Raw genomic sequence first — 258,529 nt, 5'->3', positions numbered from 1 at the left:
ACGCATTTTGTACTAGCTTTCGAATATGAAAACTGATGGGTTTGTTAGAATAATTTGATATTCAGAAGTAATTGCAAAAATAACACACTGTAATTTTTCATATTCTCTAACGCCTTCGGCTTTTATAATAAAATACCCACTTGGAAATCTACGATTTCAAGACGTACATTGTACCGTATCATTGGATGTTTTGCAGTTGTCCTCTCGTAAACCTTCGGCTTCGCGCTACTCTCTCGTCTTTATCCAATGACGCCATACGTAGGTGCCATATTTTATTCAGCCTTTATCAGGACTAACTTCATCTGCACAATCTGAGATGCTGTTTGCTGCTCTATTTTAAACACAACATTGAAAGATTTTGCTCCCATTTTTCCAGTTAAATCATTGGCTTCTCATTTTTTACAATCGAGTAAATCGGTGATCTCTGATTGCCCACTTGATTATGAAGAAAACTCGTCTGAGTAGAGTGGAGACAACTCTCTCTTTTGGCGTGTCTATAATACGCCCTTGAAACAACTCACTTGCGCTCCGTTGAAACTAAATAACTAAGTGCGCCGTACCAAACGCCTCCTAAAATACGACCTGCTGAAACCAACTCACTTGTGCTCCGCTGAAACCATAGATATATAAACCTAGATTGGCCAATAATAGCTATTCTAGTAGAGCAGGAGCATAAACTTATCTTTCAGCCTTTTCCTTCGGAGGGTGAGCTACTCAAACTAAGATGTTTTATAGTCAGAAATGTATGCTGAATTCAATTATAATGTTTCTACACCTATGTGTTTGCACATTTTTGAGCTAGAGAGCGCTTTCGAAATGGGAGGGGGCAACTCCAAGTTTGGTTGGAAAACCTTACATATCAGACAAAGAAAACTATTTTATAATCTCAAAAATTAATAAATTCTTTTATTTGAGATTAAGTGAGTCAATTCTCAGCATTCCTTAACCCATGCCAAGGATGCAGCTTGTTTCACTGTCTTGATTAGTGGCCATTAGTCTGTAAATGAAACCCTAGTCAGAGTGACTAAACTTCAATATGAGACAGCCAAACAGTATTCAAACAAATGGTTGATATTAGAAGAAGAGAGCGTTCAATGTGAAATTGCTCAAAAAGTGCTATGCATTGAGAACTTCGATGAGAGTTCAGACTTGTTGTCATTATGCCTGTTATAAAAAATATTGTAACAACCTCATTATGGAAAGAGCTGAGAAAAGACACGAGAAGAGACAGAAAGAATGTGATACAGCAGAAGAGGTGAGATTAGATATTTATAACTTTACAAATTCATGATGATTTCTCCATGATGATGGTACTTTGGTGGGCAAAAAAGAAAAAAATATTTTCATTTTTGTCTGCACATTTTGTGAGCAGCAAAACTAACTCTTTGCAGTTTACATGACGTGTTATAGCCTACAATTTGGACATAAATTTATAGATAAATTACATGTATGATTCTTCCTTGGTTTTTTGCATAGGACCACACAAACTACGCTAGATATGGCATGCTGTACTATGCAGAGATGACTAATCTTAAAGTATAGCGTAACAAGATGTATGAGGCTCTTATGAAGAAGGGGTACTTTACTTATTAATCATGACATCACTGTCCATTCAGCTCTATCGCTTGTGATCAATCTATTGAGCAAACAGCTAAAAGAGACTCAATGTCTCACGGTGTAATCATAGGGTTTACCAGGAATCATCGGCCTCTCAATGCTGGACTTTATCTCACCCAGAACAAACAGCTGTATATACAGACACGAAGAAGATGCTAGTGCCTGGTGATTCGGATGCAGCAAGTTATGAGATGCGTGAAAAGGCATGAAAGGCTGATGAGGAAATGAGGGAAGCCATGAAAGACTTGTAACAGCAATAATAAATCCGTTTGCATTTCAGACCACCAAGCTAGTACATATTACCAGTGGTGCAAAAGCCTCCATTGAAGTGAAGCAGGATCTTGAAATGGCAAATGTGATAGGAGAGAAACAGCTTTCAGAATTTGTCCAGAGGAGGTTAAGCACCCAAGAGATTAATTTCAATGCATCCATCAAGTCAGACAAGCTCAAAACCTTTCCCACATTACCATCAGCTAAGAAAAAATCAAAAGAAAAAGTCTTAGAGTGTTCGCACAGACTGTTTGAGAATTTGCTAGTGATCAGCCAACAGCGTAACTTGGATTTGAGAAAAGTGTTATCATTCTCTCTTGGCAACGTCAGCTGGTCCCTGGCTAGCTCTGATGGCTCTATATTGAAGACTGCCAAGTCGGCTCTGATGGCTTCTGTTGAGGAAGATGTTGATGATCAACCATCAATTTATGTTAACCAGGATCAGCTACCAGTCTTGACGCTGTTGGGGTTGATGCTATGGCTGAAATTCAGAGCCTGAAAGCTCCTCCAACTTTTGGCATGGTTGCAAGTCAGCGTTTGCAACAGATAGTTAGTACTGCAAACGTATATCACACATGTCATGTGGATTTTGTTTGAGACACATACACTGATATCAGTATTAAAGGAGGTGAGAAAAGTCATAGAAGTGTGAAAGGAAGCAAAGGTTGCTGTGTTTAGTCCGAACTAATCAGTGCCAAAAAGGTCTGAATTCTTAGCAGATGGCTCAGACAAGACTGCTTTAGTGAAATTTTTAAAGGATACATGGAGGAAGTCAACTGTGAAGCAGAAACTAGATCTTGTAGCAGCTTTTTCTCAAGAATGCCACATGATCAGCTATGACCTTGATGGATCAATCACTGTAAGCCAAATAAATAGTTTGACACCAGACCACGAGGAAGCAGATACACGCATGTTAGCACATATCGCAAAGATAATCGAAGACAAACCCAGCTCAAAAGTTCTAGTCAAGTGCCAGGACACAGATGTTTTCCTTAGCTGTCTATCTCTAGTGGATGAGCTGCCATCACAAAAACTCATTTACTGCTGTGGTAAGAAGCAGTTGAGATATGTAAACAGGCTGTCTGTCTACTTTCCTCACACCCGAATGATGCAAGGCACTGCTCGGACTCCATGCTCTAAGTGCATGCGACAGTGGAAGCGCATTCTATTTCAACGGGAAGATAACCTTCTTCAAGCTGCTAAAGAACAATCTTGAATTCTGTAACACACTGAAATCATTGGGAACAGATTTTGAAGTTGATGGTGCAATAAGATAATCTATTGAGACATTCATATGCGGATTATATGGTGAAGAGACAAATTCAATCAATGAAGCAAGGTATAAGATCTTCTGCTCACCGTCTCGCACATCACAACCAAACCTACCACCCACACTAGATGAATTAAATCTCCATATATTTAAGGCTGCCAATCAGGCCGCGATATGGAGAAGAGCCAAGCAAATCATCATCAATGCTCCATCCCCCAGCAATGTGGATGGTTTATGGAAGATGGAGAGCTTAAAGCTAGATGAATACCACAACAACCAGCACCTCCTGATGTGCTCGTGGACATGTTTTTTCAATGCAAAACTGGGTGCCAGTCTTGTCGCTGTCAGTGCAGCAATACAGATCTCAAGTGTAGGGACATGTGCAGAAGCAGCTGCTGTAGCAATAGAAATAAAGAAGATGGAGATGAAAGTAGTGATGCAGAAGACTCAGATGACTGTGAATTAGAAGGTTAGTATTCGAGTGGTGTTGTAATCAAAGGTGCACTTCATGTTTGATTAGAATACATAATTATGTGTCACACCGTATAAAAGACTGACTAATTGCGACTTCACTTGCATAATAAAGTAAACGGTTCAACATAATAAGCATTAATGATGAATATATTTATACTAAAATGTTATATACATGGTCTGAGTCTTTAAAAATACTTTTCATTTTGTTTTACAGATCTGTAATGATATATGAGTTGCGGAATAACAAGGACAAACTGTAAAGCTGCCACAATATTAACCAAACTGGGAATACATAATATTATATAATACAATTCTAATATTATATTATTTGAAGAATAAATATTTTAATGTTATCAGAATTGATTCCAACTTAGGCTATTGCTAATTATTTAGTATATATATGCCATTTTCATTATTACATTGTTGGTAGAAGCACATGAAACATTACAGACTTTTATTTAATTAAAATAATGTATTAATTAAATTACTCACAAATGAACAATCTGAGAGGTGTAAAAACCATATATTTGAAGTCAGCTCAAAATTCTGATATAGATGCCACTCTTATCACATAGCCCACCTCCAAAAGGAATAAATCACTTTTTTTGACAGCTTTTTGATGCACTCCTGCTCTACTATTCCCATTGGTTGCCTTGTCAGACATAAATAGCATGACGTTACATCATTGTATTGTACCTAATGCTTGGCTTCTCTGTTGTTTACAATGGAGCTAAGGAGGAGAAGGTGACAAAATTGTTATAGCTGAAAATCATGTTTTTGAAATAGCTGTATATTAGCAATGTTCCCACAAACGTAAATGTCAAGAGATTAGTTAATAGGTAGGAAACTTAGCAGTTACAATACATTCCTACAGCATATATTATCTCCCACTAACGGAAACAAGTATGCATCAACAACCATTGCTTACATGCTGCATACGTGTACAATATTCTTACCATTTGATTGTGGAGTTGGGAGTTATTTACTCAGTCCATAGCAACACTATAGTAGGAACACAACTCCTATTCAGTCTATCCATTTATATAGAAGTAGCTTTATAGTTATATTCATTCCATGTCTAGCAACTAAAGAAGCAACATCATTTAATTGTATACTAATAGTTGATCGATCAACATGTATATTGTATCATAATATCTTACGTCTAGACTGCTATTCTAACCCCAACCCAGTCTTCAGAGGGTTGGTTAGAGGTGTACGTACAGTAGCGTATATATGAGGCATCGTTACATGAACTATAGCATTGTATTAGCCTTGTTGTAGAACCGTATCCTGACCAGCACTATACTACCTCCCACCTATCGGCATTGACACTCACATAGACGGTGAATAACACTATAGCACCAGCTAACCAGAGTCCTCTGCACCTAACGACAAACACAACTGAAGTGAAGACTATCCATATACATGTATTAGGAGATTTGGACTCATACTAATACTGAAGGTAGATAGCTTATTTACAACAAAATAAGCTACAACAAAATCACATTTATTTTTGCCTAAAAGCTTTCTTGGATACATAATCCAGTAAGCCAAAGCGATTCTGTGATAATATCTGATAACCACCATAGATTAAAACTAGTTATGAAATGTTGCACACAAATCATGAGCCATCAGGGCTTTATTTGCCACCCCCTCTCCTATCCCCCTTCTCTCTTTTTGCCTTCCCTTTTCTCCCAAGAAGAAGTGGGAAGGGAAAATGGGAAAAGAGAGAAGAGGGAAACGAGAGGGGGACAAATAGCCAGCCCACCCACCCGAAGAGTCCGACCCTGGCTAGGTAAATAGACTAATATCATGCTGAACTAAACATGACTAAATATGATGAGTATGCAAGTATGTCTTAAGTCAAAAATGAGACAGAATGATTATTTTACAGCTGCCTATGTATCTCGGTCACTAAAGCTGAAGTGTAATGATTGTATTACTAGCATCATGGATGTTACCAACTATGATGTCAACCAAGCAATGAATTCCCTAATCACAGTTAAGAATCGTGGTGGCTTGACTTTGTCTTCGCCTGTGGTGATTGAGGTTTGCAACCACAGTGAGAAAGCGATGAGAGTGTTGCTTAGCAGTGCTGGGTTGGTGACAAACTTTCCCAGGCTAGCACTAATTGCCACCATGGAGAGGTTGCTGAGGTTCCACATCATGCTATCGTTTAAGTGTAATCTTCATGCTAGTAGCCTAGCTCGTGAGATAGCAAAGAGATATATTTCGATTAGGGCACATTATGAAGCTAAGAATAGAGCTGGCAGGGTAGCTTGCTTGGTCTTGACCCACTGGGTCAGAGGTGCCCGGGTCGGGCCACCTGACCCTCGGGTCTTCTTATACAAAGACACGGGTAGGTTTATGGCTAAACGAGAGCGATTGTATATTACTTTTTAAGTGCGATTGAAATAAAGTCGCGTAAAGTCCTAGCGCGAAAGGACCAGGCGAAATAAAACAAGGTGAGTTCAGACTATATTTTTACGTCTGCGACAATAGTCTTTGGACTATAGGTTTCACAACGTTTTGCGGCAAAAAATAATCAGCATGTTGGTGGTCTGGGAGTTCGTGAAGAAGTTGGTCAAGAAAGAGAAATACCAAGTTATTTGTACAATATGCGAAAGCAAGTTAAGCTACAAAGAAGGGTCTACCTCAATACTATCGAGGCATCTACAACGAAGGCATCCTGAGGAACTTAAAAGCGTGTTTAAGAACCTTCAATCCAGCAAATTTATTTAATTTTTAGTTTCTTTCACTAATACCAGAAGTTTTAGGGAAATGATGGATTTTTGCTTTCCACTATGCTGGGTTATCCATTTCTATATTTGCAAAGTACTTCTCAATTAATCTCTTCTTGTTGATTATAATAGCAGTTGAAAATAAAATTTGTATTAAAAACACTAGCCAAATCATGTCATTAATTTATCACCCATTGAATAGCATTGATCCACTAATGTCTAGCCATAAATTGTAAATTGCATCTATAAACCAAGCCACAACATATAATGATTGGTGTGATATTGGGTTCTTTTATCTTAGGTTATTAATGTCACAACATTAGACTGTAATAGAACTATCTCTTAACCTTAAATGAATAAAAAATCGCGCATGCTGACCGGGTTCGACTCGATCTTGGCCCTCATTGCTGACCCTGAGTCTGGCCCGACTCTGCATTCCTTGGTCTCATTCTAGCTCTAGCTAAGAAAGCCACTGATTCCACTTCCCTGATCAGATCAAAACTTCACAGGCTCATCATATTTAGTCATGTTTAGTTCAGCATGATATTAGTCTTTTACCTAACCAGGGTCTGGCTCTTCAGGTGGGTGGGCTATTTGCCCCCCCCCACCCCTTTCCTTTCCCACTTCTCTCTTTTCCCCTTCCTCCTTCTTCTTGGGAGAAGGGGAAAAGAGAGAAGGGGGATAGGAGAGGGGGTGTCAAATAAAGCCCTGATGGTGCATGATTTGTGTGCAATATTTCATAACTTTTATAGTTTTAATCTATGGTGATTATCAGAAATTATCACAGAATCACTTTAGTTCACTGGATTATGTATCCAAGAAGGGTTTTATGTGAAAATAAATGTGATTTTGTCACCTTCTCCTCATTAGCTCCATTGTAAACAACAGTGCAGTCAAGCATTAGGTACAATACAATGACGTAACGTCATGCTATTTAAGTCTGACAGGCTTTTTCCCTATTGGCCAATCTAGGTTTATATATCTATGGCTGAAACCAACAGAGCGTGCTGAACCCAACAATTTCTAAAATACAACCTGCTTAAACCAACAGGAGAGAGCTGAAACCAAATCACTTGTGCTCTACTGAAACCAACAGGGTGCGCTGAACCCAATACTTCCTAAAATACAACCGGGTAAAACCACCAGGGGACAGCTAAAACTAACTCACTGGCCATCACTTGTGCTCTTCTAAACCAACTAAGTGCACTGAGCCTAACGCTCATACCTGCCAACTCTCACGCATTGGGCGTGAGACTCACGTAATCACCAAAAAAAAAAGAAAATGCGTGAGATTTTTGCCCTAATTTCCACAGTTTTATATATACTATCATTGATACATCAATTGCCCCAAAACCAAATCTCACGGATTGCCCCACTCTTGGGTTGGCAGGTCTGCTAACGCTTCCTAAAATACAATCTGCTGAAGCCACCAGAAAGGGACTCAACTCTTTGTAGGAACAATAAATCTTTTGTTAATTAACTACTTATTGTTGCAATTCTGTCCGAGGTTGTTGCTAGTCATTTAATAATGATCAGAAGTAATATTTCTCCAACAAATAAATGATTTAATTATAGCAATAATATCATGTGTCTCTTTCAAGAGCCAAGTACAAGCGGCCTTGCCTAAAAAGTTGCAGCAGCATTTACAATGCATAAACGGGCGGGCTAGAGCTTAACAGTTGTTGGTCAAACTGACGAATTGCATCGTTTTGCTAAAAGCCAACTTTGTAAGTTTTTCCCATTCTCGACATTGAAAAATTATTGAGTAGCAACAAGCGACTATGGTGCAACTAGCTAGACATCAACAAAAAGCCTGAAAAAATCTACATATAATAGGTAGAGAACAGCACCCTCAAAAAACAGTAAGACATATCTTGAGAACAAAAAAAACAATAAATACTAACCCTTATTTGGAAAAAAAGTATAAGCAAAAACAGAGAGATATCACTTAAAAAACTTTAACAGCTAGTAACTAATTAAACATATACCTGTTATATTTCGACAAGCAATCTTGAGCATAAATAAATCTTACTAACATGCAAACAGTAGGAATAAATTTGTTAAAGATTGTCAATTGCGTAAAAACTTTTACTATGATAAGTATAATGTAAGAGATGTGTCCATTCGTCTATCCGAAGCCACACTTATTGCATTAGGAAGAAAATTGTCTTGCATGGGAATTGAACTCAGATACTCCATTTTACAGACAGGCTCCCTACAGCACTACACCACTACACCCCTACACCACTTAGTCACTTTGCCACAAATAACACATAATTGTGCACAAACTTGTTACTCGTGACGATCTCTCACGATGCACGGCACTGCCAAGCGTACTGTATCTATGAATCTTGATAAAAGACATTTGTCATCTCATCTAGGTCAACCTCAGTCCCAGAAGTCCTTCGTTTATATATAACAGCTTGGAAGCCTCTACTTTTCATCAGTTCATACAAAAATGAAGGCCTCCCTCTAGTCTGGCCTACTCTGCAGAGTTGCTCCTCATGACCCTTTTTAGAACCATTGCTCATTTCATAGAGTTTGTCCGCTAAAGTATTGCTCACAATTTTTAGGTTCATCACAATTAGAATAAAAATCTGCAGTAGCCTACTATTTGATTAGTTTTAAACCAAAGTCATCATTACTATACATCAAAGTTGTTACATAATAGCTGTGCAGTCACGCTTTCTCTTAGTTGTGCTATAATTGCATGAGTGTTTAATCACCCATAGCTATGGGCTTACTAACTAAGTCAGTTCCTTTATGTGCTCCTTACCTGTTAGCTGTGTTTTCTGTAATACAATACTTCTCGTGACAATACAATACAACAACTGGTGTCAGGAGTGGGATTGCAACTAGAGTTAGATGATAATGCAAAGAAGTTGTGTGTCATTAACACTCAATGTAGTTTGTTTCGCTGCAACAGGATATGTTTTGGATTAGCATCAAGCCCTGCACAGTTTCAGCGATGCATGGACTCAATAATTGCTGACATACCTGGAGTTGCAGCAAACTTGGATGATCTGATTGTCACTGGTAGCAGTGAGAGTGAGCACTGGTCTAATCTCGACAAACTCTTAGCCAGAATACAGGAGTAAGGGCTCCGCATACAGAGAGAGAAATGCGAGTTCTTTAAGAACGCTGTTGAATACCTAGGTCACATAATAGACAAGAACGGCAAGACTCCCTCGAACTCTGCAATATTTTTGGGCAAGATCAACTACTATGGCTCATACATTACTGACCTGTCTAGCAAAGCAGCCCCCCTCTACAAGTTTCTTCATGAAAATGTCGAGTTTGACTGGACTGATGAGTGTGACAAGGCTTTCCATGTTCTTAAAGAAAGTGTCATCAAGGCTACCAAACTTACACATTTTGACCAAAGTAAACCGCTGGTTCTAGTAACAGACGCATCTAACTATGGAATTGGGGCAGTACTCTTACAAAAGGAAAATGGAGCTGAAAGACCACTAGCACATGCATCAAAGACATTGAGCGTGCACCAAAAGAATTACTCACAGATAGAGAAAGAAGCGCTTTCTATCATCTATGGAGTGAAAAAGTTGAGACAGTATCCATATGGGAGGCATTTTACGCTCATTACTGATCATAAATCCCTGGTTGCCATGATTTCACCAGAAAGAATATCCCCGTTTTAACAGCTCAGCGACTGCAGAGATGGGCCCTCACACTGATGGCTTATCAGTATGACATCAGGTACAAACCTACAGCACAGCATGGCAATGCAGATGGCTTGTCCAGGTTACCTATAGGGGCTGACCCTAAGTTTGACCATGATGAAAAGAAGGAGAGCATTGAGGTCTCACACGCTATACAAGAGGAGCTCGATCATGGTCCCCTTGATGATGAGGCTGTTAAACAAAAAACCATGAAAGACACCTCACTACATATAGTGAAAGAGTGGATACTGAATGGCCTTTGACCCAATAAGCTTACAGCAAGCTATGAACATTTGCGGCCATATTAGAATATGAGGAGTCTCTTTTTGTTCATGGGGAGGCTGTGCTTTTGCAATGTGATGACACTACCAGAGTTGCCATTCCACAGGCTCTGAGGAGTAAAGTGTTAGACTTGCTGCACACATCACACTGGGATGTAGAAAGTATGGCGCCTTACAGTGCCTCGCCTTGCTTGTTCACAACTCGAGTTGCCGTGTTGTACAACTCGGCCTGGGTTTTTGATGAACTCGAGTTGTGTTACGCAAAACTAACACGGGTTCGTAAAGAAAGCGAAGTGAGTAATTGGGGTGTCTCATTTACAGAAATTTAATAATAATTTAAATATGTATACATATTTAAATTATATATATTGGCGAGATTTGCGCATATTCATTTCTATAAATATAAAGAGACAAAAACAATTGTAGAATGTAAAAAGCAAACTAAAAACAATCTATATGAGAACCGAGCAGCGAAGTTTTTTTCCCAAACAGGTTTACATACGGCAGTAAAACTTCGGCTCATGATTGGCTTTAGTAATTGAGTTTTATTAATCAAAACCTACATCATTACATTGAAAGTCAATAGTTATAATTAGAGAGGAACACAAAATTCCAAAATTGTATTTAAAATGGCTTAAATTAATGAGTTTTAAGTGAGCGCCTCTTACGTTTTAACAGCACTTTTTGAATGATAACATCAGTTTTGCTACGTTATTTAGAATTTTGTGTTTCATTCTAATTATAACTATTGATTTCTAATGTAATGATGTAAGTTTTGGTTACTAAAACTCAATTACTAAAGCCAATCATGAGCCAAAGTTTTACTGCCGTATGTAAACCTGTTTTTTGGGAAAAAGAAATTCGCAGCCAGCCGGGCAACTTCTTTTTCAAATGAAAAAAGAGTCATCTCTTTAGAATCTGACAAGAAACTGAATGAACACCGAAAATGAACATAGAAATTATTTCAACGGCGTTTAATGATGCACAAAAAAATTCCATATAGCTAGAGAAAATAAAATGATGAGATGTTCTCAAGCTGAGTTGTTGAACTCGAGTTGCTGTTGAAAGAACTCGGCTTGGGTTTTGATGAACTCGAGTTGTGCAACTCGAGTTGTACAACTCGAGTTATATTTACAAACTCGAGTTGTACAACTCGAGTTGTGCAACTCGAGTTGTACAACTCGAGTTATATTTACAAACTCGAGTTGTGCAACTCGAGTTGTGCAACTCGCGTTGTACAACTCGAGTTATATTTACAAACTCGAGTTGTACAACTCGAGTTGTGCAACTCGAGTTGTACAACTCGAGTTGCAAACTCGGCACAGTATAATTCTAATAATTCGCTATTAGTTTTAGTTTTACAGTACAGACAGTTTAATTTCTATTAGCTAACGGGTGCCTATTGATATACCATTGTTAATATAACCAGATCTACGGTTATGCTACCGTAATACCAGTATATTGCACCTTACTTTTGAAAAGTCGCGTTGCGTGTTCACAACTCGAGTTGTGAACACGCAACGCGAGGCACTGTAAGGCGCAATAAGAAAGAGTAAAACAGCTTGCTCGTCGATATGCATGGTGGCCTAGCATCAATGCAGACATAGAACAGCTAATCAAAGCTTGTGAACCCTGCCGAATCTATGCTAATGACCCAGCCAAGACTTACCAAAGTTGGCCGTCCACCCAACTACCATGGGAGCAAATTTATTTGGATTATGCAGGACCTTTTAAAGGTCAGATGTGGTAGGTTTGTATGGATGCACATTCCCAATATCCGTATGTTGCTATGCTAGATGTAGAAAAAACTACTTCTAAGGACACAATTGACGTGCGATGACCGATATTTGTACATGAAGGTCTTCCTCGGACTATTGTTATGGATAACCGCCCACAATTCGTGTCAAATGAATTTGACCAGTTCTGCACCATGCATGGCATTAAACATATAACATCACCAGCATTCCATCCTGCATCGAATGGAGAAGCGGAGAGATTTGTCCAGACTCTTAAGCAATCTGTAGAAAAGAATTGTGCAGGAGGGGAGAAAGTGAAGACTGCCCTACAACTGTTTTAACCACATACAGATGTTTGCCTCACCCCTCTTTGAACTGGAAATCACCTGCTGAAGTTCTACATGGACGACAGCCAAGAAATACTCTGACCTTGCTAAAACCAATTCAGAACCAGAAAACTCTTTCAACTGGTCAAGCATCTTCTACATCATCACGGTATGAAGTAGACTCTTCGGTTTAGGCAAGGAACTATAGTTCTAAACCAAAGTGGATACCTGGAACGATAATTAACAAGCTGGGTAACATACTGTATGCTGTGCGAACAGACCGTGGTGTATGGAGACGACATGCCAATCAGCTACAAGCTAGACTTTAAGTTAATGATGCATCGACCCAATGACAATAATATCACAGCTTCAAACGATCTTAACATCCAACCTGCCCAATCTGTACCTGATGAGAGGCTAGTACAAAGTCCCAGATATCCTACTCGTAATAGAAGACGACCTGATTACTTTGACAGTTTTAAGTTCTAGCAAGGTCATGACTAACCATAAACTCAGAATAGTGAGGGAGGTGTGTTACATAATAGCTGTGCAGTCACGCTTTCTCTTAGTTGTGCTATAATTGCATAATTGTCTCATCACCCATCGCTATGGGATTACTAAGTCAGTTCCTTTATGTGCTTCTTACCTGTTAGCTGTGTTTTCTGTAATACAATAATTCTCGTGACAATACAACAAAATTAATCCCATTTATAAACAAAAAAGTTAAACTTTCATCTTTCTTAACTAAAGTTTTAATAATAAAAGATGTCTAGTCTTTGAGCCAAAAAAATAATGGGAGTATCATTTCAAAAAAGTCAGCTTTTTATTTCCCCAATGCAGAGCGTATCATGAAATTTTGTTGCAGCTTTACTGTAGTGAACTACAGATCTAAACCTTTCTTATCTTGTAGCAAGACTATATGACTATATGTGCAGTTTACTAGAAGAAAAATATATCTGATACAATTATCTTCAATGTACGCTGGATTGGTGCAATGACAGAATGGGTGAATGGGGGTGGGGGTGGGGGTGAGAAGACAAACCTCGTCACCCATACCACTCATCTTATCTCTGCCTTTCCTCCCTAAATGTTGTGATATATGTTTCTCACGCAGCTGCTGCTCTCATAATGTCATTATGAGATGGAAAAAGAAAGCTGTACCCATAATATAGAAACAAATGACCTTGCTGTTGCCTAAAATTAAGTTAGTGAGGAGTTATTGCTGCAGATGGTTGCAAGGACTTGCTGATGAGTGTAAAGTAGTCTGTATTTAGTGTTTATTTTCACAACGGGACAGGGATTGCGACTCACAGATAGGAACCAATTCTTTGGTTAAAACTGCGCGTTTGTTATACCGTAATATTATTCACTGAGACATCAATAACCTTTTATCAAAAATAACATAAACTTCTATAGTAATACCTAAACCATTAAAATATGGACACAAATATCACACAAGTATATGATGCAGTACTCGATTCAACAATCCCACGATACTTCATACAGCAGTAACCATTCACTAAATAAAGATGATACTTCAAATACAAATCAACTTACAAAAACTAAATAAAATAGTCTCACGTTCCTTATTCTGGAATAACTAGATAAAATATGGCCCGCCGATGTATTCTGCCTTACGATATGTAGATAAAAAAAAGGGTGGTACTATATGTATAAGAAAACTTGTACGGTAAATGAAAAAGCTTATGAAATAAAATAATAAATAATTTAAAAGAAATACAAGAATTGGCTGATAAAGGAAAGGTGGAATATATGGATAGTTATTCTAATTACAGTTTTTATGCTACAAATAGAGGCATGTCAACATATAAAGTATTATTTTGTCTGATGAGAGGCCGACTCTCGGTATACAATTGGCACGATGGGTTAAGAATGAGTTACAATGTTCATCTTAGGATATACCTATGTGTTGGTGTATTTCTGGTTGGGGTTAAATTTGGTAACATTGTCTTCTAGAACATTCTCACATGATTTCTTTGTTAAGTTTTTCGATGTAATGTCTCTGTATTGAGGCTTTTTTCTTTAACTCTGTATATAGGAAGACCTCTGTTAGGCGATGCAATTGTTTATCACAGCTGTTTTTTACACCTTCCTCGCCGAAAAAACCCATCGTCTTGGTGACACGCTGATGTAGAACAAACCCGTTCATGCGTACATGCAGTGAAATAATCCTCCATAGCTTAACTCTGCTCATTGGCCTGGGGCTAGCTGTAAGAGCTACACGTACATTGAACAAAACATTTCTCTATTGCATTTAATTGTTTTGACAACGACTGTTGTGTGGTTTTGATTCGTCCTTGACTTCTATGCAGCTCTGTTTTTCACTTTCTTTTGTCATCCGTTTGTGTCTTGAAGTCCCTCAACTTGATGTTACGTTCAGCTACATCTGTGTATCTCAGCCTGGGTCTACCCTGATTCCTCTTTCTTTGTTGAGTTGTAAATACAATAGTTGTCTTGGTAATCGCTGACAACCTTTTTTGTGCATATACCTCAGTCATCTTAGGCTGGGGCCTGTGCATGATTAATAGAACAAAACATATGGGCGCCTATAATCCATAATAATCCATAATCATGCATAAAATACTTACTGTCCTTCAAAAAGCAGAATAAACAAACACGTTCCCAGACTGCATTATCGAACACGAGCTACTGTTGCAGGTAGTTGCCAATTTCTCATTTTATGATAAAAAGGCTGCCTGACAGTAAAGCAATATAGACGCCAATAATATTGTTGCAGAATATTTTTGGCAACCTGATATTATCTGATGTCGGTACCTGCTATTATCTACTTCATAGCAGAGTAGAGGTGGCTTACCAGTTTTTAGGCTTAGAAAGTGCTCCGCTGTCCAGGGAGTCATTCAGTTGCTCGAATGCATCGTGAATGCAATGTTCACTATTGCATAGAATGCGGTGTGAACATGATCTGTATTACTGGTAGATTATCAGATGTTGCCAAAGTCTCTAGAGGTCAATGCGGGTGACTTGAAAGTTCTCTCAAGAGAAAACCAGAGTGCTTGTTGAATACGACAAAGATTGTAGATCAGTGTTTATTTATATCATTGAGAAGAACATAAATTGACTCTGCCTCATAGATGAATATTAGAGAATAGTGCTTACGCTAAAAATAACCTGAGCATTCAAATACAATACTTTTATTTACAGTGTGCAAATGGTTGCTTTTGGTTTTTGACTCGCAACTTAGGAAGATAGTAGAGTTTGTACTCAGACAACTACTGTTCTTTAATTGGTTGAAATTATTTAAACATGCCTAGAAACTGTCAATAACTGGCCAATCAAGGTGGAGATTTGCCAATAGACTTGTGAAGACTGAGTTTCATCAACATTGACAGGCAGGACCAGAGACAGTGCAACTGTAATAAATGGTTTTGTACACCAGTTTATAAAATTCTACACTGTATTTATTTTTACTACTCCGTGTTAAGCTTTGCTACGGGTTTAATCTATATTTTTTGTATACATAAAGGTTGACTTGCAACAAAATTCACATTACAGTTATTTGGTATCAAAAGATTCACTGTCTTACTCTACTGCGTTGTAGGTGCAAAATATGTGGAAATGTGATTATAAGCTCTTAAAAGCTCAAAAACCAACAGTTAATCGCCGCCATCACGAGACCGCCGTGGTTTGGATTCTCTTTCCAAAACGGCTCAAATGTGACGTAGTTGTACAAGATGGCTTCTGTTTACACTTTCACGCAACCTCATTCGTCGGAATATTTTCACAAATATACTTCACGCATTCAATAAAACCATGTCTATTGTTCCTACGCGCCTATTTCATTGTCATTGTAATGCTGTCACTTTCAGCAATGATATCTTTAAACCTACCATGAAAATTCGTTTAATTTGTTAACCTTAGCTCGAACGAAAACATATCATTGTCTGATAAACATGACGAGCCTGTTGGTCACCTGTGGTAATCGAAAAATGCTGCAGAAATTGTTTGCGAAGTAATGGTCACATGATCAGATTACGACTAGACGATTAGACCAAGCCGAAACAAAACTGTAAAGTAGCGAGCATCTATATTTGATACAGGGTCTTGGGTAAAACCTGAAGCGTTTGTCATAAACTAGTGCTACAAGAAGTTTTATATTGAGCCTTTTATTGGCCTTTCAAGTTACGGGAGAACATCACGTGACAAAACAATAACCAAATATAATGACTACGTCAGAGAAATAAACTTATTCCTATCTACGGCGGTTTCGTGATGGCTGCGATTAACTGTTCATTTTTGAGCTTTTAAACGCTTGTAATCACATTTCCACATATTTTGCACCTACAACACAGCAGAGTAAGACATGGTGAATTTTTTTATACCAAATAACTGTAATGTTGTTGAACTGAATTTTGTTGCAAGTCAACCTTTAAGTTCATCAAGAGGATATTGATAAGCTGCTGTCAAAGCGTTTATTTTGCGTGACTCACTAAACAGCGAATCGTTCCAGAGCCTCGCACCACAAAGGTTGTGGAGGCCAACTAATAGTTTGTGGACATGTATTTATTTTATGTTGTTATTTTATTGCGGTGCACTGGTTTGCAACTTTTTACTCAACTTACATTTAGCGTGTTACAAGAAGACTAATGCTCCGAGTGATAAAAAATGGTGTGATTTTACTTAAAAGACTCCACCGCCCTCTGCTACCTCATGTCCAATAAGGTTTGTAAAGTAACCTGATGACAGCTATTCATGTAACTACGTCTAGGAAGGTCATATCAAACAGTAAACCTGTAAGAGATATTCTTACTAGTATACTGTTACTAGCATACTATTACTAGCATACTGTTACTAGTATACTGTTACTAGCATACTGTTGCTAGTATACTGTTACTAGTATACTGTTACTAGTATATTGTTACTAGCATACTGTTACTAGTATACTGTACTAGCATACCGTTACTAGCATACCGTTACTAGTATACAGTTACTAGCATACTGTTACTAGCATACTGTTACTAGTATACTGTTTCTAGTATACTGTTACTAGTATACTGTTACTAGAATACTGTTACTAGCATACCGTTACTAGTATACCGTTACTAGTATACTGTTACTAGTATACTGTTACTAGCATACTGTTACTAGCGTACTGTTAGTAGCAAACTGTTACTAGTATACCGTTACTAGGATACCATTACTAGTATACTGTTACTAGTATACTGTTACTAGTATACTGTTACTAGTTTACTGTTACTAGTATACTGTTACTAGTATACTGTTACTAGTTTACTGTTACTAGTATACTGTTACTAGTATACTGTTACTAGCATACTGTTACTAGTTTACTGTTTCTAGTATACTGTTACTAGTATACTGTTACTAGTATACTGATACTAGTTTACCGTTACTAGTATACTGTTACTAATAAACTGTTACTAGCATACTGTTACTAGCATACTGTTACTAGCATACTGTTAATAGTATACTGTTACTAGTATACTGATACTATCATACTGTTACTAGTATACTGTTACTAGCATACTGTTGCTAGTATACTGTTACTAGCATACTGTTATTAGCATATTGTTACTAGTATATTGTTACTAGTAACAGTATACTAGTATACTGTTACTAGTATACTGTTACTAGTATACTCTCACTAGTATACTGTTACTAGCATACTGTTACTAGCATACTGTTACTAGTATACTGTTACTAGTATACTGTTACTAGTATACTGTTACTAGTATACTGTTACTAGCATACTGTTACTATCCTACTGTTGCTAGCATAATGCTTGTATCACTAAAATTGATCAACAAGGTAGTACTGCTACAAAATGGTTTTCTAGTTTAATTCAGCTAATACGAATTTGGATGATCATCAAATTGCTGATTACTTGGAAATTTCACTTAATTATTACATATATTTTCTCTAATTATTATTTTATAGCATTTCTAAACCTTACATAGATAGCTCATTCAAATTTATCAAAACATTGATAAAAATGTTTTTAAAATACCAAGTTTTTAGTTTTACCAATCTACTAGATTTGGCCAGAATGTCTCGTGTACTGTTTATTGAGCAGACGATATATAAATATTGACCAGAATTTATGTTTTCGTCGGTAGATTGAACCTTTGGATGCCTATTACAGCGGCACACACAAATAGATGCACTTTCATGAGATAATAAAGCTGTCAATAATGATAGTAAATGAAAATAAATAAAAAACAACATACATTGATAAATGTGAAAAATTCAAAAATGGAATCATTCTGATTCACACAGGACTTGACAGGTCAGCGCTGTTAGGTACAACAGAATAACTGTTCTGAACAACTCTAGGTGAATATGGAGTAACCTCGCTACTGACATACTGCTTGGAAGCAGCAGACAGGCAACTAGGGGGCTGTCTTGTTGAGGAATCATGTGTCCTCCTAGCAGGGTCACACGCAAAGCTCCATATTTGTTTCTCAGCTTTCCTTAGCTCTACGGGTGTCTCATCTGAACATTGCAAAATATCCTTACTTACAGCTTCTACTTTGAGGTGTTTCCCTGAGCTATCAGTACTCTCAGTGCTCCCTGTGCTGCCAGAAAACACGCCGCTGTCGGAATACTCATTACCACTTTCAGCGGTAGTTTCCAAGTCGGAATCTAAATTGGTTTCTATTACAATCTTAGTAGCTTCCTGAAATTTGACTTTCTGTTCACTAGTGTTTCTTCTTTGTTTCATGAAACTTTTGTTATTTAATATACCATTAGCAGACCCAGATGTTGCCTCATTAGTCGACGACGCAGTAGTGTTACTATGATTATCCTCAGTAGAGAGTTCTGGAAGCCTTAATTCCCCGTTTTGAGTGGCGAAATGCACATGCTGTAGATCATCGGTTCGACATTCTTCAGAAGTGTGACGTTCATTATTTAGAGGAAACGGATGAAAATTCTGCACAATCACATACCTTTTCAGAGAATGTTCATCTATTTGGAATTTCCAATCTTGCTTGACGGTAAAGAGGAACCATATGGTGACCGAGAGAAGCATGTAGAGAACGCATGCTGTCAGATGCATTACTAGAATTCTGTCATGATATGTAGTATATGCTGACACATAATCATACATGATTGGTGCATTACAGCCTACGTAAATGAGTATAGAAAGTAAAGCTAGACCGTGAGGTAAATAAGCTACCCAATCATTCTCAAGGCCTGCATGGCAGCCTAGCTGTTTTAAGAAACAACAGGTTTTTTCGCGTATAGACGTATAGCCAAAGTATAATACACACCACGAGGAGGCAATTAAGGTGACATTACCTAAAATATATAAAGTTACGAGAATGCCCTCGCTCAGTATGAATATATCAGCCTCCCTCATCTGGTGGAGTAGAGTTTGGAAGCCAAAGTGTGAGAGAGCGTGTAGCAGTAGTGCCACTGTTCCCTGCAGCCAGTAGGTGAGACAGAATAGTCGACTACTCTGCCAGAATATTTCTGTGTTTGTGTAGGAATGCACAGCAATAGATATAAGAAGATTAGACAACTCCAAATTAGTTGAAGAAGAGGCTTCACTGATGGCAGATAAATCATAGTAGCTTAAATTGTCTCCTGTCAAGAAGTTGACATCCAAAGACAGGTTCTTGTGTTTACCGTCTGTAATTATAATGGTTGTATTGAAATCCTTACACGGGGGATTCACCAATTGAACTGTTACAAAGGTCTTGAATAAATTGCAAAGTACTATTGCATGAGCTTTACTTAAGAGCTATGCTATAATCTGAAGGTAAGTAACTAGTAATGATGGATAGTCACCTGACAAACAAACCAAGGCTTCTAAAATACTCATATCTCAGCTGATTCAGATAGACCATGAACATGTATATAACATAGCAGGTATTTCATGAACATGTATATAACATAGCAGGTATTTCATGAACATGTATATAACATAGCAGGTAGTTCATGAACATGTATATGACATAGCAGGCATTTCATGAACATGTATATAACATAGCAGGTAGTTCATGAACATGTATATAACATAGCAGGTAGTTCATAAACATGTATATAACATAGCAGGTAGTTCATGAACATGTATATAACATAGCAGGTAGTTCATGAACATGTATATGACATAGCAGGTATTTCATGAACATGTATATAACATATCAGGTAGTTCATGAACATGTATATAACATAGCAGATAGTTCATAAACATGTATATAACATAGCAGGTAGTTCATGAACATGTATATAACATAGCAAGTAGTTCATGAACATGTATATGACATAGCAGGTATTTCATGAACATGTATATAACATATCAGGTAGTTCATGAACATGTATATAACATAGCAGGTAGTTCATGAACATGTATATAACATAGCAGGTATTTCATGAACATGTATATAACATAGCAGGTTTTTCATGAACATGTATATAACATAGAAGGTAGGCCTTGAACATGTATATGACATTAAATCAAGGGTGGGTTGTAAAGCCATATGCATGTGTACAATACTATACTAAGACAGTATAGGTACTGTTATGCACTATAAAACAAAGGCTATGAAAGTAAACAGGTTTAATACTAAAGGAAAACTTTGCATACAACTTTGTGTATTCATATGGTATAAAATATGTTACACTGTATATTATACAAAATGAAGGAATAATAGTAAATCTAAATTAATATATATTATACGTTATAACTTTATTCTTCTTAAAATTATATTTTCTATAGATTCACTTCTTTATATAAAACTTTGTTTTTGGCCTTACTATAGGGTAATTATTCTATGTACCTTTAGGCATATGAAGTTGTCTTCCCTTAGAGATGAACAGTACTGATGTCATGAGCAATAAATATGCTGAAGCTATATGCAACAAGGCTGGCAAAGCCGAGGCTCCAACCTTTAGACCATTGTACACAGATCTCCCACTATATGTTAGCTCTTTCTTTAGGATTCCATAGACGACTGCAATGCATGGTTAGATGATTATTGAACTTGTTGTCAACATACAAACGCTTATCAAAGTGATTAGGAACTATTTACAAACACTGATTTCAACACTCTGTGTCATTTTGCAACACTAAATCTTAAGACCACCACAGCGATATTAAGTGATGCAGAGAATCTAAATATGCCTTTAGATTCTTCGAGTAATCTAGATGAAAGATTCAGGTAAATTCTTTTTGTCACCAATTTTTTTGTTTAGTTTTTTTTAACATTTTATACTGGGGAATTTCAATCCAAATATATTTCAGCTCCCAAAATTAGATTCAGCTCAATTTAAATAAATTTTGTTAAAATCGACTTCTTTACAGGATTCCATAACCATACATCCTATTGCATGCTAGACTGACCCAGGACATACGGAGCTGGAATATGTTTTCAAAATATTAAAAAGCCACAAATATGACACTAAAATTTTAGAGGTTTTAACAATAATTACTATTTTTATCTGGTACTGAAACTAAGTAAGATTTGCTTCTCATGGCTTGCCACTAATTAGGATTTACTGAAGTGATTTAAGTTTACCGAAATTTACTGAAATTTATTTAAGTGAAGATTTGCTTCTCTTCGTTTGCCGCTAATTAGGATTTGCTTCGCAAGGCTTGTCATATGCAAGGTTACAGACAAGATACTACATGTAAATTTCTGACTATGTCTATTTGAAACAAAATTTAAAAGTGTGACTGTTTTGTAGATTGGCTAAAATTTTAAATCGTGTAAAATATTTTATCAATAAGCTGCTAAATGAATTTGAGTCAGTGGTAGAGCACTTGCACTGGTTGACAGAGCACCTGTTCTTGTTGACAGAACACCTGCATTAAGTTCATGTGGCTAATTGACTAATATCTAGTAACTATATATATAGACAGTGTTATAAAAACATAAAATATGATCAACAACTTAAATGGGATGGTTAATAATGGTTTGGTACATGCCATTCAATTAAACATATTCTAGTTTACAAACTTCTGAGGTCTATGAACCTTACCTGAGTCATTTGATGAAGTTGTGTAAAACTGTTTAGTCTGTTCTATAGACATGTGCGACTACTGAGTTTATCAAGAGCTCCATACTACATGAACAATCTCTTAATCAAAAAGTCACCGAGCAAAGGACATTTTGAAAAGAATTGATTCACAAATACATTTTTAGTAAAACTGTAAAATGTTTCTTAGAACCCCTGATGTAGGCTTTGAGTTTCACCTTCATTTTCAAGTGCATCATTTGCAGATATACAACTAGTTTCAGTTCAGTCTGCCCTGTAGTTTTTTCTAGCTCCAACTATTTTCGAAATTATTGATTTTGTGTTTAGACTTGATGCATTCAGATGTAAAAGGTAGGAGTTGAATTTATTCCATTTGTAAGACGGATGCAATATTCAGATCATTGGTGATTGTGGATGTTCTCACAGCGAAAATACTAAAAAATAAGCTAATATTGCTGACTTAACAGGAAATACTGATGTTTGCCGCTCGTCTATATAGTATAAACTACCTGTCATTGGCTCTGAGACGTTAATCCAAGTGAAGTTAAAAAAACCGAGGTACATATACTGTAAGCTATTACTAATGTAACTGAAAGAGCTTCTCTATAATATTTTGGTAAACATATCAAAAACAACTTTTAGTTTTACATCTTAAAATACAGACATCAGTAGTGCTAATCTTATGCCTAATGTAATTGATATTAAAGAGAAGTGTCTACTAACGATGCTAATCTTATGCCCTAAGTCAAGTGCTAATTAAGAAATGTCAACTAATTTTATGTGTAGCTAAATTGCTAATTAGGAGATGTCCACTTAATTAGCATGCTAATTTTATGCCCAAGTCAAGTGCTAATGAAGAGTATTGTCCACTAGCAATGCTAATCTTATGTCTAACTGATTTGCAGATTAAGACGTGTCCATTAGTAGCGCTAAATTTATGTCTAACCTAAATGATAACTAAAAGAAGGTAATAGCAATGCTAATCTATGAAGAGAACGTGATATGACCAAAAACACGCCCAATTACCAAGTGACAACCCCTACATGTTGTGTAGTAGACAACTCCAACATGATGTGTAGTAAACAACTCCAACATGCTGTGTGGTATTGCTGATGACCCACTCTGTCCACACATTTGCCCATATTGTCCAACCTAATAAAGTTCAACATAATTAAAATACTTACCTTGCTTAAACTTATTCGTAGATGCCCCGAATGTAAGGAAAGATGCTACAACCAGGAGGACCGTTAGAATGGCCACCAAACAAATGACCACAAATAATCCGGCTGGTTGAACAATGGTAGCCTTATAGAATGTGTAAGCCTGAAAACGTCGGTATATAAGATAGGAATGGGTGAGAAGAACGAGGGAGGAATAGCAGACTGGCCATAGACTTCCTGGCGCCGCTAACAATTTCCGTCGTGGTCCACACGATGATTTTTCTTTGCTCATCTTTCTAAAGAAACGCCAGAGAACATATAAGTTTAGCCGCACGATGAATAACTTTTTTGGAACATTTGTATTTATGATTAACCAATGATACATTAGCTACCCAACAATCAAATTGACCAACCATTTATAGACTTTCTTCTCAGTTCAGCATATTTACAAAGCACTCTATTACTCTAGTACTGTTTACTGTACTAGAGTATACTGTGTATGCACTGTATACTGTACTAGAGTATACTGTGTAGGCACCGTATATCATTTGATAATACACTGTGTAGGTACGTGTAGGTAGGCCTACTGTGTACAGTATTAAAGTATACTATGTATGTACTGTATATTATATCACAATATTCTGTGAATGTACAATTGCCTTTCTTGTTCACAAATTGAGTGTAGCTAAAATATATAAACAATCTTTCACCTATTATTCGTTCTTTTAGCAGTGAAAGTTATTTTAAACACTCTATATCAACTCTATATCTATATCAACTCTATATCTATATCAACTCTATATCTATATCAACTCTATATCTATATCAACTCTATATCTATATCAACTCTATATCTATATCAACTCTATATCTATATCAGCTCTATATCTATATCAACTCTATATCTATATCAACTCTATATCTATATCAACTCTATATCTATATCAACTCTATATCTATATCAACTCTATATCTATATCAACTCTATATCTATATCAACTTTATATCTATATCAACTCTATATCTATATCAACTCTATATCTATATCAACTCTATATCTATATCAACTCTATATCTATATCAACTCTATATCTATATCAACTCTATATCTATATCAACTCTATATCTATATCAACTCTATATCTATATCAACTCTATATCTATATCAACTCTATATCTATATCAACTCTATATCTATATCAACTCTATATCTATATCAACTCTATATCTATATCTATATCAACTCTATATCTATATCAACTCTATATCTATATCAACTCTATATCTATATCAACTCTATATCTATATCAACTCTATATCTATATCAACTCTATATCTATATCAAACCGTTTATTTGATTCTAGTGGCTAACTGTTGTCCTTTTTTCTTTTATTATCGTTGTATGGCATAATTTGAAAAAACATTTCTATATACATGTATATACATGTATATATATTTTTTATATAGGTGCAAACTAAATACTAGAGATTTTATGTTTGTTTGCCAAGCTGTTTGTTTAATTCAATTCATCTTGTCTGACATCAATAACAAACACTTGTCTATTAGGTGAAAATTGAATTACCTGCGAACACGCCTGCAGGGCTAATTGCATGAGTGATGTCAAGGCTGTCAGGCAAAGGTCAAGCGGTATGACTCAGTGCTTCCCAATCACTTTTTCTGCTCACTGACTCCAACACATCTGTAAGCAAATTTACTTCAGCAGATGAGTTGGGAGATAATTTCAGGCGCTGAAAACAAATTGTTAGATAAATTACACAACTGAGAAAAAACTTGGATTTTACACATTTTAAATGTACTCCAGCAGAATACAGTTATCAGAACCATAAAAATTCTGGGCAGAGAGTTAAGATAGGGAGAACGAAAGCAATTGCTCGGACTAGTCATGAAAGGAACTATAAATACTACGTATGGCCTGTTTCCAAATTGACTCAGGCTTGCTTATTTGACCTCGGATGGGCTTGGTGCTATTACATGTGTAGTGTTTGTTACCCATGTGGTGCCAATCTTCTAGAGATAATGATTGCTAATTTCTATTGTTATAGGTTATCATTTAGCCATTGTGAAGGTTACACGACAGTGTTTTTAATCTTAGATTTTTATTAGGTTCTTGTCTAACACAGAGCTACCTAGTTCACTGCAATCAATAACCCACATATTTGGTGTCTAGGTTGTATTATACCCTCTACATACCTGTTTACCGTTTAATTTTGCTCAATTCTCCCAAAGATGCTTTACACCAAGTAGTAAGCTAAGGATGTAACAAGCTTTAGCATAAGAGACGGTAGACCACCGCTGCCACCCTGTAGACGTTGTGCGGTTAACTTGTGTAGGGTATTTAAAGCTATGCATACTTTTAGTTTATATTGATGCGGTATAATGGATATTCTTTAGCAAAAAATTTCATGTTTAAGTTTATTTGATGTCATTTCTAAAGTCAGTGTTTCATTTAATGATGGTATTATGTTCCTTCTGGCTCTTCTTTTTTACATGATACAATGGAATTATAGGAAATGATGGAAAACAATGTAAAAACAGAAGTTTTGTGTGAAACCTATCATAGTTAGCTATTCAAATAAACTTCAGTTGCGCTTTTTGAGTTATAGAAAAGCTAAAGATGAGCTATTTTCAAAAAATATTTACAGAAGAGATTGGAGTTGAGCTTTATACTTAGCCATTTGGCTACCTGCCAAAGAGTAAGTTAAATAGTAAGTTATCTTATTCATTGTACGTGATGGTGTCTAGCTATGCAATGGTGTCTAGCTATGCAATGGTGTCTAGCTATGCAATGGTGTCTAGCTATGCAATGGTGTCTAGCTATGCAATGGTGTCTAGCTATGCAATGGTGTCTAGCTATGCAATGCCATAAAGAGGTTTTGTATCAACGTTATTGAAATAGACTGTTTTAGGATACCTTTTTTAGATATAACGGTACAAAATTTTTATTTCAGTATTTTTTTATTGGACAATGATGATATAGTGGTGATCATGTTATGTGATAGAACTATGGTTAATACCATATGTTTTCATATGATCGATGACACATAGTTTTTTGGTAGTGATGACTCATTGAAAAAATAACCGATAATAATGGTACATCTAATTTTGATATCCACAAAATGCTTTTATTGTCCTTTCGAACCGTGAGAGCTCGTTGAACCCAGTGCACCAAAAGATTTTGTACACAGATCAACACAGCTTTTTTGCACATCTCAGCCATAATTCTATAGTATGTTGTGAGACCATTTTTGACATAAGTCATTTCAGTATGTAGATGAACAGAAACTCTGATACGTAAATACTTGCAATAATTTCCACTTTGATTGCTATGACATGACCAATTTAGGCATATGCACTCTATCACCTAGCCTTGTTCTAACTAACCTTTCTTACCACCTCTGTTGCAATAGCACTGCAACAGAGGTGGTAAGGGATGTACTAACAGGGAAGTACAGCAGCACTCCACCATAAATATAGTACCATAAATATAGTACAATATATATAGTACCATAAAGAGTGTTACATGTAACAGGCTTAAAAGCTACCAATCAGGAAGAGAACAGTTTGCATCAGTCACATCTTATATTATCTAAAGCTACCTCAACTGGAGTACCATAACTGAGACTGACTAGGCAATAGGCACTGACAGCGTTGCTTAACACATACTACATGTGGTTGACCATTACAGTCAACAATGTTAGTAATAACCTCTAGTGCCCCAGTGCATTTATAATGGCCTTAGATACTACAATGAGTTAAGTGACGCGTACACTAGCCAATAATCTATTATTAGATCTATCTCAATTTCTTTGCTGATCAATTCTCAAGGTAAGCGAACCACATTGACCAATAACAGAAGTAATAAATTGTGTGGATCACTTTGCTTTTTATTTTTATTAATCAGGGATCCGGTAAATATAATATAGTTAGAGTAAAGAATATCTGGATGTAGCCTAGCAGTACTATTATCTAGATGTAGCCTAGCAGTACTATTATCTAGATGTAGCCTAGCAGTACTATTATCTGGATGTAGCCTAGCAGTACTATTATCTGGATGTAGCCTAGCAGTACTATTATCTGGATGTAGCCTAGCAGTACTATTATCTGGATGTAGCCTAGCAGTACTATTATCTAGATGTAGCCTAGCAGTACTATTATCTAGATGTAGCCTAGCAGTATTATTATCTGGATGTAGCCTAGCAGTACTATTATCTGGATGTAGCCTAGCAGTACTATTATCTAGATGTAGCCTAGCAGTACTGTTATCTAGATGTAGCCTAGCAGTACTACGATCTAGATGTAGCCTAGCAGTACTTCTATCTGGATGTAGCCTAGCAGTACTACTATCTGGATGTGTGTGCGCGCGCACGCGTGTGTGTGTGTATTTATTTTCATCAATAGCAACAATACAGAAAAATAAACTGCATATTAGTAAATATATCAGGTTAAATAGAAATTAGTGAGAAAATGAAAAGAGTATAGCAAAATTCACTCAACCTGAGCACGAGATAATGATGATGGAGCCATAGGTGCGCTGTAGCCCAGCTAATGTTGCGCAAGCCCCAAAAACAGCCAACAGCAGCAGAACAAAGGCAGGTCTCAGCCCACCCCAGTCAGAGAGACAGGAGATAGCATTTTACTTGTTTTTTAAAGTCAAATTTGTTTACAATTTTTTTCAATCTGTCAGGTAGGTTATTCCAATAAAAGGTTGTTTGATATTGAATAGTTTTTTGCCCAGCACTAGATGTAAATAAGGGAATATGAAGATTTAAAAGAGAGTGACGAGTGCTATAAGAGTGCGGTGGTCCCCCATTTCCAGATGAATGAAATACAGTATGACCCCTTAGCAGCAGCTTTAATGTATATAACTTATCTGTATATATAGGATGTAGCCTAGCAGTACTACTATCTGGATGTAGCCTAGCAGTACTATTATCTGGATGTAGCCTAGCAGTACTATTTTGGTGCAATAAAACATAATCAATCGATGAAATGTAATTTATGAATCTACATGTATTTCATTGTACATAACAATGGTTTTTAAAATTGGTTTAGACAACACCGAGCTGTATAAGGGTGGTTAATCTTTAATCTAAATATATATATATAAAACTTAGTGTTTGTTGTTTGTCCGTGGTCTGTCTGTCGTGTGCAGTTATAGCGATGACGTTTTAGCAACGAAAAATGAGCTACGCACTGGAATTTAACTCGGCACCTCCAGTTCTGGAGGCGGGGAACTAACCCACTAACTGCACAGCTTACTTACAATACAATAGATTAACCGTGCACATAACTATTACATCGGTTAAAATACTCACACTTGATGCAGTTGAGAAAATATGGCATAATCAGAAAAAAGGCTTATTAACTAGCACACTTGATCATTACGCGTAATGTAACGCGACTTTACTCTCGGTTCTTATTATAATAGAGATTTAGACTAGCTTAAGTTACTAACCTACCAGGTAAGTTACTCAAATTCACTGGGTAACTATTTTATTACCCATGTAACGCATGTAGTGTTATATAAATACTAGCCATGCAGAATTAATTAAATTTGTTGACATCTGTATTTTTTTATAAAGTACAAACAATATTCTACAATATAACGCAATAGAAATTATTAGCTAGTAAATTCGTATTATATATTAAGAGTATATTTTTAGCAAACAACTCTAAAATAACTTTGTAGTTTGTTCAAGTTCAAGCAGCTTCCTGTAAATATTCGTTTCTCAGCTCTGCAGTATTGGCATGATGCCAGTTCAATTAAAATAAGTCTTTAGTGAAAAGAAAACTATTCAATGCTAGTAATATAGTGAACCTGTTTAAAACTAATGGTTTTAGTGAGTCAAGTAAGAGTTTCCTTCATATGATAATTCCGTGTTGTGTCAGCTGCAATCAGTTAGCTGAGTTTTAATTAACAGTTTATCTAAATGTACTTGAATTAAATTTCAAATCAAAACTTCTAAATGAGTGAATTTGATATTATTTAAAACGCTGAATTATAATAATTGTTTTCTAATAACAGAGATCAGGTGATCCATGTGGCACCTTCTAAGCTAATTACAATGCTACAAAAAATTTAGAGGGCAAATATGTTTAAAAGTTAAACTGTCTATTGCTCGTAATAAAACTCATCTATATTCGGTAAGTATTGAGTTCTTTTCTGATTGGTTAATTAAACACAATAATTGTCTAAAGATTTGAAACTTTGTTATTTAGAATAATTTTATTTGGTAAATAAGAATAACCTTTTGGATGATCAACCAATATAGTGACTAGTCGAAAATGAGTAGTGGACAGTGAGTAGTGGACAGTGAGTAGTGGACAGTGAGTAGTGGACAGAGAGTAGTGAACAGTGAGTAGTGGACAGTGAGTAGTGGACAGTGAGTAGTGGATAGTGAGTAGTGAACAGTGAGTAGTGGACAATGAGTAGTGGACAGTGAGTAGTGGACAGTGAGTATTGGACAGTGATTAGTGGACAGTGAATAGTAGACAGTGAGTAGTGGATAGTGAGTAGTGGACAGTGAGTAGTGGACAGTGACTAGTGGACAGTGAGTATTGGACAGTGACTAGTGGACAGTGAGTAGTGGACAGTGAGTAGTGGACAGTGAGTAGTGGACAGTGAGTAGTGGACAGTGAGTAGTGGACAGTGAGTAGTGGACAGTGAGTAGTGGACAGTGAGTAGTGGATAGTGAGTAGTGGACAGTGAGTAGTGGATAGTGAGTAGTGGACAGTGAGTAGTGGACAGTGACTAATGGACAGTTACTAGTGGACAGTTACTAGTGGGCAGTGACTAGTGAACAGTTACTAATGGACAGTTGCTAGTGGGCAGTTACTAGTGGGCAGTGACTAGTGGACCGTGAATAGTGGAAAGTGGATAGTGGACATTGACTAACAAATTATTTATGTAATAGTATGAGGTTGACTAATTATTTATATGATCACACAAATTATTGCTTATGTCACAGCATAGAGAAACAGACATTAAACTGTCCTCGTTCTATTAATGATAACTCCATTATTCAGTGCAGAACTCATTCTACTGAGGCTGCTACTACACACATGTATGTGTCGAAACAAGCACCTGACCTATCATAGCTTAGGTAGTTTACTGTCCCTTTTAGATCAAAAAACGCATAAGTTGTACAGACTTATTGATATGAAGGGATATGAAGAAGTCAGCTCGCGTTGTGAAGCTCAATATAAAAGTCGATGACAAAGTAATTATGACTACTCAATAATTCTCAACAACACTCAGTCACCCGCCCAGAAAATTGACGACAACTGTAAGGGGCAACTCCAGACAGACAATGGATAACAGTTTAGTAACAAGGGACAATTCAGTGGTTACAAAATATCCATTAAATTTGTCTTCAAGATTTTAAAAATTGATATGACCAGAACTTCTGACTCGTCGTTTGCTTTGCGGATATTCATTTCAGATACTGTTGCAAAAACTTGTTTTAATTTTTATAGACATAAAAGTGCTGATGAGAAATGTTTGAAAACCCAAAGTAAGCTACTAGTATATGTAGCTATAGCTAGCAGCTTTGCTAGAGTCTTTCAGGTGAAGTTAACGCAAGGTTATGCAGCATATAAAATTATATTAAAACCAAACTAATGATGACCTTGATTTTGAAATAGGCAGCAAGTTGGCACTGAGACAATAAAGTTTAACAGAAACAATGTTTTAATTATGCAATTGATTTTATCAAAAGCGTAGGTATGAATTTGGCTCTTGATACATCGTGATGACGCGATTTGCACAGTGAACAATGCGTATCAGCTCCAGGTACAATGAATTTTACTTGACAAAAATTTTTTTCAGACAAGATTTAAAAAGTTTGCATATTAGCAATGTTTGTGATAGCGTTGACCGATGTCTACTAGCCCACAACTTACCACTAAAGTGACGGAGCATTTCTAATGACTAACTGTGAAGCCTTTCTCTCAATGAAATACTTATCCGTTACTAGACACCATTTTTATTAATTATTCTCTTAGCTTCACCCTGTCAGTTTGTCACTGCAGAGCAGTTTGCATACAGGTATGCTGCAGGTGCAACTGTTATATGACACTCCTACGTATCAACTCTTATAGTGCCTCCTGAATTTAAAGCCAAGAACTGAAGACACTGTGTAGGCAGTCAAAGTTATCAGAACCCTGCATTAGCAAAATATTGACTCCATATTACTAGCAGACAAGGCAGAAGTACTGCTGCAATGAAAAACAGTAATTTTTATTGTTTGAACTTGTTTTCTCTATTTGCACTGACAACTGAGAAATAGAATTAATCTCTCAAGGCTCTGAGTAATGATGAGCATTTAACAGGTAAAAATAAACAAAGACACAGACATAGTGACAAACAAAAAGTCATAGACCATCAGTGATTTTCGCCATAACTGCTATCGAAATGAATTGGGATGCGATATAATAGGCGATGAAACGAACAACAGAGTAATAAGCTTACGATGACAGACGCTGAACTGAGAGGGTTGTCATGGCAGCGATATCAGTGTAATATTCAGTGAAATACATTTCACTTTTATCCACTCGCTGGCCACTGAATCTCAACTGTATCCTCCTAATTCTTACTAATAATGCTATCATAACGTTTTTAATACGAGTTCTTCAATTAAGCTTAACTTCTGAGACGTATATTGGCACATGCTTACCCTTTCATCTCTAGATAGACAAGCCACTTTAGCTTATTTGCAAAAGTTGAGCAATTTAAACTGTAAATGTGTGATTTTTAACCATACCTGATCATAAGTTGGAGTTTTCCCTACTACCAAAGTTGAAATTACAGATGCACAGGTCCAACTGTGTGAGACAACAGAATCGCGCACAACGAAGTCGATTAGTGCAGAAGGCAGTACACAAAACAGGCGTCAGTAATGACCGCATGACAGAGGCTCATTGACCTATTACAATGAAGATGCCAACCAATAAATAACCCCTCATTACTCTATTGATTTATGTTTTTAGACAAAGGCTCATCCGGGAAGGACGACTGCTAAAGGTTACATTGTAATGACCAAAACACTAGAAGGGATTTGAGGGCTCCTTATGAATAACAATGTTGATCAATTGAAGAGCTGGTTGTCATTGCCGACACAGCTTTCATTTGCATAAAGCAAAGGTTACATTCATTGACATACCATTTGATAGTTCAGATCAGGAGTATCTCATGCCATACAGATATATACTATATCTGCTCATAGTTTTTTTTATGTGTAGACATAGGTTATAACAGATAAGAAATGCTTATTAATCTGGTCTCTGATCACACCAATCAGTGCTCTCATAGCAGCAATAAAACTTCTAGAAATATCTAGAAAGCTGTATCTTCAATTCTGCAACATTTCAAATTCTATCTAAAAGTGCCATCACAATCAGTACGTATGTTACAAGGCAGCATCATCAGAGCTGAAAATTGGTAAAGAATACATTTAATTATTATATAAACATGAGTTACAGCTACTGCAGTGGTGTGCAGAATAAACTGGACTTTCTTCATTGAACAAATTTCTCAAACTTATTTATAATTTGTGGTTCCTTCTTTGTTAGTAGTAAACAAACATAAATTATATACCACTAGATTCAGACTTGTCAATATTCAGAACTTCCTATCAAATAATGTGTCGGATGCACCCAAGTCAGATCTGATGCAGTTTCTCGAACCAATGTAATAAAAATGAGATGACTTTTTGTTTCCAAAATTTATACATATAAATTCTTTGTTCCCAAATTTAGTCTTGCAGGCAAGTATATGATTTAAAATAAGCAAATAAAATGTATGTGGTGTGATCACATCTGCAGAGGTTGTTATCTTCAACCATTGAAAACATGAATTCTTCATGATTTAGCCTACATAATCATTAAAAGACATAATTTGACAGATGTTTGGTTTTCATATTCGAAATCAAGACAAAATGAGGATTAATTTAATATATGATTTATGGCTATTGACTAAATTCACAATAAATAACAATGTTGTAGATGAGAATTTTAGTTTTCCATCAAAGGGATCCGGTTTATCGTGAACACCGCTGTAGTTAAATCCAGTCATGAGTCTCTACATGCTTAAAAATAGTACAAAAATGGATGGTATTTGATCAGCAAGTACTAAATAGTTCTCAATACACAAATAATCTTACAAATATGAATGACTACATTATGGGACTACATTAATGACTACATTATTTTTATTTTTGTTTTAAAATGTCTAAGAGCATATTTAAAGATCTACCAACACAGAACATCTTCTTACTCAAAATCAGAAGTTAATGAATGAGGGTCTTAGCCGTTATTAGCAGATGTTAGACTAGCAGTTGGTAAGCTGCCCACTGGTCATGTAACTAACACATACAGAGGTACAGCCTCTTATAGCAGAGCAGCCACTTAGCTGCCATGCCATAGAGCTTGTCAACAGCCACTTGAGGTTAAACTGAATTGATTTCTACTAACAGAAGTAAATACGTTTTAAAAGTTGATCAACAAAGCGATAACAGACCTTGCAGTTATATGCCGGTCTACAAAAGTTTCCTTATTAGAAGCTCTCGACACAATCTAGCCACTGTACTTGACAATACGCTGCTTTTTACACATATTCCCTTTACTGAAAGCATAATAGACACCCTGTGTGTTGGTCATAATTGCATCAACTGTTCATTGACAATATCATGGAACAGAGAAAATTGTGCACTGGTTACACGGATAGACATTAGCTTGTGATTCTTGAATTACTGTAATTACTGTACTAAACAGGCTGATTATACTGATCTATATCCCACTATCCCGTACATATGCTTTCATAATAATGCTGTCAAACTCCTTCTACTGTATATAAGTCACGTATTTGACATTTATATAAAACAAATAACCTAATAAATCCCAGCTCTATTGGTTAATTGAATTACGTGTTACAATTATGAGTTGGAAGTGGTCTAATGAAATCTAACATTAATGCTAAGAGAAGACAACTTTAATGGCAAAATAATCATGCGTTTAGCAAACCTATATTATTGAGATGTATCAAACCTTACCGAAATTTTGCACATAAAATTCTTGTCTATGATGAAAGAAAGCACATTTGTCAAAAAAATCAAATAAAACACTTTTGACTAGAATAAATAATGCACAGCATTTGAAAAAAATAAAATGCTTGCAGATAATAAGAAGCAAGTCTGCATTGTGAGTGAGGCAGACTACGGCTTACAGAAATACGGTAGCTGGCAGTCTCTTATTGCAGTCATGCTGAAGTAAAGCAGCTTTGCTGCAGTTGAGTAAGATCCTTGAGAAGTAGCGTAGCCTGTGTTCTATCAATGAATAATGAAGGCGACGTAGATATCGTTCTATCGGTTGAGATATTTAGAGGAATGTAGCTTCACCCTTGCAGTAAACATATGTAGATGCTATATAGCCCGCGATCTGTCAGTATATATATTGAGAAGGAATGTACGTTTGCTCTATCAGTAGAGATATTTAGGGGTAATGTAGAGCCTGTGCTCTATCAGTAAAAATACTAAAGACAATGTAACCTTTGTTCCATTTGTAGAGATATTAAGAAGTAAAGACAGTCATCTAGATACGCTCTAGCTTGTGTTCCTTTGAGAGACCTATTTAGAGATGATAGATGTGTGATTTACACTTGAGTTCATCAAGAGACACTGCGCTCGGGCCTCTACTCAATGTTTCTCAACGCCATTGAAGAGATCTAATTCCAGGAAACAAATTGTGTTAGTATCGATTCCCCGCACTGCTCCTAGCACATTTGCTCTATCAGTAGGAAAAAGGAGTTAGTTTGTGCTTTATCAGAATAGATATTTAGAGAGGATATACAGAGGATACGCAGAGATATTGACAACTGATGTTGACGACCTTAGTTTAATTCGGCTGCCACAACAGCATGAGTGAATGGCTGAGTGCTAAAATACTAATTAACCGGTAAACAAGTCTAAAATCCTGTCAGTTACACAGTCAGTTACACAGTCAGTTACACAGTCAGTTACACAGTCAGTTACACTGGTGCATGGACAATCCATCTAGTTAACCAATGAAACACAGTCATCGCTCTTTTTTGAGCAATTTGTTTCTGGAAGTTCAATGTGGGAGTCGAGATCAACGCTGGCAAGCTCAGATAAGTCATCCGCCTCCTCAGATTCACCTACAGTATCCGTCTCTGAGCTGTCGACGCTGCCTGTTGGTATGAGAGAGCGCATTCTGGTGCAGTCGTCTCTCAGACCAGACCAGCCTTCAAACCTCTCTATAATGTAGACACAGGGTTGGTAACAGAATATCAGAGAAATCATGAGGAGGTTGTCAAGGATGTGTAGGATGCAAATATCTCTATGATGTATGAACATTTTCACCTTTTTATTTGATCTTAACTTAGTTGGACACGGATTTTACCATACAAACCAATGACGGGTACACAGGCTATTGAAAGTTGACTGTGTCATTAGTATACATGCAGATGCTATGACTCAGATGAGAATTATTATGACATTGGTTGGTAGACACTTACTCTGGAGCGCTAGTGTAGCGCCAGAAATAGTCTACACAAACAGAGTCTAGACAGCCTGCAAGATTAATCTTTGTTACTTCAACTGATCAAACACTACACAAATGATGTGAGTAGTTTTAAATGCTAAATACAAAACAATGTCACTGAATCGCTAGAGCCAATTGTCCTTAATTAGGATGCTAACATACACAAACCTTAACTGATGATCACTTCGACATATGAATTTTTTGACGCAAAATCTAAAACTGAAACTAATACTTGTCTTAGCATACAAAATAATATGAAACATTTGTTTGATATTTACAAAAAAACTAAAAATTAAATGTAAAAATAATAAACAAATATGAAGTAAGCTACTTTAAACTGTCTAGTGTAAGTTGGAGTATGTTAGTTCTCTACACACCTGTCACTCACTTTCTCTAGTGTAAGTTGGAGTATGTTAGTTCTCTACACTCCTGCCACTCACTTTCTCTAGTGTAAGTTGGAGTATGTTAGTTCTCTACACTCCTGTCACTCAATTTCTCTAGTGTAAGTTGGAGTATGTTAGTTCTCTACACTCCTGTCACTCACTTTCTCTAGTGTAAGTTGGAGTATGTTAGTTCTCTACACTCCTGTCACTCAATTTCTCTAGTGTAAGTTGGAGTATGTTAGTTCTCTACACTCCTGTCACTCACTTTCTCTAGTGTAAGTTGGAGTATGTTAGTTCTCTACACTCCTGTCACTCACTTTCTCTAGTGTAAGTTGGAGTATGTTAGTTCTCTACACTCCTGTCACTCACTTTCTCTAGTGTAAGTTGGAGTATGTTAGTTCTCTACACTCCTGTCACTCACTTTCTCTAGTGTAAGTTGGAGTATGTTAGTTCTCTACACCCCTGTCACTCACTTTCTTACTAAACTGCAGCATTGCTGATCTTACACTTCTATTTTTGTGTCTCTCAAATAAAGTGACAACAGAAACATCTTTTTACTGATTATTAATTTATTTATTTAGTATTTACATATATTTTAGATTTTATATACAGCTTGTTATATACAGTGAAACATGAATAACTCGCCCTCGGATATATCGAACACACGGTTAACTCGAATGGATTTGCTTGGTCCGTTCCCACGCAATGATAAATGGCTTTAGATAACTCGACTGAAACTCGAACAGTTTTTTGCCAAACGGCTATCGAGACGGTTGTTACTATCGCTTCAGAATATCACTTTATTCCAAGCCATAGAGATGAACATCGACTTTTAGTAGTTCTTAGGCCTCGTTATTACCAACATCGGCAAATATTTTCATTAACGACTTTTCTAAAGGTTTGCAAAAATCAAATTTTACCAAACATCCGCTTAGCGATAAGCTCTCCGAAAGCAAGAAAAGCGAGGTAAAATTTGGATAACTTTAAAGTAATATCAGCAAAATTGATAATGGGTTTTTAATAGTAAAGCAGTTTTGTAATAACTGACTTACTGCAAAATCGACCTTGGTTAAAACGCTCGGTAGAAAAATACGTATGTATTTTTTCGGAGCGCTTTAACCGCGATCAAGTTTTGCCAATTTTAATCTGAGAACGCCCTGGCAGTCACATCACCTAAAGCAACAAACAAATCTCAAGTGATAGAAAAATATCTATACTTTCTGATTGAAAATATTTAAAACTTCACACGAGAGACCCTTTAACTTGCAACAAGCAATCTATGCTTTTGATTATATATAGTTTGTATATGTACATGTATCTACTGATAAATACATGCACTTATGACTGTCCTGATAACTTGAACGCTCTAATAACTCGAACACTTTTGCTCGGTCCCTTGAAGTTTGAGTTATCCGTGTTTCACTGTAGTTTTAAGATATATGAATTTATTTCAATGTTATACGCAGTTCCTTGAAGTATTTACGATTGCCTTTTGAGCTCTAAGACGAATTAAACAAAATATGACGTACTCTATAAGACTATTTGCTCCAATCTACTATGGTTTTGACATATGAAGTAGGTATCAAAATAAATCGACTTCAGATATCAAGGTTTCACTGTTGTGTAAATTACACAAAAGCAGATAATACATAGACCTAGATAGCCTAAGGATCTAAACCTCGCATGAACACAAATGCTGCCTGCAGATGCTTTAACAGGCTATAACCTCTCGGGGCTTACCAATACTGCAACTATGTAAAACTGAACAGAGGCTATTTAGAATGGGCATCAGACAGCAAGACATACCTTTGAGATTGCTTGTACCAACAGACATCTCTACCTCATGCAGTTTCTTCTCTAAGTCTGTGATTCTATTAGCGAGCAATCTACATGTGGTAAGTTACACAGTAAACTAGCATCTTATTACAAATGTACGACAGGCCATGAAATCATGTACATGTGGTTCTATGGCTACTTATGGTCAATGCTAGACTGTTTGACAGAGTGAACGCATAACTAGACTGTAAAAAATTGTAGAACAGTAAAGAGTAGACAATTCCTGAAAAGGAAGTAGATAGTGACAGATAACTCTAGCAGTGTGAGAGCAAAATTTTTTATTGGACTAAGAGCAGATAATTTCAGACAAGTGTAGACCATTTTAGCACAGAAAAGGATAGTGACAGTTAATTGAAGCTGGGATCGCAGAAAACGAGGTAATCTTAAGAAAATGGAGTACACGATTTAAAAAACAAAGACTAGTGACACGTAATTGAAGCTGGTAAGAGTGGATAACTTTAGTAATGAACTAGGAAGAAAACTATTAAAATGAGAAATAAAAAGAGAAAAATAAACATGCACGGTTCCGCCTAACTGTCAACGAAGAGTCATACAAGCCCTAGTACTAGCGTAGACAGACTGCCATACTTTGCTGCAAATCCATCAGCTGACATAAATAGTTCTGGTACCAGATATGGCTAAGGGATTCACACACTTAGACTGATGAGTACCATATACTCGTCAGTGACCCGGTGTATGGTACCCATAAGACAAGTCAGCCACTATCATGAGTATAAAACACTATAAGCCATAACAAGTATCGGATGAACTTTTATAAATTGATTCTATAACAATGGTGAGGACACTGAACGGCATAGCATCAAAAACAGTAGAGGAATCAGGAGCAAAGACAAAACACAGTGGAGCACAAGTTTAACAAAAGTCATTCTATGCAAGTTCACCAATCAGCTAGTTTTATATTACTAGGTCAAGAATAGTTGCAAACTTCAAATTTCTAGTTCTCATTAAAATCAAAATTACCGTATTTTGTTAACAGAAGGAAAACCTTGACCTGCTTTAACCTCGAATAACTTCAAAAGATTTTAACTATCGCAACAGGAACATCGGGCCTGAATCCTTTAGCAAAACACAACTCCATAAACTTAGCTCGGCAGCAGAGCACTTGTAATTTGATGTGTTGAGAATTCATCATTAATAATAATAGACAAGGTTCCCTGAAAACGTTGCACAACAAAAACAATACTATAGTTGATGTACATTTACATCACATAACTAAAGCACTTTCAATTACGTATTAATTAGATTTGGATTAAAGTAACATTGCGGTGTATCATAATATATGTAGGTATTACAAACACCTTTTATAAGAATGAATGACGATGTTGCTAATGGAAGTTGGAGTGTTGCAGAGTACTATCCCTTACAAATGAATGCTGTACGCTCGAGATATGGTACATAATCTACATGCATGTATCCTGATATTGAGATACACAACTATAGTTAATATTTACCTGCATGCTGACTAATTTTTGCTGAGCTTATGTGAGTCTCTTACTGATGAGTTAAAAGAGTCAAGGATAAATGGACATGAAAAAAATGAGAATTTGATGAGAAGTGAGATAGAGAGAGTTATAATAACAAGAAACAATAAACGGTTACACGATGTAGGATGTGTCAGTATGTGTGAGTATGTGAAGAGGTTGAGAGTTGGCTAGCTGAGAGGTTCCACTACGATCAGACTTCAACTTATGATCACTTTCGACATACAATGTACAATTAGAGCAGAATTGGTCTCAAAATAAGGTACTGTAGAGGTTCAATGTTTCTCAAACCCATGAAGTTCTGCAAAACATTGAGCGTATACGAAGTTCTCTTCATATAGTTTGGTACTACTTTGCTTGAACAATAATATACAGTGCTGCATACCTTCCACTTTTAATATTAAAACTATGAATCAAGAAAAAACTAGTGCAAATAGTAATAGTTATAAAAAAGGTAATCCTTTTCTTACAATTAATACAACAAACAGAAGAAAAAACGCGGGCAAACATCTTAATCAATTCTTGAAAGAAACTCTGTAGCCTTTAGCAGTCACCACAAAGAAACAATTGATAGTAAGTGGGTAGAAGTGGAATGGCTGGCTGTGATACTGAGAAGTATAACATTAAAAAAGTATAAACTCAAAAATATGCATAACTAAGTTATGATAATGTAAAGTTCATGTAGTCTTTGTCAGACTAGCACCATATCTCTATCACTATCTCTAACTAGGCACTGCCTGTCTCTGTATCACTAAGGCTACACCTCATGTCAGTGAAAACCTCCATCATATCGATCCAACTATCGATCATATGTTTTGTCTTTTTTTACATAAAGTTTATTTATTTACTTTAACTTTTTACTTAGTATATGTAATGCATTAGTTTTATTGCTCTGTGTAATTCCCTGAAGTATTTGTTGGTCTGATTTAGAGTTGTAGAGCGAATTGAACCAAACACAATCTATAGTTAATCGCTCCAGCACATGGCAATTACAACACACAAAACGAATATTAGAACTAATTAACCCGGTATGTCAATGTTTGATTGTAGCTGCAAAAGAGAATGTCAAAAGACAGGTCCAAAAGTGGAGATTACGGGTTGGCATAACAAGAAGAGTGACGACGGTGTCTGTGAGAAGGAAGGAGCTACAAGAACTCACTTGTTATTCTTCCGCTGGTGGCTCAGAGCTAGGTTCTTATCACTGATAGTCTCGAGGAGGGTTGAGGCCAGATTCTTCAGCTGCTCAGTCATCTGCTCAGTAAACAGAAGCAAAAATGTCTAACTTGTTTGCAGACAGGAGTCCACTGTATATGGTTACTTGTTTTAATAAAAAACTGTAGCATGATTGAAATGTTATATACTATACTTTCATCAAAAACTTGAGAATTTGGAAGAAAATTAACAATAGCCTTAGTATAAATTGCGAGTTATACAACAACCAATATATTTATGAATTTATTCAAAATGGATACTCAGACCAAGAAACCTTAAATATTAACTGTACAAGTTCATCCAATAAGAGCTTGCGAAGAGGTGATCAGCACCTACCTGAGGAGTGTGTGTGGAAGGGTTATCTGCAGAAGACAATAATTGCTTCACCTGACGCTGAGATATCAGAACTCCACCTAATAAGTTAGTAGTTGTTGTCTTAAATATACTGGTTGTCTTCTTTTCAACCATATGCTGTCAAGGCAAGAGAATATTAAATACATAGAAATGTATAAATATAGTTCTATCAGCATATTTATTTACTAGTATATATATTGTATACATATACCAGTAAATATAAAAGTATATTTGCTATGAATAGTAAATACATGTATATATATATATATATATAGTTATGCATATATATTACATATATATTTACATGTATATATATATTACATATATACATATATGTAATATATATAATTAATATATATGTAAATATATATTACATGTTTACATATATACTACGTATATTATATATATATGTAGTATATATATGTAATATATATTATGTAATTATATCTAGCCTCTAGTCCACTTAACAAATGATCAGGTATACCAAATGTAGCAACTGTACGGCTGTAATTAAGTCTAAACAATGTACAAACAGTACATTGCTGTTACAGTACACAAGCATCATAAGAGTCAAAATTAGATATTCAGGTTAACAAACCTGAACACCCTGTCTAGGTTGACAAAGCAAAACTGTCAACTCTAAATATTAACCATAAAAATGAACATGAACAAATCTACCATGATTATTAGAATAATGCCTGGCAGCAACAAATTAAATTGAACATAAATGCAAAAGATTTATTCAAAGAAGGAATAATAAAATGGCAATCCATTATTCAGCAATTATAGAGTAGAGAGATGTAAAACATAATACAGAAGAAAAGGTCAGTCAGTAAAGGTGGCTGAGTGATAAACAACATACAAGAATCATTCATAAAAGGTAAATGAAAAAAAATGATCATCTCTTTCTGATCGCAGATTCATAATGATTAGAAGCAATTTCAACTCTGAAGTGGAGAATCTACAGATGATGTACAGGACACAAATGTTGTACTTTCAAAACTGAGTTAACTACAGTATACTGCAATTAATTCTTTTTGAAACATTTTGCAAAGTCTAAACAGATAGAAACTACAGTAGGAAAGAAAAATTATAAAACCAAGAATACTTTAATGTTTAAATATAACATGTTTTAGAACAGTGTGACTGCCACAAGTATCTGTAGACAACCTTTGGCAGTGACAGCATATTATTTACTTGAAATAATTTGATAAAAACTATGGTTTTTATGAGAAAACAATTTCCAAACAAAAATATTCATTTTGCTAGTTTAAACTAATTCTTATAGGTAAACTAGTTTTATAATTTATTTGTATATTGATAAGAAAAAATATATTATTTGTAAAATTATTATAATTTTTGTTCTCGGATACGGTTGCTATATTTAAACGTCGCAGTTTACTATAACAAAGTTATAAAATTGACTTCAGTCTTACAATTAGCGTATCTATTTATTTTAACAAACAATAGAACTATGACAATACGAACAATAGAACTATGACAATACGAACAATAGCATTATGATTTTTAAACATTAACGACTCAACTAAACAAACTAAATATTTGTAAGGTTCATCACCAAGTGTGTTAGCGATTCTTCATTTGTGAATAAACAGCTTTTTGTGTCCCAGCCTGTTTCTTAAACTATGGGCACCGTGTGTAAAATATGAAGGCCTACAGACGACTGACATAGAAATAGGAAGACCTAAAGTATCTCACATAAAACTGCAAGATATCCAGGTACCTTATGTAAACCTTGCTGACTCACACTGGCCTAGTATATCATCCAAAGGTTTACTATGGAAATTTGTAAATTCTTCTACTATCTTTAAATTTCTCAAAGTTTGTGGCTGTGTTTGTCCAGCTGTAGCTATTAATATCTTGAAATAGAGAATCCGTAGCACGGAGGATTTGAGCTAAGACGCTCCCATTCACCAGTCCATTGCCTTCCCAATTCAGCCACACGAACTTGATAGATTCATTAGGTGATATATGTCACTATATGGGAGCCAATACGCTACCGCTCTCTGTTACTACGCAACGTGATGGCGCAGCTAGCCTGTCTTGACAAACTGTTGTTTTTGCGGAGTTGTCCCCCGTCGAGCGGGCGAGCAACAACAGCTTGTCACAAGACGTACTGCACCTGATGCATCAGCTGCACTTATAGAGAGTTGTACTCTTCCGTCTATGCGGCTTGGTTGTGATGTTATGTCGATCGCTCCATTGGTAATCATAACGGATTTCGCGCAAAAAATTTATGTAGAAAATTTAAGATAAGAATGTTTAACTAGCGACCCGTTTCTGCAGTAAACTTTAGTATAATTTGAGAACTTAGGTTACAACAGCGACTAAACATGTCGTTATTTGTGCGCTCAGTCAGTTTTATTTCTATTTTTGTATCAGTCAGTTTTATTTGTTCTTATTGATTTTATTTTCAGTTTATTTTATTCTTAAGTTCTACTAAAGTTTACCGCAGAGACTGGTCGCTGGTTAAACATTGTAATCATGTTTTTTTCTACATAAATTTTTGCGTGAAATCCGTTATGATTACCAATGGAGCGACCGACAACATCGCAGCCAAGCCGCGTAGATAGAAGAGAACAACTCCCTATAAGTGCAGCTGATGCATCAGGTGCAGTATGTCTTGTGACAAGCTGTTGTTGCTCGCCCGCTCGACGGGGGACAACTTCGCAAAAACAACAGTTTGTCAAGACAGGCTATGGCGCAGCGTCATGAAGGGTAATTTTATGCATGCTCAATCATTAGAGCAGGTAGTTTAGCTCTGGTTAGTAAGCTTACTCAAATTATCCATTGGAAATGTGCCAGGCTAATAGCAAGTGGCAAGCAACTACATTACCCCTCATTGCTTATAGGCTGATTTTTAATACCCGGGCAACGCTGGGCATCCAGCTAGCAATGGCAAATGTTGTTATATATTAAATACAAATAAATTTTCTGTCCAAAGACTCTTTTATTACCCGGGCAACGCCGGGTAGTACAGCTAGCTTATATATACAAATCACTATGTTTGTCTTTTTGATTTTTTGTACACCCTGTGTTCAGTTAGAGCGATTAAATTCTAGTAATGAAAAATCCGTATCACAGAGGATTTGATCTCAGAACTTCCTGCACACAAGGCGCGAAGCTAGCCCATTAAACTACACAGAATACGATGCATCCCAGATAACATTATCTGGGTTAAAATAAGCATAACGACTTTGTGTTACGTGCAACGTCACTAAAATTCGCTCTCACAGCTCTTATTAGTAAGTTTAGCAATGCGCATACTAGCTTACTCAAATTAGCCAATGGCAACTACATTATCTGCCAATGCTTATACGCTATTTTTAATAATCGTACAACGCGGGGCATTTGGTTAGCTCTATAATATAGAACAAACATGAAGATGAACACTACTGTTGTATGTGTAGATATGTGTGTAGATGCTTACAATTATAACTAGGATCTATCTGCTCAATAGATATTACTTACAGATACAGTAAGGATGAAAACTTTTGTACAGCAAACAGGAAAGCAAGCAAAAGGAAAGGTGTTTCTTACCTTATATTTCTTGAGCGTTGAACAAACCACAGATTTTTCTTCACGCAGCTGCTTAACTCTTTCTTGTAAGAATCTGGAAAAAGATGGATTGTCGGCTAGTAAAGTACAATCTTCATTACTATGAACACTTGGAGCCATCCAACTAAGCAGATGAAACTATCACCATCAACTTTTGTACATGTTCTACAATGGCAGGTTTGGAGTAGGAGAAACCGTCAATGAGCAATAGTAGCCATCCAAAAGACAGCATGATACTAACTTGTTTTCCATGAGAAGGCCATCAATGTCAAGCAGCTGCTTCTCATCTCCTCTCATGATAAAGTTGAGTTCAGCGTTGAGCCTCTCATATTTTGTTTTGTAGGCATCTCTCTCGGTCTCCAACTCTTCCTTACTATCTAGTATTTGCTTCATGTCTCGCTCCAGTTGAGAAGACTGCAAATAATGGAAAATGAAGCAAGGGACTATAAGCAGAAGAATGAGAGGCCAAAGAGAAACAATTGGGTGTTCGAGAAATGAAATAAGACAGATATCAGGTAACAAATACCCGGAATGGAAAAGGAATAGAGGAGCAAAGATAAATCAGTAAGGAGGAAATATGACAAAGACATAAAAAAATTGGTAGAAGCAAGAAAAAAAGTGAAAACACAGAGAAAGTACAGGTTAAAACAAAGGGGAAAAGAAAAAAACAGTGAGAAAAAACTAAATACAGAAAAAAACAGAAGAGACAAAAGCTGAGGATGGAAACAAAAATAGAGAAAAAATAAAGAGAGAGATAAAAAAAGACAGAGATAAAGAGAGAGAGAGATAAAGAGAGACAGAGATAAAGAGAGACAGAGACAAAGAGAGAGAGATAAAGAGAGACAGAGATAAAAAGAGAGAGAGACAAAGAGAGACAGAGACAAAGAGAGAGAGAGAGATAAAGAGAGACAGAGATAAAAAAAGAGAGAGACAAAGAGAGACAGAGACAAAGAGAGAGAGATTAAAAGACGGAGAAAGAAGCAAAAGCAGAAGCCAAATACACAGATGGAGGAAGCAAGAATAAAGAGAAGCTGCAACAACAGAAAGAAGAAAGAAAACAAAGATACATGAGAAAAATAGAAATGAGGCAAAAACAAACAGGGAGGAAACAAAAACAGGGAAACAAGAAACATAAACAGATATATGAAGGAAAAAACAGAGGGGAGAGGCAGCATAGAGAGAGGAGACAAAAGAGAGAGACAAAAAAGAGGTAAACAGTATAGTGAAACTGACGGTTAGTCAGATTACAGTTATTGAGAGCAAAGAAGGTAGTTTAATATGGGCAATTGTGGAAGTCATACATTCCTTCTCACCTTTGTTTTTATTCTTTGCCCATATTTCACCCCTTCTCTCTTCCCGCAGTAACTTCTACGTTTTTACTTTGCCACAGCCCTATAGCGATAAGTGGAGAACGTTGTTATACCTCTAGCTGTGATTTCTCCATCGCCTTTATCAGGTCTTCCCTTTCATCGACGGACATGGACTTCCGTTGAGCCTGTTGCTGCTCAGACATACCGAGTCTATGTTTAATGATTTTCTCTCGCAGTATCTACAGAAAGTAGCACAGCTGTCTGAGTACATCTTATTATCTACAGAGGTTAGCACAACTGTCTGAGTACATCTTATTATCTACAGAGGGTAGCACAACTGTCTGAGTACATCTTACTATCTACAGTGGGTAGCACAACCGTCTGAGTACATCTTATTATCTACAGAGGGTAGCACAGCTGTCTGAGTACATCTTACTATCCACAGAGGTTAGCACAACTGTCAGAGTACATCTTATTATCTACAGAGGGTAGCACAACTGTCTGAGTACATCTTATTATCTACAGAGAGTAGCACAACTGTCTGAGTACATCTTACTATCCACAGAGGTTAGCACAACTGTCAGAGTACATCTTATTATCTACAGAGGGTAGCACAACTGTCTGAGTACATCTTATTATCTACAGAGAGTAGCACAACTGTCTGAGTACATCTTATTATCTACAGAGGGTAGCACAGCTGTCAGAGTACATCTTATTATCTACAGTGGTTAGCACAACTGTCTGAGTACATCTTATTATCTACAGAGGTTAGCACAACTGTCAGAGTACATCTTATTATCTACAGTGGTTAGCACAACTGTCTGAGTACATCTTATTATCTACAGAGGTTAGCACAACTGTCTGAGTACATCTTATTATCTACAGAGGTTAGCACAACTGTCTGAGTACATCTTATTATCTACAGAGGGTAGCACAGCCGTCTGAGTACATCTTATTATCTACAGAGGGTAGCACAACTGTCTGAGTACATCTTATTATCTACAGTGGTTAGCACAACTGTCTGAGTACATCTTATTATCTACAGAGGTTAGCACAACTGTCTGAGTACATCTTATTATCTACAGAGGGTAGCACAGCTGTCTGAGTACATCTTACTATCTACAGAGGTTAGCACAACTGTCAGAGTACATCTTATTATCTACAGAGGGTAGCACAACCGTCTGAGTACATCTTATTATCTACAGAGGGTAGCACAGCTGTCTGAGTACATCTTACTATCCACAGAGGGTAGCACAACTGTCAGAGTACATCTTATTATCTACAGAGGGTAGCACAACTGTCTGAGTACATCTTATTATCTACAGAGGTTAGCACAACTTTCTGAGTACATCTTATTATCTACAGAGGTTAGCACAACTGTCTGAGTTTGACCTCTATCTTAGTTTGACCACAACTATCTTATTTGACCTCAGAGAAAAATTCTTTAAAATCTATTTCATATACTGTACTCAAAACAACTAAAATCAAACATTTTTTTCACCTTGATATCTCCTTCAGCGTCAGCAAGTCGTTGCTTTAAGTCATCGACTTGTAGTTGAGAGCTGATCTGGCCAGTGCTTATTGGGCAATGGTAGACAGAAAGAGATGGGTCCTAAACAATGCAAACATCATCCATCATATGATTAGACCAAATAAACAAAACAATCACAAATACAACGCAATTAGTTGAAATACAGATTTTGGACATCTCAAATTCAAAAGTTTTCCTAGCGATTCAGAATTATTTGAATTATGACAGTCTCCAAATTTCTTGAATTTATCAGTTTATTCACATATGCTCAAATTTGATTTAACAAATGCACAGCTTCTACACACCTGTTACACAGTCTATTGTAGCTGATTCCATAGTTGTAAAATGTACACAAGCAGCTTATACACACCTGTTACACAGTCTGTTGTAGCTGATTCCATAGTTTATTCACATATGTTCAACTTTGATTTAACAAATGCACAGCTTCTACACACCTGTTACATAGTCTGTTGTAGCTGATTCCATAGTTTTAAAATGTACACATGCAGCTTCTACACCCCTGTTACACAGTCTATTGTAGCTGATTCCATAGTTTTAAATGTACACAAGGAGCTTCTACACACCTGTTACACAGTGTATTGTAGCTGATTCCATAGTTTTAAAATGTACACAAGCATACTTTAGATGCTTCTATTATCTGAAGATCAACAAATGGGGACAAATTCATGATAAGAAAGTAGTGCTACTTGACATTGATAAAACCTGGCAATACAGACCGATGTACCGTATCAATTTGTTTTGCTGGTTCCTTTAGCTTTGGCACTGTATTAGACACACCGGTGATAATTTTGAATGCATTTGCATAGCTTGCATATCATTGACTAATTGGCAGTTTCTATAAATTGTTAAAACACTCAAGCTTGCTATAAAGAAAATCTTAAAAGATCTTCAAAAAGATCTCTAACAAGAACACTTTATGTGACAATACAATGTCAGCATAAGTAATGAATAGTCAGCGAATAACATAGCCTTAGCACATATGTTTGGTGGGCCCTTGTCAAATATTAGCGCCATAAAAAATTGACCACACCAATAAATTGGGCAATATTATCCAATTATCCTAGCTGAGACAACCTTTGGGACCACAGTTGAAGAGTAGAAAGTACAGATATATATTGAATGTTAAACTAAACTGAGTACCTGGTGCGGTGGTAATCTCAATCTGCATACATGTGTGTGTTCAGTAAACACACTTTATTAAACAGTTTTTTAAACACAATAGACACAAACAGTTTATTGTCCAATTTCATCAAGTTGGAGACATTTGTTGAATCTTTATCATGTAATATCAGGTGCACGCAGGCAAATCAAACTCTAAGCAAGGAGTTTGTTGTGTGAATGAGTTGACGGGTGAAAGGGTAGTACACGGATGACCAAATGTTTTCATGTAAACATGCAAAAGATGACAATATTTATGCTAAAGCACTGGAACAGATGTGCCAGAATACATGATACAATAATTGAATGAAACACCGTAGTTAATGATGAACACTTCGATGATTGTGAGGAGGAAGCGAGTTGAAATACTTGGAAGTGAATGTGGAGTGCCGTCGATATCTTACAATAATGCTAGTACTGTTCAGCCAAGCCTCCTAGAACCACTATATCTAGCAAAGTACAAGCCTTAGCTAGCACTAAATTATAACCATGTAGACCAATATCTACACAAGCACTGGCTACTAGATGGGGCTGCACTTGCCCCCTGCCTATCATATTGTAATGTGGGCAAAGGAAAATACAACTTATGAACCTACTGTCTTCTCAGTCTGCAGCTGTTTTTTTAGAGCTTGGCAGCGATGCCGCAGCTGATCAGCCATCAGTTTAAATTGGTCTCTCTCAGCCTGTGAAGCTGCCAAATCCCGGCTTAATATCAACAGAGCATCATTTTTACTTTCTAGCTTTCTCTGGGTTACACGGTACTAAAACGAAGGAACAGAAACTGCTTGTGCATGGGAGTGGTATAAAAAAGATATCCAGTACTAGTACTGGAGAGACATCCAGTACTAGTACAAGAGAGACATCCAGTACTAGTACAAGAGAGACATCCAGTACATGTACATGAGAGATATCCAGTACTAGTACAGAAGAAATATCCAGTACTAGTATACGAGAGATATTCAGTACTAGTAGAGAAGAGACACGCAGTACTAGGTGAAGGAGAGACACCTAGTAGTAGTGCATAAGACATTTAGCACCAGAACAACTGAGATGCTGAATATCAGTATTTAATATTTATATTTTATCAAGATAAACTCTCTAGTGATCAGGGTATAGTAATTAAATGTCTACAATAATTTTTTAAGTGTTTGATCTGCAAAGCAGAAGATGAAGCAGCAGTGATCTACAAGCAAAATCATGCTGTACGCTCTGTTTAAATACAACAGAAATAGGAAGCTTTAATAGTATATTTAATTATTTCTAAAATGATCAACATACATCCTAGCTAATAAGGTATTAGACTTAATGGATGATATCTCATAGCCTAACTGATAGCATCTTATACCCTAACTGATAACATCTCATAGCCTATCTGATAACATCTCATAGCCTAACTGATAGCATCTCATACCCTAACTGATAACATCTCATAGCCTATCTGATAACATCTCATAGCCTAACTGATAGCATCTTATACCCTATCTGATAACATCTCAAACCCTAACTGACAGCATCTCAAACCCTAACTGATAGCATCTTATACCCTAACTGATAACATCTCAAATCCTAACTGATAGCATCTCATACCCTAACTGATAACATCTCAAACCCTAAATGATAGCATCTAATGCCCTAACTGATAACATCTCATACCCTAACTGATAGCATCTCATACCCTAACTGATAACATCTCAAACCCTAACTGATAGCATCTCATACCCTAACTGATAACATCTCTTACCCTAACTGATGACATCTCATACCCTAACTGATGACATCTCATACCCTAACTGATGACATCTCATACCCCTGATGACATCTCATACCCTAACTGATGACATCTCACACCCTAACTGATGACATCTCCATCCCAGGCATCCCTAACTGATGACATCTTACACCCTAACTGATGACATCTCAAACCCTAACTGATGACATCTCTTACCCTAACTAAGGACAATTCATACCCTAACAAATGATATCATATACTTTACTTGAGGATACCACAAATCTTAAAAGATGACATCTTGCACCTGCACTGATATTTGTTATATAACATATTCAAAGATTAGTTAAAGATTGCTGGAATGTTCTCAAGGCATTTTTAAAATTAAGCTCATCCTCATAAGCAATAATTTAATAGTAATTCACATCATGTACAATTAATAATTTTAATTGTAATAAATAACATTATTCTTTGCTTACGCATTTATCACTTTACGTACACCCCAAGGAAACAGCTAATGAAAACCGACTAGTTTTAAACGTGTGTTGAAGTGAACCATTTACCTAAACTTCCAGTATGACCAAAGTTACTGCAAGACAAATACATCAATGATTTAATACGTGTGGTTTGCAGGTTATTTTGAAAGTCAACAATTTAAAAGCAGTGATAAAATCACAAGAGTCAGAACTAGCAGTGAAGTTTTTCTTGATGCGAGATAACAGCCTAAGACATGCTAAAGATCAGCAACCCGCTAAATTAAATACAACAAAAGTACATAAAGCTTACTGATTTGAAATGCAGAGATCTTTTTCCAGCTATAAACTACACTTTTCATCAATATTCCAAAGGTGACTAATAATAGGCAGTAAGGAGATACAAGGTAATTTTTACCTCATTTGTAAGTAGCAAGTGTTTTTGTTTCAGTTCTTCATAAGCAGCTGACAGACCAAACGAGTTCGCCATAACCACGACTAGGCAGTGTCTCACATGATGCAGGACCTGGCGGCAAAATAGCTTTTAATATTACACACACTTGCTTAAAAATTATATAGACCACTGCTTCAAATGTGTGGAATATGGCAATCGGCCATTGATAAATCATGTATAATTTAGTTGAACTTTTTCAAGCTATATTTCTAAAGATTTTACGAGTAGTACAGGAACACAATATATCTTACAAATTTTAAAGATTTAAATATCATAATATTTTTCGAGCTTGCCTCTAAGACAAACATAAAAAATGTTTGTTTACGTGTCCTTTACGCAAAAAAGAATTATAGCTGTTAAAAAAACTGTAGGAAGGTTTTAAAAAGGTAAAGACAGCTTTTGAAAAATAATAGACAGCAGGAAGGTTTTGCAAAGGTAAAGACTATTGTCTGATTATTGTAAACTTATCAGATTACAGCAGTCATATGCGGATAGACTAATCCATTTGTTCGGTTGAGATGTAAGAGCTTCAGCTGCAAGGACCAGATTGGCCGAACAGAGGACATGCCTCGACTCTGTGAACCTATAGAAAAGCTAATTAAAAACAGAATTGTTTGCCTCACCATATATGCAGTGACAACGTAAAGGCCCGTAAACACTATCGCTCAAATCACGTTTAGCTGTGCAATGGACCGCAGTGATCACCATAAATTCTGGTATATAAGTTGGTCCGGCGTAAGTTGAGGTATGAAGCTTAGTTTAAAAATCCTGGTTTTGGCTAGTACCTGTTGTATAAGTCGACCCCTTCTTTGGCTCAAATCGTTCGGCCGCTAATAGTTCAGTCAGTATGAGAGGCGGGAGTTCCGTAGCGGAAAAAATGGCATTCAAAAACGCCATCAGCAAAAACGCCAATGTTTTTGTGCCGTCGGCAATACGTACAACAATTTACAAAAGAACAAAAGACGACGGTTCTAGTCAAGACCACAAGACACATAAAACAATACTTCCTCATCATATTGGCTCACCTTGCCAATAGAACAAAAAAGATAATTGGATTAATATTAATCTAATTATATAATTTGATAATATGTGTGGTTTCAACAGAAAAGATATGCCGAAAGACTGTATTCTGTCAAAAATTGTGGTTCATGTACAAGAAAGAAATAGAAGGATGATAATGGGTGTGTCAAATGGATTACTAAAGTGTGGGCTTGTAGGCATAAATTACGAAAAAGACAATTAAATTTGAAAAAAAGACATTATTTCAGAAGAGTCCTAGCGATGACAATTTGAATGGCAAAGAATGGGGCTTTTTGTTTGATCCAATTCATGTTGAGTAGGACTACTAGCATTTTACTATTTATAAATAAATTCCTATATGATGTCATATCATGTAATTTTGATTTGCGATGATTATTTGAAGTTGAATTTCACTAGAATTCGTGTCATGAAAGACGTGACCGCCGCATAAATCAAGAATGGATTTTCAAGCTTAAAATTTGGTGTCAAATTTTTGATTTGACACCGAATTTCGATTTACTCACCAGAATTTACGATAGCTGCTATGATGTAATTATGCTATGAGCGACCAATGTAATCGTTGATAGCCACGATGCGATGAAGTTTCAACATATTGAACTTTGACACCGATGAATGCAACTGTTAACATTTTGATTGGCTGTTTGTTGAGGGCAGCAGATTCAATTTCAACAGTTGTGAAGATCAATCTCATTCACCAAGCATGGCAAAAAACTATGATCATGAGAATTAAGCATTAGTTATGTCAAAGATAACAAAAAGGACTTGCGACATGAGAAATGCAAATTCATAATTTCTAATGGTTGTTAGTTTGCGGTTACTGACAAATAATCGCTTGTAGTGTGTAGACCTTATCAGCTAATTACACCAGCTAAACACCTTATAGCTAATCATTGCGGTCCATTACACAGCTAAACTTTGATTTGAACAATAATGTCCAGGGGCCTTTAGAGGTGAGCTTTTTCAAGCTACGCGATTAGCAATCTAACATAATGCAGTTGACAGGATTTCAACCTCTAAGACAAACCATACAAAGAAGGGGTCAAAAAGAGCAATGTTAAAGGCTGACTTGCAACGAAATTAACATTACAGTTATTTGGTATCAAAATGTTCACCATGTCTTACTCTGCTGTGCTGAAGGTGCAAAATACGTGAAAATGTGATTACAAGCTCTTAAAAGCTAAAAAACGAACAGTTAATCGCAGCTATCACGAGAACTCCATAGGTTGGAATCCCTTTATTTCGATGCCGTACTCAACTCGACGTAGTTATTGCTTTGACACGTGATGTTATCACGTGAAATGAAAGACTCAATATAAAACGTCTCGTAGCAGTAGTTTATGACAAACACTTCGGGTTCTACCGGAAAGCCCTTATCAAATATTGACGCTCGCTACTTTACAGTTTCGTTTCATCTTGGTCTAATCATCTAGTTGTAATCTGATCATGTGACCCATACTTCTTGCCAAATGGCGCGAACAATTTCTGTAGCATTTTTCGACTATCACAGGTGACCAACAGGCTCCTCATGTTTATCAGAGGATGATATGCACTCCTTCGAGCTGAGGTTGAGAAATTAAACAAATTCTTAGGGTAGATTTTAAGATATCAGTGTTCAAAGTGACAGCATTACAATGGAAAGAGATTCTTTTTCTGTGATGGCTGCGATAAACTGTTCGTTTTTGAGCTTTTAAGAGCTTGTAATCACATTTTCACATATTTTGCACCTACAACACAGCAGAGTAAGACGTGGTAAATTTTTTGATACCAAAACACTGTAACGTGAACTTTGTTGCAAGTCAACCTTTAAAAGACAAGCCAAGCAGATCCTGATAGAGGCAAAAACACTGAACAGAAGAGAGCAAGGATACCGGGTAGACCCCAATAAGGAGAGGTCAGGCACATCATGGTGGATTATAATAAACGAATCTTTACTCAAAAGTTGTGAAAAACAACAAAGAAAAAGTGAACAATGTTGCTTGAGCTCTAACGGAGTAAAACCTAAAGCAAAGAGATCTGCCTGTAAAACTAGCAACTCTGTGGTAACGAAGGGTTAAGGTGGGGCAGCAGCCAGTAGCAAAAAGGATAAATTCATTCCTTTTTAGCATGTAATTAAACTTTGTGTCATTGAGTATAATTGATGAGAAGCTAGCAGACATCAACAGGAGTCAATGGAATGATGACGAGCAGGCCAAAGAAGCCAGACAGCCTCTATGAGTGACCAAAAAATGTTCACGAAATTTAATATGTTGTTATTATGCCCTTTTTCATGTGCCTGGCACGAGTATCATTATTGCAAATCTATTGAAAGCTTCTTCCTGAAATAAAATAGTTAAGGAAGAGGAACCTGAAAAGTTTTCTATTGTTGAACCACAGTGAGTGAGAGAACAGAAAGAGCAGAGAGGACTGAATAAGGAGTAGAAAAAAAAGCGAGCTGAGAAATAATAAAGCTTAGAACAGAGAAATAATTAGAAACGTCGGGGAACAAGAAAAGCTTGCGCAGATAGCAGATCTGAAGGAGAATTCTGAAATATTTTAGAGTAGCAGAAATATTTGTGATATAAGTATTTCAAAATATTCAACTGCATTGCATTATCGTTGCATGTAATTTTTGAGAGAAAAAGCACAATAGTTGGGGTACCACCATCGGCAGCAACTTTTACTAGGTATTGACCTGAAGATGGCAATCTATATGTACGTCACAGTTTTGCATTTTGGAATTTCCCTACATTAAGCGATATTCAGGATATATACCTGACAGTGAGAGACATAAAAGATTTTCTGATGAATTTTTGATTGCTGCAGAAAGACAGAAGCTTCAGCTTGAAAAGCAACATTCTTCTAGGGAGAAAGTGCTAGTTCTATTACAAAAAATAGGGAAGCCAAGACAGGGTTTCCTTAATGCAGTAAGCATTCCCGTGAAGCAAGCATTTTGAGCTACTTTCAAACTTGCAAAAGAGCATTATGACAGGAAAAAGTATTTCTATAAAAATACTAAAATATATTTCAGTTTCTTGGCTTGCTGTGAAAGAGGAGCTAGACAGTTCTGTTCCGTCAGAGTCGACCAACTGAGCTGAAATGTTGATTTTGGGGAGGTAGGCGATACGGGGCCAGTTTGCAATTGCACTCGCAATCAATGGAATTAGTAATTCAGCATGGAAGAAAGGTGATTGCTAAGGCTGATGCGAGATAGAAGTATTGCTCCAAAGTGCTTAAAGCATGAACTACTGTTAAATGAGCGCTTAAAATTTTTTAAGTAATATCATGTTGAAGGTTTAGGAAGTTTACAAAAGGAATTGCAAAATATTATATAAGCTACAAAGAACATAATAGGGATGATTACAATAACCACAGGGGTGGTTATAAAAGCTATAGCAAATCCTTTCATTGAAAACCTTCAACTATTGCAGTTGTGAGCCTCCCTCATTGGGAGCCTCCGTCATTGAGAGGCTCAAAAGTTCAATGACCACATGATTATGAAAAAAAACATGGTAGAAATCTTCTATCACAATTCTCTTTTTTACTGTAGAAGTAAAACCAGCAATAAAGATATTTGGTTTGTAAAGTATTTAGTGGATTTGGGCATCACAATATTCATCCCTAATGCCCTCTTAGAGCATCTTGAAAAAACTAGCAGTCACTTTCATAGCAGTAAACAGTAGAAAAAAGGGAAGGAAAGTTCTGCAAATTGCAGTGACAAGGTAAAATTATTTTCTTATGACCTTGTTGAACAGAAAATGAAACCAAAAGTGAGCTTTGTTGAAATCTCTTTGTGTGAATAGTAAAAATGCTGAGTTTTGTTTAGATGGTCGCAGGTGACACTATTAAATTATTAACATTACTAGTCATTGAGACTGCCAACTGAGAAAGTTAAAGCTGCTTTTACAGATACATGCAATAATAAATCACCTGGGTTGGGTACCGCACAGCTTAAAATATTAGCGGATACTAATGTCACCATGAGAATTAGTATCCTGAATGAAAGCTTTTTCTGAATGATCCTGAGCATCCAGAATCCTGCTTTGCGTTGATTAGAATACCAATCTGGGCTTCAGAGAAGATGAGTTGCCTGTTTGGCTTGACTAATTGTTGTTATCACTTGTTGCCAGAATTGTGGTCGACCGTCCTTCAAAAGTTGAAACAGTAGCAATTAGTCATAAGTCATTGGTCTTGGCTGAAGAATAACGGTTGCAGGGTTTGACAGCTTTGATGCAAAGAGAGAGTGAGCCTGCAAACTTTTTGTGCTTTTCGATGCCATGCTATTGACTTTGGGACCTAACAAGAAGAATGATATATGGTAATGGAAGAAATCAAAATCGTTAAAAGCGTAGAGGATTGAACAGTCTCCAGACCAACAAATGGAGAAAGTTTGGGACACCTTGGGGAAGAGGAGCTGGAAAAATTTAAAACCTCTAATGCCTGAGAAAGGACACATGTCCAACATCTTGCGCACTAAATGAGAAGCTCGAGCCATTAGAATCTCAAACAAGATGGAGAAAATTAGCTTAGATTTCTTGCCTAGTGTCAGTGAGAAAGAAATCTAAGATTAGTCCAGGGAATTAAGCAAAAATAGGTGGCCCAACTCCAGGAGAGGTATAATATATGAAAATTTCAAAGAGAGTAAAGCAAGTGTCAAGAGCTGTTACGGCTTATAGAGTTCTATAAACCCCATTTTTTAAATTAGCTCAGAAGAATGTGGAAGATGGGATTATCCCACAAGTCTTACTTAAGTACAGGCATAGTAATATAACTGCAGCGAAATTAGGTTGAGGTCAAGAATGAACTGCTAGCTTTCACTATTAGCTTGCTAGTTGAACAGGAAAGATGGGAGATCTGAGCCATCCTGAAATGGCCCATACGGATCACTTAATAATGTGAAAGCAAATGACACTCATATATGATACTGTCTGGGATTTCTTCACACTGCCTCCTTATCCTGCTATTACAAATTGTTTTTATTTGGTTATTTGTTGAGTATTTCATTGTAAAAATAAACTGCAGTCAGACTCCTACTGTGTGTTTTGATATAAAGAAGAGGACACAACTTTGGTATTTATTTTGAAGGTCTCATTAATTCACAACAAGGACTGTTATCATATTAGTTAGGACTGCAGAGTTGTAGAGTTATGGTACATTGTAAGGTACATGTAGTGATGAATTTCAGAGTGCATCAGCTTTTTTATCGAGAATTGTTGTCTCAAGTCACTATGTATAGACTAGTGCATTAGCACTCTCCTGTTATCAACAGTTTGGCTTACTATAATAAGATCCCTAAGAGGTTATCACACCTAGCAATGTCTTACATTAAATAAAATTATATATATATGCTTAAAAATGCATGGCTTTAAAAAAATGCCTAGCATTGGTTTCAAAATAGTGACCATGTTTTTTTAAGAGTTTAACATAAGAGCCTATATTGAATTAACTATAGTATTGGTGAAGCTAATGCTAAATTACGATTCTCTGATATAGAATTTTGGCTACTTAAAATTAACTATACCTATTAAATTAGTATGAAAGTCCTAAACAGCATAATTCTTGATAATTAGCATAATTCTTGTATATAGCTAATGATTTTCAGGCAATAGGTCAGTCTAAGCTTGGCTATCACACAATACACTTTGCTAGTGTGCAACGTTCTACAACAGACATTTGAGATTTTATGCACAAACGATAATGAGACAGACGATGGCAAAGAAAGTATCAGCTGCCATACATGACACAATGATCTATAATAATGATGATAGCAGCTAATAATGTAAAAATAAAGCTTAGTTGGATTTTCATATCGATTATGCCTATTACATACAGTGACTAGAATTTTTTTTCTGCTAGAACAAAATAATTTGCAACAGCTTTAGCAATAAGTAAAAACACTCTTTTAGGGAATAGTGAATTTAATTCGCAACAGATTCACAGATCTTCTGAAAACACACGCATACATGTATACGTAACGCACAGCTGCCACCATAGCCATAGCATTAACAATATAAATTGTCACGGTCTATGGGAGACGGGTCACTAAAACACGCCTACGTTCGCTCCAAGGCTGCTCCCATCTGTAAACAACTGTCACTGTAGCGAATATAGTTACTGCCTTTACAAATAACACCGAGTAAACAACTCCATATCAATAAGATTACTAACATACGCTACATACATGTATGTAAGCTACATGTACATACTGCACTGTACAGTGTACGTACATGATTCAAAGAATGAATAATTCCGTTTAAAACATAAGATGAAAACATTTCTAAACAGCAAACATTTTACAACATTATTGGTAACCATGTTTAAATTAAAACTTTAGTAATAGTAGCCTCAGGGATGGCTAAAAAACTTGTGGATGAAAGTAATGTTTTGAGCAATATAGAAAATTCTCTTGATGTTTTTCTAATAGTTGGTGTTTTTGTTTTATTGTCACTGTGTAAATATTGTGTGAATTTAATTGATTATCTGATAGCCCAATAGGCTACTTGATATTACTTGATTACTTGGAGCTGATAAGTTGCAGAAACTAATTGATCGGTATTGGCTCAGACACTTTAAGCCAAAGTGCTAAGATAAGTTTAAACTCTTAGTTAGTACTAACATTTAGGAGAAGATATTTACTCTGTAATTCTTATACACACACATGCACAAAGTTCTAAAGCAATAAAGATACAACAGTGCAAGATAGTAGAACAGGTGATAAAAATGACACCCTTTTGTAAACAGCTATCTATGCTTTCAAAACAATCAAAAGAGGAAGAGCAGCAACAATCTGTCATTTTTTGCTATGATTTCAATGCTCAGGCTACACTGATTTTTGTTCCCGAAGGAACCGATTTTCTGAATTCATCAGTGGTTATTTGTGGAGTACATTAATAGTATAAGTGGATGGCATCACACTCTTCAGATGATAAAAGCACTGTGTTTCAAAATGACGTAACTACTGATTCTCATCTTGTGATTTGTAATAGCTAATACTAGCAGACACAGTGTTAACATTAGAATCCATATTTCGATTGTACCCTTCTCGACTTTTGGGTTGCCGATAAGATTTACATAAACTTCTTTGCAAGACAATAATCTTTAGCTTTGCTTATTAAACTATAACTCTTTTTTTAGCTCATCCACTCGTAAACTTCAATCAAGTAATAAAAACTGCGGGAATGAAAGTTTTAAGCAAAGAAAATTTAGAGAATTTAGATAAATCACGCAGAAAGTTTTCAAAAACTAACACATATTGCGTCTTCTAGTGTTAGTAAACTATATTCAGCTATCTAGTAGCTGAATAACAAAGCATTCATTCTGTTTAAGAAGCTCAAAATGAATGAAGGATTATCATGGTCTTGCAAATTGCAGACCTGTAACCAAGTTCTGCTGTTGTAAAATGCTCCTAATTAAGTTTAAGAATTATGCTTTGAGCATAATTATTATTATAAATTAAACTGACCGGTTAGGTAAAGAATATCAACATAATTATAATTTATAAATGACTACTTAGCACAAATGATACCATACAACGCAGACGCTCAAAAAATCTTCTACTTTAGGTACATTTGTAGACTTTTGATGACCTATTACATCAAAGGTCGATTAATGCCGTAGTAGTACAGCAGTACTGTCTGGAATGATCAACTGCTTCCCAGTTTAGCTAAATTTGTCAGCGGCACAAGCTCAAAATTATATTATATTATATTTTAAATGAAAAAAGATAAAAGTATAATCAACAACAATTCAGAGACTAAACCATGTGTATTCGGGTTACTAGCGTGCAGCATCCTTAGCATCTTTTTTCTACTATTGTTTATAATATACGTATGAGACATGCTGTCAAACGTCAATGTTTTACCCTGCAGTACACCAATGGCTGCTACATCATATGTAAGAATTACACTGAAGTTAAGTTGGTTGAAACATTCCAAAGAGTATGCCAGAGCATGAATTATAACTGAAGGTCAAAAGGCTAACACTGTAATCACCCCATCATTACTTTACATCTAAAACATAAATAAAGAGTTTTCATTACACTCTTCATCTATGCTTTAGACGTAGAGTATTATTTATTTATTATTTATTATTATTTTTGTTAAATAAATAAAAATATTATTCATATTTCTTGTTTCCAAGTAGCATTCAACTCATCTACGCTTGACTTTCCCATGGAAAACATCTGAATCCTAAGTATCACGTGGTATACATGTATATGAGGTATTCTTAGTTTTTTCAAGTTAGCAGCCAATCCATCAGCTTGTATGCACATTAAGGTATCATGTTAGCTGTTAGCAAGAACGGCTTAAAAATTGCAGAGCTCAGAGGTTTTTTAGAAATGAAGCAGCATCATTTGGAAAACACACACGTAGCAATGATATAGTAGTTACAAATGAGTCGACCAATAAGGCATCAATCCAAAACAATCTAATCCTCTTTCAGGGTTTAGAGAAGTAGTTTGGTCAGCTCTGCATGTTTTTTTCTAGACATGCTGTTATATGCCATCCCTAAACACCCACATGTTATATGCCATCCCTATACACCCACATGCTATATGCCATCCCTATACACCCACATGTTATATGCCATCCCTATACACCCACATGTTATATGCCATCCCTATACACCCACATGTTATATGCCATCCCTATACACCCACATGTTATATGCCATCCCTATACACCCACATGTTATATGCCATCCCTATACACCCACATGTTATATGTCATCCCTATACACCCACATGTTATATGCCATCCCTATACACCCACATGTTATATGCCATCCCTATACACTCACGTTATATGCCATCCCTATACACCCACATGTTATATGCCATCCCTATACACCCACATGCTTGAGATTGATGAATGATGAGTCTGTTTTCTACTATGTTTATAGGTGCCCGTAATTATTTGTGTTATATGTTAATACGATGTTAATTAACTATGTTATAATTAAAAACATCTCAAAGATAACATTGATCTTGAACTATTCAGCCATAATTTCATACATAGCAGAGAGCATACTATTCAGTTAATAACGTGTACAAAAACTGATCTTGCAAACTCTATCAGAGCGGAAATTTCTTCTCTCATACTACAGTCTCAAGTTGTACTCTACATTATAAAAGGCTATACTGCCAGAAGAGGGAGAAAGAGGAGATATAAGGATTTAAAGGTGAAATGTCAAATTCCAACTCACGACTTCTTGCTAATTAACATGAAGGCTTCTATTGAAGTTTATTATGAGTAGCATGTATTGCATACATTTTATGACTATGTATTATTATATCAGTTCATGTTTGCACCAGCCATTGACCTACTGACAGCTCGTATATTATAGTATTTTTATTTTTGTGCCACAGATCAATCAATATGGTCAATCTGTACCAGGTAGTACCTGCTTAGTATTTGTACATTTATGCGAGTTATCTGCCCATGTCAACCAGTTTTTTATGTAGCCTCAAATAATTAAAATTTGTAAATTTTTTGTAAAATTTACAAAAACAAATTTTTATTTTTTATAATTTTTTGCATAAAAATAGTTTTTTGCAAGCAAATTATTTTAGTGTAAATAAAATAAAAATAACTATGAACATGTATATATGATCCTTAAGAGTACTCCCAAAATTCCGGATAGGGCGTTTTCGAGTGTCTTATGCAACCTTGTAGTAGGCGCAATGAAAAACTTTTGCACCACGATTAATTTATGTTTTCTTCTCACGGTAAATTTGTTTGTGCACACATACGCAACTTATCAACCTACATGGGAGTCGTTAGACGCTAGACCATTACCCGCCTGGTATGATGAAGCTAAAATCGGAATTTTTATTCATTGGGGCGTTTTTTCAGTACCAAGCTTTGGTTCTGAATGGTTTTGGGAGTCGTGGCAAGTTTCAGAAGCCAACTCTTCTTACAGACAGTTTATGAAGAAAAACTACAAACCTGGGTTCCAATACGCTGACTTCGCTTCAGAATTCACTGCAGAGCTATATGATCCTGATCATTGGGCCGACCTGTTTAATAAATCGGGAGCTAAGTATGTATTTATTTGCTTAGCATTTTAGGATCAAATTATTGAACTTTGAGGCATTTCAATTGTGCCACAGTGGTTATAGTGAGTTTCAATGTTGGGAAGTTCTTTGAATCTAGTTTATAGTTGTGTCCCTTGGACGTAGCCACTCATTTGATGTTACATTTCACATTATGATAAAAATAATTCACCTGACAATCCTTTGTAAAATAATCAGTAACAAGTATTTTATATGTTTGAGTACTAGAAAAGCATGAATACACTCACAGGTTTGCAGCACTTCTAGAACTGGGGCATCAAAGGTTTCAGGGATCTAGGTGACAAGACCTTTCGATTTAACATATTTCTTAATATAGAGAAAATATGTTATGAAGCAAGGTTTTACTGGCTAAGAATTATATTTTTTTGGCAAAGAATTTATGCAATTTACAGTTAAACCCATATGTAAGTAATAAGCTATGACAAATGTCAAAAGCATCTACATGTATAATCATTTAGCCAGCAGCTCTTATTTTTTGAGCACTACTGTTGCCTAGTGTGACGTAGGCCTGGTTCACGCGAGTATGGGTTATTTAAGACACTCGCTGAGAAGCGCAGCGTTTGTTATGATATACTGATAGACACCAAAACTGTTATTGTACCAAACAAAAATCTCTTAGGCTTTGGTGTATGCTGGCATTACACCGATGCAAATTATTTCAACATTGACCTTTGTACTGATTAGTAAAACATTGACCTTTGTACTGATTAGTAAAAACATTGATGGCTACTAGCTGACTATAACAAGATATAATAATTATGACCGCTACAAACAAGGCAGATGAATATCAGTAGAGAAAAACTGGTGAACTGAGCTGACATTTTATTACTCCCAACTTCGTATGCTCATACATTGCATGCAATAGACACTTGTGGTATGCCATCTGTTATAATCTCTGATTTGATGTTATCAATAAGATTATGAGAATGTATTTAAGATTGTTGTCTACATAAACAATAATAATATCCCTCAGTTAACAACGTTTCTGATATCAAGGAATTTAAATGAAATAAACAGGATAATTTATTCAAAAAAGTTACAAAATACCTCATTGTAGGCCTAACAAAAACTCGCTTGCGTGGTACTTACTGGGTTACATTATAAAAAGCTATGCATTGCAGACTTAATACATGCAATGTAATAGGCAAATTCATAGCACTGCTTTTCTCCTTGAGTTTCAACATTTATTTGGCATTATATACATTATATATATACATTATAAACATTATATACTACGATTTAAAGATGCAAGTTTCTACTGTAGATATGTTGTATTGACAAGCAAGCACCACGAAGGTTTCTGCAATTGGGCGACCAACGTCTCCTTCAGCTGGAATTCTGTCGCAGTTGGTCCTCACAGAGATCTTGTAGGTGATTTGGCAACTTCCATTCGAAACAGAACTAATATTACGTTTGGTCTGTACCACTCGCTATATGAGTGGTATAATCAGCTCTACCTCGAAGATAAAGCCAACAAGTTTCAGACGCGTTACTTCTCTCAGGTTTGTTGAGGTCTTGCTTAATTCTCTAAACTTTGCCATAGATGTTGAATCAATCCTTCTGTTTCTATTCTAGTCAGATATAAAGCTCAAAGAAAGCTTATAATCTTGAAGGTTTTTGATTTAGGGTAAGACAATTCCAGAACTGTATGAGCTGGTGAATACTTATAAACCAGAGGTTATATGGTCCGATGGAGAATGGGAGGCTTCTGATGATTACTGGGGTTCTAAAGAATTCCTTACATGGCTTTACAATGAAAGGTAACATTAAAGATCAGCAACTCACTTGTAATTTTTGTAGTATCAAAAAGTTATTGGGAGGCTCTGTTACTTTAGGCATCCCATATGCTGCATTCATAAATAAATTTACCTTTTTTAGAACTCTTTATTCTCAACTGCATGTCTTCAGAATGTAGGAACTATTATTAGTTTAATTTTCCACAGAGAAAAAAAGACTTGAGTTATAAATATTTGTGTCCAGTTTGGGTCTTATTGTCTAGTTCACACTGGACAGCCGTCAAATTACACGGTAATCTATGAGAAGTTATTTTTGTATATCTTTATAACAAGGTTTTCACAGACTTGTTTAGTCTTTGCTTTACAATAAGCTCAGCACATCAGTTCGTAGGAGTAAAAGTCATCAGAGATCAATCATTTTTATTCCTAATCAGAACTTGTATTAACATTGCATACCACTGCCACATTGTTTGATACGCCATTAGATTAGATTTACTATCAAAGAGATTCTTTTAGTAGATTGCTGATCTTTTTATGAATATTAACACGTTAGACACACTTCTTTGCAAATAACACTTTTGTTTTTACTTTTTGTATCCTGTTGAGTTTTAGTAAATATAAAATATAGTTAAACCTGCACAGACAAAGGTAAATTGTTCCCAGAGTTGCTTCTTACGTTAAAACCATAGATATAGTAAAGTATAAGGTTTATTATATATATGGTTAAAACCATCATATGTTGATGCATAAGTTCCTATAAGAACACACTAATGCACTTAATTTGTTTCACTAGTCAACATCCTATGATAGCTCATTAATAAATACAGTAGGTAATTAATTAAATGTACTATTATGGTGTATATACATGTAGGGTATATTATACAATTATATCAAAGAAAATGCATTATGTGAGACTATGTACAACAAGTAAGTATTGAAGATTAAATTGTATGTAAAAACCTAAGAAACATACGTAATACCAATAAGGAAAAAAGTTTTTATTTGTACTTTCAGATTAGAGGCAGGTAAGTGGAAGTGTTGACTTGGAGTAGGCATTGCGTAGGTTTGTAGCTAGAGGTAATAAATAAATTTCCCCTAACATAAACTAGGTAAAGTTCAAACTAACTTCCTTCATATATTCTATTTTTTATTCTATATTTTTTCTTTTTTAACGCCAGCCTCTTTTCTTTCACTTATGAGACTTCAATGTTTAAAAAACCTTGAACATTTTATGTCAGAAAATATTTTGGATGTAGAAGTACATATTTGCTGGATATTTTTATCATATTTTGGAAAATTTGTTAATCGAGATAAATAAAGGTAGGAAAATATTAATTGCTAAAATACTAGTAGATTTTATAGAAACTTCATTGCGTCAGTTGTGAACTTAGATGCTGTTCAGGAAAGCACAAATCTCAACAACGAAAAGCATTGACAGGTAGAAAACAGTCTACAGTACATGTTTAAAGTGAGAGCCAGGTTCATTGGCTAATATCAATATTCTGTTGCAGCCCGGTCAAGGACACTGTGGTGGTGAATGATAGGTGGGGTATGGGCGACTCGTGCCATCATGGAGGATACTACACCTGCCAGGACAGGTGACCTCTAGTCATCTTTATAAGTCTTATTTTTATAGGCTTTTCGATGAATGACTAGGATTTTAGTTGTAGCGAGTCGTAGAAATTTGTGGACGTGTCTAGCCATTTTTGTGTTAAGTGACAACATCTAGTTGTATTAGTCATTGCATTGTACCAGTCTGTCACCTTTCATATTTTTTATGTCCTAAACAATAATAACGATGGTGACTTCTCAAGTCTTGTAATAAAAGATGAGTAAAATCTGCTAGAATTGAAACCTGGGTATATTGAATTGGAAACACCCGGATCAGGGGCCGACAATTTGCACTCTGGTAACTGGGTCCTTCTCTCAGTGATTATTTAATTTGATTGCCTTACGAGTCCACTCTAATGATTCAGTAGCAATAATCAAACAATAGGGCCACCGGTGAGATCCCATAACTTCTACTATTGTCACCAACACTATAAACTTATAAATGTTATATGTGTATAAGTCATAACAGTATTATTGATGGGTCTACCATAGCAGCTTGTGGACCTTGTGTATTCATTTAAGTGATGAAATAATAAGCTACCAATCTATAAAACTCGGAGTTTCTTTTCCATATCCTAACTTACTGTCAGCTCAAGTCCATCCAGTAAGTCTGTAGATTTGTTCTAAACTCACCAATCCTCACCGAGCAGCACTTTCAGTGCCCATCGCTATAATGAGTATAATCCTGGTTCCATAACGTTGCCACGAGTTATTCATTTTTATTGCAGGTATAACCCTGGTGTACTTCAGCCACACAAGTGGGAAAATGCGATGACTATTGACAAAGGATCCTGGGGCTACAGGAGAAATGTTGACATAACAAGTTATCTGACGATGCCAGAACTTCTCAAGACTATGGCACAGACTATCAGGTGCTGTATCGAAATCTAGAGCTTGCATACACCTATGCTCTTGTTTCCGTAGCTGCATTCTACATAGAGGTTTAGCCTAGTACACTACTGGCAATATGGGCGGCTGTCATACCAGGTCAAATGGCTGCTTAGCTTAAATAGAATCAAAGCATTCATTTTTCAGTTTCCCACTTACACAGGTGTTTATTACATGGTGTAGTAATATTTAGCATAGTTCTACAGTAACTCTTACAAAGTTACTGTAGTCATCCTGCTGTAGTATTGAAATAAAGCTGTTTGCAGACTGCGCTGAAGGCATGGTTTTAAGCACAGGATCAGAGATGTTCAGCATTAGTTAGCATTTATTCCTATGGAACCAGCTAACCCCTGTGATAACTCTATGTACATGCATTAACTCATAGACAAAAGGCAAATAAATTTATTGCTTCAAATTTGTTTTTGTGAGGATTTGAATATAACTACAAAAGTTTCACTCTTCAAACTTTGCTGATTACATGACCTTTGCTGATATGTTTGGCGTTTGATGTGACACATTTTTTTATCCATGCACCATTTGGCATTGCACCTTTTAGTAGTTGTTGAGAGTATTTTTGTTGTACATTTAACTTGTTTGGTCTTCTGCGATTTCAATGCTAAGCGTTGGTTTTATATGAATGGTCCCGTTAACAAATCATTTTACTGTGTTTGCACTTTCTCAGAATGTTGGCAGCAGTTGTGCCCCAACAGAGTGTTTGTATTGACAGCTATTACAGACATAGTCAGTCGCACATTATTCGGTTCATGCCAGTTATTCTCTCTGTATTTTCTAACAAGTCTTTGTTAAATAGTTGATTGTTTTTGGACCAAAAAGTTTGCAATCTTGTGTAATAGTTATTGAACTATAAGTAGAACAAGTTGCAGTAGGCTCTCATAAATATGATTTCCATATGTTGATAGGCATATAGCATTTTATATACCTACTTTATGTGGTATATAGCATTGTATATACCTACCTTATGTGGCACATAGCATTGTATGTACCTACTTTATGTGGCATACAGCATTGTATATACCTACTTTATGTGGCATATAGCATTTTATATACCTACTTTATGTGGCATATAGCATTTTATATACCTACTTTATGTGGTATATAGCATTGTATATACCTACTTCATGTGGTGTGTAGCATTTTATATACCTACTTTATGTGGTATATAGCATTGTATATACCTACTTTATGTGGCATATATCATTGTATATACCTACTTTATGTGGCATATAGTATTTTATATACCTACTTTATGTGGTATATAGCATTTTATATACCTACTTTATGTGGCATATAGCATTGCATATACCTACTTTATGTGGCATATAGCATTTTATATACCTACTTTATGTGGCAAATAGCATTTTATATACCTACTATATGTGGCATATAGCATTGTATATACCTACTTTATATGGCATATAGCATTTTATATACCTACTTTATGTGGTATATAGCATTGTATATACCTACTTTATGTGGCATATATCATTGTATATACCTACTTTATGTGGCATATAGCATTGTGTATACCTACTTCATGTGGTATATAGCATTGTATTTACCTACTTTATGTGGCATATAGCATTTTATATACCTACTTTATGTGGCATATAGCATTTTATATACCTACTTTATGTGGCATATACATGTAGCATTGTATATACCTATTTTATATGGCATATAGCATTGTATATACCTACTTTATATGGCATATATCATTGTATATACCTACTTCATATGGCATATAGCACTTTATATACCTACTTTATATGGCATATAGCACTTTATATACCTACTTTATATGGCATATAGCATTTTATATACCTACTTTATGTGGTATATAGCATTGTATTTACCTACTCCATGTGGTATATAGCATATTGTATATACATACTTTATGTGGTACATAGCATTGTATTTACCCACTTTATATGGCATATAGCATATTGTATACCTACTTTATGTGGCATATAGCATATACAATAGCATAGAGATTTATTCTCTTTAGTTTTTGCTAACAAATCACGGATATTAAACATTTTCAATATGGCTCTGAAGCTTTTTATAGCGTATACATGATTATATTTTTAAACCCTAGTCTTAATAGCATAACGCACAATGGCAGATGGATTCATAGAGTTATCAATAGAGCCGGTAGAGACAAGCTTCTGTCTTAGGATGTGCTTGTGAGAAACTGGAGTTAGCAGCTCTTGATAAATTATGAGTTAGGATCATAAAGAACTAACAATTAGGCTAATTTATATTCACGAGAACAAACATGTTGAAGAGTCATATTCTCTTCATGGTTTTTCAATCACAAGATATTAGCCGCTGTTATAGTTTGGTGAGAGGTAAAATCTGCTTTATTATTATTAAATCTCATACTATAATAATGCATGTTGTTGTTTATATTTTGTCACAGGCAAAAAACACTCTTTGTTGTGATGCTGAGGTTTTCTCTGTTTGAATCAGACGAAATATTTTGTCGAGTTACATTGAACCATTATAAGAGGCCTTTCTTGCCCAGAGTAAGTGAATAGGAACAACATTAGTTTTCTGTTTTCATAGAAACCATGACAACACTTAACACTTTTATTAATTTTATTGCATTTGATTAATATATACAAGCATTTAAATAGTTGTGGAGGAAACATCCTCATCAATGTTGGACCAACACATGATGGCAGGATAATTCCAATATTTGAGGAGAGACTCCTTCAACTCGGCGCCTGGCTAAATGTGAACGGAGAAGCAGTATATTCTAGCAAGCCCTGGATCTATCAGAATGATACAATAACTCCTGACATCTGGTACCGAAATTTATTCTTCCATGCTAAACATTACAATTTCTGCTCAGTGTTGGCTCAAGTATAATAGTCTCTTTTCTCGATTAACAGGTACACTCAGAAGAAATCTCTTTCGTCACTGTCAGGATTCAGCGTTTATGCTTTTATTTTCAACTGGCCGAAAAACAACACACTTATGTTAGGAGCTCCCGTTGCTACCAGCAATACCAGAGTGTCCATGCTGGGGTACACCGAACACCAACTGTCGGCTACTCCTGGAGAACAGTCTCTAGAAGTTACCCTCCCTAGTTTCCAACCAAACAACCTTCCATGTGAGAATGCCTGGGTTCTTAAGTTTGACAACTTGAATAATAGCTAGCAAACTTTACAGAGGTGAGCTAGTTTTGTTACTAAACCAGCTTCATTTTAAAGCAAAACAAATTATTTTTAATAGGTTGTTAAATGGCATTCTATTTGGAAATCATAAAAAATTGCATAAAATTAGTTATGTTTATTCTAGACTCAATTTTTAAATATATTTATTGGTGGTATTTTTGTTTAAATGTCATTTTAAAACCAAAATGGTAACGCATTCCATGACAAAGGATAAACACATCACTATCTTTTATTCTATCTTTTTATAAATATAGAACCATTGATCAAATTATCAACAAGAATTTACTTTTGGCAGAAACAGATGTTGTATGCGCTTCATGCTGTTCGGATTTGATTTTTTAACATTCAGAACGGATGTTTTATGCAAACGATTTAATCTAATAGAATGTAGCATTGCACTTTACCAAAAAACCAGTAAATAAAATACATGTAGATAATTTATGGCTTTTCCAGTATGGATGTGAAACACCAGTCAGTTAAAACCACAATGCCTAAACTGTTAACACGCACGAAAACTAGACACAGCAGTTCAATCAAATAATTAAATTATGCCCTAAAATTTCAACATGATCCAATTGATCAAATTACTCAAAATGGAATATTGACAACACAAAAGACAACCCTGTAGATAAAGATACAGTGGTTAAAAATTCGTTGACGGCAATCAGAAAGACGGACCCTAAATGTTAGTATGCATCTACTCTTCAGATGGATCATCCGCAGTTTCATTAGACTCATTTAAATTAGTTGTGATTTAGTAGTGTTTATTTATCAGTACATAACGTTTGGAAAAACATTGATCATAGATAAAAAAGTAGCGTGGTTGTTGCTCTTATGTCACAGTTATTTAACCACATGACAGAAAGTCTTTTTTCCTGGTTCAGTTTCATTGGTGGGTATTACTAGCACCAACTTGCTCTCATCCAAAGCTATTGACTGGAAGGAAATACTACATTGGACATACCATAGTATGTAATGTTGTCTCGGTATGTTTATTTGCTAGACGGTTTCTAAAAGAATTTTTCTAATGAATTTCATTATTATAGGATTATGTTGTACGCATGAAATCGTTATTCTAAAGACCACAAATGTTATCTACTACCTTCTCATAACTTGATATAAAGAGAACTATGTATAAGCCACCCATTGGTTATCACAACTCATCATTTCAGTAGAATGTATGGCAGTGACTCAAATAGTCACAGATGTTGCTGCAATTGGTGCATTTTTTCTCTGTAGCAAAAGTTTAATAAATTGTTGCTTTCGTTTGATGCGCAGTTTAATTGGTAGCATATCATGCCCTGTTCAAGCAATTGCTAAACAAAACATAGATCATGAGTAGAGTGACTGTATCTAAACAGAGGAGGCAGGTCTGTAAATCTATGGTAAAATGAGTTTTTATTCTTGGAGTAATAGAATTACTTCTACAAAAGCCAGAAATGTTAGTCATTGCATTTTTTATCTCATCTGTTCCTAATATTCCTAGTATTGATGTATTTGATCAAAACAATTAAGTTCACTTGTCGACTAAAGTCTCTGCCACTAATTGCCTTAGCGTGATAATGTGTCAAGAATGCTAAAACCTATAAAAGCTAAGAGCTTATTAATAGGTCAGTATTTAAACAAGAGTTACACCGTCAGCGAGCATGCAACTTGACAAGAGCTAAAACTATTAGTTATTATCATTTATGAATGTCAATGTTAGCAGTGAAATTGAAATGTTGTTTAGTGTTGTATTCATAGGTTGTTCTCAAGCAAATTATTTATTTCAATAATACTTCAATTATGATATAATGATATAAATTACATTGCTTATTTTAAATTCACTGCAACACTTTATGAGTCCGCCGCTACCATCACTTGTCTGAGGTCACTGTGCAAATAAGTTTTCTACTGTAACAACTGTATTTCCAACAAATAGAACTTGAACTAGTTGAACATACAAAAGTTTGAGGGTGGAAATGTCCCACCCTCAAACTAAAATGTGGAATATTCTTGTGATATAAAGAACACTTTCGTTTGTCTGTAGTAAGCTGAGGTCCATCTTTTTAAATAAAAATTATCAAAATCTCCAACTTTTTGTTTTTTGTCAAGTTGACGAGTAAAGTGAGTTCTAAAACTAAGCTCTTTTTTGAGAAGGCAAGATTACTCAAAACGCTATAATTTAAAAAATTGCCACCACATAATTGGTGCATTCATGTTACGGTGCTTGTTAAAACGTGTTACAACATGCTCATGTCATGTATGTACCTTGTTAAAGTATGTCGCAATGTTCTCTTGTCATGTGCTTGTCAATAATAACAGGTGTAGAGCTGCAGCTCAACACTCTTGCTTCCAGTTAGTTATGTCAGAAGCCAATGTACACAAAATTTTGAAGTATTCCAGCTATCAGCAAGTTAAGTGCTTCTGGACAGTAGCCAACACTAAGATTAAATATTACATAGATCGGTGTGACTTGGAAATTGCTTGCATCAAGTTTCAAAAAGTGAAAACAGCAATTATTATAATTAGCGAGCAATAATGAAATCTTCAGCCCACTAGTTGCTCATCACAAAAAAAATACCAGCTGATACCACCTAAGCATAGTATAGTTTAAAGATAACTAGGTATAAAAGACACTTGATCAGATCTTGGCTTAACTGAACTTGACAGAAATAATGCATGAAAACTTTTAATTGGTTATCTGAATAAAAATATTGACTAGCTTTTCTGAACATTCAAAGGAGCAGAAGTATGTCTATAACAGAAGTTGAACCTGATAGCATGCAAACTGACATGAGTAAAAAAGATTAGTTGTTATTTTGAAGAGGTAATTTGTTTTAACAATTAACAGCTACATGTATATGTAATAAGAAAAATTCCCGGCGTTACACGGGTATTAAAATAAACTTATAAACAGTGACAGGTAAAGTAGTTGCCTGCCACTTGCCATTAGCCTGACACATCGCCAATGGCTAATTTGAGCAAGCTAGTAATTTAAACTTACTAATAAAAGCCATGAGAGCAAGCTTTAGTGACGTTCTGCCGTAACATAATGCTACGCGTATTTTAACCTAGATGATCACTCATATTGGCCAATAAATCTATTAATCTCATGCAACTCAAATGGTAAGATATTTGCCTGGCGGATGAGAGGTTCCGAAATCAAATCCAGCGTGAAACGAATATTTCATTACTAAATTTTAATAGATACAGCTGGATAAATCGACGCATACAAATTTTGAGATTTATATATATAAATTATCTGCAATGCTAGTTTATTAAAAAAAACATTAGAGTTTAGGAAATGAACTAATGTACTTCTGCACTGCTCTTCTGCATTAGCTGTCATAATAAAAAATAAAAAGAACATTCTTTATTCTTGAAAAGTAGTGTCTACAAGGACTCTGTAAATTTCAAAAAGAATCAATACTTCAACAGGTAGAAAATGCTAAAGTGAACAGCTAGGATGTCTCCCACACAATATTATCATACCTTAATAACATGTTATGGCCAGCTAGAATATAAATGGGGAAAATATCTACACGCTGAACAACACTTGGTGTGACTCAACTAGTCTGACAACAGCATTGAGTTTAGGGATGTTAGCCGTCACGATTGTCGATCTAGCACTTTTTGTACACATTTTTTTCATTCATATTATTTCAAAGAATTTTCTATTACAAGATTTTTGGTTAGAAAATTGATGATCTACAAATATTTTTCATGTAGAAGTTGCTTTCTCCGAATTGTTATATTCACTATGCTGTATCGCATGCTCCAATTCGCCTACTTCTCATTTTTAGATCAGCGAGTCCAGCTGCATACGATTCAACGGAAATTTCTATTTTTGTTTTGTTTTAAAATTCAGCTGACTCACGTGATCGCTACGAATTCTTTACGAGTAGGGTTTACCGTGACTAGCGATATTTATATAATCATCTGCCTGGCTTCAAGAGGCATTGCTTGTAAGCGTTTAAACATTATCATCTCATTCTAAAAGATGAGATTGATTTTGCTAACAACAACTTTAATATTAACTTTTTTATCTGCAAGTGCCGATACACCTCGTTATCTACCGACATGGGATTCGCTAGACACCAGACCTTTACCTTCGTGGTACGATGAAGCTAAAATAGGAATTTTCATTCATTGGGGCGTTTTCTCTGTGCCAAGCTTTAATACAGAGTGGTTTTGGGAAGCATGGCAAAACTCAGGACCCAATTCGTCTTACCGCCAGTTCATGGCCAACAGCTACCGACCAGGATTTACATATGCCGATTTTGGACCGCAATTCACTGCAGAACTTTTCGATCCCGATAACTGGGCAGATCTTTTTGCCAAATCTGGAGCAAGGTAAGTGTTCGTAAAACTGTTTTGACAATCATAGTATGCTATTGACGTTGCGAAATATAATTATCGTTTCAGAACTTGGAATCTATCCTGTCAAAGAGTGGCAGTAAAATGTTAAAGGTTGACTTTGCAACGAAATTCACATTACAGTCATTTGGTATGAAAAGATTCACCATGTCTTATTCTACTGTGTTGTAGGTGCAAAATATTGTGGAAATGTGATTGAAAGCTCAAAAACGAACAGTTAATCGTAGCCATCACGAAAACGCCATAGATTATAATCTCTATATTTCGATGCCGTACTCAAACATTGCGGTTATTGTTTTGATACGTGATGTACATATATAGATAGAGCATTCATAAACAACCTTTTCTGATACTTCTATTTTGATATATAGTTAGCGGTAACCTAGCTGAGATTTAAGATTGGTAACTTCTGAAGTATTCTACACCAAAAGGGACCAAAGTTCTTTAGACAATACTAGAAACAACGCTCATGGAAATTTGAAAACAATTGGCAGCTGTTCATCTTGTTATTATATGATTCTGGACTGGCAGCAAGTCCAGCCTTATTTTAATTTGTTATAAGAGACTTAGACACTGCTCTGTAACAAATTTTGCAACGTTATTTTACAGATATGTAGTATTAACAAGCAAGCACCATGAAGGTTTCTGCAATTGGGCTACTAATGTATCCTTCAGCTGGAATTCTGTGGCTGTCGGTCCTCACAGAGACCTTGTTGGTGAGACTTGAATACACATTTTATGTTTGAATTTCCACGATAGCTGTTTTACTTAACCGATTAAAACGTGACACAATTCTCGTTTTAGGTGACCTAGCAGCCTCCATCCGTAACAGAACAAGCATCAGATTTGGACTCTACCACTCACTCTTTGAATGGTTCAATCCACTCTTTCTAATTGATCAAGAGAATAATTTCACAACAAAGCTTTTTCCTAAAGTAAGTTACACATGAACAGTTGCTTTTAAGATATTTGCTAATAGACCTAACTTCCATTCATTGATACCTCGGGTAGGGACAAGCTCTTGTCTGTTAATTTTAGGGCAAAACAATCCCCGAGCTACATGAGTTGGTGAACACCTATAAACCAGAAGTTATTTGGTCTGATGGAGACTGGATGGCCCCAGATGTCTATTGGACTGCCAAGGAGTTCTTGGCGTGGTTGTACAACGACAGGTGAATATAACTCAATATAATTAAATACAAAAACTTAGTGCTAGCTTCAAAAAGCTTGCATTTGGTTTCACTCATACCGTACAAGTACTTTGTTTTGCTACTATCACACCTGAAACATGTTTTGAACAAAGCTATGAGCTTCTTCTTGATTCGAGACAGACTTATGAATGCAATGGAGATTTTGATGTTTATTAGTTAAACATTTGTTATCTCTAGACTTGCTTTAGTGATGGAATATAATACTCTGAAAGTTTGTTTGCATAAAATGTTAGAGATAGAGCATCTTGGGCACGGAGATTGTTTACACAACTTTTTATGTTAGAGATTCTATACTAATACTCAGTGACCTATATAATGCATCTGTTTTAGCCCTGTTAAAGACACTGTTGTGGTAAATGACAGATGGAGCAATGATGACAGGTGCCATCATGGAGATTTTTTTACATGCGATGACAGGTGAGCTGTGAATTTCACAAACTCTCAATACTGCCATTCAAACATTATATTTTTAGAATATTTATATAATGTACTTTGTAGATGCAAAATCAATATGCCACACCCACTATATAAAGTGAATCCTTTTCTAGTAATGTCACCCATGACTGTTGCAAACATCTGTCTTTTTATTCTTTAAAAGGTTCTCCAATAGCCGCATATTATTGTGAGTGTCCCAATTAGAGCCAAGCCTGTTTTTAGACTGTTACTAGTTTGTTCCCTGAAAACCTAAAGTTTTTAATGACTCATTTCCTACCATCATTTCCATCCTAGCCCTTGAGCACTAGTACTTGTTTATAAAATGTGTGTAGTTTTTAGCAGAGTAGCTTTGGAAGCGTTAAACTCGATCAAAAATTGTGTGCAACGATCAGTTATTGCGCTGAAGGTCCCATTTTTACATTTCTCTTCACTGTTATTATTGGTCAATTTTCACTTTGTTTAAAAATATTATCTCTTGAAAAAGTTATTATAATACTTTTTCAAGACATAAAACCTAAATGCCTTGGTTAACACACGTGCAGTTTGTGTGCACTGTTGTGCTGGTATAGCTTGGTGACATATTTCGCAGGATGATGATACGTTGTTTTATACCTATAGTTCATGTGCTAGGTATACTGTCACAGAGTAGTACTGTTATCTACTTTTGTAGGTATAACCCCGGTGTACTTCAGCCACACAAGTGGGAAAATGCAATGACTATTGACAAAGGATCCTGGGGCTACAGGAGAAATGTTGACATAACAAGTTATCTGACAATGTCAGAACTTCTCAAGACTATGGCAGAGACTATCAGGTGCTGTGAGATTGCACTTCTATTTTCTATTTTTTCTATTTGCAGTTTATTATCTATGTGATTTAAAGGAGGGGAGACGACACCATAATTTCAGTCCAATTTGGATTTATAGGCAGAAGGTCATTACAACTACCTCAACATGCAATTTTTAGTACAAGACATTGATCTCTGTTAAGTTTTTACTACAAACAGTAACATTTTAAATTAGTAGAGATCATTGCCGTCACTAAAACATTTAGCGTTTTTTTTGGAAGACGACTGTTGAACTACTTAAGACTTGGTTATAACTATTAAGACTCGTTTATAAGCTAACATTGAGTTGTCATTTAAATAGTTGTGGAGGAAACATCCTCATCAATGTTGGACCAACCCATGATGGGAGGATAATTCCAATATTTGAGGAGAGACTCACCCAACTCGGTGCCTGGCTAGATGTGAATGGAGAAGCGATTTATTCTAGCACACCCTGGATCTACCAGAATGATACTATAACTCCTGATATCTGGTACTAGTTTTATTTTCGTTATCTTTGTGTCAAACTTCTGCTTTTTAAGAAAATTTATGTTTTGGAGATAAGTTGGGGGCAAACAGATAGTTTTAACTCTGTATAAACTGCTTAAGGATTTCATGTTCATTTAAATCAATGTAACTACAGTACGTGTATATAATGTTTGTAACTGTTCTATTAAATTAGATCCAACATTACTATTATTATATTGCTGGTCTATTATGAGGTAAGCATTGCTATATTGAATTGATTGATATATCTGTGAGGTTAGTTGAAAGATAAAAATTAATCAGCCGTTTTTTTTGCAAATTTATTGCGAAAATATCGCTGCCACTTATTGCTGTCTTCAGCAAGAAACAATGAGTGCAAATAGTATTGAGTACTTGTTTCAACCTTGCTATATAAAGCTGTATAATATTCAGTGAAAGTTTTGATAGTATTTTCAGGTTTGTGTTTCGCATGCGTTACTATTGTGTAACCAATGAGTAGCTTGGTTTAGAATAGCATTCAACCAACTATAATTAAGCATCTATGCGTTGTTGCTGGAACAAGGAGAAGCCAAGATAAAAAATAATAACCAATTGTTCAAATGTAAGTCAACCATGTTAGATTTGTTAGATGTGAGTATATGAAAACAAAAAAACTAGAAAAATTTTGGGACGGGCATTCAGTACCATTGAATTTTCTTTCGGATTTTTGGATTCTAGTATGACTCAGAAAAACTTGTGTTTTTAATAAAATGTTTACACCAATTAATAGAACCAACTTGTAAAATGAATAATGCTGGAAATTATCAACTGCCATAATTATATTTATAGATGTTGTATCTTGTACTTGCAGTATGCATCGAAATACTCAAATAGGGTCCATGTGGAACATTCAAAGATGTGTTTCTATTACAGATTTGACTATAATTTACTGTTCATTTTGGATACTTGAATAGGGCCTGGTCTAGCCATGTTTACTGATACATGCATTATACATACTTTGAAGTGGCCCACATTTCAGCTTCGCAATGTTTGTTCATTGGAGCTTGAATTTGGACGAGTCTAAACACACGATCAACACTTACAGACCTGGCAGAAATGGTTTGTGAAATTCATCGCTCAACATTGATAGTGGTTATTGCTTGCTTTTTTCAGGTATACGCAGAAGAAGTCTACAACCTCACTGTCCGGATTCAGCGTCTATGTAATCGTACTCAACTGGCCGAAGAACAATCTATTGACGCTGGGAGCTCCGAGTGCCTCAATGATCACCAGAGTCTCCATGTTGGGCTATACAGGACACAAGCTGTCGTATATTGATTTAGGACATGCTATTGATATTATATTACCTAATTTAAAGCCAAACACCATTCCATGCGATAATGCCTGGGTTCTTAAGCTTGACAACTTGAAGAACGCTTAGTAATATTTTTAGCTCTAAACTCACTGGAAATAGCAATTACTTTTGTACACAGACTTACTTTGTTGCTGAAACTTTTACTGCATGTACATCTCAGAATTTTATATCTAGGTGTTATTTAAAATGATTTTTATTAACTGGATTGAGTTTGCATTCATGGACAGATTGACTGATACTTTGATAGATATATCTTTTTTTCTGTATACTATATTATATGTTTGTTTCAGAACATAATTACAAGGGTCATTAACCATAAATAATACAATCTTCATCAAACAGACTTGTTCTATACACACAGTGTTTAGACTTAAACAAGTTGCGAGAAGTTATTGAGCAACAAGCTGTAATTTGCTAGACAGTATTCTCAAACATGTCACCAAAAAGACTTGTTTTTTACGCTAAAAACAGAATGATCTCCTGGAATCAAAGAGGTTCTTCTTTTTCATTACACTTGCGAAGTCTACTGTAATTTAACCAAAATCAAGGAATTATTTTAGTTTGCCTTCCTAGTTGTTAATAATGGTGCGACACCACCTCATAAAAACTGGAGGGTTGCTTAACAACTTTTCGTGTGAATTTTAGTTTTTTGAGGTAAACTGTGTACACTAGCTAAAATTTAGTAGCATATTATCAGCTAGAGTTCATGGTGCTTTTCTGAATAAAATATAAATTCTACTATAAGTGAACTAAAACATGTAGACCGGAGTACCTGCTGACAAGTTTAATCCAGTACTTTCTGAGGTATATGTATCCTAGCGCATGCTATATAGCTGTAAGAGTCTCTTGTCAATCCTTGAGTATACCTGTTCTGAAGAGGCTAAAGAGCCTAATCCTTCAAATCATATTGAACAGGCTGCTACTGGATTTATTTACTCCAGCTTGTCGAGCTGTCAACAGTTAAGGAATGAACCACAGCCTGTTATCATATTTCTAGATAACACAAGGTTTTAAATGGGTGTCAGAAAACCACCTTGTTACATAAAGTTGGCAAATTACAAGCCAACAAGTGGCATTATAAACCTGATGTTTGATACTATATATGACCCATTGAGGGTGAAGTAGGGGTGGCATCCTTCACCAAGTGCCTTAAAGTGACAGCTATCAACATATCAGTGTTATGGTAGTGGTCAAAATATGATAGACAATGGGGTGTAATCAATCACTCAAATTTGTTTGGCTTCTAATGGCGTTCACTAAACAAAGTAAACACTATTCATTACACAGAGCCTTAACCATAGAGCTTTTTCGCAAACAATTTCTACATTTCCTCAAAGCATTGCAATGTCATCCTTTCAAATACCGATTTATTACTGCATGATGAATAAATATAGTGCTGAATCCTTGATACAATGTTATATAAAGTATTAACAAAACTATATATAAAACTAGTATTCCCTATAATACTGTACTGTTTATATAAAATATCTGAATGAATGGAAGTTGTCTAATTATACAAATAGAATTGCAGTTCTGTACCAAAACTCCTGATCAGCTGTAAACTACCACTGATATGACTTAACTACATGTAATATGGTTGTACTAACTTCTGGTGAGTAATTGAATGCTCTGTATTATTTGTATAAGTGTGAAGCCAAGTAATAGGATTGAGGACTAGCTTGCGAATTCTAAAATATTTTATGTTTTACAGAATAGCACCAGGATTGTGGTAGTACTATTGTCACTTCTTCTTACGCTTTTTTGACAGCTTGGAAGCACATGTAGTCTCTGGTTTTGGTTTGAACTTCTTTTTAATTGTTGTATCAAGTATACATATGATGTCATCATCGTCATCATCATCATCCGCTCGCGCTGATGATTGATTAACACGCTTCAGCTCATTGGAATTTACAATAGTTTTTTCGACATCTTGCGCATCCATAGGTTTCTTGATTACAGTGAAGAAGGATTTAATTGTTGGTGGAGGGACGGATGCGCATTTCACAAACTTTGGTATTGCTGGAGTAATGGCTTCTACAGACTTGGCGTAATAATCCAACAAAGTTGTCTAAATAACAGAAATACGGCCACTGAGTGAAAACCAACAATCTTCATATCTTATGTTAGTAGGCCATATGCCTGACTGACTGCACAAAAGCACAACAAGAACACTAGAAAATTTCTATTGTTTTATTCCTCAAGGTTGCAAACACGAGAGACTAACACATGTTATATAAATAGAATTGCAGTTCTGTACCAAAACTCCTGATTAGCTGTAAACTACCACTGATATGACTTAACTACATGTATTATGGTTGTACTAACTTTTGGTGAGTAATTGAATGTTCTGTATTATTTGTATAAGTGTGAAGCCAAGCAATAGGATAGATGACCAGTTTTTGTGAGCCTGCTGCACAGAGCTCCCCACCAATGGCACTTAAAAACCTGTTTCACCGTGGTAGAAGGCTTATCAGTGAAGAAACCAGCAACCCACAATGATAAACAACAAACAAATTTATCAGAGGTCACCCGTGTACGCAAACAAGCTCATCGTAACAAAAGAAACCAGTGTGTTGCGGCAATATCATTTCAACAATAAAGCTTATAGGCTTTGGTTTGCTGTGAAATCAGCTGAACTGGCCCTATGGCCAATTCTAACACCTTCAGCTAAAGTTCAAATGCGTAATAACCAAGCTTAACATTCTTATATTTTGCATGAATGTAAATCTTTTCGAAAATGTACAATCATAATGCACCAAACAATTCGCACAGAAACCATGCACAAAACCTTTATTTGAACACAATGGCTCTGTATTTTTCAACCCTTCCCCTATAGTGATGATTTATTTGAGGGGACATTAAATACAGGGTGGCGCTGGATTTTTTGATTAGATCGCCATAATTTTGGGAAGATAAATTTAACCTTTTCACGGGTGCAGCGTTGCTAATGTCGCCTATATTTTACATTCTCATCTAGGCGGAGTGACAATGCTGTCGGCGTCAGCATTTTTCATATACATGTACGCCAAAGTATCATACCGAGTTCAAGAAACTCCTTTGAAAAAAAACATATTAGCCAGATACTGTTATTAAGTATTTCAACTGTGTTGCTTTCAATGTTTAAAAGAGAAAAACCATAAAGTTTTGGAGTTAGAAAACGAATTTCGATACGCCACAACAATGGCTGCTATTAGGTCGTATGGTGTCCCTGAAGGGTATTCTCATCGTTCATCAAAACGCTTTAGTCTTTAGATCAGGTTTTAAACCACGTTATGGATGAATCTGAAAACAATGGATAAGATTTAGACCTTAGCGTCTTCGGTTCAGAGTGTAGTTTTGATGATCGATATTCTCAGGTACATCATCACTAAAACCATAGCAACCACTCAGCAACAACAAAAGAATTAATTGTTACTGATGTAACCGCGTCATTATTATGACGCGGTGATGTTCAATTAAAGGGTAGCGCTGCATTTTTCAAGCCTTCTCTTATTGTGGCGTTCTGTTATCATGACATTCTCTTATTGTGGCATTCTATTAGACGTGACGTTCTATAAGAGGTGGCGTTCTATTAGAAGTGGCATTCAAATAAAGGAGGCATTCAAATAGGGGGTCTTACGATAGTTGATATTGAATTGTGTGGTAGGACCCCTAACTTACTTCTTCTAACGGATTGAGTCAATATACAAGCGGGTTTATGAGGGGCGGTGGGAGGAGTGCAATGGAAGCCAGCTATCATCTAAGTAAGACACAACAAACCTTTTCTATTGCTATCTGTCTGGCCTCTGCTTCGGCCAGCGACATGAGAATTTCTGGGAACTGAAGGCCAACCAGTCTCTCTTTATTGTCCAAATGAGCTCTAATGACCTTGATTGTCATGTCATATTTGCTAAATAAAATACATTATAAGTAGATTCGAAACATTTTAAGATTACTATTCTACTTATTTGAAATAAGGCTGAGAGGAAAACTTGAAAGAACTTGTTTCTTAGTATTTATGGACATGAATATTGAAAATATTTAGAAACGCACAAACTCAAACTGCTGCAACTGTATTGTACTTCTGGGCATGTATGGATCTACAGGTAATTAATAACCTAAATATCTGATATAACAATATTTTATACTATAGGTGTGAAAGTAACTTTACTTGAGTACCTGATATAATGATACCTTATACTATGGGTATGAGAGTAACTTTACGTGAGTACCTGATATAATGATACCTTATACTATGGATATGAGAGTAACCTTACTTGAGTACCAGATATAATGATACCTTATACTATGGGTATGAGAGTAACTTTACTTGAGTATCTGATATAATGATACCTTATACTATGGGTATGAGAGTAACCTTACTTGAGTACCTGATATAATGATACCTTATACTATAGGTATGAGAGTAACCTTACTTGAGTACCTGATATAATAATACTTTATGGGTATGATACCTATGACACCTTATGGGTATGATACCTATGACACCTTATGGGTATGATATGATACCTATGACACCTTATGTGTATCATACCTATGGGTATGAGAATAACCTTATTTGAGTAGCTGATATATTAATACCTTACACAATATATGTGAGATAACCTTGTTGAGTACCTGACATTATACTGTGGATACGATAGAAACTTAACCTAAAGAACAGCTAAAGTGGCTGCTAAGTTATTCATTTTAATCAGGATATAAGACTACAGATTAGACTTAACAGAATTGGTAGACCCTTTCCTCAATCCGGGCCTTAAACTCACCTCAGTTGTAGTCTGAGGCCGTGCTTGTGCATAGTCGTCTCTAGTAGAGGGAGAATTCTCATAAGGTTTCCACTAATGAGACTTAAGTTGTACCTCCGGAGGCCGACTATAATAGAAATATGATGGCAGTTGTGAGATGATGCATTTCTATACAAGCGAAAAGAAAACATAAAAATCGAAACAATGTACAACAATTTGCTTACACTTATTGCATATAAAGATTGTGCGTACCTGTGCAGTATTTGGGGTTATTGCACGATGAACCATGGTTACATTCAACTAAAGCTCTCTCATAAACCCTCCGCCATTCAATCTCTAAAGTTGAAAAATACAGGTCATGTAGCTTTTTATAAATATGCTATATTAATGCTCTTTGCTGTCACAATGAAAGATTGTCACACCCTGCTCACTGCCTGCCAACTGAGCTCAGCAACCTTGATCAGCCAAGCTATTGTGCACATAGACCCTTCACCAATGATTTTTATGGTGTATTTTTTCGCAATTTTCTTACTTGATGAAAACGAATAACATAAGAAACACCGTGATAAGCAGCAGAGTCGTTTAACTGAGTCTTTTACACAAACTTTCAGCTACAGTTGGAACCCATCAACACTAATATACAAATTCATTATCTTAAATTGCCAGACCATGTTTAATCACGAGTGGTCATTTGAGCTTTACGCCCTAAACTGATGTTAACATACCGCCAGCAGAAGAGCAGTTGCGACGCCTACAATGTCCCAGGTAAGCTTCAGTTTGAAACACAATGTTGAGAGATCTACATATTTTCGACAATAGGTCCACCATAGTAATAATTGTATTACGACTCAATCACTTTAAATACATTTACAGTAATTACACTACAGCCAACATATTCCACTTAGTATGAAGACAATCCTACATACAAAAGTATTATTATATCATCATTCAGTAAAGCTGGCTGAATTATGAGTAAAACAAGTTTATCCAGTTGAATTGTCTCAACACTAGCTTTCTTATCCAATTTTTATACAAATACAAAAAATCTCCATGCAAAAGAAAGACCTGAAGTAACAGGGAGACTGTAGAAGGATAGTCAGCATACCTGCAGTATCAAGGCCTATTTTCACATATTTGTGCATTATCTCCACCTTGTCAACTTCTTGTATGTTTATACCAGTGTTAGGCCTGTCACCAACAGAAATAGCACAAGTCACATAACTAACCACATTCTACAGATAAGAAGGGAGTCATCAGAGGACAACTATAGTGCTAATATAGGAGTAATGACTAAGATTAACTCTAGTGGGTCATATAGGGTACAGCGTACAATTCCCTGCAATGAATCAACTTTCTGCACTGATTATCCGAATGGATATCGCGTAGATATATTAGGGGATTTTAAGAAGCAGAGTCCAGGCCATAGTCAATTATTGTGAACAGAAAACAAGTGATTCTCAAATACAGACTTTTACCGGTAATTAATTGACATTTATTTGTAAGCTTCAAAACTCCCATGGTGTATTGTAACGCATTTGTCAGTGTCAAAAAACACAAAAGTGCATATTCTAATGTTTTATTTTAAATGCCTGTCTTTATATAATCTCTTCTATTGTCATCTAGAGCCATCTTTGTCTGTCTGTCTGAAGCCATGGTTGGAGGTTGGGAAAAATATTACATTGGGCTAGATTCGAACTCATGACATTCAGCTTGCTAGACTGATGCTGTAACATGATGTCGACCAATATCAATCGACCACCTTCCAGCACTTACAAATAATCGTATATATAGTTAGTACACCTGATATCTCATGTGGCGCGCTAGACTACCAGGGTACTAGTAATAACAATAATAATCTACTATATAAACGGCAAAAAACCTGTCTGTACATTTGCGTGTGTATGTGTGTGTTAGTCCACCTTATAGAGCGGTCTTTCCTTTTTCCGATTTGGTCGTACAAAGCCAACTGAACTAATATGAGTATTAAATAAATCAATAAAACTAAATAAAACTTACTATTTATTAAATAAATTAATGAGTAGTAAATTTTATTAGTAAATTAGTAAATTAATATTTATGGCCCACGGAAGGTCACGTGAACGTGTTTTTTCCGGCCACCTAGACAATTGTTTTCGTTTCGAAAATTACCTACCAAATTTCTACTTCAAAAAGGTAAGTACTTTTCAATCAATATTGCATTGTCTATGAATTGCCACATCTCCACTACTTAAAAACGTTGCATTTGCCACTGTTGGTAATAATAAACGTGTTCATTTCCTTCCGCGGCTGAGTTACTTATATTTTTTCCCAGCTACGAGTACTAGAGCTACTACAGAACTTGCACGGGTACTCTGAGCATTGCGATAGGCGACGGTGAGAAGAGAGCAGCTGGTAACGACTTACTGTTACCCTGCTTTAGCCATGGCCACCTGTACGTTGCCTGCTCAAAAATACGCATAAGCCGAAAACTGTTTGTTCATACACCTGACAGAAAAACAAAAAATGTTGTCTATCCTCAAGTGTTGCGTTGAATTAACTTGTGTTATTGTTATGTCATGCTTGCATTGAATTAAAATTATGTTATTGTTATGTTATTGTTCTTCATGTTCTGCTAAACCTACATATTATTCCCATGCAGCATTTTCTAACATATTTTTCAGCATATATATATATTTTCATGCATTTGTTTTCCTCATTGTATCTCATGTTGGCGTTATTGTAAGGTGCTAATGCTGTATCTCCCTTGACATACTGTCTGTGCTGTGATACATATAAATTTTATCAACACAACCACATTACTGCTGTACTGTTTGTATATACCATGTCAAAACACAGGCTATAGACGAAGAACTGGTGAGCCATGATTAGTGTAGAAGCGATGATGCAGAATTCTCCATTCAATAAATGCTGGCGATAGAAAAATATTTTGTAGAATTTTTTAAGATGCAAAATTTTTCAATGTTGCCAATTTGAAGAATTTCAGTTTGCCTGGCAATGTCAATTTCATTATCAGTTCTCTGTACAAAAATAGGACAACTCCAACTTGAGTGGTTTGAAATTGATGCATTGTAGACTAACTGTAAAACATTGCAGATTTTCATTGTTCTCCCCAACATTATTGACATGTATGACTGCATATGTGTATGCATACTCTGATGAGGGCAAAAATTTCAGTAGACTGCATATTTGGAGTTGTTTTACAGTATGAAAGACAACTCTCAATAAACCTCTTGCTGTACGTGAATCTGTTCCCGTGGATGGGTAATGCAGCTAGCAATTCGGGTTTGGGGCCATTGCGTCACTCGGGGATGCGCGTGAGATCTCTTTCACCCCAAGTGGGCAGGGGTCTCCAGGCGCGGCGCTCTGGATGAACGAGTTGGCGAGTGCGAGGCTATTGATTGCAAAGCAATTGAGTGCTAGGCAATTGATTGCGAAGAGATTGATTGCGGGTGCGAGGCGATTGATTGCGAGGTGAGTGCGAGGCGATTGATTGCAAAGCGATAGAGTGTGAGGAGATTGATTGCGAGGTGAGTGCGCGGCGATTGATTGCGAGGCGAATACAAGCGCGCGATTGTCAACTGCTTGGCAGGTAAAGACTGGTAGGTCGAGTCGGATACTCGGCGGCAAAAGCGTGCAATCGTCAACTGCAAATATATATGGATATGAACGGATGCATGAATCTAGACGCATGAATCTAGAATATTTGTTAGATTTTACACGCATCTAGCTGTAAAACATATTGCAGATTTCCATTGTTCTCCCCAACATTATTGACATGACATTATGACTGCATTCCCGTAGACGGGTGATGCAGCTAGTACTTGTATAAATACCTGATAAATATGAAGCAGACAGCTGATTGTAGGTAAGTAAATACTGAAATTACACTACTTTTCTATTCTATCAGTATTAAAATACAACTAAAATTACTTATATCAAATCCAGTGAGTGTTACAGTATGACTAAAAGCAGCTCAGAGCATTTTAACAATCAAGTTAATGAGATAAAAATGGAGCTTTAACTAGAACTAACAGCCAGAGAGACAACACATTGCATGTGATTGACAACATCTGATAAACTAGCAAGTAAGTGTGTCATTAGGAAGGCTGTGTAAGATACATTATTGAAAACCATCTACAGAGTATAATTTGCATCAACAATTGTGTGTTTTTTTAATTCATGAACATTTGAAGAAGGTTAACATTTGAGTATATGTATCATATCAAGTATCATATCTAGGTATTATATGGGTGAACTTAGTATAATATCAGATATACTTGTATAGGCGGTAGGGCTAAAGAGTATGTTAATGTGTTGTTATAGAGATAACAAAATAATATGATACAATATTTAGCCTAGAGAGAAATGAAAGGCAAGTGATATCAGCTCCTATGTATTTAAACTATAGCTTCGGTTTGGCTCTCGTGTTTAAAAGACCGTTTTTACATACGAGTATTTTTAAAATGAGTGTTAATGTTGTGAGAGCAAATATTAACTTTTCACCTTATTTGTAAAGGATGAAAGGATTGAAGGATCACTCGTCAAAATAAATTCCCAATTTACAAGTAATGATGAGGAAGTGTTGAGTCGCTTAGAACTATCAAAATATGCAACTATAGTTAGTGAGTATTATCATAAGATCATTGAACTTTGACCCACTGTTTCCACTGACAGCCAATAATCTGTTAAAAAAGCACACTACAATTCTCTTAAATTATTGTGCTCAAGCCTAGCAATTCAGACATTTAAAATAAATTAAACAAAAATTAGGTTAGCTGAACAAATTTAAGTTTTGAAAATTTTAAAACATGTGAACATAGCAATGCTTTTAAGTTTTTAGTTTCATTAAAGCTTGAATCCATACATGACGACATCCATGCATGACGACATCCATACATGACGACATCCATACATGACGACATCCATACATGACGACATCCATACATGACGACATCCATGCACAAAATCTTTAAGAAAGACTTGATATGGTGAAATCTATTTTTATGCTATGTCTACAACGTTATAATCTGTAACAAAAATTAGCATAAAATGTATTTTTAGGTTGTATCTTTGAACAAATCTATCTTATCATTGATAAGTATAGATTTCACTAATTCGAAAGATGACAACTCTCAACATGGATTGAACTGAAAAAATTTTTAAAGACCATAATAGGGACTGTGCAGCAGTTGGCGCTTGCCCTAGCCTGTGAACCAACCAGCAAGCAAGAAAACAAGCAAAATCTTCCAATTAGCTAGACGAACCTGGCAATCTTGTAGCTACAAAAGGAGTGGGGAGTTATTAGCAGATAGAAATATCTATGGTTCATAGGGTTTTTAGTTCGGTAGAAACCTGAGACAGAATCACTTCCCTTTAGTGTCTCGTATCTGCTCAGAGCATCAGCCCACGGCATGCCTCTGTCCACAACAAGTCTCAACTGCCTACAAAAAACAGGTGAATATGTGACGATGCCAACGGCAGCAAAAAAATCTACCTTTGACCCATAAATATATAAACCTTTATATCTTATATAAAGGTTTAGATATCTATGCTTTGACCTCACACTTAATTTTCTAGAACAGTCATTTCCAATAATACTTTGGGTCATCACTTCAATTTCTAATAAAAATAGCAAAATCTGAATTCTATAAAAAAGCGGAAAGGCCCGCACAAGTGCCCACAAATGTCCGATGCCACTGTAACAAGCCACCATAAGCCAGGCTGAAGATATCACAATGTTGTTGGTTAGAGCAGAGACCTGTTTTAATCAACAGCATTATATCATCCTTCAGTAGAGTTGGCTGAATTATGAGTTAAACAAGTTTATCCGGTGGAGTTGTCTTAAAACAGCACTTTCATATCCAATTTCATCAACCAACACAATTTACTTTTTACAGATTAATTAATACAGTTAATTTACTTTTTACTATCAAGTGAAAAGTATGCTTCCTGCTGATGGAAAAGAAGCCAGCACTATCCAATTTCAGGTACATTTACAACAGCTAATTGAGAAATACAATTTGCACAGCCAAAGCTGAGAAAATTTTACATTACGAATTGACAAAGTATTTGTAATGTGCAATTTCTTTCCTTTTAGGATTGACCAATAAAAATCAAAACAGAACATTAAATGGTAGAAGCAAATTAACACATACTCAACATGTTTTTATTTTTTATAAGTTTATTACTAGATAAAACACCGGTAAATGAACACGGTCTTACAACAAAATAATAACTCTCCAACTGCTTAAAAATAATCGCAATATCCTATTGGCCAGTTGACCGAGGTAAATTAGTCAACATGGTAGAACTGAATTGCTAGATACTAGCTGAATCCCAGTCTACATGATTTACTGTTTATACATGGGAACCAACAGTAAGCACTTTGAGGTTGTGAAAGCACTATTAAAATTGCCCATGGTAAACTTGCCTTCTAGGTTACTGGTTATAGCAACAGAGAATAGATTCAACTCCTGTTTATAGAAGTTGTGTGAACCAAACAACTGGTTGAGTTATACATACACCCGCAATTTAAATAAACATCAGTAAGACACTCACACTAAACCGACAGCTGGCCTTGTGAAGTTCATGTATGATGTGTAATTGTTTATAATAGTTTCAACATAAACTAAGTGTTTACGTTTTATCTCTGAACTTTGAATGACCACAGACTGAACAAAGAGGGTTATGAAGAGCTGAGATGTATTTCAGAGTTCTGTGAAAGAAGTCTCAACTCAATGTTGGTTGATATAAATTATCAGACATTATATTGGCTCATATGATGAATGGACATAAAGCTTTCACACATTTTAAGTAAGGTTTTAAAATGAAGACAATTCACGCACGACTGTGTAGCAAATGAACAATTGACAGCTTGCCAACTCTAAGCATCTCTAATCCAAATTTGTTCATGACATATACATTCTATGAATATATCGTAACATATCATATGTACGTATCGTAATATATCATATGAATATATCGTAATTTATAATAAGACTATATCATAATATATCATATGAATTTATCATAATATATCATATGAATATATCGTAGTATATCATATGAATATATCGTAATATATCATATGAATGTATCATAATATACCATATGAATGTATCGTAATATATCATTTGAATGTATCGTAATATATCATATGAATATATTGTAATATATCGCAATATATCACATGAATATATCATAATATATCATATGAATATATCGTAATATATGATAATATATGATAATATATCATATGACTACATCGCAAACAATTGTTTATAGACTGTGACATTTAAAAATGAAGAATTGTCCCCTCTTTTACTTCCACTAAAATTAAGAAAAGAGCAGACACTATTTTTATTGTAGTGATAACTAGACATTAGTTGTGCCAGCAGCACTCCTCTGTTGAACACATAAAGTCAGAGCAGTAACAGCAATCGATCTACGAAAATTCTTACTTGCCTAGCTTCGCAATAACACACTACATCGTCACAGCGATTCGAATAATTGAGAAGACTCATATCAGAAAATGTACCATCTTTTATAGTTTTTACGATGTATTCACTTTGTTATACACCCTCACAACCCGCTTCCAAATTATTTATTGAAGCTTGCTTGTTCTCTTCAGTCATGTTCCTCCCAGCCCAGTACCACACAGCAACTACTTACATTATTTCATAACGGAGAGGAAGGCGGTTCTATAGACAACGTTGCACCATATCTAATACTTACCTACATCCTTTGCAGAGAGTCGTGAAAACTGGCTTGGGTTCTCCAAGCAGTGACACGCTTCCTGCCAAATCGACGAACCCTTCATTAAACTTGCCTTCTTTTCTCGCTGCGGTGATAACGACATCGATGTAAAAGGTGAAAAAGTTGAACATCTACAAAATCCATGTAATAGTGATGTTGGAGTGCAACCTGAGGAGACATTATATGGTAGCAATGTAGTCAATAGAACTACTTGTATGCTACAGCTCTCACCGAGATATCTCTACCAAGGAAGAAAAAAGTAAAAGAATGTACAACTCCATCCATTATGATTGCATTTTATAATATACATGTAACTGTAGGTGAGACAAAGTTGCATGAACAAAGTTCTTGTATCATTACAAGTGTACGATTCAATGCTTCTACAGTCTACCACCAATAATAGAATATGTAGAACTTGGCTTATTGTGGATTTAGATGAAATAGGAAAGTTGTTCAAACATCCGGCCAGACAGAATGCCTTGTTTGCAAAATGTTAGAAGCTAGCACCGATAGAACACCAATAAAACATAGGAACTACATAGAACATAGGAAAGTTTGAAGAGCATTAGAAAAAAGGAAATTATTAGATGTAGCTGGGTGCATGATAGACTATGGAAGGTTAAGTATAGATATACACTGGGTGCATGATAGACTATGGAAGGTTACGTATAGATATACACCGGGTGCATGATAGACTATGGAAGGTTAAGTATAGATATACACTGGGTGCATGATAGACTATGGAAGGTTAAGTATAGATGTACACTGGGTGCATAATAGATTATGAAAGGGTAAGTATAGGTGTACACTGGGTGATAGTCTATGGAAGGGTAAGTAAGACTGGTAGAGAGAAATATAAATATGAGAAGGTAAAGTGACAAAAGGGTAAGAAATCCTTGTCATTACTGAACTGAACAAGTTTTAAAAATGAGTCAGCTTGTTGGGAAGAAACTATACAATGATGTCGCGGCACTTTTATGAGGCATTCACATAAGACAAACTAAGTCTTTTAGGTATGTTCCTTTACCATCCATTGTTAAGAAACATGTTGCTTGGTGATACCTGAAATGTGTGAAATTTAGGAAGCCTCTTTCTTATTTAATTCAAACAACAGGTAAATTTTATTAAGATTTAATAAAATTTACCAGTTAAAATAAGCCTGATGGGCCTGTTGTTGAAGCAGTGGCTCTATGATCTTTGCTAGACATGTCTGAGTTTAGTGGCAAGAGAACTGCAAGGACCAGAGACATGCCCATATGCAGTGAGCAATTTAATGTTAGATGTCATTCCTGTCACCAGCTGACTTTTTTGGGAATTGAACCCCAAACTGTTGTTTTCAAAGTCAGGTGCTCTAGACCACTAGGCCACAAATGCTCACGGTAGATATTCACAAAATAGTCCTATTATAATCACCACCTTCTGAAACTTCATCTTTACAGCTTGAAATTACATTGACAAGTTGATGCACTACTAACCAGGTTCTGAAGGGTAACCTTAAGCCCCAGTATTCTGTTGAGAAACCTGCCAACATCCCTGCTGTCGTTGTCTGACACCATTATTCGCTGCCTCAACTGATCTTCAGTCAGCAGACCCATAGTGACTACACAGTTCTATAACATAGTCTATGTCATGTAAGTACAGTAAGTAAAGAGTTGGGTTGTAGAAGATGCAGTCATAGAAACTCTTCAATAACTGTAGATGTCAAAACAACTACTCTACCTGCATATGTCACTACAAACGACTACCATACCTGCATATGTCACTACAAACGACTACCATACCTGCATATGTCAGTACAAACGACTACCATACCTGCATATGTCACTACAAACGACTACCATACCTGCATATGTCACTACAAACGACTACCATACCTGCATATGTCACTACAAACGACTACCATACCCGCATATGTCACTACAAACGACTACCATACCCGCATATGTCACTATAAAAAACTACCATACCTGCATATGTCACTACAAACGACTACCATACCTTCATATGTCACTACAAACAACTACCCTACCTGCATATGTCACTACAAACGACTACCATACCCGCATATGTTAATACAAACGACTACCATACCTGCATATGTCACTACGAACAACTACCATACCTGCATATGTCACTACAAATGACTACCATACCTGCATATGTCACTACAAACGACTACCATACCTGCATATGTCACTACAAATGACTACCATACCTGCATATGTCACTATAAACGACTACCATACCTGCATATGTCACTACAAACGACTACCATACCTGCATATGTTAATACAAATGACTACCATACCTGCATGTCACTACAAACAACTAACATAACTGCATATATCACTACGAACAACTACCATACCTGCATATGTCACTGCAAACAACTACCATACCTACAATGTCACTATAAACAACCACCATACCTGCGTATGTCACTACAAACAACTACCATACCTGCGTATGTCACTATAAACAACTACCATACCTGCATTTCGCAGATGAATGTTTCCTCGTCTGTAATGCTGTTAGCAAGGGATGCAAAGGAAATTGTATTGGGCAACTTTCCCTAAAAAGGCAGAGAGTTGCAAGTGCAAAGGCATGGAACAGCACTCTATCAACATAGCATCTCTTAGATCTAGGGTCAGCGTTTCTAGAGTGAGTATCACACAGTATAATTTAATCCTTCCTATTATAGTTCAAGACATCATTAAATTATACCAATACAAACTTTCAGCTACAGTTGGAATCAATCAACACTAATATATTATGCAAATTCATCATTTTAAATTGCCAGACCATGTTTAATCATTAGTGGTAGTTTGAGCTTCACGCTCCTATGTTGATGTTAGTATACCGTCAACAGAAGAGCGGTTGTGACGCCTGCGATGTCTCAAGTGAGTTTAAGTTTGAAACACAATGTTGAGAGATCTACATATTTTTAACAACGGGCCACCATAGTAATTAGCATTACGATTCATTCACTTAAAATACATTTAATTGCACTACAGCCAACATATTCCTCTCAGTATAAAAACAATCCTACCGCTAGAAGTGTTATTATATCTTGATTCAAATCCTGCAAGTTATAACACAAGATTGTCTGATGTACACATACATCTAATTCAAACAAACTAACAATATAATACAAACTGCCCTATGATATTTAGTAAGGTGAATGGCTTTATCAACATTCTCAATAACTCGGTAAGAAACTGTTATCAGTTTTGACTGTTATATTAAAACTAGCAAAGAGTTCACAAGTGGAATTACAGGAATTTGTGACATGTTTCTGAAAGTTCTAACTGAGTGATTTTTTTCGCTACTTTTTTTAGCAAGGACTTGCACAGGTTTGCTGATCACCAATAAAATGTAAAGCTGCTGTAACCAGGAGTCATCTGCTCTTTTCTGAATGTTTATTAAAATAAAAGAAAATGTACATAATTCATAATCTTATACATAGGCCATGTATAACAGTCATGTATAATAGCCATCCAAACACCTCATGTGTACCCCAATATCAAACCGATTCCAAACACATTGGGAATCAAAAATTACTCCATACAGAAGCTACCCTTCTTATGAACATTCATATTACAAACAATGGTAGATACTAACGGTAATGTGGGTACAGAGTCTACAGACGCTACCCTGTAACCCTTTATAACTATATTTAATGATGTTGCATTAAAGCTCATTGCGCTCATTGATATGTTTGCTATAGTTTACAAACAAACCGGCTTTTTATATGCTATAGAAGAGGAATTATGAGCGTTGATCCATTGTAAGCCAAGTTTATATAACCGCATGGATGCTATCAAACAACATGCTAAAGCCTGCAGCTTAAAAGTCATTTAATAATCTCACGACCAAACAAGTGTTTGGGAGCTTTATGATAAATGCATATGCGCACACAACTTCCGAAAATTATTCATCAACGCCGTACCCAAACCCTTGTAACGAAATCTCGTCAACAAATTTAACCATTTTTGTGTGGAGTCATTTAAGTATAATAAATTAATAACGATACAAAACACATATAAACTTATTTAAATATGTTGCCAAGTCTTTGAAAAGTGCAGAAAATACCCTAAAACTTACCCATCTGATCGGATAATACATAACTAGACAGATTAATTTGGCCTAAAATCGCCATTAAAACCAGACAAGCCTTTTTTAATGAAAATTAAGACCGGCCAACGAAACGTCAATAAAGCCGTGCGACAGATAGTAGAACTATTAAGTCGTGCGCATTTCACGAGAAAAATGTGCAGATTTCACCAGTCTATGGCATTGTCCAATTGCCGAAAGTTTCTGTAATTAACGTAGAAGTACTGAAAAGTAATCGTTTCTTTTTTGCCGATTTTAAAGATAACTCTGACATTTTGGACACTTATGATGAATGTTCCAATGTTGGTGTTCCAACTGATGTCCAAAGCAGTGAAAGTGAAGGAAATGACGATGATATTTTTCTAACAAATCTTATAAGATTATTATAAGATTTAATTATAAGAATAATCATTCGAATTTACAAGATCAAAGTATATAGTGACCGATGGTGGGCAATATGTTACTGTTATTATTTTTCTAAAGATTTTGTTGATGGTACTACGGCTGTGCCCAATATTGCGGTACTGCCAAGTCGTTTTTAATATCTTGCAAAAATATTTAATTATAAGAATAATTATTCGATTTTATAAGATTATTATAAGATTTAATTATAAGAATACTCATTCGAATTTATAAGATCGAAGTATATAGTGACCGATGGTGTGCAATATGCTACTGTTATTATTGTTCTAAAGATTTTGTTGATGATAATATTGGGCTGTACCCAATATCGCGGTACTGCCAAGTCTTTTTAAATATCTGCAAAATTAAGTAATAGGCTTACATTTTCTTATAATAGATATACAGTTATTTCTATGACAACCAACTAAAATCTGTTTAGATTTTTAAATTCAGCATAAATTTTTGCATATAAATACAAAAATCTAGATAAATATCACAACTTCTTGATATTGGTTGCTATGACGTTTTGAAATGTAAACAAAATTATGCATTGATTTTCGTTTCTCAAACTTTAACACCAGTTTTCTCAGAACTATGTTATTGCCCTAATGGTGAACATGCATTCAGTTTGTTGACCATAAAATCTGCTGTAATTAAGCTGGATTCAAATTTTTTTTGCAATATAACTGAGAATATTCTCCTTCTGCAAGTGTAGATAACTCTAAATCTCACACACCCGACTTAACCATGGTTTCTGTGATCATGACCCATTTCTTCACTTGGGTTACAGATTGCTGTCAAAGCCATTCTAGATTCAACATAACCAACTTTCACACTGTGTATATTACACAGCAGCTTGCCATTTTACTTCTATAATATTGCATTTCTCCTATTGCAGGGGAGATATAAAAACAATCTTTTCCTTTCATTATTGCTGTTTGTTGTACATAATAACACCCAGTACATTACAGTTACCATTACAATTCTCCTATTGCACTGCAGTGCCATTTGACTGCTAATATTGCATTTCTCAACCAGCAGTACCCTTTCTTTTTCCAATATCACTTTGGTCGTGGGCTGAATGACAGGGAAATTTCTAGTCTATCAAATGCTTCAAATATGTATTCAAGCACAAGTGACACACACAAACCATAATTATAATACATGCAGGAATAAAAATTAACATTTTTAAAACAAAAATAACTCCAACGATTGCTCGGCAGGTTGCGTTCTGATTGTTGCTTTCGTAACCAATGATTTTATCTTCTCGCTGTTCAATACCTTCCAAAGTGTTTGCTGACCTCCACTCTTTTTATGCACTGCTGAACTAGTCGATATTGGCATCCAAACAATTTTTTGGCAGAGCAAAAGTCTTACGCTTTGCTATTCGAAAAACTTTTCGCGAAAATATTGATAAACTTTTAGCCCAAGCGCAATGCACAATTTTTAGTCTGAGACAATTTATGAACAAATTCGCTTCGCGAACAACCGTCCAGAATGTATCTCGTTCGCGAGTTGCGAAGCGTGTCTGTATACGTTATCAAAAGTGAGAGAAGAATTGCACACATATTGTGGTTCTTTTCTTAATTTCCATAAAGATAAACAATTTTGGATAATACTTTCAGCATAACGTAACAGAATATGCTATTGTCTGTACGTAAATGTTTGTCTGTAATGTTTGTATCAATTCCCCCTATGAAGATTAGGTAAAGCGCATCATTTAATCAGCTATGATCACTCATTGCTCTCAATTTCTTGTATATTTAAAAAACAATTGCTCTAGAGATTCTAAATTCAATTTCCTATGCTACTCAAGAATCCTTTTTAGCTAAAATTTTAGACTCATAAAAAGTGCTAATATACAACTAAAGTACAGTAAATATCATTTGAACAGTGAGGCCATAACTCAATTTGCGCCAACTCAAAACATTGTTACATATCATGCCCTGGATTAAATATGGGCTCACAACCATCGACATGGCTTTAGGTTTTCACCAACCTTGCATATAGCTTCATACATCAGCTTCAATGCTGTTCTACCATAGACAGTGTCATAGTTGAAATGCGAAAGATCAGCTCCAGTGGCAGCACGTCTGTCTCCTTTGGTTAGCGCACCCAAAGACTGCAGCCTACGCGCGACACTGGCAGCAAACCTTCTCTCCCCTCCAAGGTCTGTCGTCACCAGCTTGTATATTGGACCGCTAGAAGTAGACAAGACACATTTGACTATTTATTTATCTATTTATGCTCAACAGAAAAAGATGACATCATTTCCCTTCCATCAATTGATGGAAGGGAAATGAGAGATTGCAGAAAGCATTTCACGATCCAAGGCAAAATTAGTGACATTGGGCACTCAGGTAGTCTTTCCATTTTGAAAATTTACCTCTCGACTCAGGGTTGGAAAAAACCACAGTTTTTATGAAACAACCAGGTTTTTTGGTTTAAACCGGTTTTTATGGTCTAAACCGGTTTTTATAATTTTACCAAGGTTTTTTCAATTTTAAGTCTAATTAACATCCCTTACTATAGCTGCATGATTGAGTATCGAACATACATATGTGGAATCATCTGTTAGAGATGGTACTGTGGGAGTTGTTATGGGAAAAAAGAGAGAAAACATGGAAATTTCAGAATGAGTATAAATCAAACGTGATCGATGTAATACAGAGCAGAAATCTTATCACATAAAGTGAATATTTTACATACAGCTCTATGTATACGTAGGAACTTTAATCCCAGTGATTAGTCGTGTGGTAGTGTAGAGCAGAGCATAATGCAGATGCATTGTGAGTGTTTGGAGCAGTGGCGGATGACTCAACTTCTATCACCTGAATATTAGCATCACTGTCTAAAATGGTGTTTTCAGCTTGACATTTTGCTACGTGAGCTTTACGCCTATCTGCGTGACCTCGTGTTACGACAGCACACCTATTACATTTTGCCTTAAAACCTTTGTCTTTCAAAACACAACAAACTTGATAAACTGAATTCTAACAATCCAACTACTTTGGCCTGTGCCCAATAAATGAAATATTAGTTTGCAAACTTGAAGCTTTTGCCCAAAAGGATTTTATTGTTTTAATTTCTAATTATAAGTAATCTTTTCTCACTGGCCAGACTTGAGAAAGTATTCATTCATTATTAGAGACGATGATTGGATTAGTATATTTCACATGGTTTTTATATTTCATCAGTAAAGAGATGATCATATCACTTGACAAAACCAACTGAAAATGAAATTCACTAATTCATTGTTGTGCTAGGATTTCATGTAGGTTCAACTTGAGCTCTGCCATCAATTTACTACTGTGTCCTAAATAAACTTCCACAGCTGATAATTACATATAATTGCATTTCTACCGCACATGAACCACTAGGAGCTTAAAATATTATGTTTTTTCACAAAAAATCATGAAAAAAACCGAAAAAACCGAAAAAACCATAAAAACCCGGTTTAAACCACACGGTTTAAACCATTGGTGTAAACCGAGCCACCCTGCCTCTCGTGTCTCAAACAATTTCTGAAATCAATTTGTGAAACATGGTAGCTTCTGATGTTTTTTGCTAAAATATAATAGTTGGTCTACTATATCCACCATATCTACTGTATCCACCATATCTATCGTATCCACCATATCTACCGTATCCACCGTATCTACCGCATCTACCGTATCCACCATATCTACCGTATCCACCATATCTACCGTATCCACCGTATCTACTGCATCTACCGTATCCACCATATCTACCGCATCTACCGTATCCACCATATCTACTGTATCCACCATATCTACCGTATCCACCATATCTACCGTATCCACCAATCTACCGTATCCACCAATCTACCGTATCCACCATATCTACCGTATCTACCATATCCAAACATATCTACCGTATCCAAACATATCTACCGTATCCAAACATATCTACCGTATCCACCATATCTACCGTATCTACCATATCTACCGTATCCACCATATCTACCGTATCCACCATATTTACCGTATCCACCATATCTACCGTATCCACCATATCTACCGTATCCACCATATCTACCGTATCCACCATATCTACCGTATCCACCATATCTACCGTATCCACCATATTTACCGTATCCACCATATCTACCGTATCCACCATATCTACCGTATCCACCATATCTACCGTATCCACCATATCTACCGTATCCACCATATCTACCGTATCCACCATATCTACCGTATCCACCATATCTACCGTATCCACCATATCTACCGTATCCACCATATCTACCGTATCCACCATATCTACCGTATCCACCATATCTACCGTATCCACCATATCTACCGTATCCACCATATCTACCGTATCCACCATATCTACCGTATCCACCATATCTACCGTATCCACCATATCTACCGTATCCACCATATCTACCGTATCCACCATATCTACCGTATCCACCATATCTACCGTATCCACCATGTCCACCATATTTGTTGGTTTCGATCGCTGTGCCATCATTTAAAAGTTTTATAGCGAATTCTGTCAAAGTTTTTTTGCACCTCCCTCGATGTTAACAAGTTGCTTAGCATCTGATACAATCATCTTTTTTTTAAACAGCACACATTGTAAGTTTATGCTGATGAATTTATGAATTCCATAAGACTCAACTGTTTGGTATTACAAAACCTTTCACGCTAAATCTGTTATCTACTGGTCATCAGCTATCTGAGGACTTTGTCATTTAACAGTGACTACACAGTGGTTTAGCTCAGATAAATTATAAAGAGTATAACTGTAGGATATTATTCACAAATCCCAAAGTCCTTTTAAAATTAATTTTTGTGGTGAATTTGAAGAACCACTATGACAAACTAACATGAACTTGTGTCTCCATTCAATTGAATTTCAACTCCAAAATCTAGTTTACTAGTTTTCAAGAAGTGGAAAACTCTCGTTGTAGAATAGACCAGTGGAAAATAAAGAATTTGTCACTCAAATCTTTCCAACCTATCAGGTCCTAGTAAGCTACAGATGTGGTGTTGTACACTTTTGAGACGGTTTATCATGGCTACTGAACAATCAATACTCTCTGCAGCTGTCACAAATAGACTTAGAAACACAGATCTGGTCTATCGACGGTAGGAATACGCAGAGTAGCAACCCAACGACTCACCTGAGCTGATTTGATCGATGTGATCTCCCTAGCTGTTGTACCGCCTTATCAGCACTCCACGGCAGCTGGAGGGTGATATGTACTCGTTGCCTCTGGTTCTTACAATTCCTATCAGCGTGCAGAGAGATTCCCGTGCTAGCAGCGTCTGATATGATAGCAACCAACTTCTCACCAGACATGAACTTGTTTCTCTAAAGCAATAACATCAACAAGGAAATCATCTTCTGCCGCACAACATAGACTTGTGACTGTTATTGCGGTTCAAAAGCGACAAATCTTTTAGAAGCATTTCAAAACTACATGTTGAGTTGAAATTGTTAGGCAGTCTAATGTGCAGGGAGAGATTATCCGGGGTAATAAGTAAAAGTACAAGTATTCCAAAGTGTCAGAAGGCTGTTGATTAGAGCAGGCGGTACAGTGTTGGTCTTACAAGCCAAAAGTAGCGAATTCGAATGCCGTTGAAAGCAATCGCTTTCTTAACTTCCCAAAGAAGCTTCGGACAGATGGTCACAGCTCCACAGTTCTTATTATAGTAAAGACCAGTACCCTGACAGTCCAGTGCACCGTGAGAGATCATCATGTGTAATATGTTAATACGGTGTTAATATGGTTAAGTGGTGCACTGTTAGCCCACTGGGTTTTGAATTCTAATATTCGGGGTTCAAATCCTGCGCGGTACAATCTTATTTCCTAACACTACTAGCGTGGCGACGGAAGAACACAGCTCTTATTATCGTAAAGGCTAGATGAACGCTTGTCACTGCCGGGTGATTAAAATTTTTTTTTAAACATATACAACATTTATCATTCTAACTTTTAAACTTCCTATCATGAGAAGTGTTTTTGTGCAGTTCAAATAAATTGAGAAAAAAAATAAACAATGATTACAAGGATGCGAGTGTATAAAAAAGGGTACTGTTGCAGCAGAATCTCGTTGTAATCAAGGTTATGATGGATGATACTGGTACAAACGTGAAAATGAGATAATAGACTGTCTTTGTCTAGTACTTTGTCTGACCAATAGAGAGAGAATGTAGAGGCAATTCCTACTCGAGATAATACAATTGTATGCGTGAAGAGTATTTAGCCTTTACAGATTTACAGAGAACGGAAATAGGAGTGTGACGTCACATTTGAAAATGAAACGGTACATTCGAAAATTACAAATTAAAACAAATGGATGTAATGGATGGATGGTAATGATAATGGTAAAAAGATAACAAACGCAAAAAGTAATATAAATTAATAATAAAGAGTGCGTATTTAGGGTGTGCAATCGTGATAAGGATATATATGGTGAAAGCGTTGGAAATGACAGCTTAGCCACATGGTTAAGTGCGCTTGTTTGTAGAGTTGTGATTTGAATGAGACGAGTTAAAAGCCTCTGCGAAGTGGATTTTTCCATCGCTAGATTTTAATAGCTATAACTAGAAACAAGGATAATAGATAAAAAGATAAACAGTGAGATTTATAGAAATTAGATCTAAATGGAAGCTTCAAAAGAGCACTAATTCAGGGTAAGGGTCAGTTATAGGGTTAATCTAACCCTACAACTGACCCCTGCAACTGACCCTTACAACTAACCCTACAACTGACCCTTACAACTAACCTTTGCAGACCCGAGCCAACATGCTCGCACTTACCTCACTAATATTCAGACTCTGATCAGAGAGGCAACTCGAGTGCCGCTGTTCATATGTCGGATTAGATTTGGCATCTTTGCGGATGATCCGCCCCTTCCTGCCAGTCATCTCAGCTACTTGCGATGCTCCTCCCAGCTTGTCAATGAGCATGTCCAGAGCACTGCAAGCAAAACATCAGATTAATGACTGATTATGAAGTCGACTTCAACACTAGTGCACCGATGCGGAGTGGTTAGTACTTGCTTGTACCCCTCCAAATTGAGCTAGGGTTTAATGCTAGCACTATGATGTAACCCTGCAGGCCATCCAGTCAATAAATAGAGGCTACCATTGACCAGTGCCAAAACATTTGACAGACTGTCAAACCTTCAACTTCATGTAGGCATTAGCTGTGCTACCCGGTGTTGCCCGGGTATTAAAAATCAGCTTATAAACAATGAGAAGTAATAAAAGTTGCCTGTCAATTGCTATTAGTCTGGCACATTGCCAATGGAAAATTTGTAGTAAGCTTACTAATAAGAGCTACTGTTTTTACGGAGCTACGCCATGACTTGTCATGACAGAAAGCGCTAGCCTATTTGCTTCCATATACCGACATATATCGCCTCACTAATCAATCAAGCTTGTGGCTTAGTAAGTAAGGTGTCAGTCTGGCAAACAGAAGGGTCTGAGATCAAATCTTCAGCGATCCATTATTCCAAGATTTCAATAGCTATAGCTGGACTCACCTACATACGACCAACTATTGAGAAATAGAAAGAAAAGACAGCACAATGAAACCTATCAAAAAATAATGTTTACAACAATTTATTGTTTCCAGAATAAAGCCTACTTCGCATATATCCCATAGCTCACAGAGGCATGAGGGGAATGTCCCATAGAGGTGACACAGAGGCATGAGGGGAATGTCCCATAGAGGTGACACAGAGGCATCAGGGAATGTCCCATAGAGGTGACATATTAACCATTAAAGTACAGTTAATGCACCATTAATTAATGATTAATACATTAACTGGTAACTTTCCACAAACAAATTTTCTGCAGTTTTCAGTATTCCAAGAGACTTATAAAAATAGACAATAATCAGCAAGTTGCTGATTAAAGTTAACATACAACATGAATACCAACCAATTAGCTATAGCTTAGCGAACGGTTAATCTCTAATGATCTTACCATAATGGTCATATGTCATGGCTCAACTGTTGGTAAGAACACATATTACAATTCTGGTAGTAGACAGTACTTATGCGTAGAGCGGTGTACATTAAATACCCTAAACAGCTTGGAATGAAACATATGAAAACCTTGACCTTTGAAAGATTCTTAAAGCGATGTAAAGATGATACAGTAGTAAATACAATGGTTCAGCCGCAGCAAAATTTAAATTGTTGGATTTTTGAAAGAATAACCTTTTGTACTAGTTTAATCTGCACTTTGCCACCATGATATCAATGATAATATGACTAATTGCATTCATAAAACTGCAAAATCTTTGTCATCACATAGCAAAAAGTTGCATTTTCAGAGGTCACTGACAGGTGGTTTTACCTTAACAATAGCATTTTTACAAACATTTGAATAATAAAACTTTTACACTAAATAAACTAGCTTGGTGGCTCGGAAATTCCATAATTTCCTATTGACCAATTGAATGTGATCACTTGCATTCCTCAACTTATAACCAACCACTACGCTGGCAGTCCCGTGCGACGTGAGAGATTGTCAGGTGTAATAACTAGCTGCACAATTACATGTATTCCGTAGTGTGGCAAGACAGTTGATTGGCACAGGTGGTGGAGTGTCGGTCTAGCAAGCTGGAAGTCATGAAGTATTGGAAGCAAACACGCTTTACTTGGTTAAAAATTTGACTATAACGTTTGGAACACTAAAGATGCAGTTGCATACATAGTATTAAGAATACCAGCAATCTACTAGTGTTTACCTTGCTATTGACCAAAACCTCAAACAACACCTTTTTTTAAAAGAACCTCAACATTTTCATTCCCAGACTTAATTAATTGCAATCATCAATCAAGTGTGAATGAGCAGATGAACATATACCGTGATATATATCATATACCGTGGTATATATCATGGTATATGATATATATCATGGTATATGAACAGTTCTATGATATACGATATATATTATATACCATGATAAGAATCATATATATCATATACCATAGAATTGTTCATATACCATGATATATATCATATACCATGATATATATCATAGTATATAAGGGCCTGCTCTTGGAGGCTTACTTGTTAGGAAGTTCCAGATGGTTTGCGTATTGAATGAGTAGGTCTCTGTAGTTCAGCGACCATTGATCATAATGTAAGATGCCAGCTTCGTCTCCCACCTCTTGGACTACCGGGAAATGGTTGTTAAGAAAGTTGAGAAGAATCTCTCGACAAGAAGAAACAAAGCCCCTGATTTGTCGATCCCTACTCAGCCGGTCATCCATATTAGCCTGAGTAAAATATGGAGGATGGAATTAATAGAGTATCAAGAGTAAGAACTAATCTTGATACAACTGGCCAATGATAAGAATGTATATTAGGCAAGTAGCAAATACCATAAATTTAGACTGCTAGAACACAGCAATTGTTTAAACGAGATACCAGCAATAAAAAATTTCTTAATAAAAATCACAGCACTGTTAGCTGCACTACTTTTAGGAACACATCCTATGACTACCACTAAAATTATAATTTACAAGGATGAAAGGACAGTTATGCACCAAGTCATCAAGTTAAACAAATCAAGCATGAGAGGTACTTGAGAGATCAACCTCTTCGCTTTATTCTGATACATATACAATTTGATCACTATATTTGCATTCACAAGGGTCCAAGAAATATGCCAGCTTCGGCTAATAGTATGAGACTACAATAAGGATATTTGTGACTCATTCATCAAATGACTGGCAACAATCATTCAACAAACTGAAGTAGGTTTGTAGATGCTAATATATCATAAACAATTGTCCACCATTGTCTAAATAATATCAATTTAAAAATTCTTTATTCTTTTATTTGGAATAGCATTAGGGAAAGAGTGGACAACTCTTTATTTGACAAAAACATTTTTTATGAATTCATGAGAATACTAGATGGTACTAATATATCTAAAAACGATTCAGTGAATATTCCATGAATTTCCTTATTGCTCTCAAAGGAATAAAATATACATGGACTTTCTATTGAAAACAATCTGCAGTTAATATAATTGTGGTGACACTTGTGATAAATCACAAAAAGTGACGGCCCCGATGAATCACAAAAAGTGAAGGACCGTCAACCCTTACAACCTGTCAGCTTGGAGTTATTCCTTACACACTGCTTTCAATGACAAGCAATCAATATGGTAATTAAAAAACAACCGGCAGCCGTATCCGATAGCTGCATTTTTAGTATTTGCTAGACATGCTTGTTATCCTGGAAGCCCACTACCAGTAAAAATGAACAAAAAATTTGAGCTGAACTTTTAATAATCCGTCTAGAGCAGAAATGGGCAAACTACGGTCCACAGGCTAGATGCTATGTTGCCCCGATTTCTTTTTAATTTGGCCCGCTGAAGATTCCTACAGAATTAAGCTTTGATGCCTTGGATTGCCTTAATTTTCAATTCTTAGCATACCTTTTTAATTGCGATGAACCCTGTCACGACTCACTCTTCAATAGAAGTTTTTAAAATCCTTTAATTCGTATATAAATTTGTGTGATACGCAGCCAACTATCGGTGACAACAATTACGACACAATCTGTACTACTATTTAAAGCTATTTTTTGGGCTTGGCAAGCATGCGCAAGCTCTGCAGGTTGATAAATTTTTTCCCATTTTGTGAAGGTATTTATAAAAGCTATGTAAGAAAATTCCTGCTCGCCTAAAAAATTCATTTGTACGTGGATATCGCCTGGCACAGCAGTGAAAAAGAATATTTCAGGATGGAAGACTGTAAAAAATTGGAGAAATAAAATAAAGCTAAAAAGTCCAAGTGAAAGTAGCAGTCAGATCGCAACTGGTAGCTGATGTCAAGAAGCGATCGATGCTAAATAAATTTTTTTAGTTCTTTTCCTTTTGTTTCTGCAAGTATTATGAACACTTGTCTATATTACTTGTTTTTGACTATATCTTTGCAACACTTAATGGATTATTATACAACTTATTAATTTGCAGATTTACGGCATTCTGTTACATAACACAATGAGCTTTATCTAAACTGGCCATGCGGTAGATCGAGGCTCATATTTCTTCTTCTATTGCACCTAGACAAGCAGAATTGGCTGCAAACTAGCAAACATAAATATGCACAAAGAGTTTTTATGCATTGTCGGATATATTTAATGTTTTTTATATATTTATGTTTCACGTGTACTGTTAATAGCTGCATGTCAGTAAAGGCTGCCATATCCTGTGTTGACCCGGCCCACCTGTCAAATTTTAAAAGTCAATGTGGCCCCCAGGCTGAAATATTTACCCACCGCTCTACTAGAGGTGCCAGCATACGGATTGTCAACAACGCCTCTCCAACTAAGCTCACACAACAATGGTGTACACAATTCCTCACAAAAAAAACTATCGTAATTCTCCTAAATTTACAAGTGATATATGAATCCCATACAGGTAGATAATTCCAAAGCATTCATACTAACACTGACCTCTCCTGTATTCTGTATGCCAATGACAACACACTTGCCGCTGTTAATAGCCTCTTTAGCCTCAGATACCACCATATCCACCTTCATCGCTACACTACAACAACGAGAAACTTTGGCTAGCTATGACTTTAGAAAAGTCAGAACTAATAGTTCAGCAGTGAGAGGATATAACATAGTAACAACCCACCACAGCTGTTGAAAGAACCTCTGATGCTGTGACCAGAATATCTTGGCTTTTGATTGGCTGTTGCACCGACGTACAGCCAGAGCCAAAGCTTTGCGAACTTCATCCCTAATGCAAACAGAAACAGTAAAAATAAGTCATGGTTTGACCTCAAAACAAAAATACATTTATGAACGTGTCAATAGGTTCAGTAACATATTGAGCGCTATGAAGTGTGGAACTTTGAGCAAAAGAACAAGGACAGCTCTAGCTTTGACCAATGATCCTGAAGGTAAGCATTATAACTTTCTCAAGCAAGATAATAGCATACCATATGCGAGCAGCCATGTTATACACGAGTCTCTGCTGATCTGTAAGGTTACACTCAATGTTGTAGAACTGGGCATCTGAAAAACTGAGCATCCTAGACACGTACAGTCCATCTTTCTTCATGTCCATAGCAAGCATTTCTGCAACCCCTGCATGATAAAACTCCTACTCAAGAGTAGACAACTCCTTTTCAAATTGTGTAATGAGAATCTTGCATAGCGAGTAACCTTATACTAGTTGAGTGATGACAAACAATAAAGAAAAACGCAGATTCAGGGAATCCCAAAGCAAAGGCAGCGTTTAACCACTTATGAAGTCATGACAGCAGCAGATGAACAACATTCAATAAGTGATTTCAAACTAGATTAAATCATCTCACTGCACATGTAAATGGATAATTACTGCACAGAAAGAAAAATACCACGCAATGCCTATACAGATATCACGCCATACTTTTTATAGTTATAGCTATATATAGTTAGTGGTAACATTAAAATCATGAAGTTAATATCTACTCGGCGTATAATAAAGAGTTGCACTTTAAAATCGAAATGAATGAAAATTGTTACAAGATCAGCATCTTAGTGGATTACTGGTCTTCTATTGGCTATTACCGATACATACCAGGCCTATTAGCTATTACCGATATATACCAGGCCTATTAGCTATTACTGATATATACCAGGCCTCCTATTGGATATTACCGATATATACCAGGCCTCCTATTGGCTATTACCGATATATAAAAGGCCTCCTATTGGTTATTACCGGTATATACCAGGCCTATTAGCTATTACCGATCCGATATATACCAGGCCTTCTATTGGCTATTACCGATATATACCAGGCCTCCTATTGGCTATTACCGATATATACCAGGCCTCCTATTGGCTATTACCGATATATACCAGGCCTATTAGCTATTACCGATATATACCAGGCCTTCTATTGGCTATTACTGATATATACCAGGCCTCCTATTGGCTATTACCGATATATTCCTGGCCTCCTATTGGCTATTACCGATATGTACCAGGCCTCGTATTGGCTATTACCGATATATACCATACCATGCCTTCTATTGGCTATTACCGATATATACCAGGCCCTTGTAAAAAAGCTATGAAAATAACATATGACAGAAACCTGTGACCTAAAGAAATTAATGAATCCTTCAAACACACCACAACACAGCCTGGTGACTTGAAAATCTTCATGTCTATCTCTAACATGTCATGGCAGAAGCTGGCAGAAATGAAAGTACTTCATTTTCAGTCATTGCAAAAAACTTATCTCACCTAGCAAGTTCTTTTCTAAAGATCATAAAACTGAAAAATGAAATAGCACCTGCGACTAAAGCATTCTGCCGACTCGAATAACCACATTTACTTCAACATTCAACACTAACTCACTTACAGTTACTTTAATGTCACTCACCTAAACCCTTTTTCTGAATGGTCTCCAGGAAAGCTTCATAATTGGGAAATGGGGCAGCGTTACCCCACAGCCCCATCCGTTCCATGAAGGCCATGTTCTTAACATCTGTCACCCCTGTAGCGCTGCAGTAAAGCACCCGTGCTTTTGGCAAGGACCTACAATCAGCAATCTGTGTAAACAGAAAGACACAGCTTGCACAGATTTTTTTCAGCAGACGCTATTTGACAGACCAGCCTACGTAACAACTCATCAGCTATTTGACAGACCAGCCTACATAACAAATCAGCAGCTATTTGACAGACCAGCCTACATAACAACTCATCAGCTATTTGACAGACCAGCCTACATAACAAATCAGCAGCTATTTGACAGACCAGCCTACATAACAAATCAGCAGCTATTTGACAGACCAGCCTACATAACAACTCATCAGCTATTTGACAGACCAGCCTACATAACAACTCATCAGTTATTTGACAGACCAGCCTACATAACAACTCATCAGTTATTTTACAGACCAGCCTACATAACAACTCATCATCTATTTGACAGACCAGCCTACATAACAACTCATCAGCTATTTGACAGACCAGCCTACATAACAAATCAGCAGCTATTTGACAGACCAGCCTACATAACAAATCAGCAGCTATTTGACAGACCAGCCTACATAACAACTCAGCAGCTATTTGACAGACCAGCCTACATAACGACTCATCAGTTATTTGACAGACCAGCCTACATAACAACTCATCATCTATTTGACAGACCAGCCTACATAACAACTCATCAGTTATTTGACAGACCAGCCTACATAACAACTCATCAGTTATTTTACAGACCAGCCTACATAACAACTCATCATCTATTTGACAGACCAGCCTACATAACAACTCATCATCTATTTGACAGACCAGCCTACATAACAACTCATCAGTTATTTGACAGACCAGCCTACATAACAACTCATCAGTTATTTGACAGACCAGCCTACACAACAACTCATCAATTACTTTACAGACCAGCCTACATAACAACTTATCAGCTATTTGACAGACCAGCCTACATAACAACTCATCAGTTACTTTACAGACCAGCCTACATAACAACTCATCAGCTATTTGACAGACCATCTTACACAACAACTCATCAGTTACTTTACAGACCAGCCTACATAACAACTCATCAGCTATTTGACAAACCAGCCTGCATAACAACTCATCAGTTATTTTACAGACCAGCCTACATAACAACTCATCAGCTATTTGACAGACCATCCTGCATAACAACTCATCAGTTATTTTACAGACCAGCCTACATAACAACTCATCAGTTATTTGACAAACCAGCCTGCATAACAACTCATCAGTTATTTTACAGACCAGCCTACATAACAACTCATCAGTTACTTTACAGACCAGCCTACATAACAACTCATCAGCTATTTGACAGACCATCCTGCATAACAACTCATCAGTTATTTTACAGACCAGCCTACATAACAACTCATCAGTTATTTTACAGACCAGCCTACACAACAACTCATCAGTTATTTGACAGACCAGCCTACACAACAACTCATCAGTTACTTTACAGACCAGCCTACATAACAACTCATCAGCTATTTGACAAACCAGCCTGCATAACAACTCATCAGTTATTTTACAGACCAGCCTACATAACAACTCATCAGTTACTTTACAGACCAGCCTACATAACAACTCATCAGCTATTTGACAGACCAGCCTACATAACAACTCATCAGTTATTTGACAGACCAGCCTACACAACAACTCATCAGTTACTTTACAGACCAGCCTACATAACAACTCATCAGTTATTTTACAGACCAGCCTACATAACAACTCATCAGTTATTTGACAGACCAGCCTACATAACAACTCATCAGCTATTTGACAGACCAGCCTACATAACAACTCATCAGCTATTTGACAGACCAGCCTACATAACAACTCATCAGTTATTTTACAGACCAGCCTACATAACAACTCATCAGTTACTTTACAGACCAGCCTACATAACAACTCATCAGCTATTTGACAGACCAGCCTACATAACAACTCATCAGCTATTTGACAGACCATCCTGCATAACAACTCATCAGTTATTTTACAGACCAGCCTACATAACAACTCATCAGTTATTTTACAGACCAGCCTACATAACAACTCATCAGTTATTTTACAGACCAGCCTACATAACAACTCATCAGTTATTTTACAGACCAGCCTACATAACAACTCATCAGTTATTTGACAGACCAGCCTACATAACAACTCATCGAGTGTACAATGATAGAAAGCAAGAGTTGAGCTGAACCCTTCAACAGATCCAACAAAGTTTTCTTGTGCTAATGTTGGAAACTACTTACACTCATTTAGTAAAAGTATATAAACAGACTTGATATCATTTAAAGTTTAGAATATCCTGTTTGTTTATTTACTAGCCATTCAAAGCAAGACTCTGGTTCTTATCTCATTAAAGCACATCAATTACATAACCTTTTTATCATATATTTCGATACATCAGAGTCTTGGCTTTCTAATGAGCCATTGTTTGACATGGTGAGACAGACATTGGTTGGTGTTTATAGTATTTCCCCCAGAGCTCTACTGCATAAATGTTCAATGGTATAGGCTCGAAATTTTTAAAATCGGTGTTGTGTGCTCTTACCGCTTATTTTATTGCTTATCGCTTATATTTATTAACTACGATAATGACGCTAGTGGCAGGCAAAGGTAGGACAACTCCAGAGAACCAATGAAGATAACAAAGGAATCAGTGTCATTAGCTCTCCATGTACAGATTATTTCTATTATAAATAACTCAGATTCCAAGCATCATACTATGCTTTCCCGATGATATTATGCACTAGCCCTCTCTTTTTATTGTGATGTTGAGGAGAACGACTGAGACTAATTAATTTCAAGCATTGCGTGGAACATGCGATTGAGATATAGTCCTAGGGCCACACAACTGCAAGGTCACAATTTAATCGATGAGATTTCACTACCTTTATCAATGACAGTATATTTATTGAAGCCTAATTAACCCAAAACATGTGTTTGTATTAGTCGGGCGTTAGCACGATCCCCGGGCATTGTTGATTATCTAGAATCCTAGTTTATTATTAGCGCTCTCTAGGTTTAACAGCACCGATTGTCACAGAAAAGCGCAGCCTCAATGGCAGTGAAAGGGATCGACTACCTAAGGCTAAATAATAATTATGACATCAGATTGTGGGAACCGCAACCAAGTGTTTTTTATTGCAGGACATACTTTTGACACCGTTTTTCATAGTTCTAATATTCTTTGAGTATTGAATATAGGCTCATTCGAAAGCCAAGACTCTGATATATTGAAATTCATGTATATAATAAAAAAATATGTAACTTATGTGCTTTAAGCACTTTTAAATCTAAGTCTTTTGCACTAAATGGCTCTTGTATTACTCAAATGTCTAAAAAAACTTGAACTTATGGTGTTAAAAAAGTAAAACCATACAAAACTTGAGAAAAGTTTAGAAAAAACTTTAAAAAAATTTCACAACTGCTTTAAGACAGAATAAACGGCAATTACTATATACAAACAATGTTATACTACTGAGCAGGTCTTAAAAATTTTTAGCATAATAAAATTGTAAGTATTAACTCACTAACATAACAATAGAAGTTACATATATTTTTTATTATTTCAGTTTAGTATATTCGAAATTTTGGGTACTCAAGTACCACAACTTGAGTCTCAAAAAAAACCTACGAGGTGACTCTATGCATTTGCATGTGACTGTAGGAGCGGCTCATTTGCATTCTAAATAAGTATACTTACCGTTGAACCGCGCATACTGACATAGATACTTTGCTACTTGCATTCTCATTGCCCTAAAAGTAGACCAAGGTATATCACTATATATATGTAAGAAGAGTGGACAAATAAGTTAGTGTCTTTGCAAAACTCATTACAAAATAATTTTAGCAGTTGAGTGAACACGTCAATTTGCTTATTTACAGAAAACAAATTAAAATAATTTTTTCCATTCGCTTCCAGAAATTGTATCACAAGCCGTACTAGCCTAATCATTGAAAAAATGCTATAGTCATGTTTCAAACCAAACGATTGGTTGCAATAATTTGCAAGAAGCTGAAGCATCACCATGTATTGAGGTAGAAATAACATATAAATAGCATTATATCTGTGAGTATGCCAATGGAACTAAAAAGACCGAACTGATAGTGGTTCTCAAATAACCAATAGTGGTGTCACACCTAAGTTAAGCCAATAGAAATAGGCAATAGCATTGCTGAACTATGGTTAGTAAACACAAGTAAACAATAGAGTGCTGCACTAAAGGTAATGCAGTATAAATAAGCAATAACATTGATGGACTACAACTAATAAACAGAAATAAGCAATAATAGTGCTGCACTAAAAGTAATCCAGTATAAATAAGCAATAACTTTGATGGAATACAACTAATAAACACAAGTAAGCAATAATAGTGCTGCACTAAAATTAATCCAGTACAAATAAGCAATAACATTGATGAACTACAACTAATAAACACAAGTAAGCAATAGAGTGCTGCACTAAAAGTAATGCAGTATAAATAAACAGGAGAAGTGCTCAACAATGTGATGGGAGTCTCACATTGGACTAAAACTGGAAAATTGAACTCAACACTAAAGAATGGCAAAGAAAAATAATCTTTTATGAAAGTTTTGTAAAGATCCTGTGTTGCTTAACTTGTTGCTGTGTATTATAGTGGTGAACATTTCATGATATAGATATGAAACTCGTCTAAATACAAGTTTTTGTAATGCAATTAAGAAAGTGAATGTCGATTCTGAAGGGCAATCCATAAACAATTGTTTTTCATGTTGATTCTACATTTACCTGGAAATAGGAATTGTTTCTATTTCCAGCATCCGAAAGACAAACCAGTTGAACCTCAACATTGAAATGTTCTTAGTATCCCAAAACTGCCCATGCTGGAAGCAAATATATTTACAAGAATACCTGTATTCTATATTATTTGTCCTACAGCCTACTAGGTAACAATAAGTGTTTCAGGTAACTATATATTCATGTAGCAATGATATAAATGCATTATATAAAGCTGTGAAAAATTGAATGTAAAATAAAGTAGTGATCAATGAATCAAGGATCTAACCTTGCTTGTCTTTACCTTCGAGTTAAAGACTACATGAACCTTGTATTAACATAACTTACTGTAACTTAGACTACATGAACCTTGTATTAACATAACTTACTGTAACTTAGACTACATAAACCTTGTATTAACATAACTTATACATATTTTTGTTTATATATTTGAAATCTTTACATATCACAATTAAAAATCATTTCCAGTTTATTCGCTTCACTCACTTGTTTTATTTACATTTTTCCTTCCAATGGTTACTAAACAGACTTCATACATATGTGACCCAGGCAGTCAGAATGTACAATCGTGCTAAAACAAAATTTTTGAGTTATTTACAGATTCAAAATCAGCAATATCTGAGGATTTTAATGCAATTTAAAATTTTTAAATCGGATTATATGTGCCCAGGTTATGCAAGATTTAGTAGAGAAGGTCTCACGATGAACTAAAACTGTTGTTTTGAGTTTAGGCAGGATAAGGTTGCCGATTCATGAATCGTACATCATGATATTTGTTTACAAATCAAAATGCCATAGCAACAGACCACTTAATCTCAACCTATATTGATGAAACCTGGCATTCTACGCATTAAAACCCTGAAAAAGATGATGGTCACATTTTTATTTAAATTTGATTGACGGTTGACCTTCCAAAAGTCAGGGTAAGGTCAGCAATATATGTGGCTAAAAGCTCACCTTCCTGGAGATTTACATTAAAAGGGTATGCTTCAAACTGGGCACTTCTCATCAAGCTATATTGCCATGACTGCATATAATGACAATCCAATGACTTATCAAAATGTTGGAAGTGTATTCAAAATTGTCCATCTATACAGAAGGTCATGGTAAGGTCAACGAAAGGTGACCCAGAGGGCATCAAGATGCGGAAATATCAACCCAACTCATCAAGTGACCATTCAATCTAGAGCTATTTTTATGTAGTTTAACACTCACACATTGTAACACAGAGTACACTGCAGAGATTTATTGTAGCCCATTCAACGGGTTTGCTTGTTATATTAGTGGCAGTTTGTCCCAACACAACCATATCAAATGTGTCCTTCGGTAATCCTTGATACACAGTTCTAACGAGGCTTATTTGTTTAGATGACATAAAACTAGTGCAGAATTCCTTACATTTGCATCCACTTATTAGTTTGATATCAACAGCTATAATGGGAAAATTATCAGCAGTGATAGGCTGATCGTTATTCTCTGTAATTTAATTAATTAGGATGATCGCTGTTACTCTCCTTATCGCCAGCATCCACATATTGCGTAAGTAGCCACATATTGCGTAAGCAGCTGTATTTCTGAGGTTTCCCTATTATCACAATCCTCATCGCTTTCGCTATAATCTGAGGCAGCTGACTTAGATTCTAAGTAGAAATACTTAGAATTACATTTAAATTATTAGCGTCAACTAGCCGTAATTTGTGCGACGGTTTATTTTGTTTTAGCCTGAAGCGTTGAAACAGAAAATAGCTACATACGTGCGTCCACCCGCAAATAGAGTCTATACTTAAGATCTTGGGTTATGACAAATTCCATAGCAACCACCGATATGGGTAGATTTAAATGGCAATTCTGGCTTTATGATTGGTCAGACACAAAAATAAACAAGACCACGTGAAAGAGCAGGGTTGAATGCACTATAAACCACTGTTTACTAAAATAGTGACGGTGAGTCATATAATAGCATATAGCACGCGTTGCGCTCTATTGTGAACAATCCAATTACCGCACGATTGTACATTCTGACTGCCGGGGTCACATATTTTAAAGAATGGATGAAGAATTCTTCCAACAATATTTGCTTGTGTTTGTAAACACTTCCAACAATATTTGCTTGTGTTTGTAAACACTTCCAACAATATTTGCTTGTGTTTGTAAACACTTCCAACAATATTTGCTTGTGTTTGTAAACACTTTTTCGCGTTACTTCAAAGCAAGAATGATGAATTTGCTTTTTCCACTACCGCCAATCGCACGAGTCTTCTGGAATTCACGATTGAAAGAATAAAAACCGAAGGTATGAAGCACAGTTTAACATTATTAATAACGATAATATATTTAATATTATTCGAATACTATAGTGTGAATGAGCACTCCATTTGATTTGCATCACAGATTTGATTTACAAAATGGTAATCTTTGAACAGACTTTAGACGTTGTCGTATGTTGTAAATTATTTTGAACGTCAAGTCGATTATAGACTGGTGTAGAGAATATAAGAAGAACATACAGGAACAAAGTTCTTGGCTTTGTGGCACTCATCAAACACGAGGCAGCCTTCAAAGTCTGCCCCGCCACACCAGTTGATCAACTGCTCCAATCTAGACCTTCGAAGGGTTCCATAAGCACCTGAAACAGATGAGTATCAAAAATTTACCTAGTTTGCTGTTTATCAACACAAAAAATGTCTACATGAGTTGTAAAATTTGCTATAACATTATCTTTAATACTTAAATGTAAGATCTAGCAAATGCAGAGAAACCTCAAAGTGAGTGACATGAATATCTCTTAGTACAGTGGACCCCTGCCATACAGCATTAATTACCATATCTCTTTGTACAGTGGACCCCTGCCATACAGCATTAATTACCATATCTCTTAGTACAGTGGACCCCTGCCATACAGCATTAATTACCATATTTCTTAGTACAGTGGACCCCTGCCATACAGCATTAATTACCATATCTCTTAGTACAGTGGACCCCTGCCATACAGCATTAAGTACCATATCTCTTAGTACAGTGGACCCCTGCCATACAGCATTAATTACCATATCTCTTAGTACAGTGGACCCCTGCCATACAGCATTAATTACCATATCTCTTAGTACAGTGGACCCCTGCCATACAGCATTAATTACCATATCTCTTAGTACAGTGGACCCTGCCATACAGCATTAATTACCATATCTCCTAGTACAGTGGACCCCTGCCATACAACATTAATTACCATATCTCTTTGTACAGTGGACCCCTGCCATACAGCATTAATTACCATATATCTTAGTACAGTGGACCCCTGCCATACAGCATTAATTACCATATCTCTTAGTACAGTGGACCCCTGCCATACAGCATTAATTACCATATCTCTTAGTACAATGGACCCCTGCCATACAGCATTAATTACCATATCTCTTAGTACAGTGGACCCCTGCCATACAGCATTAATTACCATATCTCTTAGTACAGTGGACCCCTGCCATACAGCATTAATTACCATATCTCTTAGTACAGTGGACCCCTGCCATACAGCATTAATTCGTTCCGGTGTTGACATCGTAAGGCGAAAATGTTGTATAAAGGGGGCATGGAAACCCATAGTAACTATCTAATGCAAACCACCCCGGTAAAAACATCAAAATGTTATATACGAACTGAACATATAAAAAATTAGTAACAAAATAGTATGTTAACCATAGTAACTATAGTTACCTACAGTAACTTTAGTGTATTTAGTGGTTATGATCTGCAATAAAATGTGACATTACAATGTACTATGCGCAATATGTACCGTGGGTAGTTCTTACTTTCAAGACAGACGTATAACATTAGCTTCGAATTTTACTTACTAATGAATTTAGCTTACTAAACAAACACTTTAAGATAGGTTTTAATATGTACATGTACTTTACTGAACTTTAATTTTTTCATCGTCTAAAATTTCATCACTTATTTGTTTTCGGCTTTGTTTTCACTATAACTTAGCGAACCTCATAAAAACTTTTTTCAGTCTACGCGTAATTCGACAAGAAAGCCCGAGCAGTGAGCAGTGCTGTTCGCGAAAGCGACCTTTCACATACTTGGCCATTTAATGGCCAACAAAAGGAAAAATGAAATTTTATTTACCTTTGGAGGGACGTGATTTGAGCTGGTACATGTACTCACTTTTTTCTACTCTTTACAAATTCTCACACAAAGAACCACGCAACTGAGAAAGAGCAACCATCGCATCTTTTTCATGCGTTTTAGGAGGGATTTCGGCGAATAGTATAGCATCTTCGTTATTTCGACGTACTCAGCACACCGATTGCCGAATAAGAGTTTCGAGAGAAATTTTGTATCGCAAAAAATGTCATTATGGTGTGGGCAAACAAACCTCCTGTAATACAACATAAGACGAAAAACCGTATAACAGAGACATCGTAACCCGGGGGTGCACAGTACATACAACTCGTGTAAAATATACCTATTGAAGATGTGAAAGACTATCTACCAACCTTCGCAAAATCTTCTTGTGTACATGAAAGGCTACAAGTGAGCCTACAGAAAACATATCTCCGAGCACATGCAAGGCTTCATGTATACCTACAGGAAACATACTTGTGACCACATGAAGGGATATGTGTAAGCCAACAAGAAACATACCTGTGAACACATGAGAGACTAGTGTGGAATAGGTGCTGAATAACACTCCAGTCTTCACCGATTCTGATAAACCAAACAGCCTGGTTCCCTTGTCGATAGCCTTGCATCCATTGATAACATTTATGTGGCAGCCAATGTCCAACAAGTCCCTACAATCATTAGTAGGACTGCTTTGAGAAATGAACTGGCTCAGTATGATGTCTTCAACAAATAATTTAATATTGTTTAAAAGGTTTGAATTATAGTTCTAAAATAATTCCAGAGTTTCTATCTTTAAAAAAAATCACTGAAAAGAGTGATAGATTTAAAACTCGAAAGTAAATTTCGGTTACAGGTATGTTAAAAGTATCTTGCTGATGATGTATCTTGCTGGCGTTGAAAGATTAGCATATATATTAACCAAGTACAGTCTGAAAGCTTGACCTCAGTTTTCAACCAACCATTCTAGAACGCTGTTCAAAAATCAATTGCCCGCTTGGAAACCATTTTTTCATTACCAATTATGTGAATAACAATAGTTCGTAGCAAAACTAGAAAACAGCATTTTAAGTATTTTTAGATTATTTCACACCAAAAATTTGTACCAAAAAAGCAAGTAATGATCAGAGTACACAAAACTTCTCATAAATACTTCATAAATAAATAAGACATGACTAAAAAATGTAGTCATATTCGTAGCAGCTCGTACACCAGTCTCATTTTTTTAGCTTTTTGTGTAAAACAAGAGGGTAGAAACCAATTTGGTGTTTATTCAAATCAATGGTAAAAATAAAATACGACACAAACTATGCAAAACCGAAAATATAGTCATTACTTTGTAAACCACAAAGAATAGTTGAATACTAAAAATAATAAGGGTAAAGTTGGCACCAGCAAAGTTTTTGGGTTTTGTCAAAGCGCATGGAATGTTCGAGTTCCGAATTGTTGTTCGGCATTGGCAGCGGAAAAGTCTGGAAACTTTTGTTTGAACTCTAATTTGTTCAAGATCTAAGAATGTATGGTAACCGATGTTGGGCCGTGATCTATATATGTAACTTTAGAACCACTAACAGCTGAGTTTATTGGAGAACCAAAGAATCTAACAAGGTAAAAGTAGTATATGGCTGTAGCGACTTTTCTAATTTTGAACTATGGTAGCACAATAATTAATCTATTTCAAGTTTATAAAGATTTGCATTTTAACATGATAACCTATCAATTTATAACATATAAAACATCATAATGATACATATAACAAAGCCATTTTTAATAATTAAAGATGATGCACTCAATACATTAATGATAATAATTGGCTGCAACGATAATAAGCAACATACTTTTGAGCATCTAGAACGAGATCTGTAGACACACTGAACCAGACGTGTTTGGTTCTCCCTCGACCGTAGTTGTCCATGATTGTGCCAGCAATCTACCAATAAGTGATAGGCGGTGTCTAGAGTACATAAAACACTACTACAGGCATTGAAAAACTGCATTCCATAAACAAATTTTTTTTTACCATATATATTGCACTCAGAAGCAAACAAAAAACACAAATAAAACCTCTACTTGAACACAATGGCTCTGTATTTTTCAACCCTTCCCCTATAGTGACATTGTTATTAGAGGTGACAATCAATTTGAGAGTGGTGTTATACTTTTCAATTAGTTCATCAGAATTTTGAGAAAATAAATTTAACAGTTTTACGGGCAAAGCCATGCTAATGTTGCCTGTTTTTTGTACTATTTTTCGGGCAGAGCGACACTAATGCCCTCAACCTCAAAATTTTTTTATATATGAACATCGAATTATCAGACCGAGTTGAACAAGAAACTACTTTGATTAAAACATCCGGATTTATTAAGTTATTATGTTATTAAGTATTTCATTGGTGTCGCTTTCAATGTTTTAAAGAAAAAATGGTAAAACTTTGAAGTTCCAAAACAGACTTCGATACAAACAGAAACAAAGAATTAATTGTTACTAATTTAGCCGGGTCATTCTGAGTACGGTTTTGTGGACACTTATCTACTGATCACTTTCTATTATGGGTTTGTAAAGAGCAAATCATTTCAAAGTGGCGATTAAATATAGGTGGCATTCATAAAAGAGTGGCGCTGCATTTGTCAACCTTTTTCCTATAGTGGCGTTCTATTAGAGGTGGCATTCAAATAAAGGTGGCGTTCAGATAGAGATTTTATGGTATCCGTCACTGTTATGATTGTAACATCTTTATCTTAATTAAGCGTTTAAATCAGGAAACACATGCAACAGTTCTCTGTCAATTTGTGTGTCAGAACACAGGGTAAAGTTTTACGCAACCTATACCGCATGTAGGAGCAGAGGCTACAATCTTTTGCAGCTTATACCAGTGTTAGAAAACATGGTAAATCTTCTGCAGCTTTCACAAGTGTTAGGACACAAGCTACAATCTCCTGCAACTTATCACAGGTTTTGGAACAAAGGCTACAATCTTCTATAGCTTATTCCACATTTAGGAACATGACTACAATCATTAGCAGCTATACCATGGAATGTAAAAGCTCATCCTCATAACGGTCTAATAACATGAGCCGCTACGTCGCATCAACGTAACATTACTTTACGTAAAAGTAATGTTACGTTGATACTTTACCTTACTTTTACGTTATATGGAATTGTTTATGCTGTACGAAGCAAAAACGCTACATAAATTATTTACGTTACATGGAATTTATGTTATAGGAAGTGTACGTTATAAAAGCGGCTACTGTATATACCAGTACCCTTGCAGTCTAGTTCACCGTGACATATCGTCAGGTGTGATGATGAAGGACAGATAATAAGTAGCTGCGCAATTATTCGCTGTAGGCGTTAGAGTATCAGTCTACCAATCTGGATGTCATGGGGTATCATCAAAAGCTATCATTCATCACAACCTAGAACTTTTCTGATGAACAGACAAATAGACACTGCTCTTATTCTAGTTCTTATTGCTCTTTACATCCCCTATGATATTACAATCACTATGATATTAAGAAACGACAGGCATAATCCGTGAATAGAAACTTAATTCATAGAAACACACATACATATCTTCTTCCTGTATTTTTAATAATTTCTCACATATGTGGGCAACAAAGCATAAATCTACTTCCATCTATAGGTTCACTAAAAACCCAACACATTGTCGCGATACCATTAATGATATTAGGCACCAGTATAAATTCCTATAATAATATACATAATAATATACCTATAAATCATAATAATAGAATGATGGAAGTAATTGAGACGTGGTAGCAATATGATCCAATTACCTGTCTGCCCTTCCCGACGCCAGCAGCATCTCCAATAAAAAACCCGGCTCTCTCTCCATTTGGTAGAATCACACGGTGCCTCACTGACTGTAAAACAGCACAGAGATCAAGTATTATGCGTTTAGTTTCAGGTCTTACTTCGCTTAGTTAACAAAAGGTCAGCTAGTTTGGTTAACAAAAAATCGGACAAAAATTATGAGGAGACAAAACTATTTTGAGAAGAGAGCAAAATATAACTGAAGCAACCTGAAGAAATATCGATCGAATTTGTCGGCAAACTTGATGGCATTGAAACTACCGCTAGCATTAGCTTATTTATCTGTATAAGGAGTGCTTGATATTTCATAGGAGGCTTTGCTATGATTCGCTAGATGATTATTGGAGACGATGTTTTGAAGCAAAGATAAGAAATGCATAGAAAAAAGGTAGTTGAACTTATAACAGCTCGGCAGCTCAAAAATAAATAAAATAATAATAACGATATAACAGCATTCCAAGAAGGAATTGTTCTACAAATAAATATATCAAAAGCAAATACTAAAACATATATATACTGTTTATGTTGAAGCGTCAAAATAAAACTTAATTGTTATCAATGTCAAGGACAATTACGCTCATTTAGTCACATAGAATGCCTCCAGTGTGTCTGCCAAAGCATTGGCGACGAGGCTGATGTTAGTACTAGCGTTTCACAACGTCACATATTGCACTTCCAGTTTGCTTCAACCCTAAAGCTGAAACACTAGGATAACATGATCACCAACTTACTGCTTTTATGATGGACTCAAGTTGCAGACTACTCAGCTTGCCTTGACTTATGGTCGACTCTGGCAGAGTGCTGACAATGTCTGCTGTCTCTTCAGGCACCGAGCCTGTAGCGGCAAGAGAGGCTGGTTCGACTATATTTCCAGGATGTGGCATACAACCAGGCACTAGCTCTCGATGAACATATGGCAGAAAAACCTCATTTCTGGCAACAAAAATAAAAAATCATACTAAAGTCTAAAATGGACCTTTCAAATGTGGAAACGCCTAGTGTTTAAGCCGACTAACAGACAATCACAATGATAAAGTGTAGGTGAAGACTCGATGAGTTACAATAGGGTTAGAATGTGCTCAGATGTGCTAGATTTTGTGCTCAGCACCATCACTAGAAGTATCAACTGACTCTCAAGCTTCTTGCAAACCAAGTTCATTTTATTAAACACAGGTCCCCAGCAGTCAGGAAAAAGTTCAAGTTTGGTTGTAAAGAGGCATTCATCAGGACCTCATTCCCCTCGCGTACAGAGTCCTGGTTTGTTAGAGAACGCTAGGTATTCTCCTAGGCAGTCTTACAATTAGTAATCAACCCGTTGATAGGTTTCTTAAAATCTAAGATGTGCTTTGACCGGTGACAAAATGTAAATGCCGAAATAAGTATAACAAATATTAACAAGGTTGGATTCATGTTATCTGCGAGTCATGCCCTTAAATATAACTAAGAAAATGAAATGAACAATTATTAAAAAACCGTGTACAGTAAACTAGAGATAGATACTTTACTTTCTTGTAAAGCCTTGGCCTCTCAGCAATGGAAGCAAAATTTTGGACAACACAAGTTTCAAATGAAAACGGAGTCAAAGTGTGCAGGCTTGCAACCGAACAGTCTCTGTTGGTCTAGCCAAGCACATATGAAGCTAACGTTCATTTGATAAAATATCATTAGTGAATATAATATTCCCTTAATCTATTCGCTAACAATCGATTCAATCATGATTCAAAATGTAACAAGTGAAATTACAAGAAATAGAAGAAACCATACTGGTTTTACAAGTTTGGTTTAGATCTATGTATCTGTTCTTTATAAAATTGCGTTACTTCGGCTAAGATATGCGCACACTGAAAGCATCAGCTTGGGTGCTGCGTGGTCATTGCCCTACTTTGCCCAATTCAATGAGCACTGTCTACAAGAATTATTCCATTATAAGCAAATAATTACCTCAATGATTCTGTGTTCTCTTCATCTTCAGTCAAAGGTGTATCTTGATTTGTTTTGCCACCAGTTTCTGTTATTGTATGGAGATTCAGAATGTCATTGTCAATATCAACAAGAGGGTTGGCACTTGAAGGTAAGTCTATGATAGGGTCATCAGCCTCCATAACAATTTCTTACTAAAACATTGTAACAGCATCTTGTCATCCAAGTAGAAAGATTTATGATGTTCCTTGTGAGCTGCATATGAGTAAATATATTGTTAAAATCCCACTCCTCAACATCGCCATTGCAATAAACTGGTATATTTCTTTTTCCTCCTTTTACTCATGCAATGTAATTTTTTCCTCTGGTAGGCAGTTGCACAAATGAAGGAATACATCATATTTGAAGCGATATTGAGGTAAAGAACGCCACAAAGTTTTCAAGAACAATATTTATGATGTTTAGCAGTGGTATTCACACAGTGCATAAGCATTCTCAAACAAGTTGGTCAATAAATATCCCTCATGTTCTACAGTTTCTAAATAAAACTACTTGCAGAAATATAATACACCATAACCATTTTGGTCTAATTACTAATTATATTAGTTAGTGCCATATTAGACAATTATATATATGCAGATAGAGGAGAGCGGGGCTACTTGGCTCAAAATTTTTTTTACACCTGACCACTTCAAGACAAACAATCGAATTTCAACAAAATTTGCACGTATACATGCTGTAGTAGAATCCCACCAAAATTCTCAACCAGAGTTGAGGTTGCACCAACACACATTGATGTTATTGCTTTATATTCAATTTTTGAAAATGAGCCAACGCGTCCCGCCCTACGGGGCTAGTTGGCTCAATTATAAAAATTGAATTTATATATATTTGAACCAAAAGACTATGGTTAAACAACAGAAATAACCTTTTGATTGTAAATGTATTATTATATTATGTAAACTGAACATAAACATATGTGCTAACAGATCAAATTTTTTGACGATTGTCAAACAAGTGCTACAAAGTAGATAAAAACAAAGTTGTTTTGCAATAGATTTTGTTTTGCAACTGGCAAGCAAAGTAATGTTGACAGTAGAAAACTGTTGTTGAACACTCCGTCTACTCTTTCACGTCTTCAAAAGGGTCGTAAAAAAACAACTTCAAACTGGCCCAGGCAGTACCACCTGATGTGTTTGGAGAATGGAGAATTTTGACAATGTCACTTTTGGTGATGACCTCAATATCCTCTGGATCTGGACGTATGAAAGATGTACCTTGACGTTTTAAAAATGCCACAGTAACCAAGTCTTCTTCCCTGTCTAACGCCGTCACCTGGCCTACAAAGATTGTTGAGGTCTTCTTGGTTATATATTTTACTACGACGTACACCTCTTTCTTCAACAGCAAGGGTTCTTCCTCAGACTCAGATTCCTCAGAGTCTGATTCTAATGGTACGGGATCAGCGCCTTCATTAGAGCTGTCGGATTCACAAACCGGCTTCTTCTGCAACTTCCTTTTTTTAGACCTACGTTGTTTATCCCTTTTTGCTTAGCTGCCAGCTCCAAAGCTTCTTTGACAGGTGTGTCGGTGAGTGTTTGCGCTTCACCTCGTTTTCTCTTTGTGTGGGCTTTCTGCGGTAGTGCTGTAGAGTAAGGACAAATTTCATTCGGAGTGACTGACGATGGAACCCCTCTGATCAGAAAGGTAGCAACAGCAAATCATGTTGACAATTGGGCAAATCCTGTCATTTATGATGGCGTAGTCGCCTTTTTTATTTGAAGACCGCCTCCTGCTATTGGCTGATGTGGTACCAGCGCGCCTGAAGAGTGTTGCACAATATTGATATCCGCAACTGCTTGTTCTAGATTGGGATGATCAGTGACTGGTGATGGAAGGAATGCCGTATCATCAAAAACATGCCTATCTACCGGGTAATCCCTGTTGCTGCAAATCCAGATATTATATTTTGGTGTGTGATCGCTCTTGTCATAGCTCTCCCAGCCAGTTCTCCCACATCATAGAGAGTTATCGTCTTTCAAGGGTTAGCCAACAACCAACCATTGCAAACAGAATTGTAGTGAGTTTTCAGAGGCCCATAGACTGACACATCATGTGGCTGCAGCTTGTTTGTGGTATGAAGAGGGAAAGTTGTCATGGCTACATTACTTTCCTTGGCAAATCGGATGACTTGGGGTGAAATATGGCTGATGTGGTTGTTAATGATCAGCAGCAAAGGGTCATCAGCAGCCGATTTTGTATGAGAAATTTAGTGGCCAACCTGCCCCACCCTGTTGAGTAAGTTTTCCGCTTTGGGTATTCATTCTGAGTAGAGATGATAGGAATCAGTGATGTAATATTGAGATTAACATATCATGTATTTATTAGCACAACTATCCGCTTTTGCAGCATAAAAGGAAAAGAGAGTTAAGTCGGCAGCTAATTAATCTAATAATCTGATTGGCTAATGTAAATAAACATATACTGCGAAACCTCTAATTGAATGCCACCTCTATTTAAATGCCACCTCCAATTGACCGCCTTTCTGAGAAGGGTTGAAAAATAGACCGCCACTCTGCAAATGAACACCACCTCCCTTTGACAGCCACTTTGACATTATTTGATCTTTCGGAGACCATATTATTAACTTATCAGTAGAAAATTGTACACAAAATCGTATTAATAGTGAATCATTTATACCAATAACAGATAATTCTTTCGTTCTCCACTTCCAAAGCTTTCCATTTTTTTCGTTAAAACTTTGAAAGCAACACCGTAGCAATATTCAATAACAGTCTCAGGCTAGTAGTAGCTCTCTGTTTAACGCGGTCTTTCTACATTGAATTAGCATGCTTTACTCTGATGTATACTTTTCACATTTTAAACTGATCATAGGATACGTAATGACTAATTGAAGTTGAGCTAATTTTGCATTTCACAGCTAAAGGACGAACAGAGGGGTGTTAATACTTTTGGCCATGACTGTACATACTGTATATATAAAACGGCTTAAATTTACGATGGTAGATGGAACTTGGAAAGCAACGCCATAGAAATAATTACCAACTATCTTAAGCTAATAGTAGTTCCGTGTTTAACGCAGTCCTAATACTTCGAGAGACATGCGTATAAAAACCGGTTCGCAAGTTTTGGACCACTGCACTGCACCGTTTAGCACTGCATCAGTGCTAAATGCAACACATGAAAATTTTACTCTGCCGAAAAATTGTTTGGATGCTAATATCGACTGGTTCAGCAGTGCAGAAGAAGAATTGAAGCCAGAAAATATTGTGGAAGGTATTGGACAACTAGAAAATGTTCATTCCATCGAAAGCAACAGGCAGAACGCAGCTATCTGAGCAAAGGATGAAAATATTTTTTTTTGTTTTAAAAATGTCAATTCTTGTTTCTGCATGTAATATAAGTGTGGTTCGTTTATGTCACTTGTTCATGAATATATATTTGTATCATTTGATAGATTATTGCTGTATAACTTATAAATATGCAGACTTATAGCATGCTATTTAATAGTATTTTGCGGCTATCTTAACATGGCTTACAATGGATCGATGCTCATAACTCCACTTCTATTGCACATAAAAAGCTAGTTTTGGCTGCAAACTGTAGCAAGCATATCAGTGAGTGCAATGAGCTTTTATGCAAAATTGCTAAATATAGATATAAAATAAAAAGATGTCTTCAAATTTAGAATGACATAAAAATTGAAAGTGCCAACAAATTGCAAAGGACACATGCTACAATATCATTGCAGGTCAATTGCAAGCAATAGATATTAACTGGTAGAGATATTTCTGGGTTTCTTGATCCAAGTGTACTAAGAGATTTTTGACAAGTTAGAGGTAAGTTAGCATATTTATTGCATTCAAAATGTTTAATGTTGGTCCACCGAAAAAAGAGGGCAAAATATAGGCGACATTTGCTTTGCCCATACTAGAGCTTTATATCTAGCAAAAATTCTGACAAGCTATTTGAAAAATAAACCACCAGCCTCTATTTGAACACCGCCTCCAATTGACCACCACCATAGAGGAGAGGTTGAAAAATAGAGCGCCATTGCGTTCAATGAGAGGTTTTACGTTCAATTAGAGGTTTTACTTAGAGGTTTTACGGTAAGTGTAATAATATGGATAATATAATTAGGAGGTAACTCCTAATTAGTCAGTCAGCTGTAGATTGTCTCTCAATACACCTCTAGTGAGCCAACAAGCCCCAGCATGTAAAAAATGGTTAGAAATAAAATAATGTCATTTTGAGAAACTTGATCTTAAAAGCTATTTGTGGAGACCGTGCCAGAATATCTATGCCTCAATCTATAAAAGACCTGGCTTTATGATCTGTGTAATTTTCATGATATTTTGAGTAGTCAACATTGACTAAAACTTGACCTAATGGGCAAAATATGTTTTTATGTACTAACCCAGAACCATGGACCACAGCAGGCTGAAACTAAGATGACTGCTGTTTGACCTTGAGAGAGCTAATGTGATGAAAGGTCAAAGTTCAATCGAGTACAGTTTTCAACACCAAGCCTGAGCCAACTATGTATGTATTTATTTCCATTATTTTAATATACAACATACAAAAGATGAAAAATTTGTAGAAAAAAAAGGGTCCATATGCGCAATAGCAGAGCTAATCATGGCGCTGAACCCAAGTCAGCAGACAAAGCAGCTAAAAGTCAATAGACCTAAGCTATCCCAGTAATCCAAGCAGATGTTGTTTCAAAGTCACTTTAAATTTGTGAGCATTGGCAATCAAGCGTAGACTGCCAGGCAACTAGCGGGCAACTAGCCCTCTATAACCTTCTATAACCAACTAGCCCCTATCTCTCCTACAGTTTGTCTGGCATTATTGTTTTGATAGTTTTTTTTAAACAAATTATTACAAATATTAATTCATTTCTGATTTAAAATAACGTAATGAAGTTTGAGTATGTGACACGATTATAACGGGCCTATTATAAAGCGATACGACCATTAGTCATTTATAAAGCCAATGATATACAGCCCTCAATTATATGGGAGCTGTATATCGTTGATAAAGCCAACACATTTTTAAAAAAATGGCGTAGCATTTTGTTCCATTTTACCGTTACATCGCCCCATTTGCTTAGTTGAAAAACTACCCGGCTAATTTTTAAAAAAATCACTTTAAACTTTAGTCATTATTTCTACCCGATACTAAAACTCTCTAGTCTGATTAAGCAAGGCTATCATTGGCAAGGTGTTTAAAATAATTTTGCTCGCTACTGTAGCTTTACCAAACAGGCTGCATTATTTCTACATAGCATTAATACCACCATTACATTAACGAAAAAACTGGGGGTGTATTATGATATGTCTCACAGCGCGTACTGAATGCAACTGGATGCTACCATGAAGAGTAAAAGCAAAAGCTGCGGCGCAATATTTGAACTATTGACCTTTGATGATCGCATCCAATCAAAATAGGTATTTTTCACCGACTAAATTTTCCGAGTCAAACTCAGCAACATGGCGACAACCGGAAGTTTATACCCATCAACCAACTAGTCGCTATAAAGTTAGACTGGGATAATAAAAATTTGACAAAAACATTTAATTATTCATAATATATGTGAAGAATAATCGATAAACTTACTGCAAAAGGCTAGAGAAATGTGACGCTGATAGTAATGCATTTTGAGACATTTCATTTGAAGTAGCGCTTTTTGGTCTGGTGGTAGGTTGGTCAACTGCAATGACTAAAGCAATGAAAGATGTCAGTCGTTGAAGGAAAACCTCCTAGAAAAGCTGATCAGCTTTTGCAAGCGTTGTCAAAAAAATGTAAGTAGTAATTACGCTTTAATGTAGTTACAGATCAACTAAATTTCCTACTTTTTCACGTTTCGAGTAGTGGATATGTGATTGCAAGCTATTAGTCAGCTCGTAACCGTAAGCTCATATTACACATGCGGTCTTGCATGTATGCGTGAGTCATGTTCACATCATGCGGCACTTTGTTTCCAGTATTTGCTTATATGCTTCAATTCTCACTTAACGAAGAATTAGTGTCTGTTAAGGATATGGGCATGTAGTTGGAAACCAAGTAGGTTGGACCCATTATATGGGTCGGTGTAACAATCACAGTATCTGTTTTATATTTATGAATATCAAAGTAGTTATAGCATTAGCTAATTATGACACTGTTGATTATTTTCTAGTCTCATATCGAGTATTTATTTGTCTATTAAATATTCTGATGTTTCAATATTTCTACAACTTTGGTGACCCGAGTATCTCACAAATGTTTTACATTTAATGTCAGTTCAAGGTGCTTTGACTTCAAGTAGTTATAATATGACTTAACATATTCAGATGAAGGAAAAATTAAGGAGAGAGAATCTCGCTCTGGGAGAACTACTCCAAGTCGACGAACCCCCCGGGAGTCACGTGAAAGACTGAATGTAACATCTGATGATCAAGATAATGTCAAATCATGTGAGTTAGTCAGCATCTACTCTCGATTAACAGTTTGTTGAGTTTGGTATCTCAAACAAAAATGTTCATTATTTTTAGTGTTCATTTATGTTGTTTATTGTTGCAGTATGTCGGCTTCTCTTCAACTTGCTTGCTTTAGATGTTGTATTTATGCATATCTGGTCTGTTTTAGCTGGTCGCAGTGCAAGGGCCAGTCCAATAGTAAGCAGCGATCTATTCTCAGCACACACTAGAGCTTCTTCATTGGACACCTTTCGATCTGGCCGACGCTCATCCAATGGGTGAGTTGACAAGCCTATACATGACTATACAGTAGCCTGGGCATGGCTCTCTTGGGGGTTGGGGGAGAGAGACTCCCTCCTCCACCCCCCAAGAGAGCCATGCCCAGGCTAACTATACATTGACTCGCCTGAACGTGATTACAATTGCAACAGTATAAACATTGTGTAGAAGTAGTTTTTGTTTTTTATCTGACCTCTATACAGTGGTGAGTGGAATAAACTGGATGACTTTGTTGGAAAACTAATATTCTCATCTACAACATTGTTATTTATTGTGAATTTAGTCAATAGCCATAAATTATATATTAAATTAATCCTTATTTTGTCCCGATTTCAAATATGAAAACTAAACATCTGTCAACTTATGTCTTTTAATGATTATGTAGGCTAAATTCTGAAAATTACATTTTTTTATGGCTAAAGCTAATAATCTGTACATATGATTACATTGCATACATTGTTATCTGCTTATTTCAAGTCATGTACATGTATAATTTCATGAAGTCATGCAGTATGCTAATCTGTGCAGCCTTTGACAATTGCACAGGCCCATCTAGTAATATTTCTTTAGTGGGAGTACCTATATGTCTGTTATATGTGTAGTATACCTATATGTCTGTTTGGAATATTCTAGCATTCCTTTGTCCTTAGTTGGATAGCTTTATGATGCCTTCTTTGGTTAATTTCAAGGTTAGCATTTGATCTAAAAACTTATTTGCCATGCTGCTCTCACATAAACTTTTGTAGTTTACCATTAGAGAGCACATACTAACTCCCATTTTTGGGTCTATTCTCTGCAAGCTCTTGCTAAGCCAGTGGTTCTTAACCTTGTAGAACGTACTGAACCCCACCAGCCTTATATACGCTTTCACTGCACCCTTCATCAGTGAAAAATAAAACGTCGTTTTGTTCACATTTAAGACAGCCTGTATATGTTTTACTTGCAAAAAATTTTGCCAGTAATTTTTTTGCAAGTAACATTTTTTTTTGCAAAAAATGATTTGTGTATTAACATCACTGTGTTCAAAGAACAAAACCGATATAATGCATAAACTAAAAACAAGTTACATATTTTTTCATAAAGATATTTCCTTGCAAATCAATGTGACTTCTGCTGTTGTCTTTGAGATTCATCCACCAAACCCCTGAGGCTGGCTCACCGAGTCTCTACAGTTTGATCAAACCTTTACTTAGAGCCACTGCTCTAGACTCACTTGAGACACTGATTTAAAATTTTTGTTAATAGGTCATTATATGTCTCCATTTTACTTGTTTACATGGAAGTAATTACACTACCCTATTCCAAGTGTGTATACTTAAGTCCTTAATTATACACCCATGTTTCAAGTTTGTGTTTGTAAGTCATAATGTACAGGGTGTGATATGTATGATCATTTGACCCATTAAATCCTAAGTCATTATATATCTTGACCTTAGATTTTTGAGAAACTTTTGTTTCTGAGCAAGCAAAAGTGGATCACATTGCAGTCACAACACATAATGTACTTGCAGGTTCTTGTGATCACATTGTAGTAACAACACATAATGTACCTGCAGGTTCTTGTGATCACATTGCAGTAACAACACATAATCTACCTGCAGGTTCTTGTGATCACATTGCAGGAACAACACATAATCTACCTGCAGGTTCTTGTGATCACATTGCAGTAACAACACATAATCTACCTGCAGTTTCATGTAAGAAAAGGGTTATTTGATGCAAGCACAGAAATAATAGAAGTTTTTTCTACAAATGGCTTTAGATTGCCAAGATAATTGTGGAAAGTAGGAATGATGTAACAATTAAGAGATACATTCAACCAATCATAAGACATAAATGTATGCGATTGCGCATTTCATTAGCTCACACTTACATCAATATGAGTCTTAATACAACACCTGATAAAATGATCGCATGCCGACATTTCACCTCATAGTTAGAGCCGAGAGCATTAATGAACTGACAAAAAACCAAATGTTTTTTACTTCCAAATACTGTAGTAAATCTTATGGTTTTATTTTAGTTTAAAGAGTAGCATGTACTTGTCACTCAAGGTACTAAACATCAAGTTGAAGCTGCATAAAGCCAGGAAGCGTTTAAACGCTAACTTTAAGTTGCTCTTCTATAATAGGGTTGATGATAACTGATAAGCAAAACTACCAGTAAATTGTACCTCAACTTCCAATATGGAAATGTTCCGGAAGCTTCAACAGTTACTTTAATATCATTAACTATCTTTATTAACTCTGCAAAGATAGCTGCTTACAGATAAGTATCATTTGGGAGTGCGGTGGATTTTCAATATTATATTTTTAATCGTATTTCTATTTTCCTAATTTTTAAGTTGATTTTTGAAATTATAAAAAAGGTCATTCGCATGAATGATGGCTGCGTTATCACATTTTGTGAGACTTTGTTTTTTGACAGCCAGTAAATAGCATGAGATAATCTTGACACAGTATGTCAGGCTGGGCACATTTTAGTGCCGATGCCTTATGTTAAAGCAATACTAGAGCTTAAGCTAGTCTTAGATTTGAATGGCTAAACAGAGAGACCAACATTTTTGGCCATAAAAAATCAATTGTTTTTGGTATGGCCTAACTGAGTGTTTGTTCAAGCTCTGATAAATTCTTAAATTTTGTAAATTCCATTCAGTGTGTAGTAATGACATGAGAAATTTTCAAACTCACTTAAGCATGCTATATATACAGTCTTTTATGGTTATGGCTAATTTGGTTTTAATACAAAAACTCTAAATTCATTTCCTTAAAAATTCTGATGGAACTAAAAACAGTTTATTGAGAACTAATAGAAAACCTACGGATGGCCTGTGTTTTTTCTCTTTCAATCAAATAGCCAGCAGGTGAGCGTTTTAGAGGCTGGTTTTCAGGAACCAGATGGAGTTTTGTGACCAAATATTTTTAACGACACGTGGAAGGCATGGAGCATATCCATATGAATTTTTACCAAATCGGACAAAAATTGTGGAAACGCCTAGCGTTTAAGCGAACTAACAGACAAACACACAACGATAAAGTGGAGGTGAAGACCCGATGAGTTACAATAGGGTTAGCATGCAGCCAACCAGTATTTTGTGCTCAGCACCATCACTAGAAGTATCAACTGACTCTCAAGCTTTTTGCAAACCAAATTCATTTTATTAAACACAGGTCCCCAGCAGTCAGGGAAAGTCCAAGTTTGTTTGAAAAGAGGCATTCATCAGGACCTCGTTCTTCTCGCGTACAGAGTCCTGGTTTGTTGGAGAAAGCTAGGTATTCTCCCAGTGCTTTAAGCCGGAGGCAGAGCCCCTCTCCTGACCCAGCACCTAAACATGCTGTCAATAACTCAGTAGAACAAGTTGAATCAGCCAGTGGAGACCGAAACTTAGGCAGTCCTGCAGGACATCAAGGTAAACTGATCTTTTTCATAGTGTCCAAGTTGGAAAATACACTGAGTTAATGATGAGGTTATTAAATTTATTCTTATTTTATAGTCAAATTGTCAACGTTTTATTAAAAAAAATTGACTCTTTTGTATCCCAAAGCATCCTTACATTCTGACCTTACCAAAGAATTTTTGAACTACGCTGACAGTTTATTGATTCAACAGTCTTAGTAGCAAACTCAAAGTTTTGGTAACAATACCGTAGTCTGGGTTAAAACTGTGTCTTAGTTGCAATACCGTATTTGATTGGATCTTGCCATTATTCCACTGGCCAGTGCCGACGAAAGAAATTCAGGTTGTGTGAAAAAAATAAAATAATAACATAATGTTCTGGTCGCTATAGCAATGCTGTAGCCTTAGTGACAAGACTGCAGCTTTAGTTGTAATCAGACAATCTTACTGACAAGGTCTCATCTCAAATGACTATACTAAACCTTAATTGACATTTTCGCGTCACTACTGATAATATTTTAGTCTTAGGAGCGATCATATAGCTTTAAGTTACAAAAATAAAAGTTGACAAGTAGCTAAAGAAAGGATGCGAGCTTTGACTGTTAGCATATATTGGGAGGCATGAAGTCTCGCTTGTGATTACATTTATTCATTCTTAGCGTAAACATTTAGTTTTGGCATTAAAACTAAATCCATCTGATCCAATTTATTTTGTTTCAAAGTTAACATAGAACTGACTTTTAAATTAACCTTTAGTAATTTTAAAGATGTCATCCTGTATTGTTAGATCAAAAACCAGTGGAGAGGTCACACCTCTTTAGCAGAACTTCGACACCAACAAAAACTCCTGAACAACTCTTAAGTCCAAGAAGCAATGACAAAAGCCTCGACACAAATGATATAAAAACTGATGATTATGAAACAGAATTGGCTGACCTTAACTCTTCACATGAGACTTCTAACATGGCTACCTTAGTAGTGAATGTGTCACCTGAGAATTCCTCGCAAGAACCAAAGCCATCTACTAAATACCTATCTAGCCAGCAAGCCGACAGCAGCAGCGGTAGTTTGTACAGGAGGGGTCGTCGAAGCCCTGAGCGTGGCAGAGGCAGAGCATCAGCTAGACTGTCCGAGTCGGATATCTTGGCTGATTCCGCTGTTGGGCAGGAAGAGCGGCCAGAGAGTAGACATTCGTCTCTCTCAGATTACACTTTTTCACAGCCGGTAAGCTCTCTGCAAAGATTGAGTGTTGATGGTCATAACCTTGAAGGTGCTTTCATTAGACTGCTTGGTTATTGGTTAGAACTCATCAACTACTGATTGATTATTGGTTAGACCTCATCAACTACTGATTGATTATTGGTTAGACCTCATCAGCTACTGATTATTTATTGGTTAGACCTCATCAACTACTGATTGGTTATTGGTTAGACCTCATCAACTACTGATTGGTTATTGGTTAGGCCTCATCAACTACTGATTGGTTATTGGTTAGACCTCATCAACTAGTGATTGGTTAATGGTTAGACCTCATCAACTACTGATTGGTTATTGGTTAGACCTCATCAACTACTGATTGATTATTGGTTAGACCTCATCAGCTACTGATTATTTATTGGTTAGACCTCATCAACTACTGATTGGTTATTGGTTAGACCTCATCAACTACTGATTGGTTATTGGTTAGGCCTCATCAACTACTGATTGGTTATTGGTTAGACCTCATCAACTAGTGATTGGTTAATGGTTAGACCTCATCAACTACTGATTGGTTATTGGTTAGACCTCATCAACTACTGATTGATTATTGGTTAGACCTCATCAGCTACTGATTATTTATTGGTTAGACCTCATCAACTAGTGATTGGTTATTGGTTAGACCTCATCAACTACTGATTGGTTATTGGTTAGACCTCATCAACTACTGATTGGTTAATTTTTAGGCCTCATCAACTACTGATTGGTTATTGGTTAGACCTCATCAGCTACTGATTGGTTAATTGTTAGACCTCATCAACCACTGATTGATTATTGGTTAGACCTCATCAACTACTGATTGGTTAATTGTTAGACTTCATCAACTACTGATTGGTTATTGGTTAGACCTCATCAACTACTGATTGGTTAATTGTTAGACCTCATCAACTACTGATTGGTTAATTGTTAGACCTCATCAACTACTGATTGGTTATTGGTTAGACCTCATCAACTACTTATTGGTTTTCACAGATCTTTTTGATCTGTGAGGTTAAGTTGATAAAGAGCTAGCATGCAGAGACCAGGCCATAATATGTGATATGTAATTGGTAAATGGTATGTAGTTGGTAGATGGTGTGTAATTGGTAGATGGCATGTAATTGGTAAATGGTATGTAATTGGTACATGGTATGTAATTGGTAGATGGTATGTAATTGGTAGATGGTATGTAATTGGTAGATGGTTTTTAATTGGTACATGGTATGTAATTGGTAGATGGTTTTTAATTGGTACATGGTATGTAATTGGTAGATGTAATGTAGTTGGTAGATGGTATGTAATTGGTAGATGGTATGTAGTTGGTAGATGGTATGTAATTGGTAGATAGCATGTAATTTGTACATGGTATGTAATTGGTAGATGGTATGTAATTGGTAGATGGTATGTAATTGGTAGATGGTATGTAGTTGGTAGGTGGTATGTAATTGGTAGATGGTATGTAATTTGTAGATGGTATGTAATTAATAGGTAATATGTAACTGCATGCAATGACGTATGCTATGCATCTAGTCTCTCAAGCTAATAATAAATTTTTAAATTAATTCACTTAGGTTTATAATTTTATGAAGTTAGCACTTTCCTCCTTTCTGTTGAAAAATAATGGACAACAACAAACAAGTTTTTTGTTGTTGTTGTTTGTTTGACCACGCAGTTGAACTCAGTGTCAGTGTATTTAATAACTAGTTAAATCATTGTACCTGTTTGCTGTTGTTTCTCTAGTGATCAGGTCAGAGACTCGTTGTTGGTTTAACTTGATCAAAATGTGTCCACTACGCAGTCCTACAACCAAATTTACTTGCGTCTAATTCATTAACAAGCATGGCACACGAGTCATTAATCTTTTCAATTTATGAACTGACATAGATAGTTCGTTTCAATTTCTCTCAATTTATGTTTGTTTTTTCTATGAATTGCATGGTGCACCGTCATTCTGTTGCTGGAGAAACGTGTAAGAGAATATATTTTGGAGATAAGTTTACTACTCAAAGTTTGTGTGACATGTAACTGTTTTTGCTAGAAGCTGGTCAGGCATGAAAATAGTGGGTAACTTCTAACGTACCAAGTTTATAGGAACCACACAAGTACATATAATATGCTCATTTGCATATAGCCAGGAAGTTTACTATTTTTGGCTCATACTTGTTTCTCTAAGAACATTCTTGATGAGTTGCGTATAATGACAGATGAGTGTGAGCAGCCCTCGCTCCTCTATTACCTCCTCTGTTGTGCCGAGGAGCTATGCAGCCGAGAAAGATCACACGAGTCAGCTAAGGAAGCTGGAGATAGAGAATACAACCCTTAAAATAGATAACAAGGCACTCAAGGAGAAATATAACAGAGCTCACTGTAAGCTTCACATTTGTATACATGTATAAGCTTTAGATGCATATCATTATTTATCAGACAGCATCTAAGTATGTTGTCTATTAGTGTGCCGGGCTATAGGTGGAGTTATGTGCTTAATCTTCCTGTGCCTATTCGGTAGGCTTTAAGATTCAGAAATTATCTAGCTGTCCACGAGTCAACTCTGTGTTTAGCCTTTGTCCTTAAGTTTAAGATAATTCATTCAAGCAGTTATATAAGAGCGAGTCCATTTAGATATAACTCAGCTAACATATGTAAGTTGCACCTGTATTTATGTACTATCTTCATTGCACTTACTTATATCTTGCTGCTGGCAGCATGGTCGTGTGGTCTACTGCTGCTGACATACATGGCAACAATCTACTTAGTGCGCAATGCACCCTCTTTAAGTTTGCCTGATAACTTTTGACTGAACATTTGAATTTTTAAAAACTTATTGATTTTTTGACAACTAAATTTGCAAAATACACTAGTGATTATATTCGATTTCTTTAAACAGAAACTTGGATTTTGTCATTTTATGTGTTTCAGCTCAGATAGTGCATCTGGAGACAAAGGTGGAGACGCTCAATGCAGAGATAAATCGAGTACGTGAAGAGAGGAAAAAGAGCTTGTCAATATCTCGCCAGAAGAACGCCGAGGCTGAAGAAACACTTCAGGAGTCGGCGAGGGAAGAAAAGGACGAACTGAGGCGCAAGGTGGAGCTTCTAAAAGTGGAGGTAATAAAGTCAGAGCTTACAGACACTTGGATGGTCTTATTTTAATTAGCGCATCTTGACATAGAAGAAAACCAACCAACCAGATTCTTTCTCTTGTTACACTCTAACTAGTCAACTTTACACCTGAAAGCTTTCAGTAAGTGTTAATGTATGATAGTAGACGATTCCTATTTGGCACATTTCTAGCATGTACTCTCCTGTTGATTAATACTCAAAAACATCAGGCCACTCGCTTGTCTGATTCGTTGCCAAAACAACAGACAAACTATCCATAAAATCTCAAATATAGAATTTGTGTTATTTTAAAATGCTATATGTATCAGCGCTGAGACATCCACCACTCTTCTGTTATATTTGTACATAAATTCTGACATCAATACCAAAGAGAATGTAAAACTTATTTCATTCTTTCATTATGTTGCCGTTTGTCACTCTTTTATGTCACCTGAAACACTGCTATAGCTGCTTATTTCCCCTGTGATACATCCGTTATATACAGCTATATTTATTGCTAGAATGAAATCTTAGAGAAAGAACTAGCTTCAAGCAAGAAAATGACGGACACAGCCATGCAGTCAACTGATATCTCTCGAGTTGTTGAAGGATATCGAGTCGAGTCTAGCGCTCTTCGTGTAAGTAACCATCAGCGACAACATATATATTTATATTTTGCTCGCGTATTAGTCATAGGGTGTCTGTGTATGTTTGTTGATATATATTGTGTGAGTACGTGTATATATACTGTGTGTAGGTGTTTGTCTGTGCTTTGTAAATAAGTATTGTGTGAATCAATATATGCCACTGTAAGTAGTTGTACATGTTTATTCAATATGTATTTGTGGGTTGTATGCGTTGAGAAATAAGAAATATGTGTATTTGTATAATTAGATTATAAATTGGCTAGAAAGATTGCTTTTTCTATGTTAGTTTGCAAATTTAAACTTGCACCATGTGCGTGAACATTTATGAATATCCGTATTAAAAGGGCATATAATGTGTAACTTCATTTGCATTTCTACCTAAAGTACCATTTTTTGATGTATATAATATTTTTTTTGATAGTATCATTGTTTAATACGTGTAATACCATTGTTTAAGACATCTAAGACCATCGTTTAATATGTGTAGTACCATTGTTTAATACACGTGTGTAGTACCGCAGTTTAATACATGTAGTACCATTGTATTAAACAATGGTACTAAATACATGTTTATACAAACATATGTATGTAGCACATTTAAACATGTTTAATACATGTTTTTACAGGTTTTCCCATTGTTTATTACACTTAATACCATTGTTTGGTATGCAGTACTATTGTTTGATACATGTAGTACTATTGTTTAATGAGTGTAGGTTTTGTTAACTGATACGTGCGTTAGAAAGTTTTATACACTGTTGAGTTATGAAGCCTTAAATATTTTTTCAGGATCAGCTGAAAGCTCTAAAGTTGCTTCTGAAAGAGGCAGAAAGTGGCCTGCAAAAGGAGGCTGATTCTCGGCAGCGAGTTGCAGAATCTAACAAGAAGCTCGGCACCATGAACAAAATACTTAAAGAGAAATTGGATGTGGAAGGTGGACATTCCGTAGCTGATAAACAGGTGAAGACTATTGTAAATGTATTGCTTTATAGATTAGTCTCTCTTGTCTTTTTCTATTATGATTCAATGCATTTAGTGTATGCCATGAAGCTACTATAACGTAATAAAACTATAGCGTAATATATACTGGAATCATTCTCATCCCTTTTTATACATTAAAATCTTTCTCATTGCATAATATACACTGCGCTATCTCCCATCACTTGGTATTTAGTGAATTATTTCACATCACCTACATTTAATATACACTGGGGCTTCTCTCATTACATGGTATACAATGAATTCTCTTTCATCCTATATATAAGTCTCAGTGTTTGTCGCTTGGCTGTCGCTCATGTGTCCAGTTAAGTATAACCACAATTATTCAATTGTATGGCCTAGCTGTTCAGCATGCCTGTCTGCAGAACTGGAAGTTCCTAGTCTAAATTCAGTGCAAAGTAAATGTTTCGTTCCTAAAACTTTATTGCTCTACTACGTATATCTGTATATGTGTATACATATATATACACATATACAGATGTATATTGTGTATATACGTATACTGTATACATGTATGTATATATACATATATTTCTGTATATGTTTGTATGTGCGTATATGTATGTGTATTATGTATATATGTACATGTATAAATGTATGTGTAGTATATATATGTACAAAATCTTTGCATCCTATTGGACACACTTACACCCATAAACTATATACACTTACCTTCATATGTTATATACACTTACACCCATAAACTATATACACCCATACACTATATTCACCCACACCCATACACTATATACATTTACACCCATACACTATATACACTTACGCTCGTACACTATATACACTTACGCTTATACACTATAGACCTACCATCTCTTCCACAAGAATCTTGGTTAGTTGATGTATTTAGAGCCAACTAATTGTACTTCTGGAAGCCTAACGAAAATATAAAAGCATTTAGTAATTGCATAGACAATTGAGAATGTGTGTTTCGTAGAATCGTGCATGCTTAGCCATGTTTTAACAGTATAAAGGTATAGAGAGTCGACTAAAAATCACAGAAGACAGGCTATTTCAAGAGAGGGCTGATAGAGCTGGCAAACTTTCAGAGATTGAGGAAAAGCTCCTAAACGAGAATGCAGTGTTGCATGTGAGTTCTCTTACTTGTTTACTTGTAGAGAAATATTTATTTCGATTTATTATTTTATTTATTATTCTCCTTAGTAACATTAATTATTTTGTAAAGTAGATTTTGACTGCAGGTTCACTGGTCCAGTACATGATCAAGTTATGGATACCTGAAATGATATAAATGTGTGTATACAATAGTCTATGGATCCTTTTTGGTGGTCTACAGACAAAAACATTTTTGTCTTGTAGTTCGCAACAAATGGAAATGTGATTAATGTGTACAGTTTTTAGCAAAACTGTTTTGCATTGGCAGAGAATAACCAATCACCATAGTACTTTCTAAACATATTTGTTTCTCTGATCAATCACTGTACCGTGATAGTAAATACATGTAGGTAAATACATGTATCACACATGTAAAAGAGATACAGACACTTTAGAGTAATGAGTCAGTAGTATGTCAAAAATACTTCATTCAATTCACTATGATGATAATTAGCCTGTGGTCTCATGTCAGTTACAGTTTACTTGGAAATTGGTGCTCTAGTTAAGAAGTTAAACATAGGCTTGGAAGGAAAATTATTTTTTTGATTTTAGTGTGTTGATCTGCGCAGTGCAAATGCAGCCAAGGTCAGAAATATTTTAAAAAATTTCTCATGAGATATGAGAAGTATTTTCTGTACTATGGATAGCAGAGAAATAAGTATGTTTTATAGTAGGAAATCTTGTGTTCTTATATACCGAATTAAATTTTTCTAGTAATCTCTTGTTTTCCTTTATATCATGGTACAAAATGTCCACAAAATTGTTATTGGGAATTCTTTGGTTTGATTCCTGTTGGAGATGTATAATTGTAAAAGACTCACTGCGACCCTTTCCTTTTCCACACATAAGAAAACCAGCCACTTTGAATTGAGAGAATAAATATATTTAATCAAGAATAACAAAGTACAAACAGAGTGTACTACAATATAGAGAACATTATTATGTTAGTGTTCCTGATGATGTCTGTCTGATGGGGCTTCTGCGTGATCTTATATGCTAGAGGGCCTGCCTCTCCGACTCTGAAGCCGGCTAGTCATTTTTTTTCTGACTTGTCTTCGACCAGTTTGGCTTAAGTCGTTCTCTCAGTCTCGCTAGGCTGAGTCGTACGACGGCTGGCATCTTTAGGATCAGGCTGGGTTGCAGACTGGCCCAGTGTCCGCCACATAATCTCAGTCAACACCTTGTTTTGATGTCTTTCAGCTGAATTCAGCCGTTTTTCATGAAATGATTAAAACACACTGGCTATACGCTTGGCATGCGTGTTGCTTATAATTCTGTTTACTAACTATAGGTGGATGTCAAGGACCTCTCCAGTAAGCTGAACAGGGAGCAAGAGAGGTTTAGGTTGAGTGAGGTCAAAATGCAGGAACTTAAGGAGCAACAGATGAGTCTCAACTTTCTCACTCAAAGTGCAGGTCCTCGCAGCAGGTTTACTCCTGTTCGTCGTGCAGGAGACAGCAAGAAGGTTGGTGGGGTTTATTTGCTAGGACAGCAGGCTAACCTTGTTAAACTTTTGTATAACATCTATTTATATTCTTGTAAACTAATGTTTTCTTACTATCTTTTTGCAGCTAACTCCGTTAACAGATGCATTAATATAGCTAAATATAGCTATGTATTAATATAGCTACATGTATATAGCTATCCTAACAAACTTGTCTTAATTTGTGTCTGTATTTAAAAAGGTAGAAGATAGAAGGCTGATGTTGTAATCATTCAACTCAACACAAAAATGTAAATCAGCAAAAAACTGATATACCGGTAAAAAGCGATCTGTAATAATAATAATAATAATACTATCTGTAGTTCTGCTAACTACATTTGTATGTAGAATATACAGAAGTTATTTAAAATAGTATCAATTACAATACATATTACAGTGTAGGACCGTTGTTTATTACGTGTAGCATTAAACATACATACATACTTATTACAGTGAGTATAATTATAATAGAGCCTGTGATCTCTAACTACAGCAGCACTTACTGATTAAACATTAATTAATAACCATAAACTTTGACTACAGGTCAACTGCATGAAGCAGTGAATTAGGAAAACTATTGGACTATAACTCTAAAGGTCTTTAGACATTCTGCATGGTGACATATCATAAGTTTATACCAGATGTATGTATTAGTTATTACTAGTTAGAAAAATAACCAGTCGCAACTATAATAAACATAAATGTAAACTTCTCAAACACACATTATTGAGCTGTTTGCTTAGCTGTAATTGCCTCGCTTAATTGTATATATTACACAACAACAGAAACATCTCTCTTTTAAGTTTTCAACAGAAGTTGCAAAGGTAGTCGAGGCGATACAGAGTGAGTCGGGAAAACAACTCCAAGAAGAAGAGGAAGTCATATTATACCTCTACCATAAAGAGCGTGCTGTTTTGAGACAACTGAATGATTGGAAAAATGAGTTGACTCAGCTCAAGGTCAGTTTCTTGGTTGTATAGAATATGTAGTTGTGTCTTGTGTGGTGCAGGCTTTAATGTTAGTCACTATGATGAGGACTTTGGTAGATGTACGTAATCTGGATGCTATTGAGAGCTATGCTTCCAACTCTGTTTTCTGATAATTTTTCAAATGCATTTGAGCAAAGATGGTAGCGTAACAAAAAAGCTTTGTCAATTTAGTAAAGTGTTGTGAGTGATCATTTTGAATAGGATTGCTTGTTCCGGAGAGTTGAGCCCTTGTTCTTTTTTTTGCAACTGTCATCTGCTACTGCTGTCAGCAGCATTCAAAATAATCACCTGGAGCAAATGCTTTAATAGTGTCTAATCTCGTGGTCATTGGTAGCTTATTAGTAGTAGCTGTGCTTATGGCTCTAAGAAGTTTGGGTTATGTACCTTTCAGTATCTTCTGCCATGACTAGGCAGCAGAACCCTCATTGCTTTATTAAATGTGTAAATTATGCAGAAACCTTTTCATTTAATGGCTTTACAATTAGATGTCTGTAAGTTTAGTTTTTATTTGTGAGGTCTAGATGATATGAGTTTTTTTTCTTTAATCATTTGTGTGTATTACTTCAACAAGCACCTTTATTAATAATAGTAAATGTAATAATAAGAGTGGTACTAAAAAGAAAAGGGCGCAGCGAGTAGAAAATCTGGCTTTACCTGCCCTTTAGGATAGATATATGGTCAAGCTATCAACACCCGAGTGATTCCAGTGGCTAACAGAAAACAGCCTGATGAGTCTAGCAAGATGATCAAGAAACTGCTGTGAGATCATAAGATGCATGGAAGACAGGCTAGGGATGAGAGATAGTACCTTAATGTAGATGAAGGAAGAAGAGGAATCAAGAGTCTGAGCCATGTATACCATGAAACTAATGAGAGAATGGAATGTTAAATAACATATCAGAATGATCAGTGGATCAAACTCTCATGGAAAACCTAGCAAAAAGGATGGTAAATCAATGGACAGTGGCGTAAACACCATGTTGATAGAGCTCAGGTGTGATACTGAGATTAAAAATGATGGAATGTAAAACAGAAGTCAGAAACATATACAAGGAACATAGAAGGATGTGTGGAACAAGATCAGAGGAAAAATGAGAGAAGGTCAAAAAGAGATGAGAAATCAGACATATCTGGAGAAGAAAATGCAGAGTGACATCTGTTAATCATGGAGGAAGACTGTCTCCAGTTGATGAAGCACGGCAAAGACCTAAAGAAAGTCAGTACCATAATGAACATGCAAAAACAGATAGTGGAGACAAGAAGTTAAAACTAAAACAAGGGTTTGTAGTTCGAGGGGATAAATGCAGACCATGTGGGAAGGTTATAGAAGGTGTGATACACTTAATATCTGAGTGCAGATGCTTAGCAGTCAGAGAGTACTTGGCGAGGCACAATAATGTCCTCAAGATCAACATGTCAGCTTGGTGCAAAGAAAATGGATTGCTACTAGAAGAACAACTTTGGTACAAAGGGAGATGGGAACAAAGGCAGTTTTGGAGAACAAAGAAAAGATGAACTGGGACTTTGAATACCGGAAGATGGAGGCACGCAGACTAGGTGTGATTTTGGAATACAAAAGGGAGAAGGTGATTCAGCTGGTTGATATGGCATGACACAGTGAGAAAAGCATAAGCGAAAAGACCACAGAGAAAAACAGTTTGCATGCGAAATAGGAGAAAAAAAGCCAAAACACCAAGTGAAAGCAATTCCAATGGTTATTAGCTGCATTAGCGGGAGGAGTGAATACTTCAAAGAACCAATGGTTATTAGCTGCATTAGCGGGAGGAGTGAATACTTCAAAGAAACAGGAGAGAGAGTTGCAAAATCTAGCAATACTCGCAGAGTCTGCAAAGGGATGTTAAGGACAACTGTGTTGGAGTTGGACAGCATCCTGAGGAAAACCCTCAGCCATGTTGTGACTGCAGACTAGGAGAGAGAAACTATCAGCAATATTTTGTGGTAGCCCATAACTATAACTAGTGATATACCTTTATGGAAGAAGGAAAAAGAAAAGATGGATAACTACAGGGAACTGCGATTAGAACTTCATCCTCTTTGGTATGTCTTCAAGGTGATATTCATTGCTATTAGAGCTTTTGGAACTACAAACTGCAGAATGATTCTACATTTTGCAGAAGTAAATGCAGATATGTTTGAGACCATTCAAAAGTCAACTATTCTATTGACAGCACAATATTTGAGAAACGCTCTGGTGTAAAAAATAAAAGCTTTGAACTTTAGTCATGTAGTGTTTGAGTTTCACCATGATACCAGCCTCACAGAATGTGTTCATAATCTCCTATAATACTAGTGATGATAACAACAGTAAGATGTAAGAACAGTAGTGTATCTATTTTTAGAAGTTTATTCACTTTTGCTTATTCAATCTGTCTTTGCAATATTCCTTTAAACTTTTAACAAAGAAACAATTTTAATTATATATAATATGCATTCTGGTATTTTAAATGTTATAACTAGATGTGATTATTATTAAACAATATATAACTATGATACATAGCGAAATATATCGCACATTTCACTTTGAACTCAATGTATGCTAATTTTTTAAAATTAAACCAACCCAATAGCTGTCATTCAGGTTCTACCTATGCTGACGCTGCATGCTCTCTTATTTATTACCCATTCAGGTAAAGCACGTAAGAAGTTCAATACAGGAATATAGGTATCTTCTAAATATGTCTCAACTTCAGTACAGTACTTGTAAACTGAGGATATCTTCAGCCTTTTTATAGATAACATATTAAAACCATAGGTTTTCCTTTGCAGGACATTCATAAGGCTCTGGCAAGTGAGAAGGACATGAGGAAGTTGGTTGAAGAGTTAGAGGACAGCAAACAGCATGTCTCTACGGTTGAAGCTGAACTCAACGCTCAGATCAGCCTACTTGGTGATTATTTGTTTACCTTTTTTGTTCAGTGCATCCATTTATTTCTTTTTATTGTTTCAGTTCATCTATTTATTTTCTTTCTTTAATTTAGTACATTTAATTATTTCTTTTCTCTTTTTTGTTTCATTAAACACATTCAAATCCTTTTTTGGTTTCAGTTTCCAGTTGTGTAAACAGTGCTCACCTTATTCGGAAATGAGCTGTCTAATTGCAATGCTGGCCGCAATTAGTTATTCGTATCCAAAGCTACCTTTTTGATCTTCTCGTCTATATAATTATGGCTTGCACTTTGAATCACAAACGGATTAACTAATTCAGATCAAAATTAAAAGCTGCTAATTGTAGCTTAATTGTTAAATACATACGGAACAATCACAGTGGGGATACGGTATTAAATATAATTACTATGGCTAAAACGTTTTTTTTGGCATAGCGGATGATTGGTCGGTTGTCACCTCATAGCTAGTTACTATTCTATAACAGTTCATCAGCAAGTTTTTACGGTTACTCTGTATAAAAATATAGTCATTCATTCCTAGACCTAAGTGGAGTTTTATGACAGTTTGGCAACAGCAGTACTGCTAAAATGTCTTGAGTGGCCAAAAACAAGTAGCAATAATAATAACGACAATCTTTTTCTTAGATTATGGGCTTGTATTGTTGAAGCACAGGCTATATAGGTATTGTATAGGTATCGTATGATGGCAGTTGTATTAGTTATCTACCCCACGTGTAGACAATACTATATAACCATTTTTCTTATTTCCAGCTGAAATGAGTTTAAGAAACAGTCTTTATTATTATTGTTTTGTTGTTTTTGGCATGTAATGAATAAGGTTTGGTTGGTGATTACCAATACCAATAAAATGTTTTACATACATACATTGCTTAAACTCTCATATCCTGTATCATATATAGTGTTGATTGATTTACAACAGTACTATATAGTATTTGTTTAACTCTGCTTACTGCAATCTATGTAGGAATTAATATTATAACAAAGTTTTGTTGTAGTGAAGGAAAAACATCAGTTAATGGCTGCTGTCAAGTCGGGAGAAGATAAAATAGAAGCATTGGAAACAGAACTTGACTATCTGAAAGTCCAACTTAAAGTGAGTGGTGGACTTTCCTCGTCAGACGCTCCTCTAACACAGATAGAATCTGGTGAGTGTAGGACTATGTTGTTTATATACTAAGTGTTTATACTTACGCTTAATTACACGCTGATCCTAAGTCTATCATGTACTCAACAAGAGTATCTTGTTTGATACTATATTGTAGTTGGTAGATAACTCAAGCACTAAGTGCAATTATTAAGAGTTCATAGGGAGTCGCAGGTTTTACAGTTGAATCAATCTTTAAAAAAAATGTAAATGAAAGTTTAATTGAAAATGATTTATTTTGATACAAAGTTGTTTTATTTAGCGAGAGTGTTTATTATGACTTATTTCAAAAGTTTCATCGGTCTTAACCAGCGGTGTCGAGATTTTAATGTAGCAAATTGTGAAGTTGTATGTAAAATTCTATAGAGTTGTATTTTAGTCTGCTAGTTTACTGTTGCAGATTACATTTGTAATAACATGTAATAACAATCTAGCTTCAAAATTGAACCAAGCATGTGTTTGCTTTAGTTAATTTTTCAGCAATCATGAAATGTTAACCTACAATTTGTTTTATTGTTTTGGATTTTTTCAGTCTACATATGCATTGATAAATAAAAAATTATCAAAGTCATGTTTAAGTATTACTTGAAAAGTGTACAGCTCTTGTTTTATAAACACAAAGCTTTCAAAATGCGCACTCTGTTGTATTATTTTGTTGTTAAACTCAAACAGAAAAGATATCTCGACTCGAAGAGCAGCTGTGTCACCTTCAGCCAAAAATGGCGGAGGTAGAGAGATGCCTCAAAGCAAAAGAGAATGAACTAAGCTGTCTTCATGAGCAGCTCACTGGAAAAAGTCTGTCCTTAGATGAGGCAATCAAACAGCTGGATGCACTTAGAAAAATGCACACTTCAGATGGTGATGAGAACGACAAAAAGCAAAGACAAATAGAAGAACTAAACATACAAGTAGAAATATTTATAATACTGTTTGCTTTAGCTAAACTCCATTTGAAGTGACTTTTTATGAGATAGTAGTTTTATAGCCTTATAGACATTTTAGTTTTACATTCACGGTATTCACGAACAGATGGTTCTAGTAAATCACTGAATTTAAAGTTTGAATAGATCAGTGTCTGTCTTTTGTCTTAATTCTACATCTGATGTCTATGTCTCATGTCTATGTCTCATGTCTGTGTCTCATGTCTATGTCTCATGTCTATGTCTCATGTCTATGTCTCATGTCTATGTCTCATGTCTATGTCTCATGTCTATGTCTCATGTCTATGCCTCATGTCTGTGTCTCATGTCTATGTCTCATGTCTATGTCTCATGTCTATGTCTCATGTCTATGTCTCATGTCTGTGTCTCATGTCTATGTCTCATGTTTATGTCTCATGTCTATGTCTCATGTCTGTGTCTCATGTCTATGTCTCATGTCTATGTCTCATGTCTATGTCTCATGTCTATGCCTCATGTCTATGTCTCATGTCTGTGTCTCATGTCTATGTCTCATGTCTATGTTTCATGTCTATGTCTCATGTCTATGTTTCATGTCTATGTCTCATGTCTATGTCTCATGTCTATGTCTCATGTCTATGTCTCATGTCTATGTCTCATGTCTATGTCTCATGTCTATGCCTCATGTCTATGTCTCATGTCTATGCCTCATGTCTATGTCTCATGTCTATGTCTCATGTCTATGTCTCATGTCTATGTCTCATGTCTATGTCTCATGTCTATTACCAAATTTACTATGCATCTCATTTTTGTTAATACTTTGGTTAAGCTAATAACCAAAAATCCAATTTTTTTCAAAGTTGAGTTTTAAAATCAAAGCTTCGCTATAAATTGCCGTATGACATAGTAACTTATGAGTATTCAGAACAATCCTTAGATTATTATTTGATGTTGCTATTCCTTCTATTTTAAGACCAGCATTAAACACGGATAAATCTTTCTTTTGGTTTTTTTTTATCCTAACAAGTTCTTTGTAGACTACCGAGTTGAGGTCGGATATCTCTGCACTTAAAGAAAAAAATAAGCTGTTGCAGCAGACAAAAAGTGATCTAGAGGCGAGAGTAGAGTCACTCGTGGATGAGGTAGATATGACTTCAGCTAGCCTGAGGTGCTCTAGTCGCAACGCTGAGTCTTACAACAACCAGGTAAGAGCTCTATTTTCATTATACAGTCTGCTAGATATGGATAACAATATGCGCTATACTAAAATACACTGCAAAATTGAAAACAAAAATTTTTCATTTTTGATTGCATTTTTGATATAATTTCATTTGCTTCAGTTGTAAAAGACTAACCACTTTAGTTAGAATATATTTAACAGGTGCTGATTTACGTAGCCTCACACTAATTAGTACTACAACTTGCTCTAAAAAGACAGTAAGTCGCTAGCTAATGTACTACTTGTATACTGGATCATCTTTCAGTTCAAAACATAGCTGTAACTAAAAAGAGTAGTTTGGATAAAGTTGGGCAAATAAAATGTTTAAAAGTTCTAAATGAAAAACAGAAAACAGTGTAAAATCTAAATTTGAATCTTTAGAGACTCTGAATATTTAGAGATGTTAGTTAAACTCATATCTAGTTATTACCTGATTAGTTACTACTTTATAGTGAACACAGTTAATTCAATCCTTTAACCTTTCTCAGCTACTTTCAAGCAAAAACACTAGTAGGTTTGATCTTATGCTAGAAGTCAGGTGATATAAGTCACCTTGTATCAGCCAGAAATGTATAAAACACTCTTCAGGATGTGATGCGCAATCACAACTACTGCTAGCATTCATATTAACAACTATCTTCGTTCATTTGCTAGAATTCTCAGTTGGAAATGGAGTTAGCTGACAAAAAAGAAGAGTTGAAGGCACTCAAGGAGAGGTATAATGTAATTGAAGACAAACACGTAGAGATGAAAGAGCAGTTAACACTCTCTAAGGAGACAGTTAACAAACTACAACATCAAGTTAGTTTACTCTGTAATATTTAGTAAACTCTGAGTCTCTTGTCTCTGTCTCCTTCTCAAACCTGTATATCTAGTTTTTCTTTACATTTATCAACCTTTAAATAACTTTAGCTTAAATATAACACAAATAGTCAACCTGGTAATGAGAAGTTCCATCGCCCGAGACTTAATACAAAGTTGGTGAATTCATGGTAAACCTTTCTGAAAAACATATAACTGAGGCGTGTTGGTAGATGAAGAGAAAAGCATCCAGGGTATTTGTGCTGAGTACCAATTGGGTATGAGTACAATCTGAACACAATTGGGTTGACTATCTGTCTGTTTTTTATTTATCATTAAGTTTATTTTTTAATATTAGCTTAAAACTAAAAACTAAATTTTGAAGTTTTTTGTCATAGCTTAAATTTTGCAAAATAAATTCTGTATAACAGAACGTCTGTTAATAAGCTGTCTGTTTTTACCTGTTGCTTCTAGCTTATCTTCACGTATGTTACGTATAAACTCTGCTCAACTCTATTGGCAGTTACTAACATGCTCAGTTAGTATGATCGGGCAGCTCCATGTCTTATTGTTCGTTGTTCACATACTTGTCTACCTGATATAATCTTTAAATGTTGAATTTGGTAAAATATCAATAATATTGTAAAATATGATAGCTCTATCAATATATTAGGTCTAAATATATTTTCATGGTTGTTGCCAATAAGTGTGATAAAAATACAATGTATTTGTGACTGTCATATCTATCCATCTATTTATCCATCTATCAATCTATTTCTCCATTACCTATATTTTTACTAGAATGATTTTTGTAGACAAGTGATTTACAGCAACAACTGCTGACGAGGGCAAATGAAAATATGGATATGACATCACGATTACGGTCACAAGAATCTAACTACACGACAACGGAGGAAAGCCTCCTCTCCGCTCAGAAACAAGTAATCATGACTTATTTTTTCCCTAATAGCTAACTCGTTGTACTGTAATCGTGTATGACCCATTATTCCAGTACATATACTAAAGATAGCTAGCATTCATGTAAGTACTTCAATCCCTATGGTTAGGTTTGGAGGCAGCAGCTTGCAGATGAATAGCTTGACAGGTCTATCATACTATTTGGTTTGTTAAGAAACACTGCAAGGTACATATGCACTACTGTATATATATACCTTCTGTACCTACACATGCAGGAATTCTTATGAGTGCATTACAAAATATTTTTAGAAACGCATGCAGTACAAAGTATTTATACTAATGCCTGCAATACAGAATATCTTTACTAATGCATGCAATACAAGTTATTTATCTTAATGCATGCAATACAAGCTATTTATCCTAATGCATGCAATACAAGCTATTTATCCTAATGCATGCAATACAAGCTATTTATCCTAATGTGTACAATACAAGCTACTTATCCTAATGTGTGCAATACAAGCTATTTATACTAATACATGCAATACAAGGTATATATACTAATACATGCAATACAAGGTATATATACTAATATATGCAATACGAGTTGTCTATGCTAATGCATGAATTACAAGTTATCTATACTAATGTATGCTGACATATTCTAAAACTCACTGCTATCAGCTAAAGCATACATGAAGTTGTTGCAGCTTTAAGTTCTTTACATATAACTAAGTGATATTATAGTTTACTTGTTCAATGTTACTTCCACCAGTTCTATAAAGTTTTATAAAGTATGAAATTTCTTCAGATTTAGATCATAACCTTTCCACATGCATTATTGTTAATGGTGCATTCTTTGTATTTTCTTTTGTAATTTTCTTTGGTTTATTTGCTTTGCATTTATCTTCTCAGTGTATTCCATTTAAGGTAGAGCATGTATATTCAATGCTACTTCTTTAGTTTTATTCTGTTTGACTTTTAGGATATTCATATACATGTATGTTTATAGCTATTATTCTGTATTATGGTATAATCACTACATTCTAAGTAACTCTCATGCCAATGATATTTCTCTTTCACGTCTCCGTACTATGTTATAGTCTTCGCGCTACGTTAGAGTTCTTTGTTGTGAAACCAGAAGAATTGTTAAAATGTAATATTTGGGAAAGCATAGCTATTATGTGAGTATGCTGAGTGGAAGCATTGGGAAGATTCACAACTGCTGATCACCCTGTAAATTGCTGCTCTTGTTTTGCTCATAGCCAACTATAGGCTAACATCCTTATAACTCTGTGGTTGTTACTGATAAAACTTGATATCTTTTTAAACAGATTGATGAGCTAAAAACTGAGCTTTCCATAGAAAAATTGAACTACAGTAAGTTAAAATCAGATGGGGAGAGGGATATAGCCACCCACAAACACCAGTCAGAAAAGTTTGAGAGAGAAGTGGCTACTCTCTCTGCTTCAGTCGACTCATTGACTGCACAGAAAGCGGAACTCAGCAAGGATGTTGAGGTATTCAAAGTGAAACTGGCAGAGCTCCAAGCCAGATTGGCTGAAGCTCAGTCTACCATCGCGCAGCATAGAGAGAAAGAGAAGGTAACTCTAAAGATAAAATGCTTCTTCATCTTAGCATATATGTAGATGAGGCTTTGTTACATATACATATACATCTATCGAATATGTTCTGTAAAGTCGGTTGTGTCAGCTATTAATAATCATATTTTTGTTGTACTATTTTTAATTATTGAGCAGAGTAGGCCTACAGTTTTTAATTATTGAGTAGAGTACAGTTTTTAGAAAGAAGCAAATGAAAATATTGAATAAAAAGATCAAATATAGACACCAAACAAAAACTTTTGCTATAAACATTTTCCTTTATTATTCTCAATGTATAGCAAGGTTTTCCGTTGTCATATTTTCAGAGTAATAATGTACTGCTTTGACACTAGTAGTGTTGTTATGGTAGAGGTAATGGAGACATATATATATATATATTTATAGATAGATATATGTATAAATATATACATCTTATTAGTTTGAAGAATAGTGTTACTCAGCTTTCAGCTACTGTGAGTTTCAAGGGTGCAGTTTATCTTCTCATCAAGTGGAGTAGAGCACATTTTGATGAGATAAACTGCATCCTTGAAAATGACCGTAGCTGCAAGCTAACTATAAATTATTCTTCAAACTAGTTATTCATTTATTACGTATATTATATATACTCAATAAATATAATAACGGTAACAAGAATTTGCTATGGAAATATTTGTTAAGTTTGAGAACAAAGAATCATGTTTTGCTTGTTAATGCTGGTGTAGTATACGAGATATATCGATACTCAACGTAAAATTGTCTGATTATTTATCAATTATTAAACATGAAAAGTTGCTGCCGATTGTGAAGTGTTGTAATTGAACTATTGGTGTCTGCAGCTCCTGCAGGTGGAAGCGCCAGAGATGCTGGTAAGACTGCTGATTCATGCCACATAGTTGCTAATCTACAGACCTCTCTTTGTTAAATAAATGCATGGGATGCTGCGAATTGACTTAAGTTCCGGCAATCATCAGCCCCAGCATGATATACTTTCTGCAATACTAATTGATTTTTAATTTTAAAATAATTATTTTACATCTTTAAGATGTAGGTATTTTATAAATCAAATATTGGCATAAATCAATAGCCAATAAGCCATGTAGGGAAGCAAATAGGAATATGCATGTTGTGGGTAGTTGCTATCTTAGAAATCTTCTAAGAAATAATATTTATAGAAATATATATATATATTTCTATATGATATTTATATAGAAATTCTTTAGTATTGTTCTTGTTGTTGTGATAATAATAATAATAATATTAGCCTCTGCTCTATTATCAATTTCATAGAGGCTTTGTAGCTAGATGAGAGGCTACTATTATTGGCTTAATTCAGTGAAGAGAGGCAACTTTTCACGGAGTGCTTGTCTATTTCTTTGCCAGAACTTGTCCCACACTTTTACAGACAGCTCACGTTACCTCTGCCAGTCACAAGGATTCTATGTGTGTAACTGCATAAACTCATTTTATCACAGGCGCTCTCTGAAGAGAGAGACCGACTGACTACAGAGAAACATGAATCTAAACTAGATATGGCCAAAGTGGAAGCGGAACACAAGCAAGAAGTGCAAGAACTGTCACGGACTATTCAAGAACTGAATCAGCAATGTAGAGGATTGAAAACAAGTGCTGAGTCAGCAGAGACTACCTCCACATTTGAGCGAGAAAGGGTGAGTGACTGTATGTGGGCAGGCTCGGCTCACAGTCATGTGCCAGGCATCATCGCTCTTAATCACTTAACTAAGGCAAGAAGTGCATATAGTAGTTTAACAAAACTTCAAGAGTCTGATCTCAATTGTCCAAGTTTTATGCCTGGAACCCTTTCACATTATTGTCAGATTTTTTAAAGATTGAGCACCTCTACTGTATTATCAGATTTTTTAGATGTAGAGGATGTCTTCAGTGTATCACATAATTAGGTGTAGCGTACCTGCTTAGTGTATATCATTTTATTATGTAGAGCACATTGTCAGTGTTGTCTTTCTTGTGTAGAGAGCACCTGCTGTGTATTGTCAGATTTTTATGTCAGTCAACCTTTCAGTGTATCTCACTATTATGTAAAGCGCCTACTCAGTGTTGTTATTCTTATCGAAAAAGAACCTCTTCTTATCACAGTTTATATATGTCAAAGACCTCAGTAATGTCATGCTACCATATAGAGCAGTCTAGCATAGTCATTCTTACGTAAAGAATGTTCTCAATCCTATCATGTTTTATTCGAATGTTATTTTGCCAGTGTATTTTGTTTATGCTCATCAAATATACTCAAAGTTCCTTATTTGAGAAGTTATTGTTGGGGTTGCTATATTGTGTGGTATGTGTGATACAGTTTGATGCATGCCTGATGTGTTTTTCCTTCATCTTCACCTGATTTTTTTCTTTTGGTTATATTTTTGTCACCAGATTCTGTCAAAAATGATAAAAGAAGGCATTTTATATATAGCTTCTGTTTTCCGTCCAGTCCAGACAAATCTAGTAGAATTTACAGAAAATTTTACTAAAGTGGTATTTAGTGTCGAATTTGATGGGGTTCAATTTCTGAAAAGACCAACTTGGTGCTGGTAATATCCAATCTTAAATTGCTCTTTTTCTTAAAACATTGTATTAGTCTGCTGTGGGATCAAAAAATGAAAAAGTATTTTTAATCTTTACTATAATAAGAGCCGTGTCTGTCTGTCCTAAGCCACGCTAAGAGCGTTTTATTGGCCTTCCCTCTAACCACTACACTACTCAGCCACTTTGTCACCTAGAGAATTAATTAGGCATAATTATAATGATTACTCATGATCTCTCACGGCGCAAAGGACTGTCAAGCGTACTAGTAGTAGTTAATATGAGCTATTACTAGTAGATGGTTACTCTATGGCTGATACTGCTCAGTAATGTAACTAGTAGAAGGTTACTCTATGGCTGATACTGCTCAGTAATGTTACTAGTAGAAGGTTACTCTATGGCTGATACTGCTCAGTAATGTAACTAGTAGATGGTTACTCTATGGCTGATACTGCTCAGTAATGTAACTAGTAGATGGTTACTCTATGGCTGATACTACCCAGTAATGTAACTAGTAGAAGGTTACTCTATGGCTGATACTGCTCAGTAATGTAACTAGTAGATGGTTACTCTATGGCTGATACTGCTCAGTAATGTAACTAGTAGATGGTTACTCTATGGCTGATACTATTCAGTAATGTTACTAGTAGAAGGTTACTCTATGGCTGATACTGCTCAGTAATGTTACTAGTAGAAGGTTACTCTATGGCTGATACTGCTCAGTAATGTAACTAGTAGATGGTTACTCTATGGCTGATACTACCCAGTAATGTAACTAGTAGAAGGTTACTCTATGGCTGATACTGCTCAGTAATGTAACTAGTGGATGGTTACTCTATGGCTGATACTGCTCAGTAATGTAACTAGTAGAAGGTTACTTTATGGCTGATACTGCTCAGTAATGTTACTAGTAGAAGGTTACTCTATGGCTGATACTGCTCAGTAATGTAACTAGTAGATGGTTACTCTATGGCTGATACTGCTCAGTAATGTAACTAGTAGATGGTTACTCTATGGCTGATACTACCCAGTAATGTAACTAGTAGAAGGTTACTCTATGGCTGATACTGCTCAGTAATGTAACTAGTAGATGGTTACTCTATGGCTGATACTGCTCAGTAATGTAACTAGTAGATGGTTACTCTATGGCTGATACTACTCAGTAATGTTACTAGTAGAAGGTTACTCTATGGCTGATACTGCTCAGTAATGTTACTAGTAGAAGGTTACTCTATGGCTGATACTGCTCAGTAATGTAACTAGTAGATGGTTACTCTATGGCTGATACTACCCAGTAATGTAACTAGTAGAAGGTTACTCTATGGCTGATACTGCTCAGTAATGTAACTAGTAGATGGTTACTCTATGGCTGATACTGCTCAGTAATGTAACTAGTAGAAGGTTACTTTATGGCTGATACTGCTCAGTAATGTTACTAGTAGAAGGTTACTCTATGGCTGATACTGCTCAGTAATGTAAACAGGCTGTTTGGGAAAAAAAGATTTGTAAAATTTCGGCTATGTTCAACCTCTAGTGTAAAATTAAACTTGTGATCTCTGATTATGTGTGCATATAAGTATTTGTGCTTGTTTTGTCTTTCAAGTCTTTTATTCGATGCTTGCGGAAAACATGCAATTTAATAAATTCTGCAGATTACCTCTGAGCTCGAAGTATCAACAAAACAGCTACACAAAAAGGAGCAAGAATTAGAAGGCATGCGTGAACTGCTGGCCAATGGAAAACGAGAAGCTGAAACAAAAGCGGCTACTATCAAGGAGCTGGAAATAAAATTTGAAGAAACCAAGTATAAAAATAAGTAAGTTTATAGACAGTTTCATGCCTTTTGATTGGAGACACGTTTTGTGTGACATTGTTTGTGTTTATGTTTCTTTCTGGAGTTGACTGTCTTACTGACACAACAGTTTGGTGGATTTAGTTGGAAATTTGAGCGATTCTTAGAAGTCTTTATACCACCATATTCATTATAAAAACATTTTCTGTTTAGTGAAGCAAATTTATTACAAAACGTAAAACATTAGATGTAAATTATAGATAGAGCCCTGATGGTAGGCAGTAGAGTAAGACGAATATTAAAAAGTAGAATGTATAAGATACGTTGTATATGTACATAAGACTGTACATAATATAGTATAGAATGTAGTCTTGAATATAAAACGCATAATGCTGAATATGGAATTTTAGAATCTAAAAGCTTACTAAAGATGACAAGTCTTTCCCATTCTTCTTTTTATGGACGATATTGGTTTGAAAAGAGAGAATAAAAAATTTGTAATTTCATAGTTCAAAGTTCTTTATGTAGTACTGATACTTTACTGATAAAACCAAACTTCGACATACAATGTTGATTCATTAGGAGATTCACTTCATATGTTAAAATCTTCCTTCGTGTTAGCAAATATTCTCAATTTACTATATTCCGCCTAATTTGTTGAACCTCTCTAAAACTAGTCATAAGCACTTCAGGTAATCACACATGTAGTAAACAAGTGCATTATATAAACTATGGACAAAACTAAGCGTAAAACATTAAATTATATGTAAAACTACATTATTAAAGTAATATCGGTAAATAGGAATCGTTGCTATGAAAGGCAGAAATCTAGGCATAGCAACGTTGTTGTTGTTACGAAAGGCAGTAATGTAGGCATAGCAACGTTGTTGTTACGAAAGGCAGAAATGTAGGCATAGCAATGTGTGGGTTCAGAGGTGAAAGTAGCAATAGAGGTATGCGGTGTACCTTACTCTAACTTAGACTAAGAGAAGTCTAGACTAACGTAGTTTACATAATATATGATAATTACCCTATATGTTAACTTTATAATTTTTTGTGCTTAATATTCTCCATTCTCCTCACTTTCACTTACAAACTGCAATGTTTTAAAAACTTTAAATATCATATGCTGAAAATTGCTTTGCGTGTAGAGGAAATATTTGCTAAAATTTTATATTGTGTTGGAAGGTTCATAGCTGAGGTGATCAGAATTCGGCTGTAATAACAGACTAGTGTTTGGGAAATATTAATAAACTGTTTATCAAACATTTCTTCATGCCTGGTTAGCAAATCGGTCCAGTGAAAGTGTCATCAAGGTATCTCGAACAACTTCTCCTTACTATCTCCTAAATACAAAACAAATGTTACATCATTTTTATTTGCATAAAAATGAGAAGAGCAAACAACTCCTTCACTGCCCTGTCTTATTTCAGCTCTGCTCACCAAACTTTTGTGTAAGCATTTTCTGCGAGTATTTATAATTGTAAAAATCACTCAATGAACAGGACGCAAGTTTTTCAATTATTTTGTTATATTTATTTTACGTTCGTCAGAGAGCAGGTAGATGAGTTGAACCAGGTAATACGGCAGCAAGAGCACCAGCTGGCAACGTTAGAGAGCAGTTCAAAGGAGTTAGACATTGAGAGTCAGAGGAAACATGAACTGGAGGCACGTGTGCGATCACTTGAATTGCAGCTGCAGGAACAGCGGTCAGCTGAACTTCGACTTAAAAACGAGCTCTCTTTTGCTGAAGAGCGTAAAGCTAGTGATCAGGTAGGAATCTATTTATACCTGGTTGAGTTTTGAGTGATTAAATAAGAATCAAAGCTATTAGGTTTTATTGTCCACGTTTCAGCTGGCTGCTTTACTGTAAGGTTGACTTTCCACTGATCAGAAAGTCATTTCTTCAACTAATTTTCCTATTCAGGTAGCACTTCATACCTTCGGGGTGAGCTGTCAGTGTTGGTTAGCTGTCAGTGTTCAACCAAACTCTTATGGCACTTTTTTCAGTGACCAGGTGGTAGTTTTTTAGGTTGAGTTTTTCATGTTTAGGTAAGACTTAACACCTTGAGGTGGAAATTTTAATGTCAGATTTTCAATTCTACATATGTCGCATGTGACTGCCTGCAGGTGGATTAATGCACTCCGTAAGTAGATAAAAGTTTTGAAGATGTAATATTCTCTTTTTTTACAGAGAGGGCTTGGTGAATTTATTAACTTTTGTTTTTGTCATTAAATATTGTTTTGTTAAGCCTAGTGTAGTTATATAAATCATTGTGTTTGCACAAGTGTTGATTGCTTCAACAGTTTCTTATATTGACCCCGCACAAGTTACCCGCTGACTTGAGTAGTTTGTCATGGTACTTGTGATTAACTAGTATATATGGTTGGTTGCTTCTGTGAGAACTGCATGGTACATACTTACTAATACAGATAAGAAACACTCATCTTTATATTTTGTACTACTTTGAAAATTGAGGAAACTCCCTCACCGGTGTGTTAGCATAAAAACTTCTGCCATGTAGCAGAGAACGAAAACATGTTCCCATTTTTGTCAAGCGATCGACCATCTCTACATGATCTTAGTGAACTTAAGAATAAATGTGGCAACAGTAAACACTATGTAGACAACTTTATTTTAATTTACATTAATTCACTTCCCCAATATTAGTCATGTATGAGAATTCTATTGAACAAATCATGGGTGATTCACCACCAGCTCTAATATTTTAGCTGAATGCTTTAAATAAGTCAGCAAGGCCGAGTTCGGTTGCTATTAAACTCAGCTACTAAGGTTGGATCCAGTGTTATTTTAAGCATATAACTGCTTAGTATTTTATAATTTGTTAATAAAAACATTTCCACATTATCACAACTAATCTGTAAAAACTATGTTTTCAATTTTTGGTTTTTTGCCACACATGCACATATCAACTATCGCATAGTCAGATAGAGATATGCATAATTGGTGGCAATTAAATGTACCATCATACAATGGAGGCAAGTTCAATTATATTTCTAATTTGAAATTAAAAATAAAATTATCAAAGCTTTGCTGATACTTCTTGTGACTTTTCCTGCTGCTGAAATTAATAAGTTTCTCAATGGGAACTAGCTGGTGATAGACGGGTTGAAGGCCGACACAACCCGTACTGAGAGGAAGCAAGAAGAAGAGGTTAGTAGGCTAAAGCAATCTCTAGACAAGAGCTCTGAAGAGATAAAACAGTTCCGGCATGAATATGAACGAGAGCGGACAACTCTGCAAGACAAATTTAATCGAGTAAGTCACCTTCCATTTGAAACCGTTTGTCAAGGATAGAGATCATACCTGTTTATCTTATTAAATTACCATCAGTAGATAATAACATGAGTAGATCATATCTGTTTATCTTATAAAGTTACCATCAGTAGATAATAACATGGATAGATCATATCTGTTTATCTTATAAAGTTACCATCAGTAGATAATAACATATGGATAACTTGCTAAGGAGTTATCAACTTTATGTCGGTGCTAGTTGAATTACCTACAGACACCATTAATCTAAATTTAAGGCAAAAATAACAATGGAAAAGTTGTATTTTCTGTAACATAATAAATATTTGGAAATAATATATATATATATATATTCATCCAGATGCAACTTGATCATATTAGACTGTTCCTTTCTGTTCAGATAGGTAAATGTTATAAATGGAATGATTAACATTGTTTATTCCGGCATGACTATGATATTCAAAGTCTATATGGGTTAAGTTTTCTTTTAATTAGACATTAAATACTTGGAAGTAAAATATACCTATTTGTCTAATTACCTCCCATCATTTTATTTGAGATCATTTAAATAAAAGTCAAAGGAGTCTGTGTGAAAAGCCTAAGAAAAGTTGGCTGTAGTATTTTACTATAATCAGTGCACTATGTAACTTGGTTTCATAAATGGCTAACGAATATTTTATTTTGTCATGAAAGTTGCACAAATATTATTAGTTATAATAATAATAACAATAAAAATAGCGTGTATCATACCATGAACTGTCCTGCTGTATATCATACCATGAACTGTCCTGCTGTATATCATACCATGAACTGTCCTGCTGTATATCATACCATAAAATGTCCTGCTGTATATCATACCATGAACTGCTCTGCTGTGTATCATACCATGAACTGTCCTGCTGTATATCATACCATGAAATGTCCTGCTGTATATCATACCATGAACTGTCCTGTTTATATCATACCATGAACTGTCCTGCTGTATATCATACCATGAACTGCCCTGCTGTATATCATACCATGAACTGTCCTGCTGTATATCATACCATGAACTGCCCTGCTGTATATCATACCATGAACTGTCCTGCTGTATATCATACCATAAAATGTCCTGCTGTATATCATACCATGAACTGCTCTGCTGTGTATCATACCATGAACTGTCCTGCTGTATATCATACCATGAAATGTCCTGCTGTATATCATACCATGAACTGTCCTGTTTATATCATACCATGAACTGCCCTGCTGTATATCATACCATGAACTGTCCTGCTGTATATCACTGTATATACCATGAACTGTCCTGCTGTATATCATACCATGAACTGCCCTGCTGTATATCACTGTATCATACCATGAACTGCCCTGCTGTATATCACTGTATATACCATGAACTGCCCTGCTGTATATCACTGTATATACCATGAACTGCCCTGCTGTATATACCATGAACTGCCCTGCTGTATATCACTGGTATATCATACCATGAATTGCCCTGCTGTATATCACTGGTATATCATACCATGAACTGCCCTGCTGTATATCACTGTATATACCATGAACTGCCCTGCTGTATATACCATGAACTGTCCTGCTGTATATCACTGGCTCGAAGACAGGTGGCTTTTTTATAGTTTTGTACGTTTGCAAACAAAGTTTGAACTGCAATTTATGAGTTTGAGGGATTAAATAGTTTTATAATAGTTTTATAGAGTGAATTTAACAACCCACCATTCTGTTCTGATTATGAACATGTTTTGTTGGTTTTTAGTCAGCTCTGTAACTTAACTTGGTCGATTAAACAGCTGAAGAGGCTTTTTTGTGTTTTATCATGATTTAAATCAGTTTGATCTCACGAACATTTAAGTTGTAAGATGGTTAGCTACATTACTTTAAGCATATGTAGTACGTAAGAGGTATGGGCAGAACAATTAAATCTCTTCTCATATAATATCACATTACTTCTAGATATTTTAGCTTCAGTTTCACGTGTTAGTAAGCTGAAGGTGTTGCTGTTTTTAGAATTCTTACTATTTCAGTATATTTCAAGAACTTTGAAGAAAAGTGCATGTATATGAAACGAAACACAAAATCAAAATTCCATGTTGCGCATTAATAAAATTCCCAAGATGTGATGAAGTCTTTATATTCATACTTTTAATTCAATTTTCATTAAAAAAAATTAATTCACGTTTTTAAAAAGGTAGTGGGCGATGTTCTTCACAAGCATATGTTGGCTTGAAAATTAGTTGGTTTCTTTTGAACCTAAGGCTACAATAATAGAAACTAAAAAGTTATTTATATGTTGGAGGTGCTCTATGCATGGACACGCCTATGAGTCTCTTTAGTTGCAGCTGATAAATACATATATTCAAATTGTTGCAATGAAACGTGTTTTTTATAGACTAATTTTATAGCATCATTCAAATGGCCAATGCTGCATACCAAACAAATGATTCCTAAGGATTGCGTGTTAGATGCTCTGTTTACTCAAATTTGGGAAAGTTTAAGGAGCTGATACCTAAATGGTTATAACTTTAGCTAAACAACATTGCGTCTTCTCGTGCAACATTTATTAACTCGCTATGGCTGTCTTATTCTCAACAAATGTACTCCTCGATGCAGTTCGCATCCCTTCACTTTGCCCGTATTGTGGATTTCCCATTTTTAACATAGTTGTTTTTATATCTTCCTTTAAACAAACATTTCATCACTCTTTATGCCATTCTATATTCTAGTTTCTTGCCTCACACACTCTCTTTGCAGATGTTAACAATTGTTATCTCTGATCTCCTGATTTCCGTGTTTTCTCGTGTCACCATTTATTACCTTATCTAACTTTGTTAGACCTCCGCAATACTTCTATTTCTGGTACTTATATAAATTTGTATTTTTTTAATGAACTCCGTTCAAAGTGAATTATTCTTACATTGTTCACACTTGATGTCTCATCTACGACCACGGTTATGTTATGTTACGACCACAGTTATGTTAAGTCACGCAGACTCAGCTCTCTTTTATCTCTTTGATCTTTTTTTCTCTTATTCTTTTTCTTGTAAAATTTTCATTCATGTCTCTGATTTCAATTTTATTTGAATATTATATAAAATTTGTAGATACAAACATATGACTTACATGTACATGAACAGGTAAGTCATATGTTTGTAGATACAAACATATAACTAACATGTATATAAAAGTAGATCATAAGTTTGTAGATAGAAACATATGACTAGGTAAGTCATAAGTTTGTAGATACAAATATATGACTTATATGCATATGAACAGGTAAGTCATAAGTTTGTAGATACAAACATATGACTTATATGTATATGAACAGGTAAGTCATAAGTTTGTAGATAGAAACATATGACTTACATGTATATGAACAGGTAAGTCATAGGTTTGCAGATACAAACATAAGACTTGCATGTATATGAACAGGTAAGTCGTAAGTTTGTAGATAGAAACATATGACTTACATGTATATGAACAGGTGAGTCATAAGTTTGTAGATACAAACTTACGACTTACCTGTTCATATACATGCAAGTCTTATGTCTTATTTGAATATTATATAAAATTTGTAGATACAAACATATGACTTACATGTACATGAACAGGTAAGTCATATGTTTGTAGATACAAACATATAACTAACATGTATATAAAAGTAGATCATAAGTTTGTAGATAGAAACATATGACTTACATGTATATGAACAGGTGAGTCATAAGTTTGTAGATACAAACTTACGACTTACCTGTTCATATACATGCAAGTCTTATGTCTTATTTGAATATTATATAAAATTTGTAGATACAAACATATGACTTACATGTACATGAACAGGTAAGTCATATGTTTGTAGATACAAACATATAACTAACATGTATATAAAAGTAGATCATAAGTTTGTAGATAGAAACATATGACTAGGTAAGTCATAAGTTTGTAGATACAAATATATGACTTATATGCATATGAACAGGTAAGTCATAAGTTTGTAGATAGAAACATATGACTTACATGTATATGAACAGGTAAGTCATAAGTTTGTAGATACAAACATATGACTTATATGTATACGAACAGGTAAGTCATAAGTTTGTAGATAGAAACATATGACTTACATGTATATGAACAGGTAAGTCGTAAGTTTGTAGATACAAACATATGACTTACATGTATATGAACAGGTAAGTCATAAGTTTGTAGATACAAACATATGACTTACATGTATATGACTAGGTAAGTTCAGACCTGAAGGCAGCTGAAGCAACCATCACTGTAATGAGAGAAAGCAAAGATGCACAGCTCTCTGCCCTCAGCTTGATGGAGAAGAAGAAGGAATCCCTTAAAGTTCAGCTTCAGGACAGCCAGGTGAACGAGAGGCTCGCTGAGCAAGGACTCGCCGCCACCCGAGAGCAACTAGAGGATACTAAGGCTAGGATGGTAAGTGTTCTTTTCTGTACTTATCGGTTGTTGTGAAACGAGTTTGTTTTTATTGCTGTGGTTGTGTTTATGGTTGTGTGGGTAACTCTCTGTGAAACTGTGTGGAAAGAAGGCTTTTTCACAGATTGATATTCGTGTGGCTGTTCCTCGTGTCCTAATTTCAGAAGCATTCAGAATAGCTTGCGACTCATACTGTTATGTAACGTAGGCACACTCCCCCTTTTATAAAATAAGTGTTTGCATTTGAGCTGTAATTAGAGCATAGCTAAAGATCTGGCTACTCAGCATCTGATGGAAATAGGCCAATGCCCTTCTCAATTTTATTTTTTCTCTTTTCACATCTGACATATTGCTGCTAGAGAGCTTGTTGATTTTTATGTGCTTCTCTCAGCGTGTCTAAGAGATGTGAGATGAAAAATATCTTGTCTCTCAAAGCAGCATTTTTCAATTCTTGTTATAAAAATAGGCAGTCGTAGACATATAGATGTACGTGTATGTTCAGAGTTTTTAAAGATTTAATTAAATTTGTTCATATATTTTGTGCATGCTTGCTTTAATATTTAGATATATTGAGGTATTAGCTTGTTATCTGTGGTCATTTTGCGGGCGGCGTCACAATAACCAGAGTAAAGTCTAGTTAAACAACCAATAGCATTTCAGAGGTAGTAGTACATGTAATTGGGTACAGTAAACAGTTGTATCATATTCAGTTAAGAGCAGAAGAAAAACTTGCCCAGATGTCAGCAGATGTTGTGAGAGCTGAAAGTGAAGCAAAAATAGAAAAGGAAAAATTACACTATCTGATGAGAGAAAAGGATGATCTGGAAAGTGTGAATACATCAGCAAACTACAAGGTGAGTGATTTTTACCTGCGCATATCAACATGGTCTGTTATTATTACCTGCGTATATCAACATAGTCTGTTATTATTACCTGCGTATATCAACATAGTCTGTTATTATTACCTGCATATACAGGTGGATATGTATCAACAAGAAGTAGCGACACTGCAAAATGAAAACTCTGCTCTTCAAGAACAGCTTAGCTCACAGAAGTCAGTGATTGAGTCACGTAGTAGGAGGCAAACTGAACAACAAAAAGGTCAAATGTAGGTCAATTTGACAGATAAAAGTACTACTTCTTAAAAATACAGTATCTTAAAGAAACTGATTTTTATGTGCTTCTCTCAGCGTGTCTAAGAGATGTGAGTTGAGATGTGGTTAAACTTGAAATATTTGGATGTATCTGAAATATAATTACTTATGTTTCTGTCTGCAATATGAAGCCATTCAGCTTGTCATTACTTGTTTCTGTCATCGTTTGTATAAGATGTGGTCTTTGTTGTCTCTCTTTATTTTGTCTGGCCTACTTGTAACCATTGGCCATCAATATGAAATTCACAAAATGGGACAATCAGAAAATGTCCGTCTGATGAACACACACAGTTGCAGATGTCAGTTGAAGGTGGACTTACACAAAAGTTTAGTTGATGTTATCAGAAAGTATCGGTAGTTTTCTATCATTTACGATTGTTTTTGATGTTTGGGCTGGTCTGCCTGTGAGATTGTTTCAAGATTAAAATTGACAAAACCCAATCATGGCTGAAATACTCAGATCAAGGGAACATGCAGTTATGATGTTTAGTCGCAAAAGGACCGCCAGAATAAAGACACATGATGCTGCAACTTAGACGTAATAGCCGATATTAACTGATAGCAACGATAGCAACGATAGCAACTAGTAACATCATTTTGCACAGATTTATCTTCTGAGCGTTTTAACTGTGATCAAGTTTTGTCCATTTTAATTGATCTTGAGACATCCTGGCAGTTGAATCACCTCAAACTTCAAAACAATCGCAAATGATAGAAAAATACCGATACTTTCTGATAAAAATCTACTACAATTTTGTGTAAGTTCATCTTCAGCTCCATATATCCTCTTTACCAGAGAAAGTTACGAAAAGGAAACGGCTAGACTTCAATCCGCTAATCAAACTCTTGTCTCAAACATGGAAAGATTAAAAGGAGAGCTGACATCTCTGAAGGAGACACGCCAGAGTCAGAAAGAGAAACTGATGAACACTGAGCAGAAGCTATTGGAGACCGAGGCTAAGCTTCACAAGTCTGAGCAAGTACTTATTACCCATGACGAGATGCAGGACAAGTTAAACAAAAGGTCAGTTTTAGTGTGGGCATGTTCGGTGTAGTTAGAAGGTCTCACTCGCTTATCATTTCTATTCAAATTTGTCTTGTCTTTGAAGGTGTTCACTGGCTGGAGCATTTTTTACCAGTGCTTACAGTTTGGCATACTGTAGTTGATCATACTACAAGTAGGTCAACTACTTAGATATAGTTTATCTATTTACCATTATATGAAGGCCTTGCTTACTATTTCTGCTTTGTGGACTCCCTTTGTTTGTATGGGTGCTATATAGAGTATATAGTGTTGTTCAAACACTGTTGAGTATATTGTATTGTTTAAACACTGTTGAGTATATTGTATTGTTCAAACACTGTTGAGTATATTGTATTGTTTAAACAGTGTTGAGTATATTTTATTGTTCAAACAGTGTTGAGTATATTGTATTGTTTAAACAGTGTTGAGTATATTGTATTGTTCAAACAGTGTTGAGTATATTGTATTGTTCAAACACTGTTGAGTATATTGTATTGTTTAAACACTGTTGAGTATATTGTATTGTTTAAACAGTGTTGAGTATATTGTATTGTTCAAACACTGTTGAGTATATTGTATTGTTCAAACACTGTTGAGTATATTGTATTGTTTAAACACTGTTGAGTATATTGTATTGTTCAAACACTGTTGAGTATATTGTATTGTTCAAACACTGTTGAGTATATTGTATTATTTAAGCAGGGCTGAGTATATATTTCTCAAGTAGTGTTATATCATTTATGCAGGGTTGAGGGTATTATTTCGTTTTTGCAGGGTTGAGGATATTATATCGTTTATGCAGGGTTGAGGATAGTATATCGTTTATGCAGGGTTGAGGATATTATATCGTTTATGCAGGGTTGAGGATATTATTTCGTTTATGCAGGGTTGAGGATATTATATCGTTTATGCAGGGTTGAGGATATTATATCGTTTATGCAGGGTTGAGGATATTATATCGTTTATGCAGGGTTGAGGATATTATTTTGTTCAATAGTCGGACATAGCTGATTGAGTTGTTGTTTGTAATTTAGCAAAGTTGATTGGATCATTTGTAGTTGGTTAGCTATGGATTTTCTTACATTTGTTTGATAAGGTGTTTGATAAGGTGTTTGATAAAGTGTTTGATAAGGTGTTTGATAAGGTGTTCGATAAGGTGTTTGATAAGGTGTTTTTTGCAGCAATCTGAGTGAAAGATCTGTATGCTCCTGTTGCTTATTACCAATATTAAAAATGTTTGTTTATTCCTTGGTTTTTACGATGAGCGAAGACAAGTTTTACCACAATTGATTGGTTGCTTCTAGAAATCTAGACCTCGAGTTGGAGCTGAGCGAACTTCGAAATCTGATTACAAGAATGGAAGGCAATTCTGCTGCCAATAATCTGGCAGCCTCAAAGATAGATAATCTAACAAGGGCTGACCTAAACCGAACAATGTCGGAGTGGAGCGGTCGGCTGCAAACCTTGCTGGAAAATGAGAGAAGCAAGCAGAAGTCAGGCGAGGCTGATGATGATGCAAAGATAAAGGTATAATGACGAGTTGACAAGCTTGTTATCCGCTTTGACAGTTCAATAGCTGTAGGCATGGCTAGTGAATTTGACAAAGACACATATGTAGATGTTGGCTAATGCATTTTGTTAGTAACAGTATATTGGTTATTCTTTAAATATTCACAATATTGTAGTAAAATTTCATGTTAGAAAAACAGAGATCATATCACCATTCGTATAACGTAGCTTTACAGGATCAAAAGATGTGATTGTGTCAAAAATTTAAAGCGCACGTACAACATACATAAGACTATACTTGAGATGTCCCAACATACATAAGACTATACTTGAGATGTCCCAACATACATAAGACTATACTTGAGATGTCCCAACATACATATGACTATACTTGAGATGTCCCAACATACATATGACTATACTTGGGATGTCCCAACATACATATGACTATACTTGGGATGTCCCAACATACATATGACTATACTTGAGATGTCCCAACATACATAAGACTACACTTGAGATGTCCCAACATACATAAGACTATACTTGAGATGTCCCAACATACATATGACTATACTTGGGATGTCCCAACATACATATGACTATACTTGGGATGTCCCAACATACATATGACTATACTTGAGATGTCCCAACATACATAAGACTATACTTGAGATGTCCCAACATACATAAGACTATACTTGAGATGTCCCAACATACATATGGCTGTTATACTTGAAATGTTCCAACATACATATGGATGTTATACTTAAAATGTCACAACAGACAGATGGCTGTTATACTTGAAATGTCACAACATACATATGGCTGTTATACTTGAAATGTCACAACATACATATGGCTGTTATACTTGAAATGTCACAACAGACATATGGCTGTTATACTTGAAATGTCACAACAGACAGATGGCTGTTATACTTGAAATGTCACAACATACATATGGCTGTTATACTTGAAATGTCACAACATACATATGGCTGTTATACTTGAAATGTCACAACAGACAGATGTAATCGAAGCATCTGATCATTACTCGTATACGAACACAAAAAACTACAAATACTCATAAGTCAACGTTTAACAGTGTCACCTTCAGTTAGGACTTGACTAGTCTGTAAGACGCAATAGACACTTTAAATTGCGAAGAATAAAAATGATTTTTAATTAGAGAGAAGTGACTGCCAAGGAAATCTCAACAAAAATTGCATTGATTTGGATACACATTGTTATGTAGCTGCACTAGGAGTAAAATAGTGTCATGTTGATTATCAATATCATGTTTTTTCATTCATAGCTAACTACCTGCTTTTACCTGTGTGAGTAAAATAATGTTTGTGATAAGGTAATGGTAACATATGTTGCGATTTAGTCAGATAAGGCTACCTGATGCTTCAAACATGTCTCATCCCCCTTCCTAGGGAAAAGCGAGTGAAGGTAAAAATCCAATTACACAGGAGTTTTCCAAAGACTTATTTTGTGAAGGCTTAATTGATTAAGAATCTTTCTCGAGGACAGCAATGCTGTGGTGCGCCAATCTTCTTCCAAGTGCGCCAATCTTCTGCCTGGATTCACTCACTTGTTCAATAAGATTTTTCCTCATTTCTTGCTGTTCCACATGAGCAATACTTATAGAACTTTCTGTGCAAAAAAAAGTGAAAGCAAATGTAAATGTAAATCTGCTCTAGCGCAATACCTTTCTTTACTTGCTGCAATTTTAATCTGCATGTGTAGTTTACTTAGACGTACTTACATACGTCTTACAATGTACTTACATTCATGTCTTACACCACTACTACTTATGTGCAACTCTAGTGGAATAGTTACTGGCACTAGAGAACGTGAATGCATTAACAATGCTTTGCCTCCAGAGATTCACAAAAATCTTTCTTTCGTGTTTAGACACTGGAGCTGGAAGGCAAGCTCAAGCACGAACAACTTATGCACACCGTAACTAAAAATCAGCTCAAAGCTCTAGAAGATGAGAATATGAAGCTTAGAAAAAGAATTCTTGGTGCTGGAAGCAAACGAACGCCGAGGTAATTCATGTTGACTTACTCTGCTTTGTTATTTTTAAAAAATTTACTCAATTCAGTCTGTTCCTGCATCTCATGATCCCATCGTTGTACATCTCACAGTTTAGTATCCTAGCGTGTCTAAGAAATAGTATCAGGCTATTTCTTCTTTTAGGTGTATTTAATAATGTTACAAATTGTTTATCAAAAGTTATATCTGGTAAGTGTACCGATTACGTAGTAATATTTATTATTAACTCTCTGTCTCAGAAAAAACTACATACTCGCTGTGTATATATACATGTACATATATATACAGGTGTGTATATATGTAAATATACACACTGTGTAATGTGTATATATACATACCTATATACATACCTACATATACACACAATATATATACAAATATACACAGGTGTGTATATATTTATACACTGCATATATATATAGATGCACAATCAATTTATGTACATGTAAAGTGACACTCCAAAAAGTTCTGTTTTATACCATGCCAGATCACACTGCACTGTATAATAATAACATTGTTAAACACTTGTGATAAGTTTATGGCATGGCATCAAATGAAACAATTATGTTTGTTGATGTGTAATAGTATGCTTTACCATATTATCTTATATCATATTTCGGTGTGCTAAATCTAACATCTAGGAGTATCATATCATTATATCATGTCCACATCATCACAGCAAGCCAAAGTTCATTATGGTGTGATATCACTTAACCACTTTTTTGCGTCTCACTTTATCACACTGTATCATACAGTGCCATACCACATACATCACATTATGTTGAATCAACCAAACCATATCTAATCATATTTCAGTGTAGCATATAGTGTCATATTGCACCTCACCATCCCACATTGCGTTGTAACATACATTGTCACATAACATCATCATAACATCATCTCATATTGCAATGTGCTATACAAGTACCACACCATGTAGTACCACACCATGTAGTACCACACCATGTAGTACCACATCATATAGTACCACACCATATAGTACCACACCATGTAGTACCACACCATGTAGTACCACATCATGTAGTACCACACCATGTAGTACCACACCATATAGTACCACACCATATAGTACCACACCATGTAGTACCACACCATGTAGTACCACACCATATAGTACCACACCATATAGTACCACACCATGTAGTACCACACCATGTAGTACCACACCATGTAGTACCACACCATATAGTACCACACCATATAGTACCACACCATGTAGTACCACACCATATAGTATCACATCATGTAGTACCACACCACCATGTAGTACCACACCATGTAGTGCCAGCTTGTACTGTATATATTTTAGCAGCAGAAGCAAAGAGGAAATGATACGTGAACAGATTTTTCAGTCAGAAATGAGGGTGGCAGCGCAGATGGGGCTGACTGGCAGCAGGCTACTCGGGACAACGCTTCTAAACTCTGCCCATATTTCTCGCCTACCTCTAAATAACACACTCAATATAAGCCCTAATAAACTTTCCGCGAGAGGAGACAATTTCGCAGCTACTAATGTCTATGGGTCACTGGGTTTTAGTTCGACAGCCGCACATGAAAGATTAAATAACTCTTTTTCTCCAGATAACTCTTTAGGAGAGACAGCTGGCTTATATTGATTATAGACAGTGCCACATACCTTATGCATTTATTATTTTACAAGAAACATTTTACATTTTCTTTTTAAACATTTTACAGCGCACTTTATCCGTCCCCCGTATCCATCCAGTACCACTGTGATTACTTTTTCTTTTACTGATCTCTCATTATATTAATTTCTTAAGATTATAAGTATTTTAGTCTGATATAGTGACGGATTATTGTAAATGAATTCTTTTGTTTTCATTCCCTCTTGTTATCTTCTCATACATTTCTGAATGAAGTACAATCAATGCCTTTATATCTACTGTATGTCTCATCAGGTTTTCTCAGGTGAAGCACAGCATTCTCTCACTAAACATCAATAGTGTTCTGTAAGAAGCTTGATTTAAAAACAATTTTAATATAGCTTGTTAACCTTTATAATATTTACAGTTCATAATGATAGACGTAGTGTAGTGCTATACTATACCAAGTATTTTGTGTTTGAGTGAGTAACGATTTTCAGTAGCACACCCGCAATAATATCAGTAGTCGAGAATCTTTTTTAATTAATTACCGTACTATCTTATATACCATTTTTCCCAATTCCTTGATATAACATGCTGGGAGGAAATAATACATCGTCAATTACATCAATATATATAAATCTCAAAGATTTCTGTAGTGCAGTTTGTCTGTAGTGCAGTTTGTCCGGCTATAGCTATTAAAAATTGGAATGAAGAATCGGTATTGCAGATACCGATTCTGATCAAATTAGACTTTTGATCTCTGACCCCTTTTATTAAGGGGTCCGAGATCAAATCTCGCGCAATGCCGGGCATTCACCTAGTAACATAATAATACGATAGCAGCTCAACTTCAGCACTGATCTGCAATACTGCTAGCTCACATACAAGCAAATCATAACAAAATTCTTGTTAAACTTTTTGTAAACAATGGTTAGAGGGCAAACAATTTTAGCTGAATTAAAAGTGTTTGCCCTCTAACCACTGTTTACAAAAAGTTTAGACTTCAAGCTGTTGTCTTTCTTAAAATAGACTTCAGCATTCGCTCGTTTAGGAGAATTTTAGAAGAGCTTATGTCTTCACTAACAAATTGTTAAAAGAGGCCTTTGGTGGGTTTCACAACTTTTGTAAGAGTATAAATATCTGGCAATTCTTCCAGGATAGTAAAAACTTTCAAGGGTCTCTTTATGAGACCCTTGACTTGTATAGCCTTAAACCTTGACTTGTATAGCCTTAAACATTGACTTGTATCGCTTTAAACCTTGACTTGTATAGCCTTAAATATTGATTTTTATAGTCTAAAGACTGATGATCTAATACTTGTGTCAATTTTATTAAAACAGTAAAAAAGTTTTTAAAAGACCTTTAAATGCTGCCTTTTACGGAAATGCCTGTTTCAAGGTAGCTGATTCAGCTGGTAATTAGGAAATACAATGTACTAAAAAACCTGCTAATAGATCATCTGGAGTAAAACTAGAAGATATGAGTGAAAAGTGTTTCTTTCCTCCATGTCTTTTTAACAAATATATCCATATGACAATCATACAATGCTAGGCTTCCACATGGGAAGTCATATAAAAAAGTTAAACTTTAACAGACAAAAGGGAGTCCAAAAGCCTAGTTAAACATACATGAGATTTATTATTCGGTGTGTGTTGGCTAGAGTGAGCTGGCCATAGGCTAAGATCTGCTGCCCATGGGCTAGGGTCCCCTGCCCGCATGCTAGGGTCTGCTGCCCGTGGGTGAGAGTTAGCCGCCAGTAGGCTAGGGTCAGGAGCCCGTGAGCTAGGATTCAAAGTATATAAGCTAGGGTCAGCCGCCCGTGGGCTCGGTCCATCTCAAAGTTATATGAAACACTAAGGAAAAAGTCAATGTGGTATATGGCTAAAATAAATATAATAATTTTAGTCTAAGAGCTTCCAGTAGCATCAAATTATCTGTTGATCCCCGTCCTGAATAATCTTGGTTACTGTATTTAGTCTTTACTGGACTTGTGTTTGCCCTACTTAAAATGACCAGGCTATGATAAAATACGGGTCTGCTCCTATTTGGTTATAAGCATTTGAGCCTTAGGACTGTACATCTTTATTTTGTAATATAGATAGATGACTTACCAATAATTACCCATTTGTTGCAAGGCCTTGCTATGGTAAAGTTCTTTAGGTATGATTGCTTTTTCTATTATAGGCAGATTGAGTAAAGTTATTTGATTGGATAATAATTAAAGAGGTTCAATAGGTCAATAAACAACAGCTTACGCTCATCTTTACTCCTTGGCTGACATTTTACAGCTGCATCCAGTAGCAGCGAAATGGTTCAAAGGTTCATTTAGAGGGTGTGTTTAATAGCTCACTCAGTGGGCGTGTCCTTTGCTCACTCAGTGGGCGTGTCCTTTGCTCACTCAGTGGGTGTGTCCTTTGCTCATTCAGTGGGCGTGTCCTTTGCTCACTCAGTGGGCGTGTCCTTCGCTCACTCAGTGAATCTGTTGAATTGTTCATTCAAGGTGTGTCTCGATTGAACTCTTGACACATGAAAATGAAAATCAAACTATGAATTTGAACTCTTTGAATGCTTTTAAATTAATTTAAACATTGAAAGCGCTCAACCTACTTAGAATAACAAAAAGTATTAATATTACTGTAATAAATGTTAACCCTTTTTGTGACCAGCCTCAATGCATGTGTACAACAGAGAACTGCCCATAGAACTGATGAAGGTTTATAAAACAAAAATTTATGAGCGTTTATATCGGAGCAATTCTCTCAAACGCTTGTTAGTATTATAAGAAATTACGCACAATTATTAGCTGCTTGTTCTTAAATTTCCCTTTTTAAGATTTTTAAGACTTAAATTAGGACAACCTAATTCAACTCAAGAATTATCTGTATAGTAATAAACTTGGTAGCAAACAAAGGAATATGTAGAATGTATTCAGCTGCTCTCCAAGTCAATACAGTAATATTTTACATCTGTTTTAGTACCATCGTAATAATCAACTAACAGTGAGTTAGTCTTTTACTCAATTATGATTTATCTCTTTTTGAGATTTATTTTCTCTTACAAAAAACCATGAAAACTAAAATGCAGCTGTCTAGGTCTTATTTTATGGATAACATAAAGCAAAGTAAATTGGTACAAACCCTTGTTGTAATACAGATCCTGGCCTTTGTCATTAATGCTTTATTGTAAACATAACATAAATATAGAGAGCCTTGCTAAATATCTCAACACCTCTTTACGTTAGTTTAAAACATAGAAAGTTATATATAAGCAACACAATGAAGCAAAATTGCATATATCCTCTGAGAGACAAGGTTCCATAGCAATATAATAGCAGACGGAATAAAGAGAAGCTAGGCTTCTGCTACATAAACTATAGTGGTGTTAGACCTTGTCTTTAGTCTTTGTCCTTTCAATCTCTCCTACTCTTTCTATGCAGCAATTGTTTGCCTTTTGATTGAAGCACACATTAATAGGTCACGTGTTACCGATAGCAACACATACACAAACTGTCACTGATACTAAAGAGTGTTATGTTATTGAACTATAATCGAGCATTCAATACTCGTGGACTGCGGTATACCCCTGGGATTAGATTGAAGAGCTGAAGACAATTCAGAGAGATACAAATCAATTATTGTGTTTTGTCAAGAGTGACAATGCCGAAATGTGGGAGGAGGGTGAGTTGAAAGTATTTCCTTTGTGTTCAGTCACTTGTGTCAATTGATGACACTTGCCAACACATGCTTCCAGTTGACAAACCTAGTTGTTTCATACAGACATACACAAGTAGACGGAAATACAGGTTTATAGACACACAAGTAAGCACACTAGTGGAAACACAAGTTGAGAGGCTAGTAAACACACTAGTAGAGACATGAGTAGAGAGGCTAGTGCATGCACACACATAGAGGCAATGAATTGATACATTAGTACACAAGTATACTGTATACAGCAAACTACTAAGCAGGAGTTCTATATCATTTTTAATTTTCTATCGCAAGTTTTACTATCTGGAATATACAGCCTACTAAGTGCTATATGTCCAAGATTTTTTCATAGATTGTTATATGAAGATTGTTCTAGCTATAGGTTATGCACGGTTCCTAATATCAAAAGACTGCTGTAGGCATACAACTCTATGAGGTGCAATAAAATATATCTTTACAACCGTGAAAAATCTGATAAATTTTGCAATAATCATTGCGTTTTCATACTTCGAATGGTCTTGGAATTGCTTCCACTCTGAGTCATAGAACCGGTAAAATCCAGTTTATTCGACACCAGGTTGCTTTGCTAAATTTGTGTGAAGGCATTCACTGTGAGATTACTACGGTGCAACTCAGAATCGCTGAGACGGTAAGGTGCGGGTTCATCGACATTCGGTAACTCCGAACTCATTTGAAGCATGGAAACACAGTGAATATAACAAGGATTCATTTTATATGTTGGTAACTTGATTAAGTTTTTTGCACTTTCAGAATATGGAACAGTACCACAGTCTAACCAATAGATGCTAATTACATCACTACCTTCAGCTTAGAAAAAGATTTAGTTTGTCAGTTCTTGCAACTATAGTATGAATATTTTAATTTTGCATTTGACTAGCTACACTCATGCGCAAATTCAATGTTCATAGACTATCTAGTTATTCTTTTAAGCAAACACTTCAACACTGGTGACTGACAAGTGCAATGCATTATAAAATCAAGAATTGATACCTTGTTAGTAGCTAGTTATCAATTGATTAGGGTGGTATGTAACACAACCATAGCGAGTCAGCTTGAATCACAGCATAACTGATACTTGGGTGTATGTACTGGAATCACACCTGATGCTCTATGTGAGCTCTTAAATCACACCATATCTGATTCTCTAAAGTGAGCACCTAAATCGTGCCACATCTGATGCCATGTGGTGATGTGATGATGCTACAATGATATGGTCTATTTACAGCTGTATGAGGACAATTTTACTTTGCAGCGTTCCCTGTTGACTCTGTATTTATTAACTTATTTGTAGTTGACGGCAACTGCACTATAAATAATAGGCAGCCATTTAGTAGCAGTATTATGTCAGAGTCAACAATTATTTTCTAAAAGAGTCAATTGTATCACATATATTGAATAATGTCACGCTTTCAATTTAGAACGAGGGCCTCCCGTTTGAGCAGTTCAGCGGTGGGGTGATGAGGGAAGATTTCACTAACCGAAATGCACCATTTGGTACTCAGTTTACTCCAGTGATACGAACAAAAATCGTAGGAGGAAAGGCTAAATATGTTACTGAAACACAAAGGTGAGTTTCATTCTATTCTGTTATCACTCATGACAACATATAACTATGCACAATAATTCACAAAAAGATAACTTCATCGAATAAATTGTGCATCAGGAACTGTAATGTCTTTGCTATGCGTAGCAGATCAAATTCTGCTTTCTCCTAACATTTATGATAATGTAAGGCAGTTGTGACAATGTAGGTCATTTGCGATGATGTAGGTCATCGAAGATAATGTAGGTCCTTTGAGATAATGTAGGTCATTTGAGATGATATACATCATGTTTGATAACGTAGGTTGTTGGTAATAATGTGGGTTTTTGTGATAATGTACGTGTATGTCATTGGTAATAACAGATGTCATTTGTAGTAACATAGGTCATTTGTGAAAATGGAGGTCATTCATGATAATGTAAGTCATTCGAGATAATGGAGGTCATTTTATATAATGTAGGTCATTCGTGATAATGTAGGTCATTCGTGATAATGTAGGTCATTCGTGATAATGTAGGTCATTTGTAATAATGTAGGTCATTTGTAATAATGTAGGTCATTCAAGATAATGTAGGTCATTCGTGATAATGTAGGTCATTCGTGATAATGTAGGTCATTTGTAATAATGTAGGTCATTTGTAATAATGTAGGTCATTTGTAATAATGTAGGTCATTTGTAATAATGTAGGTCATTTGTAATAATGTAGGTCATTTCAAGTTCCAAGTCAGCAAAGCACACAGCGGCAGGAAGCGCAAGTTCAAGTAGATTTCAGCCAACCAAGAGAGGTAACTACCTGGAGGGCCATTTAAAATGGCTTTCAAATATTTGTGAACTTTTTAATGCAGATACCTCTAAAAGCTCAATTAAATTGGAGGGAATCTTAATTTAAAAATCAATAATCTGAATAACCGATTCAGAATATAATGAATGGCCACAAAGCTTTGAGTTTGTTTGGCTTGAATCATTGCAGTAAAATTTTAAACTGAAACTTATTTTAAGTACTGCGTCACGATTTGAATAACATTATCCGATTGCTAGCAATCGCAATTAAAATTGGCTCACATTTTTATGAGCTGTTCACTATTTGGACAATTATAAAAATGGAGTTGTCAGCACAACCTAAAAATTAGTCGCGATTTTTTAAGGTTATTGATTGTCACATCATGAATTGATAACAACAAGTTTAACGTCAACTATAAGCTTGTGCTGCAAAAATATATTGCCTCATTTTTCAAAATCACCTTCTTTAGATTACAAATTATTTATATATAATGTTGTTATATAAATGGTAAACAATGGTAAACAATGGTAAACTTACATAAAAATTATCCATACACTTGGTTAGAACTTTATATTCAAACAAATGTTATATAAATATAGTACTAAGCATTTTGGGGTAATACCAGCTTATGGTACATGCTAATAAAATCGTTTTCTTGATATGGTAAAGCAAAACGTCTTTTCAGTTTACCCAATAAACCTAAACTAAACGGGTTGAAAAACGCGAGTGAGTGGTAGAACGTTCAATCCTTTGTCTTTCAGCTACGGATGTACCGAGAAAGTTGCTGCGCAATGGTACATCATGCTATGAGGCATTCTCATACTACTAGCCAATGATCATTAGCACAATATATAAGAGGCAAGAATGCACTACAGAACTAAATATTTTGCCGAGGAAAAGTTCTTTTCTTAAGTGGTAGAGATTCATTAATATTTTTACTGTCATTTTTGCACCAAATACATTCATGACGTCACCTAAAAACTGTGATGACACAGTGATTAGCTTTGTTTTTCTACTCAATTTCTAAGAACCTAAAGCGTAGTAATTAAAATTCATTTGCTGACTGGCTTGTTTGTTTTTGTATCATAGCTGAATAAAAACATTTAAATCGGCTATAAGCTCAGAGCAATTGAAAAATTATTATTGCAAAAAGTAGACAATTCATAAAAATGAATAAGAATAAGAATTCACACTACGCAGTACGCAGTACGCAGTACGCAGTACTTGATATCATTACTGGTGTCATTGTTGTCGCCATGGTTACCACATCTACACTGATACTTGAACAGAAAATTTTCACATGTTATAGGTATACAATCTACTCTTGTCGGCAGGTTATCAACTAGACTGAGAGGAAGTAAACAGTAATATCGAGATACAATAACATATTGATCAAACGAGAGATTATGAACAAAGTTTCTACTGCCAAGTAGTCATGAGGGCTTTTTCCTAATGTAAACAAATCCATGGTCAGCTATGTTGTTCCAGAGCTTTGTAATCTGCGCTGATAAGAGAACACTGTTTGATTTGCTCGGCAACAGTCAGCCGATCAAACAGATGCATTTAGAAGACTGGAAAGGCGTTGATGGTTTTTACATTGATTTTATCATTTGGATGCGAGTTTACTTAATCATTAGTAAATGTTAAAACAAGAGCGAAGAAAATTATTTCAGACAGAGGCTGTGCTGACCATCAATTATTGGAGACAATGGAAAGGTTGATGCAGTTTCAGATTTCGCTATACTTCTTTAGTCAGTTTTAAAAATCTTATGAGACAAGCTGCGCAATAGTAAGTAAAATATGACTTGTTGTAAAAGAACACATACATATACATACGTATATATACCTACACACATACTCATAAATATATATACTTAAGCAGACATATATACACATACTTATGTGTATGTGTATATGCTAGCTATTCGTCTCCGTGACGTTACGCAATCACCCTGCGTAGTACACAAAGCCGTTGGGTATTTGCTCCCATATAGCGACATATATCAGCTAGTGAGCTATGTTCACTAGCTGATATACCGCTATGTCGCTATATGGGAGCAAATAGGTACCCAACGGCTTTGCGTACTACGCAGGGTGATTGCCTAACATCACGGAGACGAATAGCTAGCATTAGTAAGCTTACTCAAATTTTCCATTGAAAATGTACCAGGCTAATAGCAAGTGGCAGGCAACTCTCATTACTTCTCATTGTTTATAAGCTGATTTTTAATACCCGAGCAATGCCGGGAAGCACAGCTAGTATATCTATATATATATATATATATATATGTATATATATATATTTCTCAAAGTTTGTCATCATTGTATATGTCTAGCTATAACTATTAAAATCTTTGAGTAAAGAATCCGTAAAGCAGAAGATATGATCTCGGAATCTCTCGTTCATCGGTCTGACGCCTTACTAAGTATGCCACACGAGTTTGATAGACTCGCTAGGTGATATGTGTCGGTATATCAGAGCAAATACTCCATCGCTTCAGGTCAGGACTCAGGGCAATTGCTTAACGTCATGAGAAGATATATAGCCTACTAGCTATGCCCGAGTATTAAAAATCAGCTTATAAACAATGAGAAGTAATGATAGTTGTCTGCCACTTGCTATTAGCCTGGCACATTGCCAATGGATAATTTGAGTAAGCTTACTAATAAGAGCTACTGCTTCTCATGATGTTACGCCACCACTTTGCGTCGTGATGGAGAGCGGTAGCGTATTTGCTCCCATATAGCAACATATATTACCTAATAAATCCATCAAACTCGTGTGGCTGAATTGGTAAGGTATCGGACTGGTGAACCGGAGGCTCCGAGATCAATCTTCCGCGATATGGATTCATCACTTCAAGATTTGAATCAATAGAGCTGGAACTACACACATACACACATACACACCAACTTTGAGAAATAAATATAGATATAAAAGCATACTTATATATATATATATATTCATACCCAAAGGCATACACTGATACATGTACATTGACATGTACATATACATATAATTGTATATCTACAAATACACATACAGTGTTTAGATATTCACATACGCATCTATATACACTTATACATATTATGTAGTCATACAAAAACATAGTCATAGACATACATACAAAAGCATGACTATTGCATAATTCTCAATGTAAATCATTGTTTTTAGTCTGCGCGTGAAAAATTCTCAGGAGGCAAACATTGGCAAGGCCACTCTGTTCTCCCACCCATACCTTCTGAGCAAGCATCAAGCCAAAAACCTCCACACATATCACCAACAGATAAAACGACGCTACCTCCTATTCCAGCAAATGCTTCCAATCAACCAGAAAGAGAGCCTCTCAACATCAACAGCGGCAGCAATCATCCGCAAAGATCTGCACCTGTGACCTCTAACAATCAGTTACAGTCATCAAACCCTGAGATTATTTCTGAAATTAAAAAGAGAGACAACTCTTATTATAACCCAAAAAATTATGATAATAGTGAAGTTCTTCGAGACTACGAGTGGAAGCCTGCTGCAGGCTATTCATATCTTCCAACTCAGCCTATTAATCTAAGTCAAGATCAGGAGATATTCCTCTTGCGTAAGCTGGCTGAGGATGTCGCAGGCTGCTCGCTGACGCAGGTCAGGAATGTGTATCAAGAGATGGCATCACATGACCATCAGCTGACAGGATGGGGCAGCTACAGTCAACTTGGTATATCATTACAGAAACACGGAGTGAGTTACTAAAACATTATATGATACACATCATGATTTCTACCTCCAGTACTTACCAGTACGTTATGTTACATGTGTCAGCTTATCACATATATACCTGGTTGAAGCTGTGAACCCGCAGCATATATATTAGCTGTCTCATAGCTTGGTTACAGTACCGGCAGCATATACTGACAGCATACACCTTATATGCTTTACATTTCATGGGTTTCAATTTTATTACTTAGGTTGTAAAATGTCTCTTTTTGCACACGCAACTCTTTTTTTAAAATGAGCAGTAATATCTTTTTATCTGTTTTAATGGGTTTTTGGACATAGGTCTTTATGAGCTCCGCCTTGCTAAATTTTGCTCTCTAGGCTATTAAGACTAAATGTTTTGTGTCATTCCTGCATGTTGGTAGGAAAGATATGGCTAAGAGTTGATTTTTTACAGTACTAAAAGCTTTAGAAAGACAACTGCTGAGATTGCTTATTTTAAAAAGCCAGTAGAACTACAGAAATAAGAACCTCTGAACCATAGAGGACTGAAAGTATTAAATATGAAAAAAAATATAACTTTTGCCATCTTTTATATCACTAATTATGCAGTTGTTACCCAGTTTATCACTCTGGCTAAGGAGTGTTATGACTTGACTAAACAGTGAAAATGTAATTTGAATTAGTCGTGGCTGAACAGCAGACAAACCTCAAATCAGCAGAATATCTAGCCGCGCGATTCCACAAAATTCCACATAATGCACCATATAAGCATTTACATGAAACATGCCAACTAGAGAAAGATAGCCAACATGCAAGTAAAATAGCGATGAACACTCAGCTAGACTACCGAGAATACCACCCAGCAACATTTGTGTGCGGAATCATTTTCTCAATAACAATGAGAAGTACGCAGTCAGACTAATTCTATTACACATGCCTCTACAACAGAGTCCAGTTACTATGGCCTCTTAATCATGGAAGCCATGACAGGGCAATATTATTTATGCATAAAATACATAATAATTCAATTGGCCAGCCACTTATAAAATAATAAAAAAGTTATCATTCATAGCAATAATAAAAATAGATATATAGGGATGCTATGAATGTTGTGTTCCTATATGCTACATGTACCATGTGGGGAGGAGAATCTTTGTTAATTTCCAGGAACATTTTGTACTCTGGTTTAGTACTACTGAACCATTTTGCAGTCTGGCTCTTTTGATCATTTTGTTATCTTACTTTAATAGTTTAGTGAAAAACTATTTCCACTTGTCTTACTGTAGTAGTAGTAGTACTATTACATCTTCCTTCATCCCTTATCTCACCGTAATAGTGGTACCTACTACAGACTGTATCACTCACCTTACTGTAAAAGTACTATTACAGACTGTATCACTCATCTTACTGTAATAGTAGTACTACAGACTGTATCACTCATCTTACTGTAATAGTAGTACTACAGACTGTATCACTCATCTTAATGTAATAGTAGTACTACAGACTGCATTACTCATCTTACTGTAATAGTAGTACTACAGACTGTATCACTCATCTTACTGTAATAGTAGTACTACAGACTGTATCACTCATCTTACTGTAATAGTAGTACTACAGACTGTATCACTCATCTTACTGTAATAGTAGTACTACAGACTGCATCACTCATCTTACTGTAATAGTAGTACTACAGACTGTATCACTCATCTTACTGTAATAGTAGTACTACAGACTGCATCACTCATCTTATTGTAATAGTAGTACTACAGACTGTATCACTCATCTTACTGTAATAGTAGTACTACAGGCTACTACAACAGACTGTTGTCTAGCACCTGACCTGCAAATGTCAGGTTGGGTTCAATTCCCAAAAAAGGGCGCTGTTGGTGACAAAAATGACATCTAACCTTAAATTCCTCTGCAACTGGACATGCCTCCAAATGTTAAGGCTCCCTTGCCACTAAGGTCAGACATGTCCAGCCAAGATCACACAGCCATTATTTGAGCCACAATGTTCTTTACAACGCGCACAGCCTCTGCTTGCAGTGAGCTAAACAGACACCATACTCAGCCTTCGAGTTAGTGCTCACACACAGACTGTACTTATATTATATCTTCACCAATTAATGTTTTAATCTCTCACATTGTTTATTTTGTATTTTATAATCAATGCTAGCATTTACTGTGTTGATCTAGAAATACAATCTGTTTGCAGATATATCCCAACTTAAACACACTTCGACTCCTGGCATCTACCTGTGTTTCCTCTACAGATGTCGGATATGTTGACTATGAAAAGCTCCTCTCTTTCCTCATAGCAGCTGTGAAAAAAAGGTAAGCATTGTACATATAATGCAGAACATAATCATTGTAATATTATTTTTAACTATTTAATTATTTGATCATTATAATATTATTATCATATTATATAATCACTAGCTGCATTACCCGTCTCCGGGAACAGATTCCCGTATAGCAAGAAGTTTATTGAGAGTTGTCGTTCACACTGTAAAACAACTCCAAATATGCAGTCTACTGAAATTGTTGCCCTGATCATAGTACGCATACACATATGCAGTCATAATGTCATGTCAATAATGTTAGGGAGAACAATGGAAATCTGCAATGTGTTTTACAGCTAAATGCGTGTAAAATCTAGTAAATATTTTAGATTAATGCGTCTAGATTCATGCATCCGCCCATATCCATCTATGTTTCTATCTCATCCATCTATGAGTCGACAATCGCGATCGATTGACGACTCGGCCGACCAGTCTTTACCTGCCGAGCAGCTGACAATCGTGCGCTTGCACTCGCCTTGCAATCAATCGTCTCGCACTCGCCTCGCAATCAATTGCCTCGCACTCGCCTCGCAATAAATTGCCTAGCATTCAATCGCTTCGCAATCAATTGCCTAGCACTCATCAACTCATTCATCCGGAGTGCCGCGCCTGGAGACTCCCGCCGCACTCGAAGCGAAAAAGATCTCACGCGCATCCCTGAGTGACGCCGCGACCCCAAACCCAAATTGCTAGCTGCATTACCCATCCAAGGGAACAGATTCATGTACAGCAAGAGGTTTATTGAGAGTTGCCTTTCATACTGCAAAACAACTCCAAATATGCAGTCTACTGAAATTGTTGCCCTCATCAGAGTATGCATACACATATGCAGTCATACATGTCAATAATGTTGGGGAGAACAATGGAGATCTGCAATGTGTTTTACAGCTAGTCTACAATGCATCAACCTCAAACCACTCAAATTGGATTTGTCCTATCTTTGTACAAAGAACTGATAATGAAATTGACATTGCTAGGCAAACTGAAGTTCTTCAAACTACCAGTATTGAAAAATTGTGCATCTTTTAAGAAAATCTACAAAAATATTTTGCTATCGCCAGCATTTATTGAATAGAGACTTATACATGCTTAAGACACTAATCATGGCTCACCAGTTCTTCGTCTATAGCCTATGTTTTGACATGGTATATGCAAACAGTGCGGCAGTTATGTGGTTGTGTTGATAAAGTTTATATGGATCACAGTACCGACAGTGCGATGTCAAGGCAGATACAGCATTAGCACCTTATATACAATAACGCCAACATGATAGCCTTTTAATGAGATACAACGAGGCAAACGAATGTATGAAAAATATACTGAAAAATACTGAAAATAGATATACTGAAAAATATGCTAGAAAATGCTGCATGTGGATAATATGTAGGTATAGCAGGACATGAAGAACATAGCATGACATAACAATAACACAAGTTAATTTAACGCAACACTTGCTGATAGACAACATTTTTGTTTTTCTATTGAGTGTATGAACAAACCGTTTTCAGTTTGTGCCTACTTTGAGCAGGCAACGTACAGCTGGCCATGGCTAAACAGGGTGACAGTAAGTCGATACCAGCTGCTCTCTTTCTTCTCACCGTCGTCTATCGCAATGCTCAGAGTACCCGTGTAAGTTCTGTAGTAGCTGTAGTACTCGTAGCTGGAAAAAAATAAAAGTAACTCAGCTGCGGAAGGAAATGAATGCGTTTACGATCACCAATCGTGGCAAGTGCAACATTTTTAAGAAGTGGAGGTGTGGCAATTCATAGACGATACAACATTGAATGAGAAGTATTTAGCTTTTTGAAGTAGAAATTTAGCAGGTAATTTTTGAAGCAAAAACCATTGTCTAGTTGGCCGGAAAAGACAAGCGTGCACATGACATTCCGTCGGCAGTAAATATTAATTTACTACTAATTTACTAATTAAATTTACTATTCATTAACTTATTTAATGAGTAGTAAATTTTATTTAATTTTATTAATTTATTTACTACTCATATTAGTTCAGTTCGCTTCGTACGATAGAATCAAAAAAAGGAAAGACCGCTCTATAAGGTGGACTAACACACACATACACAAATATATAGACAGATTTTTTGCCGGTGATATACGGTAGTAGATATACAATACATAGACAAAACATATACCTATATAATACATACACAATACATACACAATGCATACACATATATAGCAAGACACAATTTTATGTAAACTTTACTACTTCACCTGAATGTCAATAGTTATTGAACAATGTTGACCAACTGGTTTACCATACATGATTCCAGAGTTTAACTATCAACAATGATATCTGTTTCTTATTACTTTATGGTTAACTTTTAGTAAAGAGCTTGAAAGTGATCAGCAGAACTTCTACTCTCCAAGAGGACACAGTGACTCATGCAGGTTGGCTATTTTCATATTAGCTATTAAAAGGCGTTATTGTAGCAACTTGGCTTCTTGATTTAATTTATTTTATATTCTGGAATAGAGCTGACAACTCCAAAGGTGTAATAGATTTTTGTATTAAGCCATGAAAAATTTATGTGCCTCCAGCCTCCAGTGCATGCATTAATATTAATTGATAAATGCTTGGTCTGTCTTAACTAGATATTTTCTATTTGTTACCTGCGTATCTTGTATAAAAACTAGTTATGTAACCTGTCGTAGTGTAGTAAGAGGGCAATGTAATTTTAATGGCAGCATACATTAAATTCATGATAATTTGTAAATTATGAAAGATTATTAGATGTACAAGGTTGTTTTAGAGTCTAAAAAGATGCCATTTTGCTTTTTACATATTGCTGTTTGACAACTTCGTGGTGCTGATAAACAAAGAATGTGCACACCGTTATAACTCTATATAGAAAATTGCACTTTACCATCATTGAAGAGGATTGAAGCTTTCAATACAAGCTTCTACGCTTGGTGCATGCAAACCACTCATGCAAACACCAAGCAGACACTGTGCTTGCACGTTGCATGCTTTGTATATACTTTGTGTATGTTCGGCGAATGCTCTGTGCAAGTACTTTCGGTTTTCCCGGTTTAATTTATTCATAAATTAACTTTGAGGCAGAGCTCAAGATTAACTATATCATTATAATAACTGGGCGATATTAAAATATTTTCTATGAAATGTTTCTTAATTCACTGAAGTACAAGAAATTAAAGAATGGTTGATTTTGTTAGACAAAGATTTCCTTCTTTTTGGTAGCATGATATTTGAGAAAATGATGAAAACTTAGTAAAGGAAATGTTGCGACATTCAATAACTAACAACTAGAGAGGCACTATTTGGTAACAAGAAACTGTAATGATATGTGAACAAGTATGCAGAGATCAGTCCTATAGTCGAATGGAGTATGTTTTGCTAAGTATCTATTGAAATAATTTGCTCCGCTGTTTTGACATCCAATTAAATGCTACCATTTGTAGTAAACCAACTTTTTATTGTATGCTACGCCATGTAATGTTCATAAATAGACACCGGCTTCTCATATAAATATTTCACAATATAACCAATCTATGCATCTAACACTGTATGTCTGTGGTTGTGCTCCAGCTTATGCATTGCTATTTGCAGTGTCAATTGCATAGAATGGTTACACAGTAAAATAATTTTATGAGAAGCTGCGTGATGTCTATTTATAAACATTGTGTGGTGTAGCATAGAATAAAATATTTTTGTCACTATAAATGGTAGCATTCAATTGAATAACAAAACAGCAGAGGAGAAAATCCTAATGAATGTCAAAAATATTCTCCATTCTACTGTAAAACTGATTATAGAATTTTCCATGAGAGCAATTTAAAAGTTTATTGCCATGTAAACTTCCAGTCAGACAAACATGCGGAAAGGCATAGTTTTTATCTTAATATAGCAGGTGCTCTACAAATTGTTAAATATTTCTGTTTGTCTGTTTTATTATTCCTATTACGTTGAAACTTTTCAGTTTTATATTCTGAAGAGCCTTATTAATTTGCCTTTGGCTAGCGTACCAATGCTGTCAGCAGTCGTTCGCTAATTTCATACAATAAGGGTGCAATAGCCGTCAGTGGGTCATGTACTTATAACGTATAACAAGGGTAGATTAGCTGTCAGCTCTATTTCTGCTATCTTGTCAAGGTGTATCCTAGCACCCTTTATTAACTTACATTCATCTTATAGCATATGACATTCTATACTGCTTCAGCTTGGCACAGCATAGTAAAATACTATAAATGCTACAGCGATGAGATACATTGCATTCCGCTATACGATATCATTTGTATATCATATGGTTATTGGTCCACTACTTTATAATATGATAATGTTACAGTCCTCTCCCTGATGTTGCAAGTTCTGAAGGTCAATTGCTGAGAATGGTTCAACAACAGTTGCTACAGTCCAATGGAACCCTTGATGTCGAGAGACTCCGCAGGGCGTTTAGCAAGGCTGATCGTTCTCACCGACTCACTCTTTCTCACAATCAGGTACAACATTTGATGTCTGGTTAAACTACTGTCAAACAGTCATTTTACTTCATGGGCAAGATACTGATATATGGGTAGCCAGATACCATGTGTACAACCAAATTTGTTGCACCTTTGAAGTAGATTAGGATATTGTCCCTATAAGATTGCTGGCTTTTTATAACAATTGACAAAAAGTTGTGCAACGCAAAAACAAGTTAAGGTTTGCACGAAAGAGACGAGAAAAAGCAAATGATATTAGGATATGATTTGTGATGTGATTAGGGTAGGGTGTTTTGCAAAGCGACCCTCCAAACACAAAATATTAGAGCTCATGTTTATAATAAATTATGTCAAGAAGAATGAAGACACAGAGAACGATTAAAGCAATCCCAGCGACCGGCATTACTAGAATTGAGTACATCAGGTATCTACATATATATAAACAGCATATTTTGCAGTGAAGTTTAGCATACAATCGTCAAGTCACCTGTTAAGTAACTTGTCAAACGTTGAAGCTAGCGAGTACACCTAGAAGCACATACTCCTGTCAGGGATCTTAACGTTATGCGCAGCTGAATTTAGTCTTAGAACTAGTGGTGCATACTAACTAGCCTTTTTCACTGTCAATGGCTAGTAAATAGGCCCACCCAAAAATGACTGTTTATATCACTTATTATGAAAAGCAGAGGCGTCAAAAATGAATGACAAAGAAATAGCTGTTTTTATTGAGAGCCAAAAGATATTCTAATTATTTGGGATATGTTCGACTATAGTGAGAGAAATACTAGTTTGCCAAACTGTTCAATATTCATATTGGTATCAATGCTTTGTGTATGCGCTCTGTATACGCTCGGTATATGCTCTGTATGTGCTCTGTATATGATTTGTATATGCTCTGCATATGCTCTGTATATGCTTTGTATATGCTCTTTATGTGCTCTGTATATGCTCTGTATATGTTCTGTATAATGTATATGCTCTGTATGTGCTCTGTATAGACTCTGTATGTGCTCTGTATAGACTCTGTATGTGCTCTGTATTGACTCTGTATTGACTATTGACTCTTGACTTTCTACAGTTTCTGTAGTTGAGCAATCTACTTGAATAAATGAAGCATTGTGAAATGGAGTAAATCTTAGGAGTGACTTTTGCTCTGGCACTCAGAAGTTTAAGGTTTATGATGAATTGTAGGCCTACATTTTACACATATCCGTATAACAAAGTGATATAGTATTATTTAATAATTTTTAGATAAAGGACCTTTGCTATCAGATGAATGTTCCTATATCTGAAGCAGTTATTAACCAGATGATTTCACACTGTCATTCCAATGGAGACGGTCAATATCTGTAAGCCCGTTGTGTACCATGTCATATCTAACAGTTACTCACATAGAGAGAGCTGGTATCTGTAAGCTCGTTGTGTACCATGTCATATCTAACAGTTACTCACATAGAGAGAGCTGGTATCTGTAAGCGCATTGTGTACCATGTCATATTTAACAGTTACTCGCATAGAGAGAGCTAGTAACTGTAAGTGCATTGTGTACCATGTCATATCTAACAGTTACTCACATAGAGAATTAGTATCTGTAAGCCCATTGTGTACCATGTCATATCTAACAGTTACTCACATAGAGAGCTAGTAACTGTAAGTGCATTGTGTACCATGCCATATCTAACAGTTACTCACATAGAGAGTTAGTATCTGTAAGCTCATTGTGTACCATGTCATATCTAACAGTTACTAACATAGAGAGAGCTAATATCTGTAAGCACATTTGTGTACCATGTCATATCTAACAATTACTCACATAAAGAGAGCTAGTATCTGTAAGCGCATTGTGTACCATGTCATATTTAACAGTTACTCACATAGAGAGAGCTAGTATCTGTAAGCCCATTGTGTACCATGTCATATCTAACAGTTACTCACATAGAGAGTTAGTATCTGTAAGCCCACTGTGTACCATGTCATATCTAACAGTTACTCACATAGAGAGCTAGAGTCTGTAAGCGCATTGTGTACCATGTCATATCTAACAATTACTCACATAAAGAGAGCTAGTATCTGTAAACGCGTTGTGTATCATGTCATATCTAACAGTTACTCACATAGAGAGCTAGAATCTGTAAGCGCATTGTGTACCATGTCATATCTAGCAGTTACTCACATAAAGAGAGCTAGCATATGTAAGCGCGTTGTGTATCATGTCATATCTAACAGTTACTCACATAGAGAGCTAGTATCTGTAAGTGCGTTGTGTACCATGTCATATCTAACAGTTACACACATAAAGGGAGCTAGTATATGTAAGCGCATTGTGTATCTTGTCATATCTAACAGTTACTCACATAAAGAGCTAGTATCTGTAAGCGCATTGTGTACCATGTCATATCTAACAACTACTCACAAAAAGAGAGCTAGTATATGTAAGCGCATTGTGTATCTTGTCATATCTAACAGTTACTCACATAAAGAGCTAGAATCTGTAAGCGCATTGTGTACCATGTCATATCTAGCAGTTACTCACAAAAAGAGAGCTAGCATATGTAAGCGCGTTGTGTACCATGTCATATCTAACAGTTACTCACATAGAGAGCTAGAATCTGTAAGCGCATTGTGTACCATGTCATATCTAGCAGTTACTCACATAAAGAGAGCTAGCATATGTAAGCGCGTTGTGTACCATGTCATATCTAACAGTTACTCACATAGAAAGCTAGTATCTGTAAGCGCATTGTGTACCATGTCATATCTAGCAGTTACTCACATAAAGAGAGCTAGTATCTGTAAGCCCGTTGTGTACCATGTCATATTTAACAGTTACTCACATAGAGAGCTAGTATCTGTAAGCGCATTGTGTACCATGTCATATCTAGCAGTTACTCACAAAAAGAGAGCTAGCATATGTAAGCGCGTTGTGTACCATGTCATATCTAACAGTTACTCACATAGAGAGCTAGAATCTGTAAGCGCATTGTGTACCATGTCATATCTAGCAGTTACTCACATAAAGAGAGCTAGCATATGTAAGCGCGCTGTGTACCATGTCATATCTAACAGTTACTCACATAGAGAGCTAGTATCTGTAAGCGCATTGTGTACCATGTCATATCTGACAGTTACTCACATAAAGAGAGCTAGCATATGTAAGCGCGTTGTATACCATGTCATATCTGACAGTTACTCACAGAGAGAGAGAGCAGGTATCTGTAAACACATGATTACATACCATGTCACATCTAACTGCTATTCCCATCACAGTTGAGTACCATGTTTTCTAGAACATTACTATTTTGTGTTAAGGAAAGATTGACTCATCTATGTCTCTATGTTGTCTCTTTATAATTCCAACAGGTGGACAGACTTCATATCTATCCTAGAAAAGGTTCAGCCACACGCAACAGGACTCATCATGCCTCAAAGTAAGAAACCGTTAGAATATGCCAAGAAGTACCTCAAGCCCAGTGAGAACTGGCCCCACCCTGATGATCCTTCCTATGAACGCGTTGAGGAAAACTCACAGGTACTTCCTGATCAATACAAACAGTATTCCTGGATAAGATGACAAAGTTTTTGTGACAACAGGCTACTTTTGTTCAGGCTAATATAAATATATGTAGCCCGAAGAGTTTGAAATGTGTACATGAGTAAATAGATTCATTTTTGGGATTTAGCAATAGATTACAATAGATTGGAAATTAGAAAAGGCATAAAAGAAAACAGATTAATAAAGAAATGAATGAACAAAAGAATGAGTAGCAAAATGAATGAATAAATAAACCATTAATTAAATGACTAAGTAAATAAATAAAATACTGAGTGACCAATTTTACAAAAAGCTCCTGTCGCAATGTTCTAGAACAAGATGAAGTTAAATAAAATTACTAGCTCATTTAATAGCTTCCCTGGTAATATTTCAAACATAAGGGACTCAACAGCTAACAACCAGCTAACAATAACTTTTTGTAAATTCACAGTCAATATCTCAAAGACACTGCCACAGGCCCCCTGTTCTTAGTTGGTGCATGTAGCAGTTAATAGTCTCCTACACTCCTCTAGCTGTGCACTATTCTAATGGACAATGCTTACGTTAGGCTTGCAGCACCACCTTCGTACATCAACCTATAGAGCAAGACTCTTACTCTATGGGCTGCTCTTTGTCAGCCTGGCAACCAAAGTGTAGGAAAGATTAGTTGCCCATCCTTTCCGCCAATCAGGTGTTCTAAACCTGATTGAGGCAACAGTTACTCTCATATCTGTATATTGGTTAACAGAAGTGACCAACTTGGTGATGGTGCTAACTGGCGTGTCATTACAATTCTTGAAATGTATCAGTTAGTCCTGGTGAGTTCCAGTTTTTGGACAGGCTACTCACGGCAGACCTGCCATAAGAGCATTGTTGTTGCGCAAACAATATCTCTGTGATGTTGGCTAGACATGCCTGAGCTAAGTAGTAAGGGAACCTCTACGACTGGAGACATGTCCTGTAGATAGAAATTTAAAGTTGGATGTTATTCCAGTTACCACCAACAGCCTTTTAGGGAATGGAACTCCTGTTTACATATATGCCTAGGCCACGCCTGCTGCCATGTTTGCATAGAAGAATACCAGTCCGGCAGCCTACGCGAGTAGAGAAGTAAAATGGGTCAAAAAATGTTGTAGAGCACACAAAAGAAACCAAAGAAAATACAGAGTATAACAAGTAGGATTAATGTGAAATGAGTATCAATATCAGTACGCAAAGTTGTAAAATCCAAAGTGAAGAATGTTCTCGCTAATTGAATTGGTTCTAAGTATAAGGGAGTGAGGAAAAGGCACATAAAATGTGTAAAAACTTGACAATTATATAAAACCTTTAGGCTAAAAAAGAACTGCAGTGATATAAAGTACTGATTGATTGCACAAACTTGGTCACCTAAACTTTATAATTAATTTTTTTTCATAAATTAAATGTATTTTGGTTTGTATCAAAGTACTCTACGGTAGCCATTATGTTTTGTAATTAGCCATTAACTAAGCAAGCATTTTGAACAGAGTTTTCAAGAAATTCAACCCGAGCCACAAAGGTTAGTAGATAAACCGAGTAAAGCTATACCCAGAGCACTGATGACTCAGCAAATATCAGCTCCCGCGGGTTTTCCGAACAGAGTTGGACCAACTGAGCTAAGTCAGGCAAGCCCAAGAGGTTTAGGAAAACAGCCCAAGGCTCAACCTTGGTCTAAGGTATGCCACCATCTTGCCAAGTTCTATTAAGTACTAGGTATAGTGCCATTTAATCAAGAGTCATCTTACCTCATAATTCTGTGTTGAGATTCTTGTTAGGAGTTGTCATATCTCTTGGCTCAAAATTTATTGATAAACTTTGTAGAAATAACATTCCAGTATATATGGGTTAAATGAGAAAAAATAATTGTGAACAGAATGTGAAGGTAAACTGTTCAATCTCTTGCTGGTTAATCCAATGGTTGCAGATCATTGTATATAATGGCTCGTCTTTCGCAATAATTTGTAGCTGTTCTGGGATCTCATTCTACAAACTGGATTCGTAAGTGTTTTGTGAGGTGCTAAATATTTACGCTACATGTAGCTTTTACTTGAGGAAGCTAGATGCTGTGTATTTACTGTTTATGAAAGCTAGACAAATATGATGAGTTCACTCGGTATCGCTTATACAGTATAAAGGTGCAACATATTGTATATATATATATCTGCTATTGTTTCAATATGGATAGTAATAGCTGCTGCCAATTTATAAAACAATGGTTACAGTTGATGTCTTCATATTTTGGAATTGTATTGAAAGAGTTACATATAATAGCTATCAAATTATCAAAACTTTTAACTTTAATTGACTTGAAGAAGAATGTTGAAAATGTTTGATTATTTTGTACTGATCAATTGAATTTCTTGTTTTAGAACCAACAGGATCCATGGTTCGAAGGATTCAAAAAAATGGCTGAAGCACTTTATAGAAATGATCTTGATAAAAAAGGTAACAACAGATTAGGCATAGCGAATGAAATTAAGTAAACATGTACCTCATAGTTGCTGTACATTTATTTCCCTTAAAACAAAGGCAATCAAAGACTCAATATTGGTAAAATGTACAGCCCCTATTAACTGTATATTCAGGCATTTGGATTAGTCAAATCTACATGTACTTGATTGTTGCATTATATCACTTGCCCGTGTAGTCTGTATTTTGCTATAGAAAAGATTTTGCATTTGAGAATAAGCACCAACTTTGTAGAAGAGGCTCTGATGATGTCTGTTGACTTCTTGGTGTCTACAACCGGATTACAACTTTTTTTTGTGTGACCTTGACCCGAAAGGTCAAGTATGCCTGCTTAGCTTACCGCAAGCAAAGGCTTCGTGTGTTTTTAAGAATATTGTTGAAAATACACTGGCTATGATTTTGGCGGGGCGTGCCGATGCCTAGTGGCAACCTCGACGATGGGAGGCATGCCCAGTTGCAAAAAATAATCTAAGGTTGGATGTCAGTCTTGACACTTGTCCTTTTTTGGGAATTGAACCTCAACCTGTTTGCAGAGCAACCGCTTTAGACCACAACTGTCCTCGAGTCTCCCTGCGAGTATACAATGAACAAGTTGTCTTCTCCTCATGATAACAAGATTGAGAGGATTTGTTTAGATTTCAGAATAAACCTCATTACTTGTGTGGTTGTGTTGAAGGTTCCATGAAACCAGAAAAATGCAACTGGCTAGTCACTGAATACAATGAAATATATGACCTTCAACTACCCGCTGAAGATGTTACTAGATGTATCCAGCTCAATACTACAACTTCCGGTACTGTCATAGACGGTCTCCTCCAACACCTGCTCGCTGTACGACACAACTAGATCACAATGTTTAGCACTGCTATATAAAATGGCCACTTTAAACTCTTTTTTATGCACCTAGCTGATATCAATGTGATATAAAACTGACGGCAAATTGTAAAAAAATACAATGCTGGTGTAGAATGTAGACATGGTTTTATCACAGCTGTTATGATACAAGGACCGGCCAACTTCACAAAGTGTGCTCGTGATCTCTCCGGCAACTCGCTAAATAGTCCAGAATTTTTATTATTTTTATACCTACTTGTTGTTGAGATGTATTCAGGTTTTTTTCTAGATATAATTGTGGACAAAAAAGGGTTCAATGTTTTGCTACATTTACTAAAACAGAGTGACATCTGTTTACAGTTTTATCTCTCAATGGTTTAAACCAACAGAGTGGGTTTTCCATGTCCAATAAGACAAACATTCCTTATAACTGCGTCAAGACTTGTCGCCCACAGCCTGCCTATTTAGTAGCGCCATATAGAACTTCCTTCTTATGACCAGATCTTTGTTTTAGCATCCAGGGTTTGAAGTGTAAAAGATGTAATTACGCATTTTTAATAGTGATTTTTTGTTTATAATGATGATACACAGATGTATTCAACTCAACATTAGTAAACATTTGCTGCATATGAACAACTAGCTGCATGCTGAAATATATTGTAAAGCAAATAATTCATATTTAATGTTTATATAAATAGCACCTCAGATAAAAATGCTGCTTCCATTAAATAGATAAACAGTAGCTAGGCAATAGGCGATCATATTAAGGTAATGCAATATTTCATTATGCTTCTTAAATAACAAATTACAATGCTGACAAAGCTAAAGACAGAAGAGAAATGATTCATCAATTTTATCTCAACAATAAATGCGGACACTGATATGCTAAAACCTCTCACAATGCACCAGCAAATTGCATTAGAAAAATGCTCATAACAAAAATTACTAAAAATTTGCAACTTCTTCCATGTGGAGACAATAACCAAATGGAATGTATAATAAAAACAGTGTAAATATTAAGCGGTGAGAGCAACAAAACAAAGGTCTTGAATATAATATAAAAAGTTTAATAACAAATGTAAATATGTATAAAAATAGCAACAAATACAGTTTACTACATGACTGTCTGAGAAATAACATGTAAAGCTATGGGCTAGTAGAGCAGGGCACGGACTAGAGGTTCAGAGATGAAGTTTATATCGGCCTTATGTTTTAGCACCATGAATGCGTGAGATCTATCGTGTATCTCGTGGGATATACCTTCACAGCTTGCGCAGAGATCATAGTTACTGCACATCCTAGAGCAGGGAGCAGAACTATTAATGGTATTTGTGCATATGAAAGACTCGACATTCAACGCTTTTACATTATGAAATATTTTGGTTGTTTCAGAAAAACTTTCAGTAAGATAAATGTGAAAATTTTTTCAAAAATGTATCCTCTTGGTATTCCATTAGTCAGGAAGATCACTGAGGCCTCAGTCTCCCTAATACGGGGAGTGATTACAAAATGAAATCCACTTTAAAAACATTTTGGGAAAAGCTGTGGCCTGATGATGCAGCCCCACGAGATTTTGATGGATTAGAGGCTATAGAGTGCAAAGAGCAAAAAGTCGATGAAGCTGTTTCAAAAGGAAAGGCCACGGGGCAGAAGGTGCTAGAGAACTGATTCAAGAGCAGCGCAAAGAGCTTTCATATAAGAACTGTTAGACTTTCATACGGTATAAGAACTGTTAGACTTTCATATAAGAACTGTTAGACTTTCATATAAAAACTGTTAGACTTTCATATAAGAACTGTTAGACTTTCATATAAGAACTGTTAGACTTTCATATAAGAGCTGTTAGACTTTCATATAAGAACTGTTAGACTTTCATATAAGAACTGTTAGACTTGCATATAAGAACTGTTAGACTTTCATATAAGAACTGTTAGACTTTCATATAAGAACTGTTAGACTTTCATATAAGAACTGTTAGACTTTCATATAAGAACTGTTAGACTTTCATATAAGAACTGTTAGACTTTCATATAAGAACTGTTAGACTTTCATATAAGAACTGTTAGACTTTCATATAAGAACTGTTAGGCTTTCATATAAGAACTGTTAGACTTTCATATAAGAACTGTTAGACTTTCATATAAGAACTGTTAGACTTTCATATAAAAACTGTTAGACTTTCATATAAGAACTGTTAGACTTTCATATAAGAACTGTTAGACTTTCATATAAGAACCGTTAGACTTTCATATAAGAACCGTTAGACTTTCATATAAGAACCGTTAGACTTTCATATAAGAACCGTTAGACTTTCATATAAGAACCGTTAGACTTTCATATAAGAACCGTTAGACTTTCATATAAGAACCGTTAGACTTTCATATAAGAACCGTTAGACTTTCATATAAGAACTGTTAGACTTTCATATAAGAACTGTTAGACTTTCATATAAGAACTGTTAGACTTTCGTATAAGAACTGTTAGACTTTCATATAAGAACTGTTAGACTTTCATATAAGAACTGTTAGACTTTCATATAAAAACTGTTAGACTTTCATATAAGAACTGTTAGACTTTCATATAAGAACTGTTAGACTTTCATATAAGAACTGTTAGACTTTCATATAAGAACTGTTAGACTTTCATATAAGAACTGTTAGACTTTCATATAAGAACTGTTAGACTTTCATATAAGAACTGTTAGACTTTCATATAAGAACTGTTAAACTTTCATATAAGAACTGTTAGACTTTCATATAAAAACTGTTAGACTTTCGTATAAGAACTGTTAGACTTTCGTATAAGAACTGTTAGACTTTCGTATAAGAACTGTTAGACTTTCATATAAGAACTGTTAGACTTTCGTATAAGAACTGTTAGACTTTCGTATAAGAACTGTTAGACTTTCGTATAAGAACTGTTAGACTTTCATATAAGAACTGTTAGACTTTCATATAAGAACTGTTAGACTTTCATATAAGAACTGTTAAACTTTCATATAAGAACTGTTAGACTTTCATATAAAAACTGTTAGACTTTCGTATAAGAACTGTTAGACTTTCGTATAAGAACTGTTAGACGTTCGTATAAGAACTGTTAGACTTTCGTATAAGAACTGTTAGACTTTCGTATAAAAACTGTTAGACTTTCATATAAGAACTGTTAGACTTTCATATAAGAACTGTTAGACTTTCATATAAGAACTGTTAGACTTTCATATAAGAACTGTTAGACTTTCATATAAGAACTGTTAGACTTTCATATAAGAACTGTTAGACTTTCATATAAGAACTGTTAGACTTTCATATAAGAACTGTTAGACTTTCATATAAGAACTGTTAGACTTTCATATAAGAACTGTTAGACTTTCATATAAGAACTGTTAAACTTTCATATAAGAACTGTTAGACTTTCATATAAAAACTGTTAGACTTTCGTATAAGAACTGTTAGACTTTCGTATAAGAACTGTTAGACTTTCGTATAAGAACTGTTAGACTTTCATATAAGAACTGTTAGACTTTCGTATAAGAACTGTTAGACTTTCGTATAAGAACTGTTAGACTTTCGTATAAGAACTGTTAGACTTTCATATAAGAACTGTTAGAATTAATAACACATGGCATTCCACGAGCTCATTATGAATGAGGAAGAGACAGCTATTATCAAAGAAAAAAGAAAATTATAGAAGTTAAGTGAAATTTTGTAAAATGTAAAAATGCTAAAAAAATATTTCACTGTTCAGGCTATTGCTCCCTGTGACATCATATGCCTTGTATATTTTAGAAATTTATTATACGCTGATAACAGACAACTTCTTTACCTTGAATTTTTATAAAACGCCAGATCAGAACCATCGATAAGAGTAAACATAACCGATGAGAGTAAAAGGTGCCAACGGAAGATGAACGTGTTTATTCTTGGTTAATTCCATATTGTTACAAGTTTTTATTAGTTATATCTAGTCTAATCTTTCTTTACAAATATAACTTAACTATGGTTTAGTCTAACAAATTTATCAAGTATTTACTATAATAAGACCCGTGTCTGTCCGAAGCCCCAAAAGCACAGAAATTGAACTTCAATATCCAAATTTGCAGCCAAGTGGGCTACCACTGCACCCTCTGACACCATGATGGAATAATTGTGGACATACTTATTATGCATGATGATCTCTCACGGCGTACAGGACTTCCTGGGTACTAGTATATTTGTAACATTTGTGTCCAAATTTAAATTGGTGCATTTATACTTCCAGAATGAACTAGTTTTCTAAGTAGAGGTACCACTGCATATGTAGTAGCTTTAAATATTGATTATTGATTTTTAGCTCTGGAACAAATTAGACAAAATACAATGTGTTTGAACAAGAATAATTACTTCAATATATGACAATTTTCGGATACAAAGCAAATAATGAAACAGATTGACTTTGTAGACCAAAATACTGTCTAAATATCTGCTCCCACTTCAACCGACAAATATTCATCATATGACTCACCCACATCTATAGCGGACCCTCATGACTTATATGACAAATATTCATCATATGACTCACCCACAATTATAGCGGACCCCTTCATAACTTATATGACAAATATTCATCATATGACTCACCCACATTTATAGCGGACGCTTCATAACTTGTATGACAAATATTCATCATATGACTCACCCACATTTATAGCGAACCCTTCATAACTTATATGACAAATATTCATCATATGACTCACCCACATTTATAGCAGACCCCTCATAACTTATATGACAAATATTCATCATATGACTCACCCACATTTATAGCGAACCCCTCGAATGGGGAATATGCCACAGCAACTGCATTTTATTCCATCGAGCTTGTGCAAGCGATCTGGGCTATGAATATACGCCCTGCCATGCACCCTGTTACCATAGTCAAGTGCCTCAGCCAAACCAAATGCCTTCAAAGAAAAACGAGCAACCGGACAATGAAATAAATTCTAACACAACATAAGGAACACACAGAAATATTCAACACAATTAGAGAAAACTTGATCACACGAATAATGTATGGACATGATGAGCGTGTATGGACACGATGAGCGTGTATGGACACGATGAGCGTGTATGGACACGATGAGCGTGTATGGACACGATGAGCGTGTATGGACACGATGAGCGTGTATGGACACGATGAGCGTGTATGGACACGATGAGCGTGTATGGACACGATGAGCGTGTACGGACACGATGAGCGTGTACGGACACGATGAGCGTGTACGAACACGATGAGCGTGTACGGACACGATGAGCGTGTACGGACACGATGAGCGTGTACGAACACGATGAGCGTGTATGGACACGATGAGCGTGTATGGACACGATGAGCGTGTATGGACACGATGAGCGTGTATGGACACGATGAGCGTGTATGGACACGATGAGCGTGTATGGACACGATGAGCGTGTACGGACACGATGAGCGTGTACGGACACGATGAGCGTGTACGAACACGATGAGCGTGTACGAACACGATGAGCGTGTACGGACACGATGAGCGTGTACGGACACGATGAGCGTGTACGAACACGATGAGCGTGTATGGACACGATGAGCGTGTATGGACACGATGAGCGTGTATGGACACGATGAGCGTGTATGGACACGATGAGCGTGTATGGACATGATGAGCGTGTATGGACACGATGAGCGTGTATGGAAAAATAAAATATTAACAAATTTTACTAATTTTAACTATAAAAAATTACCAATTTTCACAAGAATAGAATATAAACAACTTTGGTTTTTTAAAATGAAATAGTAACAGATTTTAATAAAATGCACACAAGCTATACAAAAGTGTCCAAAGCAAAAATCCACTCACTAACTCTGGTTTCGATGCCATCAGAAGCATAAGGCTGATACCCCTTAGCTTGTGATCTATGGCGATAAAGCAGCATTAATATTTCTGCTATTACTGCTATGATTACAGTATATTAACACTTTCGTCAAATTTAGCAAATGGACAGAGTTTTTTGAAGCACTGAATGGTAAGTAGCTATAGCAATACTAAAAATTAATAAAATTGAACAAACATAAACCTGATTGATTGTATTCATTAGTGATTTTTAATCTTTTGCTAGTTAATTCTGTAATATTTTACTAAATGTACAATGTAAGGAGCAAAGGCATTCACCACTTTTCATCACAGTTCAACTATTCTGTGAGCACCAAATAGTTACATGTAACTAACAGTTTCTGGAAAGCAGCAGGAGCATTCTTAAAATCTCTTCATCTCACTTGGCAGACTTAGTGGCAAGTGTCAAGATTGTCACCCTTGTAAAATGGTAAATAAAATAACTTAAAACAAGCAATACTTACTTGTGGCTTGAGTACTGGTCCAAGAGGAAGCTGTCGCCGCTGTGGAAACTTCAATTTCAAGAATATATGATGCCGTAAGGAAATATCATCACCAGCAAAACATGGCGGACAGAGAGAAAAGTCATTGCACATTCTGCAACAAAAACTTAATTACTTTAGAGCACGTCTTTCACAAAACTAAATTAATAGATTTAGTAGATTTAATAAATTAAACAATAAACTAAATTAAATATTTCACAAAATAAAATTAGAGAGAGTGTAAGAGAGGATATCTAAAGAATATTTTTTCATTGAGTACACAATATCGTTGTAAAGCAGACTTATGCATGTTACCAACGGCAGTTGGTTGCACACCATTGCATCATCAACAGACCAGATATAACATGTCATTTTCCTACACACTTGCTTAAACTAGGCTGCTCTGGATTTCCCGAATCATCAACAGCCTGAACTAGACTCCACAAAGCTGCCTGTCATCTAGTCTAATAACTTTAATATTATCTTGGAATAAAATTGTTTATAGACTGTCACAATGAGAGTAGTCCCATTCTTAACAATTGCTAGTTACGATGATTTCTTATAAACGCTAGGTATACACGAGATAAGCTAGATAAACGTTATTTTCATGTAATTATTTTAATGTTTTTATTAATAATAATGAAATTACAAAGTGCTATAAATACCCTAAATGTGTGAGGCTGAAATAAAAAAAATATCCTAATTCAAATATCTCTAAACCTGAAGTAGTGCTCATGTATCGTTGCACCTGCTCTGTTCCCACTGCAGCGCTGTTATTTCAAATGGTTTCCCCAGACTATTTTCACCTTGTTAAACAATTTAATCTTATATCTCTAAAGTTTTAGCAAGCAATGCTAAATTATCTACCTAATGCTTAGAGAACTATTTTGTACTTATTAGTTTTGATCAACAAAACCTTTAGTCTGCTTAGCAACATTGGAGCTAGTTGGCGAGCTAATCACTGAGCATTACTTAATGGACTTAGCACTACTTAATGAACATAAACATTACTTAATGGACTTAGCACTACTTAATGAACATAAACATTACTTAATGGACTTAGCACTACTTAATGAACATAAACATTACTTAATGGACTTAGCACTACTTAATGAACATAAACATTACTTAATGGACTTAGCACTACTTAATGAACATAAACATTACTCAATGGACTTAGCACTACTTAATGAACATAAACATTACTTAATGGACTTAGCACTACTTAATGGACTTGGCACCACGTAATGACCTTGAACACCACTTAATGAACACTATTTACACTATTAAACAGTACTTAATAGACTTGACAATACTTGATACAAATTTCAATAAAGTTATTTCATAAATCCACAATAGCCTACTAAAAAGACTATACTTAAGACACACATTTAAAATACCAGGGGGTCAAACGAAAAACAGACATCAAGAGCAAGATATGAGTCTACGCCATGCACTTACCCACACTTATACTTGACTGCAGATGACTGTATATTGCAGCAGTTACTACATTTGTATGTTTGTGTGTGCTGCAATTTGCCTCTCCATAAGAACTGAGCTGAGTTCACGACCCCGAAAGTGGCCAGCAGTTGACTAATTATGATGGCCACTGCATTACTACAGTACAATGCAAAAAACCCAAATACAGGTACAGCAGCGATTGTGGCAGTCAGCAGGATCTTGTTCCAGAAGGACTGTTTTGCAATCTCCTGCGTAGAGTCTGGTAATAGATTGCCAATATAAAACTGGTTTTCCATCTCCAATACATCTTCCTCCTGCCCTAAAATATACTTTAATGGTGTGTAACGTGCAAATGCTCAGTAACATGGAAATACTGGAAGGCTGGCAAACATCAGACTGTTAAACTGTTATTTTATAACCATTTATTTATCTCTACCTTTTGACAAAAGAAAAAGGAGATCCTCAAATGTCTAATGAAATACAAACTGAGAAAATTTCGATCCGACAAACCCAGCCTACTTTACTTGGTACAACTAATGTAAGCATTTCTGTCACTGATAAATATCCAATCTTGACACTTCTGTGTAATTAAAAAAACAAAGGTTTATTAGACTTTGGTTATATCAAACACTTCAGATCAAATAGGAAATTTATTTCTATGTAATGTGTGAATGAAATAAATAATGATAGTTGTGGATTTTTGCAAATGTAAATGGAAGAAACATTGCAAGGTTACAAGTTTTTTGAGTAAATGGTTTGAGTGAACTGAAGAAACATGAAACACCCGGTAAGTAAACTTTATGTATGTAATAGAACCAATAACTGCGCAATAAAACCATTAGAAAGTGAGATCAAACAAAAACATGTAAATACTACAAACATATAAAAACGAGAAAATTGAAAGTGCCCTCACTATGAGCATACATAAAAACGATGCGCTATCAATTTTGTTGAAGAATTTTAACTGGCCACAAACAGGACAACTCACCGACTGGCCACAACACAGAACAACTCACTGACTGGCCACACACACAGAACAACTCATTGACTGGCCACACACACAGAACAACTCACTGACTGGCCACAAACACAGAACAACTCATTGACTGGTCACAAACACAAAACAACTCACTGACTGGCTACAAACAAAGAACAACCCACTGACTGGCCACACACGCAGAACAACTCACTGACTGGCCACACACACAGAACAACTCACTGACTGGCCACACACACAAAACAACTCAATGTAAAGGTAGGTAAAACATGAACTTGTTGTACCTCCATAAAGCTCCTGGCGCATAGCTCTATCATTAGACCGGATGAGGGCTGCAACAGAATTGGCAAAGAGATTCTGGGGTAAAAGAGGAATGTCCACTAAAGGAGGCACAGTCAGCTCTCTGCAGACAGGACAGTTGACGACAGAAGCACCTCCTTCCCTAGCTTGTGCCTGGCACCCAATCAGGCAGTGGAGGCAAAACGAATGTGAACAGGACAATATTCTCGCCTCTTCAAAAAGTTCTACACAGACAGCACAGGTTACCAACATTCTACTTTCCTCAAGTTCCCTCGTCATGATAATAGCATGCCGTATCTACAATGAATGATGAATTAGCTCAGTACCCAAAAATGATCTGCCCTTGCTTCCATCAACAATCTAGTTCAACAAGTTTTCATTGGTCTCTACAAATATGGCTACCCTTCAAAAGTCTGTGTATTCCGCCTTCACTCTAGCATTGCAAAACAGTTTTATGAAAAAAGAATCTTTACAACCAACATATATGTAGTTTACATAATCTATTGGAATTTACCATACGGATCGTGCGAACAACAAATTTCTTGCTCAGCTTTCAGTATTTGTTATATTATAAACTATTATTACAACTGTAGTTAACAATATGTAGCTTTTAGTTTTATCGTTGATCGTTTGAAAATGAGCTTTATTTGGATTTAATTCAAACTAAAGGCTTTGAAGAGAACCTATTTTTTTCTTATTCAAATTAACAAAGCATTCCTGGAGCAGTCTAACTACCATTTATTTGTATTTCCTTTGTAAAACATAATCAATAAAAAAAAGTTCAATAAAGTGGCACTGCAATGAAAAACTTGAAAGGCATGCTGGTAAACAAGTTATACCTAACAACTGCGTATCCTTGCTAGACAAGCACTCAATCATTAGTGAGTGCTTTAATAACGTGTATAATTAATGGAGTACTGAAAAAGCTGTTTATAGCTAGATAATTGACAGTAGGCTAGTGTTCTGAGCTTGACAGAATTTTAAGAAACATTATTCTACATACTTTAATGCTAAACATGGCGAAAATAGAGATGTTTTGAAAGTTCATAAATGTTGGGAAGTAGGTGTAATCTATATTCAATGCACAAGTACTAAACTCACTCACGCCATAAATCCTAAATCCGCCATTGCACCACTGTATGTTTATGGGCAAGCATGGTGTGAGCATATAATAATAAAAAAGTACACACAAAAGGAGGCTCCCAGGTCTGTGTTCAATACACAATGTAGGTTACACCACATGCCAGTGACTAAATGATTCTTTATCTTTATAGATGTGATAGCTGTCATGTTACACATTGCAATCCTGAAGAAACAAGGTTTTTGCTGTTGCATGTTACTGCGGGTGTGCTATCATTTATTGATTTTTGATGCGATGGATTGAAGCAGATGTTGGCTTTTAAGCCTAGTCTTGTATATACAGTCCACTCAACCTTGACCATGTTAACATATTTCCATCAACTGTGAAAGCGATTCACACAGCACAACTATGTTTCAACTGTTTAGTATAGAGTTCTGCAAGCTTAGAGCTTTAATATGATGATACCGTATTAAAGCTACAAGCTTGCAGAATGTGAAGAAAAAGCAGAATTCAACTAAAGCTAGTAGTTTTTTACACTCTTTCAAGCAAGCGATGTTTTAGAGATAACTGAAGAGGAATAATAATTACAGTACACTGAGTCTGATAGAGTATATTTGTTATGAATAGAAAAACAAATTGCTTTAGTGTAAAACTCCGGTTGCTGAAAAAAGAGGCTTTCTAGCTTTGTTTAATTTGCACCCTTCATTATCAAGAGCCTCAATCAGTGTGTCATTAAAAACTAATGTTCTCAAAGCGGCCATTTTTTTATTTTTTGGTCAGTTAAAAGTGCTCTCTGTCTACCGGCAGTATCTCAAAAACTAATAGTCCAATCAACTTGAAGTTTTGAAATTGAACCGAGAACCTATCACCCACAAAACGACTAAGATTTTATATGTAAACCAAAAGCATGGGAACGAGGCAAAACTACTTGGTCGAGTTTATTCGGACGTACTGACTTCGGACGTACATACGAGCAATTACCTTTTTACTACAGTATGAATTATTCTACAAATATATGAAATACTATGCTATTCATGTCTGTTATCCTCTCTGTCGAAACTCCATCTCTAGTTGTTTCAGACGTTGTTTTACTGCGAAAATTATCTTCTGCAATCAACAAACTTTTCTGTGTAAACCAGTTCAAAATATATTAATAACATTAGAATTTAGCTGTGCGATTGTATGTCCAGAAACTCTCCTTAAAGTTTTACCTGTATTTGCAAACGCACATAAACCGAAACTAGTTCTATGTTATGAATATTAAAATCACCATCGTATGAACAGCACAAGCATTCCTGAAAAGTTATGTAGTGAATGCTGGGACACTTTGTCAGATCTACATTGACACATTTGTTATGCATTGCCGCAAAAGTATAACAATTTGATTCATCACAGTGAATGTACTACCCCACCCATGATAAACAGCCACAAAATTGTCTGTAGCATAAAATGGAAGTGGTGTACGGAATGAAAAGCAGTGCATGAATATTCTGCCTAAAACATACAATTCACTGATCGTCGTTTTGATAAAAACTCATCTTGACTCATCAATCTTAACATTGATTTACAATACAATAACTACTCTACAGTCTACTACAGTCTACTAGAGTCTACTACAGAGCATGCACTGACTAACGAGAGTATCATACATGTTTCAAAAAGGTTGATCAGTACTTTTCACCAAAACTCAATGTGTTTGCCAAGCAATATAAATTTAGAACACATGAGTGGAAAAAGGGTCTGAGTGTGAATCGGTATGTGAATGACTTGAGTGATCTTAGCAAAATGTGCTCATTTCATGATTTGGAGCAGAATTGTGTGTTGCATGTTAATGACAACCCTATTAAAGAGAGTTTACTTATGGATGTGAACTTAACACTAGATGGGGCACTGCAGACATGCAGGAATATTGAGGCATCTAGTGATGCAGTGAAGTTGATAAACAAGCCTCAAGTAACTGTAGAAGCGCCGGCAGAACCGGTGCAGAGGGAATGTCATGGTCAAGGGAAGAGACGTTTTAGATGTGACGCGGGATCACATTTAGTTAATGATCCAGTTTGTCCCGCAAAGAATGTTGAATGCTTGGTTGCCACAAAACTGGACACTCTAGAAAGTGTTGCAAAGACAAGGCTGCTAGCAAGGGTTCAGTCATTAAAGTAGATGAATAAACCTCATATGTCCTACAAGTTAAAAGCAGGGTAGACCAACCAATAAAATGCAGTGTTACCTTGATGTCTAAAAACGTTTCCAAAGTAATGAACCTTATATGTGGCGCTAGATCACAGGTGTCTATATTGACAGCAAATGACGTTAAATCAACTTTTGCTGACATTGAATCGCTGCCATGCCTTCTAAAATCTATGTTGTATAATCAGACACATACTGAAACTTGGGGCTGTTTGAAATGTGATGTGCTATTCAATGGACGATGTGTAGCTTGTACACTTTATGTGGTAACCAAGGGATATTGTTTGCTGAGTAGAGATCTGGAGCGATCGTGGAATTGCGATTGACGGCAAGAATGCTGTCATCAAACAAGTCCTGCCAGAGGACGTCATCAAACCTAAGAGTGTTATGGAACACATGTTAAAGGCTATAATCATTTTAAGAATTTAAGAACAAGCTGTAAGACATGGAGTCATCAGGAATTATAAAACAAGTTGATGCTTCTGAGTGGGTTTCAAACTTGGTGGTTGTACATAAGCCTGATGGATCAGTAAAATTATGTGTTGACTTACAAGGAATAAAGAAAGCTATAGTAGCTCACGTAATACCTCATATAGATTAACTTTTTAATCGATTAGACGGGGCTAAGGTGTTGTCAAAAGTAGACTTGGAAGCAGGTAATCGTCAGGTTCCACTTTATATATGAGAAAGCAATACCTTTTACATCGTTTATTACCCACGAAAGCTTGTTTTGGTTTTGTTGACTATCGTTTGGATTGGCATCCGCTCCAGCTTTTTCTCAGAAAATGATGAGCTTGGTGTTGAAAAAATATATCTGGTGTAAGTTTCTACTTCAATGATATACTTATTGCCACCAGAACCATGATAGAGCACAAAGACATTGAAAGTAGTTTTTCAGCACTTTTTGACACCGGCTTGATGTTAAATATAGCAAAGTTCTTTTTCAGAAAAGACACTGCGTCATTTGTTGACCATACCTCATCAGCTGAGAGAATATCACTCACCTACGATATCACCCCCCAATCTACAATGAAAGCTATAGTGAATGCACCAATTCCAAGTGATGCATCAGCGCTTCCATCTTACATAGGTCTAATCTCATACTATGCTAAATATATTTCAAACTGCTCAACAGTAGTTGAACTGCTGCGTGCAGTTTTGAGAAGTACATGTACATTTTTCTCGTCAATAGAGACTGAGCAAAGTTTTGATGAAATCAGAAAAATACTAGTTGAAGCTGGTCCTTTAGCTCTTTTTTGATCCAACACTGCCTACCATAGTATCTGCGGATGCTTCAAATTGTGGTCTAGGTGCTCAAATTTCTCAGATCAGAGATGGAAAAGAGGTGACTGTAGTTTGGTCTTCTAGAACTTTCAGAGAAATTGAGCGAAAATACTCAGTAGAAGAAAAGGAAGCCTTGGGTTGTGTCTGGGCTGTTGAGAAGTGGAGAGTTTATCTATAGTGTCACAAATTTACACTGAGGCACAGATCACCAAGCACTGTCTACTGAAAATAACCGAGATAGGTTTAGAATACAGCTTTGGCGTGCAAGACTAATGGTTTAGAACTACGATGTTCTGTTAAGAAAAGGGTGTTTGAATGAAATACCAGATGCACTTAGTAGACTTCCAGAGTCATGTACAGAGCCAAAAGATGTTCCAAGTAGAAATGTGGCAACAATATTTACTAATGATGAAGAGTCTCGGTTGAAATTCAAAACTGCGAAGAATTATACTATATACGAGACTAGCTTTCTAAGCAAGAATGCCTTAAGCCTAGATCAGATGAAGATGGCGACAAGAACACTTACATTATGGTATGGAACGAACTGGCTACAGAAAGCAAAATGGTCCGTCGTGGTGATAGACAGGTTCCACCAATAACAGTGAGGAAGAAGTTGGTTGCTCTAGCTCATGAGTCACATCAAGGGTTAGTTCGTACTAAGCAGAGGCTGTGAGAACAGTAGTAGTGGGTTAGAATGGATAAATGTTGAGTATGTTATTAGCCGCTGTTTAAAATGCCAGCTAAATGAAAAACCTGCTGTAAGAAGACAAGCTCCTTTACAACCAGTATCTTTACCATCTGTGCATGGGAAAAGCTTGCAATTGACATTGGTCATCTCAGTGGACCATCACTTGGTTTTAGGTATGCTATCGTGCTCATGAACTATTATTCAAAATGACTAGAGGTTGTGATCTGTGCTAATGTAACCTCCAACTCCATTATTAACTTCCTGAAGAGTGCATTTGCAAGAGGATTCCCTCGATATATTGCTTCAGACAATGGAGGCACAGTTTATTTCGACAACTTACCAAGAATTTGTCAAGTTCTGTAATATTTTACTTATATACATATTCAACTATCATGCACAAGCTAATGGTCTCATAGAGAGATTTAACAAAACTCTGAAGTCAACTTTGCTTACATTAACTAAATTAACATTTATAAAAATAAGAGAGGTGTACTGACTTTTTAAGACTCTACAGTGACACTGCACATGCAACAACTAGTGTGTCACCTAGTCAATTACTTCATAGTCATAGAATGTATTCTGCATTGTATGTGGCATTACCAGGATCAGATCTTCTACCCTTAATTGATGAATCAAAACTTCGGAAACGTCTGCAAGCTCAACAGAGACACCAAAAGGTCCATGCAGATACTGGGCGAGCTGCTAAAATGTCAAAGTTTGTTCAAGGAGGGTGGGTAAGACACAGGAACCTCTGGCATTTCATACTCAGTACTTCGAGCCACAAAAAAATTGAGAAGCAGATTGGTCAATTTACATAGGGTATATATATTAGATGACGGTAAGTCATGGCATGCAAATAATTTAGCAGGAATCGTAGAAAACTCAGACGTTAATAATGATCAAAGAAAAGTTGAAGCATATAGCAAAGCCGAGTCCAAACCTCGACATTCTGATTCTGAAATTACTGTACGCCTTTAATGCGTTTCAAAGCCACCATCTTATCTAAAGGATTATGTGGCAAGTGAACAATTATTAGAATAGCCGTCAAGTTAATTACATATGCATTAGTTTAGAGTCAACTAAGCTATGCATTGGTTTATTCTTTCATTGCTTTTTTACTAGCTTACTCATCGCATTGCTGAAAAGTGTGTTCAATTAACATGCTAATTACATATGCCCTAGTTTAGAGACCCCTGAACTATGAGTTGTTCGAAGCCTTCATGCTTCCTTACCAACTTGGACTTGAATTGTTTGAAAGGAAAAAATGTGTAGAGTCCTTGTTATTTAAAGGAAAGATGTGTAGAAACTTCTGTTATGTTAATCTTTATTATGTTCTCATTATTACTCCTTACTCTTACAGTTTCTGTTTTTATTAGTTTCAGAACTGCTGTACAAGCTCCTGTTCTAATATGAGAATATACTATTAAAAAGCTTAAACTAATACTACCTGCCAAAATACCTAATATCTATAAACATTACATCCACATCAAGTACTACACCGAAACCATTATGGCAAAAAATTATTGTTTTTTTTACATTTTCAATAATTTATTATTGTTAATAGGTCGACGGTAGTACAACACAATTACTCCAATATTTAACATAACATTAATACAGGCTTAATGAAGCACTTTTTAATCGTGCCATAAATGTCTAACCATGCATTGCATTTTACTGAAAACAGCAAACAAGCATTTGATCGTATCTTTTGCGAGCCTGACTTTTATTTTCTTACAGACACACACGCACATTGTATTTTACAACGTAAAATAACTCTACATAACATTTTTTACTTGCATAATACGAGTGTATATTACGGTATTTACACACAAAAGAAAAGTTTGCTAATAGGTAGTTTACAATGTACACTAGTACACGTACTACAATTTTTAATTTTGCACTATCGACGCAATATTACAAACATATTTCACTACGCTCGCTGTTTTGGTTCACCGCCACGAATGCTTTCAAAGCTGTTGCTAAATTTTCTGAACGCAGGCCGCCACCAGAAGTAAGGCTAAGTAAGGCTATATATAAAACGATGTTTACACGGTTGACTAAACTTTTATATGTTCCACTCTGATAGAGAGCTGTGTGCCGTTGTTAGTTTCCGCGTGGTTACAAGCTATTATTTATTACTGTTATTTATTTATTAGTTATATTTATTACTGTAGTTATTGTTTGCCCGTTTTGATTGCAGCAATACCCAGCAAAACTTTTCGCAGCTGCTAAAACCTGTATTCCCTTGTTAGGAATATATGATTTATATTATTTGATATTGTGTGGTTTAATGTGTTAGCAGTGTAGCATTGAGTACAATTTAAGGAGCAAAGGCATACTCAACTTCTTTTGCATTTAAACGATTCTGTGGGCACCAAAAAGTGAGCTAAAAGGTTTCTAGCTCGCACAAAAACGCTCCAAGTTGGTTTTTTTATTTCGCATGGCACACTGAAGCCCATCACCATGGGCCATACCTAAAACATAACAAATACGTGTGCACCAAGTAGAGTCACTAGGTTGTGAGCAAAATAAACGTTTACACATAAAACAATTATACAAAACTTTATATTAGAATGTGGGTATTTAGGTGGGGTATGTTTCGGTACCATTGTGTTGGATCCTGCGACCCACACGTAGAGGCGACCTGGGTCGGCTTACTCTACCGGTCTGCATTCACCCTCCACAGGGGCAGTGTAAGTATTGCTCGTAGACCAACACGCGGAGGCGACTAGGTCGACTTACACCACCGGCCAATCACAACTACCTACACCAGGAATTGCTCCCTGGGAGATATAATGCTCGTACGACAAGGTCGACCTGAGGTCGACGCGGGTCGACAGTGTATTTCTAACCCTACTCCCAAAGCGCAGTCCGAAGGACTTAAGCTTGGAGTACGCAAGAGCTCAGTGTGTTTCTGTATTGCGCAAGGAAATAGAAGAGTGTGGGTTCAAATGCAAAGCATGTATTGAACAACTTCTAGGCCGATAGACACGGCCTTATATATAACAAAATATGTAAATGAGGTGGCTAGGGCCAACCTCCTCTAGGGGCGTGACTATATAAAATAACCAAGGGCACACAACTCTAATAATAATAATAACTAAAAAGGAGATGGTACGGCAAGTTTCCATCACATACGCCGCCCCTATAGACGGCTATCGGCTATATACAAAAAAAAACACAAGAAAGAAAAAAAGAAAGAATACAAGAAATATAGGAACACACCAACTAGCTACTACAAAACAGGCAAAAAAAAGAATATAATAATATGAGAAACCGCAATCACTAAACACCAAGGGAAATACGGATAAATCATGTCGACCGAGTCATCTGGGATGTCGACATGCGGTTTGCTAGATCCTCCAGGCGACGAGCCGCCCGTCGGAGGTTGGAGGCCTCCTCTCGTAAAGCATCTACCGTGACCCGGGGTCGTACTTCCCCCAGCCGACTCTGGATGCTGCCGATTGTTGTTAACCTTCTAGGGGCTGGGACTGGTCGTTCCCGTTTAGGTGGACTGGACCACTTCTTTTTCGGGGGAGAAGGGAGAGGTGCCGGGGGTCCTCTTCGAGTAGGTGGCTTTTTAATCGGCCCGTAGGGTGTAGGCTTCTCAAAGGCCGGAGGATTGTTTAATTTCACCCTTTTGCTCCAGGTCGGATAACTATCTCGGTCGACCTCGTATATATTAATCCCCTTTCCACCGTGCGCCTTCCTTACTTCGGCATCCTTGATCCGAGCCTGATGTTTGGCAATCGTATCTCGAGATGTGGAATTTCTTCCACATTTGCAGAAAAAGCGGGTAAAGTGCTGGGCGATGTGGATTCTGCGTCGTCGCGGGGTAGAGAGTAGTTGTTGGCACAGTGGACAGTTCGTACCTTTCTCTTGACAGAGTTTCGAGATCGCTTTAGCTGTCTCTGCCGCAATCCATTTGGTTGGTAGTGGAGTGGGTGGAACGCGATTATCCGAAGAATCTGTTTCTGAATCGTCTAGGGTTTCACCGGGCGCTGGGTGGAGCTCCAATGGTAGGATCTTCACTTCTGGCAACATGGGTAGAGCTCCGATGATCGGTGCCGACTTCTTTACAGTTTCTTTGGTGATCTCCATGTCGAGAAAAGGTATAGGTGTGTGTGCCTCGATGTGGTAACAAGTAGTGAGCGCGTTCTGTCTGGGATCCAAAATGGCCGCCTTCTGACCTTGAACCCCGAGGGCTTCTCCCGATTGGACGGTGCTGGTGTCGTAATCGGCCAAGTACGCGGGAGGCCTCCTGATTCGTTGAGGCCGTGGTACCTCTCTAACCCCGGTATCACTAGCCTGGGCTCCCATATTTTCTGTGGCCCTCTCTTCCTCGGGTAGCAACTCGTCGCCAGGGTCGGGGTCAACCCTCGAGGTAGGATTGTGCTCTCCTGGGGGAACCAAGGAGTCCCTCCTGGGAATCCGGAGTGTTTCTGACCTTCCTGGCGACTGAGGTATTCGCAACTCTGTTAGTTGGCTAGGCAGGGGTAACTCCGAAATAACTACTTCTGGATTGTCGTTTCCTCGTGCGATTTGCCTTCTGGGTCGGCCCCTCATGTTGGGACGGCGAGCAGGCTCGACTTCCACTGGGGCTCGTCCTTGTTGCACCGGACTGGGGCGACAGAGTCGTAATCTTCCCTCCGCTTGGATAGATCGTTGTCCATACTTCTCGATCTCATAAGTGTGGTTTTCGTGACTCTTCAACACGCGATAGGGCCCCAAGTACTTGGCCGCTAGCTTCGGGTTTTCCCCTCTTCTCCGCCGCTTGCTCAGCAACCACACGAGGTCACCCTCATTGAATAACGGAGGCTCTCTCGTGTCGGTTGACACGATTTCTTTTTGCCTATCTCTGAGGAGGGTATGGGCTTGTACCAACCGGTCGTGGACCGTCTGCACATACTCATGTATGCTTGTGAATGATTCTAGTCTATTCCCATACTGCAATTGGTCAGGAAGACGTAGTTCCCGACCCAACATCAGATAATTGGGAGTTTCTTTAGTTGCGGAGTGTGGTAACCCTCGCAGCGTCCTCATGACTTGTGGCAGTAGCTGGTCCCAATCTTCCTGCCCTCTACCCAGCAAGAGAGCTCGCAGGGAGTCACCCAATACGCGATTGTTTCTCTCGACCACCCCATTCCCTTCGGGGTGGTACGGGGTGGTCCGAGACTTCTCAACTCCCCACAAGTCGCATAGCTCCTGGAATAATGAGGATTCAAATTGGCTCCCCTGGTCGGTATGGATGATCTCGGGTAGCCCGAAGTAACTAAATACTCTTTCGTCCAGGATCTGGGCTACCGTAGGGGCTGTAGCGTCAGGGATGGCTAACGCATCTGACCACCTAGTGAAGTGATCAGTGAGCACCAGCACCCAACTATTTCCACGAGGGGTCGGAGGCAGGGGTCCCACCAAATCTACGGCTAGGCGTTGCCACGGCCTCCCGGCGTACAGCCGTTGTCTATTCCCGGAAGTCCGCCCCTTTCCTGTTTTGGCCCTCTGGCAAACCTCGCAAGAGAGGACTGCTCTCCGGATATCTCCGGCCATACCTGGCCAATACCAGTCTAACTGGACGCGTTTCAAGGTCTTCTCCACCCCGCAGTGTGTTTGCTCGTGGGCTTTCCACAGGATCTCCTGTCTCAAGGTTTTCGGGCAGACCACCACTACCTTTTCTCGCCCATTCTGGGTAAGATGGAGAGTCAGCACGCCCGACTCGTCGAGCTGGAGTTGGTGAAACATCCGGGCCAATCGTTGCAGCTCGGGGCTGCCCACTCGTAGCACGGCTTCTTCCACTCCTTTCCGGTCCCTGACGGCTTGATAAATGACCCCTAGGTCGGTAGTGGCCCTTTGTTGTAGTGCCCGCACTTCGTCCAGCGGGGTCTGTACTACTGTCAGTTGTTCTGGGACCTCTTTGACTGTACTTTCACTAGTTCCATCCAAGTTTTTGGTTTCGCCGGTCATCTTGACGACTGGTGACTGAAGATCCTGAGGTCTTTTGGGAGGGGAGTCCAACACTCTAGGTGTTCCTGCCCCGCCCGGCTGCTGCACCGGAACTGGTTTGGTTGGTGTGAGAATCGGGGGGCCATGCCCTAAAACCGGTCTGTTGCCAGGTAGTTGAGGCCATTCCTCCTCATCCAACTGGCAGGGGTTGGGACTGGATATTCCGGCGCCTCTTGGCGGCCGTACCGGAACTTGGTCCACTGGCACAGCAGTGGCCCGATTCGTTCCTGAGTTTATGAGGGAGTCGTATACTTGCGACCTCGTTGGCCCTTGGTCCCGCTTCTCAATAGCAGCACACTGCCGGCAGTCGACGCACTGTCGTCGACTCAATCCATCGGCGTTCCCGTGTTTATCGCCTTTTCGATGGATTATTCGGTACTTGTGCTCGGCCAGACTCTCCAGCCACCGGGCCACCTGGCAAGAGGGTTCCTTCCTCCGGTGTAACCAAACCAAGGAGGCATGGTCGGTTCGGATGGTGAACTCCCTGCCATATAGGTAGGGCCGGAAATGCCGGACAGCCTGCACCACTGCCAGTAGCTCCCTTCTGGTTACGCAGTAATTGCGTTCGGCGGAGGAGAGGGTCTTGCTATAGTAGGCTATGGGTCGCTCCGTGCCCTGCTGGACCTGGGATAACACAGCCCCAGTCCCTACATTACTAGCATCAGTATCTAGTACATAGGGCAAGGAGGGGTCGGGATATGCCAGTACTGGAGCGTGTGTCAGCGACCATTTGAGCCTAAGAAAAGCTTCCTGCTCCTCTTCTCCCCATTTCCAGGGGACCCCTTCGCCGGTCAACAAGGTGAGAGGTTTGGCGACCGAGGCATAGTCCGGCACATATCTGTGATAGTACCCAGTGGTACCCAAGTATGACCTTAGCTGCGTCACATCTTGGGGTGCTGCCCATCCACTTATAGCCTGAATCTTTTCAGGGTCGGTAGCCACCCCTGTGTTGCTGACTATGTGGCCCAGGTATTTGACTTGGGTCTGGAACAAGCTGCATTTGGAGGGCTTTAATTTCAGCCCGGCCTGCCTCAGTCGCTCCAACACCTCGGCCAGCCTAGTGACATGACTGGAGAAGTCGGCTGACATGACGATGATGTCATCGAGGTACAGCAGCAGGGTTTTCCAGTGTAGCCCTTGGAGGACACGTTCCATCAGCCGCTGGAAGGTAGCTGGGGCGGAGGTCAGTCCAAAGGGGAGCACCTTCCACCTCCACAACCCACTGCGTGTGGCGAACGCCGACCGCTCCTGGGCCTCGGCGGAGAGGGGTACCTGCCAGTACCCGCTCATCATGTCCAAGGTACTGAAGAACCTACTGCCAGACAAGGCGTCCAAGCTCTCATCAATCCGGGGGAGGGGGTAGGCGTCCTGGCGAGTGACACTATTAAGTTTCCTGTAGTCTACACACAATCGCCACGCCCCGTCCTTCTTCCTCACCAAGACCACCGGGGAGCTCCAGGCCCCGTGAGCGGGCTCAATCATGCCTTGCTTTTCCAGGGCCGAAACCTGTCGTTCGATCTCGGCCTCCTTCTCGTGTCCTACACGGTATGGGTGTTGACGGATGGGTTGTGCCTCTGGAAGGAGGGGGATCTCGTGTTGTACCAGGGTGGTACGCCCCATGTCCTCGCTCCCTTGGCTGAATACATCCGCATAGCGGGTCAAGAGGTCTTTCATTCTTCGGTGCTCGGTAGGGGACGAGCAATGTGGTGCCGCCTGTTGGAGCAGGTCCAGCATGTGGGGTGGTACATTGGAGACAGAAGGGGGAGTTTCTTTGGAAACCTCGGCTTCTCCCTTCGCTGTCCAGGGGGCCCCTATTTCGTCCGGCCCGACCCCAGTGTATTGCCCCACGACCGTTCCTGCCGTCACGCTGACGGGATGGTCGGTGGGGTTCATACAACGGATGGCCACTCTCCCCTTCTCACCGGGTTGGTGTAGGCTGGTGGCCACCATATATCCATCCTTCGTTCCCTCAATTAACCCGACTGGTTGATAGGAGGAAGACGTGAGACGTCCGGCAACCAGGACCTCGGTTCGAGGGGGAAGCGTTGTGGCTCGCATTATCTGCACGCTGCTTGTCAGAGGTCGACCCTCTCGGTCCGTGCACGTCAACTTCTGTCCATTTAACACCAACGTGGGTTGTTGGAAGTTCATCTCGCAGTGGTGGTCGACCAGGAAAGGCATGCCCAGGATGGCATCCTCCTTCAGGGCACACACCACGAGAGACACAGTAACCTGGACACTCCTGACTCTGACCGGGAGAGTGATGAGTCCGTGGAACTGCAGCCGGGTGCCATCTGCCATTCGCCCATAGTCCTCCCGGACCTCCAATTTGCTCTTGACGTCTTTGGGTAACCGCTCAAAGACATGTCGTCCCAACAAATTAGAGGTACACCCGGTGTCCACGAGGAACTGGACGGACTGACCTCCGATGCGACCTGGCAAGAAGTAGCTGCTATTATGCGGCTTCCATGCTTCGTCTCCGTGGGCCCGTCTGGCTTTGCTAGTCTTCTGGGGGGCCTTCTTGGGAGGCCGAGACGGCTTAGGCCAGACGTAGGCTTCGTCCTTGGCTTCTGAGAGTGGGAGACCTGCACACTCAGGTAAGGGTTGATATTGGTTATGCAAGGGGACCGGTGGCGAGCAGGGGGGAAGCCTGCGTCGCCTAGTCCGTCGTGGCTGTTGCCACTGTCCTTGCGAGGGTAGATTTGATCCACAGTCAGTACTTCCCCCTACTGCTGTGGATGGTAACCGTTTCCCGGCCTCGTAACCTGAGGCTGTTGTCCATGGGGGGCTTGGGGACACCGGCGTTGGATGTGCCCTGCCTGGCCGCAACCCCAACAATTTGGTCCCCTTTTGTCCACTCCTCGTTGCCCCAACAGCTTCCCTCCCTTTAGTCCATCTGCTAACCCCTTTATAGCCATCAGGACGTCGTTCAAGGTGGCTGATGGGGGTTCCGAGTGGACGGGGGCGACTGTAGCGGGGGTAACTTCTTCCTCCTCCACCGTCATTACTAGGGGTCGGGCACCAGATCGAGGAAGAGTGGGCTGGATTTGCAGGAACTCGTTCCCCGCCTGCACTGCTTCTTCCAAGCTCTGTGCCTTCATCGCTAACAGGTGGCGTTGGAGGGGCGTATTTCCCAGTGTTAGGGAAAACGCATCCATGGCCATACTGGAATGGTAGGATTCTGGGAGGTCAGCGTATGCTATTTTCACCAGACGCTCCATCTCTGTGGCATGCTCTTGGAGACTCGTCTTGGGTTCTCTTTTCAGGTGGAGTTTACTCCTAGCCTCTCTCGGGGAGAGCCCGTACTTCATGCGTAAAGCCGAGAAGATGGAGGCAGGTGAGTCCCCTCGACTGCATCCTCTGGCTCCGTCCTTCAGAGTCTCCCGCAGGTGGAGGAGCGTGGCCTTCTCATTCCACTCATTTGCTTCCGCGACCTCTTCGAACTGGGAGATGAATAGCTCTACATCCTCACTCCCATCGAACTTCGGAGGCTTGAAGTTGGCTCCCCCTCGGGGTATCTGTAAGGCTCTAGTGATAGCCTCTGTCAGTTGACCAATCTGGTCGACCTGGTGCAACTCTGCCTCAGCCAGATCTCTGGTAGCACTCCGTCGGCTGCTTGGCATGGTTACAAAGCTTATCTTCGAAGTTCGTGGTCAATCCCACTGCTGCCACCAGTGTGTTGGATCCTGCGACCCACACGTAGAGGCGACCTGGGTCGGCTTACTCTACCGGTCTGCATTCACCCTCCACAGGGGCAGTGTAAGTATTGCTCGTAGACCAACACGCGGAGGCGACTAGGTCGACTTACACCACCGGCCAATCACAACTACCTACACCAGGAATTGCTCCCTGGGAGATATAATGCTCGTACGACAAGGTCGACCTGAGGTCGACGCGGGTCGACAGTGTATTTCTAACCCTACTCCCAAAGCGCAGTCCGAAGGACTTAAGCTTGGAGTACGCAAGAGCTCAGTGTGTTTCTGTATTGCGCAAGGAAATAGAAGAGTGTGGGTTCAAATGCAAAGCATGTATTGAACAACTTCTAGGCCGATAGACACGGCCTTATATATAACAAAATATGTAAATGAGGTGGCTAGGGCCAACCTCCTCTAGGGGCGTGACTATATAAAATAACCAAGGGCACACAACTCTAATAATAATAATAACTAAAAAGGAGATGGTACGGCAAGTTTCCATCACACCATATTGTCACAGCTAATACATTTTATAGAACTTTAAGTGCATGTTATAGCTGAATTATTTATTTACCTTCATCCATAATTGTGACCATTAATAAAAAATCTTAACTGCGCATTGATAAGTACTCACTGGTGGCTCCGATGTAACATCTATTAAAGTTGCAGTAACCTTTGCCTAGATATAGTAGCAGTAGTAGGAATGTCACATGTGCAGTAGAATTGCTTTGCATGCTTTTACTACTGCACAGTAAATGGTATTGATGCAGTGGCGATATTACTTAATGCACAATGTGCAGTACTGGACGCAATGGATGTGATGCTAGTGTGCATTTTGTAGTGCTAGATGCAGTAGCAACTTTTGCATTACACTACACATGCATTTACAACACATTGTCGTGAAAACTCAACACAGAATCAAGTGTTAAGTTGACTTTGCCTCACCCATAATACAATTGCAAAATATGCATGCGGATCAAACTTGAGTATGAGTAGGCAAACAAATTGATCACAATGAGCATGTTGTATATATAGTTGAAATAAGAACCGATTACGGTTTTTATATATATCACGTTAATAAGAGTTCAATACAAAGACTCCAATTTCATCAAAATGGTAATGTCAAACTTTATAATGACTCTCCTTTGTACCTATACAAAAACAACGAACATAGATCATTGTTATCAGTGTTATCAGATCCACCCAAAATTGACACAATAAATTTAGGAAGTTAAATTATCATTGTGCCAAAAACGAACCAGTTGCATAATTTTTCTTTTACTCACGGAGCACAGCATAAAATTGCGATTTTAATTTTTTTAAATTTCCAGTTTAAGATGAATTAAAGAAATATTGTAAACTGCAACCTAAATGTATTTTTGCTCATAAAATCCTTCAACACTGGACCAATGATTGTTTTTGACTACTACATTTTTAGATTAAATAATGTGTGTCTGCGTTTTAGTCAAACTGCAAGAATGATAACGTTTTTCTTTTGCCATCGGTTTCACTAAACTATAAAAATACTAAACACATTTCTTTTGTTTTTCAAATGCATTGATTCTTGTGCAGAATTTTTTGCTGATTCTAAAAGAAACTTTAAATTAAAGTTATGGGACAGAAACTCGGCTTTTACAGCTTATGCCAATAAAAAATTATAGACGTGACTTAATTCCACTCAATAAAGCAATGAAATTCCAAGTGTAATAGTTTATATTTGCTATACAAACAGTCAATAAACTGAGCTATTAGGTTTAATCAGAGATAATTTTGCTGTGTAAAATGAAGATTTTTGCTAGCTTATTTCCTTTCGGCCGTGCATGCATTTATGAGGCATTTTTGCGGTATCGATAGATCGTCAATAACTGTAAGTTTCCTAGACATTATTGGATGAATTTTACATTAAAGTTTAGGTCAGAGGGCTGAACTGTGTTGTTTTCATGCTACCAGAATCACATCTTTTCATAATGACTATGTTTAGCATTATCGAGGGGTGACCATGGATCGCATCCTAGAGGAGTCGAAACAATCGGTGACCTGCCCTATTTGCACCGACATCTTTGATGACCCAAGGACACTTTCTTGCTCGCACGACTTTTGTCTGCACTGCTTAATGGAGTTTCGAGGACCCGAAGATGAACAAACGGATAAGTTTTGTCCTGTTTGTCGAAAGCTAACAGTACCTCCGATTGACCAAATTCAGGTTTTACCTAAAAACGATTTTGCTTCGAAAGTTGCAAACCTAATAAGGCAGAACGAAGCCTCTACACATTCAACTGGTAACCAAGTAGGTAAGATACAGTTCAAAAGATGCAGTTCCTTGTTTACCCTGTTATTAGTTTCATTGAGCTATTAGCAATGATATGCATTCAGATGGTATAATGACTGTTTGCAGGTGAAGACTCTGATGGGGACGATGGTTTGTTTTTGGGAACCTTAATTGAGGATCCAGAAAATGGTTCTGGTGAAAACAATCTTACTACCAGTTTAGGAGTATCAGTTTTGGCTGGCACTGTGGTAACACTTGCCACAGGCGGATTAGCTGGAGTTCTTGCTGGACTTGCTGTGTTTGGGATAAGCGCAGTGGCGAAGGATATGAAAAAACAAAGCTATACTTGTCATAGCTGTCAAAAGACTCGATTTATCATGTGTAGATACCGATGTGGGTTAGTTTTACTCATATACATTATATTATGTGCTTAAAATAATGAAGGTATGCAGTTATGTGACGTGCTGCATTTTTGAACTAGTTTAGTGCTCACTAGAAGCAGCTTGGTGACTAATATTTTTACTAATACAAGTTAAAATGCCTTCCCTTCCTTACTGTATTTTATAGAATATGCGAAGATTTCATCATATGTCCAAACTGCTTTGGGGACACTCGATATTTGCACAATCCTGAGCATTTGTTTCTTAAGCTAAAATTTCAGCAAAAAAGGCATCTACCTCCTGGTGCTGTTCTAAGACCAAAGGTATGTTTTGTATCTAAAACATTTCTTATCAATACCTACCTATAAATTATATTTCTCATTACCTGGTCAGTACATGTATGAGGTACTGTACATGTATCAAGGTCAGTATATGTAATAAGTTTTACAGCTGTTGGTTATCCATTAAAGCACCACATACATGTAAAATGGAAAACGGTTACTTTTACAACATTCTGAAATAACTACAACACTAGATAATAATCCCTAAAACAATGGTGTTCAAATGCGACTTCAAGCTTTATGATTTGTCACCGCGCTAACTCAGTTTTTACCCTTTATTCCTTGACATAACATCCTTATTCCATGACATAACACAAAGAAGCATATTTTAGACATTGAATGAAGTGTTACAACAGTTACTGTGCTCATTCGCTGTTCTCACTACCATATGTAGCTGCATGTGATGAAAAGTGATGATTAGGTTATGTAGAGAAAAAAACTTTTGCACGATGTGCAGTTCATTTTGTACCGACAATAATTGCCATGTACTGATAATTATGGTTCACTGTATACTAGCACATAATTTAATGTTAATTATGGTCAAGATGAGTTTAACATTCAAAAACTTAAATCTGACCCTGAAAATATTATAGTCTTCAAAATATGAAAGAAATGAAGTGTATAAATATAGCTTTTAACTTAGTCGGAACTCACTGTTACCTAATTCCTGTGCAAGCACCAGCATTTCAACCAAGTGGATTTTGTTCATCTGAGGCCTATCATCTGCTTATGAAAACATCTATTTTTTTCGTACTTTGTTTTTATTAGTCATTATAATCATAAAATAGGTGAATTTAGGTCTTTGAATCTACATATTTGAATAATAATTTTTTCTTAAGTTCATGTGTTTGTTTTGTATGTCCACTCAATTTTATGATATTTTCTTGTAAAATGTTTGTGGTAGCCTACACATTCGTTAGGCATGGTATAACTTGGGCTTGTGAGCAAATAGGTCACTGCTGTTTTGTATCAGATTATCACTCATTGAAACAATGACAGCGTCTCAGTAGGATGTTTGGCACACCTGTATAGCGAAAAATTCTAGAATAAGTTTCAAACAAAAGCTTATGACATTATATTAACATGGTTTATAATAGAAATATAGTCCAAAGAACAAGTACCGGATGATCTTTCGGCGTATCACCAACACTATGGTTTACTTTTGATAAAGCCAGGTTTATAGGCTTTCTACATGCACTGGGACGCATTATTTATTAACTACAGCATACCTCTTTATAGACCAGCGTTCTTACATACTCTCGATATCAACTATATCTCTCTATATACTAGAGTTCTTATAGACTCTCTATATCAAATATATGTCTATATAAACTAGAGTTCTCATATACTCTATATCAACTATATCTCTCCCTATAAACTGGAGTTTTTACAAACTCGCTCAACTAGAATTTTTACAAACTTTATATTACCAATATTTCTCTACAAACTAGAGTTCTACAGACTCTATATCAATTATCTATATAAATCTCAGTGTTCGTTTGTCTGTTCGTTTTCATCCATGTGTCCAATTATAGCGATTGAAATCTAGCAATTAAAAATCTGCTTTGCAGAGGATTTCAAATTGCGACATTCAAATTGCAAGTCTACAAACAATCATAACCACCAGATTAAGCCCTTCTTATCATTACTAATGCTCATATAGGTATATTCCTATAGTGATTGCACGCACTAAATATGCACTTATTATTATTAGTTGATATTACCTTTTACTATTATTTTTCAGAAATGTTTTTAAAAGCTTATTTTTTTCACCATTACCTAATTTTTTTATTTGTAATTTTCAAATGTGCCTTTTCGGACTTTTGGACAATTGTATTATCTGGAGTAGAAATTGCCTCTACATTCTCTCTCCATTTGGTCAGACAAAGACACTCCGGTATCTCATTTTCACATTTGTACCAGTATCAAGAGGTACCAGCATCATCCATCAAAACTTCAAATACAATGAGCTTCTGCTGCAACAGTAAGCTTTGGTATACACAAAATTCTATGTACTCATTGTTAATTTTTTTTCTCATAATTTATTTAAACTGCGCAAAAACACCTTTCTTATGATATGAAGTTAGAATGGCAAATATTGTATATGTTAAATACATAAGTTTTCTGCACAAATCTTTTATTATATGGGCATTCACCTAGTATTTCTATATAAACTAGAGTTCTTACAAACTCTATATATCAACTATATATCGCTATAAACTAGTGTTTTTCTGGTCTTTCTATATCAACTACATATATATCTCCATATAAACTAGAGTTCTTACAGACTCCATTAATTATATCTATATCAAAGTCTGTGTGTGTATCTCTGTGTAATTCTGTTTCTCCAGCTATAGCTATTGAAATATTGGAATAAAGAATTCGGATCGCAGAAAATGTGATTTCGGAGCCTCCTGTTAGCCAGGCAAATGCATTACTAATTAAGCTATGCGAGATTAATGGATTCAGTGGTCGATATGTGGGTGAAAATATGCTACCGCTCTCTGTTACGGCGCAACACATATTTATGTTTACTCTCCTGTGAGAGCAAGTAGTTCACTCTTATTCGTAAGCTTACTCAAATAAGCCATTGGCAATGTGCCAGGCTAATGGCAAGTGGCAGGCAACTATATTACCTCTCACTGTTTATAAGCTGATTTTTAATACTTGCGCAACGCCGGGCATTCCACTAGTCTTTCTATAAACTAGAGTTCTTATTGGTTTGTTATGAACCTTTTATTCTTCTAACTGTAAGTGTGACTCTCATCCTTTCAACTATCCCTAGACACAAGATATGGTCAAATCTCGCGACATGAAGAGCATGTCTCATGGTCGGTGCTATGTACATTCTGCACAGAAGCTGGTCATTGTACCTGCTATAAAATGTGATTCCTGTCATATGGCACCCATACGGGGCATCCGATACAAATGTGGGTATGTAGACAATACATGTATTCTCAAACTCAGCGTTTATCAAAGCATTTGCTCTGTGTATCTCATCTTTATCTGTCATGTAATATAAGGGATCTTTTTTGCTATGCCAGCATTCCATCTCATCTATTTATTGAAGACAGACTGCCACAGCCTTAGGTACAAAGGGATGTTTGGGTCATTTATGCCATAAATACTTGACCATTATTATTAGTACTGTGACACAGTATTAATAAGAGAGACACACAAGAAAAGCCTAAACAGGTGCCTGCTTAGCCACAAGTTAACATATTGGCAATCTAGAAGTGATTTCATGTCCTTTTGACATGACTCTATCATGTCAAAAGGCATATAACATGATTCTGATAACAACTTGAGTAGTTCGAATGTTTGCACCTGCTAATTTCAACTTTATTACTTTTCGTAAAGCTTCAGTTTCTTGCAGAGATTCGCAGACTTTGTATGATTTTATTTTGAAGCCTTGTGATAATTTATCATAGTTTTCAGCAGACAACTAATGAGTTGTTCGAAATACTTTTTACCTTTGGCTATGACTAACTAACTATTTGTTCTTGTATTTTTCAAACTCTTCTGTTATGATATGCTGTAGAACATATAATGGAATGCTGTAGTGCATGTTATAGAATGCGGCAGACTGCGTTATGGATTGCTGTAGGGTGCTTTATAAATCTTTGAAGATGTTATAGATCAGTTATTATTACAGATTAGCGTTGTAGAGCAGAGTAAGAAATGTTGTGTCATGTTATTTAATGTTGTAGGATGTGCAAGAACTATGATTTGTGCTCCCGATGTGAAGTATCATCAGAAAATATACATGACCAGAGGCATGTTTTTATAGTTCTGCCAAAGCACTCAGAAATAAACATCACCTCGGAGCCATTGCTGCGCGCTCATTTTTACTAATCTCTATGATTTCCTATTTTTGGGATTTTTAAACAGCTTCATGCACATGTAATGTGACAATCAACAGATATATCTCTGTTTCATCTGATATTTTGTTGTTTTTCAATCACTAAACTTTGAAAGTTTACATAACTTATAAAACAATATTGGTTGAATAATGGTTTATTCCTTATCGTTATTCTTTCTGCTACAAAGATAAACACAGTTGAGAGCCTTTATAACTTTGCTGTATTTACCCTACATATCCAATTAGAATAGATATTACCATTTTGACTAAGTACATGAAGCTTTTCAGGCATTCCAATAAAAATACATGATTAAAGCATGTTTTGTGCTTGCTTGTTTTATGCTAGCATAGAAAAATATGTGTGCATTTTCTTGCACCACAAAATTGTCATCAAATCTATACAAACAGTTCATATCACATAATACAATTACATCTTTAGAGAAGGCAACACCAAACAGATATCTTTACAAAGGACACTCCTTTGTAAATGAACAAATTAATAATGTAAGTTCATGCATACTCAGTGAAAAGGTCATATAAAATAACAAAAAAATGCTTTATGACAATTATTAGGATGTTATTAGAATTCTCACAGTGGAACTAAGAAAAGCTCGCTTTACTCACACGATCTATGACAATCTCTGATGACTCATCATACACAAATAACTTTGTTGCGTTGCTTACTACTTGCTTTCTTTGAAATCCCGTATCACCTTCAACAAATATCTTAAGTTATTGACTGGAGAGAAGGGGTTGTAAATTGAAAAGCTTGCTATGATTTGCCATATACATTGTTTATCATATATGTATCAGGTTATTTTTATACCATAAAAATATTGCTACAAGGTATATAGTACAATAAAGGACTTGATCTTACGGTACTACACTGGTATTTATTTACGTATTTATTAAACAAGAATAATAATAAGGATTTGTTGATAAGAAAACTCACACTTCAAGAAGCCATCGAAATTTCAATAAATTAATGCTTGGAACACTTTCAAAATCCCTGTGTGCACTGTTATAACCAAAACATGTACAGTGAAACATGGATAACTCGCCCTCGGATATAGCGAACACACGGTTAACTCGAATGGATTTGCTTGGTCCGTTCCCACGCAATGATAAATGGCTCTATATAACTCGAACTCAACACTGCTATAACGAACTGTTTTTTCCCCAACGGCTACCGAAACGGTTGCTATCGCTTTAGAAAATCACTTTATTCCAAGCCATAGAGGTAAACCTCAACTTTTCGTAATTCATAAGCGTCGTTATTACCTCCATCGGCAAAATATTTTTGTCAACGACTTTTCTAAAGGTTTGGTGAAATTTGATTTATCCTGCTATATGATTAATAGCACGGGCTAGCCGGGTCACGCGCGCAAGGATTTTCGCCACGCACATATAAAACAAAAACAGCATGTTGTTTTTGTTTTGTATTTGCGTGGCGAAAATCCTTGAGTGCGTGACCCGGCTAGCCCGTGATGAATAGTTTTCCGACGTTGATTCCGTGTTGAATCAACGTCGGAATATTGAATGTTTAAAACGTCTTAAAGATTGTTGTAAGTAATTAAACGTATACGTTGTCTTAGCTAAAAAAACTATTCATCGTTTGACCTAAACACAGAATACGTGTGTACATTCAATAAGTATCTATTCAAAAAGCGTGAGTGATATACAATGTACCGTAAAACTTTTAATTGAACTGCCTCGGAGTGTTGCTCTTAACGAATCCCAGATAAAGTAAGGTAATCTTTGCTTAAACTTCAAGAAAAATCGGCAAAATTGATCGTGGGTAAAACGCTCAAAAGAAAAAAGATGTCTTTCTCTTTTGAGCATTTCAGCAACGATCAAGTTTTGCCAATGTCAATCTAAAAACGTCCTGGCAATAACATCACCTCAAACAACAAACCAATCTCAAGTGATAGAAAAATTTCTATACTTTTTGATAAAAACGTTTTAAGTTTTACATTAGAAGCATTTAATTTGAAACAAGCCATTTGTGCTTTTGATTTATATTATAGTTTGTATATGTACATGTATCTACTAATAAATAAGTAAATACATGGACTTGTGACAGTGCTCTGATAACTTGAACGCTCTGATAATTCGAACACTTTTGCTCGGTCCCTTGAAGTTTGAGTTATCCGAGTTTCACTGTATTTGTTTAGTAAAAACGAAAAGAAAATTCAAACGTACCGACTGCTTGAGAAAAACTCGCATACGTATCAGGGTTTCGGATAGTTGAAGCAATCAATACTTGACATTGGCTGTTGCTAGAGACAAGTTTCTCTATACATTTGACTAGAGAAGGTATCAGTTCTTTGTCGAAGACCACATCTACAAAATAGCCAACAAGATATCATATGGAGTCGGGTAAACAGTTGGTTAGATCTCAGGCTAAGATGATCTAAGGATCTTGCGAAGCTAGCTGGATGAAATATGTTTTGTTTTACAGATAAAAGACTACATTTTTAAATTTCACAGGGCAATATGTAGAATATTGCCCTAAACAAGCGATTGAAACACTAGTTGGTATAAACTGATTTGTTCAACCACAGAACTTGGTAGCCCCATATCTTAATCATCTTTCATAAAAATCCCTAGAAAAAACACGCGAAGACTAAAAAATTAGTAAAAGGTTGACCAACCAGCAGCTAGAATAATATCAAGGCCATGGAGTTGCGATGGAGAGGATGCTGCTGCACTTGCTATATTCCAGTCTATTTCCTCAACATTTGGAATGCATAACAATTTCTCTTCATTAATCGCTATGTTAGCGTGAAGCTTTTGTAATACCTACAAAATGATCTATAATCAATAATCTATCATACAGCAATTAAATAACATCTAACAATAAAACAAAATAAATAAAAACAAGCATAAAACGGAAGAAAGTATCAGTCATCTATTTATGTGTATATTTATCTATGTATCTATACGCAAGTACAGAAATTCACATTCAAATACAACAGGTCAGAATGACAAAGGCAAACAGTCGGTATAACCATACAATCAACATTTAAAAAATGGCCAGAGGTAAACACTAGCAATATGTTACCTACTGATGAATGATGATCAGAGAGTATATAACTCCCACATCTACAAGCGGCGCAGATAGCTAATCCAAGAAATCCTAGACCACATCCTAACTCAAGAACCTTTCTAAAAGAGATTATGAAGCAACAGAAAACACGAGTGGTTTTTATTCCACAGTTGAAAAGAGATATTAATGTGTCAAACAGACTCACTTGCCTTCAACCAGGCTCTTATTGGCAAGAAGGTACTCGGCGAGATACTGTGAAGCCTGCAAGAATATCTAGTCAGGGGTAAACGAAAAAGATTTTTATAAATTGTTTTACTCAGAGCAAAGTATGGCAGAGTACCAGTCTGCTAATAAGGATGAACCTAACAGAAAAATTTGAGCACTCATCTCAACTTGTAACAGACAGCCAGTTGAATGTTGATGCTAGTCAGTCAGGTTTACACAGATAAAGATTTGACCTAACTACATGTATAGTTAAATCAATATGCCAATCAAATCAACTTAGACCTAATCGACTACTGTTAATAGTGCATATGCAAGACACGCATAGTCCAATCTAACGAATTCAGATTCTTAACTTTGTTTAAAGAGCGTCATCAACACTTTAGTTTCAGTTTGAGCTAGTTTATGATTATGCATTATATGAAGCAGTTTTGGCAAAGAATGTTTGGTCATAAATAATGACATAAAATGATGAATGTTTGCAGCTGGCTTAGTAAATACAAAAGGTGCAGCATTTGCTAACAGTATTATTAGCAGAAAAACGCAATTCGGGTCAACCAAGTGTATTGTGATTACTAATCACATGCATGCAACAATATTGCTACAAATTTATTACCCCCACCTGGAGAACAGGCTTGCGTGTTAACCCTACCTGGAGAACAGGCTTGCGTGTTAACCCTACCTGGAGAACAGGCTTGCGTGTTAACCCTACCTGGAGAACAGGTTTGCGTGTTAACCCTACCTGGAGAACAGGCTTGCATGTTAACCCTACCTGGAGAACAGGCTTGCGTATTAACCCTACCTGGAGAACAGGCTTGCATGTTAACCCTACCTGGAGAACAGGCTTGCATGTTAACCCCACCTGGAGAACAGGCTTGCGTGTTAACCCCACCTGGAGAACAGGCTTGCGTGTTAACCCTACCTGGAGAACAGGTTTATTGAAAAATTATTAAACAAAATATTGAAAACTGTAAATAGGTAAGAAACATGTGGTGTATTAATTGAAGTAAATTTATTACCCCCACCTGGAGAACAGGCTTGCATGTTAACCCTACCTGGAGAACAGGCTTGCGTGTTAACCCTACCTGGAGAACAGGCTTGCATGTTAACCCCACCTGGAGAACAGGCTTGCGTGTTAACCCCACCTGGAGAACAGGCTTGCGTGTTAACCCTACCTGGAGAACAGGCTTGCATGTTAACCCTACCTGGAGAACAGGCTTGCGTGTTAACCCTACCTGGAGAACAGGCTTGCGTGTTAACCCTACCTGGAGAACAGGCTTGCGTGTTAACCCTACCTGGAGAACAGGCTTGCGTGTTAACCCTACCTGGAGAACAGGCTTGCGTGTTAACCCTACCTGGAGAACAGGCTTGCGTGTTACCCCCACCTGGAGAACAGGCTTGCGTGTTAACCCTACCTGGAGAACAGGTTTATTGAAAAATTATTAAACAAAGTATTGAAAACTGTAAATAGGTAAGAAACATGTGGTGTATTTATTGAAGTAAATTGCGCATTGAATTATTTTGACTTTACCATGCTAATGTTAATAAAAGCAAAAATTTTGGTGCATTTCTTTGACTCTGCACACAGTCATTTACATAGAATAGCATAGAATAGTGATATTGATACTAGATAATGATAGTTGTGATTTATGTCATTTGTAGGTGGTTGCATGTAATGACATCATACGGGGTTTTCAGTAAAACCCGAAGTGTTTGTCATAAACTAGTGCTACGAGAAGTTTTATATTGAGCCTTTTATTGGCCTTTCAATTCACGTGAGAACATCACGTGACAAAACAATAACCAAATGTAATGACTACGTCAGAAAAATAAACTGATTTCAACCTACGACGACTTTTCATTTTTGAGCTTTTAAGACCTTGTAATCACATTGCCACATATTTTGCACCTACAACACAGCAGAGTAAGACATGGTGAATCTTTTGATACCGAATGTGATATGTGAATTTTGTTGCAAGTCAACCTAGTTAAACTTGAAGTCAAACTAGTTCAAGGTCACACAAAGTCACACTAAGCACAACCATTCAATGAATTGCTCTAGCCATTCACTTTTAACCCAACAAAAAGAAAACCGGAACGACTAGTACGTACTCAGACAACCTTAGAGAGACACTAAAATTAAACACTAATCTGGATTCCAATACCTGCGAGGACGGTGTAGCGCTAATAATAAATGATGAACATATAAACAGAATACCTGCCAAGTCTTAAGTCCAGTTGTGCCCTCAGCCACCAAAGAACCACTTTCTTGTAGACAAATGGTGGTGTCACTCTAAAATGTTAAGTCAATGTTTTCTATAAAATTGAAATTAAGAAAAGCTGATATTAGACAAAATATACATAACATTTGGTTTGCTTTACAATTATGGTTACAATTGACGAAGGACCATGCATGCTGAACAGACAACTACAAACAATTATAAAAAACAATACATGTATATACATTGAATTTATAAGCGCAATTCTTTTTAACTTCATGTTAAACGAATGACCTTGAGCATTCTAAAACCACAGCTACATGTTATACTAGTCATTCAATAACAAACATACAAGATCGTAATGCCTGTGTTCTACAGTTGGCGCTGATAAAGAGAGGATGTCACCATAAGCTTCATATGTACAGTCGTAAATCTCTCCCCCAAACTCTTCTATCTGTAATATATAATATATATACGCTGTCAGTACTGCAAGAGATCACACAATAGCTAATATATACTTTGAAGGGATGTAAGTGTTAACCCTTTCAATGCCATGGCCTAACAACACACAATAGTTTGTCAAATGTAAGTTTGTCATACCTCTGACCCACGAAACGTCGATAGGATGAAATTAGGATTTATTAGTAAATTAATAATAGCAGTAGCGGGTGGTTAAATATTATCACTACTAGCATAACTAATTGTCATCAACAATAATAGGCAGACACAAAGCCACAAGACTGAAATGTAAATATCATCTAAAAATATACCGTATATAGATTTATAATTACTAATTGTTATCGATATATAATTTTAAGAAGTTTTGTTAAAATAGCTCACTCCATAGAACATAGAATAAAATTAAAGCATATCTCTCACTTTATGCATGAAGGTCTTCATGAAGTTGTTTGTATATGACTGCGAAAGTGGTCTGCCTTTCAGACACTCGCACAGCACTGTCGACAAGAGTATGTCCTGCTGGGTGCTTTCCTTTATTATATCCTGTAATGAAACAAAGTACATTACTCGCTGAATTAAAAATACATTGTGAAAAACAAAATGAAAAATTGTTTCATTTCATGGTAAATTGGTTTGAATCGCCATATTGACATACCTTAGTCCATATCTCACCAACTGGGGAGCATGATAGAAACCTCCTCCGCAGTAGGCTCAAATCCATTGCGTAAAACTATAAAGGCAAAAGGTAGAATCATGTAAAGGTTAAAAGCTAGTGGAATGCAACACCCAAACATTCATATTACTCTCTTGATATAATATCCAAAGTTACATGTAGATTAACTGTGAAACTAAAGTAGGCGAAGGACTTCAAATGTCGACTAGTACAGCAATTATGACATTAAGTACAGAGAAGATTCTTACAAAGTGTAAGCAAATATATCTGGCTAAAAACGTAAATAATTCAATTATGATATTAAATAAGCTCTTTAAACCGTAAATGGTGAATTGAAAAAATTTAGGTCAATTCAATATTTCTCTTAAAAATTTACAAAATTGTATTAACCATAGATACATAATCCTAGATTGGCCAATAGGGAAAAAGCCTGTCAGACTTGAATAGTTCTTAAATAACTGTTCATTTTTTAGCTTTTAAGAGCTTGTAATCACATTCCCATGTATTTCACACCTAGAACACAACAGAGTAAGACATGGTGAATCTTATGATACCAAATAACTGTAATGTGAATTTTGTTGCAAGTCAACATTTAACTTGCTTTTGCATATTGTACAAATAACTTGGTATTTTCCTTTCGTGAGTGGCTTCTTCATGAACTCCCAGACCACCGACATGTTGATTATTTCTTGCCGAAAAACGTTGTGAAACCTATAGTCCAAAGACTATTGTCGCAGACATAAAAATATAGTCTTGACTCACCTTGTTTTATTTCGTCTGGTCCTTCCGCTCTAGGACTATATGCGACTCAATTTCAATCGCACTTAAAAAGCGATATACAACCACTGTTATTTAGCCATAAACCTACCTGTGTCTTTGCATAGGAAGACCCGAGGGTCGGGTGGCCCGACCCGGGCACCTCTGACCCGGTGGGTCAAGACCAGACGAGCTACCCATGCCAGCTCTATTCTTAGCTTCATAATGCGCCCTAATCGAAATATATCTCTTTGCTATCTCACGAGCTAGGCTACTAGCTTGATGATTACACATAAACAATAGCATGATGTTGAATCTCAGCAACTTTTCCATGGTGGCAATTAGTGCTAGCCTTGGAAAGTTTTTCACCAATCCAGCACTACTAAGCAACACTCTCAGTCGCTTTCTCACTGGTTGCAAACCTCAATCACCGCAGGCGAAGACAAAGTCAAGCCATCACGATTCTTAACTGTGATTATGGAATTCGTTGCTTGGTTTACATCATAGTTAGTAACATCCACGATGCTAGTGAAACAATCATTACACTTCAGCTTTGGTGACCTAGCCAGCTACATAGCCAGCTGCAAAATAATAATTCTGTCTCATTTTTGACTTGAGACATACTTGCATACTCATCATATTTAGTCATGTTTAGTTCAGCAATATTTTAGTTTATTTACTTAGCCAGGGTCTGGTTCTTTGAGTGGGTCAGCTATTTGCCCCGCCTCTCCTTTCCCCCTTCTCTCTTTTCCCCTTCTCACTTCTTCTTTGGAGAAGGGGAAAAGAGAGAATGGGGATAGGAGAGGGTGGCGAATAAGCCCTGATGGCTCACGATTTGTGTGCAACAATCATAGCTTTTTTAGTTTTAATCTATGGTGGTTATCAGATATTATCACATAATTGCTTTAGTTTACTGGATTATGTATCCAAGAAGGTTTTTATGTGAAAATAAATGGGATTTTGTCAACTTCTCCTGATGAGCTCCATTGTTAATAACAGTGCAGTCAAGCATGAGGTACAATACAATGACGTTACGTCGTGCTATTTAAGTCTGACAAGGCAACCAATGGGAATAGCTATTATTGGCCAATCTAAGTATATATATCTATGGTATTAACAAAAAGTACTTGTATCCTTAGAATTAGTTTACAATGAACATGTACTTATGTATATAAAAACTAATACGCTTGCATGAATTTAAGACAACTGCTACAGACATCATCACAATGATGTCACTTTGGCAAGTTTACTGTTTAAACCATACCTGTTTACCATCTAAACTGTATGTAACCATCTATTGTAATCTATGATTTATGATGTAAATTAAAGAAGATCCCTGGAATGTCTTACACAAGTAACTCAATAATTGCTTGATTATTAATGCTTCCAGGTCCGAAGTGATAATTGATTACTTATAACTAACAACTGGTTAATTAAAACTTAGTTGAGAATAGAGATTATAAAAGGGACGTCCTACAGCAAGGTCTGCTACTCTAGGCCAATACAAGCAAAATTTCAGTAGCTTTTGATTAACACATTGAATCCTATTCTTGTACATGTAGATACAAGCCAGACCCCTCATCAGACTGTATTAATAACCTTCCATTGACTGTTAAAGCACTTATAATAACGCAATTCCTTTTGAGCTGGATATCATTTCGAAGCTCTAAGCTTGTAGAACTCGATGAAAACAAAACAGAAATCAAACAGAGTAAATAGTTTTTTTGACGCTCTCTCAAAAAAGTGATGTTATTGAAGTAAATGAAGAAGCATAATGAATGCAGTACACTGAGTCTGATAGAGTGTATATTTGTTATGTACACTGAGTCTGATAGTTTGTATATTTGTTATGTACACTGAGTCTGATAGAGTGTATATTTGTTATGTACACTGAGTCTGATAGAGTGTATATTTGTTATGTACACTGAGTCTGATAGTTTGTATATTTGTTATGAATAGAAAACAACTAGTTTTAGTGTAAAACTCTTGTTGCTGAGAAGTTAAAAATCTACTTCAGTTCTAGCTTTTTTATTTTTTTAGCTTTTATTACCAAAAATTTCAATCAATGTGTCATTAGAAACTAATAGAGGTAGAACGAGACACGAGACAGTATCAAGTATCGACCTATCTCATCTCCAGTATCGACCTATCTCATATCTAGTATCGACCTATCTCATCTCCAGTATCGACCTATCTCATCTTTAGTATCGACCTATCTTATCTCTAGTATCGACCTATCTCATCTCTAGTATCGATCTATCTCATCTCTAGTATCGACCTATCTTATCTCGTATCGGTCTCGACCTAACTATTGCCAAACTCGAGACAGGAAATAGAACTAAAGCGCCTGCGCACGGCTGTTAAAACATGGCTTCTCGCGGTAACAACAACTCCATATATTGTAATGTATTGCGGGCAACTGCCTTTAAAGTTATACCCGGTCCGTTACTACTTGTCGTTATTGATTATGTTGGCCACCGAGTCTAATCATGTAGTCCGGACAACGGCCCTGTTAATATTTTGTAGTTCAGTTCGGTGTTCTTAAAACAGATACCGGGTCGTATTCAAGTACCCTCCGGATAATCCGATGTAATAAATAAGACTGTTGCGAGTAAGATGTCTGTATTTTATCGTATTGTGTCCAAACACCATTTGCCCTTCATAAAATTCGGGCCTTTTTTATATACTACAAATTGCGGGTAAAACTTGCCCGGACATAGCGAAACGAACTTAAGGTCGTGTCAACCATAGTCCGTGTTTGGGTAACAATGACATTTTTGTTAGTTCAATATAAGAATATATACAGTAATCCATACAATTTCATGAGTACAATTTAAACAAAATTCACATACTACAGGTAATACACAAACAAAACTTAACATAAATGAAACAATAAGAATGAAAGTGTTATCGAGTGTTCTTTTAGTTGCGGTACTTCTTTGTAGGTCGACGGCTATCGGTTTCATTACACATTTTATTACATTAAAAAGTAAGACCTATTCAAGAGATGGTAAAAATATACATGTACAAAGTAATACGTATAAAATAATTATTATCAATCAAGCTCAAAACTCTTAGAAATATATAACTTCGCTATTTTAGAGCTGTTTGTGTCACTTTTGTTTACAAAAAATCCATGCATATCGCTATTATAATGATGTATTTAAATCATTTACACCAGGTGAAAACTCAATTTAAAAAGAGGTTTATCAATTTTATATATCAAGTATGCTAGTCCTTGTGTAGGGAAACCATCACCAAATGCTCATTATTTTACTGTCTCGTTTCCCGAGTCTCAAATTTTTACAAGACAGTGTCTCAAGCCTCATCTCGAACTTAAAAAACCTGTCTCGTTCAATCTCTAGAAACTAATGTCCTCTCAGCAGCCATTTTTTATTTCTCAGTCAGTTTTAAATGCCCTCAGTACTTATGCGATATCTCGAGAACTAATAGTACAATCGATAGGAAACTTAAAAATTATATTGGCCACCAGAATTTTGTAATCCTATGTAAGCCAGAAGTAGGGAAAAACAAAGCGAAACAATACAGCTGAGTTTTTTCATGCGTAGGATCAGATGGGAAAACAACCCCAAATTATCTCAAGCCCGGGTTTCAAAAGGGCTTCTAAAAGAGCAAGCAACTAGCAACAAAGCAAAATAGCTTCAGACTTCGATCAACTAAGCAAACTTTTTGAAATAATTAAATGCACCCTTGTGTCTCTACCATCTGAAATTTAGGCAATTAGCTAGCAATTGTTGCAGAGTTCCATTACTGCAGCCAATATGGCTCAAAACCTTCTTTAGTAGCTAAGAATGCTGAGCAGCCTACAATACATGTATTTTTGTATCAACTTTTGTGTCTCCATGTTCAATGTCTTGCTTTTTTAGTATTAGTTTCCAGGTCATTTTATTTGAAGTGTGGCAAATGTATGTAGTTTTGATAGTTCTCATAATTCTATTTCAGTTTCGTGCTGGTACATTTTCTGGATAGCAACACCAAAAAGTTTCAATCATAAACTTTTACACCCTGACGACCAGTATATTCTCAGCTATTACTCTAATGCCTCCTATGTTTTTATGTGTATGAATGAGTCTCCTCTGAAATTCTTCAGCATTAGTACTTACGTGTAGCTCAAATAAAATTTTGCAGCACATAGAGTCACCCTTGAGAACCCGAAATGTAGCTAAATAACTGTTTGTTGCTCTTTGCTAATAAGAACATTACAGCATCTTAATGTAGGTATTGTTTATCTTAAGTATAAGGTCTAGGAACACTGCAATAGCTCTTGAAGACTGAGTATACATCACCAGAAACATACTGGAACCTCTGCCCGGTCACTTCGAAATTTGGGCTTATAAAGAGTGTTAGCAAATGAAACAGCAGTTAAACAGTCTAGTAGATCATGTTTAGGTGAAACAATTTGTTAACCTCCTGTTACGGTGCAAACTTCTACATATATGTTAATCAGCAAAATTCCAGGCCATTTTAAGCGTTAACTTTTTTGTAGCCCGCAAAATTGTGCAGGTATATTGGTCACAACCTAACAAACATGTATATAGTCTCAAGCAGACATTTGATGATGTTTGCAAAACCCCTTTTTTTATTTACAAATGCTAATCTGAGTTTTTAATTTCTTCAGTTAGTCGGGATTTATTTATTTTTGGAATAACAATTGCTTTACTAACAAAGCTGCAATAAATTAAATACAATAATAGCATGTACCGATGGAGTGACATGATCGGTCTATATATATGGTTAAAATGCTGTCCCAATTCATTGGTCAACTACTTAAAACAATTGCACGCAGGGATAGTGAGGTTAAATGGAGACGTTAGACGTTTATTACGGTAAGTCAACGAACATGAATATACCTTTTAGTTAGTTGTGTACAAGAAAATAAATGCTTCAAATGATCTAAATGTTGGTTATTACCCTGTTATTAACATATTATTTCAACTGAGATGGTTCAATAAGATTTCAAAGTAGCAACCACCATGGGAAGAGTATTCCCGGAGATTATTAGTGGCTCATCCAAGCGCACCACCACTGGAGAAATTGTTCATATTTAGTCTGAGCTTTTGAGCCTACTTAGCTCATTAATTTGCATGAATCTAGGCTGCGACCAACCAATCATACGTTCTCTCCATGCAGACCTGCCAACCCAAGAGTGGGGCAACGCGTGAGATTTGGTTTTGGGGCAATTGATGTATCAATGATAGTATATATAAAATTGTGGAAATTGGGGCAAAAATCTCACGCATTTTCATTTTTTCTTTGGGGTGATTGCGTGAGTCTCACGCCCAATGCGTGAGAGTTGGCAGGTATGTCTCCATGTCATTAAAACTTGATAAATATGAAGTTTTTCATTTACTTTAGTGGTGACGACGCAGAGACAACTGGGAACTCTGCCCGGTCATTCTAATAATAGCTTTTCCATAAGTTTGTCACAAATATCTACATGTATATGTATTTGTTTGCAAATCTCGTTTCTTTTTGTCACTTATGAACTAGTTGATGAACTAAAGTACCGTTACCATATACGGTGGTGTAGTAGTAGACCGCATTTGGGAATGCGGTCTACTACTAACCATAGTAGACGGTCGTATTTGGGAATGCGAAATATTTTAAGAATGCCTGGAGTTCAAATGCGTGATTTATGGTAAAAACGTAAATCTTTAAAGGAAAAAGATTGAATTGAACGCTTCAATACGTTATCGAATCATCAATAAACATGTTGCAGCTGTTTGCATGCAACAAATTGAGTGTAAATGTGCTCGCAAAATAAATACATGTACATGTACGTCTATGTATAACACAAGATGATCTTCCGCAGTGCGGTGTAGCGCACGGGACTGTCCCGTATCCGGGATCCGGTATCCGGTATAGTACGCTTAAAAAATTTGCCAAACTATAGCTCTTGTAGCGTTTCCACGTGATGGCTTTTTTAAGCACAAGAGAGTCTAATTTCCGAACACATTAATCTTCCCACAAGATACGTACATGCATATATCATATCTGACTGTGAAGGTGTATTTGCTATCTTAATGGATACTGTGTTATTAAACGATTTGTTTATTTGTCAATTTTACAGCAATTTGACAGCTGTTGAAGTATATAAACTTCTTGTTTCATAATTTGACACACATTCACCAAACCTTTATCATCAGAAAGCAGCAATTTCTCATTGCATAACATTTAATAATGCATGATGCTCGTTAAGGCAAAAAACTGTGAAAAATATTTATTAGCTCAGAATTAGCTGCGGTCACTGATGGTTATCAAACTGAAGTGGATATACTGAATATATTGGATAAATTAAATTGGATCATAAATGAAGTAAAAACAAAAAAGTACAAGATTTAAAAGGCTAAAAATCAGGTTTGGACGAAGTGGCGCAAGTACTTAGGTTTTTTATGGAAACCCAGGAATACACCAAAGTAAACAAGAGGTAATACTAACTTAACCTTGAATAGCATCCAACATAATGAGGGATAAGAATATCAGGATAGAAGCCAAGATCAGGGCTTTTAATATCTATATAACTGACATATTTTTCTACAATAGTAGAACATGAGCTGTCACAAAAATTGCTGCAAAAGTCAGTGACCGTTTTTATTAACCTTTACACATCTAATAATGCCAACACATATAAGCTATCTCAAAAATTACCAAAAAGGAAAATAATCAGACAGAAGAGATGAAAAATTATAGGTAACAAGCTGAGATTGTCAAAAGAAGCACCTGTCAGCAAAGCACTTGGTAGATACTTATGACCACTAATAAAAGCTGTCTGCAACAGCTTCTAAATTGACATGGCAAAAAAATGTTGGCAATGACCTGGAATTAGTAGAAATAATTTTCAAACATCAGCCAACTAGATTAGTAAATATAGAATAGAGCAGTTCGCTAAAATAGAGAACTTCCTGTACTGCAAGGCAGCACATGTTATTTAATCACGACAGTGTAGATGATACCCATGACTAGTTTTGATTTTGACATGAACACCTGTCACTGATGAAACCTTGCATCTTTTCAGACTGAGATTTCTATCACAAATTGCAGCATGCTTTTTAAAAACATTTTGTAACAATTGTTGCAGGAAATATTATTGGTACATAGTAACTATGGGTCGTTATGACTCATCAGATGAAGAATATGAGCGCCGAAAAAAGAAAACATACAGACGTTCTAGGTACAGTATGTAATATTTAAAAAATTGTGGGCGGGCACTGTTTGCTTACTAATTTAGATCACTAGTTTAGATGTTTTTGGCGTTTCGATTTAGGAATTCTACAATTCTGCTGTAGTTGCAAATAGTGCATCGATTGTTTTTAGATCGCGATCAAAAAGCCCAGACAGTCGTACGAGTAGAAAATCAAAGCACAAAAAGCATTCTTCACGTAGCAGGCGACGTCATAGTAGATCTCGAAGTAGAAGTGAGGGTCGATCACTCCGAAAAAAGTCAAGATCATATAGCCGAGATCGTCGTAGATCAAAATCCAGAGGTATGTAGATAGACTACGTACAATTGCATTTGTTTTCATATAATAAAATTGTTCACGAATAGTTAACTATGTCTAGAGAGTTTGCTGTGTAAAACCACGTCAAGAGTTTCTTGCAAATTACTGCTGGTAGTTTGTCGAACTTAACAAAAATAGCCGCATCATTGCATCTTATATCTGGTTGCGCAGAAACGTGGTTTTGTTTATCATTTGATTTATTTATGCCTTTTTCTGAGATATTTGAAAGCAAGATGTTTTTACTTTTAATTATGTGTTAATATCATTTTTTCACTTTGATTCATCAATTTATGAATACTGAAGCTTTATTGCTTTCAGAACTAATTTCATTTCTTCAAACGCACTCCTAGCATTACAGGCAAGTGTTACACCTGAGCAGTTAGAACTATAATTTTACAAAATCAAATTTGTAAATATCTATGAAGCTGTGTAGGTATAGCAAAAGATTATAAACAGCATGTCTAGATGAAATTTTTTAAAAGGAGTGTGTCGCAATTCTAAAAGTTATCGACCGATTGTAATGACCAATTGTTTTGGTATTTTAGGCAAATCTGAGAATTCGTTTAATATTTTGCTGTTTCAAAATGCTGTAAGAATACAAGTTTTACCAGAAATGTTAAAAAACTTTCACCAATTGTCTTGTTAAATGCTTCTAAGTTACTAAAAAATGTTTTTGTATTATTAAGCGCTCAAAACTAAGGTTTATAAGATTGTGCCAGCAGAATCCTCTGTTTGATATCTTTACAAAATGTAGCTAACCATCACCTTGAGTTTTATTATATATGTCATGGATTGTTGCCCAATTGTGAATTCTGTGACTCCAGTTCATGGTTTAAAATACTATAATATAATTTTTTCAATGTTATTATTCAACATTTATCTATTCAGACTGTATGTATGTGCTGTCAATAAGCTAGTATTTGAGGTAGCCAATTATAATACAATACAATAATTTGAATCAACAAATGTGGCATGTTTCTGTTGTATTCTAATGAATTTAACTAGTGGAATTCATGAAACAAAGTTGCTTAGGTGAAACACTCAGCCTTTTTAAGAACACCGCTGCTCTAAAAATCATTTTGTGATGATTGTTAGTGACTGCATGTCAATCGTGCATGCTTAATGGTTTTCCACCATCAGTGACTTTTTATCAGCAGGGTGAATCTGCTACTATAGTATAACAGGGGTTCTTGGGAAGGTTTTGCCTAGAAATTAGTGTGTGAATGGTATACTGCAGGAGAATATTTACATTTGTAAGGCTTGAGTGTTGCATTCTTGCAAAAATGGCAGCATATCATTGTAGATGGTGTATCATCTCTAATGGTCAATGTTTTTGTAACAAATTATATATTATTAATTGTTTGGACCTTTGATATTGTACTCGTGTTTCTTTCATTATGTAGTATTGCGGTAATTCATAAACACATTAGTAACTCTAAAGTTACGGTAGACTAGGCTACCTTCGAACACGGGTAGGTGAAGGAAACTTAGATTTCAATGCACTGGTGCTGCACCTTCTCCATTCTTGTCGTATTCTAAATCCAATAAACTCTAAATACTAGACACATAAGCTGCTAATTTCATGGCAAATAATTCTCCCATTTCAAACGCAATTACTGCAGTGATTCGACATAAATTACTAGCTACAAATGACTTCAATATTGTGTATCATATTTATTGTGCCTTGGATCACGTTCTGATTTGGCTGCTAAGTTAACCCTAGTACTAAGCAACCAAGCGGTTACTGCTAGAGCTGGTCGAACTAGTTTATCTTCTTCTGTTCTGGCAACAGGTACAATAATGCAGATGGTTTCATCCAACACCCTTCCTTGACAGTACATAATCGGTGCACTAGGACACAGGATGGATGGCAAACAAGCGAAAATTCTTGCTATAACTCACATCATCAGAGTGTGCTGTAGTTTTTACTCACCTATAATTAGCCCTGAATTCACATCCTGTATAGCAATAACAATCAGGCTACATAAGAGCGGGTAGAGAGAAACTGTGTTTGTTGGTATCTACATAGCAGATAAGGATCATTGTGAATGTAGTCAATTTGTCATGCAACTAGCCAGTAAAAGGTTTTGCTTTGTGTACTGCAGATGAGATTTTCTGGATATCAGTACAAACAAGGTGGCAAAGTAGTAATTATTCGGCTGTGTAAAGAAGAACCGGTTATGTCATCGGTAATATTTCTACTGGCCTTTTAATAAAAATTCAAGGCGTTAACTGGCCTCCAGACGAATTTGTGTTAGCAGGAGAGGACAGACAGTAGAGGTCTGAAATAGTTTTGAAAAATTTAAAACCTGTCTGTTTTGCAACCTTGGTCAATCCTCGATAGTAGCTGCAACCATAGAGTAGCAGCTGACTTATTCGGAGCGCTGTTGGCGGCAGCAAGAAATCACCACTTTCTTTAATTGAAGGACCCATAGTGCTTCCAGATGCTGCAACAACAATGATGGCCTGTAGACTTGACAATTGAGGTTTACCGACTTTGGTCTGCCACAAGTTTTATGGACCATTTAGGGAGGATTTAATTTGAGTCTATTTTCTCCAAATTGCCTGGTGGAAATCACTCAAATCGCCTTTATCACTCAGACTGATAGTATTGTAAATTGATCAACAGGCCTGTAGAAGACACTCTGTGGTTTGTCTGTTGACCATCTATCAAGCGAAGTAGAACCACTTTTATAGAACCCTAACATGATAAGAACAATACATGTCTGTAGAAAATGTACACCAATGAGTCTAGTGGCCATTAACACCTTGAATGCTCTGTGTCAAAAACAAAGGCTAGTGGAATCGTGCTCAACACAATTGTTATAGATTTGCAAGAATCAGTAACGAAACTGTAATGATTGATGAACCAATAAAATCTATCATCTTAAACCATCATCTTGGGAGTTGTATTGGTACTGCTAGTTCATGCCGTTGCATCTGTTAGGAGAGGCCAAGCCTATATATTAGTCAACTTATCAGCGATCCAATGATATCATCCCGAAAAAAACATTCTATTTCAACGCGTTTACGGTAATCTTAAAGCCTTTGATGTACATGTATAACGTCAGAGCTTCACTTACATTGTTATATCTCAGTTGATGATAGTGTGTTAGTCATACCACTAATTTAGTGGTTCTAGTCTTGTAGAGAGGAATCTATCTTCACACTGAGAGCATTCTGTCATAGGATTATGTTGAAATGAAGCCAATGTCTTTATGCATTCCTTTTATTGTTACATAAGCACATACATTGTATGTACATGTAAGTTAGAAGAACTATTTACCCAACTAGTTTAGAAACATTTCATCTTTTTAATTGAAACTTGACAACTTTTGGTTTTTAATTCACCAGACAATACCATTTCATGGATTTCCTTAGTTTGTTATGAATATTTTTATTTAAAGTTATTAAAGTTTGTTAGAATTAGCTCGGTACTCTGCATCGTGAAAGAAGAATGAGGCTACAATTCAAGACAGTAGCTCAAAATTTCTTCAAAGTGAATAAATTTTACGTATTGTTTTCAATACTAATCTTTCTTTTCGTTCTCATCATATATGTTATTTAGGTCTAACCGAAGTACAAAGCTGAAAGTTTGGAAAAAACCCTTTATAGTTATCATGTGTAATCTAATCCAAAAGAACGCGATCCTTGTAGTGAGTAGCATTCAACCGCTACAAATTATTTTTACAAAATACAAAATTACAAAATAATTTTTTTCATTTTTACAAATTGCTTTATTTGCAAATGCTTTTAGCAGCAAGGTCTGATCTAATAATATAAAATGAAGGAGCCATCACAGAGCATAGTGTTATTTTTTAAAGAAGCTGTATTCTTATGTTTGAAGTAGACGCTTCGATCTACCTTTGATTTTTCATCTGTAGGTAGGTATAGGTCGAGGGAGCGATCATACGACTATCGCCACTCAAGAAGCAGAAGCCACTCTGGACACAAACGACGGCGGTCTCGGTCTGACAGCCGCAGTCGGAGAAGGTATTCACCCGATCACTCCTCTACTGCTTCTAGGGATCACAGGTTTGTTTAACCACCTCTATGATTTTGAATTGTTCATGTGAATTCTTCTTTTTATGCCATAACTCACATGTTTGTATAATTTTTATTTTGCTAAAGATCTTATAGATTCTGTCTACCAATTTTCTTCAAGCCGTTCACTCGTTTTTATCAACAACCAAACGGTAGTTCTACTAGCTGTAGGAATTCTCCAAACGCTGATCAGATATTATCATTATGTTTTTAATCAACTGCATCCTACAAACGCATGTCTTATTTTGCTATGTTTAATATACAGCATGAGCTTTCGTTAAACTGAAATTCTGATTCAGGTATTCTTATTCTGATAAACAATGAAAATGCTGAAATAATCTAAATATAGCCAAAATTACTCTCAACATATTTATTGCAGTTCTTCACGATCTGTTACTGAGGGAATATCTAAAAGCTTTGCTGACATGGTGAGTTTTTATTATACACCAAATTTATTGAAATCAGGAATGTAATCTATAGCAGACATATAAGCATAGTTGGTGGTACATATACAGTGTATGTACACCAGCATTTAAAATATAACCAATATTTGCTATTATGGGATAAAAACAAACGACGTGTTTTTGTTTGCTTGAAACTATTGTTGACTATCTGGTAACCAGCTGGCCACTAGCTAGCGACTAGCTGGCAAATATCTGACATGGCTGGAAATTATCACATTACTGTCTTTGATTATCATTAGTTATGGATTTCCAATCCATGAAACATTCTCATACCAACAGCTTAGATGAAAATTGTATTTGACTAAATACACGAACATGAGTAAGTACAGTGTAGACATGAACATGAGTAATTAGTGTGTGTACATGAACATGAGTAAGTAGTGTGTGTACATGAACATGAGTAAGTGCAGTGTGTACTTGAACATGAGTAAGTAGAGTGTGTACATGAACATGAGTAAGTAGAGTGTGTACATGAACATGAGTAAGTAGAGTGTGTACATGAACATGAGTAAGTAGTGTGTGTACATGAACATGAGTAAGTAGTGTGTGTACATGAACATGAGTAAGTACAGTGTGTACTTGAACATGAGTAAGTAGAGTGTGTACATGAACATGAGTGAGTAGAGTGTGTACATGAACATGAGTAAGTACAGTGTGTACATGAACATGAGTAAGTACAGTGTGTACATGAACATGAGTAACTAAAGTGTGTACATGAACATGAGTAAGTAGAGTGTGTACATGAACGTGAGTAAGTACAGTGTGTACATGAACATGAGTAAGTACAGTGTGTACATGAACATGAGTAACTAAAGTGTGTACATGAACATGAGTGAGTAGAGTGTGTACATGATCATGAGTAAGTACAGTGTGTACATGAACATGAGTGAGTAGAGTGTGTACATGAACATGAGTAAGTACAGTGTGTACATGAACATGAGTGAGTAGAGTGTGTACATGAACATGAGTAAGTACAGTGTGTACATGAACATGAGTGAGTAGAGTTTGTACATGAACATGAGTAAGTACAGTGTGTACATGAACATGAGTGAGTAGAGTGTGTACATGAACATGAGTAAGTAGTGTGTGTACATGAACATGAGTAAGTAGAGTGAGACACTAGCATAAGTAAGAGGGGTGAACGAATTCAAGCGTTCGTTGATTGAACATGTTAGTTTGACATCTTTAACAACTTTTCCTGTAGACTCCATCAGAGCAGAATCAAGCAAGGATGCAGCTGGCTATTGAAAAAGCTAGTGAGTTAGTTTGTATTCTGTCAAAGGAACGAGGGAAAGGAGTGGCAGAAAGGAATGAGAAATGGTATAAGGATGGGATCGGGGAAGATAATGGAATATGGAAAAGATGATGTTATATAGGAGAAAGTATGGGATGTGGGGTGTGATTACTGGGGTATGATCCCAATTCCTGGAGATAAAACCATTATATTGTACACCGTGTTATTTTACGTACTTATCATATGGTATACACAGAGTTGTCCTCTCTTGTTTGAAACAAGTACAACTTCAACTCACAGTTACACAAAGATGAGAAAAATGTTTTAGCCTTATACATGTACATGTAATTAAGTTTAATTAAATAATATTTCTCTTGGATATTTGCAAGCGCTACCTATGTTTAATAGTTACAGCTTCAATATAAAGATACTAGGTACTGGGAGAATCATGTATGCTGTGTGTTCAGATTATATCATCATATCATCATATAGGCTGTTTGCGCTGGTCATATCATCATATATGCTGTGTTTTAGTTATATCATCATATATGCTGTGTGTTCAGATTATATCATCATATAGGCTGTGTGTTCTGATCATATCATCATATATGCTGTGTGTGCTGATCATATCACCATACATGCTGTGTGGTCTGATATGATACTCTGTGCATTGCTGCTCGGCCTTTATCTACCATTATTTGTATTCAAACTCAACCTATATATGTAGCTCTATGGATTTCTACCTTGTGATGATATTATCTGCGGTTCATCCAGTTTAGATTGTTTTCTTGCCAGCGTGTTTAACTATATGGGTCGCAACAACGTATATCGCTTCATGAGTTGTTATACAGCCAATAGATGTATATGCAGCTCTGTTGACTTCTACTCATCTAGTATATATTACTCAATGGATTGTTGTTTAATCTGTATGTATAACTCTATAGATTATGATTCAGCTTGTGTATGTCACTCTATGTTTTTCTGTTTAACTTAATTGTATAGCTATATGTATCGCTAGTCCGTTGATACAATGGAGAGGTAAATATTGTGTAACTATGAATAACTGCTCATCCAGCATAAAATTACATACTCTGTTGTATGCACAGAGTTGGTTACCATATAATATTCTAGAAAACTACCGCTACTGTAAAGGGGTAATGGCATGAAGATTTGCAGGAACCCTGTCTATAACTATACTAAATGCTTTGGAGTCATCGTATGAAGCTCCGTTAAATCTCTGGAGATTAAATAACATTTAAGAATGTTGCAGAGGCTGCCGATGAGGCTATCAGACAGAGGCACGGTGTATTCGATGACGAACCTGCTGACACTAAGAAGCGACAGCAAGCTCTTAAGAGCATCGAGTCTGAGGGCTTCACTCAGCAAACATTCTCTTCATCTCGCTATACCTCAGACCAGAGCAAGGTATTATTAGCTACTTGCACGTAGAATAGGAGTTGCGCCGCCTTACAGAGGTGTTTGTGTTACTCTATTTCGTGGCTAAAGAGAAGAAAAAGCTCTCAGACTTGACTAGTACCCAGGCAGTTCTGTGCGCCTTGAGAGATCGGCATGTGTAGTAGCTATCTGCATAATCGTTCTTAAATGTAGAAAGGTGATCGAGTGGTGTAGTTAGTAGCGTGCTTGGCTGGAAACTGAGTACCTGGGGTTGATTCCCATGCGGTGCAATTTTTTTCTTAATGCTCTTAGCGTGGCTACAGACAGACATGGATCCTATTATAGTAAAGATCAACAAGCAGACCCTGTAAAAATGAGTTTTAGGGCTCATACATCTGTTTGTGATTACTTCGATTGTGGTATTAGGCACAAATCTTATGCTTGCTGATAACACAACTAAACATATGCTAGCGAGAAGTTAGCTTTGGGAATTTTAATACAAAACATTTTTAAAACTGTGTTTAATAGTTTTTTTTGTAAAGGCAGTACCGTATTCTTGTCAACTCCTTTGCTGTATGACGCGTATTTAATGTCGATTTGCAACAGGGTTGTAGCTGGTTCAGTAATGACTCAGTCTAAAAAGTGTCACTAGTTGAACTTATAGATGAGGACAAGCATTTCAGTTTGATGGGTTGGATGTACTTGAGTGCGCATCTTTGTTTGTGTCATGATCATAACAATAGCTAGGGTACTAGATAGAGATGCCCCGATTCTAATTTCACCAGCCGATTCAGATACCGATTCGATATACCGATTCTCATTGAAAAAATAATCCGATTCAGATACCGATTCAGATCTTTTGGGTTGCATAGATAATTGTTAATTTTATTATGTAAATATAATGCAAAGAAAATATAAATATTGATGTATTATTTGTTTGTATTTATGAAAAAAAGACATACATGTATATACATTCACATACTGCCATACCGTGCATCTAGTAACAAAACAGTCCATGGTTCTTGAAATCTGTTATTAATAATGGTAATTACTGTTAGTGGTATAGCTTTATCTGTGATAATGAAGTCTTTCTTCTCCTGCTGAACGAACTGAGCTGCGCCTGTACTGTTTAGAGCAAATAAATGTTTCGTTTAATTACCTTTAGTGATTCAATTATCTCAGAGAGACGGCTTTATCTTCTATCACTATCGATGTAGCCAGTAGTACTGAAGAAGGACTCACTTGCCACAGATGATGGAGGACAGGCTAAATACCGATAAGCCACTGAGGTTATTTTATGCGATACAAACGATACATCATATAGTCAGGATCAAGAGAGCGATAGATAACTTTATGCATCGCCTGCTCAAATTACTTTCGTAATGCTAGTAAATAGAAACATTACACCGCATTCTTGTTTCTCATGATTGTTCTTTTGTTCGTGATTGGCTGCAGTAAACCATATCGCTGTAATTGGGAAATACCGCACTTTGTGATTACGTCCTGACTAAAGCCAAAATATTCCTCAGCTGTGTGGATGTTTATTAGGCTATAGACATGAAATAGATTGTGTGACAGGCTCGGAATTCATTAGGTAAAAAGAAGGAACTTGCAGCTGATGATTTTTTATTAGTGTAGCAGGCTAAAATACGGTTTTCTGCTAAATAGTTGACCTGTAAAAAGTATCTGAAGTTTTCAATTTTTTAAGAAAATATTGGCCGATACCAATTCAGATACTTAATACCCATATCGGCACCGATACCGATTCCGATATTAGAATCGGGTCAACTCTAGTACTAGACTTCTCATCTACCATGGTCTATGTGCAAATAAGTTTGGGAGTTGCACTTCAAACTCAATAAATAAATGGATTGGTCTCAATCTCAAATAATATTTGTTATTTAAACATGGTGGAAGATCATAGGCTGCTCTTTGCCGTTAAATGTAATATTTCTAAATCATGTGTAAATTAATATAATTAATAATTCATTTTAGGCAACGCCTACTTTCATAAAAAATTGCACTTGTTACTAGTTAGGAGGTATGTCTGGACACCCAATAACTTTTTACAGTTAGTGTTCATTAAGTTTTACTGCCTTATCATCCAACCAGTTTATTTTTAATAGATATTTATGATGATGTAATGTATTATTAACCATCTGTGTCAAGTGGGAATTGTATATACGCCACGACTTTCGTCCGATATCACTGAACTCTGAAATCATTATTCCCACTGGCAATGCTCAATATTCAAGGCAGTATCGCTTGCTGTCGTCAGTTGATTTAGAGTTCTGGGACCTCTTTTGTTTTACTATGATGACATGGGTTACCATCGTGTGCTTCTTTGTCTGCTCTAGTAAACAGAGTTTAAGGCTGTGAAAATGCCCATCGCTTAGTTATTCTTATGATATTGTTATGTTCATAACCCTCTGTAGTTGTCTAGCTATTTGCCCTCTGTCATAGTGGTGTACGTATTTGGTGGCGATGTACTTAATCTACATAATGGATTTTCTAGAAAAAAGACTCAGAATTTGTATTTGGAACTTCTCTTGACTATGTAAAGTCTACTAGCTCTGGATCTGGTCCTGATTCTGATTCTCTGATGCACAGTAGGGTAGGTCCTGTTTTCACTCATTTTCTCCTTGGTGTAATTGTCTATCCAATAGAACTTCATTGTCACAGAACTAGAACTACCTGTCATCATGTTATGGCGCACAAAGTGTGCAAGCATCTTTGTTGGCTTAAATTTAATTATTTAATAAACAAATAATTTTATTGATTTGCAATAATAAAATAAATAATTGTATTGATTTGCAATAATAAAATGAACTTACCCACAGAGATCATCTTATTATTAGGATTGTCAGATTCGCTTCTAGCATTTGTTTGATGTTTATATACACTAAGCAATGCTGGGGATACAGCAAATGTAAGTTTAGCCAACTTTTATAAATGCATTTCTTACCATTTTCTAAAACTACACTTCCTTCCTATTAAATATTATACATGAATGTCTTTCATCTTTTGTTTGTGCATTCACAAAGCAACTTATTAGGATTTATTTCAGTGTTAATTATCAAAGTTTCAGTTTACATTATCTAAAATGTTTCTAGTAATTTTAAAAGGTTTACAATTATTTTTAGTTCTTTGAAGATGAGGTTGAAAGGAAAGAGAAATGGTTTGATAAGCTCAGGGATATCCGTCATCAGTTGTTAACCAATAGATGAGTTGCTTACCTGATATGGAGTTGTCTACACAATATGGAGTTATCTCGTGTAACAAGGCAATCATCAAACTGTTTTAATAGGTATTTGCCTTGTTATAAGGCCATAGTACTGATATAGAATGAACCATGCCATAGTTCAAGTTGTTATTGAGTTTGAGGAGACTTTTCATTGTCCAGAAAATGATGCTTTTAGGTTTTTGTTAGAATGATTATGAGTATCTCACTATCTACTGAGATGCACGCTCTGCGTTGTTGAACTTATCGGATTTATGTTTTTTACCTTCGTTTATATAAAAGCTTTACTCAATCTCATGTTTCTTGTTTGTCTATATAAACACTGGTATCACGCGGCACAATGTGATTTATGGGATCGAGAGAAATCCATACCATGTTTATATATAACTCCGGAATGGATCGCATTGCATGCATTACAGGAAGTTTGCTACAAAATTAGAATATAGTGTCAATCGAATACACAAGGTACATAGGAAATGAGCAATGCATTGTAGGTACTGTGTTACAGTACGACATAAGCACGTTGTTGTAGGGTTTAAATGAGTCTCAGTTAGTCTTCAGCTTCTCTTTCTCTATCTTTGTCTTTCTTTTTCTTCTTCTTTTTCTCCTTTCTTGCTTCCTGTCAGTAGAATACAGTGTTTATGGCATTTCTAAGGGGGAAAACTAGGTTCAATGGGTATTACACAAATTTATATTTTTCTTTGCACTGTTTTTTTCGCAAAGTTCAGTTTCAAGTTTTTGCGCCCTTCCAAGAATGCCTTTATATGAATGCCTTCATGTTTAAACTGAATTCTTTGCAGCTTTTTTTGTAAAACTAGCTGGGTTAATTATCATATTTTACGATATTCCGTTAGTTTATGTATTTACCTCGTTATCGTCATCATCATTATCCTCCTTCTTCTTGTCCTACAGAATAGTTTTAAAAGTGAGTAAAGTATAGGGTATATCTGTGTACAGGTAAGAGAAGCACAAAGTGTATAAAAATGATAAGACTTGTAGGCTTTTACGAATAAAATGAAAATGGTGAGTGCGTGTCTACACAGGATACATGCTATAGCCATCTATTTCAAGCTAGTCATTTGCCACATACGAGCATGAAGTGTGGTGTATAATGCCACTCAGTCACTAGGGGTTCACAACTACAGTACACTGCGTCAGAATGAGGTAAAATGGTAAAACACATTTCTGTAAAATGCTATTTAATTAAGTCAACTAGTGGTACTGTTTGAGCTTTCAAATTGTTTGCTGAGATTTGTATCTGTTTTTGGTTAAAACACAGCAAACATATCCGGTATAGAAAGGCCGGAAAAGACGCTGCTCCTTTTGTGCCTTGCTATTGATTTTTTACTTTAATTCTCAAGAGGTTCGAGGCTCTAATGTTTTTCCTACACATGGTTAAATTGAATCCTCAGTATTAATTCTGTCACAATTTTGTCGTTCCATTATAAGCTATATATTAGGATGTTACTTTAAAAATGAACAGGGTGTCTTACAGGCAATTATAAAAATTAGACATCTAACATTACCCTGTAATATCTTCTCGAGCAACTGTTTATTACTATGATATTACAGTAGTAAATACTATGTTAAACTGAGTTATAATGTACGATTATCGCTTGTCTTTTAAAAACATCCGTATTTCAGCTAGTTAGCAAATGAGTATACCATTTTAATCAGAAAAAAGCTTTTCATGTAATAAGCATAGTAACCCCAAATATGTAATTCCTTCATAATGGTTATGGTTGAGGCAAGTCAAATACGCTAGCAACGCAAGATCCAGTGAAGTTACTTTAAAGAGATAAACTTGGCTAATCACAGCACAAGCTTGACAGAATATATTGTTTAATTAGACAAACTTCATGCTGTCACATCATCAGTTTTTTCACTTTCAGTACATTGTGATAAAAAAATATTGTTTGCAGCTAGCAGCTGAGTTTTTAATTATAGTGAAATTGATGAACTCTACAGATTCCTGATGAGCGAGTCTTCACATATTAATCTCGGCAAGGCAGACCACCTCTTTGCAAGTTTGTTATGTAAATAGTTGTAATGAAGCAAATGAAATGAATCGCATGTGTTATATAATACAGGTCATGACATCAATGTTGTCCATCTAGAAATAGTCGAAAATGTAAAATCTCATGTTTATTACGAATTATAATAATTATGATAATATATTACTTTGCTCTTTTTCTTCTTTTCTTTTTTAGATTTTTCGATTGGTTCAGAAGTAGAGCCAGGCTCATCAAGTGAAGACAACTCTTTGTTGGTCATTGCACTTTTCTCGCGTCGGTTTTTCAACTTTTCCATCATCTTAGCTTCATATGCTGACTTTTCTCGTTCAATCCTAACGACAAACATAAAAGCATTAGATTATTCATAACATTACTAGTTGAAAGGCCTACAAGTTCTAACTTGGTCAATGCTCCGAGTTCAACGAAGACATTGGCCCTGCTATATCACTAGCTCATTGAGGTGAACTAAGCAAAGAGCAAATCTATTAATATTCCAAGCAATCGAAGTCTTTTACATCTGTTGTTTCAGCTGGTATTATTTTTATAAGCAATAGGTTTAATATCGTTGAGTACGGTGGTCAGTCACCTGAAAACCCTTTACTAAAGCAAGTGTAGACAAAATACATCAAAGCTAACTGGAATGCAGCGAGGGCTCTATTATTGCTCAAAAGATCGAAATTTTCAGAAAACTTTTACATGATTAATAACATGAAAATGAAAAAAATATTTACATGTAAGTAACATAAAAAATGTAAACAATATTTTTGGCTCAAACATTTTTAAGAATATTTAAATTATATAATTATTCATCGCTGTTATCTCCTATTTTACTGGTTTTACTTTTAGCAGTTTTCTTTGCTGCATCTTTATATGTTCAGAGCTGCAGCAGAACAAAGAAAGGCCATCTGAATAAGGCCTCAGAATTTTCACTTGAAGTTCCAGCAAAACATTAAAATTAGTATAACGAAGGAATGACGCAACTAGTAATAATATTTAAAATTCTACCTTCAATTGCAATTATTTTCGTATACTTACGCTTCTTCCGCCCATGCTTGCTGCTTTAGTAGTTTACTGGCTTCGGCCACATGCGGATTTTTTCTTGCAGCTAATTTACGCTTCATAGCTTCTTCAAATTGATTTTTCTGTTCGACATCAGTAGATTGTCGAGTAATGAACTCTTGCATAAGATCATTAGTCTCCTGCAACACATGCAATGACCTCTACACATCTTTAGATATCTATCGATCACATGTCACACAAATTGTAACAAAATAGTGTGTATGTCCTGTCATTGCGCTCATAACACTAAAGTTTTCTTAATAGATCCAGTGTGAAATGCTTATTTATATGCGTTTCTACTTTTTCATTATCTTTACTACAACTATTCAATCCATTCAATTTATTACCTTCTCAATAGCTGACTGCTCTCTGACCGCGAGTAATGGAGCTGAGAGTTCCCGATTCGGTTGCAGCTCCTTCCTTTTCCGTTCCAGAACATCTTCTTCGCTCTTTCTTCTTTCCATCTTCTCCAATTTTTCTAGTCGTCTCTGCTCTTTTTCTTCACGTTTCCGAGCTCTCTCTTCCTCTTTTTTCTTTTGTTTGTCTTCCACAACCTCACTTATAATCTCATCAGGTGCCTCACTCACTTCTGCTAGCTTGTCTCTCGATTTCTTTTTGTCTTTTCGCTTCTTTTCTTTTTCTACAGTTTCTTCTTCGGCGTTCTGACTGTCTACATTTTGGGGTCGTTTCTCTTTTTCCTTTCGTTTCTTTTCTTTTGGTACAGTTTCTTCTTCGGCGATTTGACTGTCCACACTTTGGGGTCGTTTCTCCTTTTCCTTTTGTTTTACTTCATCCTTTAGCATGCTTGCCTCACTCTCTGTGCTTTTTTCTTTGTGTTTCTTTGTTTTTTCTAGTTTTTCTTCTTCATCTTCCAGTGTGCTCTTTTCCTTGCGTTTCTTCTTTTTCTCTGATTTTGTTTCTCCATCTCCCATGCTGCTTTTCTCTTTATGCTTCTTCTCTTTTGGTGGAGTTTCATCGAGCTCCATTATTGTTTCATTGGAGTCTTCGGCATTGTTTCGCTTGCGATCTTTCTTTTTTTCTTTGGCTTTCGTCGACACGCTGACTTCACTCTCGTCATCTTCATTTGAACGTCTCTCTTTTTTGTCCCGCTTTTCCTTTTTGTCCTTTTTCTTTTTAGATTTATCTAGGATTATTTCATTTTCTAGGTCATATATGTCAGTGTTCTGAGATTCTATTTTGGCTGAAAAAGCGTCCGATCGACTACTCATGCTGCTCTTATTTCTTTCCTTCTGTTTGCTTTTCTTCTTTGCTTTTTTATTTGACTGTTCATCTTCGAATGACAAGATTCCCAATCCAGAAACATCACCGTTATTTCTTCTCTTAAGATATTCGTCGACAGCATTCATTTCATGCAGGTTATCTTCCCATTCATCAGGATTTCCATAGATTCGTTTAGATGCTGAAGGAGAAAGTAAATGAGTTACTAGTTGGAAGAATGTTTAGCTCTTTCTACAACTATGAAGTTTCTGAACTGTATAGCTCTTGTTAGATACTAAGAACCTAGACAAAATGCTACTAGTTTAAAGGATAATTAGTAGGAGTTGTCTCTGATTACAAAGTTTTTGTAACTAGTGATTGACTATCCAATAAAGTAATTTCTTGTACTAGTCTATCACAGGTAACATACTTTTCAGCCATATTGAACTTGTCATGTGGTAAATGTATGCAACGAGTTAACCAAATAATACCAAAACTTATTATCGTTGTTCGAATGTCACGAATGACATCACGTCATTTTAAATTTTGAGGTGTGATGAATAGCGCTCACTGACCTAGAAGATCTGAGGTATCTCGGAGTACTTCCTGTTCTCTCTCAATCTCTTTGTGTGTGTCTCTCAACTCATTTCGACTTTCCTTTATAAAGTTGAGCATAAACGTGCTCTCTCGCTGGTGCAGGGCATCAACTGACCGGAGAAAGCTTTCCTAAACAAAATAAATTAAATTCATTTTGTTTTGACCTTAATACTCCAAAAATACCAAATACAAAAATCAAAATATAAAATATGTTAAATTATAAACTTCATACCAGATGTCGTCCGTGTACAGGTTTTTCTTGACTGTATTTGTTGCACCATGTTGCGACAAAACTGTGAGTCATGGCACTAGCCAGTTGAGAATTTCACTTTATCAACTTATTTTATCGGGTTCAAGTTGTTGTGTGTTAGAAAAAAATGTTAGGTGGATGAAATAAGTCCCAAAGTATATGAATGTATTAGTTGTAGTTCAATGAATGTCATTCCGAAGCTTTTTAACAACCATTCACAGTTTAACTCAATAATGAAGTGACTCGAACGAGGGCCTGGTTGAGAGCTCTACCTTATCTAATGCAATATTTGCACGCAAGTGATATTACAGTTTACAAGACTTAGTGATGTACATTTTTTACCTGCAGAGCTGGAGATAGCAAAAGTATTCTTTCCCTAATTTCGCCGTTCTCCCACACAGTAGTCATGATTGCTGTATGATACCCTCACTTCTGGACGACATTAAAATACTAATATTTGTGTACATAGCTGATATATGCAGTTGTGTTACAAAATCCATACTACTTAACGTCACCGACACTTTGTTATTGATCCATTTCGGGACAATCGCTGTGAACTCTATTGACAAAGAAAGATCAATATATCTGATTTTTCAAGTCTTCTGCTATTTCATGGATAGGTACTAGTAATGACCGCCTTTGTAATGATAAGGCTATAATGTTACTGATAATTTTCTTGAAGAAACGGAATACTATAGCGATATCTGACATGGAGGGCAAGGTTTAACGACCATGCATGACAGCGATCTCTACTGATGATGTTCAATAGAGCTGTTTAACAATGATGTCTAAAAGAGAGTTGTTCAATAGAAACTTGTCAAACATTGATATCTTATAAGGTGTTGGCTAAGAAGGTAATTTTCAACAACGATGTTAAACAGGGTGATGTTTCACAGTTACATCTAACAAAGAGTTGTTTAACAGAACGACGATACACAGGCTAATGATGAGGGAGCTAATGATATCTACTAGCATGCTGCCTAAAAATCATGTC

At 36.3% G+C, this 258,529-nt stretch overlaps 12 protein-coding genes across 13 annotated transcripts; 6 read left to right on the top strand and 6 right to left on the bottom strand.

Annotated features, from left to right (window-relative positions):
- Positions 1-18,472: 18,472 nt before the first annotated feature.
- Positions 18,473-24,187, bottom strand: LOC137398914 (protein tincar-like). Its single transcript, XM_068085080.1, has 3 exons — positions 23,558-24,187; positions 21,176-21,349; positions 18,473-20,024 (listed from the first exon to the last, which is right to left on the bottom strand). The coding sequence occupies exons 1-3, from the start codon at positions 23,823-23,825 to the stop codon at positions 18,661-18,663; spliced, it is 1,806 nt and encodes a 601-aa protein (XP_067941181.1). The 5' UTR covers positions 23,826-24,187; the 3' UTR covers positions 18,473-18,660.
- A 10,091-nt stretch (positions 24,188-34,278) lies between these two features.
- LOC137404745 (coiled-coil domain-containing protein 149-like) lies at positions 34,279-51,716 on the bottom strand. Its single transcript, XM_068090979.1, has 10 exons — positions 51,613-51,716; positions 49,592-49,756; positions 47,787-47,897; positions 46,399-46,524; positions 45,217-45,389; positions 44,958-45,030; positions 41,379-41,513; positions 40,990-41,081; positions 38,299-38,378; positions 34,279-35,822 (listed from the first exon to the last, which is right to left on the bottom strand). Exons 1-10 carry the CDS (start codon positions 51,682-51,684, stop codon positions 35,602-35,604), a joined length of 1,248 nt encoding a protein of 415 aa, XP_067947080.1. The 5' UTR covers positions 51,685-51,716; the 3' UTR covers positions 34,279-35,601.
- A 10,615-nt stretch (positions 51,717-62,331) lies between these two features.
- LOC137398577 (alpha-L-fucosidase-like) lies at positions 62,332-70,456 on the top strand. Its single transcript, XM_068084738.1, has 7 exons — positions 62,332-62,706; positions 64,005-64,242; positions 64,367-64,500; positions 65,988-66,074; positions 66,816-66,959; positions 69,633-69,803; positions 69,891-70,456. Exons 1-7 carry the CDS (start codon positions 62,348-62,350, stop codon positions 70,156-70,158), a joined length of 1,401 nt encoding a protein of 466 aa, XP_067940839.1. The 5' UTR covers positions 62,332-62,347; the 3' UTR covers positions 70,159-70,456.
- A 3,569-nt stretch (positions 70,457-74,025) lies between these two features.
- On the top strand, positions 74,026-79,189 carry LOC137398585 (alpha-L-fucosidase-like). The gene is made up of 8 exons (XM_068084749.1): positions 74,026-74,510; positions 75,144-75,250; positions 75,339-75,469; positions 75,573-75,706; positions 76,076-76,162; positions 76,851-76,994; positions 77,329-77,499; positions 78,645-79,189. Exons 1-8 carry the CDS (start codon positions 74,158-74,160, stop codon positions 78,910-78,912), a joined length of 1,395 nt encoding a protein of 464 aa, XP_067940850.1. The 5' UTR covers positions 74,026-74,157; the 3' UTR covers positions 78,913-79,189.
- A 1,024-nt stretch (positions 79,190-80,213) lies between these two features.
- LOC137387710 (uncharacterized) lies at positions 80,214-124,248 on the bottom strand. Its single transcript, XM_068074209.1, has 24 exons — positions 124,088-124,248; positions 122,878-123,079; positions 122,110-122,196; positions 120,147-120,238; positions 118,831-118,979; positions 116,694-116,812; positions 113,113-113,165; positions 109,264-109,418; positions 107,828-107,975; positions 107,521-107,625; positions 107,334-107,427; positions 104,934-105,142; positions 102,666-102,825; positions 101,023-101,213; positions 97,861-98,062; positions 93,838-93,918; positions 92,822-92,956; positions 91,326-91,477; positions 88,856-89,032; positions 84,697-84,779; positions 83,844-83,927; positions 83,613-83,718; positions 82,606-82,735; positions 80,214-80,914 (listed from the first exon to the last, which is right to left on the bottom strand). Exons 1-24 carry the CDS (start codon positions 124,246-124,248, stop codon positions 80,588-80,590), a joined length of 3,402 nt encoding a protein of 1,133 aa, XP_067930310.1. The 3' UTR covers positions 80,214-80,587.
- Positions 124,249-129,824: 5,576 nt separating this feature from the next.
- LOC137387701 (early endosome antigen 1-like) lies at positions 129,825-172,911 on the top strand. Its single transcript, XM_068074195.1, has 30 exons — positions 129,825-129,891; positions 130,423-130,545; positions 130,718-130,826; positions 133,998-134,236; positions 135,011-135,447; positions 137,664-137,826; positions 138,376-138,563; positions 139,079-139,195; positions 139,994-140,164; positions 141,186-141,308; positions 142,626-142,799; positions 143,603-143,776; positions 146,594-146,714; positions 147,729-147,878; positions 148,550-148,785; positions 149,814-149,981; positions 150,650-150,796; positions 151,612-151,737; positions 153,049-153,318; positions 154,791-154,985; positions 157,521-157,684; positions 159,214-159,433; positions 160,776-160,940; positions 165,192-165,395; positions 166,106-166,249; positions 166,373-166,503; positions 167,346-167,573; positions 168,878-169,100; positions 171,003-171,139; positions 172,477-172,911. The coding sequence occupies exons 1-30, from the start codon at positions 129,825-129,827 to the stop codon at positions 172,781-172,783; spliced, it is 5,421 nt and encodes a 1,806-aa protein (XP_067930296.1). The 3' UTR covers positions 172,784-172,911.
- Positions 172,912-176,430: 3,519 nt separating this feature from the next.
- On the top strand, positions 176,431-196,206 carry LOC137387692 (uncharacterized). Its single transcript, XM_068074183.1, has 11 exons — positions 176,431-176,451; positions 177,921-178,069; positions 178,753-178,831; positions 182,003-182,557; positions 185,013-185,018; positions 189,261-189,356; positions 190,590-190,687; positions 192,699-192,867; positions 194,379-194,567; positions 195,261-195,336; positions 196,037-196,206. Exons 1-11 carry the CDS (start codon positions 176,431-176,433, stop codon positions 196,204-196,206), a joined length of 1,608 nt encoding a protein of 535 aa, XP_067930284.1.
- Positions 196,207-196,772: 566 nt separating this feature from the next.
- On the bottom strand, positions 196,773-210,538 carry LOC137406100 (uncharacterized). Of its 2 annotated transcripts, none has more exons than XM_068092631.1 (6): positions 210,409-210,538; positions 205,315-205,627; positions 204,034-204,352; positions 202,555-202,687; positions 200,985-201,133; positions 196,773-197,492 (listed from the first exon to the last, which is right to left on the bottom strand). In XM_068092631.1, the coding sequence occupies exons 2-6, from the start codon at positions 205,607-205,609 to the stop codon at positions 197,348-197,350; spliced, it is 1,041 nt and encodes a 346-aa protein (XP_067948732.1). In that variant the 5' UTR covers positions 205,610-205,627; positions 210,409-210,538; the 3' UTR covers positions 196,773-197,347. The 2 variants fall into 2 exon arrangements, with proteins under 2 accessions (XP_067948732.1, XP_067948739.1); XM_068092638.1 differs by having other exon boundaries at positions 197,359-197,492; positions 200,989-201,133.
- Positions 210,539-222,253: 11,715 nt separating this feature from the next.
- LOC137399337 (uncharacterized) lies at positions 222,254-227,174 on the top strand. The gene is made up of 5 exons (XM_068085411.1): positions 222,254-222,559; positions 222,664-222,934; positions 223,105-223,240; positions 226,044-226,192; positions 226,969-227,174. Exons 1-5 carry the CDS (start codon positions 222,268-222,270, stop codon positions 227,111-227,113), a joined length of 993 nt encoding a protein of 330 aa, XP_067941512.1. The 5' UTR covers positions 222,254-222,267; the 3' UTR covers positions 227,114-227,174.
- A 148-nt stretch (positions 227,175-227,322) lies between these two features.
- On the bottom strand, positions 227,323-240,330 carry LOC137399342 (protein-lysine N-methyltransferase EEF2KMT-like). Its single transcript, XM_068085422.1, has 10 exons — positions 240,300-240,330; positions 233,725-233,799; positions 233,490-233,612; positions 232,963-233,064; positions 232,610-232,684; positions 230,375-230,430; positions 230,189-230,288; positions 229,775-229,922; positions 229,323-229,463; positions 227,323-227,833 (listed from the first exon to the last, which is right to left on the bottom strand). The coding sequence occupies exons 2-10, from the start codon at positions 233,788-233,790 to the stop codon at positions 227,721-227,723; spliced, it is 924 nt and encodes a 307-aa protein (XP_067941523.1). The 5' UTR covers positions 233,791-233,799; positions 240,300-240,330; the 3' UTR covers positions 227,323-227,720.
- Positions 240,331-240,414: 84 nt separating this feature from the next.
- LOC137406990 (serine/Arginine-related protein 53-like) lies at positions 240,415-252,691 on the top strand. Its single transcript, XM_068093594.1, has 9 exons — positions 240,415-240,525; positions 241,598-241,690; positions 241,834-242,003; positions 245,903-246,053; positions 246,442-246,490; positions 247,731-247,782; positions 249,031-249,185; positions 251,671-251,769; positions 252,299-252,691. The coding sequence occupies exons 2-9, from the start codon at positions 241,623-241,625 to the stop codon at positions 252,380-252,382; spliced, it is 828 nt and encodes a 275-aa protein (XP_067949695.1). The 5' UTR covers positions 240,415-240,525; positions 241,598-241,622; the 3' UTR covers positions 252,383-252,691.
- A 130-nt stretch (positions 252,692-252,821) lies between these two features.
- Positions 252,822-257,992, bottom strand: LOC137408247 (DNA ligase 1-like). Its single transcript, XM_068094683.1, has 7 exons — positions 257,878-257,992; positions 257,264-257,414; positions 255,818-256,890; positions 255,447-255,610; positions 254,578-254,743; positions 253,264-253,302; positions 252,822-253,015 (listed from the first exon to the last, which is right to left on the bottom strand). Exons 1-7 carry the CDS (start codon positions 257,941-257,943, stop codon positions 252,947-252,949), a joined length of 1,728 nt encoding a protein of 575 aa, XP_067950784.1. The 5' UTR covers positions 257,944-257,992; the 3' UTR covers positions 252,822-252,946.
- Between the last annotated feature and the right edge of the window lie 537 nt (positions 257,993-258,529).

The sequence above is a fragment of the Watersipora subatra genome, chromosome 1 (assembly GCF_963576615.1).
Source record: "Watersipora subatra chromosome 1, tzWatSuba1.1, whole genome shotgun sequence".
NCBI lineage: Eukaryota > Metazoa > Bryozoa > Gymnolaemata > Cheilostomatida > Watersiporidae > Watersipora > Watersipora subatra.
This window is presented reverse-complemented; position numbering and strand designations above follow the sequence as displayed.

What these genes read in the sequence shown, in the direction of transcription:
- LOC137387710 (XM_068074209.1), bottom strand. Translation starts at nt 124,248, where the DNA reads ATGGAGGCTGATGACCCTATCATAGACTTACCTTCAAGTGCCAACCCT. An exon ending in AAGCCAAGAACTTTGTTCCT is followed by an intron (nt 113,166 to 116,693) that starts GTATGTTCTTCT and finishes GTCTACTTTTAG; the next exon opens with GGCAATGAGAATGCAAGTAG. An exon ending in AACATGGCTGCTCGCATATG is followed by an intron (nt 107,626 to 107,827) that starts GTATGCTATTAT and finishes TGTTTGCATTAG; the next exon opens with GGATGAAGTTCGCAAAGCTT.
- LOC137406990 (XM_068093594.1), top strand. Translation starts at nt 241,623, where the DNA reads ATGGGTCGTTATGACTCATCAGATGAAGAATATGAGCGCCGAAAAAAG. An exon ending in CTAAAAGCTTTGCTGACATG is followed by an intron (nt 246,491 to 247,730) that starts GTGAGTTTTTAT and finishes CTTTTCCTGTAG; the next exon opens with ACTCCATCAGAGCAGAATCA. An exon ending in ATACCTCAGACCAGAGCAAG is followed by an intron (nt 249,186 to 251,670) that starts GTATTATTAGCT and finishes TGGATTTTCTAG; the next exon opens with AAAAAAGACTCAGAATTTGT.
- LOC137387692 (XM_068074183.1), top strand. Translation starts at nt 176,431, where the DNA reads ATGCCGAAATGTGGGAGGAGG. An exon ending in ATTTCAGCCAACCAAGAGAG is followed by an intron (nt 178,832 to 182,002) that starts GTAACTACCTGG and finishes CATTGTTTTTAG; the next exon opens with TCTGCGCGTGAAAAATTCTC. An exon ending in TCACTCTTTCTCACAATCAG is followed by an intron (nt 189,357 to 190,589) that starts GTACAACATTTG and finishes AATAATTTTTAG; the next exon opens with ATAAAGGACCTTTGCTATCA.
- LOC137406100 (XM_068092631.1), bottom strand. Translation starts at nt 205,609, where the DNA reads ATGACGAGGGAACTTGAGGAAAGTAGAATGTTGGTAACCTGTGCTGTC. An exon ending in GCAGTCAAGTATAAGTGTGG is followed by an intron (nt 202,688 to 204,033) that starts GTAAGTGCATGG and finishes TTTTTGTTGCAG; the next exon opens with AATGTGCAATGACTTTTCTC. An exon ending in GGGGTTCGCTATAAATGTGG is followed by an intron (nt 197,493 to 200,984) that starts GTGAGTCATATG and finishes TCCCTGCTCTAG; the next exon opens with GATGTGCAGTAACTATGATC.
- LOC137399337 (XM_068085411.1), top strand. Translation starts at nt 222,268, where the DNA reads ATGGATCGCATCCTAGAGGAGTCGAAACAATCGGTGACCTGCCCTATT. An exon ending in TTCAACTGGTAACCAAGTAG is followed by an intron (nt 222,560 to 222,663) that starts GTAAGATACAGT and finishes GACTGTTTGCAG; the next exon opens with GTGAAGACTCTGATGGGGAC. An exon ending in GTGCTGTTCTAAGACCAAAG is followed by an intron (nt 223,241 to 226,043) that starts GTATGTTTTGTA and finishes AACTATCCCTAG; the next exon opens with ACACAAGATATGGTCAAATC.
- LOC137399342 (XM_068085422.1), bottom strand. Translation starts at nt 233,790, where the DNA reads ATGGATTTGAGCCTACTGCGGAGGAGGTTTCTATCATGCTCCCCAGTT. An exon ending in TCTCTGATCATCATTCATCA is followed by an intron (nt 229,923 to 230,188) that starts GTAGGTAACATA and finishes ATCATTTTGTAG; the next exon opens with GTATTACAAAAGCTTCACGC. An exon ending in GAGTTTTTCTCAAGCAGTCG is followed by an intron (nt 227,834 to 229,322) that starts GTACGTTTGAAT and finishes TATTTGTTGAAG; the next exon opens with GTGATACGGGATTTCAAAGA.
- LOC137398914 (XM_068085080.1), bottom strand. Translation starts at nt 23,825, where the DNA reads ATGAGCAAAGAAAAATCATCGTGTGGACCACGACGGAAATTGTTAGCG. An exon ending in TACGAATAAGTTTAAGCAAG is followed by an intron (nt 21,350 to 23,557) that starts GTAAGTATTTTA and finishes CATGCATTGCAG; the next exon opens with TCGTCTATGGAATCCTAAAG. An exon ending in ACAACTTCATATGCCTAAAG is followed by an intron (nt 20,025 to 21,175) that starts GTACATAGAATA and finishes TTATAATTACAG; the next exon opens with ACGGTAAACACAAGAACCTG.
- LOC137387701 (XM_068074195.1), top strand. Translation starts at nt 129,825, where the DNA reads ATGTCAGTCGTTGAAGGAAAACCTCCTAGAAAAGCTGATCAGCTTTTG. An exon ending in TTAACAAACTACAACATCAA is followed by an intron (nt 150,797 to 151,611) that starts GTTAGTTTACTC and finishes TGATTTTTGTAG; the next exon opens with ACAAGTGATTTACAGCAACA. An exon ending in ATGATGATGCAAAGATAAAG is followed by an intron (nt 169,101 to 171,002) that starts GTATAATGACGA and finishes TTTCGTGTTTAG; the next exon opens with ACACTGGAGCTGGAAGGCAA.
- LOC137398585 (XM_068084749.1), top strand. Translation starts at nt 74,158, where the DNA reads ATGAGATTGATTTTGCTAACAACAACTTTAATATTAACTTTTTTATCT. An exon ending in GCGTGGTTGTACAACGACAG is followed by an intron (nt 75,707 to 76,075) that starts GTGAATATAACT and finishes CATCTGTTTTAG; the next exon opens with CCCTGTTAAAGACACTGTTG. An exon ending in ACTATGGCAGAGACTATCAG is followed by an intron (nt 76,995 to 77,328) that starts GTGCTGTGAGAT and finishes TCATTTAAATAG; the next exon opens with TTGTGGAGGAAACATCCTCA.
- LOC137398577 (XM_068084738.1), top strand. Translation starts at nt 62,348, where the DNA reads ATGAAAAACTTTTGCACCACGATTAATTTATGTTTTCTTCTCACGGTA. An exon ending in AGACGCGTTACTTCTCTCAG is followed by an intron (nt 64,243 to 64,366) that starts GTTTGTTGAGGT and finishes TTTTTGATTTAG; the next exon opens with GGTAAGACAATTCCAGAACT. An exon ending in ACTATGGCACAGACTATCAG is followed by an intron (nt 66,960 to 69,632) that starts GTGCTGTATCGA and finishes GCATTTAAATAG; the next exon opens with TTGTGGAGGAAACATCCTCA.
- LOC137408247 (XM_068094683.1), bottom strand. Translation starts at nt 257,943, where the DNA reads ATGACTACTGTGTGGGAGAACGGCGAAATTAGGGAAAGAATACTTTTG. An exon ending in TGCTATCTCCAGCTCTGCAG is followed by an intron (nt 257,415 to 257,877) that starts GTAAAAAATGTA and finishes TATTTTGTTTAG; the next exon opens with GAAAGCTTTCTCCGGTCAGT. An exon ending in AGATACCTCAGATCTTCTAG is followed by an intron (nt 256,891 to 257,263) that starts GTCAGTGAGCGC and finishes TTTCTCCTTCAG; the next exon opens with CATCTAAACGAATCTATGGA.
- LOC137404745 (XM_068090979.1), bottom strand. Translation starts at nt 51,684, where the DNA reads ATGGCGAACTCGTTTGGTCTGTCAGCTGCTTATGAAGAACTGAAACAA. An exon ending in AGCTGCAGACTGAGAAGACA is followed by an intron (nt 47,898 to 49,591) that starts GTAGGTTCATAA and finishes TGCATTGTTTAG; the next exon opens with GACCCATCTCTTTCTGTCTA. An exon ending in CACCAGCGGAAGAATAACAA is followed by an intron (nt 38,379 to 40,989) that starts GTGAGTTCTTGT and finishes TACCACATGTAG; the next exon opens with ATTGCTCGCTAATAGAATCA.